Source organism: Podarcis cretensis (assembly GCF_951804945.1).
Source record: "Podarcis cretensis genome assembly, chromosome: 6".
Lineage (NCBI taxonomy): Eukaryota > Metazoa > Chordata > Lepidosauria > Squamata > Lacertidae > Podarcis > Podarcis cretensis.
In genome coordinates, this window is record NC_137175.1 from 83138189 (window position 1) to 83358524 (window position 220336).

General features: G+C 43.6%; 3 protein-coding genes and 2 long non-coding RNA genes across 5 annotated transcripts; 2 read left to right on the plus strand and 3 right to left on the minus strand.

Moving 5' to 3' along the window:
* The first annotated feature begins 29121 nt into the window (after positions 1 to 29121).
* Positions 29122 to 32792, plus strand: LOC307218925. The gene is made up of 2 exons (XR_013840145.1): positions 29122 to 29742; positions 30456 to 32792. It is a non-coding gene; the product is annotated as an uncharacterized lncRNA (long non-coding RNA).
* Positions 32753 to 124116, minus strand: PTPRC (protein tyrosine phosphatase receptor type C). Its single transcript, XM_079981874.1, is given in 31 exon segments — positions 32753 to 33693; positions 34448 to 34583; positions 35899 to 36080; positions 39104 to 39226; positions 42603 to 42737; positions 43693 to 43829; positions 43957 to 44047; positions 44236 to 44385; positions 46562 to 46697; positions 47747 to 47904; positions 48966 to 49091; positions 50850 to 50947; positions 52015 to 52051; positions 52173 to 52249; positions 52362 to 52452; positions 52838 to 52948; positions 54129 to 54165; positions 55162 to 55270; positions 55446 to 55509; positions 55856 to 56055; positions 58981 to 59127; positions 60313 to 60450; positions 61227 to 61373; positions 62040 to 62165; positions 63040 to 63270; positions 66280 to 66297; positions 70220 to 70321; positions 72525 to 72653; positions 77562 to 77594; positions 123773 to 123891; positions 123978 to 124116. Coding segments are annotated over 30 exon segments (3606 nt in total). The 5' UTR covers positions 123837 to 123891; positions 123978 to 124116; the 3' UTR covers positions 32753 to 33420.
* A 9581-nt stretch (positions 124117 to 133697) lies between these two features.
* On the minus strand, positions 133698 to 147187 carry LOC307218818 (receptor-type tyrosine-protein phosphatase C-like). The gene is made up of 8 exons (XM_079981709.1): positions 146935 to 147187; positions 144654 to 145625; positions 139956 to 140164; positions 137961 to 138024; positions 137660 to 137777; positions 135397 to 135431; positions 134329 to 134467; positions 133698 to 134224 (listed from the first exon to the last, which is right to left on the minus strand). The coding sequence occupies exons 2-8, from the start codon at positions 144931 to 144933 to the stop codon at positions 134212 to 134214; spliced, it is 858 nt and encodes a 285-aa protein (XP_079837835.1). The 5' UTR covers positions 144934 to 145625; positions 146935 to 147187; the 3' UTR covers positions 133698 to 134211.
* A 36393-nt stretch (positions 147188 to 183580) lies between these two features.
* Positions 183581 to 204675, plus strand: ATP6V1G3 (ATPase H+ transporting V1 subunit G3). The gene is made up of 3 exons (XM_079981823.1): positions 183581 to 183961; positions 202728 to 202828; positions 204034 to 204675. The coding sequence occupies exons 1-3, from the start codon at positions 183880 to 183882 to the stop codon at positions 204205 to 204207; spliced, it is 357 nt and encodes a 118-aa protein (XP_079837949.1). The 5' UTR covers positions 183581 to 183879; the 3' UTR covers positions 204208 to 204675.
* Positions 204676 to 216679: 12004 nt separating this feature from the next.
* Positions 216680 to 220015, minus strand: LOC307218454. Its single transcript, XR_013839982.1, has 2 exons — positions 219848 to 220015; positions 216680 to 216866 (listed from the first exon to the last, which is right to left on the minus strand). It is a non-coding gene; the product is annotated as an uncharacterized lncRNA (long non-coding RNA).
* Positions 220016 to 220336: the final 321 nt, after the last annotated feature.

The following is a 220336-nucleotide window of genomic DNA, read 5'->3' on the forward strand; positions in this document are numbered from 1 at the left end:
GTTGTCTAAGTATTTAAAATTATCGCTATTTCAAGTAATTCATTTTGGAGTTGTGCTGCTTTTCTCACAGTGTTGGAAAAGTTTTAATGAATATGCATTATTAAAGAAGCAAGAGAAAAGGCAAGCTGGCCACAGGCACACTGGCCAGAAGACCAATGTCTGTTGAGAAGTTGTACATGCGTACATGCAAACTCTTCCCAACGAAAGGAAGATCTGGTTGCTGGCAGCTTGCTCCCTCCTTCCCTCCCAAACCGAAGTCTGCCGCAACTACCAGTTGCCCTGTGGCCTACGTAAGCAAAAAAGGAACAGTCTGCTGTCATACACAATAACTACAAATCCCCAAACTTCTGGGGGTTATACCTCCTCCTTCAATCAATATCATGCATATATGAAAACAATTCTCAGAATCACTTCCATAAGACAATGCTTCTGAATATGCAGGTGGCATTTAGCTATAATGAGTTAACCATTGATAAACAAATCTTCCACTGTGGATTTGCACAATCCTTTTTTTAAAGTCAGCTCAGATATCACCACAACTTTGGATTCCATAATTTACTAAGCTAAGAAGCAATAATAATAATAATAATAATAATAATAATAATAATAATAATAATAATAATTTATTATTTATACCCTGCCAATCTGGCTGGGTTTCCCCAGCCACTCTGGGCGGCTTCCAAAAGAATATTAAGATACAACAGTCTATTAAACATTAAAAGCTTCCCTAAACAGGGCTGCCTTCAGATGTCTTCTAAAAGTCTGGTAGTTGTTTTTCTCTTTGACATCTGGTGGGAGGATGTTCCACAGGGCGGGTGCCACTACCGAGAAGGCCCTCTGCCTGGTTCCCTGTAACTTGGCTTCTCGCAGCGAGGGAACTGCCAGAAGGCCCTCGGCACTGGACCTCAGTGTCTGGGCAGAACGATGGGGGTGGAGACGCTCCTTCAGGTATACTGGGCTGAGGCCGTTTAGGGCTTTAAAGGTCAGCACCAACACTTTGAATTGTGCCCGGAAACGTACTGGGAGTCAGTGTAGGTCTTTAGTTCACACTCAATCCTGAACCTGTTGCCAATCAACTTCATTGGCTGCTCCCATATTCTAGTAATATTTGAGGATGGAGAGTGTGGGTTGTGTGTGTGTGTGTGTGTGTGTGTGTGTTCTTTCATATATAAATTGCAACTATTCTAGCATCAAATCTCCAGCTTGTATCACTGTTTCATCCTTGTTATTTGCCACTTACAGCCACTGTTAATAAATTACACTGAACCTGAAGAAACCAAAATTATCAGTGAAAATAATATACAAGAGTGTTTTTAATTAGGGGAATTTGCTTTGCAAAAAATGTATATGATGGAAATGTAGAAAACTGTTAAAAATGGAAATTGACAAATTCACCCATCCTTAGTGCATCATACACGAAGAGTCGGACACGACTAAACGACTAAACAAACATAGTGCATCATATGTTACCAAGGGTCTACCTTCTCCTTGCCTTAGGATTCCACCCCTGCCTTTATTTTATAGACCATTTTTAGTGAGGTACAGGAATTTATAATGAGAAATATCATGCCACATAGATACGTCACAGATATTTCAACATTGAGGTCACACTTTCTAGACAAAGTACAGCAAAGTATTCTTGATGTATTCTTTTTAAAATTGATCTCATTAACTGTAAGCTTTGTGCACATAATTCTGGATAAAGGATTAATGGTTTGGGAGTGTGTGTGTGTGTGTGTGTGTGTGTGTGTGTGTTTAAATAAATAAGGATAATTGATGATAAACGTTTTTCAATCACGAAGCTATTTCAAAAATAAGTCGTACCAGATTTTGGTGCAATATGGTAAATGAATTTGCATCTCTTTTCAAAGTACAGCATGTTCAAAGAAAAGAGAGGGGGGGGGACCCAAACCAAAACTATTGTTATAGGATTTGGAAAAATGTAGAGACAGAATATGTCTCAAGACACAGAAACAAGATAGCACCTCTTGCAGTATTAGTAAATACAGAACCAAAGTCTTTAATCGTACACTTACTGTGGTTCAGTTTACAATTGTTACACATTGTACAAGTATTTCTGAACACACACCCCTTTACTAGTGGCATAATAGAGGCAAAAAGTTCAAGGAATTAGGTCACTTCCCGATGACCTGTTTACTGAGCATTTATCCGGCATCTGTCTGTATTAGAAAGTGCATTCCTAGAGACATATTGTGGAGTCCCATATATTTGAAATATGGTGCAGGGTTTTGTGCAATCAACCTCAATCTGCAAGGTTTGTGAGGAGGTTGTACAACAACTACTGCTTACTGAGCGCTCATTTCAATTTGTTTGTGCAGAGGTTATATAAAGTCACATCTTGCAATTGTTAACCTATACATTCCATAATTTTCCTTACCACAAAAATCCAGTTGGAGTTTGAGAAGAGGAGCTTTGTTGTACAGGAGAACCAAACCCACTTTAATGCACCACCTGAATTTTCCCGGAGGCAGTTGAATCCCACTTTCAAAATGACAACAGTCCGGAAATGGCCTTCAAAAAAATCGGGTCCACTTCCTGGTGGGGCCGGGTTGTGGCCCAGCTGCCTAGCCACTCCCCTCAGCATCGGGGCAGGATGGCGTCCCACATCCCACTGGGGAAGACCCCGGCCACGTCAGTTTGCCAGGCGAAATTCTGTGTTCTTGTGTTTTTATTCTCCCGCAGGTGGCTTGGGGGCCTTGACACACAATTCACTCATTTCACATGGTGTGTAAAAGATTCACAATTCACTCATTTCACATGGTGTGTAAAAGATTTCTCAGAATAAAAAATTGTCACATTTAACACCCCCACTGAGGTGAATAGCCTCTGGTGTTCTTCAGCCAGGTGCAGAAGTATTCCCACAGAACTGGCAAAAAGTAAGTAAAAATAGGAAGCTTTCTACATATTCCCCTTTGCTGTATTCCAGCAAGTCCAAACCATTCTTAAACATTTACATCTGATAAATTATACTGAAATCCTTCCAGCACTGAAGTTTGTAACAGCTGGTGGGCACATTTTCCTACTGGGGATGGACTGGAAATAACTCAATATATGCACATTCTCAGGTGGATGAGGGCTCAAAAAGGTATCAGGGTAGCAATACTCTCTGGAGGTTGTGGTGGATTGTGGAGTGAGGAAGTTCTATCACAGGTTAGGTACAAACTAGCTTCAGTAGCTTTGAACAAAGATTCTTCTTGTTGTCTAGAAGTGAATCTACAATGCTAATATTCTACTTACCAGACCTAGCTCATCAGCAGTCGCTTCTATATATCTTCTTGTCACAAAGCAAATTAGAATAAGGTAAGGGTGTAGAGATGAATCTGTCCCCAACCAGAATTTGGACTGGAAGGTCACTTAACAGCTGCAGCAAAATAAAATACCATAGTTAGCCTAGCCCTGCCGCCACCACCATACCTGCTACTGCCATTTTCATTTCTTTGCCCACCCTGCCACGCTCGTGGAAAAGCACTACTGGTATCGGTGCCAATTTCAGGTGAGATCTTGCCCAAATCAAATCTCGTATGATTTTAGATGCAATTCTGGCCAAAATAGGCACTGATAGTGGTGCCACTTTGGGCCAGCAGTAGAAGCGGCAGGGCAGGTGAGCTGCTCACAGGGCTGTCATCTTGGGGGCTTCTGCCTGCTGAGGCAACTGCCTCAGCCTGCCTAATGGCAGAACCGGCTCTGTAGCACTGTGTAAATTACCCCCTTTATAAACTTCATTCAGGAGTGTGGGTACTGCTAGCTGAACTGGCCCAAGCATGGCAGAAGGAAAACATCGAGTTTGACTTACACCATCCTTTGGGTCAATGTAAGTTCTGCTAGCTCATATGACTGAAAGGGATTTGAAATAGGGGTCTATCCCTCCTGAGATCCAGCACTGAGGGCCTTCTGGCGGTTCCCTCCTTGCGAGAAGTGAGGTTACAGGGAACCAGACAGAGGGTCTTCTCGGTAGTGGCACCTGCCCTGTGGAACACCGTTCCATCAGATGTCAAGGAAATAAGATGGAGCCAGTCGTCTTCTCCTCAGATGCCAGCATTCAGAATTGTTGTTGTTGTTGTTTTACAGGCTGATAAAGCCGAGAAAGAAATATTCATATCAGTATTACCTTTTCCCTTTCAAAATGGAAACACTCCAGGAACGAAATGCCTAAACTGACAGATAGCTTTGTCAATTGGGGGGAGGGGGGGAGGGGAAATGACCTTGAAGTAATATGCCACTCCAAATAGGAAAAAGTCTGAAACCTCAAGATCTAAGAAAATGTGTTTGAATCATGAATCTCCATCTTGTGATATTAAAGGGGGGTGGGAAGAAGCCACCACTGGTATTAATTTCTGACTACAATGAGATGGCACAGGTGGTTGCCCCAAATGTCAGTAACACCATCTGACGTGTAAATCATTTTAATTATCAAGTACAATCGGTGCTAATTGATGCGTTTGTGGTGAAATAAGGAACCGTAGCAAGATCCTTGCTCCTGTGGAATTTGCTTTTAAAAATAATCTCGAATGCCTCAAACTACACAGTGAGCAGGGTCACATGACACATGCTGGACTTGGCAATGGCTCCTGTGGAGGTGGAGGTGAGTCCAGCATAGAGCATCCAGAGCAAAATCCCTTTGTTGCTCAGGCTGACGAGCAAACCTTACCTGAAAGCCCTTACAGAAGTCAGGGAGCATCACCTTCTCTCTTTGGCCCATTGGTGCAAAGAGGCCCCCTAGTTTGATGGAACTGCTTTCTTTGCATTTTCTGTTTTGGTAAGAACTGGTTGGATTGGATACCCAGGCTAGATCCCAGGCAGCTCTCACATTGTCATAAGAGCTAGTTACCCTTCACCACATGAGGAAGCATTTATTGGTGTCTTCTGAAGATCAGGAGTAATGCCTTATACAGTAGCCATAACCTGGTTTAAGGACTGGCATGTCCCTGGGGATTTGAGTTAGGGATTCCACAGCTTGAATCAGAAACTTGGTAGCCTGAGATGAGGCCTTAGCAGAGGGAGCTGTTGTGAACTGTACAGGCCCAGTGCTCAGAGCTGCCTTCGGACATAAAAATAATAATAGGAGCAGTACTTCTTATGTGTGGTGGTACTCAATGGTACAAGGCTTGGGTAGATAGCCGTGTTGGTCTGATGCAGTCGAAATAAGTGTGCACGCACATGAAAGCATATACAGTGGTAGCTCTGGTTACAAACTTTATTCGTTCTGGATGTCCGTTCTTAGCCTGAAACCGTTCTTAACCTGAGGTACCACTTTAGCTAATGGGGCCTCCTGCTGCCGCTGCGCCGCTGGCACACGATTTCTGTTCTCATCCTGAAGCAAAGTTCTTAACCCAAGGTACTATTTCTGGGTTAGCCGAGTCTGTAACCTGAAGCATCTGTAACCTGAAGCGTCTGTAACCAAAGGTACCACTGTACCCAGAACAAACTTAGTTGGTCTCTAAGGTGCTACTGGACAATTTTTTATTTATTTCAATGGTACAAGATACTGTCACCTCTCCCCCCCCCCCCATCCAAGGTAATCATTCTGCTCTGGCACTCGCAGCACTTTTATCAAGTACTAGCACCTCAAGCAGGTGGCGCTGTGGGTTAAAGCCTCAGCGCCTAGGACTTGCCGATCGAAAGGTCGACGGTTCGAATCCCTGCGGCGGGGTGCGCTCCTGCTGCTCGGTCCCAGCGCCTGCCAACCTAGCAGTTCGAAAGCACCTCCGGGTGCAAGTAGATAAATAGGGACCGCTTACCAGCGGGAAGGTAAACGGCGTTTCCGTGTGCGGCTCTGGCTCTGGCCAGAGCAGCGATGTCACGCTGGCCACGTGACCCGGAAGTGTCTCCGGACAGCGCTGGCCCCTGGCCTCTTAAGTGAGATGGGCGCACAACCCCAGAGTCTGTCAAGACTGGCCCGTACGGGCAGGGGTACCTTTACCTTTTAGCACCTCATTATTCACACAAAAAGTGGAGGGGAGAGAGAACTGAATGGAGTGTATAATGTTGATTCTTGTGACCAGCCGCCTGAGTGTATGAAGACTCAGATTGGCCAGACTGGTCAACAGAGGACTACTTTCTAGCTCAGGGACCCTGAGCTTTAAAAAAAAAACCACAGCCTTTTTTCTAGATTTGGGCTGGCCCTGAGAATTAGTTGCGATAAAAGGATGGTCTGTACACAACTCCTTTTCTCTTCCTGTCTTGCAACTCAGTGTTTTTCTGGATTTGCACGAGCAATATTAAAACAAATCTCCAGATCCGTGAATCGTGAATCCTGCTTAAATTATGAGATTAATTACACCACCGTATTCTTAATGTCCTCCACTGCTTTACACAATTTGGCAGGGATATAGGATGCAACCATGCAGCATCAAGATTCCAGGCGTATCAGCAAAGAGTGTACAAAAACTTGGAACATGACATTTAGAAAATAGGCAACTTCTCACTTACGCTTTTGGCTTCCATAATTGTGCTATAGGTCTCTGTCAGGGGAGATAAGTCAAGATAGCTTGCACAGGCAATAAATATTTGTGCACAAAGGCACAGTGTGCAATTCCCCCCGAGGAAATCTAACTATCCTCAAACTATATTAGGCCTATCTATCTATCATCTATCTATCTATCTATCTATCTATCTATCTATCTAGTTTCACAGAGCTTCTTTGAACATCTTGACTTCTGTTGAGAGAGTTGCTGTTTTGCAATGCCGAAAGTGGCACTTTTAAACAGGTGGTTTTCAGGATCACTGATGATCAACCAGAAAGTAGCAAAGGCTTAACTTGTGCTCCTTTTACTGGGTGAGAAATTCTGTTTCCTCCCGTCTTAACAAAAAGCAGAGCCTTGCCTTCTGCTGCAACAGAACGATTGCCGACACGATGAAGCTGTTTGGCAGGCAAAGGTGTGTGTCAGGGGAATTCAGAGCCTAGTCAAACTCAGATTCTTAACTAGCTGGCAGAACGTTTTGGCTTTGCGAATGCACATACACACACACTGAGTAATAGGAAGGCAAGGCATTTGGACAAATATTGAGCACTGAATCTCACTGGCTTAGAGCTTATTCCTATGAATGCAAACATCAATTTATGGGGTTCAGTGCCAAAAGATGTGATGATGGCCACTAGCTTATACAGGATCAGTCAAATTCATGGAGGAAAGATCTATCAGTGGCTGTTAAGACAAGAAAAACAGAGCGTCCATGTACAGAAGTAGTAAACTAGAATAACAGATGCTGAGAGTAGACAACAGAAGCACAACTTCACCTTTCTTACCTGTTTGTGGTTGCCTGGAGGCATCTTGCTGGGGAAGCATTTATCTGCTACTTTTGAATACAAAGTTGAACCCACCATTTCTGCTCCGAACAGCTGCCTAAAATAACAAATCTAGTGAAGGAATGAGCTGATAACACTGGACTCATCCACAAGGCCAGAAGCTACTAGCAACTTCTTTACCATGCAATGGCATGTTTCATGTGGCAAGCTCTGAAATGGCTTCTTTATGCCTTTATGTCAACGTGAGCTCATTTTCTTGATCCCAGAAGTAGAGGTATGAGCAGTGCCTTTTTAATACACTCTTTTAAAAGTATGAACAGCAAGACGTCCAACTGTCCATTCAGACTTTGTAAGACGTGTTACTTGTCTCCCTTGAAACAAGATAAGATGGGCAGCTTCAGAGGCAGAGCTAGCTGCTCTGGGTGCCTGTGCAGATCTTGTTTTTGCTAATGAAGAGTTGACTCCAACATGCTTGGTGTGATTTCTTCTGCCTTGTCCCTGTCAGTCTATCAGAAATTGTCCAGTAGTCCAGTAGAGCAGTATTCTTCAAACTTGGGCCACAGACTACAACTTCCATCATACCCAGCCATTGGACAAGCTGGCTGTGGATTGGACCTGCACTCCAACAGCATATATTGATTCCAAGTTGAGGAATATTGCAGGAGGGTACCATGGTGGTTTAACACACGCATGTTGTACTTGATACAAATTTACATGCAAAGTGTTGTTTTAAGTACTCAAGATAAACACTGGACAATGCACAAAATACCAGGATTTTTTGCCTCTTTCTGGTATATCTGCCCTAAAGATGGTAGGCTACAATCCTGCAGCAGAACAGGCCCACTCCATAGATTTATCAGAGGTATTTGCATGGTCAGTTGCTTAATTGTAATCCTCTGTTGCGCTCAACTCTGTGCCTCATAGCGCCCATGCAGATGCGTGGACGAGGAACAGAAACACCAAAGGCAAGGCCACGTGAAAAGAGGCCAGGGACAACATCCTGTCAAACTGCAGCTGGCAGCACTTGCAGCTGAGATTAGCAGCTGCTCCCCTAAAGAGCTGGATCAGCCGAGAATGTCAGCTGTGGTAGTCGGACCACGCCTGGCCTTGCCCAAAGGGCTTCTCCTTCTCCCATACTGGTGGAAGCCTATACACAAATCTTTGCAAACCAGCTGTTTCCAAACTTTAAAAAAGGATTTTTCTCCACTCTTTGCTAAGTAGAAAGAAGATGAGAAGATTGCCTTCAAAACAACCAGTGTTTGGAAGCTACAGCTTTGTTTTCCTGAAAGCAATATATGGTGGCATTTGGGGGTTGGCTGTTGCTGTGGTTTTAAATATAAATTAACAATTAAAACTCTACCAGTAGGTAAATTTATTTAGCCTAGTACGCCTACAGCTTTTGCCTTTAGCTTAGGCTAACTGGGCTAACATAAACTCTCTTTCTGTCTGGCTAATTGGCTTCCCCACTTACAGAACATTTTACAGAATGGGCTAACTTTCTGAAAGCTCTGAATTAGCTCTCAGGCAGAAGTCATTTTTACATTTTGTTCTACAAGGACATTTAAAAAATCCCTAGGAATTTAATTGAAATTTACTTCCACAAATGTGAGGTCGGGGGGGGGGGGGTTTAGACTGTGTGAGATTTTTTCCTTTTTCTTTCTTTCTTTGGCTAAAGGGAAACGATGCCAAAAATAAACAACTATCTTTTTCACCTTTTAGAGTTAACATGAGAGAGAAAAACAAGAGATCCACAATGAGCAATTATGTCTTTGGCTTTCATGTCATTTTTACATCATTCCGTGATCAGCCAAGCTCAGAAGCTGGAAGGCAACATTCTAGGTCAGTAGCTTTTGCCTCTCGTGTATTTTGATAATTAAACTAGAAGCATTTAAATAACATTCTGAAGCAGAGGCAAAATAGCCAAAGATGTGTGGCGCACTGAAAAAAATCGGCCGTAATATATTTTATCCAAGCATCACAGTTATTCCTGCAGGAGAATTAGCCTACATGTCAGAACCAGTGCTTCCGGGGTCAGTTCCAAGACTCAAATTTAGGTCCATTCCAGCTTAAAGTCACTATATCACAATTTACATAATTTTGGGCGGACTGATTCATGCAGTATGCAATTTGCTTACCGTCTTAAGCATATCCAGTGCCACGGTGCAAAGATCCCTCCGGCGCCCCACCCCCTGTTTCCCAGAGAAGTCAACCTTTTCCCAAGCCTCTGCAGGGATCTCTCTCCTCCCGTGGAGACTTGGGAGCCAAGCTGCATGCCCGCCAGCCATATGGTTGACGGGACGCAGCTGGCGGCCGTGCAGGAGGGAAAGGGGAGGCCGCCGGCAAAACCGTGCAGCTCCACCACTCGCTGGGGCGTCTCTGAGAGGCCGGCGCCCTGGCGCAACTCACCAGTAAACCCAATGGGAAAGACGGCTCTGTTGCTTACTAACTATGCAAATCAAGCACCATAAATTTTACATCTCTAGCAAGGACCACAGCTGGTCCTGCCAATAGGAAGAACAGGGTGGTCACTTCACAATATACGAGACGATATATACGATATACAATATCTTTATTGTCATTGTCCCATACAGAACAATGAAATTGAAAAACTACATAAAACATTCAAAAACCCCTAAAAACTCTGAAACCCCATTTTAAAATACAATATACTATAGAGACTCCTTATGCTGTGTTTAGAACCAGAATTGCATTTGCGTAGAAACTGTTTCTCAGGTGGCTAGTCCTGGCCTTTATAACCCTATACCTTCTTCCAGAAGGCAGAAGCTGAAAGAGATCATTTCTTGAGGTGCGTACTATCCTGTGCTATCTATGCAGCTTTCTTATGGCATCTGACAGCATAGATTTGATCTAAGGTGAGAAGAGTGCACCCAATTATTCTCTCTGCAGTCTTTACAACCCTGAACAGCATTGTTTTTTCCCTGGCCGTGCAGCTCCCGAACCACACACAGAGACCATAAGTTAATACACTCTCCATAGTGCAATGGTAAAATGCCATCAGCAGGTCCTTTGAGAGATTGTTTTTCTGGAGGATTCTCAGAATGAACTGGATCTTGCAGGGCAGGGACTGGCAAGGAAATGTTGGAGGGCACCGCTGTGTCTTCCACACAGCCCGTCCTGCATCATATAAGCTAGTCTGTTGACTTTTGTGCAATGCGTTGCTCTCCTTGCTTCCACTGCTCCAGCATTATATGGCTCTGCAGCTACACTTATTTCAGATACGAGAGGGAAGCTTTTTTGTTGTGGGCCTTAAAAGTCTGGGCATGCTAGTGTGAAAAAAGGAGGGGGGGTGAAAGCTGATCACCACTGTGCAGAGGGCTCTCAATTGCTGCACCAGTGGCATGTCCACATCGCTTTAAAAAACAGCATTATAAAAGAGAGCCAAAGGGAGAAAACAACACAGAGACAGAACAGTAGAGTTGCAAATAAGGGGGAAATTTGGGAGATGCATATTTGTTAAGTTGCGGGGAACATATCAGACGACACAGCGATTCTTCAAACAGCTCTTGTTTATTCACAGGCCAGGACAGAACTGAACTGAAGGGCTCAGTCAGCCTGCTTATATAGAGCTCAAGTACCACGTTACTGTAACAACTTTCTAAAACTATCCAATCACTGAACATCACTTTTGATCCTTCATTTGCATAACTATCTACAGTATCCCCCTGCTGGCTCAGGGTGAGAACTTCAGTACATAACAATATTCTCATTTATTATTCTTATCTGACAAGCTGTGCCTCGCAAAAATCCTCTTAAAAATATACTGTTATTAAGGGGCACTGATCCTGCTCTCTCAGTTGTTAAAAACAAGGGCAAGGACAGACAAACACAGTGGGTCTGATGTTGGAGGGCTAGGGTTAAATGTGAGTCCTGGCAATATTACCATTTTGCAAGTGAACTGACTTGGCATCCTGGGATATTTCCCAGAATCCTCTGCAACATACCAGGGTTCCATGCCGGTAACACATGGGTCTCTTCCACAGAGAAATCAATGTGGAAAGGGGCAAAGTTTGCAAAGCACTAATGTGGGATAGCCGGAAAGTATTCTGCACCATGAAGAATATGCCCTGAAGAAATCAGTGGGTAATATATAACAAGGCCATTTGTTGCCCTAATAAAAGCTATGCAGAACAAAGATATATATTGTGTCTGTTTCTGCACCACAGGAAGGGAAGGCTTTCTGCACTGACATTCCCAGCTTCCAACAGGTGCTGTTGCGGCTATCAGTGCAAAGGTCCCATTCAGTACAGTTTCCCGCTCCCATTACGTACCCTTATGAGAAGGAAAACAGGAGAAAACAGAGAGGTCGTTATACTAACCTTAAAAGCCCTCACACCCTGACCTCAGCTATGTGTTTCAAGCTGTGCAGATCACAGAAAAGAGGAAAAAGTTGTCCACAGAAGGATATTTTCTGCTCCAATAACCTTGCCTTTGTTAATACGCTGCTTGGAGAGAGAGAGAGAGAGAGAGAGAGAGAGAGAGAGAGAGGGAGAGATGTCAAGCCGTTTTTAAAAGCAGCACACAGGTGCAGCCCCCAGCTATCAAAAAAATAAAAAATAAAAAGATTGTTGTTGTTGTTATCTTGTCCACCATTGAGATCACTGAGAGAGAGAGAGACAAAGAAAAAATGAAAGTAAACATCCATAGGAAGGCAAAGATTATCTTATTATTATGGACCTTTGAGATGTGACTCCCGCCTCCGGCCCTACAATTGTTTGGTTTTATCTCAGGCATAGGCAAACTCGGCCCTCCAGATGTTTTGGGACTACAACTCCCATCATCCCTAGCTAACAGGACCAGTGGTCAGGGATGATGGGAATTGTAGTCCCAAAACATCTGGAGGGCCGAGTTTGCCTATGCCTGTTTTATCTGCTCTGTGGGTTTTTTTCGCTCTTGGGGTGTTTTATTTTTACCTTGTAAAATGCTTTATTCTGCTTTTATCTATATCAAGAGGTTGCAGGCTAAAAGGTGGGAATTGTTTTTTCAGAAGAAATATTTATATAAATATGAGATATTCAGCACATCAGAGTATTTTTTAAAAAATACTCTGCTCCCTTAAGTGGTTATCACTCTCTGTAGGGAAGTAGTTTACTTTTCTGAAGAAGAAAAAGCTTTTTGAGATCCCAAATGTTCATGCAGAATGTTTATTCTGTTAGCCTAATTAATGCCAATTTTGCATATGTGTGATTAATGGTCCCTACTGGCATCAGTAGGGGCTGCAAAGTATAACCCTACTGGGACAAATATTGGTGCTGATACCTATACATTAGCACTTCAAGCACTGATGCACAATAAATCAATTTTGTAGTCCTTTCCGAATCATAGATCAGCAAAAGCAGCTGTGTTTTGTTTTTTATTGCTTTTTTTTATTGGGGGCACACACAAGGGGAAGGAGAAAAAAACTTAACTCTCCAGTTCTACTTAGGTATGTGCTCACATATGTGAAGAAGAGGCTACTGCAATCATTTGGCAACTGTGCTTTGCAGAGCTTCATATTGCGAACCTGTTTGCAACACTAGGATGTACCTCCCTTCTAGCTTGGTCCAGTCCTGGCTTTCTATGCAAACCTTAGAATGAGATGATGAAACTCACTAGGTGGAATATACCACTTCAGACTATGGTGGGTGCTACGGGTACGAATATAACAAGCAGTTCAGTTCAGTGGGAACTCCTCATGTAGGAACTTCACTGAAGTGGACACTACACAAGAGAATAACCATTCATTTCACAAATGTTCGTGCAGGGAAACTTCCTGTGTATATCAGGGAGAGCTGTGATCCAATGTTAGTGCTTTTTGGAGCTTTGCATGGTGTTGTGTTATTTCTGTTGCAGATAGGATGCTTGGCCCTTGCCTGTTTTGATGCTACCTGAACACAGGGCTTTTTTTCACCCAGAATTCACTGGAACTCAGTTCCGGCACCTCTCAGGTGGGCACCATTGCCATTATAAGAGAATAAAGGAGGTGTTCATGGTGAGTTCCAGCACCTCTTTTTCTAGAAAAAATAGCACTGCCCAAACACAATACTTTTCTGGCAGTGAGGATCCTGCTGAGAGCTGAGTAACCAACAGGCAGTGTGAATCTGTGGAAAGCAGTCTTGCTGAACTGGAAGGGACCTCAACTTTAGTCCAAATAAGGCCTCCATTTTGGAATCTGAGCAGACCCCTCCACTTCGATTTTTTGCTAATCCTTGCCCGTTTTCCTCGTAATGCAACAAAACACAAAACAAAAGTTTTCAGGCAGTCTTGCTACCTGAAGTACTTTGAAAGGGAATTCTTGGGACTAAATCTGGAACCATACACATAAACAATGTACCTGGGCACATCCCATGCTGTGAAAAAATGGCGGTAGTGGGATTTAACCATTTATTTACCTCAGATTACCCCCAAAAGATGGAACATTGTAAATAAATGAGGGGGAAACTTTTCTTTGAGATACTTTGGGCCCCCAAGCTGTTATTATTTTAATGAGTTGCAGTACCCACATTTCCAAGCCTTTTGCCTCTTCAGAATTTGTTGTCAACGAGAGAGCTAAACCCGTAAGGCCAGCCATGATTATTCAAGGGGGATTGCAGCACTAGAGAGGTGAGCAGGAGAGAGGGAAATGGTGAGAGGAATAAGAAACAGAAGAAGTAGTTTCTTGAATTTCTAGAAATAGAAAAGGAGAATCATGGGACTCTCCTGTGTGAGTGTCTGAGGGCCCTGCTCTTGTCGCTTACTACCTGGCCCAGGGTGGGGCCTGAAGCCTCACAAGGACTGCTTGCTGCTTGCTGCCTGCTGCCCAGGAGGACTCCCCTGTGTGAGTGTCTGACGGCCCTGCTCTGTCCTGCCACTCACCACCTGGCCCAGGGCGGGGCGTGACAGGCCTCACAGGGACGGTTGCTGTCACTGCTGCTGCAGCCCAGGGGGATCCGGAGGGGCGCAGAGTTCTTTTTAAAATGTTTTAAAATTTTCCTTTTCCTTTTCATTTCTTTATTATTATTATTGTATATGCAGGGATGGGGATGGGGGTGGGATGGATGTTTAGTTGGGAATTTGTTTGATTTTGATGGATTTGTAATTTTTACAGTTTTTTATTTGTATTGTTTTTTGTTTTCTGGGGTTTCTTTTGTTTTGTTTTGTTTTTATTGTTTTAAGGTCTTATTTTGTTCTTAAGGGGAGGGGTCAGGGCTGCCGGGGAGTGGGTCCCAGCCAACAAAATGGCTGGGGCATGTTCCACAGAGGGGGATGCGCTGGGACAACCGATCTCAGTGATCACGGGTAGGAGGAGGAGTTACCCTAAGACCAGACCATGTCATTACAGAGGAGGCAGGTTTAGTCGTTGTCTGAGGACTATCCCTGCTTCCAGGTCTGGTCCTGACCGGATGGATACTAGAATCAGCAAGGGATACCCACATGACCTGAAGGTGCTGCTGTGCAATGCCAGGTCAATGATTCATAAGACCACTGCCATCCATGACTTGATCATGGATGGAGGATTTGACCTGGCATGTGTAACAGAGACTTGGTTGGATGAAGCAGATGGGCCTGTCCTTGCCGCTGCTTGTCCACCAGGTTTCACTTACGCACAGCAACCCAGGCCTTGTGGGCAGGGAGGGGGGGTTGCAGTGATTTTTAGGAAGTCATTAGTTTGCACCAGGCGTCCTATTGGGAAGACCCAGTTCTCTGAGTGCATGTTCTGGAAGTTGGGCAATAGGGGCAGTACAGGATTCCTTTTGGTGTACCGACCTCCCCGCTGCACCAAGGATTCCCTGCCCGAGCTGCTTCAGGTCGTGGCGGATGTTCTCCTGGAGACACCTAGTTTGGTTGTCCTAGGGGATTTTAATATCCATGCCGACACAACCTTACAAGGGGCCACTCGGGACATCGTGGAAAGCATGGCCTCCATGGGGCTGTCCCTGAATAAGTTTGGCCCAACCCATAGCCGCGGACATGCCTTGCACCAGGTGTTTACCTCTACGGATGTTGGTGATCTGACACTAACTAAAAGCGAAACAAAGGAAGTGCCATGGTCAGATCACTTCCTGGTGCAACTGGACTTCTCCGCGACCCTTCCCCCTTTCCAGGGAGGTGGGACCGATTCGGATGGTCCGCCCCCACCACTTAATGGATCCAAATGGTTTCCAGAGAGTGGTAGGGGATGCTTTATCCCATGTTGATGGCCTTTCAGCTGATTCCCTGGTGGCCCACTGGAATGTGGAGTTAACCAGGGCTATTGACTGTTTGGCTCCAAAGCGCCCTCTCCGGTTGCATGGAGCCCGGACAGCCCCGTGGTTTTCCACGGATCTGAGGGCAATGAAACAATCGTTGAGACGGCTAGAGCGCCGGTGGCGGATGACCCATTCTGAAGCTGACCGGACACAGGTTAGAGCTCAATGTCGAGCCTACCAAGTGGCGGTAGCGACGGCGAAGAAGACTTTCTTCACCGCCTGTATTGCATCTGCAGAAAGCAGCAGCAGGAGACTTTTTCAGGTGGTCCGCAATTTAGCGGAACCACCTGCTACATTGGGGCCCAGTACGGGCCACATGATCTCCTGCAATGATTTTGCAAAGTTTTTTGCAGATAAAGTCACTCAGATTCGGGAAGAGGTAGACGCCACCGTGGGAGCAGGGCCAGGGCAGGAGAGTGCTAGAGTCCTGTCTAGTCAAATTGCGTGGCATCAATTCCAATCTGTTACCTCCGAGGATGTGGACAGGCTGCTTGGACGAGTGAAACCAACCACCTGTCTCCTTGATCCTTGCCCATCCTGGCTTATAAAAGCTAGCCGGGAAGGGCTGGGCGATGGGCTTCGTGGGGTGGTGAATGCTTCCCTCCGTGAGGGAGCCTTCCCAAACCCGCTGAAAGAGGCGGTTATTAAACCGCTTCTTAAAAAACCATCTTTAGATGCGGCCACGATGGCCAACTATCGCCCAGTCTCAAATCTTCCATTCTTGGGCAAGGTGATTGAGCGAGTGGTTGCTGAACAACTCCAGGCACTGGTTGATGATCTCCGGCGGGCTAGGGACAAAGGTGAGAGCTGTTTCCTAGTTCTGCTGGATCTCTCAGCAGCGTTTGATACCATCGACCATAACATCCTTCTGGACCGTCTTGAGGGGCTGGGAGCTGGGGGCAATGTCATACAGTGGTTCCGCTCCTTCCTCCTGGGCCATGTTCAGAAAGTGGTGGTGGGGGTGACCGTTCAGAACCCTGGGCTCTTGCTTGTGGGGTGCCTCAGGGTTCTGTCCTCTCCCCCATGCTTTTCAACATTTACATGCAGCCGCTGGGAGAGATAATCAGGGGGTTTGGGCTGGGTGTTCATCAGTATGCGGATGATACCCAGCTCTGCCTCTTTTTCAAATCAGAACCAGTGAAGGTGGTGACAGTCCTGTGTGAGTGTCTGGAGGCGGTTGGAGGATGGATGGCGGCTAACAGATTGAGATTGAATCCTGACAAGACAGAAGTACTGTTTCTGGGGGACAGGAGGCAGGCAGGTGTGGAAGATTCCCTGGTCCTGAATGGGGTAATAGTGCCCCTGAAGTACCAGGTGCGCAGCCTGGGATTCATTTTGGACTCACAGCTGTCCATGGAGGCACAGGTTAAATCAGTGTCCAGGGCAGCTGTCCAGGGCAGGAGCTCCATCTGGTACACAGGCTGAGACCCTATCTGCCTGTGGACTGCCTCGCCAGAGTGGTGCATGCTCTGGTTATCTCCCGCTTGGACTACTGCAATGCGCTCTACGTGGGGCTACCTTTGAAGGTGACCCGGAAACTACATCTAATCCAGAACGCAGCAGCCAGACTGGTGACTGGGAGCGGCCGCCGAGACCATATCACACCAGTCTTGAAAGACCTACATTGGCTCCCAGTATGTTTCCGAGCACAGTTTAAAGTGTTGGTGCTGACCTTTAAAGCCCTAAACGGCCTCGGTCCAGTATACCTGAAGGAGCGTCTCCACCCCCATCGTTCTACCCGGACACTGAGGTCCAGCACCGAGGGCCTTCTGGCAGTTCCCTCACTGCGAGATGCCAAGTTACAGGGAACCAGGCAGAGGGCCTTCTCGGTAGTTGCGCCCTCCCTGTGGAACGCCCTCCCACCAGATGTCAAAGAGAACAACAACTACCAGACTTTTAGAAGACATCTGAAGGCAGCCCTGTTTAGGGATGCTTTTAATGTTTGATGTATCACAGTATTTTAATATTCTTTTGGAAGCCGCCCAGAGTGGCTGGGGAGGCCCAGCCAGATGGGCGGGGTATAAATAATAAATTATTATTATTATTATTATTATTAGACATTCTCAAGTGACTTCTCATTTCACTTTTGTCCTACAATGTCCTACAATGCTTAGGCAGAACGCCTGAGGAACTCAAGAAAAGCTAAAAGTATAATTAATGAGGATATTTCCCCCCACATTTATATGATGGCTCACTCACATATTTATTTATTCATTTGGAACATCTGTTGACCACCCAATCAACAAGGTCTGAGTCGCTCACCCAGAGTTTAAACAGCATTTAAACAGAGTATAACAGCATTGGAACCTGGTTATGTTGAAAAGATGTACTAAAGTTCCTGGATCTCTTTCTTCTGCCGCTTCACCAAATGGGCAAAAACTCCCACATAGTGGTTGCAGCACTGCACTGAAACTGTGGCTACCATGTCCGGATCAGCTCTCCCGATAATGCAATCTGGCACTGATGTTGTTGCATTTCAAATCGCGAAACCAGAGACCTCAGCCCTTGAAGCAATCTTTCACACATTTCCACTAGACTTACCCTCCCTCACTGCCTGTTCCAAAAAATAGCAAGCAGTCAAGCTTCCACGAATGGTGCCTGGGTGTCTCAAAAACTGCTTATACACTGCACATTTGTAGACAGTATGACTGCTAAAAAACAAAGCGGGGCTGGGGGCTTGCTTTATTTCAACACTTTCATCTCTAAATATCTAAGTTAACACACCAACCCGGGTATCTTTATAAATTACTTGAACACAGCATGAAATACTATTAAAGGCATAGATTCCAGGCCATAAATCAGAAATTGCCTGCTTGTTAGTAATAACTGTACAAAGTATATATTTTATAAGGAATGCAATTAAAGACAGAAACATATGTCTAAAATTACCAGAGATTTAACTATGAAGCCTATCAACAGTCTTGTGTCTCCATCGGGATATGTTTACTTAAGAAGAAGTCAGCAAGTTTTGTTTTGGTCTGTTCCCCCCCCCCCCCAAAAAAAAAAAGTCCCCTATTGTAAGAATTACACACACAAGCTTGGAATAATTTTTGTGTTTTTTAAAAAGCCAGGTTGTTATTGCTGATACCTGGGAAAAGAATATGCAAAGCATATATGTACCCCTTGGTTTACAGTGTGTCTTTTCCGTGTTGTAAATTTCAAATTAATCAGATATGTGACTTGAGCAGTTTGGATGAGGATATGGCTATGACTACATAGCAGTCCTTATGCAATGGAAACAAACAATGGATGCGGGTAGTGATGAAATTTGTGGCGGTGAACAATGCGCCAGGGCTACAATCTTACTGAGATTATAATCCTATAATTTTCATCGACTAACGGCTCTGTCAGAAATAATCAGAATGCACACACATACAAACACACTAGATGTGGTGAGTGAGGGAAAACTGAAAGGCTTATTTCTTTTAATCTTCACCATCGCCATAATCAAAAACTCATTTCAATAAACAATGTCACGTAACAAACCTATTCCAACAAGTCTCTTCTGCTGTGAATGAACCATTTCCTAGTTATAACCAGCGATCATCACCATGTATTATGTGTATGGGATTCAAAATACTGAACCAGCCCTTTTGACCATCACTACTGATATCATTGTTCCCCCAGAAAGGGATCTTTTTTTTCCTGTATTTCTTACAGCTGTCTGTATTTTGCTTCCCTCCTTTTGCAGGTTTTTTTTTTGGGGGGCGGGTGTGTGTGAAAGAGGGGCGGTTGGCTTTATCTGCCCTTCAGTTCCTACCTTCCTGCTTGTGAAGTCTATGCTTCCTTAAAGGAAGCATGAAATTATGCAAAGCTTTCCCCCTCAGGTCCTCCCCCATTTCCCTCCTGCAGACAATCCCTCTCACACGCCTAATGAGGGTAGCCAGTGAAACTCAGCAGCTGCCTTCACTCACCCCAGATAAGCTCATAATGAGAGGCGCTGACTTCTTGGAACATCGGTCTTCCATTGTGTGGGGAGAGCCCTGCTGCAGGCGAATTCCCTCATGACGCAAGTGCCAGAGACTGCTGGCAAACATCGCCCGAGTAATATTTCACATGAGGAAATTTGTGAGAGGGAAAGAGAAAGTGGACGCTTGTGGAAGCCCACAAACACTGCCAAGCTGGGGGGGGAAATATTAGTGGAAATAATTGGAATTGTAGTCCTATTCCTCTGCTCCAAGGAACTTCAAACATGGCAAGTGTCATAACGACCCACATAATGACCCACATAATTCAAAACAGAGCTGACACATTCAAAAAGTTATGCATATAGGCTCTCCACAGACATGTTTGTGAGATTGGCGGGAGAAATTTGCTCCCTAGTTCCTTACATTGACTGTCAACTAAGATGATGTAAAATGAAATTATAATCTTAATTATATGTCTTTTATTCTTTCTGTGGACATTGTATTAAATGTTTTAATTAAAAAAGAATTATGGATATACAGTAGTACCTCGGCTTAAGTACTTAATTCATTCCAGAGGTCCGTTCTTAACCTGAAACTGTACTTAACCTGAAGCACCACTTTAGCTAATGGGGCCTCCTGCTGCCGCTGCGCCGCTGGAGCACGATTTCTGTTCTCATCCTGAAGCAAAGTTCTTAACCTGAGGTAATATTTCTGGGTTAGCGGAGTCTATAACCTGAAGCGTATGTAACCTGAGGTACCGCTGTAGTAAAATATTTTAGTCCACCATGTTAGAGATAGTGAGTTAAGTAAAAAAATCTTACGACCATTGAAGCCAAGACCACAGGAAGCAACCTCATAGCAGGTGAGGTTACATGTCCATCTTAACCCACTATTACCTACACTTGGTTTCCCCTACCTCTTGCTTAATCTCCATATATTTTGAACTACAACTCCCATCGGCTCCACCAGCATAGCTAAAGAGCTGGTGGGAGTTGAAGTCTAAAACATCTGGAAAGAAGCTGGTAGGGAAAATCTACTCTAATGGCCCAGGGGTTAGGGTATAAGAACAAGACGCTGGATTGCAGAGAGCTAAAGACTGTAGTGTTCTAGCAAATGGTTGCTTTCATAGCCTAGTCACCTGGACCCTACCTGGCTGGACCTGCCTGCAACTTCTTGGCCCAGCCTTCTTCGGGGCCTTAAGGTGCACATTCTGTTGTTTCTTTATTGATTTTCCACAGAATTTTTTTCCAAAACAAACAAATAAACAAACAAACATAAAATTCCACCATAGTTGAATCAAACTTCATAACATTGTTAAGTGACTTCCTCGTATCCCCCTGGTTGGATTTCAGTGTGTATCATTTTAACGGTTTTCCAACACCTAAATTCTAAAAAGGTTAACTTAATCACATCATCTTTTTTTCTAAACAATTCAACTTTAAACATGTTAATTCATCACATCAAATATTTAAATCCTAGGCCTATCTGGTAATTGCAAGCTGTCCGATTAAGTTAATTTAACATATTTAACTAAATAGTCTTTAAATTTCCTCCATTCTTCCTGGTAATCCTCCTTCTTCTTATCGCACACTCTTCCAGTCAGGTCGGCTAGCTCCGAAAAGTCCATCATCTTCATCTGCCAGTCTTCCACTGTTGGTACTTCTTGTGTTTTCCAATTCTTGGCTAATAAAATTCTAGCAGCAGTTGTGGCATACAAAAATAATTTAACATTTTTTGGGGGCAATTCCAATCCTGTTATTCCAAGAAGAAAGGCCTCTGGTTTCTTAATACAGTGGTACCTCGGGTTACATACGCCTCAGGTTACAGACTCCGCTAACCCAGAAGTAGTACCTCAGGTTAAGAACTTTGCTTCAGGATGAGAACAGAAATCGTGCTCCGGTGGTGCGGTGGCAGCAGGAGGCCCCATTAGCTAAAGTGGTGCTTCAGGTTAAGAACAGTTTCAGGTTAAGAACGGACCTCTGGAACGAATTAAGTACTTAACCTGAGGTACCACTGTAAATGTATATTTCAACATTTTTTTCCCCAGCTCATTATAAATCTTCTCCCAGAAGTCTTTCACCTTGGGGCAGGTCCACCACATATGAAAAAAGGTACCTTCTTTTTCTTTACATTTCCAACAAAGATTATCACTATTATGATACATCTTTGCTAATTTTACAGGAGTTAAGTACCATTTATACATCTGTCAGGGGCTCAGGAGCAGAGGCGCAGGGAAGAGAGGAGATGGAGAGCGAAGGGGAAGAATCCGAGGGGAGCGTAGGAGAAGAGGACAGTGGACCGATGGATTCCATGAGCCTCTCCAGCGAATCGGAAGATTCACAGAAGGGGGCGCCAGTGGCCAGGGGTAGGGGGTTCCCAAGGGGAACGCCCCAGGAGCAAGGGGGCACCAGGGACTCCCAGAGCAGTAGCTGGAAATCAGGACCAGCTTCCCCACCAGAGCAGAGTGGGGGGGAAGAGTCCCAAGGATCGGGGCCAGTGCATTCCCCACCAGGGAGAGAAGATAAGGCAGGGCTGACCACGCCTCCATCAGAAAGTCGGACAACGGAGGAGAGGTCAGATCCGGCCAGTGTCCCGGAAGAGGGAAGCAGTGACCAAAGTAGTGTAACGGTTAGGAGAAAGGTCACTGGGCTGGCGCGAGAGGCAAGTTCAAATGTACAGGAGCGCGGGACAGCAGAGAATGAGGATTGGGAACCGGGTCCTAAAGCCCGCCGGAGGGAGGGGGAGGAGCTAAGCGACTCAGCGTTGGAAGAGTCCAGAAAGGGCAATGCCCCAGCGGGCAGGAGGACCCAGAGGAGGAGAGAGCAGCGTAAAAGGTGGAGCAGGGCTAGGATCTTAAACTGGTGTCATAGGGGAGGAGACTCAGACGGGACTTCGTCGATCTAGGGTTTAAGATGTAGGGCTGCACGCTGTGGCTTTGAAATGGAAACTGAACTTCAATAAAGACTTTTGTACATTACTACAGCCTAGCGTTGGTCCTCTGTGAGCTGGGACCTAGAGGCAGCTCTGACAACATCATTTTCATAATATTTTCCTTTAATATCGTACATGCAGTGAACTTAACCCCTTTCTTCCACACTCTTTCCCAATCTTGAAACATTATATTATGTCCTACATCTGTTGCCCAGTCTATCACTCCTGATTTAACTTAAGGTGCACGTTCTGGGTGCACACATAGAGTGGCATAGGGTGGGTTGCTGGTGTCCAGGGTGGGGCAAGTATTGTGCTCCCTGCTGGACTGGGCAGCTGGAGTGGAGGTGTGGGGAAGTTTGAAGCCCTCACGGAGGGAAGGGCGAGCCAGCCCAACTTCATCGGCCAGACCAGGGGCAGGAATCCCTTTGCTGGCCACATGGCTACAGTGAAGGCAGATCAACCTGCTTTCCCTGTGTATTCATAGCTAATATACCTGATGATTCAGAAATGTCTAGCCTTATCCACCTCTGCGTCCATAATTCTGCCCTTAGGCAGTGCCACATTTTCCTAGCCTATAGGAGCAGCCTGGCTACTTCCCATTTGGCAAGTTAGTGTTCAGCTGGAAGGTAAGTCCTTTGGTTTCTAAAGAACCCTGAGGAGCCATTGGGGAGAGAGAGGGTGAGGGTGAAGAGCTGGGCAGGTCAGCAGATATTCTCATAGATGGGTTATCATTTGTACATCTGTTGGAAAACCATCTCAGTCACATGGTCACTAACAGCTGTTTCATCAGACTTATAATGAAGCACTATATAGAAAGTGGTTGGGAGGACATTGGAACAGATGATGGAAAGTGATTGTGCAGGATTCTTTGATAGACAACAGCAAACAGATCCCACTTTACTAAGCCTTTGGGGGGGGATGGCTCAAGTGTAAAGGGCTTTGTTATGAACTTCAGAAGCCACACAAAATGGAACAGTGGTCTGAACACAAATAAGCCTGCGCATAAGAAAAGTATCTTATGCTGTGCTGATGCATAGTGCTGAGTCTAAATAGACGAGATGGTATAATGTGCAGTACAGGATTGTCTGATGAAACTACCCCTTGGAGCAGTGGTGTAGCGTGGGTTGTCAGCACCCGGGGCAAGGCAAGTAATTTGCACCCCCTAACCCGTGGATTTGCGCCCCCTAACCCTAACCCCCAGATGTTGCACCCGGTGCGGCTGGCCCCCCCTGCACCCCCCACGCTACGCCACTGCCTTGGAGGTAGCGATACAGAATGTAACCAGTAAAATAACAGACGTCGCACTCCAGTGTTCAAAGTGTTTGTGTGAAGGGGGCACAGTGTGCAAGACCCAATCCCAAACCACGGGGCTTCTTGCACTGAGGAGGTAGGGAACTTCTAACCATGTTCTAACCCCCACAGGAATGTGCAGAGAATTTAGCGTGCCCATCCCCACACACTTAAAAGCTTCCTTTCAGAGCTTGATGCCCATCACAGAATGGCTTGGAAGAGACATGTGGGCTGGAGCTGCTGGGGGGGAGGGCTGGCACACACACACACACACACACACACACTTCTCTCCTTACACTCTTGCCCCCCAGCTGCTGCTTGAACACCCAAACAGGGCTTCTGCCAGGTCTTAAGAGGGAATGTTACATTAAACTGACACCATAGCTAGTTATTATTAAAGCAATCACATATAAAATGAAAGCAGCACCCAAAATATTAGTCTGACTTGCTTTTCCTTTGCCCTTAAGCACACACATGCAAAAGCAAGGTCATTTTGATTTAGTAATAGAATTCTGTAATTTTGGGCAGTGGAAAAGGAGGACTAAATGCAAGTGCACCTCATCACTCATATAATTGAGAAATTAATCTTGGGTACAGAAGGTAAATGGCCTATGTAAACCCCCCTCCCCACCTTTGTCAATGCTACTCTATGTCAAGAGCACTGGCAACTTATGGCTGGCTTCCCAAGACTGGTCCTGTGTCAAGCAAAGAGTGCCAAGACTGCTTGCAATGTGCCTGCCTCTCTCTCTCTCTCTCTCTCTCTCTCTCTCTCTGTGTGTGTGTGTGTGTGTGTGTGTGTGTGTGTGTGGGAGGGCGAGTGAACAACTAGATTTCAGCAAGGCTTTTGACAATGTATTCTTTTGACATGGTATTCTTTATTTATTTATTTTGAGTGCAGGATATTTATTTATTTAAATTTTATTTAACACAATTGTTACAAATTAAAAGCAAAACACTGCAAATACATACACGCATATACACTTCAAATAAGCACATATACATAAAAAAGGAATAAAAGAGGAAAAAAGAAGAAGAAAAAATAAAGAGAGAAGAAGAAGAAGAAGAAGAAGAAGAAGAAGAAGAAGAAGAAGAAGAAGAGTTGGAAGAATTTCTTCCAAATTTCTTCTACAAATATCTCAAACTGAAAATAATAATAAAATTTCATTGATTGACTTCCATCGCTTACACTGCACTTCCTATATACATTTCAAGCATGGTATTCTTGTGGAGAAGCTGGTAACACGTTAGGTGGATTTGGAGCTGGTTGCCTGACCAAACCCAGAGTGCTCACAAATGGCTGGATGCTCATCCAATTTGAAAGATGACACCAAACTGGGAGGGGTAGCCAGTGCTGGCAAAGACAGAATCAGGGTTCAGAATGACCTTAACAGATTGGAGAACTGGGCCAAAACTAATAGCGCTTTATGGGAAGGAATTGGTTAGTTTAGATAGATAAATGTTGGAGAAGTTGTGCTGAAATGCCCTGTAGTGTTTTCTCTCTGGTCAGAGATTACTGCAGATGCTAACTTTGATTGAAATCCTTTGCATTTGTGGCTGTTTGCACACAAATTATATTTCTGTGGTGTGAAGACTAACAGAGGGACAACAAAAATGGATTCTGGAAACCCTGATGGTAGCTCACGCTGTAAGTGTTATGTACTGAAGTTCTCACCCTGGGCCAGCAGAGGGATACTGTAGATAGTTATGCAAATAAGGATCGAAAATGATGTTCAGTGATTGGATAGTTTTAGAAAATTGTTACAGTTACGTTGTACTGGAGCTCTATATAAGCAGGCTGACTGAACCCTTCAGTTCAGTTCAGTTCTGTTCTGGCCTGTGAATAAACAAGAGCTGTTTGAAGAATCGCTGTGTTGTCTGATATGTCTACCCGCTACTTAACAGTAAGGTTGGAAGGGCAAACATTCATTCACTCTCTCTCACTTAGGGGTTTCAAGATCTCACTACCCTTTCTATGAATGCATGACTTATCATTGCTCAGTTTTGTTGAGACACCTATTTGGACACTGCCTGAATTAATTTTATATGTTTAAAACAAGACTGGTGGGATATTGTTACTGTTCAAGTCAACTGGCAGCGGTTTGTTGTGGTGGTTAAAATTATTATTCTTATTTATTAATTAAAATAAAGTCATGCCAATGGAGAGAGTGGAATTACTCTATGTGAACTGGTCCAAGCAAGCTTTTGTGCACAAATCCATGACTTAAAACTATCAGCTTTGCACTTGTGATGGCAAAACCTTATATAAGTTTCTGCTGAAATGAGGCTGTACAAACATACAGCTGGCAGCAGCGTCTGTTGTTTAATCTGGCATGCCCACTTCCCCCCAAAGACGTCCAGCAGCCTAACAGATGAACACCTGCAAAGACAGAGTTTCTTTTTCCTTTTTCTTTTTTTGGCCCAGCTCGAACTATATCCTGTTCTTACGTTTCTGTTTTTATTTAGCCCAGGTTCCTTTTTTAAAAAAAGCATTTCCTGCCTGTGTGGTCTTTATCCTGAAACCGCTTGCAACAGACCTTAATTTGCCCTGGATTATTTCAAAGCCTGAGATCATTGCATTTCTCTTTGTTGCATTCTTCTTTCTGGGTGGAAAAGTATTGCGTTGCAGAAAAGTATTGCATTGCAGTATCACTGTAGTTTATGGTTCAGTTTCAGAATGTTGCCAATAGGGGTGAATAAACATTTCATATATATATATATATATATATATATATATATATATATATATATATATAAAATATCCACCTTCCTGTTTGCTTTACTTTTTGGAGTACAGTTTTAATTTCAGTTTTGGTTCATTACAACTGTTTACCTTGGATTTGTTGGCATTAGATTTTCTATTTGAGCACAGAAGTGCCTGTTTTGACAGAACGAATCCCATCCCATGATTCACACATCGCACAGTGGCAAATCTAGGTTTTCCATGGAAAATACGCTGATCGCAGCTCCCTGAAGGGTGTACTTGCGATGTACATTTGCAAATCTATTTTGTTGCATTTGTGCTTAACATTTTAAGGTGTGGGCTGTACAGCACAATCCTGTGCATGTTTATTCAGACGGAAATAGGCCCCACTATTCCACATCCATGGAAGTGAGAGCTGGACCATAAAGAAGGCTGATCGCCGAAGAATTGATGCTTTTGAATTATGGTGCTGGAGGAGACTCTTGAGAGTCCCATGGACGGCAAGAAGATCAAACCTATCCATTCTTAAGGAAATCAGCCCTGAGTGCTCACTGGAAGGACAGATCGTGAAGCTGAGGCTCCAATACTTTGGCCACCTCATGAGAAGAGAAGACTCCCTGGAAAAGACCCTGATGTTGAGAAAGATGGAGGGCACAAGGAGAAGGGGACGACAGAGGATGAGATGGTTGGACAGTGTTCTCGAAGCTACCAGCATGAGTTTGATCAAACAGCTGGAGGCAGTGGAAGACAGGAGTGCCTGACATGCTCTGGTCCATGGGGTCACGAAGAGTTGGACACGACTAAACGACTAAACAACAACAACAACATTCCACATCCCCCCCCCCCATTCCATTTACAGAAGCCAACTGGACTGGCAATTGAATCTGGGAATTGGCACTGACCACCATCCTCCACCACGCCAGACACCTGATGGCTAGTTTAGAGGGCACAAGTAATGCCACACGCACACACAGTTCCATCTTCCAACACCTCACCACTGCTCTCTGTCCCTTAGAATCTGATCACCAAGGCAGACACTCCACCCTGCCTAAAGTTAGAGCCAGCCCTGTGTGCATTCAAAGAATTCCAGAGGCTGAAATTGCCTTACTGTGCAGTTCAATAGAAGATTAAAGGACTGAAGGATCACCACTTTCTGTCCTGCTGCCTAAAGTCACCCTTTGCAGGAGTGATGGACTGCTCACGAATGATCTCCAAACTCATTTAAATACTATGTGATTAACTTGTAGGGTGGGACAGTCTACTGCCCGTCATTCTCCTGGAGGTGACCTGCTGCAGCCCCGAATGTGTCCATCTGCACTATGTTAAGAAGCATTCAATGGGGTCCTAGAAGACGTTGTGGGAAAGAGGTGTTGGGGGCAACAACGATGGAATGGCTAGGGATTAAGTCAGGAGCTGAGGGGCTCTATAAATTAAGACCCAAAGGAGCAATGCAGGGGTGAGGAACCTGTGGCCCTCCAGATCTTGCAAACCTTAATGGCTGGGGCTACCAGGAGTTGGGGGACGCGGGTGGCGCTGTGAGTTAAACCACAGAGCCTAGGACTTGCTGATTAGAAGGTCGGCGGTTCAAATCCCCGCGACAGGGTGAGCTCCCGTTGCTCGGTCCCTGCTCCTGCCAACCTAGCAGTTCGAAAGCACGTCAAAGTGCAAGTAGATAAATAGGTACCGCTCTGACGGGAAGGTAAACGGCTTTTCTGTGCGCTGCTCTGGTTCGCCAGAAGCAGCTTAGTCATGCTGGCCACATGACCTGGAAGCTGTACGCCGGCTCCCTCGGCCAATAAAGCGAGATGAGCACCTCAACCCCAGAGTCAGTCACGACTGGACCTAATGGTCAGGGGTCCCTTTACCTTTACCAGGAGTTGGAGTCCAGAAGCATCTCAAGGGTCACAGGTTCCCCATTCCTGTTATTATCAGGACTTCAAAGCACACCACAGGGCAGCAGCATTGTGTCATTTGCTGGAGCCCTGGGCACAGAGGGTAAACAAAACCCACTGCATCGGCCAAGCCTTATTGCTGCTGCTGCCAGATGAGCGCAGGGCACAGAGGATTCACGGGGCTGTGCTGCACTGCCAGCCCATGCAGTGGGGAGCCCGACTGGCCGATGTATCACTTGGCAGGTGCACCCCCCCCCCATTCTGGCTGGGTGGACATTCAGCGAGGAGGCTGGGGGAGCGGCAGCAAGGCCAGGGCAGGCTTGGCACAGGGCTCTTTCTAAGGGGCTTTCTCACCCGTTTTAGAGCCTCATACTGGAGCTCAGTTGGTTAGAGAATGGTGCTGGTAATGCCAAGGTTGCAGGGGGTTGGACTAGATGATCCTTAGGGTCCCTTCCAACTTTATGATTCTAGGTATAGATGTTCTGCACATTCCCTTACAAAGGCAAGCATTGTGCAAGTCTCTGCAAAGATCTGAACGGGGAGTGAGTTAGCTTCCTCGTCTCCTCTCGTGGCCACCAGAATGGTGCCATCCTCAGCAGAGATGCAGCTAAAAGCTTTCCTCGTCTTATCCTCCATCTTACATTTATGAAGTCAGAGGAAGCAGTGACCACAAACTGAAATTCAAGGCCCTGGCAGCACACTCCATTTAATGTACATAGAGATGCACCTGTATTGTTTTGTCATGAAGGAAGTATGATACATATTGAGGAGGCACTGGACATGATGGAAATACTTTGATTTTTGGGAAATTGGTCTTAGGGAGTTCTTCTGGACTAGGCCTGACAGGAGTCAAGATGGGTCTTGATCAGACAGTAGCAGAAGCACACACAACAGCCATGATCCTGCACAGTTGGCTAGCAGGTTGAAGTTAGGTGTGAGTCAGCCAGATAGTACCCACCATGCTTGAAAACAGGGTGAAACTATTCTTGTCCTTTAAGCCAAGGATGGAGAAGCTGAGGCCATTCACCTGTTGTTCGACTAAAAACCCCATCATCTCTGACTTTTGGCCATGCCGGCTAATGGGAGCTGAAGAAGACCTCAGTTTCTCCACCCCCATGTGAAGCAAAGATCCTGCAAATGTATAGTGGCACCATAAAAGTCTTCCCTGGCTTACAATGCAGTCTTACCATGTCTACTCAGAAATATGTCTTATTGAATTCAATGGGATTTACTCCCAGGTAAGTGGGGCTAGGGTGCAACTTCAATCTCATTGTCATTTGCACCAATGGCCGTGAATTAAGAACCACAGGTTTCATCCTTCTTTCTGTATTATTTTACTTACTTAGAAAAAAAGTTATACAGACTGTTTAATCTCTAAGTAGCATGCACAATAAAATTTTCTATAAAGCACAGCTGAAATCTACAGCACTGTTAAGACATGAGAATAATAGAAACAGATAAAATCAATAAAACTTTTAAGACAAACATAGGCTAAATTCTATGCTAGGGTAGGTTTGCAGAGATAAAAGTTTTCAGCGGACAAAAGATGCTGGAAATGTGGGGAAGCAGAAGGCGATTTCTACCACATGTGGTGGCTATGTAATAAAGTGAAAAAAATTTGGGAACTAATATATAATGAACTTAAAAAAATTCTCAAATATACTTTTCCCAAAAATCCTGAAGCCTTTCTGCTAGGAATGTTGGGTAAAGAGATTAAAAAAGAAGGCAAGAATATATTCCTTTATGCCACCACAGCCGCAAGAATTATGCTGGCACAAAACTGGAAAACGGAAACCATACCTAGTATAAGTGACTGGCAGGTTAAAATGGTGGAATACGCTGAACTTGCTAGACTAACGGCTAGAATACGAGACCAAGATGAGCAAATATTTCATAAAAATTGGAGTAAATATTGGAAATATATTGAAAATAAATTGTAGAAGACACTGGTGGGCCTGGATTACTCTAACAGAGAATAACTAATATTTAAAACTAACAGAGAATAACTAATATTTAAAACTAAGAGAAAATACGTGAATGTAGGATTATTTGATACTTACCAATAGGGTGGAGGGAAGTCCAGGACTAAACAAAGTCCAAAGGTGTTTTTTTTTTTTTTCCTTTGTATATCTATATGTATGCCTATAAGTTTGGTGATATGATGATCTGTATAGTGTATATCTATATAGACATGTGTATTTCTAAAATTTGAATAAAAAGTATTTTTTTTATAAAAAAAAGTTTTCAGCGGACATTTACTGCCGCTGCCTAAGTATTTGTCTCAAAGCACTTTTTGTTTGAAAGATGAACTTCTATTTGAAATGTTTTAGCACAGCCTAGTGGACAAACAATGTAGTTGTATGGAAACCTAGTAAGACACCTTTGGGCACCTGAAACAGACGGACAGCTGTCCCTCTTAGTACAGTATATTTTTTTATTATCTCCCCACCTGCTGTGAAACAATTCCCCACCTTTCCTTCATCTACTGCTTGACCCTAATTCTGCTCCTGCCAAGTTACCATTAAAATATTTGATACCTTGCTATTCTCACAGGTTTTAGACTATCTACATACTCAGGGACAATTCTCTGTCACATATACCTACCTGAGATGGACCCAGAGAAAATTACCATAAAGTAATTATTAGACAAGCTGTGATGTTTGGTGTCCTACCTCTTCTTAGCACTGGATGGAGGTCAGGGGAACCCGAGTTGACACGAATTTCCCCCTAAGCTTTATTTTATTTATTCTTTATTTATTCAACTTATACACCACCCTATACCTGGAGGCCTACATTCATGAGCTCCCGTTGCTCGGTCCCTGCTCCTGCCAACCTAGCAGTTCGAAAGCACGCTAAAAAGTGCAAGTAGATTCATAGGTACCACTCCGGCGGGAAGGTAAACAATGTTTCCATGTGCTGCTCTGGTGTTGGTGTTACGTTGTGCCAGAAGCGGCTTAGTCATGCTGGCCACATGTTCCAGAAAAACTGTCTGCGGAGTGGACAAACGCTGGCTCCCTCAGCCTGTAAAGTGAGATGAGCGCCGCAACCCCAGATTCGTTCGTGACTGGACTTAACTGTCAGGGGTCCCTTTACCTTTACCTTTATACCTGGAGGCCTACATTCATATTTTACTTTCTGCTCATGGCAAATATCAAGAATGTTAAGGGAAGCATAATAATCATAATCATAATCATAATCATAATCATAATCATAATCATAATCATAATCATATAATCATATAATCATAATAGCAACCTGACTTGCAAAAGTGTGCTGGAGTAATGCACACCATCTGTAGAAGGAAAAATGTAGCCTTGTGTCTGCAGTGATTTAGGTTTAGATACAAGGGATGCAGGTGGCGCTTTGGTCTAAACCACTGAGCCTCTTGGGCTTGCTGATCAGTGGTTCGAATCCCTGCAACCAAGTGAGCTCCCGTTGCTCTGTCCCAGATCCTGCCAACCAAGAAGTTTGAAAGCATGCAAGTGCGAGTAGACAAATAGGTACCACTGTGGCAGGAAGGTAAACGGCATTTCCATGAGTTCTGGCTTTCGTCACGGTGTTCTGTTGCACCAGAAGCAGTTTAGTCATGCTGGCCACATGACCCGGAAAGCTGTCCATGGACAATTACCAGCTCCCTTGGCCTGAAAGCGAGATGAGCGCCGCTCATACTATTCGCTTTCCTCAGTGCCACAGCACCAATACGAATTGTACAGCCCAAACTACAACTTTTTGTAAGTTGCTTTAAGTGACTAATAAATGCTAATAACCTTGTAACACCTATGTAGTTTGGCCCTGAAAACCATATATTTTGTGTTGCAGAAGACAGCAATTTAGGATGACCTGTAATGTGTGCGTGTGTGTGTGTGTGTGCGTGCGCGTGTGTATTTTTCAACCCACCTTGTTTATTAAAATGATGCCAAACCTTTTCTATGCCTCAGAATAATTTCTGAGGGGTTATTTTTATCTGATATATTATTTTTATTTCAAAGTAGAAATAGAAATAAAACATATAAAACTTATTTTCATATAAAATTTGCATAATTTCAGGAAGAGTAGCATATACAAGAATAAAAAGAAAACCTATTTTAAGAAAAGCTTCATTCAAGCCAAAGAAAACTCTGTGTGTGTGTTTGTGTGTGTGTTTGTAATATTTCAGGTGTGGTAACATGTGGAAACCAAGTAAACTGACCGATGTCCGTCTAGCAAATTGCAAAACATTCAGTGTTCATAACTTACGAGCAACCTTTTTGCACATCCTAAGGGGAACACTCAGTTGGATATCTATGAACACAGTGACATCTTGAGGCAGGTTGGAGAAATGCAAGTCTTGTAAAAATAGGAACTTGCAGCAGTACGGTTACTTCAGTATTAGAAAATGCTCAATGTCTACAATGGGCATTGTGCTGTGTATGCACCAATGCTACCATCTGCTCACTGGATGGCTTATTCCCCAAACAGCATATAATTTACGTCTTCATCTGCCCCAGCTGTTACATGTCTCTCCCTTCCAATAGTTTAACTTCACCCCCAAAGGTGAATTCATCTCCATTGTCTCCCAAGACAGACAGACACCAACAAGAACAAGTACCTAGGGGTGCCCAATGTAATTTTCTAAACCTAACCCCCCCACCCCCACACTTTGATCTTCATTTTCTTCTGCCATATCCCAACCTTGTCTTAAGAGTCTCTTTAATCTAGAAGTGTTGCACTTTGCTTTGGCTATCTGCCTGTACATTTAAATCTGTAGTTGCATATGATTGGTGATACGTATCTAAACTGTGCTAGTGATTTTTCTCTTTTGTCAAAACAAACACAAACAAGTTAAGATTTCCTTTCCTCTTTCAGTGCTATGTAAAATACCAACTTGTAAAAAAAGAATATAAAGAGCTTGATACTATACAATTAAAAAACAACAACAACCACACAGCCCGAAGAGTTCAAATATCATCAAACGATTAAAGATGGCGACTCTACACACAAACACACATGCACAATTCACAGTATGCTGAAGCTATCTACAAGTTTCAAGTGACCTATTGCGTACCTTTGCAGGGAAACAATCTTTTCAGGAGTTCATTAAAAAAACCTTTCTCTAAAGAAAACAAGAGTTTGGGATTGTGTGGTGAGAGAGAACATTCCCCCAACATTTGCTGCTGAATGAGCCATCTGTAGGATGTACAGAAGCCTTGAAGGGAAGAATAAGCTTTTAGGCTATTTCAGTTAAAATTGGGTTTGTGGGTCCATTGAAAGAACTTTCTGCTTCTCTTGATCCATCCTTTGCTTTAGATTCTTCGTGCTTTTCCACATTATTCCCACTTGTCTGGACTGGAAGGCAGAGATCAACAGTAACAGAGTTAGCCCCTTCGTCTTCCTTTACATCATTTGGAATATTCACTTTGTGTTCTTGGTTTTTTGGCAGTTGTCCATTCTGGGCGGGATACACGCTGGCAATAGCATCGTACAAAAACTGATAATCCTCCTAAAAAGGAAGGGATTCAAAGAAGGGAAAGAGAAAGCAGAATGACTATCGGCACAATGGTGTCCTATACTGTTCTTCCTATCTCAAGTGGTTTCCCTGAGCAGGGGCACGGAGGCTGGGAGACAGGCAAAGTGTGGTTGCTGGGCTTCTTAGCATCAAATTCTGCCGGTGTAAAACAGTGGGTTTTATCAAATGAAACTACAGGGTGCCCAAGTTCCTAGGAAGCTTATCATGGGTTCCTTAAACAATGGCAGATACGCCTCTTTGAAAGACAGCTAGGCTTTCACTACCAACCTTCCCTGCATTAATCTAGCATTGTTTGATCTATAGCAGGCAAGCTCAAAAAGCTCAACAACTTTGGTCAATCTAATAAGGAGATCACTGCCAGTTTTTTTATAGTGGCAGTAGATCGCAGTCTCTTAGGAGTTGGACATGACTGATCTATAGCATTTAAAAATATGGGGTTTCAACATTAAAACACAGTACTTAATTACTTAAACAGACAGAGCTAGTCTGCATTTTCACTGCACTCGCATTTAATTATTCTATTTTTATTATTTTAAGCCAAGTTTTGCTAGCCGCCTTAAATCTTTTACTTTAAAAAGTAGGATATGAATATTTTAATTAAGTGATGAAAGAACGAAAGAAAGAAAGAAAGAAAGAAAGAAAGAAAAGCTCGATCCACCTGCTGAACTGCAGTGATATCTGTAGTATTATTCCCAAATAACAACTCAACTTAGTTTGATCCACTTACAAAGGAGGAAATCATTGCTGGCCGGGCTCGACGGAGAGATTTTACGGTTTGGAAAACATCTATTACGCCTTCAGTCTCTGCACTTTCCAAGAGATTCAGCAAAGCACAGAATACTCCTGTTTGCTGGGCACCATCACTACAAAATGATGTTCCAGGAAATCAACAGTGTTAGTCTACAGAAGCAATATGACAGAAAGTTCAGCAATGATCTGAAATAGTACGATACAAGTTCAGCCAAATATTGCGGACACCATGACCGCCACAACCACCAATTTTCCATCTCAACAATCAGCATTTAGTGGCCACAAAGCTTGCTCAGGCGTCATTAGGTTGTTTTGGGGTATCTCCCCCAAAAATAGTTATATTTCTGCAAACATTGATCTTCTTGTACTTAGGCCATGCTCTTTGGCTACATATGCAATGGTACTTAATGGCAGAATATTGGAAATACAAGGAATGGTGATATTTCATACAGAGCAGGAATAGACTATGCACAATCTCAAGGCTTGCTCTAGCATCTTGCTACGTGTAGTCATTACAAGCCAAAGTACAATGTCAGTAATGTAACTCGGTTCAGTTAGGAAGGACTGTTACCTGGATGAGATCACATTTTATTTTATTAATTCTTTTCAGGCCAAAGCCTGAAATATGAACATCAAAGGATATAGCCAGTTATTGAAAGAATGTTAAATTATATATTTTATTTTGCAGCATGGAATACCTAAACACATTTTCAAGATGAGAAATGAAAACCAATTGTCTAGTATGGCCAACACAGAGTGTTACTGTCGCATCTTCTTACTGGCTGCACCTGTAGCCTAACACAGCACAGCAGGTTCTGGCATTTTCCAGTGACATTTGGGATGTCAAAAAGCCCCTCACTGAGGTTTCTGTGTAAGCTAAGCTAAAAGTGGCCTTCTTTTTCTAGTAAGGAGGGTGAGGTGTGAAAGAAAAATCTCGGGAATTTTCTCAGCAAAATACATTCTGAGAAATTTCTGCTTATCTTAGCTTATGTAACCAGTGAGATCAACCTTAAAAGATCTGAACTCAGTCCTTTTAAAGAAAAAAAAATGAGGTTCTGGTACTCATATCATGATAACAGTGCCGTGGGCACCAGTACAAAATGGCTGCCTTAAGAAAAAACAAAAAGAGGCGATGGTACTCCATGCCAGTGAATACCATCACAATAAACCCACTGCCCATGCTTATTCTTACCTTGCGAGGGATGCAGGGGGCAGGGCACATAGAATTATAATCTTCCAGGTGTGACCACAAGGTATGAAAATGTACAGTGTGACCCAGGCCAAACCAAAGAGACGACAGTTCTGGACTTATTGCAGACAAATCAAACCGAATTCCATACCATATATAGAATGTTGAGCGAAATTGAGAGGAAAAAGTGGAAATCAAGCCTCAGAGCATGTTGCGATATCTCCAAAGTTTACACCTACCAGCAGTGAACAACAAGGGGGACATTGCTGCTCCGCATATTTGCTTCAGCTATTACATCTGGTGGTGGGAGCTTCTGTTTAAGGTCCTGGATCATGGTGACTAGGCTTTTGGGGTTCTCTGGTAGAACAAAGGTTTTCCATTTATGGTACTGGTACTGAAACACTTTTCGGGTTTCTTTCCTCTGCAAGAAACAGATAAAAGGGGAGGTTTTTCAAAAGATGACAAAACAAACCCGGAGGGAATAGAAGTTATTTGGCTGAGAACCATTTAGAGAATGAAATTAATTGCACTCCTGTGCAGAAAGATACCTGGGGATTTGTTCCAGAGATATTGAGCTAATCCACCATTGCGTGGCAAGTTCCTGCCTCCCCCCAGTGGAAATAAAGATACATGACACAGATATTTAAGGTTAATGGGCTAAATATGGCCACGACTTTATTGGTTACAGGTGATGAGCGGTATTGGCTTAGGCATTGGTCCTAACCGACTATCCGGCTTCAGCCTGTTCGCTTCAAGTCCGGGAAGGGTTAACCACCAGTAGGGGGAGTCCTGCTGATGCACATCAACTAGGAACTCCCCTCCATAGGCTTCGGACAGGGCCACGCCCCCCGGGATCCTTTATCGGACTACCCTTCAGTATGCGGGGGAGGTGATGGCGCTTCCTCCCCTCTTCCATCTACATAACAAAAACAATACCAATGCCTAACTGCCAATACCAAGGAAGTTGTGACGATTTGCTACAAGGTAGGTGAAAAAACCAAGTGGCTGGTGCCAATTTGCCAAGTGGAAAAATTCCTACCAGGCTCCTTAACGGCGACCAACCGAGGTCCATAGCAAGGTCAAAGATGAAAAAACCTTAAATGGCGGGAGGGTGGGAAACTGGAGTAGCTGGGAGCAGCAAAGAGAGAGATCCCAGGCCGCCCCTGCATTTAATGGAGCAGGCCACGCCCCCCAGGCCAGCCGATTGGCTGGCCAGGGGATGACGCAATCTGGGATTCCCTCAATCGCATGGAGGCTGAGAGCCAGTCCCCGCACGCATGGTGGGAGGCTGAAGCCCGCAACCCCACCTCCTTTCTACGTCGGAAGTGGCTTTCTCTCCCTAAGAAGACAGATAAGCAAGAGGCCTCAAAAGATTTCACAGATCACCCGAAACCTATGGTTATAGTTAGATTCTGGGGAACTGCCATCTAAAGGGGTGATTTTTAATTTCATAGTTGCATGGCCAGGTTTATTACATTTTTAAAAATTGCCCTGCTGTTCCTTATCTTAAGGTAGAGCTATGCACAGATGGCATGGCTCCGAATCCTATTTGTGGCCAGAGAAAATGTTGGGAACATTTCAAAGAATTTCTCTATAGAGAGGAGACATTCTCCAAGCACTTGTTGGGTATGGGGTTCACCATTAGCAGTGGTCCTTGCAAAGCTTATTTCTCACACATTCCCTTTTTTTCTTATTTTTTGCTGCTAATGCCAGCAGCAGCAGCAGAAAGTCTAATTCCCATTTTGCTTCCTACACAATGTCCCAGACAATGTCATTTTGGGACATAAAGAAAAATGGTGGGAAATATCTGAAGAAAGCTCTACCAAATGTCTCTCTTTTCTAAAAGAAGAAAGAAAACCTCTTTGGGAATTCTACCTGGGGGGCAAATGGCTTCTGAAAAGTAATCAGCTATGCTTTAAAGTTGTTATTGCTGTCTGTATATGGGTAACATGGAAGTAGAGAGACTCTTTCTCCAGAAATCTAAAGTCAGTGAGAAGGCGGGTTCACTTCTGATAGTCTAGAGTACTGTCATTCTGTTTCTTCTATTGCTTTATACTGTTTCACATAATTAAGTTGAAGAATAGGTCCCACGTTGTAGACAGCTGTTAAAAGAATGTCTGAAAATGTTGACTACCACTTTCAAAACTCTCTTTCTAACTTTATCTGCCTCCATTCCTTGTGGAACCAATGGAGCATCAGGACATAAAATAATCCCAGCTGAATGGGATCAGGCCAAGGACCATCAAGTCCAGCTTCCTGTTTTCACAGTGGCCAACCAGATACCTAGAGGAAGCTGCACAGACAGGACCTCAACAGCCACATACTTAGCATGTTGAGGTCCCCAAGCCACCCACCAAATAACTCACAACTCACACAGAATTTTGTTTAAGGTTTTTGGCATAATTTTGGCCACAACTTTATTCAAATACATAAATGTGAGTGGTTGCTTAGGCATTGGTTAAGAATATCTGTCCCCCCCCCCCACCTGGGGACAGAACTGACTTCTGGATTCCAGAGAAAGCCAGTAAGGGAAAACAATGTTGGGGAGAAATGGAGGTGAGCCACAGGCCCTCACCTCTCTCCGTATGCTCCCCGGGGCTTGCTGGCCCTAGCCCCATTCCAGGGATTCGGACGAAAGCACGGCAAGCCCCTGGATTCCTTTAATGGAATTCCCTTTCCGCAGCAGCATTGGAGGGGCAGGCCCAGCCAATCCTAACCCCTCCTCCAACCAATTGATAACCAATGCCGCAACCTTACAAGTTGTGACGATTTGCTACGCAGTAGGCAAAAACCAAATGGCCCAGCCAATCAGCCAGATGGACAAAATTCCTACCAGGCCCCTGCCCCAAAAGCAGACGACCCCATGACAGGCATAGCAAGGTCAGCGCAAAACTCCTGAAATTAGGGCGGGTGATCCGGTGCACACAGCAAAAGAGAAAGCTCAAAGCCGCGTGCACAGAACTTAAAAGCTTTGATCCCTCCGACCAAATTGGCAACATAGAAATTACCCCTGCAACCCAACCATCCAATCATTGCCCCAAGCCATCTTTATAACCCTGCCTAGCAACAGAGGGGTGGCCTGGCAGACCCCACCGCAACACGTGCTCTCCATGAGGGAGAACACGCTTTGTGTGTCCCAGATGGCTTTTGCATTTAGGCATTGCCAATGTGGTGTGGCATCTCACCATAGAGAGCAGCGTCCACGTCACAAGACAAATGCCTGGAAGGTGTAAGGAATGAGACTATGGCTCAGGTATGCCCCTATTTTGTTATTGCAAAGTCAGAAATATGGTTCAGAATGGCATAATTATATTACAAATGCAACAACCAAGCACACAGGAAAAAGTGGAGGTGAATTGCAGCCCTTTTCATTTTCTCTCTTCATTTTTTGAAAGTGAAACAAAAAGGGGGAATTGGAAAGAAATCTAGTCCTTGTGAATTTACCTTCACGTGTGTTACATCAAAGGTACGGACAGTATAACTGGAACAATGGTTGACATCCTTCAGTTCAACCGCAATACCATCGTAGGTCCTCTTTTCATCTCCCCAGTACTGTGCAGAGAATTCCTAGAAAACGAAGAAAAGCAAAAAAAAAATCACTGGTTCCCAGCACTGTAGCGTTGAGCTGGAAGATGTAGGGATGCACTTGGAAAGAAGAGAAGAGAGTGTCAAATCAGTATTCCATTGCTGTTGGTCCCAAAAAGGCAAGCAAAAGCCTTTGGTGAGAGTAGTAGAAAAAAATGAGTTTTGGTATTTCTTAGGAGGAGACCCCCTTCATGGATCACTGCCTTGCCATGGCGAAGGGGCTTGAATAACTCAGAGAAGCTATGAGCTATGCCATGCAGGGCCACCCAAGATGGACAGGTCATAGTGGAAAGTTTTGACCAAATGTGATCCACCTGGAGCAGGAACCGGCAAGCCACTCCAGTATCCCTGCCAAGAAAACTCCATGGACAAAGACAACAGGCATATAAAAGTTATGACGCTGGAATATGAGCCCCTCAGGTCAGAAGGCGTCCAACATGCTACTGAGGAAGAGTGGAGGACAAGTACAAGTAGATTCAGAGCTGATGAAGCGGCTGTGCCAAAGCCGAAAGGACGCTCAGTTGCGGATATGCCTGGAAGCGAAAGGAAAGTCCAATGCTGTAAAGAAAAATATTGCATAGGAACCTGGAACGTAAGAACCATGAACCTTGGTAAGTTGGATGTGGTCAAAAATGAGATGGCAAGAATAAATATTGACATCCTGGGCATCAGTGAACTAAAATGGATGGGAATGGGCGAATTCAGTTCGGACGACCATCGTATCTACTACTGTGGGCAAGAATCCCGTAAAAGAAATGGAGTGGCCCTCATAGTCAACAAAAGAGTGGCAAAAGCTGTACTAGGATGCAATCTCAAAAATGATAGAATGATCTCGATACGAATCCAAGGCAGACCTCTTAACATCACAGTAATCCAAGTTTATGCACCAACCACTGGTGCTGAAGAAACTGAAATTGACCAATTCTATGAAGACTTACAAGACCTTATAGAAATGACACCAAAGAAGGATGTTCTTCTCATTATAGGGGATTGGAATGCTAAAGTAGGGAGTCAAGAGATAAAAGGAACAACTGGCAAGTTTGGCCTTGGAGTTCAAAACGAAGCAGGGCAAAGGCTAATAGAGTTCTGCCAAGAGAACAAGCTGGTCATCACAAACACTCTTTCCCAACAACACAAGAGACGACTCTACACATGGACATCACCAGATGGACAGCATCGAAATCAGATTGATTATATTCTCTGCAGCCAAAGATGGAGAAGCTCTATACAGTCAGCAAAAACAAGACCTGGAGCTGACTGTGGCTCAGATCATCAGTTTCTTATAGCAAAATTCAAGCTTAAACTGAAGAAAGTAGGAAAAACCACTGGGCCGGTAGGATACAATCTAATTCAAATCCCTTATGAATACACAGTGGAAGTGAGGAACAGGTGTAAGGATTTAGATTTGCTGGACAGAGTGCCTGAAGAACTATGGATGGAGGCTCGTAACATTATACAAGAGGCAGCAACGAAAACCATCCCAATGAAAAGGAAATGCAAGAAAGCAAAGTGGCTGTCCAACGAGGCCTTACAAATAGCGGGGGAGAGAAGGCAAGCAAAATGCGAGGGAGATCGTGAAACATACAGGAAATTGAATGCAGATTTCCAAAAAATAGCAAGGAGAGACAAGAAGGCAATGCAAAGAAATAGAGGAAAACAATAGAATGGGAAAAACCAGAGACCTGTTCAAGAAAATTGGAGATATGAAAGGAACATTTCGTACAAAGATTTCCATAATAAAAGACAAAAGTGAAAAGGACCTAACAGAAGCAGAAGGCATCAAGAAGAGGTGGCAAGAATACATAGAGGAACTATACCAGGAAGAAATGGATGTCTCGTATACCCCAGGTAGTGTGGTTGCTGACCCTGAGCCAGACATCCTGGAGAGTGAAGTCAAATGGGCCTTAGAAAGTACTGCTAATAACAAGGCCAGTGGAAGTTATGATATTCCAGCTGAACTATTTAAAATTTTAAAAGATGATGCTGTTAAGGTGCTACACTCAATATGCCAGCAAATTTGGAAAACTCAGCAGTGGCCAGAGGATTGGAGAAGATCAGTCTACATCCCAATCCCAAAGAAGGGAAGTGCCAAAGAATGCTCCAACTACCGCACAATTGCACTCATTTCACACGCTAGCAAGGTTATGCTTAAAATTCGACAAGGCAGGCTTAAGCAGTATGTGGACCGAGAACTCCCAGAAGTGCAAGCTGGATTTAGAAGAGGCAGAGGAACCAGAGACCAAATTGCAAACATGCGCTGGATTATGGAGAAAGCTAGAGAGTCCCAGAAAGACATCTACTTCTGCTTCATTGACTACGCAAAAGCCTTTGACTGTGTCTACCACAGCAAACTATGGCAAGTTCTTAAAAAATTGGGAGTGCCTGATCACCTCATCTGTCTCCTGAGAAATCTCTATGTGGGACAAGAAGCTACAGTCAGAACTGGATATGTAACAACTGATTGGTTCAAAATTGGGAAATGAGTACGGCAAGGCTGTATATTGTCTCCCTGCTTATTTAACTTATATGCAGAATTCATCATGCGAAAGGCTGGGCTGGATGAATCCCAAGCCGGAATATCAACAACCTCAGATATGCAGATGACACAACCTTGATGGTAGAAAGTGAGGAGGAATTAAAGAACCTTTTAATGAGGGTGAAAGAGGAGAGCGCAAAATATGGTCTGAAGCTCAACATCAAAAAAACGAAGATCATGGCCACTGGTCCCATCACCTCCTGGCAAATAGAAGGGGAAGAAATGGAGGCAGTGAGAGATTTTACTTTCTTGGGCTCCATGATCACTGCAGATGGTGACAGCAGTCACGAAATTAAAAGACGCCTGCTCCTTGGGAGAAAGGCGATGGCAAACCTAGACAGCATCTCAAAAAGCAGAGATATCACCTTACCAACAAAGGTCCGTATAGTTAAAGCCATGGTTTTCCCAGGAAGTGAGAGCTGGAACATAAAGAAGGCTGATCGCCGAAGAATTGATGCTTTTGAATTATGGTCCTTAAGAATGTATCCATTCTGAAGGAAATCAGCCCTGAGTGCTCACTGGAAGGACAGATCGTGAAGCTGAGGCTCCAGTACTTTGGCTACCTCATGAGAAGAGAAGACTCCCTGGAAAAGACCCTGATGTTGGGAAAGATGGAGGGCACAAGGAGAAGGGGACGACAGAGGACGAGATGGTTGGACAGTGTTCTCGAAGCCACAAACATCAGTCTGACCAAACTGCGGGAGGCAGTGGAAGACAGGAGTGCCTGGCGTGCTCTGGTCTATGGGGTCACGAAGAGTCGGACATGACTAAACGACTAAACAACAGGAGGAGACACCATATTGCAGACTCACAAAGACTAACCTGTGTGTCATCTTTCAGCTCCGTCAGCATAGCGATAACTTTCACTTTTCTTTGATACACCATGTTCCAGAAGTCACCAATGGTTTCTGGGAGAGGCCCTTGGGTTGCTATCATTGCATTTTGAAGCCAGTAGCCCTTTAAAAAAGGAGAGAGAAAGAGAGAGAGAGAGAGAGAGAGAGAGAGAGAGAGAGAGAGAGAGAGAGACCTGAATTTGTTGCAGATAAATTGGTGGTGGGATGCATGACGCCACATAGAGATTGATTTCATACCAAGTTAAGGGGGAAACCCAATCTTTTAATTGTGTGATATAAGCCAAATTCAGGGCAACAGCTGAATAGTCATCTGTAGTTCACTTGGGAGAGATCAGTAGAAAACATTTAAAAACTTACATATTGTTCTGCACCTTCATTTGCATGTCAGGCATTTAGTCGCCATTAGTTTTGTTTATTTTTTAATGGCACGTTGTGGTTTAGTTTTGAAAAAGTAAGTGAGAATAACTTATCATTTTGTGCAGCTGAAATGGAACCTTGGCTATAAAGCTGGCATTTAAAATGCAAACCAAATCCCAGACCTCATCTCTTGGCTGCTACTTAAAAACTAGTTCTGTGTTTAAAATGGCTTTAAAAGGTAAAGGTAAAGGGACCCCTGAGCATTAGGTCCAGTTGTGGCCGACTCTGGCGTTGCGGCGCTCATCTCGCTTTATTGGCCGAGGGAGCCGGCGTGCAGCTTCCGGGTCATGTGGCCAGCATGACTAAGCAGCTTCTGGCGAAACCAGAGCAGTGCACGGAAATGCCGTTTACCTTCCCGCCGGAGCGGTACCTATTTATCTACTTGCACTTTGATGTGCTTTCGAACTGCTAGGTTGGCAGGAGCAGGGACCGAGCAACGGGAACTCACCCTGTCACGGGGTTTCGAACCGCCGACCTTCTGATCGGCAAGTCCTAGGCTCTGTGGTTTAACCCACAGCGCCACCCACGTCCCTAAAATGACTTTACTTATGGCCAAAACACAACGCTAGTCCAATGGACAATAGTTACATCAATGTGACTTAAAATCTATGAGACGGATTATGTTATCCAAACACACATACAGTTATGTAGGAAGCATTGATATATTTGTTGGGCTCCTCGCATTCACTCTCCTCATCTGTATCCTCATCGTTGGAATCGTGCTCACTCTCTCGGCTGCCCTCCTCTTCACACTTGAACAGAACTCTGTTATAGTCATCTGCATGGCAAGAAAGCCAGAACAAAGGCTGCCATTTAGATAGTTTCCAAGGAGTGAATGTCAACCCCCTGTCACAGAAACCAAGTGTGTGAAATCTACAGTTATTTCTGCCTCCTCAAATACTCACATGGAAGCACTGTGGAACTCCGATTTTTACTTTTATTTTCATCTCTGTTAGCTGCTCTCTGTGTCTGCCAATTCCTGTATGAAGGCAGTCGCTAAAGAAATTAAACATGGAAGAGATTATTAAGTAGAAATGCTAAATAATCACTCAGCATTCTTCTCTCTTTACGCTACATAGTTTTGCTCCGCAATCATCTTCCCAACTTCAGTCTAGGAGGAACAAAATGAAATGGGCCCACAATAAGCTGTTGAGAGGCAGAGGGTTGTATTCAGAGCAATTTACCTGGAATTCAGCTTCCAGTGGAGATGGGTCACTGGCAGGATCTCGCTTCTTCAGGTAATTGAGGCACTTGTGTAGTTCTGGGATATTGACCTCTGTTTCGCCAAACTGGATGTATTCAACCAAAGCTTGATGGATCAAGATGTACTGTGACTAATGTGCCCCAGGATTCCAGATGCAGGATGGAAAAATTGCAGTTAAAAGAAATGTAGGTATAATTCCATGACTACAACATTATACAGGGCAAATAGAGACTGAATCCTGGCAAGACAGACGCTCTTTGAGTTGATGCCTCTGTTGGCTAGGATGACTTGCTCTAGATAAGGTTGCACTTTCCGTAAGGGCCAAGTGTGTACTTTGGGATAGTCTTGCTCATTTCTCTATTCTTAAATTCATCTTAAATTCAGTTTACATTTCCGCACCAGCTTACTGTGAATTTCTCCTAATTATTATTATTGTTATTATTATTATTTAGATTTCTATACCACCCTTCATCCAAAGATCACAGGGTGGTTTACAATTTAAACAACACACAAAAATACATACCAAAATGACAAACAAAAACAACATGCACGCACCCCTTTAATCTAGGAAAGGGCAGGGCTGTAGGTGACATTTGTATGCTATTTTCCCTGCTGTTATCCTTACTAATATAGGCACACTATATACATAATTTGGTGCTGGGGGAATTGGGAGAAGTGCAAATTTCAAAGAAGACCCTATTGTCTCAGGAAGAGAAAATCTCCTCCCCATCCCTACTTTGAAGACATGCTTCCACATTTGTTTCTGTAGCACTTGGGGAATTGCCATCTTGTGTGGTCATGCCATACAGATGAATGGACCACTCAAGTGAGCTCTTTAAAGTACCTACCAGTGAGCAAATATATTGCTTGAGTTGTCCACCAACCAATGGAAAGCAGGGTGCTGCTTACTAGACTCTAATCACATGAAATCCAGAAAGCAGAGAGACGCACTACTGCTGTAATAACGCAGAAGGGGTGGGACTGCAATGGACCACTTGCTCCAATCAAGAGGCAAGATTGTCATATGCACAAATATGAAAGGATTTATTATTACCTCCTATGGAAGAATGGTTATTGAAATTAATGGATTTGGCTGAGATGGCAAAGTTGCCACGCTTAATTATATAAAAAAATCATAGTTGACATTTATTAATGATTGAAACCCCTTATGGATTTTTTTGCACCAAAAGGACAATGAGCTTGTGATATCTAGGTTTGAAGACTGAAAAGAGGTTGGCTTATGGAAAATAGAAGATTGATGTTATTCTGGAGCAAGAGTTTTGCATACATTTTTCAGGCTGATAGAAGGAGAAACGGAAGTCTTTTTCTTTTCTTTATTTACTTTCTTTTAGTTTTTATGTTAAAAATGCTTGACATTTGATGTTCATTTCTGTATATTGCTTTTCCTTTGTTTTTCAAGCTTTAAGAAAATAACTTTTTTAAAAAGAGGCCCACAATATATGGGGAAGGAGATGCCAGCACCTGTCCCAGTGTGAATCCATACCCCCCCTTTTTTAAATGATATTTATTCAAAATTTCAAAAATACATAGGTATATAAAAAAGGATGGGGAAAAAAAACAGGCAAATACAACAACAAAAGAGAAAAAAGAATAAAAAACATAAATACAAAAGAAAAATACAAATCCAAATTACATCCTTTCGTTTGCTTGTTTCTTGGACCTCCTCACACCTCCCTTTTTGTATTCTAACTTAATTCATTTTTTCAGCAAATTCTTCCCATGTTTCTCAATTTTTATTTAAATAGTTTATCTTAACAATCTGTCTTTTTTTTTTGTTAACTCAGCATATCCTTTCCAGCTTTTACTATATTCTGTTATTCAATTTACCGTTAATTTCTTTAACCTTATCTTACCTTAAAAACCATAAAATTTCAAATTTTAAGCCATATTTATACATAACTCCTTCAAACCTTTCTACTAAAGCCAATTAGTTCCTTTCCAGCATATTCCCTGATATTTCATTAGTATTACACTAATTCCAAAAATAGGAAGAAATTCTCCTTTTTATAAACTTTTTCCCTCTAATTTTATCCAACGTCCCTTCTTCCTGGTCTCGGGTTATGTCAGTCCTTTCTCATACCCCCCCCCCCCTTTTTTCCCCTACCAAAATATTTTCTGAGTGAATCAATCTTCCTACCGGATGGATCATCAACAGGCTCCAGTAATCACATACAAGAAACAGTGGATCCTTTGTTTTGGTATCACCTGTAGGCTATTCCAAGGTTACCATAATGAGTCATATATATATGTATATTTGGTCAACAAACAAAGCTCTGACAGCATACCTCCACCTGCACCATAAGACACCTCTGCCGCCGCAACTTGACGATGTAGCCATAGACATCCATTCTTCCTTCAGCCTCTAGCCCCTCCAGCATCGCATCAATTGCAATATAGGTTCCAGTGCGCCCAACACCAGCACTGACAAGGAGGAGAGAAAACAATCCATTGCGAATAACTGTGGCTGCAATCCTGTACACACTTACGTGGGAGTTAGGGCCACTGAACATAAATGGGGCTTTCTTCCCAGCATACTTGTGTTGGATTTTGCTGTAAGATATGCGACGTAAGGAAAATACGTTCGCTTTTTAAAGCTATTTGAGGAAAATAAGCAAACACTGACCAAGATCAGATGTGCATTCCTATAGGTACGGTTAACAGCAGTAAGAATTGTGAGGGGCAGGGCAAAATCTGTGTCTCTGTGTATATGCGTTTCTTTAGATAGCAGTACTCGCAGAAGTGTACACACGTGATAATGTTCTCTGATTCAGTTTTCTTTGTAACTTCAGATAGTGAAGAGAACTACATGGAAATGAGGCTGTAAAATTCCAGAAGTGACTTGCATCGTTTCAGAGTAAGAACCACATTTTTGAATACTCTCCTATGTATATGAAAAAAGTTCCCTGCATACAGTTAACTAGCATACCAGGGAGAATGTGTTAAAGCATCCTTCTCTCTGATGTGTATGTTTCTGCTTTATTTACAGGGAGTTTGAGGAGCATTCAGAAATATTATCCCAAAGTGTCCCAGGCCAGACACTGAGGTCCAGCTCTGAGGGCCTTCTGGTGGTTCCCTCACTGCGAGAAGTGAGGTGACAGGGAACCAGGCAGAGGGCCTTCTCAGTAGTGGCGGCTGCCCTGTGGAACGCCCTCCCATCAGATGTCAAGGAAATAAACAACTATCTGACTTTTAGAAGACATCTGAAGGCAGCCCTGTTTAGGGAAGTTTTTAATGTTTGATGTTTTATCGTGTTTTTAATATTCTGTTGGGAGCCGCCCAGAGTGGCTGGGGAAACCCAGCCAGATGGGTGGGGTATAAATAAGGTTGTTGTTGTTGTTGTTGTTGTTGTTGTTGTTGTTGTTGTTGTCATCATCTGAATACAGGTAGCACAGTCTAGAATTCTACCACTTCATTCTACTGCACCTATAGACCCAGCCTCAGTTAACCAGAGAGGATGAGCTAATTCTTACCTGCAATGGACCACAACTGGGCCACTAAAAAAGTTGCTGAAAGCATTAACTCTGCGTCGGAGCTTGAGAAGGAGATGGGGATTATCAGGGACTCCATGGTCTGGCCAGCTGGTGAACTGGATGTGGGTCACATCTCTTCCTGTGGTTTTTTCCCTTCTCTGGATGAAAAGGAGAGCATGTAAACATTCACCACTGTCGTTTCAATTGCAAATATAAAGAGCAAAGAAAGACTGGGACTGCCCACCTTCCAAGTGGTGAACAAAGCTCTCCGGCTTCCTTGGTCTTAGCCAGAAAAGGAGGGAGAACATGGATGGCCTTCTACACTGGTCTGTCTGAACAACGCATGTTATGATTAAGCCTCACGAGAGGATTCCTCCAGGGCATATTTAAACAGCACCACGAGCCATGCTCCTCCAAACCAAATATCTGCTTAGTAGAAGAGCAGGCGAAGTGCAGTGCTTAAGAGAGCGGGAAGTGAGGCACATTCCACCCGTCATGGTTTGCTGTACTTGCCTTACCTCTTGTCAACGGCATCACTGTGGGTTATCGGAATAATAATAATAATAATAATAATAATAATAATAATATTTTTTTATTTATACCCCGCCCTCCCCAGCCAAGGCCGTGCTCAGGTCGGCTAATAAGCAATAATAAAAACAAGTTGAATGAATACAACTTAAAAACAAGATTAAAATACAACATTAAAATATCGAAACATGAAAATGCAGCCTCATCACAGGAGGAGAAAGGAAAAAGAAAGAGGGGGAGGGAATTAAATTGGCTCCAAGCCAAAGACTAAGCGCTGTCTTACAGGCCCTGCAGAAAGAAATCAGATCCTGCAGGGCCCTGGTCTCATGAGGAAGAGCGTTCCACCAGGCCGGAGCCAGAGTTGAAAAGGCCCTGGCTCTGGTTGAAGCTAATCTAACTTCCTTAGGGCTGGGACCACTAGGGTCCCACTAGGAAGGGGAGGGCAAGGTGTTGGTGAGGTTGGCATGGTACAAATGCACCAGCAGAGCCAGTCCTCCAGGTGGCATGTTCACACCATGCCAACCTCCCTGCTGCCTCACCGCTTCCCTTCTCCTGTTGCTGTGCGCTACGTGCTTGGTGGTCCTTGGAAAACCACTATTTGCTTTACTTATTTACCTCTTTTACACAGCTTTTGCAAGTATGATTGCAAAGGCAAGATTATGCAAAGCTCTGCAAGTGTTGCTGTCCTTACGTTTGTGATGTGCAGCTTCTGAATGTTGTAGTCGGGGCACACTTTACATTCATTTATCTTCACAACGATGTCTCCGTAAGATGCGGTCTCCTCTTCTATGGATGGCCAGTATTTGGCACATTTGACCTGTAGAAACGCAAGGACCATCAACTGTAACCAGCTCTAACATAGGTTTGCATTTATTCGTTTACTTTAAAAAATTGTATACACTGATTTTCTCCTCCACATTGGAGTTGCTCGAAATGGCTTACAAATAAAAAAGCAGACATAAAAGTAACTGAGATCCAGCTGTTAAAACTCAAATTATCAAACTAAAAATGGCATAAAATAAACCAGCTGGTACTGCAATTCAACCCTTTCTTCTGTAAGACTGAGTAGGAATGGCTCCAATGAGAGGTATAGTAGTTAAGAGTGCCAAATTAGGGCCTGGGAGACCTGGGTTACTTCAGGAATCAACTCTTGGCCCAGGCCAACCTCACAGGGTTGTTAGGAGAAAAAAATGAGGAAGGGGAGAACCATGAATGTTACTGAGCTCCTTGGATATAAGGTGAGATACAAATGTAAACAATTTTACAGGCAGATGTAATCTTGGCTGCGAGTCCTGGAAGACCTGCTCCCTGCCCTGAAGGAATTTTTCCCCCTCACCTTGGAGGGCAGGGACCTGACTGACTCCAGCTACAAAAGCTGAAGTTTGCTGGGCAGACTTTTGGGCTGGGGTATTGTTGCTGTTGGTTTTTTGTATTTTTATTTTAGATCTTTTAGAAATTGTTCAGTTTGGTTTTATTTTATTTTTTTTTAATGGTTTTATTTATTGTTTACGACAACTTTTGGTACGCCGTAGTTAGGTATGGCTTTCATGTTATAGGCCACCTTGAGCATCATTTGAAAAGACAGCATACAAACAAAATTACGTAGAAGAGTAGAAGACTTTGGATTTCATATCCTGCTTTATCACTACCCGAAGGAGTCTCAAAGTGGCTAACATTCTCCTTTCCCTTCCTCCTCCACAACAAACACTCTGTGAGGTGAGTGGGGCTGAGAGACTTCAGAGAAGTGTGACTGGCCCAAGGTCACCCAGCAGCTGCATGTGGAGGTGCGGGGAATCGAACCCGGTTCACCAGATTACGAGTCTACCGCTCTTATCCACTACACCACACTACACCACACGTACAGGCGGTGTCCATTCTAGGCATTTCCAGTTGAAGCCATGGGTCATTTTTGACCCAGAAGAGGAAGGGATGGAGTGGAACAGGGGTGCTGTCGAGGTATAATGGGGTGGGGTGGACTTATGCATGCTCTGTCAACATGAGCCTTGGCCTGGAATGCAACCCCCGCAGAAACAGTTTTGTTTTTTGTTTTGTTTTGTTTTAAAAGAGAGAGACAGAGGAGAGCTCTGTTGGGTCAGCCCAAATGTTTTTCTGCTCCATCTTCTCATTTCCCACAATGGCCTGCCTGATGCTTCTCAGGAGTCCCTGTGCACAGTATGAGGAGAAACAGTTCCCCCCCACCCACCCCCATTCCAGCAAATGGTAAGCACGCGCTTCTTGGGAAAACTTGGCCAAGACAAACCGTAAGAAATGGAAGTAGCCATACACTGGCAGCAGAGCCTGGACAAGTCAATGCATGCTGCTGATCAAGTCAGTAGCCATTTCCTGCATCCAGATTACCAGTGTCTCCCCAGAAGAATTTGGGTTGGCTCATAAATTCATTAGCAGAAGTTATGACCCACCACAGAGCCACAACAGAGCCTTTGTACATCCTCTTGGGTATTTTGTGGCCAAAGAGGTTTCCCATAATTAACCGGATTGGTGTAAGAATAAAGTAAGCAGAGTCCTGCATATTTTTACAGTAGCCACAACAGGAGAGTGCGCTTCTTTCCCTCACCCTGTTTCCCTCCTCGCAGCGAGTCACCATGACGACGATGGTTGCCTTCTGCTCCCAGATCATTCTCCAGAAATCATCCGTTGTCTCCTCCTTGGGACCTGGGCAGAAATATTTAAGCAGTTGGCGTGATTGCCATGGGCATGACCCAGCCAAAGACAGAAGCACTTTTAAAGAGAGTTAAATGCACGCCCCACAGAAATCAAGGAAACTTAAAAGCAATTAACTTTGGCCAGGTCAGGCCAAATCCATGCACAATAGGGTGAAGGAAGTGAGCGGCCCAGCTGATCAGGTGAATGAATGGGTGGGTAGTCTGGGAGAAAGGGGAGGAGACAGCTGGGGACACAGGCCTTCAAGTACTCTCCACTGTCGCTACCACCATGGAGGGGAAAGTCTTTCGCTGCTATCGGCAGAAGGAAGTGTGCATTTCACAATCCACAGGACAGGGCAGGACAGAGAAGAGACTGTCTCCTCTTCATTCCTCCTTCCTCTGTGACTGGCAGTAGCTGCGTCCTCTTGGGATTGGGGTGAGCTGTGAGGAGATGGGGAAGCACTGGGCAAGCTGTGAGGTGATGGAGATTTGCAGGGGGTGGCAGGTAGGTGAGGTTGAGGTGGCAGACAGATGAGACTGGAGCTTAAAGGAGCTGTGAAAATATAGGGGATTGAAGGGGCTGTGTGGATATGGGAGGAATAAAGGAGATGTTAGAATATAGGGAGGTTGTTGGAGTTACGAGGCTATGGGAAGCATGGGTAAAGGGAGGGGATAGGGTTGGAAAGGGTGGAAGGTGGGGCTGGTTAGCAACGCAAGCTGGGGCAGCAGCCCCTCATATGTATGAGCATGGAGAAAGAGAGAGAGACTACTTTCCTGCATGATTTAAGGTGAGAAGGGAAGGAAAAAGAAAATGTGTGTTTTGGGGGGAGGTTATTGGGTTGTTGTTCTTATTTTGAATATGTATTTTGTGGTATTTTGATTTTATTCTGTGAACTGCCCTGGGACCTCCGGGTATAGGGCGGTAAAGGTAAAAGGTAAAGGGACCCCTGATCATTAGGTCCAGTGGTGGCCGACTCTGGGGTTGCGGCGCTCATCTCGCTTTATTGGCCGAGGGAGCCGGTGTACAGCTTCCAGGTCATGTAGCCAGCATAACTAAGAAGAAGAAGTAATACCAACCTTGGGCAGCAATGTATTTTCTTGGTTCTGTGAAGCCCTACAAGATAAAGTAATTTGTTATTATGCCCAGGCAAACTAATATCTGCACATTCTTAGGAATAATTACAAATAACGTTTTCAATCTGACATTAGGAATTTTGCTAACGGTGGTCACTCACGTCAATATGGCTTGCATTTATGTAGTCAGATCCAGGGTCCCCGAGTACTGAAGAAAGCTCCACACGGTTGTAGTCATCTTTTCATACAAACAGTCATAAACAAAGGTTAAGACGTTATCAAAGGTTATCTTCAGTTTGATATAAATTGGGGCAGGGAGGATAAGAGCCCAATTTGCAATATGTACTTACAAGGGAGAATGTCAATGTAACGGTTTTTGTTCTGGTTGTAAGATTTGCGTGCATCTTTTATCGTGAATTTACTGAAAACTCTGGGAATGCTCTGCAAAAGGACAACAGCATAAAGAATTATGTGAAACAATTGCCACCACAGTTAGGCATATTTAGCTCTTTAAAACTATTCACATCATAATTCATTTCAACTGCACTCCTTAATCCAGTTGATCCACATTCAGGGCTGCAAGCCAACTCCCACTTACTGAGGACTAACTGCCAAAGGATTCAGTACGACTCATCTCTTATAACGCAATTCTAGCCTTCTGGGCTACGCAGCTGTGCTCTGCACCTCTCTCTCTGTCTCCCCCACCCGCAACCTTCCCTTCAGGGAACTTGGGAACTTCTTACCCCATAACAAAAGCAAGCCAGCCACCAGCATTACTCATATTTCTGATTTACACTTGGCTAATGTCTTTTAATGGGGCACCAACCTGAAATTCATCCAGGAAAAGTCTTCCTTCATCTGCTATCTTCCTCTTATATGTTTCCCACAACAACTCTGCAGGAATTGGGTCAATGTTCAGCAGATGTCTCTCATCTTCTTGAAAACACGTAGAAAAACATATATGTCATGGCATTTGTTTCTTTTAATACATATCACACAAAGGCAATCCATATTTAAAAACATGCTTAGGTTCCTATAGTTTTGTTATAGGTTTGTAATCAAGTTATACAGCCTGAGTGCAATGAAATGACATTCGGCAAAGCACTACCAAATAATTCACATTATTTAAGAGTATTACATTCTCTTAAAGCAGGCATAGAAATATGTTGGATTACAACTCCCATAATTCCTGACTATTGGCCATGCTGGCTGAGGCAGATGGGGACTGGAATCAAACATCTGGAGACCATGGGTTCCCCATCCTTAAAGTATATACAGTGGTGCTCCGCAAGACGAACGCCTCGCAAGACGGAAAACCCGCTAGACGAAAGGGTTTTCCGTTTTGGAGGTGCTTCGCAAAACGAATTTCCCTATGGGCTTGCTTCGCAAGACGAAAATGTCTTGCGAGTTCCTGCGGGGTTTTTTTTCCTCCCCCCCCCCCTTTTTCTAAGCTGCTAAGCCGCTTATCAGCTGATCCGCTAAGCCGCTAAAAGCCGCTAAAAGCAGCTAAGCCGCTAATAGCGCTAAGCCGCTAAGCCGTCAATGGGCTTGCTTCGCAAGACGAAAAAACCGCTAGAAGAAGAGACTCGCGGAACGGATTAATTTCATCTTGCGAGGCACCACTGTACATTTAACAGCATTACAGAGTTAGGTCTGGAAGATTTGTCAGGTCACAAGAATTCCCTGATGTTACTGTTGGAAGTTTGGATGCAACTCAGTTTAGAGAACAGGGTTTTGCATTTTCACATATTAAACTTCTCAGGTGAACAATAGGCTTGTTTGCCTTCCTCCCAAGGTGAAGGGAAGTGACATAGGCTAAGCCAGGCAAGACAGCTTACTCTATGGCATTAACCCCTTCATCCATTAAGTAGACTGAATCATGTTGGTTATATGAGGCTCGTTATCCCACATACTCTGTGTACTGAAGGGTTAACCGAAAGGTAATAAATCCTGTTACCTCAATAGTTATAATGCCTAAAAAGGTCCATGAGGAAAGTTTCTACATTACGACTCCAAAAAGCCTGCTTTGGGGTTCAGTACTGCTACAAAGGCTTTATGGTGAGCTAGACAAAAATATCAATTAAATGCTTGCACTTGCCCAAAGCAGGAGAATACCAACCTATGATAAGAGGCAGTATAGGTGTATCTGGAACCCTGTAACAAACATAAACAGTTATGAAGCTTAAGAGCAATGCTCCATGTTAACACAGCATTCTGCAACCAAATTCTAAGGTACATCCAGCAAAGTTTACGAGTGAGATCCGCAGGCTCGTGTCTGGTTTGGTCCTATGTCACTCCAGTATTAGTAAAAGTCATAAAAGCGGTGCTGGTCAAGGAATAACAATATAACTCTTTCCTATGTGACATGTGTGTCTTTTTAAACATACATTTATTTATCTGGTTTTTCAGATTAAAGTTTTACAATCCCATATCCAACATACAACATAAAGACAAGGTTCCAAAGAATCTCCTGGGCTCCCTCCCCTCCCCTTCGTGAGTCCTACTGTTAGTCATTTCCTCCTGCATCTTTTATAATAATCCAAAACTTTTACATCTCCATTATGCCCCAAAGTCACCATTAAACTACAAGTGTTATTCCAATCCTACTAATGATTTTAGCTGTTTAGAGTGGTTTTTAAGATAAATTATAAATTTTCCCCATTCCTTATTAAAATGTTGGTCTTCCTGATTTCTGATTCTTCCGGTCATTTTTGCCATTTTGGCATAATCCATCAATTTAATCTGCCATTCTTCTCTGGTAGGGGCTTTATTTTCTTTCCATGGGAGGCCCTGTGTGGCTTGATGTTGCTTCCTGTCCAACCACCCCGTGAGAAATCTTCACTTTTCTCTACCTTACTTTACACTTCCTGACATGTGATTCCTTATAGATATCACCAGAGAAATATGCAACCAACAGACCATGGCCAAAGGAAGCCACTGCGAGGCAGGCGTTAGGTGGTTGGAGTAGGATTCTCGTAGGGTTGTTGCAAGATGGGAAAGAGCTAAACCACGTACACTTCCTTGAACTCCTTGGAACAATGCAGTAGGTAAATAAAGGAGAAAGAAATCTCACGCCATCCTACATTATATCAATAAGTCTTCTCATTTTATTTCATATACTTAAGAGAAGAAAGGAAGAGGGTTACTTACGATGATCGTTTTTTGTTAAGAGTGTAGATTTTATACAAAACAAGGAGCAAAGCCACAGAGGTCACAATAATGAGGAATGCCAAAAATATAATCAGGGCTTGAGAATTATCTGCAAAATTCGAAAGAACAAAGGGAAAGAGAAGCTATGTTGAAAAGGTTTAAGAAATGCTAGCAAAAGTTTGTTTCATTACTCACTTTCTAAACCTTATGTCAAGTCCTGCTCTTGTGTTTTAACATGTAAATTAATCAGTAAATTGATAGGAGTGGTTGAAACTTTAGCTTACATCTGGTTGTTACTGGATTAGAGGCCAAGGCTTCCGAGGTATAATTCCCGTTGCTAAAACCAACCTAATAAACAGAAAGAACAGCGGATACTATTTTGATTTGTCAAAAATGTATCACCAAAGACTAACAATATCCCAAATGGTTTCCCATCTAAAGTGAAGATGCAATAATCAAAAGAGCTACTTTTACACAAATGGCTATTGCCCATTGGGACTGGTAGGGCAGAAGACAGGGAGCCCAGCACTAGGTGGCGCCAAAGCCAGTGGCAGGAAGAGCCGACTAATTCTAGTTTTGTCTGCAGCTTCCACCCTGCTGTGTTCCACAAGGGAAAACACCATTACCCAGGGAGGTAATGAATTAAATGCATCTACCTATATCTCAATGTAAACATCAGAATTAAGCAGTTTACCTTAAACGTGTATGTTGTCAGATAAGCCAGGTCTTTAACTTCAAAATAACAATCTTTCTTCGTTTTATTCTCATCCTCCAGGTACAAGATATATTCTTCTTTGGGGCCGTTTATTTGTTCTGGCTTTGAGCATTTGATCTTAACAGCATTGTTTGCTTCGTTTGATAAGTCCGCTTTGAGATTTCTCACACCTGTTGGTTCTGTTTGAAAGACAAATAGTTAAGGCATAATAATAATAATAATGCCATTCATTTACCTTGGTACCTCGGGTTAAGTACTTAATTCATTCTGGAGGTCCGTTCTTAACCTGAAACTGTTCTTAACCTGAAGCACCACTTTAGCTAATGGGGCCTCCTGCTGCGCCACCGGAGCACAATTTCTGTTCTCATCCTGAAGCAAAGCTCTTAACCTGAAGCACTATTTCTGGGTTAGCGGAGTCTGTAACCTGAAGCGTATGTAACCTGAAGCGTATGTAACCCAAGGTACCACTGTATATACTGCTTTTGATGTCCAAAGCAATGAACAATACACTAAAAGAACAAATTATACAGTGGGATTCAGCAAAATGCCATCAGCAGGCAAAGCACCAAAGGCCTTATTGGTGGCTGCTCCCAGAACTCTTTCCCTGGAGAAGCCAGACTGGCTCCCTCCTTGTCCTTCCACTGGCAGGTGAACTATTTATTGGTCCAATAGGCTTTTGGAGACAAACTGCTTTTAATGAATCAAAGATTTCGAGGATTGTCACCATAACAAAAGATCTTCTCCTTCACTCCCCTAGAGATGTTGTAAGCTTTGAATCGCTAGCCAAGAAGTCATTGCACTCAGAGTTTTCCTGCCACAAGTGGCAGCCAGTGAAGTAGCGAGAGGGCAGAAAAGCTCACCTCTTGCCACAGATATGACGTATCCATTTGTTTCAAAGATCTACACGCTGCCCTTCAATACACTGTGCTTCTAGAGTGGCTGGCATAAGTTCAGTAAAACAGCAGACAAAGCACAATGTAAAACAGTAGAAAACCCAGAAGTGTAACACACTAAAAACAACAGTCAACATAACACTCTTCCTGTATCTGTAGTTGATCAATCTTTTCGTGTGGCTGCACCGACATTTTGGAGCACCCTGCCTAGTGACAGGCCTACTTTTCTCAATGCTTGATAAAAACATTTTTGTTCGGACAAGCCTACCCAGATATGTAGAATGCTTACATGTGTTTCGATCTGTTTTTCACTTATTCCTGATTTTAATTATTATTTGAATGTTTGAAACAGCAGTTTCTAACTGTTTCTGTTGTTTAGTTTTTGTATAAACTGCTTTTTTAAAAAATAAAATTTATTATTTTCAGTAGATAAGCATAGTAAAGAAAGAAAAGATTAACAATAATAAAGACAAACAAAAAATAAAAGAAAAAGAGAAAAAAGAAAAAAGATACATATAACATATTACCACTTAATTAATTAAAATTAAGTACCATCCATCTTCATAAACATAGTATTTGACTTCCTCGAATCTCTTCCATCCGAATTTCTTAGTAATTATATATAGCAGTTTCCAATACCAGTGTTTCAAAAGACCATATCACAGTCCTAATCATATTACATAACTTTCCTTATCGTACATTTTCTTATTTATAAATTTAATTTCATTTTAATCCTAGGCCTAATTGTTTCTTTCAAGTGGTTACATATCTTTAATACAGTGGTGCCCCGCAAGACGAACGCCTCGCAAGACGGAAAACCCGCTAGACGAAAGGGTTTTCCGTTTTGGAGGCGCTTCCCAAAACGAATTTCCCTATGGGCTTGCTTCGCAAGACGAAAGCCCATAGGGAAATCTCCGGGACAGCAGGGAAGCGCAGCGCGTCTTCCCCACTGTCCTCGGACCTCCTCCGAAGGCTGGCGGTGGGGCGGAGAGACCTCCTCCCGCCGCCAGCCTTCGGATGGCTGTCCTGAAGACTTGCGGTGGGAGGAGGGTTTTCCTTCCCACCGCCAACTTTCAGAATGCTGTTCTGAATGTTGGCGTGGGGAGGAAAAACCCTCCTCCCACCGCAAGCCCCGGGAACAGAGGAGAAGCGCTGCGCGCCTTCCCCTCTGTTCCTGTACCTGTCCTGAAGGCTTGTGGTGGGGAGAAAAGCCCTTCTCTGCACCGCCAGCCTGGCAAGCGGTCTCCATAGGAACGCATTAATTGATTTTCAATGCATTCCTATGGGAAACCGTGCTTCGCAAGACGAAAAACTCGCAAGAAGAAAAAACTTGCGGAACGAATTAATTTCGTCTTGCGAGGCACCACTGTATTACAATATTTATTCAAATAGTCTTTAAATTTTTTCCAGTCTTTTGTATAAACTGCTTTTGAGGGTTTTCTTCTTCTTTCAGTCAAGCAGTATATAAATTGTATGCAATAAATGTCTTAGAGTTAGAGGAAGCTTTCATTAGTAAGCAAAGGACTAGCCTAGCCATTTTTACAACCAGAATATCTGCACTCTTAGAGGCATTTCATTATCGCCTCATGACAACAAACTGCTCTAGTCCACCCAGGAAAAAATTTTTAAAAAGTCTTTTTCCTGTTAAGTCATACAGGCCTTTTTGTTTTTGCTTGCTCCTTTGTTTTTAATGAACATATTTTCAACATTCCTCCAAAAGTCACCCCAAACACCCCTCTTTACATGGCACAAGTATTCCTTCCAACATAGCTGATGACAGAACATTTAGACAAATTAGTATAAATGCTTTCCTATAGTCTGGGACAAAATATGACCTCAAGTACTTAGCGCAACCTCCTTTGGTTCCATCACAACCACCAAACGTAATGGAGAACAAACGTGTAGGTAGATGTTATAGACCTCTGGTCATCAATAACTTTGAGCCATTCTGATAAGTCAGATGATGCTTGGTTATAACCAAGGGGGTGGGGAAATAACAATTTATTTCACAGGAAATTATTCCAATCATTCCTATAAATTTCATGCATTAAATGTTGAAAATGCATGATTTCCACATAGATAAATTTAGATGCAGCTGCCCATATGTAGTCTGCAATGCATACAGTAGCAGATTGTATGTAGCAAGTTTTTAAATAGGGGGGGCGGACTTTTAGTCATAGCGTTAGCACAATATTTGAGAACACAACTTACTTGCTGCTTTAGTGGGAATTGTCGTGCTACTTCGTTGCCCTTTCAGTATTGCATTATTCTGTGTTTTGGTGTATGCCCAGACATAGACACTATAATTTTTGTAGGGCTTTAAGTCATTCCATATATAACTTGTATTCTTTGAAACATCTGTATTTTTTAATTAAAAAAAACATTTTTAAAAGATTAGAAATTACATGGAATGGAACAAGATAAAACCATCAATAGCCAGCTTTCAACAATACATAACATTACAGTTCAGGCATTTGCTTGAACACGTGGAAAGTTAAACTGGAAATGGGGTGGGGAGTGTGCACAAAAGTCCACCCCAACATTCCCAGACTGCTTTTCTTTGCACAAATAAAAAGAATATTGAATAGGCCTTCTTTGGAATAGACCTCAAGGCACATGGAGGAACATATGAGAAGAGACACTGCTTCAGAGCCAAGAAGGCAGAGATGGGCACAAGCACTCCTTGATTTCCATTTCTCTCAAGAATGAGCTGATCTACTGTATTTTTTGCTCTATAAGATGCACCAGACCACAAGATGCACCTAGTTTTTGGAAGAGGAAAACAAGAAAAAAAAAATCTGAATCTCAGAAGCCAGAACAGCAAGAGGGATCGCTGCGCAGTGAAAGCAGCAATTCCTGGGATAGCTGCACAGCATGCATTCGCTCCATAAGACGCACACACATTTTCCCTTTTTAGAAGGGAAAAAGTGAGTCTTATAGAGCAAAAAATACGGTATTTACCCCCCAATCAGAAAATGGCTCTAATCACTGGTGAACCCCTATAAATCAATGGAGAAATTTTCCCGCAGCCTGTGTGTTAGGGGAATACTTAGAAAAAAGAGGGTCAGGGCTGTTGGCTTGTAATCAACTCTTCAAAGCACTCCCCCAGCAAAGTCATAATTTAAAAAATGATCTAAAAATACTCACCTCAAAATAAATGTCATCATCAGAACATTAAAAATGATTCCCAGGGTGCTGCTATCTTCGCTAAGGGCTTCAAAGCAGGGAAGGAACTCACAAGCAAGCAGCACCCTGCGAGATCTAACCCCACTGCTCTCCCCTCCATCCCATCTGTTTAATTAGTATTTAAGATTAACCCCCTACCTCCTTGATACAGGACTGGATGTGGGACAGAGTGGTGGGGGTCACCCCCCAGAGAATCACAGAATGGGTCTGCCTGATCCAGGGGCCACAAAGCAGATCAGAAGATCTCTGCGCGCGCACACACACACACACACACACACACACACAAACACACACACACCTAATATCTGCAAATGGACTTAATATGCTTTCTGGCAAAATGATGCAAAATGTACATACCTTTTTCACTGCGGTGGTCCCCGAGGCAGACCATGTACCCATCAATAGGGCCGTTTTCTTCAGATTGTGGCTTCTTCCATGTGATTTCTATTGTAGAATTACTTGAATTCCATGAAATATCTTCAGGCTTCCCAGGCGCTGATGTAGGAATTCAGCGGGGGGGGGGGGGGAATTCTTTTAAAAATTATTCAGGAACCCAGTGATAGTTCATAGAATCACAGAATCATAGAGCTGGAAGGACCCTGGGTGTCATCTAGTCCAACCCCCTGCAATGCAAGATTCTCAACCAAAGCATCTATGACCCATGGCCATCCAACCTGTGCTTAAAAACCTCCAGTGAAGGGTTGTCCACTACCTTCCGAGAAAGTCAAAGTTTTACTGTTGAACAGTTCTTAATGGTGGATGGTTTTCAACAGTTCAACAGTTCAAAAACTACTAAGCAATTAAAGATATAAAAATCTTTAAAAAGCAGTAGGCAGGGCTAGGGATGGATGGATGGATGAAACAGGATGGACTTATGATTGATCTGTCCATCCCTACTATCAGTTCACCTGTCCTCTGAGTAAATGTGTAGTGACAGGAGTAAGGAGAAAGAGCAGGAAACTCTGCTTGTGGCTCCCTTTCAATTACCATACAGTTTTGTCTCAGATCAGAAAGGCCAGAAAATAAACAGTGGGGAGGAAAAAGGTGGACCCAGCTGGAGAAGGGGCCCACAATGGACATCTTACCCAAGGGCCTCCAAACTTGGATCAGGCACTCCTGCCCAGATTATAATCTGTCATGGTAATACATTAAATCCTATTTGTATGCTTTTATTTATATGTGCACAAAGATACCCTTCATCGTTGTAAAAGTTTAGTTTCTGGGATGAAGGCATGTTCCTAAGTGACTAAGTATCATGTTGTCATACTCACTTCCATAATATGTTGTTAGCTGTTTGTTGCCAATTTTCGCAATTTTGCTATTAATCGATATTACTGAAGAACAATTGTAGTTCTTGTTGGGTGATAAACCTGTCACTGTACAACCATTCTGCTCTTCAGTGGTCCGAAAATTCTCACCTATAAGAAATTGCAAAATATCATTGCTCCGTACTTCAGGCATCCAGAAGCATCTATGCCATGGATGGGGAATCTGTGGCCCTCAAGACTCCCAACATCCCTTACCATTGGCTGCGCTGCTTGGGGCTGTTGGGAAGATGAGTCCAAGAAGATATGGAGGGTCGTGTAGGTTAGCTCTGATTGACAAAAAATCAAGAACATGCTACCCACTTTCTTGCTTCTTTCCCCCAACCTCACCTCCACGTGAGCTGCTATTTGACTGTAGCTATGTGTTTTAGGTCCACCCTAGCAAGCAGTTCTTTGGCACCATCCATATCTAATGTTTCACACAAAATATTGCACCCTTGTTATCTACAGTAATCAAACCTGGAGAAATTATCAACAACTTGTGATTTTTTAGGGACTTGAAACCACTCATGTAGAGTAAGATCCTTCTGGACAGCAGGAGGTATTTCTTCTTACTATTTCATTAAGGTGAGAGAGAGAGAGAGAGAGAGAGAGAGAGAGAGAGACTCATACCTTTACCAGACTTGTTTGCCTTTCCACCTCTCTACACTTATTTCTAAATACGTCCATACATGGACACAAAAGTAAAGGTCCCCAATAAAGTGCATTTAATTCTCCAGCCAATAAAGACAGAAATTCAAAACTTCCAAAATCTCCTACCATGAGGATGACAGTGACAGTCGTATCTTAAATGGCAACGATGCTTATCATATCCTCGATTGTTCCAAGATAAAGTCACACTGGTGTTACTTTTTTGGGGTTCTTCTAGTTTCCACTTATCGGTTTCTTCCAAATAAAGAAAAAGGAGAAAAATATCACAATGACATTCTGTTTAGTATTTCTTTTTCAGTTTCAAAAGGATGCTGGATAATATATTGCTTAATGGGTTGCATCATTTTACCCCAAATGAGTATCCAACACAGTTTTCAGTGTTCATCTATTCATTTTGAATTAGCGTACTTTTATGTGTTACATGACTATGAGATACGACGGAAGGAGAAATAAAAACATTGCTTAGCTTTAAAAGCCTGTTGTTGTGAGAAATCTAGTGAATTATCAGTCATCTAGACTTGAACCAAGAGCACTGGGCACAATTCAGCCACAGTTGAGCATTTTAAAATCCCAATAGATTTCAAAGGTTTAAAATTTCCCTCTTTGATATATGGGATTTAGTGGTGCTTATGAATTATGTCCAGCACTTAATTCTAATCATTACAGCATCATTCTAGAATCACCACAGTCCTCCACCTCTCACTTCGTTGCCATTGCTCATGACTCAAGGGGCACAACTGCTTGCTGTTTTCAATATAAAACCAATACAAATCTGAACACAGTAATTTGAAAGAAAATCTCTTCGATTTTGGTGGAGCATGACAACAGCATTTCCGATTATTAGTTGCACATTCTTTTATTCTAAATAACATAGAGAAGCCATCAGAGTTACTATGCAATTAACAGTGGTTGGAAACCATCAAAAACAGAAAACCAGTATATTAGTTGGCACCAAAAAAATTAAAACTGACTTCCCGCACCCTCTCTAGCCCTCTGACATACCCCCAGGTTACGTTCTCCCAATAGCTTAGCACTGGGGGGAGGACAGAGTGGCTGAAAAACAATAAGGCAGATTTTGCTTAAATAAATGAGAAGTATCTGCTCTTACCAGGGGGCACATGAACTGATAATGTTAAATCATCACATCCATTAAAAGATGCTACTATCTCGTATTCGTCACATTCTTGTAGTCCAGCAAGTGTGTTTCGGTCCTTGTCCCAAGTACAGTGGGCATTTTCACAGCTAACATTTTGCAGCTCTGGCTTCTTCGTAGCTTTAAGTTCTGCAGTGGCACCCTGTGAATTGTACTCATAACGAGCCACTGAAATGGTTCTACGACCTAAGAGATGAGAGATATGTTTAAATGCTTGTTGCACTGAAACATGTTAAAAACAATCAAACCACAAATACTGTTTCATGTGCATTAACAGTTTAAAGAGAGGCACAGTATGTGCACTACAGGTGAGACAAACTGTTCTTCTGCTGATTACTTAGATTTGCAGCTGCGTGTTTTCCTTCAGTTCATACTGGAAATATTTCAGTTCATTAACCAGATCTGCCCAGCCTGTGTGACTCACCAAGCCAAGCGCAGCTCATCAGCAATATATATAATGGCCCATCAGAACACCTTGGCATCAGGCTGGGGTGGTGGTGGAATGTGATTGGGCAGAGCTGTCCCCCTGCACAGCCTAGGTGGCCTCCTGCCAGCCATGCCAGCATGGCATGGTTTGGCACTTCTCCACACACACATCTACAGACAGGCAAAAGTGCCCCTTGGCAGGATCCCCAACAACAGCAGCCAGCAGCAGAAGGCTCTGGAATCCATTGACCCAATTGGTGCAGCAGCTCCAGGCTGGCACAGTGATCCTGTCCCCTTCCAAGGCATGAAAGGACTTGTCAATATTGGTTGTTTCCATTTCTAGTTTTTGTAATCTTAAGTTCAATTCTCTGCATTTCTTCAGCAGTTTGTGGTTTTAAAAGAAAAACCCTTGATCAATTTAGTGCAATTTTACACATATTTTTTATGCTGCTTTGACTAATCTACACATATTACACCCACACCCACACCCAGTATCTGTGTTGTTGTAAGCAGCAGTTAGTTGGAGTGCTATACTGCAAAATTCGGATAGGTATGTAGCTATGTTTCAGTTCTCACGTTGCTTTGGAAAGAGTGGATGTGAGCGATTCAGCCTTAAATGCAAACTCAATTGGCAATATGTAATGAGTATAACAATCATATTCATTAGAAATTTATGGTATTAATGAAGGAATGAGTGTAGGCCTGTTTTCAGGCTGAAGAACACCACTCTAAAATGGAGTCTTGCTAAGACTTGTGGAGCTGATAAGGTTGGCAAGCGAAGTGAGGAAGAGGTGCTGAGCTCATGAGACCTGACGTACAAACAGGTTGATAATGAAGGACGGGTGTTGAGCAAGATTGACTAACAAGGGTGTGATGAACTCTGGAATGTGATGAACAACTTTGATGAACAGATGGCAGTGAATCACCAGAGCTGTAATGTCTGATATCTTCTCCTTTGGCAATCACTCGTAGCCGAGTAAGATTGTCTTCCATAAACAAGGTTTTAACAATGAGTCCGTAAGTAACTATGGAGGCCAATTCTGGACCCACATGTCCTTTCACAATGGGGACATTGGTTCCCAGGCAGGAGTTGATCACGGTGTGGATTTGCCAAGCGTGCCTTCCTTTTAGCACGTTTCTCCCTTGCGTTCTGAGTTTGAGTGTCTTCAAAGTCCATGACACCTTTGGTAAAGGCTGTTCTCCAACTGGAGCGCTCGCAGGCCAGTGTTTCCCAGTTGTTGATGTTTATACTACATTTTTTAAAGATTTGCCTTGAGACAGTCTTTAAACCTCTTTTGTTGACCACCAGCATTACGCTTTCCATTTTTAAGTTAGGATTAGAGTAGTTGCTTTGGAAGACGATAATCAGGCATCTGCACAACATAAACAGTCCAATGAAGTTGATGTTGAAGAATCATTGCTTCAACACTGGTGATCTTTGCTTCATCCAGTACACTGATATTAGTTCACCTGTCTTCCCAAGTGATGTGTAAGATTTTTCAGAGACACCGCTGATGGAATCTTTCAAGAAGTTGGAGATGGCGTTTGTAAGTGGTCCATGTTTATAAGTGGTCCATGTAATGTCTGATATAAAGAAGGGATTTTACAGGTTCCCAGCGCTACAATGCCTGCCACCCGTCCTCTTGCCAATAGCCTGTTTAGCTACTGCTGTAAAGTTGGTGAGTATGATTGAGAATGTGTGTGTGTGTGACTTATAACTGAAATGTAACTGATATGAAGATTATGGAACACAGTGATATAAGATCGGAAATGAACTCAATCCACCATGCGGGGAGCCACTTTAACTAAAATGTATAATTGGAAGTTGATTGGCATTTTGATAATTGTATAATTTGGTAATTAATTGTTATTATTATAATTTGGCTACTATTGGGGATATATTGGAATACCAATAAAAACTTTACAAGAGATTGTGTGTGTGTGTGTGTGTGTGTGTGTGTGTGTGTGTGTGTGTGTATTAGGGACTGCAGTTTTAATGTATACAATAAATATGTTTTGTTGAGCTTCAACTCTCTGGGTCTACTTGTGTTCCTTTCTCCTAAAGAACCAGCTAAAAACGAACCTCTGATTTGTAAAATTTCTCCCCCAGTCTCTGCCCTTTCCTGTCCTGCCATCCCAGCCACTGTTGATTCAGCAGCTACCTGTATGGTGGGGAATGTTCTACAGCTCTGCCAAGTTTGGCTTGCGCCAGGGAAAGATTTAGGAGAGCCTGACTGATTCAGTCGCAGAGCTGGGTGCAGAGCCTCAGGGGCACCGTCCGTAACTATGCTGCAGAATGGAAGGTGAGAGGCGGGGGGGGGGGACCAAATTTTGGCACTGCACAGGGCGTTGTTAAAATTTGAAGCCCTCAGATCTGCCACTGCTTGTGCTTCATAGCCCTTTGATCTTTTGACTGCTGTTTGTGTAAGAGGGGCTGCAAAATACAGGAGAACCTCGAGTTCCTGGGAGGCCACAGTTGTTGATCTTCATGGAGTTCAGGGAATTAAAAGGAATGGTCGATTTTTAGCTACATATTTAGCTTACATATTATATGGATATTCAAAGATATTTCTTTTATGCATGAGTCATATATGTGAATGGTCCCATTATTTGCTAGTGACTCCCAAATCTTGTAATTTACAGGCACATTTTTAATGCCTGGTTTTCTGTATTTCATTATTGTTCTTGAGAATTATCTGTGTCCTTGAGAATAACAAAAGGGACGTCTAACAAGTTGGGTTCCATCTTCAAGAAAACATTAAAACTTACTGCAGTCCACGGGAGTAGCTGTAAGAAAGAAGATAAAATCTTAGAAGGCTCTTCATTATAAATGTATCAAAGAGAAAATAATTATTCACATACAGTGTGTGTATATGTGTGTGTGTTTATATACTGCTTAGTGCCAATATAAGCTTCCAAGTGTCTTACCAAACATAAAAACCAATTACGTTAAGACATTAAAATATAAGCTTCCATCATTAAAATATCTATATAACATCGTACCTTTTATACTATGGTTTTGATCTTTTTCATGGTATTTAAGCATAAACACAGTTAACTATACTTTGCATTGAGTAATTGAAATACTGCATAATTACTGGGGACCAATGAAATAGCATTCAAATGGAGGTAAATGCGGTATACAGTACTTGAGGTGTAGCCTACAGACCTTGCTGCTCTGATATGATATGCACCCCAGGCCCAGTGAATACATGCAAGCACCAGCAAAACTCAACCACAGCTAATACAGCATCCAGAAGACAGTATTCCTCCACTTGTGGCTCTGCTGCAATTGGTCTCTTGGCAGCTGAACGGCCTCCAAGGCCTTGTTACACTGGGCTGCTACTGGTTGCAGCGGTCCTAGTCAGTTGCAGGATTCTCAGTAAAGGTGGCCCCACAACTGAGCCATGGTAACTTGAGCCTTACAAATGCTTAGTGTTTGCTGGGAGTTTCTGCCGCCTGTCTGTTCTTATACTGGGGTAGACATCATGTCAGGGCAGTAGCATCTTCAGAGCAAACTCTTACAGCCACAAAACTACAACTTTTTTTTATTGGTTTCCCCCAAAAAACATTTCCTGTGCAAACATTATTGAAATGAAATTAGACCATATGCAAGAGCACCTGAATTGTGTTGCCGATGCTTAAGTCTCAAAATGTGGTTATTTGGACTTTATATTGCACCTGCACCTTACAGAGATTCTGTTTGGCTAAGTCCCATCTCTGAGTTCCCCTACCATCTGAGCCTTTTTGGGGGTGGTACCCTCTCCAGAAGAACTAATCTTGGGACCACACTGTTGACTTCTTTGTGCTACATTAAAGTCTAGTAAATTAAAACATCATTGGGCAAATAGTTTACATTACTAATGCTGAAATCTAATGCAAGCTTTCCCTAGTGGGACCTCTCAGCAAACATGTCTGCATCCTTGCTGTATATTGTCATACTAGTTCAAAACGACGTGACAAACTGGGTCCTCCCTTAAAGAGGGCACGTGTTGCGGCGAGACCAGGCAACCAAACCCTGTGTTGTGGGTGGGTATGATTGGATAGCCACAACACCCAATTGGTAGGTCCCTTGATGCAGGGTTTAATCAGGCCAATGGGATGCAGCCTAAACGTATCAAGGGACCTATATATACCTATGCACGTGACCCAGAGCTTCCTCTTTCGGTGTGTGCATTGGAACACCCACCCACCTCTCCCTAATTTTTTAGAGCTGTGCGCTTGACCTTGCTATGCTGTCGTGTGTCGTCTGTCATTGGGACAGGGGCACGGCAGGAATTTTCCCACTTGGCTGATTGGCTGGTGCCATTTGGGTTTCGCCTGCCAAGTAGCAAATCGTCACAACTTGTAAGGTTGCGGATAGGCTCTGGTTCATGTGAGAGGGATGGGAGAACGCTCTCGCCATCCCTATGTGAAGGGTATTCTGTTAAAGGAATCCAGGGACTCAATGGTTTGGTTAACCCTGTGAGGGGGTTGTGCCCGTGCCAGAGTCCAGGGGGACATAGCCTGGGTGGTGGACATAGCCTGTCCCTGGCCTATCCAGGTGTTCACCCTAGGCTGACCTATGCTGGTGCCCTGGGTCAGGGCTACCTGCAAGGGTGCAGGGAACTAGTCGAACCAGAGCCTATGCAACCACTCACTTGCTGTAATCAATAAAGTTGTGGCCTAAATTCTGCCAAAAACCAAACGAAAATTTGAGTCTTGTCTGAATTTATTTAAGGGGGAGGTTTAAAGGTCTCAACACGCAACTTAGGTCACTGCAAAATGGCTAAAAATGTTTTTGCAAAACTAGCAATTTCCCAATGAAACCGCCTACTTATAATCTTAGCCTTAAAAGTTGATTTTATTTCCGAGTTATTTCCTATTTCCTACTAAACTGTCTTCAGATGACAAGTTCTGACATAGTGTAAATTATTTTCCCTAATAAGCTATTTAAATGCTTGCAACCATTGATACAGTCTGAGGTTAATTCAACGGCTTGTCAGATAGCCAAAGATTTATTTGATTGCCTCACTATTCTCTGATCTTGGGGCAGGCCTGCTGCATGTGGGGTTTGTCTACATTTCTTGTTGGTTGAAAACAGTAATTCCATTTTTGGTATATGATGTTCGTTTGACTTATCACTTGAACTTTCTTGAGAAATTATGAGGTTCGTTGCTTTCATTCCATTGGCAGTTATCCTTCTTTACATTTTCCTACATTTTCTTTGACTTGGTGATGGATGAATCGGTCTATTTGCCACTTTCAAAAGTTCTGTCCTGCTTGCATAAGAAAATGTGCCTTTAAATACCAATAGCAGATGTGAGGAACCCTTTGTCCCTGCATATTCTGGTGACCTACAATTCTTATCATCCCAGGGCATTTGGCATGCTTGCCGGGGTGAACTGGGAGCTGTAGTTCAGCAGTGTAGCCCAGTATCACTTTCTAGTGGATCCAACACTTAAAAACATTTAATGATAGTCCTACTCCACCTTTCTTTCATGATAGAATTCAAGGTGGGAAATCTAGGAGTCTTAAAAGGTCTTCCATCAGAGCAGTGACCAAATCCAGGGTTTTGTGAGAGGAGTTCTGTTCATGCAATGGAACCTCTGCTTCCTTTTCTCTCCCCCAACCTCCAAAATCTGCTCCAGAGTTGTTTGAGGGTGTGTGTGGGGGGGACTGCAGGGAAGAGGAAAGGAAGAGGACGTTCCATTGTTCTCACAGAAGTCTGTTCTGTGAGTGGAGCTGCTGCATTGGGTAAGGCCCCAGGGCTACAATTTAGTTCTATTTTAGCAGCACCGCACACGTGCTGTACATAGCGGTTTGCCATTGGAGCCTCTTAAGCACTGTATGGACAGTGGTGGGATCCCTCTGTCGCTGCTACAGCCGAATGTGGAGGATCCACCGTTCGTGGCTGCAGCCGTGAGCAGAGGATCCCAGCACCGTCTGTATGACACTGGAGTGCCGCCACCGGCAAACCGCTGTGTACAGCGCACATGCGGTGGTGCTACGTACGGCACATGCGTTGTACGTAGCGATGCCACACATGTGCCCTACATAGCAATGCCCCACCCTGGGTGTCACAACACCTTCGTTCGCCCCTGGCTCCTGGTTTGCTTTCATTTATTTTCTGTTCAGTCACCTTCCTGTATGCTTTTTATGATTACCAAAACATTCCTTAATAAGTAACAGGAGCCTTTTAGATCAATTCCTTTTTAAATTATAATTTATTATAATTTAAATAAATTTATAATTTTGATGTTATTGTGAAATCTTGAGTATTCATATTATCCTCAATGCCAATCACTGTTACAATACATTTCAGTATGACTGGTGACCAAGTGCTATGGTCTTCTGCTGTTAATGAAATTTTATGACAAATACACAGTAACAGAGATTGAAAAGTGCTGCCTATTGAGAAAGCCACCTAACTTAATGGATAATTTGCTTCAAGTAGCAAGTTCTTATGTTTGTTGCAGTGCATTCCAGAATTGGGGTAAGATATGCCAATTTAGATAAAGCAGTACTCCACTTCTCATATGCCAGATGTCAGTCTTGGCTCTTAAACCAGATTCTTGGATTGGAATTCATAAATAATTTCTGCACGAATCCAATTCATTTCAATTGTGTTTGCACAGGAAAAATTTCATTCTCAAAGGAATGTGATGCCATTCAAAGCCATGCATGCATGTGGTGTAGCAATGCTCTTAAATGTGTGCAGGTTTGTCACCTATTGGACCAGGGGTGGTCTCTGAGATTGCTGAAGGGATGTTTGCTGGAGTGCCAGAGGATGCTGAAATGTTGGTATGCGTGGTGGAATTATCCCCATCATCTGCCAGGAAATAAACAGAAGGTTAGCAGCATTACATTCAGCAATTATTGATGGCATATCCCCATGAATGGGAACAACCTTGAAGCAGAACTGCAAGCTGAGAAAATGTGTTCCTTCTCCTGTAAAAAGGAAAACTAGCCTTCTTAATGGGAATATAAAGTACAGTCCTACACACAGAGACCTGCAGATAAGCACCATTGAAGGGAGTGGGTCTTACTTCTGAGGGCGTTTACATAAAATGCTGCTGCAACAGTTCTTCCCTATTCATACCAACTCAGAAGTAAGATCCATTTAGTTCAGTAGGACTTAATCCCAGATAAGTATCTACAAGACTGCAGTCTTAATTTCTTACTTGAAATGAAGAACAGAAGTGATAATTCAGATGTCTACAAAACATTTCACTTTGATATATGAATAAAGGTTCCTTCCTTCCTTCCTTCCTTCCTTCCTTCCTTCCTTCCTTCCTTCCTCATTTTTACAAGTCTACCACAGTGGGTGGCCATGTATTTGGATTAAGGCTCCTTTTTGTGGAGAGATCTTTGGTTAGTTTAAAAACTATAGGTATTCTTTTGGGTGCGGATTGTGTCTGGATAAATATAACAATACACGGAATCCATTTATCAAAAGTAATTTACATTTATTGGAAGAATTGCATTACTTATATACTCAATTGTATCACGATTTCAATTTTTCTTTTGTTTGTTTTCTTCTTCTTTATTTTCTTTCACATTATTCCCTCACTATACATATAAAAATAAAACTATATGTGTTCTTATCAACTCAATTAAAATCAATGATGAAAAATGTTTTCTATTCTAAATGATTGAAAAATACTGGAAGACAAATTAACTCTGCCCCGGTTATATATAAATTTGTAACATCAGTGCAAATGTGGTATTAATTAGAAATGGCTGAAATGGCCAGCATCTCTTGGGTTACCGTGTGTGTGTGTGTGTGTGTGTGTGTGGGCAATGTGACTCTTACATTTTGGCCTCAGGACAGCAAATATTTATTACCCAACTACACAGTATTAAATGCTGACTTAAACAACACTGGGCCTTAAAAACAACAGCTACTTCATAATATATTTGTTCACAGCTGTGAAACCTTTCTTTGGTTCAAAGCAGCCTAGACTCTCGAGTCATAATGCTCCAGGGAAATTCAACATAATTCTACATAAGCACCACTGGCATTTATTTAGTTAACTATTTCATTTAAAGGAGTCCGTACCATTATAGACATATAAAACAGGATGTGTAAAACAGGTTTGCAAAGGAGATGCTCCCTGTTTGTTATGTCCTTGCTTACTAAAAACTGGAATTAAGGTTAACCTTTCAAAAGTTTAATATTTAAAATGCACTATCTGCACATGGAATCACTTCCAGGAAGAATTTTACACTGGCAAAAGTAATTCCTGAATTTGCTATTCATGTAGGGTTCCCAATGTTCTTTCTGATCCTGCTTCTGAGCCTTTGAAACCACCGTAATATGGTAAAATAGGTGGGGCTTTTCCATAGATGTGGAAGCCCTCCGCTGCCACCAGAAAAACATACATACAAGTAACTTGTCCCCCAATGATCCTTTTCACTGGATCCTAGCTTTTAGTACATTGATTTGTTTGGTAAGTACATGCCTGGTTTAATGTATCAAAGGGCAGGAATAACTGGTGTTCACGTGTCACAGCAAGCCATAAACCATGTGAAGAAACATAGCTGTCATTTCACTCTTTTCTTCAAGCTCAGATCACTCTAACCAACTGAGCTAAGCGTTGACTTAGCATGATGTGTGAACCAGCACTTATAGCGTGTTTCCAAGCAAATCATGACACTGTTTAGGAGATCATGTGGAGTCAATGTTCATGGTTAGATGTCCAAAATGCACTAAGTTGACCATTGACTTGATGTTTTTAAACTAGACACACAGGAATGATCCTCCAATGACTACCCAGCTTTATAATGCAATTAAAAGCTTAAAGATATCCGGATTTCAAAAGAACCTCAACAATCAGCTCATTTACATCCCTGCCAATACAGGGAATTCAATGTTAAAGCATCCCTCAGAGGTGGTCGTCCAGCCTCAGCTTAGAAACCTCAAGCAAAACATATATGCATTCTGATAATGCTTAACCATCTCACAAATTGAATATTCATGCCCAGTACTTAAGACATTGCTCTAGAGCACTGCAAAGAACAACACGGCAAACCTGGTGGTGCGTGCGTGACGGTGGAGGGAGAGAGTGGAGGAGGGGCAGCAGTGCTGCTGAGTGCCTGAGTGCTGGAAGAGTTTGCGTCCATGCGAGGGAGGAAGGATGAGCTGCTTGTTGGAACAATCTCTGTAGTAACAAAAGTGCAATAATTTTTATTACCATTGTTATGATGCAACAGCAAAACATTAACTGGTTAATGGGTACCCTTCAGAGAAGGAAGCAGTATTCCCGATCTCTTGCAAAGCTAATTCAGCAGCAGTACTGTGAAACATGCTGTGGTTGCTACCTGGAGCATCAACTGTGTGGGCTGACCAGGTGGTTCTATGGGACGCGGGTGGCGCTGTGGTCTAAACCACTGAGCCTCTTGGGCTTGCCGATCAGAAGGTCAGTGGTTCGAATCCCTGTGACGGGGTGAGCTCCCATTGCTCTGCCCCAGCTGCTGCCAACCTAGCAGTTCGAAAGCATACCAGTGCAAGTAGATAAATAGGTACCGCTGCAGCGGGAAGGTAAATGGTTTTTTCGTGCGCTCTAGCTTCCGTCACAGTGTCCCATTGCACCAGAAGTGGTTTAGTCATACTGGCCACATGGCCCAGAAAGCTGTCTGTGGATAAACACCGGCTCCCTTGGCCTGAAAGCAAGATGAGCGCTGCAACCCCATAGTTTCCTTTAATGGGACTTAACTGTGCAGGGGTCCTTTACTTTCCCTTTCTCTTTAAGCCTGATTCTAACCACGCTTTGAAGGGGGACAGCCTATCATTAGTACAATTGGCCCAGTTCACATGCATGCCCCTTCATTCATGTAGCTAGCCAAGCAGAAAAGGGTCATAACGGGATCAGCTCCCCAGTGTGAGCAACTCTGCAAAGATGAGTGAAGTGAGCCACAAAGCCAGCTTCAGTCTTGCTAACACAGAGATGCTTCCTGTCCTCAGCAGCTATCCATGCGTACCTCTCAGCCCCCTGCCCCAATGGCTGTTCTCCTAATTTCTGCTCTAATTTTATGGTTGTAGAGTCGGCCATTCATCATCCATTGCATTGCAACTTCACATACTTATTCAAGTTTCCAGCCACGTAGCAGTCATGTGATGAGGTTCACCCCCCCCCACCACCACCACTCTCCCGAGAGAGGACAGTATTCCTGGGGCAGTGCAATCTCTTATCAGAAAACTCCCAAGCAAACCTGTGACATTGGCAGAGACAGCAGTCGCAGGGGTAGCAGTTGCTTTGTTAACAGGTATTCCGGAAGCATTGGCGGCCTGGTAAGTGGGGGTGACTGCCTCCTTGGTCGCAGAGCCAGGCTTTGCTTCAGAGGTGCTTGCAGGTGAGGGTGGAGTGGTGCGTGGAAGTGTGGGAGAAGAGCCAAGAAGAGTTCCTATGGTGAGCACGTGAGGGGGGAGGGCAATAAACAAATCAGCTATGTTACACAGCAAAGTCTTAAACAGAGTGGCATTGCAGCATAGCAAGACACCAGCAGCCTGTTCAACCAGGATGAATTACAAGGACCATTATGCTTCCAGGGGTCTGTCATTCCATCCTTACAAATACGGATTAGGCTATGGTGTTGGAAGTGCCATAACTGAAACAGCCATGATGTCGCAAGAGGGCGGTGCCTAATCCTGTGCCCTTGTGCAACAACCCAAATCCAGATCACTTTCCAAAGTCGCTATTAGCCCCAGGGAGAAAATCTCACAGACATTTCACTTTCCATGGATAACAACAGCTTGGGGTGTGGGGGAAAGGGTAGACTCCAACCCCCCCCCCAAATCTGGGCCTTTGTCTTCCAAGCAAGGAACTCCCATGTCACGTGTAGTTCAACTCCAAGTTTACAAAATCCCTCGCTTCAGATATCATGGGACACGGACGAGGTACGCCATGTTGGAGGCTGGAGAATACCCACCCTTGCAAGCCCTCAGTAGGGATGTGTAACTGCGACTGGCACTCAGTACGGGGACCTGTTTTAGGGATGGGGAAGCTGTGGCCCTCCAGATGTTATTGGACTACAACTCCCATCTTCCCGGAGCCCTGGCCATGCTGGCTGTGGCTGATGGGAGCTGCGGTCCAGCAACATCTGGAGAGCCACGGGTTCCGCATCCCTGCTCTATTCAGATACTCAGTGATGAATGAAGGAGGGGGAGAGAAGGGCCACACCCTCTGGCCACTCCTCCTCTGACATGTCCCCATCACCTGGTCTTCTTCCCTCAAGGTATTGTGACGGTGGAGATCTGCAACTGGACGCCTAAAGAAGTACAACAGGCTCCTCCCTGCAGACCTTTTTTCTAAGTGGAGGCAGCCCATGGCAAGAGGTATATGGCAGAGGGGGCGGTTAGCTAGTGCATCCCAGCAAAACTCCTTGTGATGGCCTGGGATTTGGACTCGGATGCTGAACCTGAGGGATCCCAGCCTGCACAGGAGTCCCCGCCTCCAGAACCAGCTGAGCCGGGGCTGGGGCATGAGCCTGAAGGGTCCTCACCTGTGCTGGGTCCTCAGGTGCAGGAATCAGCGGAGTCTGCTCTGGCTCCTGAGGTGATGGAGGACCCATTGCCTGCAGGTGCTCCACTCTCAGCCCCGTCAGAGGAAGCTGAGGTTGCCTCTGGGTCCCGTAACCCTCCAGCCTCTCCTAAGCTACAGAGGTTCAGGGCAGAGAGGCGGAGGGAACTAAGTTCCCGCAGGAGGAGTGTTCACCTCCAGGCCAGGAGAGGCGAGTCACCAGAGGATTGGGGCTGCCCTATGCCTCAGGGCAGATAAAAGCCGGACAGCCCCAGTCCCAGGTTGCAGGAGCAACATTGTGGGTTGTTAGTTCCTGTCTGAACCCTGTCCTGCTTTTCTGCCAGAGCTCCTGACCCACCCTGGCTCCCTGCTTGCTTGCATGCCTGTTCCTGACTTCACCCAACCCCTTGCCCTGCACCCAGCTTCAGCTACTATGGACTGCCTCCACGTTGCACCTTTGACCATGGACCGGACTTGGACCTCGCCTCTCGGGTAACCCACGGACCAGCACACCCCTCATGGAAGGCCAGAGCTTGTTTTTCAGCCAGAACTCAGTGGCCGCCATTGCCATTCTAAGCGAACAAGGGAGACATTTATGGTGAGTTCCAGCACCTCTTTTTTCTAGAAAAAATAGCACTGAGCATGGCCTTTTACCTTTGCCAGGTGCAGCTCACAATTTCAAGGATATTTCAAGGGTGCTGAACACACCCTTTGGATAAAAATCGAACATGCCCATGATGGCAATAGCCTTCGAAAAATGTCACTAGCCTTCTTGATCATATGTACATACCTATTGTGATGTGTGGCGTATGGGTGGTCCAAAAGAAACCAAAAAAGACCCACACCTCCCATTTTACCAAACTTAAGCTGAGTTGCCGTCTGCTGACAACTCCGATTTGCCAAAGGCTGTCAGGTAAGTAAGTGGCAGTTTAAAAGCCTGACAAATACCTTGCAGCTGAAAATATGCTAGACACTGTATGGAAGATGGAAGAAGTGGCAGAACCCCACACAAAAGTCCTCATGTTCTTTGCTAATTAATCCAGAACCATTTCCACTGCTAGGTTCTAGATTTGCTACTAAAATTAACCCAGATTAAGAACACTTCCCTGAAAAAATGCATTGTAGAGCAACCTGTGTATTTGCGCAATTAATCCCATTAGTGCAGCTTTCTTTCAAAAACTTTTCTGGAAGTTGAACTAGATGTTTGAACTGAAGTATGTCTGAAACATGGATAAGGGAAAATCTGTTCTTTAATTACTATGGGTTACATCCAGATCATGCTTAGAACAGAACAGAAATCTATGGGACCTAGGTTAGAGATCAATGTAAATCTCATTAATTTCTACAGGTCTACTCTAACCATGACTATGCCTACAGCCAACTCTATATTCACGACAACTAAAAAGTGATAAAAAGCAATTAAGTCACAATTAATCCAAGTAAAGTCTTAAATATAGTTCCCAGGACTGAGGAGCAGGTCAGGTAAAATGGGAGAGAGAATACCCAACAAAATTTTCATTCTCTGTAAGATGTAACTGAACCCAGTCCGCCTGTGATGTACCGTATTTTTTGCCCTATAGGGCGCACTGGCCCATAGGGTGCACCTAGTTTTCAGGGGGGGAAATCAAGGGGGAAAATATGACACACACACACACACACCCCCGCAGCCTGTGCGCTACTCCAAGACCTTCTCCCTGCTTTTGCGGGAGGTGGCGGAATTCCCCCACATGCCGCAAAAGCCCACAGGAGCTGCGCACGACTCCTGCGGGCTTTTCGACCAGGAGGGAGAAGGGACTGAAACGGCCAGTCAGTCCCTTGTCCCTCCTTGGGGAAAAGCCCCCAAGAGCTGCGCGCTCTTTAAAGGGTGTGCGGCTTCTGCGTGCTTTTGCGGGAGGTGGGGGAATTCCCCCATCTCCTGAAAAAGCCCACAGGAGGGAAAAGGGATGGACTCGGCCAGTCAGTCCCTTCTCCCTCCTTGGGGAAAAGCCCCCAAGAGCAGCGCACTCTTTAAAGGCTGCACGGCTCCTGCAGGCTTTTCTACCCAGCCTGTGGAGCTGGCGGTGGGGGGAAGCACTGTTTTCCCCCACCGCCAGCCTCCCAATGATGTCCGGGAGCAGCCCGAAGGCGTCGCACGCCTTCCCGCTGCCCCCCCCCGAGCCTGTGGGGCTGGCAGTGGGTGGAAGCGTTGCTTTTCCCCACCGCCAGCCTCAAAGAGCAGACTCTCCTGGCTTTAGCGAAAGCAACGCGAAGCCTCCGGAGCGCAGGCTTCAGAGGCTTCGCATTGCTATCGCTGAAGCCAAGGAGCCTGCATTCGCCCCATAGGACGCACACACGTTTCCCCTTCATTTTTGGAGGGGGAAAAGTGTTTCCTATAGGGCGAAAAATACGGTATATTCTGGGTGTTTGTCTTGCAAATGAGGAAGCTGACCCAATCCTCATGGCTTACTTATTGCCCTCCCCACTGCCCACCCCACTCATAGAACTGGATCATGACCCATCTATAGCAAATATTTAACATAAATGTGATTAAATAATTTTAAAAAATCTTACCTTGGGGAGTAGGAGCAGTAGGTTTCTTTGCCACTGTTTCTAGAAAGAAAGGAAGAAAAAAAGAAAAGAGTTTGAGATGCAATTTCTTGATTTTTCTCCCACAAGGGGCTTTTGTATCCTTTGGTGTATTTAAATTTTACGGATATAGATGAAATAAGAGATAGATAGATGATAGATAGATAGATAGATTAGATAGATAGATAGATAGATAGATAGATAGATAGATGATAGATAGATGACATATGAATTATCAGCAAAAGTAAATCATAATGTAATGGCTGTGATTATATATTTATTATAGATAATAAAATTGGACAGAATAAGCATGGGAAACAGTTTTTTTTAACCAGCCAGGAGCTTTTAATGCTGAAAACTCAAGAGTTACAAAAGACAGGGCATTTATTTTGAGCTGCCTTTTCTTGGATTTGTAAGTCTTCAAGGCAGTGTCTGTGATCCTTTTATGACCTCTTCCCTTATGCTGTACAGTATAATAGGTTTTTTTTTAAATAATAATAATAATAATAATAATAATAATAAATGATTAGATTCTTGCAACATAATACCACATCCTATGCACATAAAGCAAATAATAATAAAAATTAATGATTAGATTCTTGCAACATAATACCACATCCTATGCACATAAAGCAAAATATCCCACTCTTGTCCAAAAGAGGAAGTTTAGGCAATACATCGGGGGGGGGGGAGGGAACCATCCAAATAACATGATTTCCTGTCCCAGACAAACATTTGTACGGAAGGCAACATACTGGTTAAGCTAACCAAAGAGTTTCATGATAGGAAGGCGGTACCAAGAAGTAGCAATTATACTCTGTATAGCAGTACTGTAATGCACAGAAAGATTAGAAAAAAAATCTGTAGATGGCGCCATAACACTACCAAAAAGTATGCAGTAAATATCCGTTCCATAGTAACCTGGTAATGGTGGGGCACCAAGTCAAATGAAGAGAAGTCCTTTTTCGAACAGAGGATGTTAAAAACCACAGGGCACCTGATTGTATATCTATGATCTATTCCTTTCTATTCATATTATTATTAATTCAGCTTGGGAGTCACTTTTTTATTTAGTTATTTTACAAAAAGTAAGAGCAACTTACAAAAAGCAGCATGTAAATTAAAAGCAACATAAAACTAAGAGAGTAAAAGCTAAAACTCATCCATATTTATATGGAAGGATTAACCCACTCTACCAACCAAGGAAGCCACAGATAATTGAAGGCCGAAGCCTAGCAGAAAAGGAACTTTTTTGCCTGGCACCTGGAGACAGGTAATGATGGAGTCAGGGATGTCTTCCTCGGAAGAGCGTTCTACAAGCAGGGAGCCACCACTAAGAAGGCCTGTTCTCTGAGAACATGGAGAAGGGCCTCGGGTGATGAGTGCAGGGTTGGGGTTGGTTCATGTGGGGAGAGGTAGTCCTTGAGGTCTTGAGTCACAGAAGCCTTTATAGGTGAAAACCAGCACCTTGAACTGGGCCAGGAAACCATTTAGAAGCCACTGCAGCTTTGACAGAATTGGTGATGTACGTTCAGATCCTTTTGCATTGGTCAACAATCTGGTTGTGGACTTGGGCACCTGCTACCATTTCTGAAACACCTTCAGAAACAGCATTGCAGTAACCTAGCCTAGAGGGTACCAGAGCATAGGCAACAAAACCTAGGCTGTTCCTGTCCACAGAAGGTTACATTATAGTACTTCAAAAGTACTAATGGTAAAGGAATGGCAGCACTTCCACAATCCAGAGTCACCAATGTTATATTATCATCATGCAATTTTTTTACCTGCATTCATCAGTGGTGCTCATCTGGATTTTTAAAGCCACATTCCTAGTCTTACTTGGTTTCTCCCATGCAGGGCAACGCGGACTGTCGTGACTCGAAAAACAAGGAGGATGAGTGAAGATGATATGTACACTAATCAAATGTCATAGGAACCTAGGTTCCCCCCAGCTCAGTATTGTCAGAGAGGCGCAATGAAGCATATACTCAGGAAAGTATAAAACCTTCTAAAAAACCTTCTAAAACCTTCTAGTAAATGTTGCATTTTTTTTTAAAAAAGAGAATATTCTTGCTTTCTGTTATGTGTTCAAACACTTTGAGGTCAGTTTGCTGGTTGCTGCTTCAGCACAGATTAAATTATTGCAGCAGAAACACCACCAGCAATGTGCTATTGGGGAGAGGCTGAGAAATTAACTCCTCATATGGCAAGCAGACAAGTGTGTCTCGTCTGCAGGAGGAAAACTGGACTGATTCATTGAATCTTCAGGCAGCTTGTTGTAGGGGCAACAGTTGCGGAGAACTTTGTTGATCATCTTGGTGCGGGGCACCTTCTTTGCAGCAGCTCACATCTTGGCTACCTTCTTAAATCAGCACCAGTTCTTCATGATCACTAGGAGTGATTAGTGCCCGTCGGGTATATGCCTGGGAGATGGGAAGATGGTTCAGGCAAAGCCAGTGACAAACAGAGCCACCCTCTGACTAGTTGTAAGTAAGATGGCAAGGGGTTGGCTGTGGCCATCCTGAAGTTGGTGGGGTATTGTCCCCCTTTGGCCCCCTTTGGTGGAGGACCTTAAGGTCCACAAATGACAACATTTTGGAGGTCCCAGGTCACAAAGTGGTTAGATTTGTCTCAACTAGGGCCAGGGCCTTTTCAGTACTGGCCCCGACTTGGTGGAACGCTCTGCCACAAGTGACTAGGGCCCTGTAGGACTTGACATCTTTCCACAGGGCCTGCAAGACAGAGCTGTTCCGCCTGGCCTTTGGTTTGGACTCAGTCTAACCCTTATGTTTCCCTCCCCTTATGGTCTTGATTTATCGGCTACTTTTAAAATGAGGCTGCATTTTAAATTGCATTTTAACCTGTATTTAATCTTTTTTCTTTTCCCCTATTATGCTTTTTACTGTGATTTTATTGGTTTTAGCTGCTCTGAGCCCTGCTCTGGCCAGGGAGGGAGGGGTATAAATAAAATTTATTATTATTATTATTATTATTATTATTATTATTATTATTATAAGTCAGCTTCCACACACAACTGCATCTGGCATTTTAAAAAGAAAAGGCGGAGGGAGATGGTGCTGTATTGATTGGACTAGGGTTGGGGAGATCCGGGTTCAAATATTCAGTCATCCTTCTGAAGCTCACTGGGTTACCCTGGACCCTATCTCTCAGCCTAACCTATCTCACAGAGTCATGGAGTGGGGGGGGGATCAAACAGAGAGGGGCGCATGCTAGTGTCAAGGACTGGACAGAGGAGGAATGGTGGAGACCATCTCCCCACCCTGAACCTTCCAGGGAGGAGGAAGAGGAAGAGGAAGACAATATAGACTTACAACAGGGGTTTGAGGGAGGTCACAGCTCAGAGGCAGAGGAGGGGAAAAGTTGGGAAATAATAGGAGAGGAGGGGGAGGGAGGAGGAAGCAGGGTGACAGCTGATGGACACAGTGTCATTGGAAAGCCTTCCAGACCCCCAAATGTAAGGAGAAGGAGGGGAATTTCTTCCATATGTGGTGGACGTGTATTAAGGTTAAAGCCTATTGGGACATGATATATAATGAATTGAAAAAGGTTTTTTAAATACACCTTTAATAAAAAAAACAGAGGCGTTTTTTGTTAGGCATAACTGGAGATGAAATTCCTAAAAATGATATAAATCTGTTCATGTATGCTACAACGGCAGCAAGGACACTCTTGGCCCAGAAATGGAAGCAGCAGGAACTTCCAACATTGGAAGAAGGGCAGATCAAACTGATGGAATATGCAGAATTGGCAAAGCTGACGGGGAAGATCCGAAATCAGCGTGGCGAACTGTTTGAAAAGGACTGGAGTAAATCTATACAATATATGAAAGAACACTGTAAACATTTGAAAACGTTTGTGGGTTTGAGTTAAAATATTTTGTAATGTTAATATTGGGAACTGGTTTACAATTACAGTAACAAGGTAAATTTTATTAAGATAGAAAGAAGGCAAATAGGTGGTTATAGAAATGCTAAGATGTAAGTGAATATTTATGAAAGCCAGAGAGTGGGATGGGGGGAAGTGGAAGCTCAGTTTGAGCAATGTTTTTGGTGATGAGGTTATCCAAAGGATTGTGATTATGGTAAAATGTAAATTTAATAAAAATTATTATTAAAAAAAAGGAAAGCCTTGCAGACCACCATCCTTCCCAGAACCCGGCGAGCCTTGAAAGTAGGAGAGCAAAGAGCTCAAAGACAAAGGGCACGTAGCAGCACCCATAGAAGTGACGGCTGAGGAAGTGGGAGAGACAGGGATGGAGATTCACTTGGGACAACGCCATTATCCAAGAGGCTGGGTTCTATAGCCTCTCTCTGTAAATACTGAATAAAAAAGGATGCTAAGAAACCTTCCCTTGTTTTATACTTTCCTGGGCAACCAGCCGGGAGCCGCTGTCAACATCCTGACAGCAAGCTTGTGCTCTTTGGAGGAAAAGCAGGATATAAGTAATAAATAATATAAAATAATGAATAATGGGATCCTTCTTATATATATAAACCCTTGTTTTAAATCTCAGTCTGCAGAAGTTGTAAGGAAACAGAACCAGCTATAGTGATTTGGATATGTTTGTGGAGTGGGAAGAAACCCAACGAAAGACACCACAAGGTGTTTCAATGCTAAATGTCCAGGATGTGAGCAGGGAATGCTGAGAAGAAGCCAAGCCAAACCAGAGCACTGAATGGAGCTCAACACCTGGCAACTATGGACAGAGGAGGAATCCTTTCATAAACATGTTTATACTCAGAATTTGGCTGCTGGATATGTGCTAGGCATTGCATGGCGTTCCAACCCAATCAAGCTTTGCTTACATCAGACCTTCTCCTACATCAAGAGCACACTTGCCTCTGAGATGCATGATCTTTAAAACAACAGCCTGTTTGATTACATGCAAAACTGTATACAAAAAGGTTTATCATATGCAAGATGCATATAAAAGAGTCAAACCCGGTGCAGTATGTTTCCTCAGCAAAAATGCCTTACATGCATACTTTTTGAAAACCTGGACGTATATCCCATAATATATGTATTATAATGTGTATAATAATGCATGCAATATATAAAAGAATGTTTGTGCTTTTAGCAGAACTGGGGGAGAGGGAAGGAAGCTCACCTCACTGAGATTAAGGAAAGAGATGGAAATCAGGAATATTGATCAACACCAATATTTTCAGACTAGAATAAGAAAATGACCACATTAAATTCTTTTGATGAATAAGCAGTGATTTGGCACAAAGCATTGTACGTTTGTCAATCATGAGATTTTTTTATGCTTGGCTCTCATTCATGCGCAAAAGATTATTGCTAGGGTAGATAACATTCAATATACCTACTGTAGCTGCTGCCCAGTGCTCATTCACAAGACATTCATGCTTCAAACACACATCCCCACTCCTGAAATCTGGAAGTGCAGCACCTCCACAACCATGGCCACAACCCCCTCAGTCAGATCACCCCTTTATTTTATTAGAACATTCTCAAGCCCTCCACTCTGAAGTTCAAAAGGGGCTTTGGACAGAAAAGCAACATTTTTTTAAAAAAAAACAACACAACCCAATAAAAGCAAATAATTGTTTTAAGAAACAAAGCTAACAAGATACACTGCAATCAACAGCAGTGTCTGCTCAGCAGTTGTGGGCCTTCTTTTGATAGACTGCAAGTCAAGAGCAGTTGTAAACCTCATCGGGAAAGTCGTTCCACGCTGAGGAATCCACAGCCTTGGAGCAATTGCAGTGAAGGTCTTAATCCTTGCTGCACACAGATGTCCTTATGGAGGAGGGACTATCGGGCAGAACATAAACAGAGACAGGACTTTATGGAGTGTCCACCCCAGAAAAACTCTCCTGGCGCTGGGGATGGGCAGTGTCCATTTTAGTTTCTCTCAGCTTCTCACTTTTTCAACCTTAGTTTCAAGTCTCCATGTTTCCCCATCAGATTTTGATTTTTAAAAAAGAGAGAAGGCCTCATGACAATTCATCGGCATTTCAGAGTTAAATTATCCCAGTATAACTTATTTTTGCATGCAATTTTGCCTAATGCACACATTTTCGCAAAGCAGTTTTCTCTAATGTAACACAGGCAACAACCATAGCACAGGTACATCACTATGGAAGTGGCAGGAAAAGGAGGTGGAACAAGGTGGAACAGGGGCGGGGCGAAATGGGGGCGCGGCCGCCTTCTGTACATGAGTGACAGCCCGTATTTGGCTTTGAGGTTCACAAGTTGCTCCGATCTTCCTTAAGCATTTAAACTTCCACATTAGGACATTCGGCTGTCATCCCTTTTCTTAGGAACTGAAATTATATGTCCACTCTGTTGCAACCCCGTGTCCATTGTGAGAGTTTCCCATTATCTGACCCCCATTATATCAGGCAATTAGCAGAGCATTGCTGCAAAGGCCTCCTTCATTTGTGGTTTCGCTTTGCCGACTTCTGTTTTTCTTCTTCGGGAGGCTGCATAAAAAAAGGAAGAGGGTGTGCAGCGCTCTGTGGTTTAGTATGTGAGTTCTTCTCTGTGGCGAAACTTGGTTTCCATAGCACCAGCATGCTAAAGGCATCGACCCACTCTGTGCTAAAACCACAACTTCTCCAGGGTAGTTGCGAGCTTCCTGATTCAAACCCTGTGCTACAAACTCAGAGCATTTATGTTACCTACATTTGCTTGTACCTCAGATGACAGTAAGTTGCCCTGTCAGGCCCAGATGAATAAGAGTGGATCCATATACTGGTTTTTATTTAAACCAGGCCGTTGTTGTTGTTGTTGTTGTTGTTGTTGTTGTTGTTGGTGTGTGTGTGAGTGTGTGTTGTGTCATGCCTAGCCTGTAAAAGAAACTTCTCTTCCCCTCTCTGGTTGTTTCCTCCAGAGCTCAATGGGAACTGGCCTTTAGTCTTGCCTGGGGTAGGAAGCCATAGCTGCTGTTTTGTTCTTCATAAACACAGTGGTACCTCAGGTTACATACGCTTCAGGTTACATACGGTTACAGACTCCACTAACCCAGAAATTGTAGCTCGGGTTAAGAACTTTGCTTCAGGATGAGAAGAGAAATCGTGGCGCAGCAGCAGCAGGAGGCCCCATTAGCTAAAGTGGTGCTTCAGGTTAAGAACAGTTTCAGGTTAAGAACAGACCTCCAGAATAAATTAAGTTCCTAACCCGAGGTACCACTGTACATACAATTATTGTCGTTTTTCTGACTCCTGATGCTTCCTGTCTCACCAGAGTGGTGCATGCTCTAGTTATCTCCCGCTTGGACTACTGCAATGCGCTCTACGTGGGGCTACCTTTGAAGGTGATCCAGAAACTACAACCAATCCAGAATGCAGCAGCTAGACTGGTCACTGGGAGTGGCCGCCGAGACCATATAAACACCGGTCCTGAAAGACCTGCATTGGCCCCCAGTACATTTCTGAGCACAATTCAAAGTGTTGGTGCTGACCTTTAAAGCCCTAAATGGCCTTGGCCCAGTATACCTGAAGGAGCATCTCCAGCCCCATCATCCAGCCCAGACACTGAGGTCCAGCTCCGAGAGCCTTCTGGTGGTTCTCTCACTGCAGGCAGTGAGGTTACAGGGAACCAGGCAGAGGGCCTTCTCGGTAGTGGCACCCACCCTGTGGAATGCCTTTCCATCAAATGTCAAGGAAATAAGCAACTATCTGACTTTTAGAATACATCTGAAGGCAGCCTTGTTTAGGGATGTTTTTAATGTGTGATGTTTCATCCTGTTTTAATATTCTGTTGGAATATAACTTCAGAAGATGGAATTTGTTGAACTAACATTCTATTTAGCAATATTCAACTATAGTTGAAATTCTAACAATATTAGCTGTAGCTTAGTGGGAGAGCATCTCCTTGCATGCAGATGGTCCCAGAGCTAATCCCCAGTATCTTCAGGTAGGGCTGGGAATGAAACCTTGGTAATCCCTGTCATCCTAGGCAGAAAAGTTTCCCCAACCCCTGGGCTAGATTGTTGGCCTAGGACTGGGAGGAACAGCATTTAAATCCCCTATCAGCCACACTGGGTGCTCTAAGGCCAGTCACCAATCTTCACTTGACATGGGCTGCACACACACCCCATTCATTTAAGGCACATGGCTTCCCCCAAAGACTTTTCGACACTGTGGTTTGTTAAGGTGCTGAGAATCACAGTTCTGTGAGGGTTAAATTACTGTTCCCGGGGTTCTTTAAATTATGTCTTTGAATGTATGTTGCATATTCAGCTAGTGTGAGGTTAAAATTGAAGGGTGTGAGAGAATTATGTACATTGCCTCCAAACCAGTGGCGTAGCGTGGGAGGGTGCAGGGGGGCCAGCCGCACCGGGCGCAACATCTGGGGATTAGAGTTAGGGGGCGCAAATCCACGGGTTAGGGGGCGCAAATTATTTGCCTTGCCCCGGGTGCTGACAACCCATGCTACGCCACTGCTCCAAATGCTTTGAAGGAAGAATGTAATTAAGCGCTGTTGGTTAAACCACAGAGCCTAGGACTTGCCGATCAGAAGGTCAGCGGTTCGAATCCCCGTGACAGGGTGAGCTCCCATTGCTCGGTCCCTGCTCCTGCCAACCTAGCAGTTTGAAAGCCAGTCCAAGTGCAAGTAGATAAATAGGTACTGCTCTGGTGGGAAGGTAAACGGCGTTTCCGTGCGCTGCTCTGGCTCGCCAGAAGCGACTTAGTCATGCTGGCCACATGACCCGGAAGCTGTATGCCGGCTCCCTCGGCCAATAAAGCAAGATGAGCACTGCAACCCCAGAGTCGGCCACGACTGGACCTAATGGTCAGGGGTCCCTTTACCTTTTTATATTTTAGTACTTAAAAGAAGGGTGGTAATATTACAGGATGGTATCTCTCTCTCCCCCCCCCTCTCACATACACATTATAAAACATTTTCTTTGCTGTGTGAGTGAACTTTAACCACACCTTAATTAAATTTTGGTAGAGCCACTTGGAATGAGATAAAATGCTTTGTGGGCCAGAACTGGTCTCTGTGTTGCTAATGCACTGCCCCTGATTCAACAGGCAGTACAGCTTCTTTAATTTATCATTGTCTGTGCAGTAAAAAAGCAAAACGAGTGGAGAGGAGGAGTCAGATGGGGGACACATGGCAGTCTTCATTCTGAACAGACAATTCAGACTTATCATTGCTGTTCTGCAACAGCAACGCCGTTACAATGCAAATCCTTTCCCTGTTGTAATCCTTTGAAGGCTCTGAAATGTCCAAAGCAGCCAAGGAATGATCTCAATCGCAATAAAGATACAATTACAGCAAGGCTCATACAAGAACTTTGTTTTCCAACAAACTGTCACTCGGGATCCCACCATTTCTTGTTCCGAGCTTAATGGAACCTTCAGCAGCCCTTGCCGTCTCTGCATCTGATTCCCAGCCATCGTGTCACCAGGAAACCGGGCTCTCTAAACCACATTGCCAGTCTTATCTGTTTATCATGACCCAGATTTCTGAAGAAAGTACCTAACCTTTGCTGGCTGATAGATATCTAGCACCTGCTCATTCATACAAAGGCACAGTGATGGGGTTGGAGGAAAGATATCATTTTACCCTCTTGCAAACATCCTAGGTTTCTCAGCCACAGCAAAGCAAGTGCAGCAAATTTCTGGGTTTTGCCTTAAAATACATAAATGGCAGACCCTCCAAGTGCCCCTATTTTGCAGGGACATCCTTGATTTAGAGAAGCCGTCCCAGTTTCTGATTTCATCCTGGAATGTCCTGCTTTTCCTTAGGATGTCCCTATTTTCATCAGAGAAATGTTGGAAGGTATGGAATTATCCCACCCCCGAGCTATCTGAAGGCAATCCTATATCGGGAAGGTTTTTTAAATGTTTAATCTTTTATTATGTTTTTATATATGTTTGGAAGCTGCCCAGAGTGGCTGGGGCAACCCCGTGAGATGTGTGGGGAATAAATAGTAAAATTATCATTATGGAATGGGATGTCCCTATATTTCACTGGAGAATTGTTGGAGGGTATGAAATGGGCATGAACCAGTCAAAGCAAATCATTTCTACTTCTCATGGATTTCAGTGAGACAAGTAATCATGTGTATAATAGCATACCTTCCAATATTTCTCCGATGAAAATAGGGACATCCTATTCAACAACAACAACAACTTTATTTTTTATACCCTGCCCATGTGGCTGGGTTGCCCTGGCCACTCTGGGCAGCTTCCAACATATAGAAAAACATAATAAAACAGAAGTCTTCTAACAGTTGTATAAAGCGTGTTCTCCCTCATAGAGAGCACGTGTCACGGTGGGGGCTGACAAGACACCTCACTGTTGCTGGGCAAAAGAGTTTGGCCATCTTTAAGCAGGGGCAGGCTGTTACTGGGGAGATTTATATGTTGCCATTTATTGATTGACAGCCCTGTTTGTTAAATACACTGCACGCAATGATGAGCTTCCTCTTTCACTGCGTGCTTAGGATCACCCGCCCTCCCTCCCTAATGTTAGGCTGTTTGCTTGACCTTACTATGCCTGTCATGGGGTCGTCTGCTTTGGAGTGGGGGCCTGGCAGGAATTTTGTCCATTTGGCTGATTGGCTGGTGCCATTTGGTTTTTGCCTACTGCGTAGCAAATCGTCACAACTTGTAAGGTTGCAGTTAGGCATTGGTTTGGGAATTGGTTGGTGGAGGGGTATGGATTTGGCTGTGCCTGCCCCTCTAATGGTGTTGCTGCAGCAAGGGATTCCGTTAAAGGAACCCAGGGGCTCGCCATGCTTTTGTCCGAACCCCCTGGCAAGGGGCTAGGGTCACGCAAGAGCCCCTGGGAGCATTTTGGGGAGAGGTGAGGCATGGTTCCCAGTCCCGTCTCTCTCCCCAGGTGACTTACCCTTGCTGACTTTGCGGGGGGTGCGAATGTCTGAGCTGTCCCCATGTGGGGTCAGTTAGTCGCTACCAATGCCTAAGCAATCACTCACATTGCTGTATTTTTAATAAAGTTGTGCCCAAAATTATGCCAAAAACCTTAAACAAAAATCAAGTGTCATTGTGTTCTTATTTGTGGTGTCTTGGGGACCTTGACACGCAATTACTTATCTTCTTGGCTCAGGAGTCGCATTAACACCATACCCTCTAACATTTCCTACCCACCAATACTTTTCCTAAGGAAAAGTCAGATACTCCGGGATCAAATCAGAAACCAGGACAGCTTCCAGGGACTGTCCCTGGAAAATAGGGATTCTTGGAGGGTCCGTAATAATGTGTGTAAATATTTCTCATTGCAATTAATGGGACATTGTTCCATAAAGAGATATAGATATCTACAGTCACAAAAATTATTTTGAAAAAAAACCTTTTTCTAAAACTCACTGTAGCTACTAGTTCAATCATATATATATAAGCTCAACTAATAAAAAGCAATTAACAAGAAGAAAAAGCACACTTGGGCTGCACTCCCTTAAGAATCTTAGCCAATGAGTTGCCTTTTATTTATTTCCAGTGCTTTTTTTCTGGGGGGATAAAGGGGTACGCATACCCCTAAACATTTTGCGAATCTAAGTTTGGCCTCATTGAAGAGCAGTATTGCAATATGAGTAGGAAAATTAGAGTACCCCTAAACATTTTTTTAGGAAATGTTTATTTCCATACTTTGGCCTGAAAGACTGCAGCAGGCGAGGGAAAATAAAAGGTTGATTTTTTAAAAGCCCACTTAGGTACAGAATCTGTAAGAGTGGCCGAGTCTTTGAAAGTCAGCTGTGGACTTTAAAAAGCCTATACTTTAGGCCCCAGATAAAGCCTTCGGGCAATAGCTGGAAGAACATGTGATTACATGCTCCAGTTACCCTCCTGTCTCAGAGACAGCATTGAGGTTCATGAGCTAGGGAATTTAACAGACCTGTAAACATCTTTCCTGACCTTGACAACAAGCTATTTCAGAGGTGTACAGTGGCATTTCAGTTATTACCGGTGAGACAGGGAGAGAGAGAGAAAGAGAGCAAACTATTACAAGGGAGAGGACATCAGTGCTATTTGTTTTATCAACAAAACAAACCTCGGTTTGTAGCTACAAAGCTAAATGTTTGGCAGTAGCGCTACCGGTAAGGCTGCCAAGAAAATAAACCCTGATAAAATGCTGCCATAAAACAGCTGTGGAGGACTAAAGTTCTTTCCTGACTATCCTAAGCAGGTAAATCTATCTATATATATATGTGTGTGTGTGTGTGTGTGTGTGTATATATATATATATATATATATATATATATATATATAAAATGCTATTCACTTCTTTACAAATTCTCGTCTTAATGGACTTGTGATGCTTATCTTCATTAAAGCTGAGGAGGTTTGACTGCAGGCAACTCTGATTCAAGGGAACAGCTTCAAGCAAATCTTTCTCGTGTTAGTTCCCAGTAAGAATGTGTGGGAACATTCGGTGAAGAAGCGAGTGTTTTGCTCTTAAAGGGCAGGCCTGCAGAACTGGTGAGCTGCTATATGCAAGGCCTCCTCCAGGAAATGATAAAACTCTTGCTTTTCCTGTTTGCTCAGCACTGGAAAAAACCAGGGGGCGGGGAGGATGTTAAACACCCGGCAGGCCATACAGGTGCACTGTGGCTGCATTCTGAGGTGGAGGTTATTGGGTTACTTTTGCTGATGGTAATGCTAGCACTTCTGTCCTGATTCCTAATGTCCCTTCTACAGTGGTACCTCGGGTTAAGTACAGTGGTACCTCAGGTTACATACGCTTCAGGTTACATACGCTTCAGGTTACAGACTCCGCTAACCCAGAAATAGTGCTTCAGTTTAAGAACTTTGCTTCAGAATGAGAACAAAAATCGTGCTCCGGCGGCACAGCAGCAGCAGGAGGCCCCATTAGCTAAAGTGGTGCTTCAGGTTAAGAACTGTTTCAGGTTAAGTACGGACCTCCGGAACGAATTAAGTACTTAACCCGAGGTACCACTGTACTTAATTCGTTCTGGAGGTCCGTTCTTAACCTGAAACTGTTCTTAACCTGAAGCACCACTTTAGCTAATGGGGCCTCCTGCTGCCGCTGCGCCACGATTTCTGTTCTCATCCTGAAGCAAAGTTCTTAACCCGAGCTACTATTTCTGGGTTAGTGGAGTCTCTAACCTGAAGCATATGTAACCCGAGGTACCACTGTACACAGCAGCATCCAGCTGTGTGCAGTGAAATTTCCCGTAGGGGAATGCTTAGGGCCAGAGGTCCCAGTTTGCGAGGGCAATTGGGGGAGGGGGACGTTGCGTGCGTGACACCCTGATGTCGCACACCTGAGCATGTCAGAGCATTGCACCTCCCTCCCTAAGCTGGGCAGAAGCTTCCAGAGCTTTGGGAAGGAGGCACCAAGGGAATATTATGGGGACTATCCTAATTCCCATAGTTCACTGATTGCACACAACTGCCAGTAATCTGTTGTGTTATGGAACAATGGCTTTATGATCAATAAAGAAACGTGTGCCAGTATATCACCCCAAATTTGATCACATGAAAACGCTTTAATTTTCTGAGTTAATGGGGTTGCAAACACGTTCCTCTCCCCACCCTCCCCAGGAAACAACCATAAATGAGTGCTAAACTTTCACTAAATTTTCAGAAGCGGCTGTCATGTTGCGTGAAAGATTGCACAAAATGCAGAAATTATCACGTAAGGAAATGTAAAGGATAAGGTATTTTCCAAATGCAGCCTACCTTTGCCTTTGTTGACTTTATGTATTTATTTAGTTCATTTACATATTTGAAATCTAAATAAAAAATATATAGCCTCGTGGTCTGTAACATAGAAGGATGAAATCGGCAAAAAAGTATCCAGAAAACCTTACTTTAAGAAATCAATAAAACGTCAATAAATACAGATTCATTAAAAAGAGAAAAGTTATGTTGCAAGGCCTTTTCTGAATGATATGGTTTTCCAAAAAGTTGTATGGAGAAAGGGACAATAGAGGTTCCTGCTGAACCTCTATTGGTAGGGAGTTCCACAGGCCTTCTCGCCTATGTAGAACACTCCACTCCCTCGTCTGTCTATTTTGGTCCTGGTATTCGGCTGGGTGTTCTGGGTGCTGATGGGGAATGCTATCGAAAGTCTGTGCAAAACAATTAAAAAGCAGACAAGCAAATGGCTTCAAATTAAATAACTGTAATCAAACAAATATTTCAATTCAGGCACAGAGCAATTTGAAGTATCTTTCCCGAAGGATACTTGCCTATATATTTCCTTTTCCAACTCCGCAAGTAAGAGGGTTAGCAGTATAGACTACAATGTAGCCAATGTTCTTGTCTAAATCCCATTCATTTCAATGGGTTGGCTATGCCTTCTTTCTTTGAAATCAGTGGAACTTACAAGTGCTTAACTACTTCTTCTTCTTCTTCTTCTTCTTCTTCTTCTTCTTCTTCTTCTTCTTCTCTCAAAATTGAGAGAAGGAACAACCGAAAAATTGCCAAAGGGGCCCAGTCCCTGCTCCTACTGAGATGAGTAACCTTGAGAGTTAGCCTCTTCCTCTGCCGATTAAGCTTACTAAAGAGGACAATCGAGCATTACTCAAACTTTTTAAGTTTTCAGGAAGATATTTTAAATTTTCACTTGTCTGCTCTGCAAAGCTCTGGCCTTGCTTTGCAGGAGGAGGAGGAGAAGGAGAAGAAAGAATTCCATTGGCATGTCACCAGTTCACAAACCCCTTTGCACCTTTTGCAAATAGTTCCCACCTGAGCACAGCATAAGGAAGGCCTGCACCACTGACCAGATGTAAATAAACAGGGGAAGGGTTATGCATTTCGGTAAAAAGCAATGGGGGGGGGGGATATATCACCTGCAGGTGGGTTCTATAATCATTTAGACAACAGAAGATACACACACATTCTTACAGCTTACTTAGATTACTGTAGATATGAAATGAAAAAATATTTGGGTGAAAATATAAAGTGGGACTCTTTTAAAAAAATAATGAAATGAGGAGCTCAAATGGAGGAATATTAAATTTTCACTGAACACCGCACCGAAGGAACAAATGTAGCTTCATATGTGAGTATGTGGTTCTTCGCATGTGAACTGGTTTTGTTTCCTGACACATGACTTCTAGCTCAAACGGCGAAGGGCTGCCGGATGTGGCTATGTTAATTTTATCTGCCGCTTGCAGACCCTACGCAATTGTAAAGAGCATGTGTCAGCTTGCAGTCCTTAGCAAGCCGTCGTCTCATTCCCACGTTGTACTGCTTGTAAGCTCACAAACGAATAAATATCTTTGACACTGAGGCGGGTGAATTGTTGCAGTGTGCCAGCACTTTAAGGTTTCATGAGAAGGGTGTCCAGGAATGAAACAGCACGAAGCTTACTTGCCATTCATGCCATGTGATGGTTGGTATAAACACAGTGGAAGTCCTGATCAACTGCACCTTCTCAACCCCTGTCCATGCAATGAAATACATAGTTCTTGTTAGAAGTGCAACACCAGAGATATGTAACTTAACAGTTAATTTTGAATGTGTTAAAGTCAACTAGCTAAGAGCAGAATGGCTGCTGCTTAGCAACCACGCTGAGTGGCGTGATGCTTACTGAAGTGGCACATGCCCTGATTGGCTGTGTAGTTCTGTATGTTCCCCTCTGTATGTTCGGCTGAATGACTTCCTGCTACGTACAAGGCCTGAAGTAAGAAAGACAAAACCTCTGTGTTCCTTTCACCTCAAATGATATAACGTTTTTGTTCAATTTACCCAATAATGTATAATCAGGTTCTTTTCTCTCTGGACTCCACCAAGTGACCATGCTAACAATTCTGACTATGTATAGTTCCTCCCTAACACGATTACCATTTTTATGGCAACCTGATACAGAGAGTAAAAAAAGCAAAGAGGAGGAGGGGGGAGGAAGCAAAAGAAAATGTGGAAATAATGGGTTATTTTATGGGTTCCTGGGGACTCTAGGGATGATAAAGCAACAACTCAGGCATGCCATCAAGCTGCAAGAAAGCCCAGTACAGAGGTACCTCTGGTTATGAACGCTTCTGGTTACGAACGCTTTGGGTTATGAGCTCCGCTAACCCGGAAGTAGCTGCTCCTGGTTGTAAACTTTGCCCCAGGATGCGAATGGAAATCATGCGCTGGAGGCACATGCGCAGTGGGAGGCCCCATTAGTGAAAGTGTGCCTCAGGATAAGAATGGTTTCAGCTGAAGAACGGACCTCTGGAACGAATTAAGTTCACAACCAGAGCTACCACTGTATTAAAATCTAAAAGGTAAGCTTTTGAAAATAGGGGGAAAGAAGACAGTTTAGTTAAAGCTAAATGTTACAATTTAGAAGGGTTTATACTATGGTTGGGACGCGGGTGGTGTTGTGGGTTGAACCACAGAACCTAGGACTTGCTGATCAGAAGGTTGGCGGTTCGAATCCCCGCGATGGGGCGAGCTCCCGTTGCTCGGTCCCTGTTCCTGCCAACCTAGCAGTTCGAAACCATGTCAAAGTGCAAGTAGATAAATAGGTACCGCTCCGGCAGGAAGGTAAATGGCGTTTCCGTGTGCTGCTCTGGTTCGCCAGAAGCGGCTTAGTCATGCTGGCCACAGGACCTGGAAGCTGTACACCGGCTACCTTGGCCAATAAAGCGAGATGAGCACCGCAACCCCAGAGTCGGTCACGACTGGACCTAATGGTCAGGGGTCCCTTTACCTTTACCTATACTATGGTTTACACTGCATTTCAAGCAGAATGTGAGGGGCATTTTATAATAATATCATGAACAACTTCAGGATGTGGCATAGGCCCATTTACACTAATGAGAGCTGAGATGGAAAACCTGTGTCTTTGTGGTACCACTTCAATTTCTAAGTGGGAGCTCACATGATTGAATCTTCCAGCATTTCAAAACAAACAAACCATTCCCTGTACACAGAAAGCTTTGTCACAGGTTTCATAAATTGTATGAAATAAATAAAATAAATTCAACTAGGTGGTCTTAGGCAGACAGCTTTCTCTCAGCCTGAGCCTAGATCGTCAATATGACCCCCTTAGAGGGGTTGACGTGGCATTACAAATAAAATACTTCATGTTGTGAAGCCATTATATTAAATACTGTATTCATTTAAGTTCTCACTTGGCTTAGTTAACAAACAAATTGCCTCCCGAATGCCAAAAACCTGGAAGTAAATGTTCTGGTTTTTGAACGTTTTTCAGAAGCCAAACATCCAACACAAGAATCCGCCACAAGAATCTTTCTCAATTGAACAAATTGAAGAACCAGAGAAGGAGAAAGTTGTTGTTAAAGTGATGCAAGGGGGAGCTTTAACCCTACAGAGACAATTGGAGGATTACAAGTTGAGGCCTTATATGACTGTAATTAGGAGAAGCCAGTTTTTGGAGATGGGAGCCTGGCTTGATTTGGAAAATGAAAAGTGGAGAGATCACCCTATGTGGGGATCAAATGACTTTTGGGATATGAATTTGAGCCAGGAGGGGACCGAAGTTTCTGGGGCCTTTGGACTCGGAAGAAGTGTGAAACAAGATCGGGAATACTTTATGGGCCCTATCTTTAATTGTGGAATTCTGGCAGACTTGATAAGAAGGAATATGACCATCGTTGGGTTGGAGCTCCCCCGAGAACTGTTTCTTAATATTAAAGATTATCAAGAAGATCGGCAGATGGGACATGAAAAAGACTTAAGAGCCTCGGATTTGAGATCTCCAGGTTGATGGACTGTTGTAAGCCGATGGAACTGTTGGCAGGGGCCGAGACCGGGAAGGGGAGACGGTGAAAGAAAATTGGGAATTTAAAGTGTATATATTGAGAATTTTTTAAAAAAATGCTTTTAATGAGAGATGGAGAAATCATGGAATGGAATTTTTATGACCCTAGGGGAAATGTCTTATGAGAATACGTTTAAATATATCAGTTTTAACGAGAAATAAGATTACATAAAGTAAAAGTGGATGGCTAATTGGTGAAAGAGAGAATGGAAAATTACAGTATATTAAGATAAATTATTAGGATAAAAATAAAGATGAAGGATTTGCTGAAATATCTATTTGAACTAGAAAACAAAGAGGGGAGGTGTGAGGAGGTCAACGAAATAAGTCATAGAAAGAAAATTATGTAAAGCTTTAACTTGTTTTTTTTTCTGTTTTGATTGTATGTATTTTCTAATTTTTTCCCCTTTTTATCTGTTTTTTGTTTTTGTTTTTTTTGCATTTTTTCTTGGAAATGTCTTTTTTTTTGTATTGTGTTTTCTGTTTGTTTGTTTTTTGTAATGTTTTAAAACCTGAATAAATATTATTCAAAAAAACAACAACAAAACATCCAACACAGCTTCCCCTAGAGTGCAGGAAGATCCTGCAGCCAATCAGAAGTTGCGCCTTGGTTTTTGAACGTTTCGGAAGTTAGACCAACTTCTGGAACGGAACAGATTACGTTCAAGAACCAAGGTACCAAGGTATTTTATCATTATCATGGGATGATCACAGAGTTCTGACCCTTGACAGTTCTCTAATGTGTCGCAGGAAGGATGTAATAAGAAAGGAGGAACTTCCAGGTCAGAGGTCATTCTATAGTCTTAATGAACAAAGTCTTAATATCATGGTGGGTGGGTTTGGGTGGGTGTCCCTCTTTCTAAACATTGCAGTTACTGCTTATTTGCTGAAATATTCCATCTGTGGAGACTTGCATTACAACATTATTTCAAATGTGCCTTTTCACCAAAATAGCTATTGTTGGACAAAGGTTGAAACTTCCAAATGTTTGCTGCATTAAAGTACATTATTGATGATTTGGACATTGTATGGCATGTAGAAGCAGCAGCACTATGGCACATTTTGCTGAAAAGTTAAGCACAGTTGCCAACCAGAGGTCTCAGAAGGTTTCTAGATGTGCCACCTACATCTTTCCTGTATGAAAATCATAGATGCAGGATTGTTCTACCCACACTTTCTTGAAAGCAATCATAGCTTTATTTGTCTGACATTATCACAGTATCTATCAGGCGACAAAAACAACAGCCCATTATCATTCAGGTACAAAAAAATGCCTGACTTGATAAAGCAGAGGAGGACTTTCTGATCGCAAAGTACTCAAATAGTCATGCGAGCAAACTTTTGTTATGTTTGTTGTTTTGTTAGTTTGTTGTTATTATTATTCACACTTCTATACTACCTAAATTGTTCTGGAATTGAGAACGGGCTCCCTCTTGTCTTTTGCTTCAGGAAGCAAAATGCCATGGACCAGTTCTGAGTAAAAGATCAAATTGGTAATGATACAAAAGGAAAGAGGAATGGGGAGGGGAAAGGAGTGCAAGCCCTGTAGCAACAGCTCCTTCACTTCTCCCACTTACATCACAATATTTGAATTTTAAAACAAGTAAATGTGTTGTTGAAACAAGCTGAGAGTTGTTGTTGTTGTTGGTTTAGACACACATTCAAGGCAAATCTAGGAAAATGTGGCTTTAAGGAAGTATCTACATGAAGATGCAGCTGTCACTGCTATTTGGCAGTCCTGAGGCCATTTCAGACTCAAACACCAGGTCTGAGAAGTATTGGAGGGAGAAAAAAACACAAGGCCCTTCACAGAAGTGAATCATGGGACCCATTCACACATCTGCCGCCTGATTTTTATATGTATTTATTTCCTTCTTTTATGCACTGTCATTGTCTTCTCTTGGATCCTGTGCATGTTTCCATTTCTGCCTTTCCAATATTCAGTTCCAGATTCCCTTCCCAGAATTCATATGATATGACTTCTTGGGTTTAAACTACTTAAACCAGATAATTTTGGTTGATGTATGGTCTAGAAATAGAATGTATGAATGAATGGTCCCCATACAATAAACTAGCATGTAGTGGAAACGAACTTTCCAGCCTTCATACTAGGTTTTGTTTTGTGAGGAATAATGGCTACATGGAAGAGCAATTCCCTTTTCCTACCCACTCATTGTCATCTGAAAAGATTACATCCAGGAAAAACTGTAGATCAAGATTCTGCACTGTGTGTAGTTCAGCTCTGAATCACCAGAGCTAAAAGTTTTTCTAGGCCTAAATCTGAATTTTTCACCAAATAATTTATTTTTAGTTTTGCTATTTCATATTTAATACGAAACAGCCTGATTTTGAATCACTTGACAATGGTTCAGTCTTAGATATATGCTAACAAACCATACAGATTCTTTAAGGTTTTTCCCCTCACCTGATCTGTGTGACAGAAATACATCCCAATACAGTGGAACCTCAGGTTAAGTACTTAATTCTTTCCGGAGGTCCGTACTTAACCTGAAACTGTTCTTAACCTGAAGCACCACTTTAGCTAATGGGGCCTCCTGCTGCCGCCACGCCGCTGGAGCACGATTTCTGTTCTCATCCTGAGGCAAAGTTCTTAACCTGAAGCACTATTTCTGGGTTAGCGGAGTCTGTAACCTGAAGCATATGTAACCTGAAGCGTATGTAACCTGAAGCGTATGTAACCTGAGGTACCACTGTAAATCACAGTTGCTTGCTGCTTGTTTTTATGGTTACCTATGATTATCTTGTTTTTCTTAACAGATAAAGCTATGAGGAACCACACAGAAAACATTTTAAAGCCGTTTTTAGAGTTACAGCACATTCCTAGGCATGTCTACTTGTAAGTAATTCCCACTGTGTTAAATGGGGGGTTCTTTCCAGGCAAGTCTGTCTAGGACAGAGCCCATTTAAAGCATCTCTAATGCACATTTAAGGCACACAACTTCCCCAAAGAATCATGGGGATTGTAGTTTCCCCCTCACACATAATTCCTAGCACCTTTCAGAAACTACAGTTCCCATGATTCTTTGGGGGAAGCAACATGTTTTAAAAGCAAGGTGCAATACTTTTCTCCTTTCTAAGAAAGCCAATTACATTGTATAGCTGTTGTCATATGCCGAAGACGGTGGATGGGGCAGAAATTTGATTTCACTTCAAACGTAAAGGCAAATCTACTTAATTCATACTTTCTGAAACACTCTGTGAACCAGCCTTAGAAATTTGCAATTTTATAAATTTCGCAGTGCAGATCTCCAGTCAAGTAATGTGCACACGGAAGCACATGCTAAGTTGAACTGTGCATTAAAAATCATTTATTAGTGAAAGTTAATATACACAATTGCATTATATTAGGGAAAATAGAAATATTCGGGGAAATATGCAATGTTGCGTACAAAATGTGTATATTCAGAAATTTCAGTGGATGAATTTTCATGAGGATTTATTTTTTAAAAAATCACAAAGGGATGTGGAAATGTGATCTGAACTAAAGATGGGGGGGACCTCAGAAACTTAAAAGACGCAAAAATCGACAGATTTGCCCTTCCTTGCTTTTACACCTGAGGGAGAAAGAGAGATTTTAGGACCAACCCTATTCTTCTGGTTGCAAATTGTTTTCACTGTTTTAAATAATGTGTTTTTATGTACTGTTGTACTGGGATCCTATACTTAAGGGTGGGTAAGAAATCTAAACAACAACATTTTTTGTGAGTAAAAAAAATAAATTAAATTTGGTGCAAGTACTTGATCAAAGCTTCATGGGCAGCAGCAGAAAATGGCTGCCACAGACAACAAAAATAGAGCTGGCAGTACTCTGTACTGTCACAAAAAGCACTAACATCACAGAGGCTGAGGCACTGCAGTTAAAGCAAGTGGGCCAAAGTTGTCAGTGCCCTCAAAATCAGGAACCTGAGGTGGAGCCATGTTGCAAAAAGCTGAGAAGGAAGTAGGGCCCAAACGAAACTGAGCATAGGACTCAGAGACTGCAGAAGTTGGGTGCTATTTTCAGAAAGGGAAGTTTACAAAACTGAAGACTGGAGCCCAGGTAGGGAACAGGGCATAGGTATGTTATATATACATTCTATACAGAACTATTTTGCCGGTTGTTGCTTCTACTGTCAATACAACGCTACTCACAATACCGTGAGCCTATTCTAAGGGGTTGGTGAGGGGAAAAACAATATGAGTTGGCCCACTGCTTCCAGAAGCTTCTTTAGTGCCATGATTCTCAAACTCTTTTGGTATGGACCCACAAGCCCAAATTTACTTCATGCGATGACCCATCGGATTTTAGTCACATGAATTTTGGGCCTTAGGTCTTCCCTCCCGCCAACCACTGGAGAACGTTCTCTGGTTTTTAAAAGCTAAGGCTCGAGCCTCTCTGAGATTCGGTTACAAGTGGCAACAGAGCTTTATAATATACCAACAAAACAAATAGTTGTAAGAGGCATTCATCCTAACGGTTTAAGATTATAGGAAATAACTATTTGGGGTTTAGAGAGCCAGTGTGGTGTAGTGGATAAGAGCGGTAGACTCGTAATCTGGTGAACCGGGTTCGATTCCCCGCACCTCCACATGCAGCTGCTGGGTGACCTTGGGCCAGTCACACTTCTCTGAAGTCTCTCAGCCCCACTCACCTCACAGAGTGTTTGTTGTGGGGGAGGAAGGGAAAGGAGAATGTTAGCCACTTTGAGACTTCTGAAGGGGAGTGAAAGGTGGGATATCAAATCCAAACTCTTCTTCTTCTTCTTCTTCTTCTTACTTGTGACCTACAGGTTGGGAAACACTTTTTTTTTGGGGGGGGAGGGAATGGTTTTTTGCTAGTAGCTGTGGTGGGGATTGGGTATGACTGGTTACCTGGAATATTGTTCCACTTACTCCAGGTGACCAGGCAAGTGTCTAATTGCATACCTGACATGTAGTTAACCCATTGAAATATGAAAAATGGGCTTTTTTCATTGGGTTGTTATTAGTGCAGTATTATGTACCCTGTATCCCTGAGGTTATCATTGGTAGGATGGGGGCAGGAGATCCATTTGGGCGTGGTATGTCGTGGTCTCCTTGCATAGATGAATAGTGCAGGGCAGAGACTTTGGAGTACAATGTGATGATAGTGGCTACTTTCCGGGGCTGCAAAAATTTCCAAAGCCTAGATTTAGTACAGAAATGTCATGCTCTTAGTACTGGATAAATATATGTCTATAAGGGAAGTGTGATATTCATAGGGCTGTCACCATGTTATATTAAAATAAGGGACATTGTTGAGCTGTGACAGTTCATCATTTTCTATGGAATAGTGGGTTCTTTTAAATTATGGACATCTCTTAAATCAGGGGGTCAGGCTGACAAAAAGGGAGACATTAGCACATGAAGCAGAAATGTGAGCGCTAAAATGGTTTCATAATACCCAGTGCAATTCATTTCTTCTTTAAAAATTCAAAGTAGCAACCTCAGCCACGAATGAGTCATTCTTTTGCATTTTAAAAATTTTAAAATGACACTAGTCAGAGTACCCTAATATGGGGGCCACTCTACTGTCAAATTAGTTACTAGGCAAACATATCTATGGAAGGTCTGCCATTGTTTGACTCTTGGCGATATCGTTCTAGTGCAGACTTTGGCAAAGTGGCAGTAGTTTTATTTCAGGACAGGAGAAGATGGGAGAGACTGGGCTTTCCCCATCTTCTCTTTGGAACGTTCGGAAACAGGAAGGAACGGAAAAGAACAGGAAGTAGCATGACGTTAAAGCAGGAACAGGAAGCTCACTAGTTTGTAAGTGGGACTCATTCTGGTTGCGTTCAGTCAGACTCACCTCATTCAGTGCTCTTAAAGGTAAAGGTAAAGGTCCCCCTGACCATTAGGTGCAGTTGTGACCCACTCTGGGGTTGTGGCACTCATCTCGCTCTATGGGCCAAGGGAGCCAGCGTTTGTCCACAGACAGATTCCGGGTCATGTGGCCAGGATGACTAAGCCGTTTCTGGCGAACCAGAGCAGCGCACAGAAACGCCGTTTACCTTCCCACCGGAGTGGTACCTATTTATTTACTTGCACTGGCATGCTTTCGAACTGCTAGGTTGGCAGGAGCAGGGACCAAGCAACAGGAGGTCCAAACCAAAGTCTCATGAGATTCTGAGAGAAATAAAGTTTTATCAGATGCAGTACATGGAGCTCATGAACCAACAAATAGAATGGAAGATAAAGCAAATGAGACAAAGAACCTTCGAATCAGCGGACAAATGCGGGAAACTTCTGTCATGGCAATTGAAGAAAAGGCAGAAAATGAACACGGTAACCAGTTTAGAAATGGATGGAAAAATTATCCACAAACCTAATGAGATAAACAATTGTTTTCAAAGCTTTTTTAAGAAATTGTATGCACAAGGGCCAATTAATGAACAAGAAATAGAAGAATTCATCAGAAAATACGGCCTACCAAAAATTCCAGAACAAAGTAAAAGGACTTTAAATGAGGAAATAACAGAACAAGAAATAGAGGGTGCCATTCAAAATATGAAATTGGGAAAATCACCAGGACCAGATGGCCTGACGGCTAAATACTACAAGATGCTGAAAGAATGCTTAATACAACCATTGAAGGAAGTTTGCAATGAAATCATGAAGGGGAAAAAGGCACCTGAATCGTGGAAAGAGGCTTTTATCTCACTTATACCGAAGACAGAAGCTGAGAAGAACCAGGTTAGAAACTACCGCCCTATATCTTTGCTTAATGTGGATTACAAAATTTTTGCAGACATTTTGGCAAAAAGATTGAAAAGAGTGTTGATAGAGGAGATTCATAAGGACCAAACAGGCTTTCTCCCAGGGAGATATATGTCAGACAATGTGAGGAACATTATAGACATTTTAGAGTTGCTAGATGTTGACATTAACAGGAAAGCAGTCCTGATTTTTGTGGACGCGGAGAAAGCCTTTGACAATATCTGCTGGACTTTTATGAAAAAAAATCTCCAAGGGATGGGGGTAGGCCAAGGTTTTGAAAACGGTATAGGGGCAATATATTCTCAACAAAAGGCCAAGCTAATTGTAAACAATGTGGTTACAGAAGAAATACCCATAGAAAAAGGTACACGGCAGGGATGCCCAATATCCCCTTTGCTTTTTATATCAGTCCTGGAGGTTTTGTTAAACATGATTAGAAAGGACCAGTTGGTTAAAGGAGTTCAGGTCGGAGTTAGACATTACAAGTTAAGAGCATTTGCAGACGATCTAGTATTGACTTTGCAACAGCCAGATACTAGTACTAAAAGAGTATTAGAACTAATTGAAATATTTGGTCGAGTAGCAGGTTTTAAATTGAACAAACAAAAAACGAAAGTGTTGGAAAAAAACTTAACGATGGAAGAAAGAGAGAGTTTTCAGAACGAAACAGGCCTGGAAATAACAAAAAGGGTAAAATACCTGGGGTTAAACTTAACATCCAAGAATGTGAATTTATTTAAGGATAATTATGAAAAAACTTGGGCAGAGGTAAAGAAAGATCTGGAAATATGGTCAAGGTTGAAACTTTCCTTGTTAGGCCGAATTGCTACTATTAAGATGAACGTATTGCCTAGAATGCTATTTTTATTTCAGACGTTGCAGATTTTGGACAGGATGGATTGTTTCAAGAAGTGGCAGAAAGACATATCAAAATTTGTCTGGCAGGGCAAAAAGCCCAGAATTAAATTTAAGATTTTAACTGATGCAAAGGATAGAGGGGGGTTTGCCCTGCCGGACTTAAGACTTTACTATGAATCGGCAGCTTTCTGCTGGTTGAAACACTGGCTACTTCTTGAGAACACTGACATTTTGGACCTGGAAGGGTACGACAATAGCTTTGGTTGGCATGCATATTTATGGTATGACAAGGTAAAGGTGTATAAAAGTTTTAAAAACCATATTGTGAGGAAAGCATTGTATAATGTTTGGATTAGATATAAAGATCTGCTGGAAAGTAAAACCCCTAGGTGGGTGTCACCAATGGAAGCTAGGGAAGTAAAAAAGCTTAATATGGACTCTAAATGGCCAAAATATCATGAAATTTTAGAATATGATGGTGAAAGGGTGAAGCTTCAGAGTTATGAGAAACTAAAGCCTAAGGTTCGAGATTGGTTGCATTATCATCAGATTAATGAGACATTTAAACAGGACAGAAAAATAGGATTTCAGAAAGAGAAGTCAAAACTAGAAACAGAACTGTTGGAACCCAATACTAAGAACTTATCAAAAATGTATAACTTGCTGTTGAAATGGAATACACAGGATGAAATGGTGAAATCAGCTATGATTAAATGGGCACAAGATATCGGTCATGATATTATGTTTGCTGACTGGGAACAGTTATGGACCACCGGTGTCAAATTTACTGCATGTAATGCTTTAAAAGAAAATATTATGAAAATGATCTATCGGTGGTACATGACCCCAGTCAAGCTTGCAAAAATTTACCATTTGCCTAATAATAAATGTTGGAAATGTAATGAGACTGAAGGCACCTTCTACCATCTTTGGTGGACCTGCCCAAGGGTTAAAGCTTTCTGGGAAATGATCTATAATGAAATTAAGAAGGTCCTTAAGTGGACTTTTCCTAAGAAACCAGAGGCTTTCCTTTTGGGCATGGTTGGCCAAGTGGTGTTAAAGAAGGATAGGATTTTTTTTATGTACGCCACTACAGCAGCAAGAATTCTACTGGCAAAGTATTGGAAGACGCAAGAACTACCCACTCTGGAAGAATGGCAAACAAAGGTGATTGACTTTATGGGACTGGCCGAGATGACGGGCAGAATCCGTGACCAGGGGAAAGAGACAGTGGAAGAGGACTGGAAGAAATTTAAAATATATCTTAAGAACAATTGTAAAATTGATGAATGTTAAGATGTCAGGGGGTAAGAGGTAAAGAAATTGCAGCAGTAATCAAAAAAAAACTAAATGAACTTTTATGAAAGGGAATTAAGATAATGGACCTAAGGGTTGCTAAAGAATCAATAAACAAGGATGCAGGGATGGGGAGGTATGGGGAAGTCAAAAGAAAGAAGGGTATGAAACGATCAGTTGGAAATTCTGTTGATTTGTGTTGCTTTTGTTATCTGCTTGAAAAAAGAATAAAAATTATCATTAGAAAGAAAGAAAAAAAAAAAGGGACCAAGCAACAGGAGCTCACCCCGTCGTGGGGATTCGAACCGCCGACCTTCTGATCAGCAAGTCCTAGGCTCTGTGGTTTAATCCACAGCACCACCCGCGTCCCTGTTTCAATGTTCTTATCCCATGTGAAAACCAAAAGAAACCCCTGCTTTACTATGTGCCAACTGATTTATGCAAGTCATAACTCTGTGAGGGAATTCCACAACTTAGGGGCTGCCACAGAGGATGCCATTTCCTGGGCCACCACCACCCCAAACTCCTGAGGAAGGTGGAACTACCAAGAGGGTCCCCTCTACCATTCATAAAACCTAGGGAAGAAGGTGGTCTTTCCGATATTTTGGGCTTAATTGATTTAGGCTTTAAACCCTAGTGTGAACTAGATGTTGGGGAGAAGGATTCTAGGAAGATATTGGGGGGGACTATGCTAATTAGGGTCAGGGAAACAAAGCGAGGGGTTGTGGGCAACGGAGCATTGTCACATAGGCCAGATAACAGAAATACAGTTGTTCTTTTCCTGACAAACGTATGGAAAGTTGTAAAGCTAAAACCGATAGTGATGATAAGAAAGATGGAGTCAATCCAAGCCATTCAGCTAAGTAGTGTAGATACAGTAGTTTTCTAAGGTCAGCACTGCTTTGGGCTGTTATGTAAAGCCCTACACACCCTTGCACATTGCACATTCTCGATGTGGCTGAGGTGAAGGGTCTGGGAAGATCAGTCAGGCATGGGATGCAAAATGTTAAGCATGCCTCCTGTAAAAATAGATAGATAACACCCTGGTACCCCATCAATGACTAGACACAACTGATGGAGGCAGGCTGCTGCATGCATACTGTGTCATTGAAAGCACATTTCCCCTCAAGGAATCCTGGGAACTCCAGGCTATTCTTCTCTGGGAAGCTAAAATCCTCAGCACCATTACCAAATGAGTGGGTGGGGATGTGCTTTGAAAGCATGGGGTGAATATAGCCAATATTACAATTGTCAAAGAAACATATGTTATCTTGAAGAATCATTTCTGAAAGTGCTCTGCTCATGGAAACAGAAGTGAGAGTACATCTGTGGGAGTTCTAGGCAGCATACACGCCATCCATTTAAATCACATTCTCCCCTCCAAAACAAGAATAATGGGAGCGGTAGTTTGTTACGGGTGCTGGGAATTGTAGTACTGTGAGGGGCAAACTACTTGAACCAGGATTTTGTGATTTAAATGTGCTTTGAATGTATGGTGAATGTATTGTTCACATAAGTCACTTCTCCATCTGATCCTTGTACATGGTAGTGATCAGGCAGGATCAAATATTATAACATTGATTTTTAAAAAAATATTTGCTTATAAAAAGCATTACTGCAATATCTTATTATACAATTATAAAGCTTTATTTTCTGTATTGTTTAATTTTTGCTGGCACTATATAGATAAATTTATTGACTTATCTATTTATTTTTGGATTGATTAAATCTATACCTGGGCAGATAATGAAGATTCTCCCTTGCATGGACTAGATGACCCCGGGGTCCCTTCTAACTGTACAATTCTGTGTTTCTATTATATACTGTACAATAGAGCATAAACTGAATCACTACCAGAGCAATCTTGAAGTCAACAATTAATCATGAAAAGAAGACAAATGGAGCTTCAGCATTTTTATTCCTTTTCTTTATTGTTTAAGAATAAAGACCTCCTGACTCTTGTAGCATTGTCTGTATTGATGTAAATGAATTTCCTGATTCTAATGCAAAGTTCCAGTGGATTTGATATGTCCTCTGCTGCACTCAAAAGAGATGTCTGGGCCATTTTTCATTACTCAGTAAAAATGCCAACTTCCGTACCTTGAAAACAACACAATGTACATACCTCGTATAAATTCACAAAACAAGAACCATTCCTCATTAGACTGTGTGACTGGTTGACCTGAATGTCCAAAACATTCCTTTTTCCTACAAAGCCATTTCGTCTTTCCTGTTGTCCATTTCAATATAGAATCATTAGATCTGTTTAACACGGAGTACACACTGCCTTGCACATATGTGCTAAATCCCATTTCCTAAATTTAAATGTTGACACATTGTGGAGTCTATTGTGCCATGACTCTCCTTCTGCGGTGCTCATCTCAAATAGCCTGAGAAGTTTACAGGAAGTGCATTAAAGGACTCTGAAGCTGGGAAGCCCACAAAGAATGACCTCATCTGAGCTCAGCAGACACTCAGCAAGTCTGAAACCACAAAGGCCTAACCTTATGGAGGCTGAGCTGGACTCAAAAATGTCTTGGTGCACAGTCAGTTAAGACTTAACCAGCTTGAAACAACCAAGTGCGATCTATGCAATCAGTAGGCAGAGAAAAGCAAAGGAAGAAACTAAAAGACCTAAAGCTCAGAGGAAGCTATGAAGCTGTGAGTCTCCTGTGATACTATAATTAACTGCCTGGTAGCAACTTGCCCTTGGAGGAACTGAGATTACCAAACCAATCATGTGATAAGTATAGAGGGAATGCAGTTTCTCAGCAGTTGCAGTAATGGGTGGCTCCACCACACTTGTTGACTTGATGGCTGTACAAAATTGCCTCCAATGATCACACAAAGTGCAGGGTTTTCTGGCTATGAGACATTATTTGATTATGCCCTCCTTGAGTCCGGGCATGCAAGTTGTTAGAGACGCAGCAACCACACACCGTAACACCAGGTGTATTCAGGCCCTGCTGAACTAGCGAAGGAGGAGAAATTTCATTCAGGTGAATCTGCTATATCCACACTTTTTGAAACAGTTTGTGAACCAAAGCACAGCCATGCCTTGAAATTTGTACTTCTCCGAATTTGGCAGTGTGTTTCTCCAGCCAAGCGGTTGTGCATAAAAATGAATATATTTGTGAAAATAGCTGCATGCAAAAGTGTTTTTATGAGGAGAAATTAGCTGATGAATTTTCACGGGGATTTTTTTTTTTAAACCCACTAATTGTTACAGAATGTGAGGAACTGAAATTATGACTGGGAAAATGTGAAATTTGGGGGACCAAAATTGACGGATTAGTACACCCCATGGGAACATCAGGGACTGAGCATCCTGGACAAAACACATGAGGATTGTTGGGGAAGGTTTGCAGGCATATCCCTAGCTTCCATCCACTAGATGCAGGTACCTAAAGACAGCTTTACACACAGTTTGGCCTAGTTCTCCATATCCCCACATATGGCTGGGCGGAAAGGAAAATCTAAAGAGACAGTCACTGGTCTCTTCTGTCATACTCCATCCAAAATGACTGTCTATTCCTTGCTTTCTATGGCCCCTTTGGACATTATCCATGCCATGCTAATCCTATGTTGGAACCAAAGGGAACAATTTTCAAATTTTGGTTTTGCGAGTGGGCTCTTGCTTCTTACAAAAGATCAGACCAAACTTGGAAGAGCCCTGAACAGAGAGCATGACATTCTGCACTTCAATTTATTGACGACCCAACCAATCGTCTTCCCGCTAATTACTTCAAAACACACTTCCCTACTGATGTCCATCAAAATACAACCACCCAGAAACAGCATAATTAATATCTGTGTTCTTCTTCCAAACCCATCTTGGTAGGAGCAAATTGTGTTCCCAGCATAAATTTCCCTAATAACATTTTGCTTTGTGATCCATCTAGTTCATTTAATGAACTTTAGTTGCTATAGGTAATACAGAACGTGGCTTTGATCTGCTGGCCTTCTCTCCTCACCTACCAGTTCTTCGGATGTTAGTCTGGTTTTTTTCCCCTTTCCCCTCCACCATTTGTCAAATAAAGCATATTTCAAAGGCGATTTTAAAAATTGCTCTGCAGAATCTATCTTTTTGTGAGAGGGTTTTTTTTTTTTTAAAAGAGAAGAATTCATGCCCCCTACATACAATAAAAGATACGGCTGACGCTAATAACTTTCTCTGTAGAGTTGTGAATGAGGAGCAAAAGGATTATAAGTCTTTGAATCTACAAAATAGAAGCCAAGCAAGCATTCCAACCGAGGACATGTTGACACAGAGGGAATAATGGCAACCACAGAACACTGAAAGAGGGAATTATCAAAAGGAAAGCTAGAAAATAGCTCCTTTTTCAGTATAACATTATGTACATTGTGGACTGGTCTGAAACACTCACAGCTAGTTTTTTTTATTAAAAAAAATCCTGATACCCGGGGCCGCAATTGGCTTTTATTTCAAAGACTGGAGAAAATGTCTGAAAATAGATAAATGGTTTAGCAGTTCTTGAAAGACCAGCAAGCATGACCTGTTTGCAAGGGTTCTGTTTTATTGATATATGCAGTTGGAACTCAGCAGACGGCACCTCTCGCTAGAAATTTATTATCCAGCTGTGCTTTCCCATTTGTATCTTATGACAGCCTTTTCTCTTGGACTCAGAAAACCCCTTTAAAGTTAATAAACAGGATGATTTTTTAAAATGATATGGAAATCTGCGAGAGACACAGGAAATCTGTCTGCATCTCCCCAACACCACCTGCCCTCCTCCACATTTGCAAACAGTGGGGTTTTTCTGGGGGGATGCAGGGGTACGCATACCCCTAAACATTTTGTTAATCTTTGTACTTTTGTTCATTTACTGTATTTATTTTTCCCAATTTGAGCTATAAAATGGTGATTTTTCTTGAGTCAAAATTAAAGGTAAAGGTAAAGGTACCCCTGCCTGTACGGGCCAGTCTTGACAGACTCTGGGGTTGTGCGCCCATCTCACTTAAGAGGCCAGGGGCCAGCGCTGTCCGGAGACACTTCCGGGTCACGTGGCCAGCGTGACATCGCTGCTCTGGCCAGAGCCAGAGCCAGAGCCAGAGCCGCACACGGAAACGCCGTTTACCTTCCCGCTGGTAAGCGGTCCCTATTTATCTACTTGCACCCGGAGGTGCTTTCGAACTGCTAGGTTGGCAGGCGCTGGGACCGAGCAGCGGGAGCGCACCCCGCCACAGGGATTCGAACCACCGACCTTTCGATCGGCAAGCCCTAGGCGCTGAGGCTTTAACCCACAGCGCCACCTGCGTCCCGCTTGAGTCAAAATTAGAGTACCCCTAAACATTTTTGTTTTTTACGAAAAAAAGCACTAATTGCAAATATAAAATTCCTAAAGCCAGAAAGGGCGGCTTTCCCATCATTTAATATCTGTATCTATATAGATATATACACATATACACACACCTTCTAGCAATTCCATATTTTGCTATTCCTGAGTTTCGCACCACTGCACAAAGGCGTGTGACTTTGGCACTGAAATTTGTATATTAAAAAAGAAGAAAAAGTTCCAGCTCTAGGCTATTCCCCTTATTTAAGAGAAGCAAAATGGCTGAAAGTCAAATAATTCTGCTGCACATCAGAGGCAAATGCAGTAATGCAGCTCTTACCATCATAAACCCTGACAATGGTGGAGATTAGAAGGGCATTTGGTTTACTCCTTGTGATGTCATCGGGTGGTTAATTCTGTAATCCTGTGCCCATGTACATGGGAGTAAACCCCATTGAACTGAACAGGACTCACTGGTTGAGTAGGCATGTGGAGGATTCTGCTGTAATAAAAAATGGGTGTTGGAAGTGCAAAACTTAAGCAGTGTTTGCTATTTGTATATATTCTGTTCAAATGTGTGTGTATGCGCGCGCATGTTAACCATAAGATGGGAGGGTATTGGTTCAAATTTCAGCTCAGCCATTGGGTTCAAAGCAAGCCGTTAGGTTTCCAAGTCCTATGTTACATCCTCAGCCCCTGCTATACAATGTAGGACTAGAGAATAGTGGTATAAGGGTTGGTGTTATCATCGCCAAAAGATAATAATTTGAGACAAATTGTATTTGGTGTCCAGCAGGACTCACTAAGTCTCCACTCCAGGACCTGTCTTCAATGCCAGGGAACTAGAATAATACAGCAAATCTCATAGGGAAGAGCTTTTTGACCATAAATCACTGTTTCCAGAAGGATTTGACCTTCTGACCCAACACTTATTTTTCTAAACGTGGATTTTGGGACTTAAACTCACAGCATAGCAACAGACATTTCAGCCTGTGCACCACAACCAAGTTAAAGGAGGGGGCCACCAAGGAAGGAGCCGGACCACCAAGGAGACCTTTTAACATCCCTAGATCAGAGCAGGTATCATGCAGGGCCCCACAAATTCTAGAGGAATTGAAAGCCAGCCATTGACTCTAGGGGTTAGTCAGGCTCGGCCAACAGCAGCCAAGAAGTAGCATGGATGCAGCCCAATTGCTTTCCAAACACTGGGTTGCTTGAGCTTACCAAGAGGGCTAGGGGAAGGGCAAGGAAGGTGATGGACTCTCCTTCAGTGGAAGTTTTTAGGCAGAGGCGGGATGGCCACCTGTCATGAATGCTTTTGTTGAGATTCCTGCATTGGACTAGATGAACCTCAGGGTTCCTTCCAGCTCTACAATTCTGTTATTCTATGAGGAGCTTTGCCCAGTGCAGTGCATGTCAGCTGAGCCAATCCAATGCTCCCACTTTCAGCTTTCTCTCTTCATGCTCCACAGAGGCAAAGTGTTGGGTATCTCAGTGATGCACCTAAGGATCAGGAGGTGAGATACCAAGAGCAGAGGTGGCAGTGGTGTGTTTAGTTACAACTACTCCCCTCTAGTGCCTGATGCTGAATTGCATTACAATACACATCCTGACAGGGACGCAAGTGGCTCTGTGGGTTAAACCACTGAGCCTAGGACTTACCGATCAGAAGGTCAGTGGTTTGAATCCCCGCGGCGGGGTGAGCTCCCATTGCTCAGTCCCTGCTCCTGCCAACCTAGCAGTTCGGAAGCATGTCAAAGTGCAAGTAGATAAATAGGTACCGCTCCAGTGGGAAGGTAAACGGCATTTCCGTGCGCTGCTCTGGTTCGCCAGAAGCGGCTTAGTCATGCTGGCCACATGACCCGGAAGCTGTGCGCCAGCTCCCTCAGCCAATAAAGCGAGATGAGCGCCGCAACCCCAGAGTCGGCCACGACTGGACCTAATGGTCAGGGGTCCCTTTACCTTTACCTTTACTCCCCTCTAGTGCCCGATGCTGAATTGCATTACAATACACACCCCGACACCATTTTGAAAGATCACTTTCTTCCTTCTGCTTTTGAAAAATACATTCTTTTGATGGAATCTGCTAGAAATATTTGTCAGAACTACATTCCCGGTCACTATTAGTGGCTATATTTGTGGCCCTCTGATTATGAGGTACTGTTTTGCTGTATTTGTGGCCCTCAGATTATGCCTGGTGTCTGTTTTACTCAGAATCCAGAACAATGAAGTTTCTCTCCCACTATTTCCTGTGGGACAAATGGCCTCGGCTTCTCCCTGACATAGCTCTTGTTCTCTGGTTCTCTTTTCCCCTTATTCTCTCTTGTTCTCTCTCTCTCACACACACACACTTTACAGAAACTAGGTATGATATATAAATATTATTGCACCAGGCTCTATAGCTGCTTCAATAGTTCTCAAGTATGCAAGCCATGAAACACAGCAAAGGGGAAGGAAATTATGCTCGGCTTCCGTTTCTTCACACCCACTGCTCTTGCATCCCCCTTACCAAGGTAATCACCAATGTGGCTCAAAGGACTCTTCATTCTTTTACTGTAAACGTTCAAAAGTTCAGAGCCTGCTTTTTGGCTTTCCATTGGCATCTGAGTGGCTATTGTGAGAACTGGCTCTCAGACTAGATGGGTTCTTGGACCGACCCAGCAGGCTCATACCATATTCTTATTTGAGGCCATGCCCTACTCACCCCCATTGCCAGCCCCCTCCAACTTCCCCCTATCAACCCTCAAGTGTTTCCCCTTCCCACCCTGTGTGACAGCTAAGCTCGCTTTTCACCTACCCAACCCCATTTCCGAAGCCTCTTCTCTCGTCTATTCTACAGCCATGTTTTTTCTTTTTTTTCTTTTTTTAATAATAATTTTTATTAAGTTTTCCATTTTAACAATCCAATCAAATCACATTAAATATTCCAAATTATACAAATATATATCATAAAGTCCAAATATTTTGCCAAATTATAATTTTTTTGTTGGGGGTTCCCATGCTTCAAGTTCAGTGGGGTCCAATCATCTCATATTTCTACTGCTTTGAGTGTCCACTAGTCCCTTCTTTAAATCTTCTTTGTTATTATCCTGCCATGTTTTCGTTTTCAAGCCCGCGCCCATGCCTCTGACTCACCTTCCACACAAACCACCCTCATGGAAACCTACATGTTCCTCCTCTCACAGATTGCAACTGCTAAGCAACCTTTTCACCTTCTGTCCAGTTGTCAAGCCACCATCTCCTCCTGTTCTTCAGAACCTTTTGTGCCCCTGGTTTCCCTCTTCAACCCCCATCCCAGTGCCTCCTGCTTCCTCCTTTTCCACAACCCCCTTTGCACTCACATTTTCACCTTCGCTCCTTCCCTTGTGCACAGACCACCCGGTTTCCATGCCTTTTCAGCTCTCCTATTCTTCAGCCCCCTTTGCACACACACACACACACACACACACACACACCACACACACACAACCCATGCTGATGTATGCAACATCATTTAAGATGAATAGACTCTTGAGAGAAAGCATGGCAGTTGGCTTGTTCAGTTAGAGAAGGTGGAGTTCAATTAATGGACAATGTGCACGTATGCATGCTTGGTTGTTAACAAAACATCTCTTCTAAATTACTACACTGAATCTAGAACTTCAGGTTGAATACAAAACATGGTAACAGGAATTAAATACATTCTGAGAAGGCACTATGGACTATTGGGGGGCTCTTATCTCTCACACATGTGGCAGCTGAAGAATGAAAGGGAAAAGTTTAAAACAGTCATTTCAGTGTGCCCCCTTTCTTGCTGTACTCAAACAAGAACAGAAGTGTGAATGAAGTGAGAAGAGAGCAATACTGATACAAAAATTGTGGCTTTAAACACCTTAAAGGTTTGAGATAAGCAGGGGTGGAAAGACACTGAGGAATTGTTTTTAAAAAAACAAAAACACAAACCAGTTTTAACAAGGAGAAAAGCAGATATGGGTACAATGGTACTGGCAAACGATCAGTGTGTATCTGGTGTATGTGTGTGAGTGCAAGTGTGTGTACGTGAGGTATACAGAGGTATCTCACCTCCTCAATTAACTCCCTTTCCTCCATCTACACAGTGCACAGAGCTCTATGGCTGCTTCAATAGTTCTCAAGTATTTAGGCTTTTCCCAGTTCCCCTCTCACTGTATTTGGCAATTGTCACTTCTTCCTATGTCAGCCCCTGCTCATTCTCTGCTCCAGCCTCTGACATTGTTTCAAATCACCACTTTTAAAATGGTAATTCATTTATAGTAGTCATTATTATAAATGTTTTCACGTGCTCTGTTGAACCCGCCCAAGAAAGCAAAATAGAAGGAAAGAACACAGGGCAGAATAAGTTCAGAGAGTGAGCAACTAATCTTGATTACATTTGATTCACTTTAATTTCCAAAAAGAATTGCGGATTGACAATAAATCTCTGGCACAACCTGAAATATCTTTGATCAGGCCCAGGGAGATGTAGAATTTGTTTTACTTTCATTCAAGGATTCTGGAGATATTATCCACATTTATGCATGGATTTGGGGTGTTCTGGTACCCTGAAGTCCAGCCCAGAATGACCTCCACCAGCTTATACTGTGTTGCTGTTGTTTAGTCATTTAGTCCTGTCCGACTCTTCGTGACCCCATGGACCAGAGCACGCCAGGCACTCCTGTCTTCCACTGCCTCCTGCAGTTTGGTCAAACTCATGCTGGTAGCTTCGAGAACACTGTCCAACCATCTCGTCCTCTGTCGTCCCCTTCTCCTTGTGCCCTCCATCTTTCCCAGCATCAGGGTCTTTTCCAGGGAGTCTTCTCTTCTCATGAGGTGGCCAAAGTATTGGAGCCTCAGCTTCACGATCTGTCCTTCCAGTGAGCACTCAGGGCTGATTTCCTTCAGAATGGAGAGGTTTGATCTTCTTGCAGTCCATGGGACTCTTAAGAGTCTCCTCCAGCACCATAATTCAAAAGCATCAATTCTTCGGCGAACAGCCTTCTTTATGGTCCAGCTCTCACTTCCATACATCACTACTGGGAAAACCATAGCTTTTACTATACGGACCTTTGTTGGCAAGGTGATGTCTCTGCTTTTTAAGATGCTTATACTGTACTCTTCTTCAATCTTCTTGGTGAATTAGTGAGTGGAGTTTGGCTCCACGAAAAAAGGAAACTTTTTTCTCCTCACATAAGGGAATGTGGCACATTATTTACATAACGAAAGAAACTGGTCTGATCATGGATGGTGTAAGTTCCTCCCCTTCTGGGGACTTTAATCTTAACAGCTATAAATTCGCAGAGGTGGATGGGATTGGTTGGTGCATTAAAAAAGAAAGAGAGAGGGGTTCACGAGTCTTAGCAGAACATACAAAAAGCCCTCCTGGATCAAGCCACGAACACATCTGGTCTAGCATCCTGTTCCCACAATGCCAAGAAGACGCTTCTGAGGAGCCAGCAAGCTGGACCTCAGTGCAGAACCTCTTTCCCTACTTCTCATTCTTGGCAGCAGATTCTTAGACAGAGGCCTGCTGCTTTGGACAGTGGAAGAAGAATGTGGTTATCATGACCAGTAGCCATTGAAAGCCTTATCATCTATGGATTTGTCCAATCCTTGTTTAAAGCTACAGTTGGTGGTCAGTGCTACATCTTGGACTCCACAGTGTGAAGAGCAGGCACAGCCTCACTGGTGCACCTCAACCATAACAACACTCTATCTGTGCAGCACCCACAAGATTCTGCAACTGTGTAGCATTTTCTTTCTTTTTTTAAGGGGTTAACGGGTCTCAGCAAATAAGCCTCTTTGTGTCATATGCTGACAATACTGCTTTCAAATGACGTTATCTCTGAACATTATGTCTGCGAATCACTTGTACAAAATCACTTGTGCAAAAGCCACATTCCCGCAACCAAAGGCAATGCGACAAGACATCTACTGAACAAAACAAATTGGTGATCCACTCAACAAAAGGTTATCTACTTAAGGTTATCTAAATAAACAGGATGCGGAACATCCTTCTTTATATAATGAATGTGTCTAAATGTTAAAGAAATGAACAGCGCTGAAACAATGTATAATTTCTGGGGGCAGGGTGGGGCAGGGAAGGGACATGAATAATTTTACTTTCATCTATGGGACTAGACAAATTGGGAGGTTCAGGAACGAATCCAGACTACTCACAAGTGATGAATTACGGAATTCCTTATCACTAATTGTGCATAGTTAAGCAGCTACTAAAACTGGTGGGTGGGCATGGGGGATGGTGAATGATCTAGCATTGTAGCTTGATGCCTGCCTCTCTTCCCTAAATTTTCTGTTCATTTCCCCCTCACAGCTCTTCCCGCCACACACACACACACACACACACACACACACACACCTCCATAGTCCTAACTCTTTCATCTATTCAAGCCACATCTTCTCAAATCTCACCTTCTGGATGCAGCTTCTAGAGCTGGGGACATGCTGGGTCCACTGTGCCACTTTTGGGAGAGGGTTACAAAGCTAGACCACACAGTGGCCAGGAAGCCTTCATTTTCCCCGAGAGAGAGAGAGAGAGAGAGAGCACAAAGGAAGAAGGAGAGTACAGAAACAAGAGAATGCCACAAATTCACACTTAGGTTCCTACTTAGGATTGCAGCCTACATCAGGGAGATTCCTTAAGGGATCACTAAAGTGTTTGCGAAGGAAGGCATGCTTTTGGTGTTACTTTCCATCTCTGGAAACAGTTGTGTCAGGCCCTTTTCTAAAAATAAAACCAATTTTCCACAGCACCTTTGTATATTTTCCTTGTGGTTTTGTCAGGAAGAGAAAGTGAGGTAGCTGTGTTTGCCTTCTCCACTTCCGCCATATTTGTTGGGTTTGGAACACAGCGTGGAGAGAGAGAAATGCAATTGGACAAGGTGAAATGACTCAGTGAAGGGCACAATACTTCTTTATCTCCCGTCCCCTCCCCTGCATCACCTCTGCCACCCTAAGCACACAGAGCTTTGTGTGCTGTGTAGATGGAGGAAAGGAGTTAATTGAGGAAGTGAGATACCTCTGTAGGCCTCACTTGCACACATACACAGATACACACTGATCATTTGCCAGTCCCATTGTGCTAAACCTGAAGCATATCAAAGTGTTTGAAGTGAGGTGCTGGCTGATATATCTATACGTATACCAGCTCCTCCACGTGTCCCTATTTTCCAGTAGCAGTCCCAGATTTACAGAAGCCATCTCATTTTCTGATTTGATCCCAGAATGTCCTTTGATCCCTTAGGGTGTCCATATTTTCATCGGAGAAATGTTAGAGGGGATGGAGTGACGCGACCCCCCGAGTCAAGGAGATAAGTAACTATACAACCTTTAGAAGACATCTGAAGGCAGCCCTGTATCTGGCCTTTTTTTAAGGTTTAATGTTTTATAATGTTTTTATATATGTTGGAAGCTGCCCACAGTGCCTGGGGCGACCCAGTCAGATGGGTGAGGTATAAGCAACAAAACTTTTATTATTATGGAATAGGAGGTCCCTGTGTTCATCGGCAAAATGCTGGAGAGTATGATATACATGGTGAGGTGTGTGCAAATGTCCTCTTGATATAAAGGTAAAGGTATATGGACCCCTGACCATGAGGTCCAGTCGTGACTGACTCTGGGGTTGCGGCGCTCATCTCGCTTTATTGGCCGAGGGAGCCGGAGTACAGTTTCCAGGTCATGTGGCCAGCATGACTAAGCCGCTTCTGGCAAACCAGAGGAGCGCATGGAAACGCTGTTTACCTTCCCGCCAGAGTGGTACCTATTTATCTACTTGCACTTTGATGTGCTTTCAAACTGCTAGATTGGCAGGAGCAGGGACCGAGCAATGGGAGCTCACCCCATTGCGGGGATTCGAACCGCCAACCTTCTGATCAGCAAGTCCTAGGCTCTGTGGTTTAACCCACAGCGCCACCCGCGTCCCTCCCTCTTGATATATTCCACCCTAATTTGTTGGTGGAGTTCTTGGCAGGACCATTTCACCAAAGCTCTCCAAGGAGAGGAGGAATTCTCCAACAGCTTATTCCCCCCACACACCTTTCTTCTTCCTTTGCTGCTGCTTCAATTGGCAACAGCAGCGACATTTTGGGCGGCCTAGTCTACCATTGTGCATTTTTCCCAAGGCCCCTGATCTCACGTCGCTCTGAGGCTTGGTGAGGGGTGGTGAGCTGGGAAATGGCAGCTGCCACAAAACAAATGGTGGAGAATACCTAGAGAAAACTGGCAGATAGAAGAGTATCTCTCTCCCCCCCCCCCCATTTCTTCTTTTCTGCTTTTTCTTCTTAGTTTTTGATATTTTAAAATTAATGTTAAATAATATTACTTGTAAGTAGGATACGAATGACATGATATGAAGATACATATAGAGAGAGAAGACTGATAGAAGAGATCTGTGTGAGAGACAAAATAGAGTGGTATTTCTCAGGGTATGAGGCTGAGAAAGATGGAAGCTGTCCCAGGTGGGAGCTGGGAGATGGGGATCTCTGTTTGTGAATTGAAGATTAAGATAGGAGCTTGATAGAATATAAAATTGTGTGCTTGTGTAGGTGTTTTTCTTTTTTCCTTTCCCTGCCCCACTCTCTCTTCGTTTTATTATTTTCCTCTCTTTAGATATTAGCTTTGTTTGGGGTTTTATTGTGTTGCATGTTGGAAACCTTTAATAAAATTGAGTTTAAAAAGAGAATACCTAAAGCAAATACTGCAAAACGGACTTCTTTTTTCTAGTTGGGGAAGTGGGGGGAGGGAGAAAAATCTCAGAATTTTTCTCAGGGCAGAGTGGGGGGGGATTGAGCTCAGCTCTAACATATGATTTAGCTGAGTAATTTAGCCTGCAGTCCTAACCCCACTTCTCTAGATGAGTTTCAACAAAATTCAGTAGGGCAATCCTCTGAGTAGACCTGGTTAGGATTGAACTGTGCATCTGCAATCCTATGCAGACTGGGCTGGGAATAAGCCCTTGTGAGCGCTGTGGTGTTTACTTCTGAGTAAACACGCATAGGGTTCTGCTGTTCCTATAATTTCACACACAAGCCTCTTTTGCATGAAGCTGTCTGACTGCCTGGGAAGAGGTACGAAGGGCATTATTTTTAGAGAATAAAACACACACACAGTCCCTGAAAAAAAGGCAGGTTGACCTGCTTAAGAACAAGCACACTAGGTAAAAATATCCCCTTCAAAAAAGGACTGGTAACAAAGGGGGAAAGTTACCTTCTTATCTGCTTGACAGTTGTGAAATAATGTAATGCTCTTTCAGCGCCGCAACATTTCCTAAATCTTGGTAACTCTTAGGATTTCTATAGCAACAATTAGTTAGGATAGCACATGCCCCAGGCATCTACCTCATGCAGGCAAAGGAGATGAAAATCTGTCTTTTGAAGAAAACTATTGTCGCACACTCTCCCTTCCAGCCCCCTTCTATGCCTTCTCTGTTAGACATTGCATAAAGTAACAAAAGAGGTGAGTTGCCGAGACAGAACCTAGCCTACTCTTTCTAAAGAAAGGAGAACAGCAGTCAACTGTAGGAAGTCAGTTATAAAAATGAAGAACAGCCACAAAAAAATTCACAAGAAAAGAATCCTGTTCTTTAGCAGCTTCGTTGTTTTTTTTATCATATGCCGTTATCTACCATTTGCCTCTATTTATTGCTCTTCTAATTTTTAAAAAAGGGAGGAAATGTATGCGCATAAATCGAAGTGAGCACCCTAACTGAGAATGGGCATCCTAAGTCTGAACTTCCACTTTGCATAAATGCTCAAAAGAATAAATCCCGAGTATGAAAACGGTGACAAACCATTTCCCCCCGCTCACATTTGGTCTCTACGCTATTGGGGATTTCAAAATAAATAAATAAATGAGAACCTTTGTTTTAAATGGATGCTGGTTCAGAGACCGCTGTAAGATTTGACGGAGACGCAACATTTTAAAATCCGGAAAATCTAAAATATACTGCGAGTGACAGCTTCGGAAAGATAAAGCATTCTTTCTTTGTTGATAAAGGGAAAGCTGTTGCTCTGTATAGTCATGAGCACGAATGGCAGAACCTCTTTAGTGTCTGTATGTTTTTAATATGCATATGAAACACTAAATTCTACTGCGTTTGGCAGTAGCTGCTGGACAGAACTGGGCAAAGCCTCCAGGCCAGTGTTTTCTCCATAATGTTAACTTTGGGGGCAGAGGGTAGACACAGACTTACCGGGGAGAATCAATAAGCAGAAATGCCGTGCTTAACTCTTCCTCTGCCTTGCAAACTGCCTTTCTCCCCACAGCTAAGCTTCAAAACTGGAAGTGAACCACACTGGGGTGGGTGGGGAAAACCAGATTCAGGAAAACTAGCAGATTGTTTGCATTCTGTGCCCACACACTGTCACTTCCCTACAAGTTGCCATTAATTTGATTTTAATTAATTTTTATAATGAAATATTTTTTAATGTGTGATTATTTGATTGTTTGATTATTTGATTATTGTTAGCTGCCCTGAGCCCGGCTTCGGCTGGGGAGGGCGGGATATAAATAAAATTTATTATTATTGTTATTATTATTATTATTATTGAGTTTCATCATATTATCAAAATGCAGAATCAGGCCCATGTGTACAGTACTAATTTCCACCAGTGTTCATTGTAATCTCAGACTTAGAATTAGTTTCTGGACCCAATTCAAACTGCTGGTTTTGACCTATAAAGCCTTAGGTGCCTCAGGACCACGACACCTCAAGGATTGCCTCTTCCCATATGTAGCAAACCAGACCCTGTGATCATCATCTGAGGCTTCATGTGCCTCCTCAGAGACAGGTCCAGAGGGTAGCAACATGAGAACGGGCCTTTTCTGCACTGGCTCCGCATTTGCAGAATGCTCTCCCCCAGGGAAGTTCAGCTGGCACTTTCATTATAAAACTTTAGGCACCAGGCAAAAATGCTCCTCTTCAACCAGGCCTTGGGCTGATTAATATTCTATATCTTTTTAATTGTTTTTTTTTGGGGGGGGGGTTGCTATTGGTTTGCTTTGTTTTTGTTCGTTTGTATTATGTAGTTCGTTTTGTATTTTTATGCTGCAAACCGTCCTGAGGTCTTCAGATGAAGGGCAGTATACAAATTTAATTAATAATAATAATAATAATAATAATAATAATAATAATAATAATACATCTCTACTACTTCCCTGCCATATATTTTGTGGTAAGCTGTGAAGGTATTTCCTAAATATCGATATCTTTTGCTCCAGCAGAAATATCACAATCCCTTCAGGTTGGGGGGGGGGGCAGGTGGCCTATTAGATGTTGAGATACTCTGAGGTCCAGTGCCAAGGGCCTTCTGGTGGTTCCCTCACTGAGAGAAGTGAGATTACAGGGAACCAAGCAGAGGGCCTTCTCGGTGGTGGCGCTTGCCCTGTGGAATGCCCTCCCAGCAGATGTCAAGGAAATAAGCAACTATCTGACTTTTAGAAGGCATCTGAAGGCAGCCCTGTTTAGGGAAATTTTAATGTTTTATTCTGTTTTTAATCTGTTGTGAGCTGCCCAGAGTGGCTGGGGAAACCCAGCCGGATGGGTGGGGTATAAATAACAAATGATGATGATGTCCCAGCCAACATGGTCAGTGATACAGGGATGATGGAAATTGTAGTCCAGCAACATCTGGACAACCCTGAGTGGAAGAGAAAGCAATTTTGTCTCCCTTACTGGCCATTGGCTCACCAACTATGGAGGCTGAAGTATCCCCAAAGAATCACAACTCCATTGGCATTTCTGAAAGCGAAGAATAGTTTTGACATCCCGAAATATTGCAAGGCCTCTGTTGCCAACACTAAACTATGCACTCAGCAACAACCCAGGTCTAGAAACCTGGGCTAGCATTTTTCTGCTGCAGAGCAGAGCACCGTTTCCAGGGGAGACACTTAATACAAACTCCCCCCCCCCATTGCTTTCCTCTTGCAAGCCCATCCATCAGGTAGGCATCTCCTCAGCGAAGGTTCCCCAGTGCATGTTTATTTACTTCTTCTGAATCACCCTGGGGTATTTTTTCATGGAAGCCCTTAAACATCCATTAATAAATTGAGGGAAAGAGACTGTTACTTGAAACTTGCAAATCATACCCCTCCAACAGCTTTGCAGCAAAGAAGCAGTGCCCTGGGTTCCAGATCTGCGTTTACAAATACTTTGGTGCAGTGCAAAGGGAATAGGTAGCAGGTACAGTGGTACCTCGGGTTACATACGCTTCAGGTTACAGACACTTCAGGTTACAGACTCCGCTAATCCAGAAATAGTACCTTGGGTTAAGAACTTTGCTTCAGGATGAGAACAGAAATTGCACAGCGGCTGCACAGCGGCAGCAGGAGGCCCCATTAGCTAAAGTGGTTCTTCAGGTTAAGAACAGTTTCAGGTTAAGAACGGACCTCCAGAACAAATTAAGTACTTAACTCGAGGTACCACTGTAATGTCGAAAGAGGTAGGGTGCATGGAAGACCCCGAAAGGGGGGAAATAAGCAGCACGGGGAATATAAAGGGAGTGGGGGTTCTGTTTTGGAAAGGCACAAGGCGAAAGGTCATAAATGGTGAAAGAGGGTGCAAGACATGTCAATGACTACAAAGCTGATGATTGAATGAAGTTCCTTGAGCTCTGGGCAGCAGTACTGTTAGGACCCGACTTCAGGACAGAGGTAGTCATAGCTTAGTGGAAAAAGCACATTGTTCGATCCACAGCATCTCTAGGTAGGGCTGTGGAAGATGCTTTTCTGGAACACTGGGGAGCTGCTGTCAGTGTTCACCGTACAGTGGTACCTCGGGTTAAGAACTTAATTCGCTCTGGAGGTCCGTTCTTAACCTGAAACTGTTCTTAACCTGAGGTACCACTTTAGCTAATGGGGCCTCCCGCTGCCATGGCCGCTCGATTTCTGTTCTCATCCTGAAGCAAAGTTCTTAACCCGAGGTACTATTTCTGGGTTAGCGGAGTCTGTAACCTGAAGCGTCTGTAACCTGAAGCGTCTGTAACCCAAGGTACCACTGTACTGAGCTAGTTGGATGAGTGGTTTGGCTTGGGATAAGGCAGCTTCCTATGGTCCTAAGTCCAGGGCCCCACTCAACATAATAAGCAGGAGTCATACTCCCGCCCCAACCAGCACACACACAAATGCAGCGTGATTGCATTGCCACCATTTGAAGCACACTGTCATCTAAAAAGGGGGGACATTAAAACAATTAAATCCAGGGACTGAAATTACCTAACTGGACCACTGGCTCTGGGAATCTGTAATTATATCCAATATCGCACACCTACAATCTGATAGTATCAGTTGAAGACATTAAAAAAGAAACTTCGATGCAGTAGAGCTTGAAATTTGAGGAACTGAATACAGGATCTGAGATCAGGGAGTGGCTCAGAAGTTAATGGAGAAGTCCATTTTAAAGGGGAGGAGAGATAAACCCAGCTGTAATATCACTGTTTTAGAAAGCCTGAGAAAATGAAAAGAAGGTGTTTCCTTATGTAACGTTAAAACGCAATCCTGTTGAGCGGTATGTATTATTTGAAAGAAGTGACTTAGTGCTGCAATCCTTTATAAAGTTGTCCCAGTTCTAAATGCATCTATTTATTTTTTTAGATAAAAAACTATATATTGAGGCTGCACCTGGGTGCAAATCTCATTGAACTCAGTGGGACTTCTGAAGTGTGGAGCATTTCAGAATTTGTATCATGGGGAATCCTTGCTCGCCACGTTCAAAAGGAGTGTTGCCTTGATTCATTGCGAATATTTTCACAACGCAGACAACCCAAACTCCAAATGAAGAGGGACACTTGATATTCCTACTTGGTTGACAACCCAAGATTCAGGATGGAGGGGAATCTGGCAATGAAAAACCAAACAGTTTGAGATTACCACTGCGCAGGTTATCTTAAAGCAGCCATTTTCAAATAGCTAACTCCTAACAAACTATTTCTGTGTTGAATTGTTACCCCAAGTAACTACAGAGGATTCTGTGGCCTTACTACACGAGCTGTCAATAAGTGCTGGACAGACCTGAAGGTCTTGTCTCAATTACTCCATCTCAACTGAGTGTGGGCCAGAAACTTCTTCCTACCCAGTGGTAATGATGACTACGTCACCATTCAGATAAATTAGTTTGCTGTAACTGATATTCTTAAGATTCTGACACACCTCAATCATCGTAGGCACTCAGGCATATGAGATACACAGACCTAAGACGTTAGAGCCAACCCTTAGATCTTGTCAAGATGGGTTTAGGATAGTTCTTTTAAATAAGTTTCCATGATAAGCAAAGTGAACAGACAAGTAGCGGCCACCTACCTGAATCCTGTCCATCCACAACGAGGGCCAAGCCAAACACCAAGAGTTTAAGCCACAAAAACATGGTTACATCCAGGGGTCATGTGTATCCTCACAAAACAGCATGTGTGTGTCAGTCTCTGGAAAGCAAAATAATGGTTATCGCCCTGTGCAAAATGACTTGCCAAGGTCCAAATCAAATGTAGAATAGGCTATGCGCACGTACATTGCAATGCGTCCTTATCATTCAGGGAGCAGCTTCCTCTGACACTCAGAGACTAAGCACACACACACACTTCACAGCAAAGTGATGTCACAGACAATTTTTACTGACTTCTCTAAAACCACTCTTCTCTCTCTTTCTCTCTTGACTTCAGTTTCCAGGAAGTCAGAGGTTTTTCTGAAGCTGTTGCACTTGTTGCGACTTCCTGGTCGAAAAGCAGATGCCGCCAGAATTTCTGAGGAACTGAGATGGGTTTCTCTGTCAAATGCTGAAAGAGGTAAAATGCTCGGGGCTGTGGAGAAAGTCCCACCCCTACAACGATGCCGGATAATGTTAAGAAAATTGCATGCCAGCATGCTTAACTGACGAGGCCACCGTTGATCACAGCTAATATCTCAAGTGTTCGCTGGAGAAGTCGCAGATGATTCAAAATGTTCTCCTTCTCCAAAAATGGCTTCACTTAAGGTTTGATCCATTGAAGTGTGAGAGCAACACCAGCACACAGAGGGATTGCCATCACAGGGTACTTCCTCCACCATGCGGCTCATGCACACACCCATGCAAAGTACTGGCCACTATGGGGATAGGAAGGTCCATGTGTATCTGCCATATCATGATACAACCATCCCTCTGCCTACATACAAGTGTCTTATAGTGCAATCTTATATATGCATTTTGGCTGGTAGGCATGGAACTGTAGCCTTAAGCTTGGAACATGTGTACCCAGCCTGAATGGGGAAGGCTGAATAGGGGCACTGAGAAGGCAAATATAGACCTCTCATCACCATAATGACCCATTGACCCAGCCTGCATGTAACACTAAGCCAAACTATGGCTAAAGATAAAAAGGTAAAGGAGCCCTGGATGGTTAAGTCCAGTCAAAGGTGACTATGGGGTTACGGCGCTCACCTCACTTTCAGGATGAGGGAGCTGGTGTTTGTCCACAACTTTCCGGGTTATCTGGCCAGCATGACTAAACCACTTCTGGCACAACGGGACACCGTGACAGAAATCAGAGCACATGGAAACACCGTTTACCTTCCCGCCACAGTGGTACCTATTTATCTACTTGCACTGGTGTGCTTTTGAACTGCTAGGTTGGCAGGAGCTGGGACACAGCAACGGGAGCTCACGCTGTCACAGGGATTCAAACAGCCGACTTTCTGATTGGCAAGCCCAAGACACTCAGTGGTTTAGACCACAGAGCCACCCGTGTCTAAACATGAATGAGCAAGTGTAACCAGAGCTACCTAGAGCGAAGCCAGCCCTAACCCTAAGAAAAAAATATTGACTAGTTTCTGGTTTGTTTGGAGTGAGACAAACAGTGAGTATGGGTGCATGTATGTAATGCTGATCCAAAACGTGGCTGAGCTCTGAGAAGTTTGGCAGCAACAGACTGGTGAGGAATGAAGCAACTGATTTTCACACCTGCTTGCCCAAACCCTTGCTCATCCATGCTTAGCCACAGTTTGGTTTAGTGCTGTGAGCAAACCTAGCCACTAGGCCATCGAAATGTGGTGAAGGAATTTGAGGTTTAGTGCTTGGACAGCAAGTGCTAACTGTAGTTTGCAGGTTCAGAAGCAATTGCAAACTGTGGTCTGTGGATGGGATCCAACTAAGCTGTTGTTTGCATGACACAAGGTTCACTTCCACCATGGGACTGCCCTCTCTCCTTCCCCTGTGCCCCACCCCCTAAACCTCATTCCCAGTGCACATAGCCCACTTGGAGCTACACTGAATTCCACCCCATAGTTTGGACTTTGAAGCAATCCTTAACACCCACTTGGGGGTTGTGGGACCTGTAGAGGGAGCGGAACATCTCCCTGCTGACTTGAAATGGTGGCGCTTAGCTAGGGAAGAGCTACAGTGGTACCTCAGGTTACAGATGCTTCAGGTTACAGACTCCACTAACCCAGAAATAGTGCTTCAGGTTAAGAACTTTGCTTCAGGATGAGAACAGAAATCGTGCTCCGGCGGTGCGGCAGCAGCAGGAGGCCCCATTAGCTAAAGTGGTGCTTCAGGTTAAGAACAGTTTCAGGTTAAGTCCGGACCTCTGGAACGAATTAAATACTTAACCCAAGGTACCACTGTATATGAAAAGTTATCCCTCACACTTGACAGAGTTGGCTCACCCACTGTTAGTTATGCATCCCTCACAGACACTTCCAGACTCCGCTTTTTGTTTGCTTTTCAACAATTCCTATGAATTTTTACGAGTTTATTCAGCCAACAAATTGTCCACATTGGCATGTTTGGTGGCAGTTATTGTATACGCATAGCAGCTTTATGAGTTTAGAGCATGTTTTTGATTTTCTAATCTGGAATTTTCCTTTTTTTTTTTTTTTGCACTCAAAGCATCTTCTTGTAAAAGTCACAGAAAGTAACTCATGGAAATGAAACTTCAAACTCTCTGGAGTTCATCCTAAACCCACCACATTCTCCTGAACAAACTCTAAGGTTCTGTAAACCAAATTTATGGAAGTACCTTCCAAGCATCATTCGAGAGGGCAAGGCTGCATTTCTATCCACACTTACTGGGCAGTAAATCCCAATGAACTGTATTCGTCAGTAGACATGTATAGGATCACACAGTTAAATGATGGAATGGTGGAAAACTTCCCCAGTCTCCCTCCCTCCCTCACTCCTTCCTTCCTCGCCTCCAGTTGTCAGGTGCATCAGGAAAAAGTAGGTTGCTCCTTGATGCTGTCAACTATTCTGTAATTGACACATCTCCTGCATTTCTTCAGTGGATGTGTGTGAACAAGCTCACTACAAAAGATTACAAGCTTCCACATGTACACATTTCTTCAGCCAGCAAGTGAAACTTGAAGAACAGTATATGTCCATGCTGATTTGTTCCACCCAGAATGCCCTTTGTGGTTGCCTGGAAAGAAACCATACATTTTATATATTTATATTTATATTATTTTTTATTTTTTATGTTTTATTTTTTATTTTAAATTTATTTATTTGGTTTTTCAGATTAAAAATGTACAGTCACATATCCAACATACAACATAAAAAGGAATCTCTTGGACTTCCCTCCTCCCCTTTGTGGGTCCTATTGTTAATCATTTCCTCCTGCATCTTTTATGATCATCCAAATCTTTTACCTCTCCATTGTGTCCAAAATTCACCCTTAAACTACAAGTGATATTCCAATCCCACTAACGATTTTAACTGTTTACAATGGTCTGTAAGATAAGTTATCAATTTTCTCCATTCCTTGTTAAAATTTTGGTCTTCCTGATTTCTGATTCTTCCAGTCATTTTAGCCATTTTGGCATAATCCAGGCATAGGCAAACTCGGCCCTCCAGATGTTTGGGGACTACAACTCCCATCATCCCTAGCTAACAGGACCAGTGGTCAGGGATGATGGGAGTTGTAGTCCCAAAACATTTGGAGGGCTGAGTTAGTCTATGCTTGGCATAATCCATCAACTTGATCTGCCATTCTTCTCTGGTAGGGACTTTTCCTTCTTTCCATCTCTGGGCCAATAACATCCACGCAGCCGTGGTCGCATACATAAATAGTCTTTTCTGTTCCCTTGGGATTTCAACACCTGGAATTCCTTAAAGGAAGGCTTCGGGTTTTTAAAGAAAGGCTAGTTTAAACTTTTTTTTTTTAAACTCATTACATATCATTTCCCAAAATTCTTTTACTACCTTACATTTCCAACACATATGATAAAAGGTGTCTTCTTTTTCCTTACATTTCCAGCACATGTATTTATATTTAGCTCTGAGCAATGATTCATCCCAAACCCAGTGATCCTTGGCTCCTACCAGATCAGTTTAAAAGCTGTTCCACTGCCACCTTTCAACCACCAGTTTGCTTCCATGTTGGCTCAAGTAATCCATCAGATGCAAGGCAGGTTCCTATCATTCCAAAGGGGGAAGGGGCATAGCTCAGCAGTAACGCACCAGCATTGGGTTCAGTCCCATGTGTCTCCAGCTAGTCAGTGTGGAAAATACTGAACTAGGTGTACCAATGGTCTGACCTGGGGCTAATCTACACTGGTTAGTTACTGTATTTTCCCATGTATAAGACGAGCTTTTTTGACCCAAAAATGAGGTTCAAAATTTAGGCTCATCTTATACACGGGTAGTGCTGAGAGGGGACATACGAATGGTTTTTTGGCACGAGCCTGAGACTGTAAGCGGCGATTGGCTACTTGATTGGGGGGGGGGGGCGATGCTGAAAATTGCTCATCCGCTGGAACGCAGCACACAACCGCTCGTGTCGCAGCTGCCTGGTCGTCGCCATTAGCCCTCCTCCTTGCCGCTGTGGCAGCCAATAGACAGCTGCCCTTGTTGCACCAAGTGGGAGTGTGATTGGTGGCCGCTAGTGGCGACTGGGGAGCTGGTAGGTACTTTCCGCTAGCCATCGCAGGCAGCTGCAATGTGAGCAGTTGTGTGCTGCGTTCTGGCGGATGAGCAATTTTCGGCATTCCCCCCAAATAATCCTCCCCAAAAGCTCAATCCCCCCCTATTTTCTAAATTTTGAGGCCCCCAAAATAGGGGACATCTTATAGATGGGGGCGTCTTATAGATGGAAAAATACGGTATAAAATCAAAAATGTATTATGAAAATGTGACACCAGAGGCCTCTGTAGAGCAGTGATCCACCACCAATGGGGAATGACATTGAGAGCTATATTATGTTTGGGGTTTTCTTAAAGCATTTTTTTTTCCAGTTCAGTGTAGATCCAGCCTTCGTGTGATGCAGATTTCTATGCTCCACCCTGAATCCTCTTTCTAAGACACACTGAGAGAAGAGAGCTGCAGATTTTATGGAAGATGGGGAGATATCTTAGAAGAGAAGGCAAGGAGAGGAGATGGGCAGGCCAATAAGGGTCTGGAAACCAAGCCTTGTGAGGAATGGTTGAAGGAGCTGGGTATGTTGAGCATGGGAAAGAGGAGACTGAGAAGAGGTATGATAGCCATCTTCAAACATCTCGAGGGCTGTCACATGGAAGATGGAGCAAGCTTGTTTTCTCCTGCTCCAGAGGCTAGGATCCAACAATGGTTTCAATTTCCAAGAAAGGAGATTCCGACTAAACATCAGGGGAAAGCTTTCTGGCAGTAAGAGCTGTTTGACAGTGGAGTGGACTCCCTCAGGGGGTTGTAGACTCTCCTTCCTTAGAGGTTTTAAGTAGAGGTTAGATGGCCATGGGACTCTTGAGAGTCCCATGGACTGCAAGAAGATCAAACCTATCCGTTCTGAAGGAAATCAGCCCTGAGTGCTCACTGGAAGGACAGATCCTGAAGCTGAGGCTCCAATACTTTGGCCACCTCATGAGAAGAGAAGACTCTCTGGAAAAGACCCTGATGTTGGGAACGATGGAGGGCACAAGGAGAAGGGGACAACAGAGGATGAGATGGTTGGACAGTGTTCTCGAAGCTACCAGCATGCGTTTGACCAAACTGCGGGAGGCAGTGGAAGACAGGAGGGCCTGGCGTGCTCTGGTCATGGGGTCACGAAGAGTCGGACATGACTAAACGACTAAACAACAACAACAAACAGATGGTCTTCTGTCAGGGATGCTTTAGCTGAGATTCCTGCATTGCAGGGGACTAGATGGCCATTTTGGTCCCTTCCAACGATTCTGTAAGGAACTCTTGCCTGGAAAGATATTCTTTGACATGCAGTGCTCATGCCTCCTTGTCAACAACCCTCAAAGATTCTTTCTTTCCTCACTGCCTACACTTGTTCAAGGGCATAGCTGACAAGCAAGGGTAGGAAGGATATGCTGTGCCCCAGATGCCATTTCCTTTCTGCAGAAATCCTTCCCGTAATAAAATTACAGCCACCGAGGTTGCATTTCCCTTTGAATTTCACTTGGGGGAAAGGAACAGATCTCTGATGCGTTCGGCAAAAGGAACGGCTGCCTTGAACAGTGAGGAAGCAGAAGATGCCAAGTTCGTGCACTCTTTGCTGTCAAGTTAGATAGATTTTGGCTCTTAATCGTTGCCAAGGGAACCCTTTTATACATATGAAAATGCACTGGAAATTTGTGTGTCGCCTCGCTAATAATGCCTCCCACACAAAACTTAAGAGGGCTAAGACAACAGAGGTCATCGCAGGTGAGATTTTAAGAGACAAAGAAATTCGATGCCACGAAGGAGTGGGGGAGATAAGGCTTTCGACTGACTAAATTCATCCTAAAGAAAGAGGCATGAGTGCAATGGAAAGTAAACATCAAAAACAGAGACACGCAGAAATGAGAAACAATTCAAGGAACTAATGAGAGGGGAGCTGAAAAGAAGTGGTATCGCACACCAGTTCCAGATTTTGGGGGGCTCCTAGCAAGATACCCTTAGCGAGCTTCCCTGCACTGCTGTCTACTTCCCTGTCCTCCCACTCTGCGCAAGGGATGGCAGCGAAATTCAGTTCAGTTTGCACTTAAAGGCAAACTTGCCTTCTATGCGCTTTTCAAAACAGTACACAAATTTGCAACCAAGTATGTCTACCAAAAAAATGCATGTATTAGGGAAAGGTGTACACAAAAGCATCCATTAGTGAAAACAATATTTAAAAATGCATGATATTAGAGAAAGCTGCTTTGGAAAAAACATATATATAAGGCATAAGTGCGCACAAACAACGTGTGTATTGGAATAAATAAAGAGTGTGGCGGTGGGCCCTCTGTAGGAGTGTGGGGCTCAGCAGATGCCTTAAAGTGCTTACAGTGGTATCTTGGGTTACTAAATTCATTCTGGAGGTCCGTTCTTAACCTGAAACTGTTCTTAACCTGAGGTACCACTTTAGCTAATGGGGCCTCCCGCTGCTGCCGCGCCGCCGCCACGCGATTTCTGTTCTCATCCTGGAGCAAAGTTCTTAACCCGAGGTACTACTTCCAGGTTAGTGGAGTCTGTAACCTGAAGTGTCTATAATCCAAGGTACCACTGTACTTCTTTCTTTTTTCTGTTTTATATGCTTTATTGAAATTAAAGAGAAGTATGGTGCGGGTGGCGCTGTGGTCTAAACCACAGAGCCTAGGGCTTGTTGATCAGAAGGTTGGCAGTTTGAATCCCCGCAACAGGGTGAGCTCCCGTTGCTCAGTCCCAGCTCTTGCCCACCTAGCAGTTCGAAAGCACATCAAAGTGCAAGTAGATAAATAGGTACCGCTCCAGCGGAAAGGTAAACAGTGTTTCTGTGTGCTGCTCTGGTTCGCCAGAAGAGGCTTAGTCATGCTGGCCACATGACCCGGAAGCTGTACGCCAGCTCCCTCAGCCAGTAAAGCGAGATGAGCACCGTAACCCCAGAGTCATCCATGACTGGACCTAACAGTCAGGGGTCCCTTTACATTTTTATAACAAACAATTGTATGAAAAATCCAAGTGAAAATACATAAGAATATCAATATTTGCTCATTCATATCACCATACATTCTTGTTAAAATTCCTATGACTTCCCGCCACTCCACCATTTACTTATCTGATACACTATTAATCTCTATCTCTTTTTATTAATATTTGTCACTGTTATATTCTCTTATTTCTGTTCATTCTAACACAGAAGTCATTCGAATGCTGCTACTGACGTTACATTACTGCAATAATCCTTTAGATATTTTCTGAAAATGTCCCATTTTCGAATAAAGGTCTGCTGAGTATTACCTCTCAGCTTTTTTGTCATTTTTGCCATTTCAGCATACTCTAATAACTTACTTTGCCACTCCAGCTTTGTTGGGACTTTCTCTCCCTTCCAATTCATTGCAATCAATATTCTTGCTGCTACTGTCACATACAAGAATTTTATTTTATTTTTTTGCATTTTTTTGGTATGTCTGGGCCCAGAATCCCAAGGAGGAAAGCCTCCGTGTGTGTTTTTTAGAAATGATACTTTGGTCATTTTTTAAAGTTCATCATGAATAACATTCCAGAATTCCTTGATTTTCTTGCAGTTCCACCACATGTGTAGCATGAAACCTTCCACTTCCCCACACCTCCAACATTTACTTGAGACATTTTTGTACATTTTAGATAATTTTAGTGGTGTCAGGTACCATTGAAATTGCATCTTCATAAAGTTTTCTTTTAGGGTGTAACGTGATAAATTTCATATGAAATGAAATGAAAAATACAGCGCTTACTTCTGACACTTGCTCTGTTTGTATCCTTGGACAAAGATTGGAACGGATGCTGTAAAGGGTTGTGATAGGAATTTTTAGGTCTTAGATATATGGAAATGTTCATAAATGTACTAACCAAGCACGTACATAGATCAGCACAGGAAGACCGACCCGGAACCATTTTGATTCCTAAACTGAGCAAATGTTTTCTCTGCAAGGTCAAAGTGGGAAACCTCCCCATTGTCTCTTTCCTCACAAATCCTGTCTTAAGGGCACATTTAAGATATGAATAGGGTGTGAGCCTGTGACCTGGCCCAGGAACTAAGTATTTATCATTACAAAAGACTGGCCAGGCTTCCCAGGCAATCCAATCAAGTAGCCTACCAGACAGGAGATAAACAATGACAGGAGAAAAACAACATTCAAATTTCTGTTGTAGACCACCTTTTCTGTGATGTAGGTGTGATGTAGGGGTGGTGGTCTTGGGTTACACCCCTTCTGTGATGCATGTATGATGTATGGAGGGGTGGTCTTGAGCTCCAGGGCAGGGAATTTAAAATGTCTATATAGGGGCAGGGACACTTTGGTTCTGGGTTCCTCCTCCTTTCCTGCGGGTAAGGGGAGCACCCTGTTGCAACAGATCAATAAAGATCAAGTATTTATCACTACAAAAGACTGGCCAGGCTACCCAGGAAATCCAATCAAGTAACCTGCCAGACAGGAGATAAAAAACGATGGAGAAAAACAGCATTCAAATTTCCGTTTTAAGACCGCCTTTTCTGTGATGTACGTATGATGTATCTGAGGGGTGGTCTTAGGTTACACCCCTTCTGTGATGTATGTATGATGTTTCTGGGGGTGGTCTTGATCTACAGTGTGGCAATTTCAAAAGTCTTTATAAGGCCTTGCACAGCATTTTTTCTGGGTCCTCCTCCTTTCCTGCGAGTGAGGGGAGCACCCTGTTGTAACAGATCAATAAAGATCAAGCTTACTAGCTGCTTTGCTTCTCAATATTCTCTGGTTGGCCTCTGTTATTCTCTCCTACAAATATGTACAGGACTCTATATGGGCTCTTGGATACCCCATAAGGGAAAAGGGCAATTTTTGTTTACAAAAGGGTACAGACAGAAAACAGAATACCTACAAAGAAAAATAACCCCCAACCTGGAAAGAATTCTCATTCAGAACAAAGCTTCTGTACATGGACCTGGTGCATATCCTCAAGCTAAATGTCATAATCATCAATATATTTTGTTATAAAAGTGTTTATAGCACTTTGGCAAGGTCTTAGACAGACAGACAGATCTCCCTGCCCACCAAGGGGATAACAATTTGAACATCAGGGATAACAAGAGACGTTGGAAATGAAAGGAAGAGGGAAGAGTAACAAATGGAGAGGTGAAGGGGGCAAAGGAGCCCAGGGGATAGAATAACAGAAGCATAGAAGGGATCACAGTGGTCTTCTTATCCGACCTTCTGCAATGTAGGAATTTTTTTGGGCTCAGACGCCTGACTCTCAAATTAAGTCTCACACAGAGTTACAGAAGCAGGGTTTGTTAGAGGTGGGAACGTGCAGGGGGACAGTATTTCCTGTGATAGCAACGTTTACAAGGTGCTGTAACAGGAATCTAAGGCGTGAAGCCAATGAACTTTACACATCTCTTTGCTACTGTTTCTACAACTGATCTCAAAACGGTTTGCAACCAACATTAAAGCATCCAATAAAACAATCCAGAATAAAACATTATTCAAAAGTAAAGCAAGCGTTCAAAGCAACATAATCAAAATTAAGCATTGCAAAATTGGTCAACAACGGAATGCACATTTACAAACCCTCCAACGTTCCACAGATGAAAAATGAGAATAATAATGGCTAACATGCAGTTCCAAACAACATTTACCATTTTTTTTAAAAAAAATGTTGCACACATATGAAAGAGGTGATGAAAAGTATTAACGATTTGTATAATATTAAAGCTGTGCTGTAGTACATCATATGGCGGGGGGTTAACATAAAAATGGCAACCGATTTTGAAACCGACTATTGTTCTTCAACTCCAGCTTGCATCCTCAAGTGGTTTATCTCTTTGTGCAGCTCCAAAATGTCCTCATGCAAAGAATGATAGACTTGTAGAGTTGTAAGGGACCCCGAGGGTCATCTAGTCCAACCCCCTGCAACACATGAAAAAACTCGGTGACACTGGTAACTGCTGTACAATTAAAGATGGTTATTTTTTTTTATGGTAAGGGTACATCTGTGGTCATTTCTCACTTACATGTTTAATTCATTTTCCTCTCTATGCTCAATACTCATGCCTGGACTTCTTACTGATGTGCACATCTGGCTTCCTGTTAGAGGTTCTGTCTGCTCAGCCACATCCATTGTCATGTTCTGTGGCCCATAGTTTTCATAATCTAGAAATAAGTCAAAATACTTAGTATGGAGCAGTCTTATTTATTTATTTATTTTTATTTCATAAAATTTATATGCCGCTTGGTTGTAAAAATAAAAAAAATAAAATCTCAAAGCAGCTTCCAAAAAGAATAAAAGCAATTAAACACAACTACTTAAAACATTCAAAAGATAATTAAAATCAATGATAAACTAAAGACAGATTAAAGCACTCTGCAAATGTGGGTGGGCTTATCTAAAGAAAAATGTTTTCAGCAGCCTCTAAAGAGTCCAGGGAAGGTGCCTGCTAATGTCAATAGGCAGGGTTTGAAAAATCAATTTCATACAAATACAAAACGAGTATTAAATGGCATCTGTAACAATGGGGTGGACCTACACTCGTTGTTTATAACGTTAAAGAGGCGTTATTAAAACGTGACACAAGGGGGTGCTGCAGAGCAGTGAGCCATCGGCAGTGGAAAACAGCAGTGAGGTCTATATAACATTATATTTAAATAACGTTTTACAGGTCAATGTGAAACGCTGACAAAGAGCATACCGCCCAATCAAAATCTTTCAAATTACATTCAAACAATTCAAATTACTAAAATCAATACCACAATAAAAGTGATCAAACATAAAATCAGGAAGACAGAACCTTAAGTTGCACTAAAAGCTTAGTGAAGAGGGGGGAGTCTGAGCAGCTCTTCTTGAAGCTTAAGAGTGAAGTCAGTGGCACATTAGCCACTTGGCAGCACAGAAGTAGCTATGGGAGTTCATCAGGCCAATTCCTTGATTCTGCAATGCCTGCATGGGTCTATGAGGAACGTTTCTACCTTACAACTCCAAGAAGCATGCTTCAGGGTTCGGTACTGCTACCAAGGCATTGTCATGAGCTAGGCAGAAACATCAATTAAATACTTGCCCTTGCCAGAAGTAGGAGAATACCAACCTCTGTTAAGAGGCTGCATAGGTACATCTTGATCCCTGTAAGAAACATAAACAGTTATGAAGGATGAGAGCAATGCTTCACATTACTGAAGCTTCCTGCAACCAGATTCTAGGTATCTCGAGCCAGGTTGACGAGTGAGATCGACAGGCTCATCTCTGGTTTGGTCCTTTGTCGGAAACAGTGTCCTTAAATATCCTTAAATCGCTTAAATGTCCAGGGAAAGCCAGACACATTGGCTAATTTTTCTTTTAAATATGGCAACCCTCCTATCAGCCAACTTTAGCTTGAGAAGGAATCAGGAAGGGGCAAAGGGTTCACCTGGCCTCTGAGCAGCAGTGCCACTGCAGTTTACAGAGAGCGAGAGGAGTGAGGTGGCAGAGAGGAGCTTCCGTACGACCGAGCTGTAATGGCTCTCCTCCTCATCGTATCTTCGGAATCCATCAACCTCTGCTCCTATGGTGATTAACAACCTAAGCCTTTAATGAGACTTCAGGCATGCTCCCATTACACAGAGTACCCGGACAGCAGCAGAAGAGCCAGAAATATGTGCTACATTGCTACGTTTATTTCTAACTACGCAGGACAGAAAAGAATATGCATCTGCTCTCTGTGAGAGACAGAGAACAACAAGAACAAAGAAACAGGAAAACAGTAACTTCAACATCCGTCTCCCGTGAGACTTCCAACAGTCTGGAATGTAAACAGAGTCTTGTGACTCCAAAAACTGCACAGTGGCATAACAGAAATCTAACAGTTGCCACCGTGCAGATGCACTGGTGGTGCCCAGCTGGTTTCACCGGTGCATTTGCACAGCCTTGACCTCCCAACCCCTCTCCTTTTTGGTAAGCTGCAGTGATGGTGCTGATGGGAGGCCATGAATGTCTTGACGTCCTTCCTCTCCAGGCACTCCCGGGAGGAATTTTCACTTCTCTCTACCTTACTTTACACTTCCTGACAGGTGGTTCCCTATAAGATATCACTGAAGAAGTATGCAACCAACAGACCATGGCCAAAGGAAGCCAATGTGGAGCAGGGGTTAGATGGCTGGATTGGGACCCTCAGAGAACAGCGTTCAAATTCCTACTCAGTCATGAAACTCTCGGGGTGACAGTAGCGCTCTCTCTCAGTCTAAGTCACCTCATAGGGCTGTTGCAAGATTTTAGAAGGGTGATGTCAGGCTTCAGGGAATTGGCTCCCCTCCGCCCAGCAGTAGATAAGCAGAACAAAGGAAAAGGAGTCTTCTTACCAGTTAGAAACTTTAATAATCACAGTGAGAGAACAAAGAACATCTCCTAGAAATGGCAGAGCTCCCAATTAAGTTATCCACCTCCTGCCGTCTATTAATCTACATCACTTCTACATCTTGTAATCTGAGCTTGTACCCTCTGTGCTTTCTGTTCTGCCACTTTCTGAGCTCTCCATGACTTTGGAGAAGGGGTGTGTGAATGCTTTCCAGAAACTGTGAGTCTGTTAACAGTGTTTCTTCTCCTAGCTGTTCCCCATCCAGTATTTCCCAGCTTCTGCCTTCTGAACTATGTCCCTCTACAAACCACTGCTCCAAATCTATACTGTCCTCCTGCTCCTGGGAAGATTCAGGATCTGGAGCAGGATCAGGGGGAGGGGGAGGGGAGGGGAGGGGGAGGCTTTGGCTTCCACCATGCCTCCTCAGTGCAGCCCTCCTCAGCATGCTCCCTGACAGGTGAGAGGAAAACTGCCGAGAACTCATTGGAGCAAAGTTGGGATATAAATGTAACAGGGAAAGAAAGAAAGAAATCCCACACCATCACACATGATAGCAAATGAATTGTATCTTAGCCTACGCCTAATAAAAATTAGGAACGCAGGTGGTGCTGTGGGTTAAACCACAGAGCCTAGGTCTTGCTGATCAGAAGGTCGGCGGTTCGAATCCCCGCTACAGGGTGAGCTCCCGTTGCTCGGTCCCTGCTCCTGCCAACCTAGCAGTTCGAAAGCACGTCAAAGTGCAAGTAGATAAATAGGTACCATTCTGGCAGGAAGGTAAATGGCATTTCCGTGCACTGCTCTGGTTCGCCAGAAGCGGCTTAGTCATGCTGGCCACATGACCCAGAAGCTGTATGCTAGCTCCCTCAGCCAGTAAAGTGAGATGAGTGCCACAACCCCAGAGTCGGCCACGACTGGACCTAATGGTCAGGGGTCCCTTTACCTTTTAAGGAAAAAAAAATGTTGCAGGCTTCTCATCTAATTGCATATACTTAAGAGACGAAAGGAAGGGAAATAACCTAACCTTGATTTTTTTATGATAAGGATGTGGATTTTATGCAGAAGAAAGAGCAAAGCCAAGGACTTTCCAGTAATGAGGAATGCCAAACACGTCGCTAGGTTTCCATAATAATTTACAACATCTAAAAAGAAGAGAGGGAGAGACAAGCTATGTTGAAAAGATTTTAGAAAATGTTAGCAGAAGTTAGTTCTGGCACATCTCTTCACTTTGCTTTCTACATGTCATGTCATTTCTTACTCTCTGTTTTAACATGTAAATTAGGTTAATCAGCAAATTAAAAGAAGCAGTTGAAACTTTAGCTTACGTCTTCTTCTTACTGGGTCAGAGATCACAGGGTCTGAGAGATATTTCCCATTGTAGAAAATAACCTGATAAACAGAAGGAACAGGGAATGCTGTTTTTTTATTAGTCCAAAATGTATCACCACAAACAATGTTGCAGACCTTCCAAACAGTTTCCCACCTAAACCAAAGAAGTGATATCATAAAGTGAGCTACAGTGGTACCTTGGGTTATGAACTTCGTTCCGGAGGTCCGTTCTTAACCCAAAACTGTTCTTAACCTAAGACGCGCTTTCGCTAATGGGGCCTCCCCACTGCCACCAGCGCACGATTTCCATTCTCATCCTGGGGCAAAGTTCTCAACTCAAGGTACTACTTCCGGGTTAGTGGAGTTTGTAACCTGATGTGTTTGTAAGCTGAAGTGTTTGTAACCTGAGGTACCACTGTAAGGTAAAGGTAAACGGACCCCTGACCATTAGGTCCTGTAGTGACCGACTCTGGGGTTGCGGTGCTCATCTCGCTTTATTGGCCGAGGGAGCCCGGCGTACAGCTTCTGGGTCATGTAGCCAGCATGACTAAGCCGCTTCTGGCGAACCAGAGCAGCGCACGGAAACGCCGTTTACCTTCCTACTGGAGTGGTACCTATTTATCTACTTGCACTATGACGTGCTTTCGAACTGCTAGGTTGGCAGGAGCTGGGACCGAGCAACGGGAGCTCACCCCATTGCGGGGATTCAAACTGCCAACCTTCTGATCGGCAAGTCCTAGGCTCTGTGGTTTAACCCACAGTGCCACCCGCATCCCTGAGGTACCACTGTACTTTTACACAAATGTAGGACGGTAAGGAGGTCCAACAGTAGGTGGAGCCACTTTGAATGGCAGGCAGAGCAAACTAATTCTCATTTTGTCTCCGTGTCCCTTCTTGCTGAGTTCTACAAGAGACAAAACTGAGACTCAAGAGCTGACTGGGGGCAAACTGAGGTTGATGGGGCAGCGCTCCACTTGTGCTAATAGACCGGCTTCTAATGCTTCTACTTGTGGGTTGGGTAATAATGCAAAATGTTGAAGGGGAAATAAAGTCATTTTGTTTAGTTGTTTATTTCTTACAACAGGATGTGTAGTTGGAGAAGGCTATGGGATCTAAGAAAACAGGCATTCAGGTGTGTGAGTTTGGTGAAACTAGGGCCATCCTAAAGGGTTCTACTGAAGTACCATGTCTTTTTGTAAGGCCAGGAAGAATATGGCAGCTCCAGAACAACTGGTACACATTGTGCATCAATTTTTTGCCCTACTGACTTTAGAGGCAAAGGAGGTAATCTCCAAAGATGCAATTGGCCATTCAGTAAATCCCTAGGTCAATCTTATTCCCCTCAATTCATCCTGCAGGGGAGATCAGTAAGAAGATGGAAATCTGTGTGCATTCAGCCAATCTCTTTATGAGAGAGGCTGCTCTAGAGAAAAGTTGCCCGAAAAATCTGCCTGGAAAGAAAAAAGAAGAGCACATCATTCTGTTTAAGAAATACTCATTCAGATACAGCTAATGGTCCAGGGATGGACCAGAACAAAGCCTAATCCACTCCAGTCCACTCTCTGACTTTTTCCAGGTCCAAAAGGACCTGCATATCAGCTATCACACGTCACTTGGACACACCTAAAATGGTCATTGCCTGTAAGGTAAAGGTAAAGGGACCCCTGACCATTAGGTCCAGTTGTGACTGACTCTGGGGTTGCGGCGCTCATCTCGCTTTATTGGCCGAGGGAGCCGGCTTACAGCTTCCAGGTCATGTGGCCAGCATGACTAAGCCTCTTCTGGTGAACCAGAGCAGCTTTGACATGCTTTCGAACTGCTAGGTTGGCAGAAGCAGGGACCGAGCAACAGGAGCTCACCCCATCGTGGGGATTCAAACCGCTGACCTTCCGATCAGCAAGTCCTAGGCTCTGTGGTTTAATCCACAGTGCCACCCACGTCCCAGGTCATTGCCTGTAGCTGACCGTAAAAGTTAGAATTAAGCAATTTACCTTAAACTGGTATGTTGTCGAAAGACAGAGGTTTATAACTTCAAAGTAACAGCTTTCGTTATCTTTAATCATGGTCTCCTCGTATAAGAAGTACAAATAATATTTTTTTTCAGGACCATTTATTTGTTCTGGCTCCCTGCACGCGATCTTAACAGCACTGATTTCTTGGTTTAATGGGTCGACTTGCAGTTCTCTCACTGGTGTTGGCTCTGTTTAAAAGAGAAACGGTTGATATCCATAGTCTGTACGCTAAAGCTTTTAGATCTCATAAACAGATTAAAAAAAAAATCAGTGTGGGCTCTGAAACACTGTAGGTTTTAAGTTTTATTTTCTTCTGAAAAAGATTGCTTTGCGCAATCTTTCATCCCTGTTTGCTGTGTTATAGGTTTGAGAGGGTGGGTAACCCTCCTTTGAAATCTCAGGACCCAGACCTCTTAGACTTGGAGGGATATGATAATCGACAGGGATAGCACACGTACTTAGCCTATGGGAAAGCAAAAGTTCACAGGAACTTTTCAAACCATATTATTATGAAATCCCTAATGATGTTTTGGGAGAAGTATAAAAACCTGCTCAAACCCAAGGTTCCCTGGTGGATCTCACCAATAGAGGTGAAGGCAGTTAAGAGAAAAAATACCCAGGGACTGTGGCCAACGTATAAAGTACTTCTAAAGGAGGAGAATAACCAACTGAAATTAAAAAGCTTTGGGGAAATAAGAGAGTGCATTGGTGATTGGTTTCAATATCACCAATTATTTGAGACATTCAAAATTGATAGACAAAAGGGTTTCTCCACTGAGACTTCCAGATTTGAATCGGATTTGGTGAACTCCAGAATTAAAACACTTTCTAAAGTATACCAACTCCTCCTTGACTGGGAAGTCAAGGAGGAGGAGGTGACAGCAGCTATGATTAAATGGTCACAAGATTTTGGGTACTCAATAACAATGGAGCAGTGGGAAAACCTGTGGAAAATAAATTGGAATTTTACAGCCTGTTACTCTCTGAGAGAGAATTTTCTTAAAATGCAGCATCAGTGGTATTTAACCCCCTGGAAATTGTCCAAGATGTTCAAAAATGTCCCCAATAATTGCTGGAGGTGTAAAGAAAAGCCAGGTACTTTATTCCATATGTGGTGGCAGTGTATAGAAATCAAGGTGTTTTGGGAGGATATCCACATAGAATTGGAAAAAAATGTTTAAACTATCTTTTAATAGGAAACCAGAAGCTTTCCTTTTGGGAATCACAGACTCGGATATTCCTAAAAAGGCTAAAGAGATCTTCTTATATGCTATGGCCGCAGCAAGAGTTCTCACTGTGGCAAACTGGAAAAGTGATAAAGTCCCGTCAAGATTAGAATGGATTCAAAAAATGGCTGTGTGTGTCCTGTAGGGCGGCAAAGGGGTTTGTAGGGTGGCACGATCACTGCTAGGCATCGGGGGTGGGTTTCTGAGTGGCAGAGGAGCTGGAGGGAATTAGATAGCATGTCAAAAAAGATAAAAAATAAACCAAAATAGGTCTTTCTCTCAAAATGGGAAGTTTTAAAAATATACTTGAAAAATAATAGTAGTAGTTTAAGGTCATATGCAGCATTCAAATAATTTCAGTAGCAGTGTTAAAAATGTGGTAAAACCAATGAATGGATTAAGGGATATTGAAATGGCACAAAACTCTTTATGCAATGGCAGCAAACAATTAATACAGAATCTGTAATAAGGAATAGACAGGAAGTCTGGTGCATAGAAAAAGACCACTTTTATTTTATTTATTTAATGTTTTGAAGGTTATTAGTTGATGTATTAATTCTCTTTTTTTCTTTGGTGGTGATGGAATTTATTTTCTTTTTCTGTATGGTGTGTTAAGGTGAACAGTAACAATAATAATAAAAAAAGAAATCTCTGGCATCAGTAAAGGATTAGGGTTTGACAGTGGCGGACCAAAGCTGTTGAGCTTTTCTTAGGGGAGCCCGCAGTGCCTAAGATACCCAGCAACCGGCATGCCACCCTCCAGCTCCTCTGCCACTCAGAATCCCACCCCCAATGTGTAGCAGTGATCGTGCCACCCTACAGGTCACCCCCGCCCATGCCTAGCTACGCTACTGGGATTTAAGAAAACCCCTCTTTTTCCCAGGTGCAGCAAGGGTTGAAAATAACACAGCCCAGCTTCCTCAAGAGATCACTCAAAATATAAGCCATCCAGGGAACAGAAGAGCAGGGAGATAAGTGATTAATGAAACAAAAGACTATGCCAAGCAGCAGAGGGGCAAGGCCTCTCCCCGGGCCCTGGTCTTTGTTAGTAACAGGCCTACAGTTTACTTGAAGAGGGTGAGAGAAAGCAAGATGGAGGAAGCAGAGTCAGAGACTATCTGAGTTTGACTCCAACATGGCAGCTGTGGAAGAGACAGGACCCTCTTGGGAGCTGCATGCTCTGAACTCCACTCCATCTAGGTTCTATTTCTAGAACAATATCAGCTTCATATGTTTTGATTCATGAGCCTGTTACATCCTGTATTCACATCAAGCCACAATTCTTTTTTAAAGCACAATAATTTTCTTAGGAATAAAAATGCAATAAGGAGTCATTCTGCTTGCTTCCCAAAATAATATCCAGTGCCATCAGGGTCAGCTTCAAGGATCACTATCATTGGGTACCTACAGAGGCCCATGCTTCAGCAGGGCAACAACTACCAGATTCCAGAAACCTGGGATTTGCTACTCCTCTTTCTTGCGTGTCGAGGTCCCCAGGGCCACCCCAATAACTCACAGATGACACAGAATTTTTGTTTAAGGTTTTTGGCATAATTTTGGCCACAACTTTATTAAAATACAAACACGTGAGTGGTTGCTTAGGCATTGGTTGCGACTATCTGCCCCCCATGGGGGACAGACTGTCATTCCGCACGCCTGCGAAAGTCAGAAAAGGGGAATACACTTGGGGGTAGCGACGGAGCAGGGAACCTGCCCTCAGCCCTCCCCAAATGCAGCCAGGAGCTCTTTGCTATGGCCCGAGCCCCCTTGACAGGGTGGACAAGCAATAGTTAGCCCCTGATTCCTTTAACAGTATCCCTTGCAGCAGCAGCAGCAGCAGCATTAGAGGGGCAGGCACAGCCAATCCATGCCCCTCAACCAACCAAACCATAAACCAATGCCTAACCACAACCTTACAAGTTGTGACGATTTGCTACGCAGTAGGCAAAAACCAAATGGCCCCAGCCAATCAGCCAGATGGACAAAATTCCTACTGGGCCCCTGCCCCAAAGCAAACGACCCCATGACAGGCATAGCAAGGTCAAAGCGAACAACCCTATTCTAGGGAGGGAGGGACGGGCAATCCGATGCACGGGCGAAAAGAGGAAGCCCTAGCCTTGTTCAAGGAGTTTTAGCATTTCTGGCTGTCAATCAACAAATGGCAACATTAACTTCTTCCCAACAACAAGGGAAGCCCCAATCGCATCAGTGGCCGATGATCAATTAGCCCACCCCCAACTTTGGAGTGTCCTGGCGGCCCCCACCACAACACGAAGGAGTCTCCATGAAGGAGAACACGCTTAGTTGTATCTGCCTGCTAGGGATAGAGGGGAAATTGGTTCAGCCTGCTCTTTGCTGCTGTGTGACCCAATTCAATGGTCCCAAACTTGCTTTCGGATCAGAATGCAACTTCCAATCTGACAGTGCGCATCACCCGATTTTGCAATGCACTCCCAGAGTGCAAGAAGAGAAAATGAAATGAAGTATTGTTGTGGTTATGTATAAAAGGCATGCTTCATGGGAAACCATGTTGTAAAGCCTTGAAAAAATATGCACTCTGGGGAAATATGTGCCATAATGTAGATTATTTAAATGGTAACCTGTCAGGGAACTGACATCAGAACGAGAGGTGGAGGCAAGGCTCCACAGCGATGCAGGGGAGGGGACCAGCAGGGGGGAAGGAATTCAGCGTAACACCGGTAGAGAAGGGAGGGAAATGGAGGATTCGGAGGGAGGTCTCCAAGACCCTTCACCCGAGACTAGTGGGGAGAATGCGGACACGCCTCTGCCTTCCCCTTACTTGCGCAGACGAGTTCCGCGCAGGGAAATTTGGAGTAGACTTGGCGTCAAACAGCTCTTATGCTGGAAGAGGTTCAAGGAACGCCCATTGACGGATTCTGCAAGTGACTGACCGGCCACGGAGTGTGAGCTGTCAGCCAAAGCATGGTTGGCCAGGCAATCTAACCAAAACTAAAGGCAACTTACGCACAAGTAACCCCTTACAACGATTACATAACCCTTTAGGCATTCTTTCAAAAAAAAATCCACGCAAAATGGTGGGATGGACTTATGATCGAGTGCCAGTGAAAATGTCCTCTGAGTGAAAGTGTAGTGACAGGAGTAAGGAGAAAGAGCAGGAGACTCTGCTTGTGGCTCCCTTTCGTTTACCATGCAGTTTTGTCTCAGATCAGAAAGGCCAGAAAATAAACAGTGGAGGGAAGAAGGTAGACCCAGCTGGAGAAGGGGCCCACAATGGACATCTTACCCAAGGGCCTCCAAACGTGGATCAGGCACTCCTGCCCAGATTATAATCTGTCACGCTAATACATTAAATCCTATTTGTATGCTTTTATTTATATGTGCACAAAGTTACCCTTCATCGTTGTAAAAGTTTAGTTTCTGGGATGAAGGCAAGTTCATAAGTGGCTAAGCATCATGTTGTCATACTCACTTCCATAATCTGTTGTTAGCTGTTTGTTGTCAGTTTTCACATTTTCGCCATTAAACCGTATTTCTGATGAACAACTGTAGTTCTTGTTAGGTGATAAACCTGTCACTATACAACCATTCTGCTCTTCAGTGGTCCAAAAATTCTTACCTATAAGAAATTGCAAAACATCATTGCTCCGTACGTCAGGCATCCAGAAGCATCTATGCCATGGATGGGGAATTTCCTTACCATTGGCCATGCTGCTTGAGGGAGCTGAGTCCAAGAAGATATGGAGGCTCATGTAGGTTAGTTTGATTGACAAAGAATCAAGAACATGCTACCCCACTGTATTGCTGATAAGAACTGGAGCTATGGTGAGCCACTTTGACAAGATCCCTCTTCCTTCCCCTGACCTCACCTCCAAGTGAGCTGCTATTTGACTGTAGCTATATGTTTTAGGTCTCCCCTAGCCAGCACTTCTTTAGCACCATCCATATCTAATGCTTCACACAAAATATTGCACCCTTGTTATCTACAGTAATTAATTCTGGAGTAACTATCAACAACTTGTGGGTTTTTTTCAGGGACTTGCAACCACTCGTGCAGAGTAAGATCCTTCTGGATTTCATATTACCTATTGCAGGAGGTATTTCTTCTTGCTATTTCATTAAGGAGAGAGAGAGAGAGAGAGAGAGAGAGAGAGAGAGAGACTCTCATAGCTTTACCAGACTTGCTTGCCTTTCCACCTCTCTACACTTATTTCTAAATACGTCCATACACAGGACACAAAAGGAAAGGTCCCCAATAAAGTGCATTTAATTATCCAGCCAATAAAGACAGAAATTCAAAACTTCCAAAATCTCCTACCATGAGGACGACAGTGACAGTAGTAACTTAAATGGCAACGATGCTCATCATAGCCACGATTGTTCCAAGATAAAGTCACACTGGTGTTACTTTTTTTGGGTTCTTCTAGTTTCCACTTATCGGTTTCTTCCAAATAAAGAAAAAGGAGAAAAATATCACAATGACATTCTGTTTAGTATTTCTTTTTCAGTTTCAAAAGGATGCTGGATAATATATTGCTTAATGGGTTGCATCATTTTACCCCAAATGAGTATCCAACACAGTTTTCAGTGTTCATCTATTCATTTTGAATTAGTGTACTTTTATGTGTTAGGGACGCAGGTGGCGCTGTGGGTTAAAGCCTCAGCGCCTAGGGCTTGCCGATCGAAAGGTCGGCGGTTCGAATCCCTGCGGCGGGGTGCGCTCCCGCTGCTCGGTCCCAGCGCCTGCCAACCTAGCAGTTCGAAAGCACCTTCGGGTGCAAGTAGATAAATAGGGACCGCTTACCAGCGGGAAGGTAAACGGCGTTTCCGTGTGCGGCTCTGGCTCTGGCTCTGGCTCTGGCTCTGGCTCTGGCTCTGGCTCTGGCTCTGGCTCTGGCTCTGGCTCTGGCCAGAGCAGCGATCTCACGCTGGCCACGTGACCCGGAAGTGTCTCCGGACAGCGCTGGCCCCTGGCCTCTTAAGTGAGATGGGCACACAACCCCAGAGTCTGTCAAGACTGGCCCGTACGGGCAGGGGTACCTTTACCTTTACCTTTATGTGTTACATGACTATGAGATACGATGGAAGGAGAAATAAAAACATTGCTTAGCTTTAAAAGCCTGTTGTTGTGAGAAATCTAGTGAATTATCAATCATCTAGACTTGAACCAAGAGCACTGGGCACAATTCAGCCACAGCTGAGCATTTTAAAATCCCAATAGATTTCAAAGGTTTAAAATTTCCCTCTTTGATATATGGGATTTAGTGGTGCTTATGGATTATGTCCAGCAGTTAATTCTAATCATTACAGCATCATTCTAGAATCACCACAGTCCTCCACCTCTCACTTTGTTGCCATTGCTCATGACTCAAGGGGCACAACTGCTTGCTGTTTTCAATATAAAACCATTACAAATCTGAACACAGTAATTTGAAAGAAAATCTCTTCGATTTTGGTGGAACATGACAACAGCATTTCCGATTATTAGTTGCATATTCTTTTATTCTAAATAACACAGAGAAGCCATCAGAGTTACTATGTGATTAACAGTGGTTGGAAACCATAAAAAAACAGAAAACCAGTATATTAGTTGACACCAAACAAATTAAAACTGACTTCCCACACCCTCTCTAGCCCTCTGACATACCCCCAGGTTACATTCTCCTAATAGCTTAGCACTGGGGGGAGGACAGAGTGGCTGAAAAACAATAAGGCAGATTTTGCTTAAATAAATGAGAAGTATCTGATCTTACCAGGGGGGACATGAACTGATAATGTTAAATCATCACATCCATTAAAAGATGCTACTATCTTGTATTCGTCACATTCTTGAAGTCCAGCAAGTGTGTTTCGGTCCTTGTCCCAAGTACAGTGGGCATTTTCACAGCTAACATTTTGCAGCTCTGGCTTCTTTGTAACTTTAAGTTCTGCAGTGGCACCCTGTGAATTGTACTCATAACGAGCCACTGAAATGGTTCTACGACCTAGGAGAACAAATCAATGTTAAAACGCTTGTTGCACTGGAACATTTTAAAAACAAGCAAACCGCAAACAATGTTTAATGTGCATTAACAGTTTAAAGAGAGGCACAGTATGTGCACTATAGGTGATACAAATTGTCCTTCTGCTGATCACTTAGATCTGCAGCTGCCTGTTTTCCTTCAGTTCATACTGGTAATATTTCAGTTCATCAACCAGATCTGTCCAACCTGTGTGACTCACCAAGCCAGGCGCAGCTCATCAGCAATATATATAGTGGCCCATCAGAACACCTTGGCATCAGGCTGGGGTGGTGGTGGGATGTGATTGGGCGGAGCTTACAGTGGAGGCTCAGGTTGCGAACGTGATCCATGTGGGAAGCACGTTTGCAACCCGCAGCGTTCACAACCCACAGCGCTACGTCTGTGCACACGCGGGTTGCAATTCGGCACTTCTGCACGTGATTTAGCGCTTCTGCTGTTGTTTATTGCCTTGACATCTGCTGGAAGGGCATTCCACAGGGCAGGCGCCACTACCGAGAAGGCCCTCTCAGCAAGGGAACCGGCAGAAGGCCCTCGGTGCTGGACCTCAGTGTCCGGGCTGGATGATGGGCGTGGAGACGCTCCTTCAGGTATACAGGCCTGAGGCCGTTTAGGGCTTTAAAGGCCAGCACCAACACTTTGAATTGTGCTCGGAAATGTACTGGGAGCCAATGTAGGTCTTTCAAGACCAGTGTTATATGGTCTCGGCGGCCGCCCCCAGTCACCAGTCTAGCTGCCGCATTCTGGATTAGTTGCAGTTTCCGAGTCACCTTCAAAGGTAGCCCCACGTAGAGCACATTGCAGTAGTCCAAGCAGGACAAGGTTGGTTTGCATTTCTAATCAGAAGCCAAAAGCTGCATTTCAGCTAGATGAAGATCTTGTTAAAGTTCATTGTATTTCACAAGTTGTATGTATTCTATTAATAGCAGATCCATTGAAATGAATAGATATGAGTAACAGTGCAATCCTAACATAGCTGTCAACTTTTCCATTTTCTTGCGAGGAATCCTATTCAGAATAAGGGAATTTCCCTTAAAAAAAGGAAAATGTTGACAGCTATGAGTCCTAACTGTGTCTATTGAGACAAAAGTCCTACTGAATTCAATGGCACATACTCCCAGGTAAGTGAGGTGAGAATTGCAGCTCGCTATTGCTTTTGTTTGTTACTATGGAATGTCTTTTTGTGTTTATATATTGTAAGCTGCCCTGTAATTAAGGGCAGTACGAACTTTAATAACAAATAAAAGCAAATAATGCTAGGTTTGTTAATTTCTGTGGGTATACTTCTGAGTATGACTTCATTGAATACAACTCCTATGCTATTGCTGTCAGCTCTCCTAAAATAATAGTAATAATAATTTATTATTTATACCCCGCCTATCTGGCTGGGTTTCCCCAGCCGCTCTGAGCAGCTTCCAGCAGAATATTAAAATACAATGATTCTTCAAATAGTAAAAGCTTCGCTAAACAGGGCTGCCTTCAGATGTCTTCTAAAAGTCTGATAGTTGTTTATGTCCTTGACATCTGATGGGAGGGTGTTCCACAGGGCGGGTGCTACTACTGAGAAGGCCCTCTGCCTGGTTCCCTGTAACTTTGCTTCTCGCAATGAGGGAACCACCAGAAGGCCCTCGGCATATTGATTGTGTCATGTTCCACTGCTTTTTTGGTGATATATGTGGATATGTGGATCAACACAGCTCCTGAGTAACCAGGGGAGAAACTTAATAAAATTAGAGTCACATTCCATCTTCAAGGAAACAATAAACTTACTGCAGTCCATGGGAGGATTGTGCCCACCTTTACTCCCAAAACCCTCAGTCATCAGAGGCAAAGATGGCCCTGAAATTACATCCACAACATCCTTTAGTGCCCTTGAATACAGCCATGAAGATTTGAATTCATTTAAAGTAGCTAGCAGCTGAGGGGTCCCGAGGAGCTGGTGTACCTTGCCTGACCACCAGAAGAATGGTCTATGGAACTCACACAATTTTTGCCCCCCCCCCCCCGCCCGGGCCAACCTGACCAACTGCCCAGTAAACCCCTGGTTATCAACATCATGCCCTAACCAATGGAGCTATACAGAGGTTTTCAAACATCCAATTCCCAATAAACTCTTTCCACATGTAACTATTTGTTCGGGAAGGCAGAGAATTCTGTGGTCCCATCTATTGGTGCTCTCAATTTAAAAGAGTGCTGGCCAGACCTGAAGGCCTTATCTCAATTATTCCACCCCAGCTGAATATGTTCCAGAAATTGTTTCCCACCCACTGGTAACGATGAATATTTTACCCTTAGAAGAATTACTGGTGCTCTTCTTTTCAGAAAAACCCTCACTAAGATTTTGACACACCTCAGACCTAAGATTTCAGACCCAACCCTGAGATCTTTTTTAAGTGATTTGGGCCCTGCAAGAAAAAGAACACCGATTTATAATCTGATTTGTTATAAAAAGTATTGAAGAGAAAATCATCATTAAATGTCACACACACACAATTTATATACTGCTTAATGCCAATATAGGCTGCAAAGTGTTTTACAAAATATAAAAACCAATCAGAAACTCATAAAGATATAAATATCCATAATTAAATACACAATACAGCAATCTCATTAATGTATTAAAACCTAGTTAAAATTCCCTATGGTCCCTATAGAAATTCATTTTGTTAGCTTGTGCCCAATTCCCAATTTTGAATTCTGATTCTGCCTTATGTTGTATTAGTTACCCCTCCTAGTTTTGTTTCAACTACAAATTTCATGACCATTCCCTCAATTCCTTCAACCAAGTCATTTATAAAGACGTTGAACAACAACGAGCCCGAGTCAGAACCCTGTGGCACCGCACATCACTTTTTTCCAGGATGAAAAAGGAACCATTAATGAGTACTCTTTGGGTTCAGTCAGTCAACCAGCTACAAATCCATCTAACCATTACCTCGTTCAACCCACACTTTACCAGCTTCCTTGAGAGAATATCATGGGGGACTTTGTCAAAAGCCTTACTGAAATCAGCATTTCTCTGATCCACCAAGTTTGTAATTCCATCAAAAAAAGAAATCAGATTGGTCTGGCAGGACTTATTTTTGAGAAACCCATGCTGGGTCTTAGTAATCACAGCATCCTTTTCTAAATGCTCACAGACTGACTGCTGAATTATTTGTTCTAGGACCTCCCCTAGTACTGATGTCAAGGTCACTGGCTGGTACTTACCTGGGTATTCGAAGTCGGTGTCAACATTTGTCTGGACCCAGTCTGTAGTACAGCAATACAACAATCTCATTAAAATATAACCATCCATAATTAAATTACATATGTAACATCAGACCTTTTATTCTATGGTTGATTGATTATTTTTCATGGTATTTGAACATAAACACAGCTTACTATACACTGCATTGAATACTGTTGACTCAGAACTTGTTGTGTATGGGGGGGGGTCAGGTTCAGAGATTGTGCATAAAGCTGAAATCGTGTATATCTGGAAGAATTCTGGAAACACTCGTGCCTGGCGCAACCATCCGTATCCTTCTGGAGACGGCATGTTGAGTGGTGCCCTACCCTCACCAAGCATGGCAGAAAGCCTTAAAGCTGGTGACATTTTTCAAAGGCTACTACCATCATGGGCAAGCCTGTTTGGATTTTTCCAGAGCGTGTGTTCACCAGATAAAAATCCCTGAAATCAGTGTTCCAAGCTTCACCTGGCAGAGGTAAAAGTCCACACCATAGTTAACTCATGGCAGCATTGGGTCTCCAAAGGATCCCAACTCCTGTTTGATTGGTGGAAGTGAAGGATGGTTTGGGTGTTCCTGGACTTATTTTTGAGAGACCCATGCTGGGTCTTAGTAATCACAGCATCCTTTTCTAAATGCTCATGACTGATTGTCGAATTATCTGTTCTAGGACCTTCCCTGGTATTGATGTCAAGGTCACTGGCTGGTACTTACCTGGGTCTTCGATGTCGGGATCAAGATTTGTCTGGACCCAGTCTGTAGGGAATTGCAGTACAGCAATACAACAATCTCATTAAAATATAACCATCCATAATTAAAATACATATATAACATCAGACCTTTTGTTCTATGGTTGGTTGATTCTTTTTCATGGTATTTGAACATTAACACAGCTTACTATACATTGCATTGAATACTGTTGACTCATAACTTGGGGGGGGGGTCAGGTTCAGAGATTGTGTATGAAGCTAAAATTGTGTATAGCCGGAAACCCACCCCCCACCTGGCACAACCATCCGTCTCCTTCTGGAGATGGCACATTGAATGGTGCCCTACCTTCACCAAGCATGACAGAAAGCCTTAAAGGTCACTGGCTGGTACTTACCTGGGTCTTCAAAGTTGGAGTCAACATTCCAGTCCATGGGACCCCCACCTTCTCTTGAAGAATTCCCAAAAATAATTAAAAAAGGATCTGAAATTACATCAACAAGATCCTTTAGTACCCTTTGATGCAGCTTATCATGCCATGAAGATTTGATTTGATTTAAAGTAATGTAGGTAGCAGCTGCAGTCCTCTGCTGAGAAGTCCAAAGAAGAAGAAGAAGAAGAGTTTGGATTTGATATCCCGCCTTTCACTCCCTTTAAGGAGTCTCAGAGTGGCTAACATTCTCCTTTCCCTTCCTCCCCCACAACAAACACTCTGTGAGGTGAGTGGGGCTGAGAGACTTCAGAGAAGTGTGACTAGCCTAAGGTCACCCAGCAGCTGCATGTGGAGGAGCGGGGAAGCGAACCCGGCTCCCCAGATTTCGAGACTACCGCTCTTAACCACTACACCACACTGGCTAGCGTGCCTTGCCTGACCACCGAGAACAGTCTAGGGAACTCACACAATTTTTGCACCCCCCTGGGCCAACCTGACCAATTGCTAAGTCAACCCCTGGTTATCAGCATCATGCCCTAACCAACTGAGCTATACAGAGGTTTTCAAACATCCAATTCCCAACAAACTCTTTCCACATGTATTTGTTCGGGAAGGTGGAGGACTCTGTGGTCCCATCTATTGGTGCTCTCAATTTAAAAGAGTGCTGGCCAGACCTGAAGGCCTTATCTCAATTATTCCACCCCAACTGAATATGGCCCAGGAATTGTTTCCGAGCCGCTGGTAACGATGAATATGTCATCCTTTAAAGAATTACTGGTGCTCTTCTTTTCGTGAAACCTAAGATTTTGACACACTTCAGACCTAAGATTTCAGACCCAACCCTTGGATCTTTTCAAAATGAGTTTGGATAGTTCTTTTAAAGAAGATTCCAAGATATGCAAATTCAACAAATAATTAGCTGCCACCCACCTGTGTCCTGTGCATCCACAATCAGGGCAAAGCCAAACACCAAGAGTTCCATCCACAAAAACATGGTTACATCTAGGGGTGTGTGTCCCTCAAAACAGCATGTGTGTGTCAGTCTCTGGAAAGCAAAATAATGGTTATTGCCCTGTGCAAATGCCTCACCAAGGTCCAAATCAAATGTAGAATAGGCTGTGCACATATATAATGCAATGTGTCCTTATCATTCAAGAATCAGCTTCCTCTGATACCCAGAAACTAACCACACAGATACACTGCACAGCTAAGGGCTGTCACGTATAATTTTTACCAACTTCTCTAAAGGCACTCTTTCTCTCTCTCTTCTATCTTTAGTTTCCATAAATCCACAAAAAGTTGTTTTGTTTTGTGCAATTCTTGTGACTTTCTAGTTGAAAAGTCTGGGAACTAGGAACTGTGAAGGGTTTCTCTTTCCATAGCTGAAATAGTTGAAGCGCTCATGGCTGTGAAGGAAACCACACTTCAACAATAAAGCAGGATAATGTTCAGAAAATGTTATAGGATGCACGTACAAACAGCTTTTCATGGGCTCTCCCTCCGAATGGCTCTAGGATGTGTGTTTTGCCCTGGGGCATCCTGGGTTCTCTACCATCTGGATAATCATTAATATGTTCATCCTCATCCCTGAGTGATGATTTATCCCAAACCTGACTTTCCTCAACAACTGTTGAATTTCCCCCCTTGATCAGTTTTTCAGCTGCTCTGCTATCACCTTGCAGCCACCAGTCTGGTTCCATTTTGGTTCAAGCGATCCATCAGTTCTTAGATGTAAAGCAGCTTTCTGTCCTTCCAGTGGAGGAAGATCATAGCTAAGGGGTAGAACACTTGCATCTTCTAGTAGGGCTAGGAATATCCTTTCTTCAAAAACTTGGAAATCCACTGCCAGGCAGTGTAAAGAAAACTGACCTGGATGGACCAATGTTCTGACTTAATATAAGACAGGTTCCTATGTTCCATCATGAATCCTCTATCTAAGACAGAGCGAAAAGGCACCTGTTGAAGATTTTATGGAAGATGGGGAAATATGTTGAAAAAGAAGAGAACACAAGGAGAGGAGATGGATGGGTGAAGAAAGAAACATCATCTGCAGAAACATTCCTTGACATACAGTGCTCACACACTGTAATAGTCTTTTTTTCTTTACCTCCGCTAGTTGTCCCAACACTTGTTCAAGTGCATAATTAGGCAGTATTCAAACAGTGCTACACGTGCCATATCCTTTCTGCAGAAATCTTTTCTGTAATAAAATTTCAGCCATTTCCCTTTGGATTTCAATTGGGGGAAGGAATATATCTCTGGTGCATTTTGCAAAAGGAGTTGAACAGTGCCTTGAACAGTGGGGAAATAGAAGATGCCAAGTTCATGCACTCTTTGCTGTCACATTAGACAGATTTTGGCTCCCAGTTGTTGCCAAAGGAACACTTTATACAAATGAAAATGCATTACAACTTGTATAATGCCTCCCTAATAATGCCCCCCATAAAACTTAAGAGGACTAAGAGAACAAAGATCATTGCAGGTGATATTTTGAAGGACAAAGAAACTCTGTGTCCTGAAAGAGTGGGGAAAGAAAGATTTCACTTGACAAAATCTGTCTTTATGAAATAGGCAGGAATACAACAGAAGCTGAAGATCAAAAACAGAGGGAAAAGGAGGCACAGAGAGATGAGAAACCTGCAACTTACCTACTATGCACTTCCCAAAACCTAAAGACAATACGCAAACCAGAACACAAAGTTGCACTTCTCTGAATTTTGCAACCAAGAAATGTTTACAAAAAAATCATCTTTACTAGGGTAAAGTGTGCTTGAAAATGCATATATAACTGCAAATAATATACAAAAATGCATTGTGATAGAGTAAATTGCTTTGGAAAATGTGCATATTAGGCAAAAATCGCATACAAAAATGTGTATATTGGGAGAAATTTGCATTGGCTGGAGAGCTGCATTGCAAAAATCAGAGAAGTGCAAATTTCAAAAGATGTCTGTTTCAGTTCGCTTATTGTTGTGCAGCATGAACTGAATCAAACTTCCGCTCCCTCTCTCTGCCGAAATTTGCAATGTTCCCAATGCTGGATTTACTGTCAGATAGCATTTATTTTCGCCCTAGTTTTCCAGGTACTTTCCAATCTGCCATACGACTGATCTCACTATATCTGAAAACTACACACACCCACACACCCGCAGCATGATTTCATTTGGGTTTATGGAAACTCCTTATTTATGTGGACTGTAACCTGTGGATAGGAATGTGTTCCCCATGGCAGTTTCCAGGCATTACAGAATGGAGGCAGAAAATGCCTTTTAGCAACTGTACTCGTAAGCATAAATCCCAGCATTTACATGGACGATCAGCTTGCAGTGATACTTCCTGGCTGGCATGTGAGATCCCTTCTTCTGTTGACATGATCATTCTCTCTGGGGATATCCATTTGAGTTAGACAGATGTCAGTGAAGATGGGCATGTGGGAGGCATTACTTCTTGCTCAGTGCTTTGTCAAAGATGTATCATTAGTTAAGGGATGACAACGCAGAGGTTGCCCAGGAGCTTGTCCGGATCTGAATCCAGGAAAACTGAAATTATAAGGCTGTAGTGCTTTCGTAAGAAAAGCATTCTAATGGCTAGTTCAGAAACTCATATTTGTTACTAAAAACACACTGTATCAAGTGAAAACCTACACATGTGAACACCACACATTCAATGCCATATAACTGCAAATATGTTGTTTTTAAATGGATTCAGCTGCCAGTTATGAAGTGTAGAACAAGCAACTAAGAAACAGCATTGTTTCTTTCACTGGGGTCATCCCATCATTTAATTCAAGGCTCCTGGAGGTTATATTCCTTGGCTGAAAGGACTCCTAAATGCATAAGTTATTTAACCTTATGTGCTGAAACCGGCCAACAGCTGATAGAAACCAAAGCATGGCTCTCTACAATCAAGGCCTGGCTGAAAGTCCACTTTAGAACAACTCCTTCTTAACCTCTATGCTTGAAGACCACATCTCATCCAAATGGTATAGAGCAATTCAAGACAAAATCCGTAGTTTGGGCATTTCTCTTGAGAGCCTTGAAGCATGTGATGAAAACCACATATTCCTATTAATCAAGCAGTGGCTCTACGACCACAAAAGACAGCACTTGTTACCTCACACTCCGAGATCTTGTTCTCCAGAGGCCTTAGGTATTACAACACCCTACGGAACTTGTGCCAAATTCCTAAAGGATATGCTCACGAGATTAAATGCTTTCCCTTCTGCAGTGACTAAAGGCAGATTCTCACACACTCCATGTCAAGTCCGTTTGTGTGCCTGCAGCCAAGAAGTACCAGATTCAATGGACCACATTCTCCTAGACTGCCTTTTGCATAGCAGACCTCGGCAACTAATGCTGAGCAAAATGTTGGATCTCTGGCCCACAACTCTGAGAAGAAATCAAATGAGGTTTCTCCTGGCAGATTGGGACAAAGATACCACTGCTCTAGTAGTTCCCTTTTTAGCCAAAATTTTACCCGAAAGGGCTCCCAACGAACCATCCCTTCGGGAAATAGATTGGGCATTGCAGAACATCTAAGTGCACATGACCACAGTGTGACCCTATAGCCCTTGGCAGCTTCACCCTTGTCCTTTTAATTATCCCAGTGATTTGAAACGTATTATCTTGTGATGCCAATAAAACTATTTAATTTGACTTGACTCTTAAATAATTTGATAGAACACTAATCATCTTGGATGCCTTCCTGCAGACAAGATCAGGCTCCATCCAGATTTCTGTCTGGTTTGCAATGCATCATGGTTTCACAGTCATGCTCTTGGGCAATAGCTGATACCAACAACCTACTGAAACTAGGATGTCTTTGTCTTTGTGCCTTAGGATCTCCATCTGACAATACTGACAAGCGGTCTGAGGTTTAATCAGGATTGGGGAACCTTTTGTCTTCCCTACCATGGTCAGTCTTCCGAGAACCACATGCCAGTGGAGGGTGGGCCAGGGGCCAAAATTGTTTGAGAACAGTGGCAAAAGTGGGTGGAGCAACTGATGTGGTCTTTTCTTTGGACAGTAGGGTGTGTTCCAGCCATACACAAAAGCCAGGAGCATTATTCAAGATGCAGGCCAGCTGGGCAGAAGCACCCAAGGGGGCAATAAATCAGGGTGGATAAGTGTGGTGGTCTGGGGAGAGAGGTTGTGGCCTAGAGACAGTCCTCAGGGTCGGAGAGGTCCAGAAAACCACATTTAGGCCTGAGGATCCCTCCCTTCAGTTAATGTTTCCGCTGTATGTTGCCATCCTTTCATGGCAGGCCATGCCTTTTCTAAATCCCTGCTCTTCCTTAAGGCATTCTGCTGGTGAGGTGTCTATATCTTGACTTATTTTCAGATCAAATAAGTGAAGATTACTGCCATTACTGATACCTAGTAAGCAGCAAGCACTCCTCACCGTTTGAACCACCTCACTCTTGCCTTGAGTTCTACCATCTGTTAAAGGTACGTGGAAAAATAATCATCTGCAGTTGGCTTAGGCCAGGCATAGGCAAACTAGGCCCTCCTGATGTTTTGGGACTACAATTCCCATTATCCCTAACCACTGGTCCTGTTAGCTAGGGATCATGGGAGTTGTAGTCCCAAAACATCTGGAGGGCCGAGTTTGCCTATGCCTGGCTTAGGCATTGAACCTTAGGGGAACATGCCGTTGTCTGGAGGGCAAATATTGTAATAAAGAGTTAACCCTTAACGCAAGGTTACAAAATGAGGACATTTCATTTCGCAGAAAAGCAGGGGATGAAAAGGTACAATCTAAGAATAAAGCCACAACATAGAAAAGTGAAAAATCCTCTTTAAAATCTGCCTTGAGAATCTGGTAGACAGGTCTTACTAGCCAAGATTTCTGAGTATAACATCATATTGTATAAAGCTCCACTTAAGCAATAAGGCTTTAACTCCGAACATGTAAACCGTATATTGTGCAATCGTGACTTCATTATTTAGCTGTTGGTGGTTTCTGATCATCTGCTGATTGCCTAAACACTGGAAAAAAAACAATCTTTTTGAAAAAGATAATAGAATGGATAAGAAAGCTCTTGCATACGACAAGCTTTCAAAACAAGGAAGAGTCAAATTAGCAAGTGGAGGAAAATATCTAATATTAGAGGCCCACTAATAGGAAACTTGTATAGGATGTACACTTGCTATTCAACCAGATGTTTACAACTATATTTATTATGCTGATAGATAACTTGTCATTTGTTTATTTATTTGTTAGCTGCATTTTCTAGCTGTCCCATAATAGGACGGCAGCCTACAAAGCAAAAACACTCCAAACAACATAGAAGAATAAAAATTATACAGCATAGAAGAATAGAAATTATAACAAATGATTTTTCCCTTTTGGGTGTGAAACTGTTGTGGTTTCTTTTTTTCTTTTGCATGATGAGATGAGCTCCCATTGCTCAGTCCCAGCTTCTGCCAACCTAGCAGTTCAAAAGCACGCCAGTGCAAGAAGATACATAGGTATCGCTGCGACAGGAAGGTAAACGGTGTTTCCGTGCGCTCTGACTTCTGTCACAGTGTTCAGTTGTGCCAGAAGCGGTTTAGTCATGCTGGCCACATGACCTGGAAAGCTGTCTGTGGACATATGCCGATTCCCTCAGCCTGGAGTGAGATGAGCGCCGCGACCCCATGATTGCCTTTGACTGGACTTAACCATCCAGGGGACCTTTACCTTTTACCTTTTTTTATTTTGACTGTGCTAGAAAGGTATTTACCTGGAACCAGAAGGTCACGAAAACAGCACCAGGTGAATCTCTCTGAGAAGCCTATTCCATAAAGCGCCCCCTCCCTGGTGATCACTGCCATGCATCATTTGCCAAAGGAATCATGAAAAGGAGATGTAAATCTGGGTGTCTTATGCATTTTGATAGCACCTGTGACCAAATCTCTGGATAACCTTTTACCACTGATATATGTGAAAAAGTATGAGGAAAAGAATGGAACACCACAGAACTCCAAAGCATGACTGCCAAGGGGTCAAACAATATCTCACCCCAGTGCTATGTGGTGGAATTGGCCATTCAAGCAAGAGGGGAACCATGACCAGATTGTGCCTCCCACATCCAGCCCGATAAGCCTATCTGGAAGGATACAATAGTTGATGATATTGAAAGCTGCCAAGAGAATCAACAACTCAAACTGCCCCTGTCTTTCTCCCAGCAAAGGTCATCCCACAGGACAACCAAGGCAGTTTCTGTTCCAAACTAGGTCTGCAAACCAACTGAAATGGATCTAGATTATCTGTTTCATCCGAGAGTGACAGGAAATGGCTAATCACCACTTTCTCGATCGCTTTGGCCAGGAAGGGAATGTGAGCCACTGAAGTCTGCTTGTTGACATCTTCTGGGTCCAGGCTACTTACAGTAAGTTTCTGCAGAAGTGGTTGAATTCACAACCCTCAACCTAGTGCCACCGCTATATCTTTTGGGGCTCCATCTCCCATCAGTCCCAGCTATCCTGGCCAATAGTCAGGGGTGATGGGAGTTGTAGTTCTTCTTCTGGATGGCAAGAAGTTGGCGAAGGCCGGTCAGGTTTTGACTTAGTTCCACCTTTCTCAACAAAGCATTTACAACGTCCTGATCGATATGTGCTGAAGTGGGAAGGGATGATATTCTTGTTTTGCCATTTGAAATTTGCACACAAAAATGACAAAACTGTTCTTTTTTTCAAAAGTGCGCTTAGAAGTATAAGAAAAATGTCTATTTAAAAGCTTCCTCAAGTGGCAGAACCCTCACAGCATTGCTCTGGAGTATCAAAGTCTGATTTATCTAGTGTTCCACATGCAGGCTGATATGTGTGTTGTGCCCCCATTTCCTTCCTCTCTTTCAGCAATCAGAGCTTTGCACGAAGTGCCCCTGCCTTGTGGTGCAGCCCACTCAAATAAGCTCGGTTTGATTGCATGAGTTTCAGAACACAGAGCAGAAATGGGAGGAAAAATACCCACTTGATGACGTACAAGGCCCCAGTACATCAGCAGCTTATTTCCTCTTCACTTAAGATGTGGCTCTTCAGTCAAACTCTTTGCTGAAGCTAAGAGTCATTATAGCCAACCAGCTGTAAACTTGTGAAATGAAAGCCGCAGGGTTTCGGTTTAGCCTCAGTTGGGACTTCTGTGGGCCAATTCAGAAGGGCACGGGGGCAGCCGACTCAACATGCTTCTGCCTTTGCATCAATCCCCTTATAGCTGGGATGGAGAATCTGTGGCCCTCCAGAAGGTGGTGGACTGCAGCTTCCATCTTCCCTGACCATTGATTGGCCACACATAAATACAACCTGAGCCTGCTTATGAATTGGATCACAGCACCAGAACCCCAGAACGCACCAGCTTATTCCACAGTGGTAGCATCAGCATCCTTTCTCTGCAACCTTTCCTGCTCTGCAGGGCAAATCCTAGCTTAACTGTTCCCAGATTCATAGTGTGGGGAGTGCTGGGGGTGCCATAGCCCTGGGTATAGTTTTTTTTTTGGGGGGGTGTAGGGCATCTTGGGTCACTGCATCCTTCTCGGCTGAGAGGGACTCAGCAGGCCAGGCACCCTGTGAGCCCTGCACCACTCGCAGTGTGGGGCTGGACTCGCAGCGTACCTGAGCCGTGTCCCTCCAGGGGGCCAGGGAGGGAAGCGGTGGCTTGGGCACTGCCCCTGTGCTTCTTTTGCATAAAATGCAAAATTAATGCAAAATTAATTAAATGCAAAATTCAGTGTAGGGTTCCACAAATATTAACAGATATTGAATTAAAGGTAGGGTTTCACAAATGTTAACAGATATTGAATTAAATGCAGGGTTTCACAAATGTTAACAGATATTGAATTAAATGCAGGGTTTCACAAATATTACTCTAAACCGTAGAGAAAGAGTAGTACCCTATGGGCTGTGATTCTGAATTCTTTACCGCTGGTGGAATGAGTGTTGAGAAACGCTCTACCTGCTGAAATACAAGTCAACGCATCAACACTGTAATTCTTCCAGCTCCTGAAAATACACCTGTTTGAGGAAGTATTTCCCTGAACTGAACTTGTGATTCCATTGTGTAATGGTTCTAGGGGTTGCTCGTGCGTAAGCCGGTGCAAACACCTGGCTGGGTTGCCTGAGTGAACCTTTTCTGTCTCAATCGCTGGCAGAATCCATCAGTGGGTGTTTCTTAAACTTCTTCCAGCAAAGCAGCTCTTTGACGCCTAGTCTCCTCCTACTCTCTCTGCGCGAAAGCCTTCTGCGCAAGGAGGGCGTAGGCAGCGGAAGACCCCTACTCTCCCCGCTGGTCCCCAGCAAGGAATCATGGGACCGCCTCGCCGCTTCCCCCATCTGCCCCCCTTCTCCACTGGTGCTATGCCGATTCTCTTCCCCAGAAGATGGGCTGCCTCTCCCAATACCGGGACGCTCTCTGGAATCCCTCTGGATTTTGCTCTCTCCCTCCGGCACTGATGGCAGTTCCCTGACACATTGTTATGACCGTTTTAAGCTTTTAAAAAATTGCTATGGTTTTCAATTGATTCTTTTATTGTGCATTTTAATTAAGGATGTTTTAAAGTCCCAGTGGATCTGTTATTGTGTATTGATTTGATAGTTGTTGTGCATGTATTGATTTTGCAGTTGTAAACCACTTGGAGGCCATTTCTGCATATACAGTTGTACCTCGGTTTCCGAACTGCTTAGTTCTCAAATGTTTTGGCTCCTGGACACTGCAGACCTGGAAGTGACTGTTCCAGTTTGCAAACTATTTTTGGAAGCTGAATGTCCGACGGGGCTTCTGCAGCTTTCTGCAACCAATCAGAAGCCGCACTTTGGTTTCCTAATGTTTTGGAAGTCGAACGGACTTCTGGAATGGATTCCGTTTGACTTCCAAAGTACGACTGTAAGTAGTATATTAATTAATTAATATCAGCGGTTATTAATCTGTCACGGCTCAAGCACACATACAAGGCAACAGCTGATGCCATCGATGAGAAATAATGAAGGCACACATAAACACATCTTTCTTTTTTGTTTGTTGGACTGAATGTAGATTGACTATGATAGGAAGGAACATAGCTACTAATGTGTAGGTTGTTTTTGCTTTTTTACAAAGTGGTGGCAGAGAGCCAGGATAGTAAAAGGCTATTTAAAATGATGTGTAGTGGGGGAAGGCAAACCAGAAACTGGGAAATGAAACACTTGGAAACTGCAGGCTGTGCTTCTTGAATGCTGTGATTTTATGCTCTCCTATCATTTCATTTCATTTTATTTTTTGCAATAAATTCTCAAAGAGCTCTGGCACAAAGTTTCTTTGCAACTGAGAGATGCATTTAGAGATCCGTAACAGTGGAATCCTGTATAATTGTAAGAGAGAGTTTGGGTGAAAAGGAACACAATTAAGCATGTTTTTTAAAAAGGGTTGGGGTTTCTTAAAAAAAAAATGCTATAAGCAAAGTTATAAAGATGGTCAGAATATTATTGTGATTTGCATGCAGATTAAATCATCAGTTTCTTCAGGTAGGGTTAGGAAAGACTTTCATCTGAAATACTGGTCAGTCTGATTAGACATCGCTTAGCTAAGAACATAAGAACTGTTTCCATCCCAGGTGGTTGTTTTAAGAACTGCAACTAATGCTTGAGCTGTTTTTCCCCAACCACCTCCTCCTCCTCCTCTTCCTTCACCATACCTTTTTCCTTGTGTGTCATGACATTCAGATTGATCACCTGAAGAACAGGGGCTGTCATATTACTGAACCTAGTAAGCCCCTGGGAGCTCTTTTCGGTTAGAGCAAGGTAAAAAGACTGATGCAAATGTAGGAACTGGGGGCTATGTGTGGTATAGAAACCATGTTCGAGAGAGGTTGCTTAAACAGTTTCCCCCTGAAAATGTTCCCAGGGTCAATTGAAAGCAGGTGTGGGGGAACTTTTGCCCTCCAAATGTTACTGAACATCCATCATCCCTAGTCAGTGGCCATACTTGTGGGGCTGCTGGGGGGGGGGATAGCTTTGTGGGGCAATACGTTTTCAGGGAGGGTTGTTTGACACAAAGAATCATAGAACTGTGGAGTTGGAGGGGACCCTGAGGGCCATTTAGTTCAAACTCCTGCAATAAGGAGTTAATCATCCCAGCCACCAACCAACACACACATCCCCTGTTAGTTTTGTTGATGTGGACTGGAACTGAACAATGCTTATTTTGGAGTTGGCTGCACTGGGAGCATTTAGTTTACACTTAGACACTTAGAGCAGTGCTTTTTTCTTTTCTTTTCTTGTTAAAAAAATGAGGTGCCAGCACTTGTATATCGGTAAGAGTGCCAGCACAAAATGGCTGCCATGGGCAGCAAAAGATAAATAAATAAGTGCCAGTACTTTATACTGATGAGCAGGGCTGGCCCACCCATGAGGAAATTGAGGCTACTGCGTCGGGCAGCAAGATCCGTAGGGGCAACAGATTCTGATGTAGATCTTTTCCTTCCCTTGTTCCTGATGTAGATCTTCACTCACCCTTCTTCGCTGGTGGGGAGTGGGGCGCAATTCTGTGGTTTGCCTCAAGTGTCAAATTATCCTGGGCTGACCCTGCTGGTGAGTATTATTACAAAAAAAAACCCCCTCACAAAACCCATTTCTGCTTATGAGTAAGCTAAGAGATGACTGCTTAAGTCTGAGATGCATCATCATTCCCATTGGTTCCCACCCACAAGCATCAGGAAGCACTATTTGCATATCTCACTATGTTTCCTGTTTCTACTAGTCTAGCGGTGCTATACTTCAAAAGATGTACAGCATTAATTTTCTGTCTCTGTTACTTGGGGTACGAATACTGGTTCTTCAGCTGGGAGAAAATATTTACTGGCAGTGGCAAACACTTGTAAGAGGGTGAGAAAAGCAGGGTGAGGCGAACATCCCCTTAACCTTTGCAGCAGCAAAATTGTTATCAAAGTCACTTAAATCACACAAATGGAGTCCACAGAAAAAAGAAACTTAGAATGCTTCACTGGGTAAACTGAACAAAAGCAGTACACAATATAATACGCAGGGAGGTGTTGTCTTAGTAGTTCAGGCCTTGTTCATAACAGAAAGATATTCGGCATCACGTACAGAGGGGAAATTCCCTCAGAACTAGCAACCAATCAGAACTCGAGTCAAGGATTATACAATTCTGGCTGGTTGCTTGGCAACAAGTACACCTACCTACCTACGTATCTACCCACACCTCTCTCTTGTTGGTTGACCAACTATAAACAGAATTAGCCCTTGGGTTACTATAGGAAAGATCCCTGCTGTTGTACTTCCAACAAAAATGGCATTACTTTGATATTGATATTCATAGGATATTGCTTTTTGAAAAACAGTTTGCTTAAGAAACTTGTCAGTGCAAAACCTCAAGCAGCTTAGACCAGGGGTGGGGAAACCGTTTCAGCTCAAGCACTGCATTTCCTTCAAGGAACCTTTTGGAGTTGATGGTGTACGGAGTCACAATGCAAGAAGCATGGTTAGAGTTCACATTCCAGCCAGGCAAGGACAGGGCAAAGCTGGGTTGGTGATGGGTTTGACGGGGAGGGATGTGTGTCCTGCAGACAGTTCCAAGGGCCATATAGACAGCTCTGGGGGCAGTGGCAGACATTGAGCTCTCAAATTTCAGCAGCACCTTGTGAGACATTAAAATATGGTGCCCACACCTCTCACAGCATTGTTCTATAGCGTTGTTATGGTGCCCCCTGCAGCGCGGCCAAACCAATTGTGCTACCGTAAAACCGCCTCTGCTGTAGGGTTTCCTCTCCCTGTTTTAGACCAATGAACCGTCCAACAACAAAATAATTGCAAGTTTGCTTGTTACCGAGACAATGGGAAAACACCTTTTCCAGTCCATCACCATCTCTAATGCTAATACTGATCTTACAAGCATCCCCCTTCATGTCGACCCAAACCCTATGGCCCTGTCCACAGTTAATCCTTCCAAACTGGAGCATAATTCCGTTTGTGGCATTAGAAATAAAGTCATCCCAGAAGGCAACATACAATTTTGCTTATCCTTTGACCACATGGATCTCATAGGTAAGCTTCTATAGCTACTGCTGCCTTCCAAACCTTTTTGGACCAACAGCCTATGGGCAGCTCAACAGAACTTTCCCAGTGCCTAGCAGCATTCAAGGGAAATCATACAAACAGAATTACCAAACTTGTCTTTTGTTTACAATTGTCTTTCTTGCTCCTGGGGCCAAGGCATGAGAAGAGGGCCTGCATCTCTTGCCGGTGTGTTTTCTGGTTTTCTTTAAAGAGCCACAAGGTACTGATATTGATACTTCCGTTACAGCTTTTGGCTGAGGCAAATGAAACCTGACTTGTGTGGTAGTAGCTCAGACAAGGAAAGTCAGTGCCTCTTTGATAACTGGAGGTTCAGCATTATTATAGTCTGTGGAAACTGGGTTCAATCACAAACAAGCCGTTAAACAGTGGCTTGAACAAATATATGAATAAACAACTGTTGGCAGAGCCTTACCAGTGCCTGGGACCAGAGCTGCATCTTAACTGATTTACGATAAAATCAGGTCTGTGAATTACCCATTCTTAAATTGTTTCTCTCCCGCTCTGTTGGGAAAACAAAAGATACATTGAAGGGCTCCTTGCTACCAACACCTTCGTTTAAGATTGTCAGACATCATGGAGCCAAATTTGCACTTTTGTTAAAGAAACACCCTTCCTGTCAGAGCAACTGCCCTGTGGCTCCTCAAGGTGTGACAAGGAGAATTGTCCTCCTGTATATTGTTTTAAAGAAGAATAACTTATTGATGGTGCTGTATGTAAGTCTGGCTCCAAAACTCATAAACACCTCATGAGAATCTTGAGAATCCTGCCAGGTGCTGAAACAGTTCCTTATTTATTATTATATTTGTTAACCACCCTATAACATGGTTTTGGGGGCACTGTTCAATAAAATTTTAAAACGAATTTTAAAAAGGCAAGAATACAACTAAACACCACAATAAACAGCACAGTGTGGCAGTGTTGTTGTTGTTGTTGTTTTAAAAAAATCCTAATAACAATGGCTCTCAGATTCACTTAGTTGTAGGGAAAGCTGAAATAAACTCGTAAGAACTAAAACTCTAAGAGCAGCACAGCCATGAAAAAAGCCAAGTCAAAATATCAATATCAGTCTTACACAGTGCTAATTAAGAGTGAGAGGATGTTAAAAGAAGCCAAATATGCCCAGAGGAGCAGGAAACTATTTGCCTGTTAATAAGCATGGGTTCTATCCAACACAATTCTACTCAGAGTTTCATGGGTTTCCCCTGAGCATGACTAATGCTGGATGCAACCCCAAGATCACAGTCCAAACTAACCGTATCCACTCAGAAGTAAGTCCCACTGAATTCACGAGAGCATATTCCCAGGTAAGTAGGGTTAGGATTACACCCTAAGAGACATCACCAAGTGAGTTCTAGTCAGAGTAGGCCCACTGAAATGAATGGACCTAAGATAGTTATGTCCATTAATATCAACAGGTCTACTATGACCGACTGGATACAATTTAACTTAGAAGCAGCCATTATATAGCATATGTCAGACTTTCAAAGTGCGTCACATATGAAGTATTACAGCTGCGTGTCCTCTCCATCCTGAAGTCCCCTCACTCTGTATCCATGGATGACATCCCCCAACACTTCAAATCCATCAGGGATGGGGTACTTCAGGTCCAGGGGCCAAGTAAGAATCTCCAGGCCTCTCTTGGAACTTCTCTGGGCCACACAACCTCACCAGCCCTGCTTTGCTCCCTCCTTGAGCATTGTGATAGGAATTTTGAGGTCTTAGATATATGCAAATGTTCATAAGTGTACCAGCCAAGCATGTACATAGATCAGCACAGGAAGACCGACCTGGAACCATTTTGATTCCTAAACTGAGCAAATGTTTTCTCTGCAAGGTCAAAGTGGGAAACCTCCCCATTGTCTCTTTCCTCACAAATCCTGTCTTAAGGGCACATTTAAGATATGAATAGGGTGTGAGCCTGTGACCTGGCCCAGGAACTAAGTATTTATCATTACAAAAGACTGGCCAGGCTTCCCAGGCAATCCAATCAAGTAACCTACCAGACAGGAGATAAACAATGACAGGAGAAAAACAACATTCAATTTTTTGTTGTAGACCACCTTTTCTGTGATGTAGGTGTGATGTAGGGGTGGTGGTCTTGGGTTACACCCCTTCTGTGATGCATGTATGATGTATGGAGGAGTGGCCTTGAGCTCCAGGGTAGGGAATTTAAAATGTCTATATAGGGGCAGGGACACTTTGGTTCTGCTTTCCTCCTCCTTTCCTGTGGGTAAGGGGAGCACCCTGTTGCAACAGATCAATAAAGATCAAGCTTACTAGCTGCTTTGCTTCTCAATATTCTCTGGTTGGCCACTGTTATTTTCTCCTACCAATAGGGAACCTACGTAAAGACTCTATATGGGCTCTTGATACCCCATAAGGGAAACAGGCAATTTTTGTTTACAACAGTGTTTTTGCTTCGACTGGCTGGATGAAGAAGAGTGGTGGGAACTTGCCTCCCAAGGAGGGCTCAGAAGATGACGTCTGGAGCCTGGTGGTGGAACACTGAAGAGCAGTCAGCAGAAAGGATGAGATGGGAGTTGATAGAAGCAGGAGACTTCAGCAATGAAGGAGGGCCTTCTGGGACTGGATTAGAAGCTGAGAGTTGCAGTGTGTGTGCAAACAAGCCAAAGAATGGCCTACAGGTCCATGATGCAGTTCCACTGCTGAAACTAAGCAGGTTGGGTCCTGTAATTTCTCTGAAAGGGATTGAACCTGAGATACATATATAAGGCACCCAGAACTCTGACTTTTCCCAACCTGTTGCCTTCCAGGTGTTGTTGAACTATGACTCCCATCATGTCTTGCACTGGCTGGCTGGAACTGATGATAGTTGAAATCCAAAACATCTAGAGGACACCAGGTTGAAGAAGCCTGGTGGAATCGAATCAGTGACAGACCAGCCACTCTCATATTTGCGTCAGAGACAAAGGAGCATGAATGATGTGCACCTCTGCTGATTCAAGCGGCCATGAGTAGCCATAAATTTCTTTTTCCCCGATTATAAAAGAAAGGAGAGGAAAGAGAAAGGGGACATTTCAAGCATGCTGATTCAAACAAATAACAAAGATTAGCTCTTTTGATTTCAATCATAGTAGTGACACTCTATCTTTTGGCACAATCACGAGGCGTTAGCTCTTTGTGGCTTCTGCCCATGGTGTGTTTTGTTATCTGCTTTTTGAGCACATTTAAAATAGTAACTCCAGGAGGAGTGGGGTGGTGGTGGGGAAGAGATAAAAGAAGCGGATGAACAGGTAGCTCCGTTTAAGCAGTTCACAAAGATGATCGCTGCACAGACAAAATTCTGTTCCTGTTGAAATCAATGGGAGCTTGGCTCCCGACTTCAAAAGATGCACAATTTTGCTCGGATTCTTTTTGTGTTTGTGCTTTTTTTTGTTTTGTTTTAAAGCAACCAAAACTTTATTTATCCCACAATACGTGTGAACGACGGCGCTGTTCGCTATTTTTATGTTTCTCATTTTATGCGGGAACGGCCTGAGGATGTTTCAGAAAGAGAACAGGGGAGAGGTGGAAGAGAGGCTTTGAAGTCATTGTTCCAGGACTCAGCAGGGAGCTCAGAATACTATCAGCAACCCCAACCGCCAGCAACATGCACTCACAAACTGACTATAACGGACAAATCTGGGGTCTCTTCCCTGATGTGAAACTGCCTCTAAGGAGTGAATAAAGAACATTTCACTGGGGCGGGGAGGGGGGGGACAAGTCAGAACAAATGCATCCAAAGTTTTATATTAAAGCCACATCTTTAAATTTTGTTGGGTGGTGATGAGGGATGTCTTCAAGTGAACGGTTTGCAGTGTCATGCATACAATCAAGTCTATACTCAACTTGAAATAATTTAACAAGAATTTTAGACGGGGGGGGGCAAAATGCCATGTCTATTGAATTCAGCTCTGAGGGCAGGGCCGCCCTGGATGGAAAGAAAGGGGGAGCAGAACACAGCACAAGGAGTCTTGATTAAAAATAAAAATGCTTTGTGCATCCATGTCTAATCTTGCCCCTTCCTAAAATTTATTTATTAGGGTGTTTTTATTTTTGTAAATCTACCAATGATTAAAATAAAATCAGGATTAAGGGGTTTTCTGAAGAGGAGGAGGAGGAGGAGGAGGAGGAGGAGGAGGAGGAGGAGGAGTTTGGATTTGATATAATGCTTTATCACTACCCGAAGGAGTCTCAAAGTGGCTAACATTCTCCTTTCCTTTCCTCCCCCACAACAAACACTATGTGAGGTGAGTGGGGCTGAGAGACTTCAAAGAAGTGTGACTGGCCCAAGGTCACCCAGCAGCTGCATGTGGAGGAGCGGAGACGCGAACCCGGTTCACCAGATGACAAGTCTACCGCTCTTAACCACCACACCACACGGTGGAGGGCATGTGTGCTGTGTTCCATTGGTTGTGGCGCCACTCACCTCTCTTCTGCTCTATGGTGGGAATGACAAAAAATGGAAAGGTCAAGGAGGGTGAGTTGGGGGGGGAGTGAGAAATGTCCCTGTTTTCATTTGAAGAATGTTGGAGGGCATGATGGCTCCATGGCACATTCTCTTTTTTTTTTTTTAATATAAATTTTTTTATTAATTTCCAATTTTTTAACATAAACAAAAAACAACATAAAAATAAACACAAAAACTCATATTTTCTTAACCTTATTTCCATAACCCTCTTTTCCCGGACTTCCCCATACCTTTCCCTTTTTGCATCCTTAATTTAGTACCATTATTCAGCAACCCTTCTTAACCAATTAAATATAAATTCATTCTCTTTTTCTATTCCACCCTAAGATTAAACACAATTTTCCGCTGCAATTCTACGTCTTCTTTTCCCTCAGCATTTTAACACTCCTCAATTTTATAATAATTCTTAAGATACATCTTAAATTTCTTCCAATCTTCTTCCACAGTCTCTTTCTCTTGGTCGCGGATTCTGCCGGTCATTTCTGCCAGTCCCATAAAGTCAATCACTTTCGCCTGCCATTCCTCCAGCGTGGGTAGCTCTTGTGTCTTCCAATACTTTGCTAGAAGAATCCTTGCTGCTGTAGTAGCGTACAAAAAGAAATTCTTATCCTTCTTCGGCACCAGCTGGCCGACCATACCCAAGAGAAATGCCTCTGGTTTCTTGTTAAAGGTGCACTTAAGCACTTTCTTAATTTCATTATAAATCATTTCCCAGAAGGCCTTAATCTTTGGGCAGGTCCACCAAAGGTGGAAAAAGGTACCTTCAGTCTCTTTACATTTCCAACATTTGTTATTGGGCAAATGATAAATCTTCGCAAGCTTGACTGGGGTCATGTACCACCTGTAAATCATTTTCATAATGTTTTCTCGTAAGGCATTACATGCCGTAAATTTAATACCTGTGGTCCATAACTGCTCCCAGTCAGCAAACATAATGTCATGACCTATGTCCTGTGCCCATTTAACCATAGCAGATTTCACTGTCTCATCTAATGTATTCCACTTCAACAGCAAGTTGTACATTCTTGATAAATTCTTAGTATTGGGTTCTAACAATTCTGTTTCTAATTTCGATTTCTCCCCCTGGAAACCAATTTTCCTGTCTTGTTTGAAAGCCTCCATTATTTGAAAATAATGGAGCCAATCTCGTACCTTGGACTTTATTTTCTCATAACTTTGTAGTTTAAATTCACCACCTTCTTGTTCTAAAATCTCAGAATACTTCGGCCAATTGGTTCTCATATTAAGTTTCTTTACCTCCTTGGCCTCCATAGGTGAAAGCCACCTGGGAGTTCTATTTTCCAACAAATCTTTGTACCGTATCCAAACATTATATAGTGCTTTCCTGACAATGTGATTTTTAAAACCCTTATACACTTTAACCTTGTCGTACCAGATATATGCATGCCAACCAAAATTATTATCAAATCCTTCCAAATCTAGAATGTCTGCATTTTCAAGAAGTAGCCAATCTTTTAACCAGCAGAAAGCTGCCGATTCATAGTAGAGTCTTAAGTCCGGCAGGGCAAACCCCCCTCTTTCTTTAGAATCGGTGAGTATCTTGAACTTAATTCTGGGCTTTTTGCCCTGCCAGACAAATTTAGATATATCTTTCTGCCACTTCTTGAAACAGTCCAGTTTATCAACAATTTGTAATGTCTGAAACAAAAATAACATTCTAGGCAATACATTCATTTTAATTACTGCAATTCGACCTAACAAGGAAAGCTTCAGGTTTGACCATGTTTCTAAATCTTTCTTTATCTCAGTCCAGCACTTCTCATAATTGTCCTTAAATAAGTTTACATTCTTAGATGTCATGTTAATCCCCAGGTATTTTACACTCTTTGCCACCACTAACCCAGTTTCCTCTTGGAATCTATCCCTTTCAACGTTTGTTAATTTTTTTTCCAATACCTTAGTTTTTTGTTTATTCAACTTAAATCCTGCGACCTGGCCGAATACTTGAATTAGTTCTAAAGCTCTTTTGGTACTAGTGTCTGGCTCTTGCAAGGTCAATACTAAGTCATCTGCAAAGGCCTTTAATTTGTAATGTCTGGCTCCGACCTGAATCCCTTTTACCAGCTGGTCCCCCCTAATCATATTTAACAGGACCTCCAGGACCGATATAAAAAGTAGTGGGGATATTGGGCACCCCTGACGTGTCCCTTTTTCTATAGGTAATTCATCCATAACCACATTATTTACAGTTACAGATAGGTAGCCGTGTTGGTCTGCCATAGTCAAAACAAAAAAAATTCCTTCCAGTAGCACCTTAAAGACCAACTAAGTTAGTTCTTGGTATGAGCTTTCGTGTGCATGCACACTTCTTCAGATACCTGAAGAAGTGTGCATGCACACGAAAGCTCATACCAAGAACTAACTTAGTTGGTCTTTAAGGTGCTACTGGAAGGAATTTTTTTTGTTTTCACATTATTTACAATTAGCTTTGCCTTTTGCTCAGAATAAATTGCACTTATACCATTTTCAAACCTTTGGCCTACCCCCATCCCGTGGAGATTCTTTTTCATAAATTTCCAAGATATATTGTCAAAGGCTTTCTCCGCGTCCACAAAAATTAAAACTGCCTTCGTATTAATGTTCACTGTCAACATTTCTATAATGTCAATTATATTCCTTACATTGGTAGATATATGCCTACCCGGGAGATTCCATGGCACATTCTCACACTTTTGCCCAAAAAGTTTGGCCAGCTCTGCCATACAGCAATTCTATAATGCAGTCAATTTTATCCCTCAAATTACAGCTGAGTGTCAAGGACTGAGACTGAAAGTTGTTTGTCTAAGGCCCTCTTGTGTGTCCACAACGGAGGTAAAATCTGAACCTGTGTCTTTCCAATTCATTATTCAGCGGACCGCACTATACCATTTCCCATTAATGCACAATGAAGGTCACATCTGGACCCCGGTTTGTTTAGAAGTGGCATTTACAAATTGATTCACAGATGCTTTTAACTTCACTTGGTTACCACATTGCTTGAGTGCCTAACAGCACTTGACTGCTCACGGTTGAATGTGTGGGATTACTCCATTGAAAAGCATTGTGACAGGGAGGATGTGAAGCGTCAGACCCTTCTCATGGTGCTTGACCTGCAACAGCTTGTTTACATGTGCAAAGTTGCCATTGGAACCTGCAGTCAAGTGGTGAACCAGTCCTCAGGCATGGTAGCTGCATTTAGACATATGTAGTTACATTGTGGTTACATTGAGGATCCAAAATGGCTGCCGAATGCTTGAAGCAGGGTTTTGAGCTCTAAGGCCAACTCTAAGGCAAGTTTCTGCTCTATAACCAACCCTTAGCATTTGTTTTTATCCTCTCTCCCAATTTATTTCTTAACTCCTTTTAGTGCTTCACTTTGTTGTTTTAATTTATTGTTTTATCTCATTGTTTTCTGAGGCTGCATGAAGCTGGGCTGGGCTGGGCTGAGCACTTTGCTAGGCAGTGCCAAATGCAAGGTCGAGCCAAAGTTTACAAGATACTATTTATAAATTTCAAGGGACGTGGGTGGCGCTGTGGGTTAAACCACAGAGCCTAGGACTTGCCAATCAGAAGGTTGGCGGTTCGAGTCCCCACAACGGGGTGAGCTCCCATTGTTCAGTCCCTGCTCCTGCCAACCTAGCAGTTCGAAAGCACGTCAAAGTGCAAGTAAATAGGTACAGCTCCGGTGGGAAGGTAAACGGCGTTTCCGTGCGCTGCTCTGGTTCGCCAGAAGCGGCTTAGTCATGCTGGCCACATGGCCCGGAAGCTGTACGCCGGCTCCCTCAGCCAATAAAGCAAGATGAGCGCCGCAACCCCAGAGTCGGTCACGACTGGACCTAATGGTCAGGGGTCCCTTCACCTTTAGTTATAAATTTAGACAGAATTAGGCAGAATTGGGCACCCATTTCAAGCAGCAGATGTTGGGGAATATTGGGAAGCAATCATAGACATTCCTCTTCAAGTCCAGAGGCATTTCCCAAGTTGGAGAACAGCTGTATATGCCACATGGCAGGCCCTACTCTCACTAAGGTAGTCTTCGCTATCACATATGGTGGAGGATGCTGTCCCGTCGGCAGTGCTGAAGTCAGATTCAATAGCTGCTCCAGTTGACAGCTATTGCAGCTATCCGTACCAGGGTTGGCTCAAGACATTTTGCTGCCTGAGGCAAAGGATGAGATGGTACCCTCCCCCAAGGCACACACAGAAGCCAAGTGGATTGCCAGTTGAATCTTACTCTGATAACGGTGAAAGGAAAATCTCTTCCACTGCACCTGAGGGCAGCCAACTAGCATAGGGGGTACAAGGCAGGCCATGTGGCACTCACAGCTCTGTCCTCTCTCTGTCCCTCAGCACCTGCCACCTGAGGCAGCTGCCTTACTCTGCCTCATTGTAGGGCCAGCCCTGTTCTGTACATTGAATCCTGTCGTTTACCTCGGAAACAAAATGTCTTGGGCTGGTCCTGAAAGAAAATGATTCTAGGCTGCAGGATTCTCCAGGTTAATTCCAAGAGCTGGAGTCCGTAGCTTCAAGCAATTGTTAAACGGAGTTTAGCATTACATTTGTAAAAGAGAGTCTTTCTTGAATAGGAAAAACATAGGGAACACAAGCAAAAATTACACTTCTGAAAATCGGGACTGTTTGGCAGATGCATCGCTTCTTGGGATATAATAGGGCACCATTTTCCTCCACACCCTGTGATAATCCCAATCAGCGTTGTTTCCGTTCTGCTGCAGTTTGTCTTCTACCAAACACTATGCTATTCGTCTTGCTGTTGACTGCGGCAGCACTACAGAGTTTACATACTTACATTGTCACTGTGTTATTCCACACCATTTATTTCAATGCAAGGGAGATGCAGTGCAAACAGGGGGAGAATTTAATCAAGGAAGGGTCATTTGCAGACTGAAAGTAACAACAACAGTGAATACCACTTATATTTGCTGGACTGACTTCTCTTCTGGACGTGGGATGAATAGGCTAACATCGGCAGTTTCTGCTTCCATTTCTGTTTTTATTGGAATTCTCCAACAGCCCTAATTACTTCAGAAAACCTGAGATTGGCGAGTTATCCTGTTAGCTCATTCTAAAATATTATTTAAGGCAGGTTTACAACCACCTGCATTAGGAGCCGAGACTTGGAAGAGGGAAGAATATCATCATCAAAGTTAAAGAGTAAGGTTCCCTTCAGGGCAAATGCATGTAATTGAAAAATCTTCCATTTGAAGACTTACCATGGAGAAGAGTCAATGGGGTTTCGTTTAATTTTGCAGAAATTTCAAGTGCTACCATTGTGCAGCCTTTTTTTATGAGGAATTACTTTGTCATAAGCACAAAGCTTCCTTTAAATATAGATGTAATCTTTTGAGCTTTTCAAAGCAACCCATTTCCCTTTGTGAGACTTCCATTATCACCTGTCATGCCCTGTATGAGAAAAGATTTAATATCCATGATTGCTGCTACCTTTGACTGCTAAGACAGAGCAATGCAAATACTAATGATGTTCCAAAATGGTTATGCAGCACAGACAAAAGATTCATGGGTGACACATAGGTGGACAGTGTCATTAAGCCAGTTAGTCACTAGGTGGCACTGGACTCAGAGGAGTGGGTGGACTCTGGGTAGAATCAGGATGTTCCTGCTACAGTTCTCTTCTTGTCAGTTTTTCCTAACAGATTGCATTATTATTATTATTATTAAAGGATGTACAAAGGGTCATATACACATTTATCCTAAGATATGAGTACCAACTGCAGTTTCTGAACCATCTTCAAAGGCAGTCCCATATATGATGCATTGCAGTAATTACTGAGCACCATGAAACGGACCCCCCCCCCCATTTCACCACCTGTGAATTTTGGGTGCAACTGCAGATCCAGTTTTAATATTCCTTAAAATTATTTTAATAAGAAAGCAATGCAATTGATCGTTACGCCATCCAGTTCTCCTTTCCTTAGCCCAATGTTTCCTTCATCCGCTAATAAGAACTAAAAAAAAATAGTTTCATCCACTACGACAGCAAGCAAAAATCGTTTCCTAAACAATGTTCAAAAATTCTCTTTTCCGAGCTCCTCCCAAACTGTTAGAAAATGTCAATCCTCTCCCTGGAGAATATTTGGCAAATTTCATCACCCACAAACGATGCATTCTGAGAAACAATTTTAATTAGCCCTACATTTTAGTGGGGCTAAAGTGGAGGCCGAGCAATCCAAACTCCCTTTGTGCCAGGCTGGGTGGGTGTCTGCCTGCCCAGCCCTGCCAACCTCCCACTGGCTTCTGCCCACAGAGTGATGCCAGCGTTACTCTGCTGGTGAGGAGGTTCCCCTTCTGCCCACTGAACATACAGGTAAGCAGAAGTGTTGCCCAAATGATTCTCCAGAGTGAGCCTCCACCTACTCATCACTTTAGCACTGTGGGTTAAACCACAGAGCCTCTTGGGCTTGCCAATCAGAAGGTTGGCAGTTCAAATCCCCGCGATGGGGTGAGCTCCTGTTGCTCTGTCCCAGCTCCTGCCAACCTAGCAGTTCAAAAGCATACCAGTGCAATAGATGAATAGGTACCGCACCTGAGGCATTTTTGTTGGGGATTGTAGGGAAAGACCTGCCAAAAAAGTTGAAAAACATCTTCATGTATGCCACAACAGCTGCGAGAGTTCTGGTAGCACAAGGATGGAAGACTGAAGAAACCCCAGCTAAAGAATGATGGCAAGAAAAATTGATGGACTATGCAGAACTGGCAAAATTGACATATAAGCTACAGGACAAGGATAACTGTGACTTTAAGGATGAATGGGAACCCTTTACAAAGTATCTGAAGATGCAACAAAGCGAACTGGACTCCTTGGCAGGTTTTGAATAAAGATTCACAAACTTTTTATTGATAATAATCAGCTAAATAGTTTGAGGATCTATACAACTTTGTAACATGCAGAAAACAGCATTCTAAGAGAAACCAAAGACTGGAACTGAGGAAAGTCGGGGTGGGGTGGGGGTGGGTGGTTTTTGTGTGGGAGGGGGGAGGGAGGGAAAATGGAGGGGGGAAACAAGGATGATATGTTTTTGGATAATATGTCTTGTTATAATTTTTAATTAAAAAAAATTAAAAAGAAAAAAAACGGCGTTTCCGTGTGCTGCTCTGGTTCGCCAGAAGCGGCTTAGTCATGCTGGCCACATGACCCGGAAGCTGTACACCGGCTCCCTCGGCCAGTAAAGTGAGATGAGCATCGCAACCCCAGAGTCATCTACGACTGGACCTAAAGGTCAGGGGTCCCTTTACCTTTACCCCTGCCCACAGGGAAATGATATTTATTTCCCTTTCCTCCTCCTGTGCTGTTTTCCCCCCTTTGAGCTATCCTTCCTCACCACTTCAGTAGCTTCAACCTCCCATCCCCACTCCCCAAGCTTCTGATGTTCTGGAGTCGGCCCTCAATGTTCAGCTGTTTGTTTGGTTTCTCTTTTTGCAATACTTATTACAGGTCATTTTGCAATAACATCTACACACAGAGAGACAAACAAACACACACACACTTTCTTGGAAACTCTGCAGTTTTTGCCAAGCACAGCCTTTCTGTCTATTGAAACTTTTTTTATTATTATACTGTAACTATCAACTTTTATATTAAATGGCAGTAAGGTCCCACAAGGCCAATGATATGCTGGTTGTTTGTTAAAGTCACCATCTGGTGGGCGAACCCTGCTGCAAGTGAATTTCATTTAGTAAGAATAAAAAGGCAGCGCTGAAATTTCAATTTTGTTGCACAAACTGCTGTTCTTCCTATGCTGGGAGCTGCAAAATCAGATCCAGCCTTATTGTGCCTTTCACATTTGAGATACAACTGTTGTATGCCCCTCACAGATCTAGAGTCTACCCAAAAGAGCAGAGCAATTTTAACCCCTGATTTCAGCATATCAAGCTATGGAAGTACCTTAACTAGGCTGATCACACTGTGACGCAGAAACAGAGAGAGAGAGAGATGTATTTATATCTGCTTTGTGTTTACATAAAGCACTGTAAGGCAGAGACACAAACGCCAAGGTCAGCCAATCCAGTGCCCTTCAGCTATTGTTAGACTCCACTTCCCATCAGCTTGCATGGCCTACGACCAAGGACGAGGGGCGCTGTAGTCCCACAAAATCTGGAGGGCATCATGTCTCTTAGCTCTGCACTGAACTGTTATTGTGCTTGTGTGGAAGAAGAAGAGGAGGATTTGGATTTGATATTCCGCTTTATCACTAACCGAAGGAGTCTCAAAGTGGCTAACATTCTCCTTTCCCTTCCTTCCCCACAACAAACACTCTGTGAGGTGAGTGGGGCTGAGAGACTTCAGAGAAGTGTGACTAGCCCAGGGTCACCCAGCAGCTGCATGTGGAGGAGTGGGGAATCGAACCCGGTTCACCAGATTACGACTGGACCCTCCTGAGAGTTTCAGCTTTCCTTATACTGGTTTTGTCTAGGAAAGCACGACAATGTAAAATATACCCGTATCTCTGCTACCAGCTAGGGAGAACTGTCCGTGCTTGTAGATTTAGGATGGTAATGGGGGAAGCACTTGCGGTCTAATTAGGTTAGAAATGGCCCTTCTGCAAATGCCCCCAGAAATCCTCAATGGAAATTCAAAATGAAAGCAATCAGCAAAGTCTGTTTCTGGCAATATTTGGAATTTACAGGTCCCTCGTAAGGCAGAAGCATCTATTCCCCCCTTTCAATGCCCACACACCCTGCCCACACACCTGAGGAAGAGATTATTGTAGCTTGAAAGATACTGACCATGTTGTGAACAGTTTAGGGTCTTCTTATTTTGGGGCGCGGGCAGGGGGGATTTTGTTCTCTAAAGCTGTCTGGGTCTGCACTTCTCCTTTCAGCACCAGATATACGTTAATCCTGGTATCAGTCTCACCAGCAAACTCTCCTCAGGGCCATGCCATATCTTTTTATGGTGCTGGTCAGTGTTGGTGATGACCTTTAAAGCCCTCAGCCCAGTATACCTGAAGGAATGTCTCCACCCCCATTGCTTAGCCTAGACACTGAGGTCCAGCTCTGAGGGCCTTCTGGTGGCTCCCTCGCTACGAGAAGTGAGGTTACAGGGAACCAGGCAGTGGGCCTTCTTGGTAGTGGCACCCGCCCTGCGGAATGCCCTCCCATCAGATGTCAAGGAAATAAACAACTATCTGACTTTTAGAAGACATCTGAAGGCAGTCCTTTTTAGGGAAGTTTTTAATGTTTGATGTTTTATCGTGTTTTTAATATTCTGTTGGCAGCTGCCCAGAGTGGTTGGGGAAACCCAGCCAGATGGGCAGGTATAAATATTATATTATCATTACTATTATTATTATTACTACTACTACTACTACTACTACTACTACTACTACAGTGGTACCTCGGGTTAAGTACTTAATTCGTTCCGGAGGTCCGTTCTTAACCTGAAACTGTTCTTAACCTGAAGCACCACTTTAGCTAATGGGGCCTCCCGCTGCCGCTGCCCCGCCGGAGCAGAATTTCTGTTCTCATCCTGAAGCAAAGTTCTTAACCCAAAGTACTATTTCTGGGTTAGCAGAGTCTGTAACCTGAAGCATATGTAACCCGAGGTACCACTGTACTACTATTATGGGTACTGATGCTGGACCTGCTAAGCATACAGTATAATCCATGCCCATTACCATCCTTGTTTCTATATTTTGAACCAATTAAAGCTTTCAGATGATCTTCAGATGAAGCTTCACATACAGCACCTTGCAATAATCGACTTTGGAAATCACCTTTACATGAATAATTCCATGGAGCTCAGGGTGGCGTAGAGTCACAACAACCCTGTATAGCTCATGTAAAAGAGGGAAATAGGGAGACTTCCTACAGTGACAAAGCTAACACTTCATCTCCAGCTCTGGTCGAATCCAGAGCTAGAGGCAAATGCAAGGCTTTCTAAGGGTCCCGTTTCCTAGGAGGTGGGCTTTCATCCACTGACATTCTTTGCCAAGCATCCAAGAAAGTGATCTCATCGCACCACTGTAAGGGTAAGGATGATAAGGAAATGTCTTGCACATTCTAGAGAAGGAAGTCTGGAAACCTGAAACCCTGTTTTGCAACAACAAACAAACAAACTGTTCAGATCTGCAAGTGCATTCATATTTGAAACACACAGGGACTGGGGCATTTTTCAAGGCATGCTATCAAATCCCAAGCCTTGCACCTCCTGGCAACGTCCTTATGATAGCCTATCCTGCTCTTCAGTTTATTGCCGTAAATCTTCCTGGCCTCTTGCCATGGTGGTGGCATTCACAGCTCACAAGGACTCCAAGGTCAAGTTCCTATCAACAGTGATGTTCCCACTTTGTGGGAATGGCAAGGAATGCAGGCCTCCCCTCTGCAACCTTCCTGCGACTGTGGCGGCATTGTAGGACACTGTTGTACTGCCAGGCTTCCTTAGGACTGATCTGAAGGGGAGAGGGTGGAGTAGCGTGTTGCTCCCTTGTGGTCGCCGCAATCTACAGTCTCTATGTTTCCCTTCCACCACCCAGACGCTGTGAGAGAACAGACTATAAAGGCCTCAGTGGCGCTCGGCCCCATGCTAAGAAACACAAAAGAATTTTTGTTCCAAGAATCATACAGGATGTGGTTAGAAGTTAAAGTGAGAAAAAGCCTCTGCGAATAGGAGGAGAAACAGGACGCAGTAGGAGTCCAGTGTTGCAGAAAAGCAGCCTTAGTCGATGTGAAACTTCGAGACTTTTGCATTTCTGAGGTTCATACCTTTATCTGTTTGAAGAAGTTCTCTTGGTTAAAACAATAGCGATGGCTGGCCTCGTTTTGATAGCATTAAACACACACAAACACACACATGCAGGTGTTTGCACAACCTTTTTCTTTTGGCTTTGATAACTTGCACTCAAAACAAAAAGAAAGCACATACAAACGCCCCCCCCCCCAGCTAGGCTCTTTGGCATCCTGCTGTTTTGACCCTTTCATCCTTGTATGAAGTCTGAAGCATTGCATCTGTATTTGGAACAAAGGCTGCCTCTACTAACAACTGCCAATTTATGAACTTGCTAATGCAGCACACCTGCAAATTACTTAAGACCTGATAAGGCTGTGGTGGTTTCAGAATGAAAGGCTCACTTCCATTTAGCCTGCCTGTCCCTAGACTTGACATCTGAGGTGCATAAGTCCTGGTAAAGTATCTGCCACTTTTCAGACATGCCGGATGGGAATTAGTTAAAGAGCTCTTGGTGCTTCACTTGTGTGTGGTCAGGAAATGGCTGTGGTGCATAATAAGAGGAACCTGCCCTTGTGATCTGGAGTTTTGGTTACATGGGAATTCCTTGAGGGGGTCAGGCTGAACCCCTGGGCGGTACTGGTCAGCAATTGACTGGGAAAATATGCAAAGTGGTTGTTCTCCCGTTTTAGGCTTTCATTTTCTCTTTTACATTTTTATCCCCAAGGGAGGTAACTGGGAGGGCCGCATTCTGCTGTATAAACCATTTTCTCCAGCTGGCCTGCACTTCCCCTTTTTCTATCATAAAATGCAGTCATTTTTTTTTAAAATTTCTTAAAAAAGAAATGTGACAGTAACTTCCTCCAAAAATAGAGGCTGCTGTGGGCTCTCTCACGTCTGTGAGAGTCGCAGGATCCAGACCACGGAGGCCCCGGCCTTGCTTGACAGCTTTGCAGTGGTGTTCTTGGTCTCTTGGCAAAAGGTCTCGCTGCTGAGGTGCATGTGTCATAGCTGTCAACCGTCCCTTATTTGGTAGGAAACTCCCTTATCCCAGCGCCATGTCCCGCTGCTGTCCCTTATTGATGATGTCCCTTAAATTTCCAGGGTTTCATGCTCGCCCGGCTCGGGAGGGAAGCAGTGGCTCGGGGTCCTCCACCAGGAGAGAGAGTGCGCGCATGAGCTGCCGCGTCTCCATCTCTCCCTTTTCCCCCTCAGGGGCGCGTCGTGAGGAGACGGGCGGCAGCGGGTGGGCAGGCAGCCCCTCTCTTGCGAGACTTCTGCCGCGCTGCCAGGGGAAGCCGGAGGCAGCAGCAGTGGCGGCAGTGGCTGAGGAGGCGGCCTGAGGGAGGAGGAAGAGGAGGGGATGGGGAGGGATGCAGAAGGGCGGCGCTTCAGCAGCCGCCGCCGCGGCGCCGCAACCGCCTCATGCCAGGCGTGCGGGCTGCGTGGGTGAGAGTCTCTCTCCCTCCCTCCCTCTCTCTTGGGCGGGGAAGGGCCAATGGAGCTCCTCATGCCAGGACAACGGCAGCCCCAACATGCTGCTTTGCATACCCTCCAACCAGTCTTAATGTAGTGATTTCCCCCTCTGCATCCCTTTAATAACTCTATTTTTATAAATCATTTGTTCATCCATAGTTCAAATTTTTAATATAAATTTTCTGTCAATCCTACCAATGTATGTAACTCTTTACAATAGCTTTTCAACTAAATTATAAACTTTCCCCATTCTTTATTAAAGAGGTCCTCTTCCTGGTTTCTAATTCTGCCTGTAAGTTTTGCCATCTCGACGTTGTTCATCAGTTTTGTCTGCCACTCTTCTTTGGTGGGAGTTGTAGACCCTTAGGATCATCTAGTCCAACCCCCTGCAAAACACAGTCAGTGGCAGCGAAAGCAGCATGGCTCCATCAGTGCCATATTTCTGTATAGGCTAAGCCAATATCCCTTATTTTGGCTGCTGATCCCTTATTTTCGAGGCTGCTGGTCCCTTACTTTCAAATCTGTATGTTGACAGCTATGGCATGTGTTCTCACCTAGCATGGAAGAACAAAGGCCTCTAAGAAGAGGCACCACATGCATGGCTCACCCATGAGGGTGAGTTGTCTGACTTGTCCTTCTTCTTTTACAGTGTTTTATAATGATGTGATTCATGCATTGCACGCATTGAAGAACCTCAGGCATTGAGTCCAGGCCTTGCCCTCTGGTCGTCCCCCCCCCCCCCGCCCCCCGCTCCCCAAGCCATGCTCCCGCCTAAGCCACAATGCTCTTTCACAGACCATGTTTCACACCCTCTTCCTGTGGTTTGGCCTGGCAGGAGAGGGTCAATTCACACACCCCTTGATCTGAGTATATATATTTTTATTTATTTGTTTTCTCTGAACCTCAGGGGAAAAAATGTGACTGTGGGGATAGCCTGAAATATGTGACAGGCAATTATGCCACCACAGGGCACATTTTGTAACCCCCACATCCCAGGAATCACTTTGTAAGTGATGGGATTTCACATCTTTCACATAAATTCTACTTTAGGCAGGGTTTTGATCAGCCTTCCTCAGTGCGGTGCTCTTCAGATGTTTTGCGCTATAAGTCCCATCATCTGCCCCTGCCAGCACAACATCTGGATGGCACGAAGTCTAGATAGTAGCAGTGCTTGGCATGTTGCCACTGGTTCTGGCACAGAACGGTAGATTTGACACATGCGGCAAATACAGGATAACGCTGATGGGGGTTGAATTTGTTTAAAATCTAAAGGTGCTTCTAGACAATCATTGTTTCCTGAGCATTCATCCTGATAAGTTTGTGCAGAGCTTATGTGATATACTGTCATGTTAATGTCATCCTGTGCTTTCCAGTGGTTTCACCTTATTGCAAAAAAAAAAAAAAAAGTCTGATCTCTTGGGGAAGCGGGTTCATTGCACAATCAAGAAACCAGCTGTAATTGTATTGCGTGTGGAGGTCCCCAAGCCACCCCTCAAAATAATTCACACGTAATTTTAGTTTTAGGTTTTTAGCACTATTTTGGCCACAACTTTGTTAAAATACAAAATCTGTGAGTGGTTGCTTAAACATTGGTTATGACTATCTGTCCCCCCGCCTGAGACAAAAGTGACATTCCAAACTCCATCAGAAGCCAGTGAAGGGAAAGACAATGTTGGGGATCAGTTGAGCTGAGTGTCATTCCCTCACCGCTCACCCAACCAGCTCCCCAAGGCTTGCCGGCCCTGGTCCCATTTCAGGGATTGGACGAAATCGTGGCAAGCCCCAGGATTCCTCTAACGGAATTCCCTTCCAGCACCATTGGAGGGGCAGGCCCAGCCTATCCTGACCCCTCCACCACCAATTTTTATAACCAATGCCTAACCGCAACCTTACAAGTTGTGACGAATTGCTAAGTAGTAGGCAAGAACCAGATGGCACCAGCCAATCAGCCAAATGGACAAAATTCCTACTAGGCCCCTGCCCCAACGGCAGATGATCCCATGACAGGCATAGCAAGGTCAACCAGAAATCAGGGCGGGCGGGTGATCCGATGCACTCTGCGAAAGAGAAAGCAGAAGAAGTGAGCCCCAATATTTAAAACCTTTGGTCTCACCCACCCAGTTTGCTACATGCAATTTGCCCCAGCAACCCGGTCAGCCAATCATTGCACCAGGCACTAACCATTAACCTGCCTGGCAACAGAGGGCTGGCCTGGCGGCCCCCACCGCAACCCGTGCTCTCATTTTAGGGAGAACACGCTTTACCAGAATTTGCTGGTATGTTAATTTCCCACTCAAAAATAGCAACGGTCTGGAAGTGTCCTGAAATCTGCTGGTACTCTAATTACTTTTGCTCTTAAAAAAAAAAAAAGGGTCCACAAATATTATGGACAAACACAGGCATCAGATTTTCAAAACATTTCAGTGATCCTGTATAAAGAGAACTGGTCTGTGCGGCTCCCTTACAGCCACCTCCCAGAGCATGAATCTCGCTTCAGCAGGCTTGGGCAGGGCAAAGTGAATCCTCTTAATGTTGACACAACAAGACACAGCATAAAGTCCCCTTCCTCTTTCCCAGTCACCGCACAGCATCTCTGAAATCAAGGAGTCAGAATGACGAGCCAGTCTCAGGGAATCCAACAGCTTTTGCAGGCTGAAAAACGTGCCAAAGACAAGCTTGAGGAAGCCAAAAAAAGTAAGTTGTGCAGCCCCTGGGCTGACTGCATTTCTTTGATGAATGTCAATGGAAAAAGCACAGGGGTTTTTATTTAATGTATTATTATTATTTTTTTAGCTTTAAATAAGTCATTTACACACAAAGAGGCATAGACAGAAAGGCATAACAAATCTATCTGTTTAACATAAATTATACCAAGTGAGTAACTAAATTTGTAGTATTGTTATAAGTGAAGGTTATCTCCTCATCATATTATTCCTGCAGATTACTTCCAACATGTATTTTATATCATTCTGGTCATTTGTTTTCTCATTCCAGTAGCAAATAAGCTCATACCAACAATCCACATATTTTTATTTTTTCTCACATACTCTTCCGGTCATTTCTTATAATAGTTTGTCATATGTATATTAGTCCATTATACACACACACACGCACACATATATATATACATATACATTATATATATATATATATATATATATATATATATATATATATATTTTCTAGTCCTCAAATGATTTATTTTTGTTCCAACTAATGGCCACTAATATTTGCACTGTAACTAACATATTTCCCATGTTTATTTTTATATTGGATCAATATTAACCCAAAATTAACCTGTGTTTTAATTTGTTGGAAGCCGCCCAGAGTGACTGGGTAATCTCAGTCAGATGGGTGGCATATAAATGTTGTTGTTGTTGTTCCAATCCACCCAAGAACCGAACTTGGGCTTTTCCAATTGCCCTCAGTTGCATTGATCACATTAACCCAGAATTGCTTTGCTACTTTACATTCCCAACCAAATGTGGCTAAAATCTCAACATCTTGCTTCTTTCTCCAGACTAGCTATTACAGTAGCTAGTACATTTTCCTTCACTTATGAGGAGTATGAAGTCATAAATATAAAATCATATGCCTTTTTTGTTTTGCAGCAACATTTATAGAATAAGCATAGGAATTCGGGCGCTAATTCATCTTTACTCAACATTTTAACTTCTTCTTCCATTTCGCTCTTAAACTCTTTCTCCTTACTATCTTGGGACATATCTGAGGCTGGGCCTTCAACCAATGAAACTGGCTTCAATTCCATGAAATGAGAGTTTTGCTCGCAGTGTTTTTTGTGTGTGGTGTGGCTTTTTTAACCCATTCAGAGCTATGCTCCTGCTCCCTTCATTCACTTCCATTAAGTACTACTATAGTTGACTGTAACCCACTTGTGGCCTTGGTTGGACTCCCAAGTCCCATCTTCCTCAACCAGCATGGTCAGCGATGATGGGAGCTGTAGTCCAACAACACAGGGCTGGGTGTCTGCATTGATCCAAAGGCAAACTCTTCTGGAAGCACTGAGGACGCCATCTTGGTAGTCAAGAAAACCCCACAATTTATTGGTAGAAGAAGAAGAAGAAGAAGAGTTTGGATTTGATATCCCGCCTTTCACTCCCCTTCAGGAGTCTCAAAGCGGCTAACATTCTCCTTTCCCTTCTTCCCCCACAACAAACACTCTGTGAGGTGAGTGGGGCCGAGAGACTTCAAAGAAGTGTGACTGGCCCAAGGTCACCCAGCAGCTGCATGTGGAGGAGCGGAGACACGAACCCAGTTCCCCAGATTATGAGACTACCGCTCTTAACCACTACACCACACTGGCTCACACTGGTAGCTGTTATAGCAACGAGCTCATGTATATTTATATTCACTTGCTTTGATAATTGGCTTGCTTTGATACTATCCTTGGGGTGCTGAGCTCTGAGTCGAGAAAGGGGAACTATCTGTAAGATCTGGGTATTTGCCACCTATGCTCTCACCTGATCAGGTGGAGAGATGGGAAATCCAGGCCAAAGTGGCGTATGCTGCTTTGTGTATAAAGAATGCATGAATGTTTGTTTGGGTGCAGATAAGCCATCTTCTTGCTGCTGCATCCATCCTACGTCAGTAAATCCTGATAGACCTGGCAGGCTGATTTGCTGTAAGTCTACACCTTTCCTTCATAAGGCACTAGAACTGATCACTCTGATGTTTTTGACCCCCTTCTTTGGTATCCCTGCATTCAACCACTCTCACAACTCCTTTGGACCCGCAGTTCAGAACAGTGTCGCACGGGTTGGCCATCTCCACTGAAGTTGGTACGGTTGACTCAGTTGGATTAACTAGATTAGCTGCAGACCAGTCACCCAAACGGGCGAGATGGTTTGCGAACTGCTTATACAGCCCCAGAGGTTTTATGTTGCATTGTGGCCTGCGGAGTGTGTACAATCCAGAATTGCTTCCTCTTTGTGTGCTGGGCTTTTAATTAGTAACCTGCAGACCGGTGGCACCCACCTCCACAAGCCCTTCCTTCAGAAAGCACCAGTTGCGAGGTAATCTGTTCCAGCCAGTTGCAGTCCGCCCTTGTCGGTGCTGGATTCAGTTGTCAAGCAAAACATTGAGCTTGCCCTTTCTGAACAGAGAAGGGCCTGCCATGTTAAACTGGAAAACATGACCTTCGTTTTCTTGCAAAGAGATTGTTGTGTGTTGAGTTTTTACATGCTTCACCGATTGCTGCCTTTCTGTTCTGGGGAAGGAGGCAAGAAAAGGTATTTCTGAAGTTTCTTTTAAAGGCTTATGATCTTGCTGTTCAGCTAAGCGCTAGTAGATTGGAGGAAAGTTGGGATATGAACACCATGCTAAGCATGTAATACTAACAGGCCAGGGTGGCCAAGTCATAGTAATAATAGCAACTTACTATTTGTACCCTGTCCATCTGACTGGGTTGCCCCAGCCACTCTGTGCAGCTTCCAAGATAGCATAATAAAGCATAATAAAATATTAAACCTTAGAAAGCTCCCCCATACAGGGCTGCCGTCAGATGCCCTCTCAAGGTTATGTAGTTACTCATCTCCTTGACATCCTTCCCTTATCTAATTTGGGTAGCACTGTGAGTAAGCCATGAAACCTTGTGCACAGGCCAGTGGGACATCCCTGCTGGCCTGTCATTGTGTAGTCAACTCCCAGATGGCTCATACCTTCCATCAAACCAAAGCACTAGGATATTCCAGCAAACTGAACAGGCTGAACCTTTCTCCACTGGTTCTCTTGTTCACTAGCACCACCTCCTCCCTACCCACTAGTGCTGTTATCTTCTCTAACCGGGTCAATCCTCAGGAACCTAGTGGTGTGTGCTTCTGCCAACATGGAGGATGAAAAGGAGGAGGCAATAGCGATCAGCGTGTGGAAGCAGAGGTACTTGGTGATCATTGGGGCCAGCAGGAAGGAAAAAAGGCTTAGAGGCTTCAGCCAGCATAGATGTTAATGGCATAGCTATCAATGCAAGCTTGAAGGTCAGTTTAGATCACATCTGGAGAACACACCTGGAGATACCTTTTGGTTTTATGTCCACAGACCCGACGAGGGGGTTTGTTGAGCCAAACGCAGCTTTTCCTCAAATTTTATGCACAAACTGACAACACTGCAGGCCCCAGAGTGCATCCACATTAGATATATGTAAAGAAACCCTCTTCTGCTTGTGGGTCTTCCTTGCTAGACTGAGCATTCAGAGATCCTGCTGTTACATTTCTTCTCCACCTTTCCCAGAGCTTTCTCCTAGTAATGCGGTAAAGCAATACATTGTGATCCGCGCTCCCAGAGAATGTGTGCAAACCCAGTGTACACATGAAGCTTCCATGCTTCCGCATAGCTTTGTCCCACACTTTTGCAGTAATATTCAAAAACCTCCATGATAGCCACAGGACTGGTCATATAGGCCCTTCCCAGCCAATCAATGCTTAGCAGGAAGAGAGGACAACAATCAGCCCAAAGGAAGCCACCCTGTTGCCAGCAGCGTAGGATTAAGTGAGGCAACTCCTGTGCAACATTGTTAAGGGATTTTTCTCACCCATTCAACACATTAGCAGAAACTATGATTGGGTGGGAAAGGCAAGCTTGAATTGTCCCACATACATGGGTGCTTAATTGACACACACGCTCCCAACTAATGGGGTAGCAGTCCCTTCCCATAATGTGGATTTATGTGATGGGGGACTGCTATACCTCATTATTAGGTTTCTACCCTGACACTAGGGGACGCGGGTGGCGCTGTGGGTTAAACCACAGAGCCTAGAAGGTCAGCAGTTTGAATCCCCGCAACAGAGTGAGCTCTCATTGCTTGGTCCCTGCTCCTGCCAGCCTAGCAGTTCAAAAGCACGAAGTGCAAGTAGATAAATAGGTACTGCTCCGGCGGGAAGGTAAACGGTGTTTCTGTGTGCTGCTCTGGTTTGCCAGAAGTGGCTTAGTCATGCTGGCCACATGACCCGGAAGCTCCCTCGGCCAGTAAAGCGAGATGAGTGCCGCAACCCTAGAGTCGTTGGTCAGGGGTCCCTTTACCTTTACCTTTTACCCTGACACTAGTGATGGGAGTACGTGTGTGAACTTATTCCTGTGGGGCAAAATATTCTACCCTCTGTGTGCACCTAGATAAGGAAAGGGGGGGAGGAACCCTGGAAGAAAACTATTCTGTTGTTAGAAATGTATTGATTACATGATTATTATTTTTTGCATGATTGTAATATATAGAGCAATCATCATCCGGCATTCAGCCTACTCACTTTCACCTATTGCCATATTAAAGCTCAGAAGGCGCTGAACCTAAATTCATATCTCTGCCACCACCTCTTGTGTGATGAGATCTACACATCTGGTATGAATCAAACGTCTGCTGTATCCCGACCCTTGATGTCAGCTGTGTCCTTGAGTGACCAAACAACAGGCCCTTGTTTGTGCCGCTTAGTGTGTAAAAGAAAAGGTTAATGTGATCCAAACCTTTCATTAATTTTCGCTTTGCCTTGTGTAAAACAGCAGGTTTAGATCTAGGTCCTGTCATGAGATGCAATCAGGTGTAACACAGCCCAAACCAGAGAGAGACAGTGGTTGAATCCATCCACAACGCTGCAGTGCCGCTGCCAATTTACTCACAGTGTCCAAATTCAGTGAAATAAGAAACAGCAGGTCGCTGGTGTGACTGGACCAATGGCCGTGTGGGAAACCTTAGAGGCTGCCATGCTTGCATGACATCCAGAACTTCGTAATATACACACCGTGCATCAAGCAGACCTTTTTTGATTTTGCAGGGTTAAAAACGGAAGCAATGTCATGAGACTACAGCTGAGAGTGCCCAGCTCTGCTTCAGTAGTTTATTAGACAATGTCAAAATGACTTATTTCTCTTAATATTTTTGAGGTGTTTTACGAGGTCACATTTCGAGGCCCCATCGAAATGGTCAAAGACTTAAGGCCTAGATTAGATGTGATGTTATAGCACATAAAGCACTTGTCTCTTTCGGCAAACCATGAATCTTTGCATTTCCCATAATCAGTGGTGTAGCGTGGGGGAAGGGGTGCCGTGGCCCCGGGGCAGAATGCTGAGGGGGCGCAACCCAGTGCCCCCATGATGGATTCCCTCACCGAGGCCACGTGACGGTCACCTTCCAAAGATGTGAGTTGGTCCTGGGCCAGGCCTTTGGGGCTGTGGCAGCGCCGCCTTCTCCTCACAGAGAAAGGATGCCCAACAGGCAGAGCCAGGACTCATCCTAGGCCTGCTGTGGCTCCAGCACTGCTGGGATGCCACCAGGCCAGCTAAGGAGTGCCAGCTGCTGCTCTCACTGGGAGCTCACCAAGCTGAGTGGGCAAATGCAGCGACCAGCAGGTGACCTCCATGAGGAGCAACCACCACAGGGGCACAGCGAATGACCACAAGGAGGTTAGGGGATGCAATCCTTGCCTTGCCCCGGGCGCTCCCAATGCATGCTATGCCATTGCCCATAATAGTGTCTCTTCTAGGCCCATGAAATGCACTCTGAAAATTTGTCTCCTATATTAAGTCTGAGGCGTGTTTCCACTGATTGTATGAATGATGAATAGCTTTATGTCGTGATAATGTTCACATCCACCACCTTCTGTTCCCATTCCTTGGTGTGACTCTGGTTATCTTACTTCCTTCTCTGAAACCATAAGCTTTTACATCTCAAGGGAAAGGAGAGCATAATCTCTCCGATTCTACAGCTTGCCATGGCCCCACAGCAGCCAGCTTGTGTTATGCCGCATTACCACGTAGCAAAACGTCTATGTCCAATAGGAACACACCGCCCTCATATGGATAGCATGAGCCTGAATCGAAATATTTGATTTCAGGCATCATGAAGCATTTGCAGTGAGTCAGCCCAACTTCCAGGCCAGTGGCTGCTGGAGGCTTCGGCACAGTTGCTGAGCACATAGAAGCTCAGTCATATTCAATGAATGTTAACCCTGGGAAAACATGCACTTCGGGCTCTTTGCGGGGGGGGGGAGCGGAATAACTCTTTAAAATAGTTTGTGCCCATCTGTACATAATCCGAGAGATCACCCTAACATATAGAGTCTGGCAACTGCAATTAAATAACATGGGGTAGGCAGAAGTATGCGCATCCCAGAAGTTGAAACGATATTCAATAAATCCATGTGGTTCCTCGCCAGATTGTTTCTGCACCGGCGAGGCTGTGTATAATCACACTTGATCTCTCTTTGAATCCTGCAATAAGCAGAGTCAGCAAGACAAATGCCCGTAAATCGACTCAAGGCCTCCAAAGGTTTTCCTTTTGTTTGGTGTTCCCCGCAGCTTAAATCTACTCACGGAGAGGCAGGTACTGATATGGGACTGCGCTGCCCACCGAGCGGATAATTTACCGCTGGATCAGTCAGTTCCATCCAGAGTTGTCTCAAGTCACAGAACCATGGACAAGACTAGTTTTTCCAAGCATCATCCTCATTGCTGTGCCATGCCCAGAGGAGTTACATTGCTACGTGTCACTTCCGATACAGCTTCACATGTGCGCTGCAACCTCATGCGATCCAATGTGGCATGGCAAGCCAGAGAAAAACAGGGTGGAGGGGTGAGCAATTGCCTCAAGTCTAAAAGTTAAGCATTCATCAAATGTGGCTTTGTTAGGGTCTGAGTCTGATCCTTCTTACAGTGCTTCCAACCTCCTGATATTCGCCCAGAAACCCTCAGAGTTACACCAGTGGAACAGATACAGAAATGAAAGGCCGCCATTTCTCGTAAGATGCTTGTAGACAAGAAACAGCATTGTGTGTGTGAGGTGATTTCAGTGAGCTGGGCTCAGTTAACAGGGATGGCTTTCCTCTGGATACAGGGGAGAATTCCAATATCAGAGGCAGGATGATTGAGTGTGGATGGAAGGAGGAGAAGCTGTACTCCAGCTCTTACATACTTCAGACCCTCCAAGTGTCCCTGTTTTCCAGGGACAGTCCCAGATTTACAGAAGCCATCTCGGTTTCTGGTTTGATCCCGGAATGTCCCACTTTTCCTTAGGATGTCCCTGTTTTCATTGGAGTAATGTTGGAGGGTATGGAGATATGCGACCCCTTAGCCAAGGAGGTAAGTAACTAACTATACAACCTTTAGAAGACATCTGAAAGCAACCCTGTATAGGGAAGTTTTATAGTGTTTAATGTTTGATGATTATTTTTATTTTGGAAGCTGCCCAGAGTGGCTGGGGCAACCCAGTCAGATGGATGGGGTATAAATAGTATCACAAGTATAGTATAGTATAGTATAGTATAGTATAGTATAGTATAGTATAGTATAGTAATAATAATTAATTAAGAATAGGATGTCACTATTTTCATCGGCTAAATGTTAAAGGCTATGCATATTTCCATCATTAGACGGCTAAGAGCATGGGTAGGCAAACTAAGGCCTGGGGGCCGGATCCGGCCCACGGTTAGTCCAGGAATCAGTGTGTTTTTACATGAGTAGAATGTGTCCTTTTATTTAAAATGCATCTCTGGGTTACAGTGGTGCCCCGCAAGACGAACGCCTTGCAAGACGGAAAACCCGCTAGACGAAAGGGTTTTCCGTTTTGGAGGCGCTTCGCAAAACGAATTTCCCTATGGGCTTGCTTCGCAAGACGAAAATGTCTTGCGAGTTCCTGCGGGGTTTTTTCCCTTTCCCCCCCCTTTTCCTAAGCCGCTAAGCCGCTAAACCGCTAAGAGCCCTAATCCGCTAAGCTGTCAATGGGCTTGCTTCGCAAGACGAAAAAACCGCTATACGAAGAGCCTCACAGAACGGATTAATTTCGTCTTGCGAGGCACCACTGTATTTGTGAGGCATAGGAATTCATTATTATTATTTTTTCAAAATATAGTCTGGCCCCCCACAAGGTCTGAGGGACAGTGGACCAGCCTCCTGCTGAAAAAGTTTGCTGACCCCTGGCTAAGAGGATGAAGTCTTTAAAATAGATAAAAAGTGGGCTTTGGGAGTCAAACCTCCCAATTAGAAAGAAACCTGCTAGAAGACAATGTGAATGTGTTGTCAAAAATGTATAAGATGCTAGTAGAATGGGAAACAAAAAATGAACAAGTGAAATCTTCAATGATACATTGGGCAATAGGGATTAGTAATAATATTGAGATAGGTGCATATGAGCAATTGTGGAATAATGATACAAAATAACTTTTTAATGCACATATATCCATATGCATACATGTACACATAAAAAGGAAGGTGATCCGTTTTGGCAGATGAGACAGTATCCTGCTAACTTCAGTCTCAACTCAGCCAGCACCACCTGCCTCTCTTTTTATTTACATCCGGTCTAGAGATATGGCCCTGGCTGTCAGCTCCCTCGTCCTTAGTGTCTGTTTTGCCTTTGCAGAACTCAACCGAAAGTACCATATTTTTTGCTCTATAAGACTCACTTTTTCCCTCCTAAAAAGTAAGGGGAAATGTGTGTGCGTCATATGGAGCAAATGCAGGCTGCACAGGTATCCCAGAAGCCAGAACAGCAAGAGGGATTGTTGCTTTCACTGCGCAGCGATCCCTCTTGCTGTTCTGGATTCTGAGATTCAGAATATTTTTTTTCTTGTTTTCCTCCTCCAAAAACTAAGTGCGTCTTGTGGTCTGGTGCATCTTATAGAGCGAAAAATACGGTAATATGGGGACAAAACCAGAATTAGCTGGCTCTGCCTACTGCTGGGCTGCAAACACATTTACAGTGGTACCTCGGGTTAAGTACTTAATTCGTTCTGGAGATCTGTTCTTAACCTGAAACTGTTCTTAATCTGAAGCACCACTTTAGCTAGTGGGGCCTCCTGCTGCTGCCGCGCTGCCAAAACACGATTTATGTTCTCATCCTGAAGCAAAGTTCTTAACCTGAAGCACTATTTCTGGGTTAGCGGAGTGTGTAACCTGAAGCGTATGTAACCTGAGGTACCACTGTACAGCATATTCAAAGCACATTCCTTCCTTCCAAAAATTCTGGGCACCGTGAAGATTCCTTTGTCAAGCCCCAGACTCTGGTCACGTATTACCTTGAAACTGCAGCGGCAACAGTTTCACCCCCAGTAATCTGGTAGCAATCCTGTGGCAATATTTATGTTCTGTTTCATCAACTGCAGGACTATTCTACTAGTAGGATTCACTTTGTACCCTCTAAGTATTTGAAGCAGCCAAGAAGGCTGCGGAGAATCAAAGGCTGTCTTGTAATCGATATATGCTGCCAAGAGATTGTGCTTTCCCATTTACGAGTTCACCAAGATCACAGCATCCACAGCGAGCTGATCGGCGAACCAAAATGCATAAGAGTGTGCTCTCATTAGGGGATTTGGGTCTGTGCTGCTCTTCTTGCACCTCCTTTGTGTTCCCATGTCATATTACATGGTTTTTAAACATCAGTTGTACGTAGAGTTGACATGGGCAGGAGGCAATTGTGCCAGCCTCCAAGCACTGATCCTAAATCTGCTGTTTATATAAACCGTATGCACGTATACTTTCTCCATTTGATCAGGAACTGATCTCTGCTAAAACAGCTTGGGAACGGGATATCTTAAGGAGCACCTGAGCCAAATCCAGATTATCAATGGTGCACCTGGAGTAGTTACACCAGGGCCCTGCCTCCAAAGGGGGCAAGACTCTGAGCTTTCCTTTTAAAAAAAGCAGCCCTAAGATAAGGAGCCTCCTATTAAGAAAGTTAGGGACCTGGATGGTGCTGTGGGTTAAACCACAGAGCCTAGGACTTGCCGATCAGAAGGTCGGCGGTTCGAATCCCTGCAACGGGGTGAGCTCCCGTTGCTCGGTCCCTGCTCCTGCCAACCTAGCAGTTCGAAAGCACGTCAAAGTGCAAGTAGATAAATAGGTACCACTCCGGCGGGAAGGTAAACAGCGTTTCTGTGCGCTGCTCTGGTTTGCCAGAAGCGGCTTAGTCATGTTGGCCACATGACCCAGAAGCTGTACGTTGGCTCCCTCGGCCAATAAAGCGAGATGAGCACTGCAACCCCAGAGTTGGTCACAACTGGACCTAATGGTCAGGGGTCCCTTTACCTTTACTATCATAGAATTGTAGAGTTGGAAGGGTCCCTGAGGGTCATGTAATCCCGCCCACAACTGTCTCTGGGTGGGTTCGAATAATAATTTAATAATAACAATTTATTATTTATACCCCACCCATCTGGCTGGGCTTCCCCAGCCACTCTGGGTGGCTTCCAACAAAATATTAAAATACAGTACAGTCATACCTCGGGTTGAATGTGCCTCAGGTTGAGTGCTTTCGGGTTGCGCTCCGCTGTAATCCAGAAGTAACGGAGCACGTTACTTCCGGGTTTCGCTGCTCCCACATGCACAGACTCTCAAAATGACGTCATGCGCATGCACAGAAGCGGCAAAATGCAACCCGCGCATGCACAGATGCGCTGCCGCATCTTACATTCCATTCAGGATGCAAACGGGGCTCCAGAATGGATCCCATTTGCATCCCAAGGTACCACTGTAATGCATCAAACATTAAAAGCTTCCCTAAACAGGGCTGCCTTCAGATGTCTTCTAAAAGTCTGGTAGTTGTTCTCTTTGACATCTGGTGGGAGGGCATTCCACAGGGTGGGTGCCACCACCGAGAAGACCCTCTGCCTGGTTCCCTGTAACTTGGCTTCTCGCAGCGAGGGAACCGCCAGAAGGCCCTCGGTGCTGGACCTCAGTGTCCGGGGGTGGAGATGTTCCTTCAGATATACTGGACCGAGGCTGTTTAGGGCTTTAAAGTTCAGCACCAACACTTTGAATTGTGCTCGAAAACATACTCGAACTACCAACCTTCTGGTTAACAAAGTCAGAGCTATGCTTGACGAGTGAATTGTTTCAGCACATGGAGATAGGAATCCCTTCATCCTAACGAGCTGTTCTTTTCTCCCTTCCCTTTAATGCAATTTCTTATTTCCTAGTCCATGGAATCTCTGCAGTTTGCCCAGGTAAAGTAATTAATACATGGGAAGAAAGTTTGGAGGTTTGGGAGCAGGAAGTGATTTGTAGGGTTCTGTGTGAACGAAGTAGAGTCTTAGATGAAGTATAATGTGAACAGGCGTTGCATGTTAAGGTTTGTGCTGGACTTCTGTGCAAAGCAACGATGGTGACATGGATGAGGAAAATAGATGGGTGATTTTAAAACTCTGAGGTTTTATTATTGGTTACTAATCTTTGTAAACCACTTGTGTTTTGCTGGAATCTCTGAAACACCAGAGGCCCATGGTATTCCTTGTAGTCTGCAAAAATTATACCATTGTTATTATTTAGATTTTTAGGTAACCACAAGACTTAATCTGACCTTGCCCAAGCAAGCCTTTATATCCAAGCCTGATCACTGATATTGTCCGGAGCAGTGCAGACAGTTGTCCCCTGTATTAAAAGCCTCAATCACTTTCAGGCATTTCTTGATGACATTTTTATGCCCACAGGTCTATGTCGCTGTTTAAAATCTTCATGAGTAGCCAGTCATTTTGATGGTTATTTTGTTCTATTTTTTAATGGTTTACTTTTCATGTTTTATTGTATGCTGCCCTGGTATTTTATGAGACGGTGGAATAGGAATTCTTTTATAATTAGCTGTTTGCAGTGTTCCCAATAGCATATATAGAGCTTATGTGCACCACAAGGGGAGACAGGAAGCAAGGTCCACATGGCTGCCTCCGCTGTGAGAGACCAGCTCCATTGGTCTTTCCATCCAAGCTTGTACTTAAAGGAGCTTTGTGATTTTAAGAATAGGTGTATTGAGTTTGATTCTTTTCCTCATGCTCTTCTCTCCTTGTCCTCCTTTTGTGTAAGAGAGACTTTTTGATAGCTATACCAACTTCTGTTATCTCTTCGGTTTCCATAACATGGAAAATTTTACTTCTAGTGGGATGATAAAAAGTCACATAGCACTTTCAGAATGAGTCACTACTGTAGACCCGATCTCCCTCCCCCCACTAAGTTTTGCTTTCTATTTCTTCTTTTTGCTCTTTCTGTGGTGCTATTTTTGTTTCTTCCTTTGCATTTGACGGGCAACTGCAACAAAAACAAAATGCCCGTCAAATGCAAAGGAAGAAACAAAAATAGCACCAAGAAAATGAAGGCCCTCCTTCCCCCTGACAGGATGGCCATGTCTCCTACTTTCCAGAGGAATGAAATGCAATGTGTAACTCCTAGGAGCCAAGGTCCTTTTGCCCACCCACCCCCTAAAATATTTGAGGGGACCATCCCTTCTAAGTTGATGGGCATTGCCATTCAAATGATGTTTGTGCATCTCGTCATGTGATCATTAGGGATGGGGCTTATCTGCCCCCCCCCCCCATATTTTATTCAAGTTGGCATCCCTGTTGCAAGTGATATGCAACTGGCCACCCTAAACCCTAAGGAGCTTACAGCCTAAATTCCGACAGCAGAAGGCAAATAAAAGTTGCAGGAAACAAGGGATGAATGTGAGTGGGTGCACATGGGCCTCATTTTAATTATACACTATTTAATTCATGTCATCAGTTTGCATTTCTTAGTGCAGAAAGTATTGATCTGATGTGTAGAGATCTTTCCTGTTCTAATTGATTCAAGAGAGTTCTGGAAGCTTCTAGAAGCTTCTCTGTGTGAAGGAAACAAGCAGAAGGTTCGTGATGTTTGGGTTATTCCTTCAGAGAAGCTGAGTACAGCTGGTTTAAACTGGTTCTGTTATCTCTTTCCGTCAAGATCATGCTTACTATAAAAATAAGGCCAGAAGGAGCCTGGGTTTCATTATATCTTCCTATCTCTTTTCCTTCTGGTGTGGTGTTCTGTATATAGTGTTAAGTTTCATTTCATTTCATTTCATTTCATTTTTTATTTGTATGCCGCCTTTCCACAGTTAAAAACAATGCTTAAGGCGGCTTACAGCATGACAAGTTTTACAAGTTGCAAGTCTAAAATAAGTTTTAGACTTATTATAAGTTATTGTAAGTTTAAGTTAAGTCAGCTTGAAACTGGATTTCTTGTGGACAGTGCCAATCCTGAATGTATTGGATTTGTGACCATTATGCTCATTTGCCTTCAGCAGCAGTAAAGCTCTGCTGGAAGAAATATTAATTGCCTCTGGTCTATTTTGGGGGGAATCCTGCAACATGTTTAAGTTTTCATTCTGCTAACGTTTGAGTTCTACTCTAGATCAGTATTGAGTAGACTTTCAATGACACATGTCACATTTTCAAAGAAAATATACACTATCTGAGCAATCCTTAGAGTAGCCCTGTGAGCTGTGACTGAGAAAATAGTGGCTTTCTTTACATCCTTTGGGCTGAGGTGAGATTCAAACTGGTGACTTCATAGCTCACAGTCTTCAGCCACAACAACAGCTCTCAACATCCACCTGCGACTTGCTCCTCTAAGCTGATACATTACAAGGACATGTGTGCAGCACTGCATCTTAACATCACATCCTGTGTGAAGCGAGCTGTGCGGTTTGAACTTGCTTGCCTGCCTCTCCACGCAAGTGGGAACCACCTTGCTACAGCTCTTAGCTGCTGTCGTGTTGACCCCTTTTATGAACTGCAGGACTGTGCCATGAGTGGACTGACTTATGGGATCAACTTTATGTTTTAGCTTAAACTTCAAGATCCACCAACCAGGTACAAAATGGTGGCTGTGGGGGGTGGAACCAATCATCTACTGCATCCTATAAGCCAGGAATAGCCAATGTGGTGCCTTCTAGTTGTTGTTGGACTACAGTTATCATCACTGACTATTGGCTGTGTTGGCTACACCTGATGGGAGTTGGAGTCCAACAACCCTGGAAGATCTGCCCATTGGCTATTTGTGTCATAAGCCATACACTGGAATAGCCTGCATGCATGTGTACAATTTTGCAAGGGTTTTGAACACAGAATTCTAAAAACTGAAGGAAAAAAAACAGTCCACAAAAACCAAACAATTTTACTTCATATTACTAAATTATTGGGAGTCATAAACTCAGCAAGTCACCGAGAGGCTGATTTGTAGAACATGTTCTGTCTTTTGCCAACCCCAATTTGTGCTACTCTTAATGTTAAGAGCAATGCAAGAGGCTGCCATGAATTGTCAGTCACTTTTAGCCCACAGAAGCAAACTTCATATTAATAAACAATCCAGTTTCCCCTCCTGGCTATTCTGTCCTGTCCTGGGCATGTCTCTGCCTTTCGCAAATGGATGGGTTCTCCCCTCCCTCCTTTCAGTATAGCTTTTATTAAAGGGATCTTACCCAGTGAGATGGAGCACCCAACTCTCCACTAGGGATGGGGGAAGAAATTCGATTCAGTCCTCATTCAAAGGTGAACTTACCAGATTTGCAGTATCAGAAATAATATGCAAACCGAAACACAGCTATCCTTTGAAATTCACACTTCTCTGAAGTTTGTCGTGCAGGTCTCCAGTCAAGTAATGTGTACAAAATTGCATATACTGGGATAAAGTGTGCATATAATTGTGTATATTAGCAAAGAGTAGCATATATCAGCACATTATACTAGTGAAAATTGCTTTACACAAAAATAAATAAATCATGGAGACTTTTTTAAATAAATAAAAAATCACAACTGATATAGAAATGTGAACTGAATTTCAGATTGAAAAAAATGAGAAACTGAAATGGACATATTTTTCCATAACACAGACTTCCCTCCTTTGCTGAAGAGGCCATGGGAATGGTTAAATCTCAGCAGGGAGCCAGAGGTCCATTTACTAGATAGATAGATAGATAGATAGATAGATAGATAGATAGATAGATAGATAGATAGATATAGATAGCCACGCATCTGACTGGGTTGGCCCAGCTATTCTGGGTGGCTTCCAACAAATTATAAAACCCCAGTAAAATATGAAAGGAATCCCTCAGCGCTATGCTTTCAGGTTCCAAAAAAGTAATAGGATTTATTTTTAAGATTTCAACCTACAGATCCAAGTAAACAAATAAATGCAATTCACTCAGGAATGTGGGCACTTACCGGAGGCTGACCCATTATAGTTTGCTGCCTCAGTTGAAGCACACAATAGTCTCCCCCACCCCAATTCGGCACACAGAAGCAGTTGAACCTTACATCGACACCAGTGGAGGAGTAGCATCTTCCACTACACCTGAGGCATCAAACCAGATTAGGGGGCTCAGGACAGGCCACATGACAGCAGAGTGAAATGTCTGGAGAGGCCAGGAGGAATGGCCTGGGAATGCTGCTACTGTCTAAGAGTAGAGCCGGTCCGGTAGTAACCTGGGTCTTCGCTAAATTTACAGTGAAATCCTTTTAAGAAGTAAGTCCTACTGAGTTCAATGGAATTTGTTCCCGGGTAAGTGGGCATGGGATTGTGGCCTTGTTTTTAGTGTTCCCTGAGGAATTAAAGAACCTTTTAATGAGGGTGAAAGAGGAGAGCACAAAATATGGTCTGAAGCTCAACATCAAAAAAACGAAGATCATGGCCACTTGGCCCATCACCTCCTGGCAAAGGAAAAGAAATGGAGGCATTGAGAGATTTTACTTTTTTGGGCTCCATGATCACTGCAGATGGTGACAGCAGTCACGAAATTAAAAGACTCCTTCTCCTTGGGAGAAAGGCGATGGCAAACCTAGACAGCATCTTAAAAAGCAGAGACATCACCTTGCCAACAAAGGTCCGTATAGTTAAAGCCATGGTTTTCCCAGTAGTGATGTATGGAAGTGAGAGCTGGACCATAAAGAAGGCTGATCGCCAAAGAATTGATGCTTTTGAATTATGGAGCTGGAGGAGACTCTAGAGAGTCCCATGGACTGAAAGAAGATCAAATGTATCCATTCTTAAGGAAATCAGCCCCGAGTGCTCACTGGAAGGACAGATCGTGAAGCTGAGGCTCCAATACTTTGGCCACCTCATGAGTAGAGAAGACTCCCTGAAAAAGACCCTGATGTTGGGAAAGATGGAGGGCACAAGGAGAAGGGGACGACGGAGGACGAGATGGTTGGACTGTGTTCTCGAAGCTACAAACATGAGTTTGACCAAACTGCGGGAGGCAGTGGAAGACAGGAGTGCCTGGCGTGCTCTGGTCCATGGGGTCACGAAGAGTCGGACACGACTAAACGACTAAACAACAACAAGGATTACCTTTAAGATCATCACTTTCCCATCCTTCATTTCGTGATTTGTTCCGCCCATTCTCAACTTTACCTTCGCTTTCATGTCAGCGGCATATTTGTGCTAGAAACCTCCTTTGATGTTCCCACCCACCTTTGCATTTAGCAAGTGTTGAGAAAAGGGAGGGGGGAACCCCATAAAATGTAAATGTTGCGGCTCAGCGAGTGGCTGAACTGTATCTTTGTAGTGCCTTGGAAATCTGCCAGCATTAAATAGAATCCAGTTGGTGTTGACTGAAAGGCTCCTGGCTGCAAATCAATATGGCAAATCTTGCAGAATAATGTCTTTTCTCATCAGCGACAACTAAAATCTGTTCTCTGGCTGTGGCTGTTGGAGATTGGGGGTGGGGGAGAGAGAGAGAGAAGAAATGTTTGATTTGAAGCTGAAAGCATGATAGGGAGTCATCAACGGTTGCACCAAGGAACGCATTGTGACAGTGCCCAGTGCCTTTTTGGTTAGGGAGCCTGGGAACATTTGAGTTGCTGATGAGAGATTGTAAATCTAATGGTCCTGATCATGGAATCAGCACATAATCAAAATGCTCAGTAAACTCCATACGAGATTCCTTCCTGTAGGCAGCAGGTGGGGAACAGAGGAAGAAGACAGGCTCAGTGACAATGGAGGCAATTGTGCTTCCTCTCAGAAGTTTATGTACATTGTTAAAAAGGCAGACTCAATAATAATAATAATAATAATAATAATAATAATAATAATATCCTTCCTTTAAATAAATAAAAGTTATAAGATACTATGCGCTGCCTCAGTAGCTGGTCTCAAGATGAAAGATTCACACAGTTCAACAAATTTAAACAGGGCTGAGAACCTGTGTTCCTCCAGACATTATTGGACTACAAATCCCATCATCCCTGGAGTCACAGGATCAGGAGTAATACAATCTGAAGACACGTTAAGTTAATTGATGAGAAGTCATTTTGGACTTTTTGAGTGACAAAAAAGGAAGGTTGGGCCTGGAAGGGAAACATTAAAAAAAAACACCACTTAGCAGAATAGCACGGAAACTGTAATTTTTATCACAGCCAGAAATTTTCTCGGAGTGTTCATATGAAATCATATAAACAATGGTAGTACAGAAGGTGTTGTAGAAGTACCATTCTTTTATCACTATTTCACCTAGCCTTATTGGAACTCTTATTATTTACATAAACTAGAGATTATATCCACAGACAAATGCCAATTGAGGGATTGGTACCATTGGATAGAATCACTATGTGATCTGTAAGCGATCAAATTCTCTAAATGCTCTCCTTAGTTCTCCCCTCTATAAACGGTCCATTTTAGAGCCAGTTACCTGACAAATCTCCAGCCAGCTTCACTTAAGATTCGCTTTTACTGTGCTGTGTTTTCAAGCTTTTACTGAGCTGTGTGCAGCCTGTTTTTGTGCCTCCTGTTTCATGCTTTGCCTGGTTTTGGGAGTCGGGGAGAGGGGAGCCTGCCATAGCAGGAGGGGAGACATACCCGTGACTGCTCACCAGCCTAACTCATCTCTACCTCTTGGCCTCCTTCCTCTCACTCACCAGCTTCTGCCTCCGATTCTTGACTTCTCTCTGCCACAGACTCTCCCTGCTCACTAAGCCAAGTTACCCCGTCAGCATCCACCACCTCTCTTCCCAGTCTTCTCCCTGCAACCGCTCGTCATTGCCCTACCACTGCTCCCTGGGTTCTGAGCCTTCTTCCCTTCGTGGTTCCCCGGCTGGTTCCTCCCATCACTCCTCTGTTGTCCAACCACCCCATGACACCTTGCCTAATCTGCCAGAGATTCTACTGTGGCTCAGACTCATCTCCTGTCCTATATCCATCCCAGTTTCACCAAGAGGAACAGTGTTTTTGAAATCAACCATGGGTCGTCAGCATGTGCACACCAATCAGAGGAACAGGAGAGCTCAAGACTTGCTCCCGTGTCATGGAGATACGAAATACCAGGAATCTCTGTGAAACAGCCCTCATAAACTATCGCGGGTGGGGAATCTCATTCCTTATCTCTACACTGGGAGCAAAAATAACTTGTAGGAGAAATGTTGTGTTGCCCGTTGAACTCCAGCCATTGAATCTATTCTTCACAGGGTGGTTGGTAACCTAACAGGTTTATTTGCAGGGTTGTAAACACTGAATGCAAGCCCGTAGCAGTTTCGTCTAGTCCAAGGGGAGGCTAATACTCAGCTTAAGGGGGTGGCGGGCAGCAAGTTCGCTGTGTTTGAATACAAGGATGGTGCTCTCTGTGCCCTTTTTTAAGCCGCAGGCTTGAGATTTCCAGGCATGAAAGAAAGGCCATGTAGAAATAATATTAACTTGTACTGTACTGTAATGCCAGCTGAATCACCTTTCCTTTTTGTTTTCCCAGGAAAGGGAAAGAGACTGAAGCAAGCCAAAGAAGAAGCTACTGCAGAGATTGACCATTACAGGCTACAAAGGGAAAAGGATTTCAGACATAAGCAGTCCAATGTGAGTAAGAGTACCAAGGGAAGATTGGATAAATTAAGGGTTGCTTCTCACACTTACTTGGCTGAGGATAGTCTCTCTGTGGAATGTCAATGAGCATGTGGATTTCACCTCTGTGCGGGAATGGTTACATGCATCCCAGATGCTTAGATGCATAGGTCCAGTTCCTACAGTACTTCCTGTTCAAAGGCCCAACTCACATGCTTGCAGCTAAAGATACTTTCCATTTGTTTCCAGACACACTACATAAGCTAGAGCATGGGTAGGCAAACTAAGGCCCAAGGGGCGGATCCGGCCCAATCGCCTTCTAAATCCGGCCCACAGATGGTCTGGGATTCAGCATGTTTTTACATGAGTAGAATGTGTCCTTTCATTTAAAATGCGTCTCTGGGTTATTTGTGTGGCATAGGAATTCGTTCATTATTATTTTTCCAAAATATAGTCCGGCCCCCCACAAGGTCTGAGGGACAGTGGACCGGTCCCCTGCTGAAAAAGTTTGCTGACCCCTGAACTAGAGTAATAACTCTAAATACATCTTCCATGCACATCAAACCATTGTGGGTGTTTCAATTCAGGGGTGCCTGATGTCTGACATTCCTTCTGCATGAAAGTGAGAGACCATGGATGGAATTCCAGTCATTATTTGTAGTCTACCAGCAATTCCTCCCCTCCTCCAATTCTTTTCATGTGTGAAACCTTGGTAGGCTGAGATAAGGGACCGAACTCAACTAACACAGTGCGCTAGTAATCCCACTAGAGCAGCAGGGCTTCCCCCTCTCCTCCCTCTGCACCTACCTCAAATCTTCTCTGGTTGGAAGAAGCCCCAGAACAGCCAGAACGGATGCGAAAGGGGAGATAATTTCTTCTGGCAAGCAGAAATGCTTTTACTGGTGGAATGACCAACTAACACAACCTTGAATTCCACCCATGGTCTCTCACTTTCATGCTGGGCTTTGCAGAAGCAACGTCATACATCACTGTGCAACACGTGTTATGAAAAGGGGAAGCACTGGGGGAGATTTGTTATGCTTCTTTCCATAGCTTGGTTTGTAAGGAGAGAAGATATCCGCACCTCGATGTTGACTGTATGTGCAGAAGACTAAGGGAGAGGTTTCTCTTGTTTCGGGCCTGGCTTTGGAGAAAGTGGCACAAGCTTGTTCATTTCTTTCTCTTTTGTTCATGGGATATGTCTTGTTTTGCCTTTGTAGATCATGGGCTCTCAAGGGAACCTATCGACAAAAATAGATGAAGAAACCACAGCAAAGATCCGGGACCTCACTAGTAACTATCATAAGAACATGGAGAGCGTGATTGGACGCCTCTTAAACGAGGTGTATCACATCGATCCTGAACTCCACGCAAATTATGCATACACCATTTAAATCCTTCCATGGAAAAGTTTCCAAAGGAGCAATGCCAGCCCTACTATTTGGCAGAGTGAATATTTCCAATTCAGGTGGCAGATTTGCGGGTACCGTTACAGGGCAGTGTGCTGTCAATCATTACATTTTAAGCACTGGTGAGAATTGGGCAGGAGCCATTTGGATTTTCTGCCTCTGACACCACAGCTGTCTTGAGCTGCCTTTGATCAGAAAGCATAATTTCCCTGCCTTTATTGTTTTCTGTTTTCCATTGTGCATGCGATATACACAAAAGCCCAAAGCATGTAGATGTTTCTAAGACATGTGATGTGACCAGTTCCTGCAAGGTTTCACGCAAACATTTGGTCGGATGGATTCTCCCCCACATTCTCCTCCACCACCCGTCCACACATACCCTTTTTTTGGTAGCAAAGAATGTGTCACTTAAATATGGGCAATGGCAGAATAAAGAATTGTTTGACACCAGCAGCTTTTCAGTGGGTGTATTTTACTTCTGTACTTATGTTCCCCACTACTTAAAACGTGTTTGCTTTGCATGACTTGGCCTGTTGCAGGAAATCTGTTTGTCACAATATGTGGAGGGTTTAAAATAACCGAGTGTGCCATCAATATTATAGATATATAATTAGTTTTAAAATTAAAACATTTGTTTCAAGTGTGGCTGTGGTGCATATGGAGAGGCAACAATCATCTACACTAGGTAGCCTTACAGACCAGACAAAATTGTGTAGAAATGATGTAGGACAAGGAAGTCGTGTTTGTGGATTTATTGGTAGTTAGAGTAATTGCCCCTTCCCCTTTTATTGTTCTAAGACAGGAATCTCATAAGACCTAACATTGGTAGGCTTCATATTAGGGATAGATGGATCATCCAAGATGGGTGACACCTGGCTTGAGAGCAGTACATGTGAAAAGGATCTAGGAGTCTTGGTTGACCACAAACTTGACATGAGCCAACAGGGTGACGCGGCAGCTAAAAAAGCCAATGCAATTCTGGGCTGCATCAATAGGAGTATAGCATCTAGATCAAGGGAAGTAATAGTGCCACTGTATTCTGCTCTGGTCAGACCTCACCTGGAGTACTGTGTCCAGTTCTGGGCACTACAGTTCAAGAAGGACACTGACAAACTGGAACGTGTCCAGAGGAGGGCAACCAAAATGGTCAAAGCCCTGGAAACGATGCCTTATGAGGAACGGCTAAGAGAGCTGGCCATGTTTAGCCTGGAGAAGAGGAGGTTAAGGGGTGATATGATAGCCATGTTCAAATATATAAAAGGATGTCACATAGAAGAGGGAGAAAGGTTGTTTTCTGCTGCTCCAGAGAAGCGGACACGGAGCAATGGTTCCAAACTACAAGAAAAAAGATTCCACCTAAACATTAGGAAGAACTTCCTGACAGTAAGAGCTGTTCGACCGTGGAATTTGCTGCCAAGGAGTGTGGTGGAGTCTCCTTCTTTGGAGGTCTTTAAGCAGAGGCTTGACAACCATATGTCAGGAGTGCTCTGATGGTGTTTCCTGCTTGGCAGGGGGTTGGACTCGATGGCCCTTGTGGTCTCTTCCAACTCTATGATTCTATGATTCTATCCCGCTCCAATTTGGTTCCCAGCTGAATGTGAGAATTGGCCAGGCTGGTCAGCAAGCTAGTTTAGGCCCTTCCAGGTGCAGCTTTAAAACTTTGTCCTGAAACAGGAAGCATTCCAGCAATGCCAGTGAGCCATCCAGTTTTATGTTCTGATAGAAATATAATGTTGAATATCTGGGTATAAGTTTTCTGATTTTGCACCCCCATTGCTCCTTTAAAGGGAGTCTTCTGCAGCAGTTATGGATTATCCATGTTCTTGATCAAAGCAGGCTTTGTTCTCCTGCACTACAATGCGTAACAGCTGGTCTTTCCATATTTAGTCATTATTTTGTGCTTTTCATAAGCTGCCTAAAACAGTGTCTATGCATGAGTAGCCAACGTGGTGCCCACCAGATGTTGGACTACAGCTCCCATCATCCCTTGCTTTTGGCTATGCTAGTTGGGCTGATGGGATTTGTAGTCCCAGATTTATATTACGTCGGCTACTCCTGCTGCTAAAAGTAAGATTTTTACATTGGCAAGACAAGGAAGAAGGAAAAGAGGTCAGTTGGGAAAGGTTTTGAGGGAGGGCAAGATTGGTGCTGCCAAAAGAGCAGAGATTATGGTGTTGATGCTGATAATCTCTTGCAGACTACATAATCTAATATGTCACTTGCTATTCTAAAAAGGAGCAGCCATCTCTCAGACCCACTCATGCAACACAAAGTTAATAGTAGTGGATTACATTCGTCTAAGAAGCACCAACAAAGAGATCATTATTATTTTCATAATGTTATGCTTTGCTAATATCAGAAGGAGAACAGGTTAGTCCCAAGCCCCAAGGCATGATGATGAAAGTCACCTTTGATAAAAGATCCCAGTAAAAAGGGGGAGGAATGGACATGCATGTGTGAAGCTACTGGGTGATGCAGCAGCCAAAAAAAGCTCAAAAGAAGTCAAGTGCCCCACTCAAGGGAAGTCAAAATCCCACTCTGTTCTATTTTAGTCAGACCACATCTGGATTACTGTGTCCAGTTCTGGGCGCCACAATTTTAAAAGGGTTTTGAGATGCTAGATGATGTGGAGGAGAGGGCAACCAATATGATCAAGGGTCTGGGAACCAAACCTTATGAGGAAGTTGGGTATGTTTAGCCTGGAAAAGGAAAGACTCAGAGGAGATATGATAGCCCTCTTCAAACAGATAAAGGACTTGCACATGGAGCACGTTTTCTCCTGCTCCAGATGGTAGGATCCGTACCAATGAATTCAAGTTACAAGAAATGAGATTCTGACTAAACACCAGGAAGAGCTTTTTGACAGTAAGAGCTGTTCTACCGTGGAACAGACTCACACAAGAAGTGGTGGCCTCTCCTTCTTTGGGTGTTTTTAAGCAGAGGTTGGATGGTCATCTGTCATGGAAGGCTTCATTGAGATTCCTGCGTTGCAAGGGATTGGACTAGACCTCTTCCAACTCTGCAGCTCCATGTTTCTATGAAAGGAATTTGCACTGGCTGTGCCTTATGGATCCATCTCCTCACGATGTGGAGAATCTGTGTGGCTCTCCGAGAAGAGCTGGAGGGAAGAGATTGGGAGCTAATGTCAAACGAAGTGGGTTGGTGTGGTCACCTGCTAGGCAGAATGGCAAATCAGATGACTTGGGGTGAGCTTGCCCACCTGGATTTGGGGTCCCTATCGCTCATTCTTCCCCCAAACCCTACCGTGACAAGACAAAGAAAAAGAAGTCCTGTATGAGGGTGATCATGAGGTTTGCACTGGGAGTGGCTTAGGTTAGAAAAGGGCAGGGGAAATTGCCAGAAGGAAGGAGAGTTCAAGAGACTTCTTCCCGAGGAAGAAGAGAAGAGAAGAGGTGCTCAAATGGATCACACCAAAAGTCCATGTTGCCCAGTACTCTCTTTTCAACAGCCAGCAAGATGCTTCTGGGAAGCCCATAAACAAGGCACAAAGACAACAACAGCCTTCCTCTCCAGTGGGAACTGATGTTCCGGTTCCATCACGGCTAATTCCCACCAACAGATTTACCTTCTGTGAATGCACCTTTTTCATTCATTCATTCATTCATTCATTCATTTAGACTTTATTGGCATAATGTAGATGTCAGGGAACTGCCATCAGAGCCAGAGGCGGAGGGAAGGCTCTAGAGCGATGCCGGAGAGGGTCCCAGCAGGGAGAGAGGCAGCCCATCTGCTGGGGAAGGAAATCAACGTAACACCAGGAGAGAAGGGGGGCAGATGGGGGAATCGGAGAAAAGGCTCCAGGACTCTTCACCGGAGACTAGTGGGGAGAGCACAGGTACTCTGCTGCCCACACCCTCCCTGCGCAGAAGACTTCCGCGCAGGGAGAGTAGGAGGAGACTTGGCGTCAAAGAACTTTTTTGCTGGAAGAAGTTTAAAAAACGCCCACTGACGGATTCTGCCAGCGACTGAGACAGCCATGAAATGAAGGGCTGTCCAGACAGAAAGGGTTCAACCAGGCAACCAAGCCAAGAGTGGCGGCAACTTACGCATGAGCAACCCCCCTAGAACCATTACAGTAGACAATAAAAAACCCCGTCCACAAAACATTAATAGTCCAGACATATTAAACACATAAAACATCTAAAAGACTCAGTAGCCATCATTAGGTAAGATTAATAAGTTTTAAATTTGACTTTAAAAGATCTCAACTAAGTATCCTGAAACAGTATCATCCCTCAGCAGATACTGGATTACGGATTCTTTGCAAGTTTTATACATATATATATTATAGTAGGTACCAAATCCCCTCAAAATCACTCTAAACTCAGAGACCCTTAATCACCTTCTAGCAGAAAGTTCTGGAAATCATACTAGGGAAATAATTATTACAAATTCAGCCACTGAGGAACACCCTAATGGGATCAGGGCAAGAGAAAGAGATTGTCTTTTACCAGCGTGTCCCATTCTTGTATTAGCCCCCATTTGACCTCCAAATAATTGAGATATGTTGCCACCACAAACTAAGCATACCTGGAAAACCTACCCTCATCTTGCTAGTTGAAGAACTAGAGGGCACTGCCACCAATGGCTCCTCGCTTGAGCCCAAGCTCTATGAAAAAATAGAGACATTGTGGAATTGTTTCCCCAAAGCCCAGTGGATGCAAAACTAATGGAACCTTGAGAAACATTTGCCGCTTAATTGTGCAGCCTTTGCACGCGGGGAAGATTTTAGTAAGAAAGTCTTCTCCAATGAAGCCAAATATCCAAGAGAGGTTTATTTATTAGGGAAAGGGGACAGTGAAGGGGAAAAGGGGAAGGGTGCAACTGTGCACAAGAGGTTTCAAAACATGTGCAGAGTTCCATGCAGGTACACCAAGAGATTCTGAGAGAGAGCATCTTTGGAATCCTGATCTCAGTGTTTCCAAGGAGACAAAGGACTGGTGTTAGTGCTGCTGGTAAATGAAAGCTGTAACACACACAGGCCATAAATAAGGGAAAGCAGGAAGATCTCCCTTGCAAATAAAATAAACCCTACTATCAATTCAGGTGCATAGTATGCCTAGCTTTGCAACCTTACAGCAATCAGTGTGGGGAAAACATGAACTGCTCAAACCTGTTTAAACACAGTGAAAGAATCTGGAAGATCAAGAGAAATATAAACATGCTGAGGTTCTACAAATCACTGCGTGTGGCGTTTGCTTCCTCTCATTAAGCAGCAAAGAGGCAGGCATGCTCTGTTTTGTATATACACGGCAAAACAAATCTATATAGGTTTATAGGACATCGCAAACAGATCTGCACCTAACCATGGTTTCAAGATCACTTCAGTTCTGTGCTATCTATATTTATAGCTACCAGTGGCCTCTGATGCAATGTTGTTTTCTGGTTCGCCCTTGTTTACAGTGCAGTGTCCCTTATTTTGAGACAGCAAATGCTTCAAACCACTGCGCTGTGAGGCACATAATCATTTGTTGTGAATACACGACTCTTGCAAAATGCTTTGAATACCAGGACTGGGAGTATCATTCAAAAACAAATTGTGGGCATGCATACAGAGTTTTGTCCTGTCTTGCTATTATCATTTCTTAGGTGCACCATTCACTTGTACAGTGGTACCTCGGGTTAAGTACTTAATTCGTTCTAGAGGTCTGTACTTAACCTGAAGCTGTTCTTAACCTGAAGTACCACTTTAGCTAATGGGGCCTCCTGCTGCCGCCGCGCCGCCGGAGCCCGATTTCTGTTCTCATCCTGAAGCAAAGTTCTTAACCTGAAGCACTATTTCTGGGTTAGCAGAGTCTGTAACCTGAAGCGTATGTAACCTGAAGCGTATGTAACCCGAGGTACCACTGTACTGACAACAGTGCATAAAGACTGAATGGGATTGCCCCATGGCAGGTTTCTGCAAGGCTCCCTTCCAAACCTCTGCAGTGCAGGAATATGCAGTTGTCCCATACGGGGATCAAACCTGCGACCTTGGTGTTATCAGCACCACACTCTAACCAACTGAGCTATGCCTTTATGGCTTTTGGAAGTTGGGAGATGGGCTACTTCAGTGTTAACTACTGCTGGATTCCACCCTTTCCCTGCCAGCCAGAAAATATTTTATAGTTTGTGCATACAGGGGGAGATGGGACCTTTTCCCTTTTTGAGGGGAATAGAGAATAAAATCTTGAAGTGGCAGGTTGGCATAAATGAGCCTTTGCATCGCAGCATCTTCCACTGCTCCTGAAGGGAATTTTAGGGTCCCGGGACAAGCTATGTAGCATATGCAGATTTGTCCTCCAACTGCCAATGTGGTGGTGGCAGAGACAATGCCTAAGGAGCAACAGCTATTGCTGCCGCCTTACTCCCAACATCTGCCACCAAAAGCAGTTGCCCATTTTGCCTAATGGTAGGGCTGTTCCTCAAGCTTCTATAACATTCTAACTTGGCAGAAGATGGCCTTTCCCACTGCGGAGCTCAATGGGAAGGAACATTCTCGGTTAATGCGATTAATGCTGTGTGAATAACTTTGCAAAAGACATCTTCTGTTTCTAGCATCGTGTTCCATTTTCAGTCACTGGGAGGCTGGTGAAGCAGAAACCGATAACCCAGAGTCTAAAGCAAACTCGCTTACAGAAGAGGATATTTAGAGAGGAGGGGGGACAGGGCAAACTCTTTCTCTCCACTCACTTTATCGGCATTCCAAATGGCCCCTCGCTATCTTTTCCTCCCATGGAAAAAGGTAGCAGGGGCCTGTTCAAATGGCTACTCTGTTCTGCCATGCTATTCTTATGCGCCAAATTTTGAGTAGCCGTTTCTTCAGAGGGCAAACTTTCCCAGGGACTTTTAGGGCTTTAACCAAACTGAGGAAAGAAGCCTTTTATTTCTTTTAAACATAATTTTGCTTTTCCAGAACAAAAAAAAATATCACTGAGAATTTCCCCTCCCCCAAAAGAAAACTGGTCAGTGGGTTTCAGCTTATCTATCTATCTATCTATCTATCTATCTATCTATCTATCTATCTATCTCACACTGATATAGAAGTATTTATTAATAAATTATTTCTTCAAGACCATTAAAGTGGGATAGGAACATAGGAAGCAACCTTATACTTAGTCCATTGGTCTATTTATCTCATCGCTCTCGACATGGACTGGCATCAGCTTTTTAGGTTTTCAGACCTGGGTCACTTCCCCAGATCTGCTGGAGATGGCGATCTTCTGCACGAGGCTTCCAAAGTGGGAGAAAAGGAAAGAGGGGTGCTTGGGCCAGACTCCATCATTTCTGCCTGAGGCGTGTGATGGCATCCCACCTTGTGTGGAGCACTGAAGGCAGCGCCGAAGAACATGTCAAGGCAAGGCCCAGGGTGAGTGAGAATTAAAGAAAAAAAGATAAAATCCAGCAAAAAAATAAGACGCCAGACCCTCCAAGTGTACCTATTTTCCAAGGAGAGTCACAGATTTACAGAAACCATCCCAGTTTCTGATTTGATCCCAGAATGTCCTGCTTTTCCTCAGGGTGTCCCTATTTTCATCGGTGAAAATAGAAGACATCTGAAGGCAGCCATGCATAGGGAATTTTTTTAAAAAAATGTTTAATGTTTATATTATGTTTTTATATCTGTTGGAAGCTGCCCAGAGTGGCTGGAGCAACCCAGTCAGATGGGCATGGTATAAATAATAAAATTATTATCATTATGAAATAGGACATCTCTGTTTTCATCGGAGGGTATGAGACGCTGAGTCACTGTGAAGAGGAGCTGTATTCAAGATTGAAATATACTCTGAGTCGAGAGTGGATTTCATGCTCTTTATTTAGCTCACAGTGGTGAGGAGGAATGGATGTCCCCTCAAAGTATCTGCTTTATATATATTATTTACACAATGGGCTGCACGTGATTGGCTAATTCAGGAATTCTCCTGTAGGCCAATCAGGTTGGGGATTCACTTGAATCTGGAGCCGGATTGGGTGGCTCCTGCAGACCAATCATACTGCTGCATTGTTCTAGGACCAATCAGACTGCGGCATTCTGAATCCTATTGTTCTAGGACCAATCAGACTGCTGCATTTTGGATCCTATTGTTCTAGGACCAATCAGACTGCTGCATTTTGGATCCTATTCAACTCAGTACATAACAAAGATGGTGGCCAATGCCTTCTGTTTTTGATGCTCACTTTGAAATGAGCATATTCCATGAAGCAGAACTATTTTTTTTTCCTGGAAAATATTATTCTCCTTCTCTTCCTCCTCATTCATGGTTCAGTTTCCTGTCTCTGCTGCCTTCCTGGGGGTACCTTCCAACTGTGGTTGCCTTGCTTTTACTGTATGTATTTAAAGCTCTTGTTCAGGCATCAGTTGCCAGAAATACAGAGAAACTAAAATATCTACTCTGTTCATCTCTTTGTTCCTCTGCCCTTAATTCTCCCGTAATATATGTACAAACCATTACCTGTAGATGAACTGCTTTTCTGGGTTGTTGTTTTTTATTCCACAGATAGAGGAAACAGAAGTAAATATTGCAGTTTACCATTAGATGGCGCTGCGGATTTAGCAAAGTCCTAATCTCCTCACTTGTGTCCATTTCACCCAAAGAAACAAGAGGATATTTTAGAAATTATACACTGATTTGACATATTTTGACATGTATAAATTATGAAATGAATCTCTGTGGTGCCAGCTTTCTTCTGCCTCCCTCCCTCTCCCTCTTTCTCTTATAAAATAGCCAGTGTGTGGTGGATCTTTAGCAGTGAGGTTCACCACAACTGCTATACCAAAAAGGCCACTGACCACATTCTTGGGGACCTATTTCGTTTTCTCACCTTTAGTTTCTTGGTCTTTCCCATTCCTCTTGGTTAGATGTGTCTCAGAAGAGCTCCCATGCCTTGAAATGGAATAGCAAAGGAATTAAGATACGATAAGTAAGCCTGTAAACCACAGAAAAGTGGAAGCCATTCGGCATTTGCTTCCTCATTCTCGGAGTCTCTTGATTTGGGATCAGCAATTGCCATTTCTCTCAATTCCCCTCTACTCCAATCTTAAATTCAATTAATTCTATTTCCACAGCAGTTTGTGATTTTTCTAAAGCATGCACAAAAACCACCCAGCATTTTATTGATTCTTTTGTGCGTGTTTTTCCCCAATTCATATCTCACCCATCCTCGCAAAGGAGCCCAGAGTGGTAATTTTTAGACACATTTCCCCTCATATACACATTTTGTATGCAGTTTTGCATGTTTCTGCAACACATTTCACAAATACATGCATTTGCATGCGTGCATCCGGCTAACGTGCACATGTTTTCTTGCAGAATGTGGAGACATGCTTACTAGCCCCAGAGGAGGCGTCCTTTAGGGAAACGGGTGGCATGACTGAACTGCTTCTGGCGCAATGGAACACCGTGACGGAAACCAGAGTGCACGGAAATGCCGTTTACCTTCCTGACACTGGCGTGCTTTCAAGTTGCTAGGTTGGCAGGAGCTGGGACAGAGCAACGGGAGCTCACCCCGCAGAAGGATGGCGGTTCAAATCCCCACAGCAGAGTGAGCTCCCGTTGCTCTGTCCCAGCTCCTGCCAACCTAGCAATTCGAAAGCACCCCAGTGCAAGTAGATAAATAGATACCGCTGTGGCAGGAAGATAAACAGCGTTTCCGTGTGCTCAGGTTTCCGTCACAGTGTTCCGTTGTGCCAGAAGCGATTTAGTCATACTGGCCACATGACCCAGAAAGCTGTCTGTGGACAAACGCCAACTCCCTCAGCCTGAAAAGCGAGATGAGTGCCGCAACCCCATAGTCGCCTTTGACAGGACTTAACTATTCAGGGGTCCTTTACCATTTACCATTCCCTAGGTTCCACTGCAGTGATAAACTTGTGTGAAAGCTGTTCTAACTCCCCTCACATGGAAAATTAACAGTATGGGCTATGGCTAGGCTAAAAACCTGATATCTAACTTTCCAGGTGCAGGGTTTTTCCCTCTTGTATTTAAGTATTCAGGCATATGAACCTCTACCTGTGAGCAGATATAGAATAGCCAGGATACAGATTTAGCCCCTTTGTGACAGCTAGGCCATTTTGCCCAATGCTTCTCAGCCCAACGATGCCAGGAAACAACCCTGTGGTTGCTGTAGTAATCTGGCAATTGAATCCTGGAAATAATTGTGGGGCTCCTGAGGTAACCTTAAGGATGTGGAGAATTAAAGCAGATGTTTCGAGACTCGTTTGGACCCCCGGTTGTAATTAGAATTGCGCTGCTATAGCATAATTATTAACAACGCAATCCTATCTATATCTCCTCAGGAGTAAGTCCCAATGAGTTTAGGGAGGCATAGGGAAGTGTGTATAGGACTGCAGCCTACAAGAATAAGCAATCAAAACAATTATTCGACATGGCATTTTACCCCCACCAACTTCTTCTAAAATGCTCCACACAAGCGTACATGTGAACAAAAACATTAAAAAACGACATGTGGCCATAGCTCAAAAACTTGACCTGATTGAGCAAAACCAATGTGATTTTTGGATTCAGCGCATCAGATTCGTCCTAAATCATCTGAAAAAACGCAGACAACAAATTTGTTGTTGACCAGTGTAATAAATCATGAAAGTTCATCAGCGTTTTAACACAAATCTCTCCCAATATTTGTGTTCATATGGAATATAAACATTTCTGGGGAGCAATTTCCTCTAACATAATGCATTTTTTAATGTGATTGTCACTCAAATATGCATTTTTATGCCACATTTACCTCAGTATATGCATTGTTATGCCCAAGAACATGGCTGGAGAACTGCTTTACAGAACCTGGAGAATTTTGAAGGATGGCCATGTTTCAGTTCTTGTTCTGGACAGTGTGAACTGGGTAGAGTCACATTTAAATGTGAACTGAATTCAGGGCCGGCCCACGCATGAGGCATGGTGAAGCAACCACCTCAGGCGGCAGGATCTGCAGAGGCAGCAGATCCCAGTGTTGATTTTTATTTCCTCCACCACCACCCTTGTTCCTGATGAACACCCTCACTTACCCCGTCTGGCCCAAAATGTCCTGGGCCAGCCCTGACTGAATTGAATCTCTCCCCCATCTGTAGTCAGAATGTCCCTTCTTCAAATCCCAGCCTTGCCTTTAGGCCATTGCACCCATGTTTCAGCTGCCTGGCCTACCACCACCTGGTTTGTGGAATGAGGTTGGAGGTAGCAGCCAAAGGATTACTGACATAGTGTATATGAAATGCTTGGAGCACTAAGGAGAATTGAAGGACCAGTGTAAACAGTGATGTCTGCACTGGTTGTTGGGGGTTAGGATTTCCTTATTGATTTCCTTATTGAAGATTCATTTCCAGGGTTTTTTAGACTCGTCTACCCATGTACTGGGACGCGGGTGGCGCTGCGGGTTAAACCACAGAGCCTAGGACTTGCCGATCAGAAGGTCGGCGGTTCGAATCCCCGGGACGGGGTGAGCTCTCGTTGCTCGGTCCCTGCTCCTGCCAACCTAGCAGTTCGAAAGCACGTCAAAGTGCAAGTAGATAAATAGGTACTGCTCCGGCGGGAAGGTAAACGGCGTTTCTGTGCACTGCTCTGGTTCGCCAGATGCGGCTTAGTCATGCTGGCCACATGACCCAGAAGCTGTACGCCGGCTCCCTCGGCCAATAAAGTGAGATGAGCACCGCAACCCCAGAGTCGGCCACGACTGGACCTAATGGTCAGGGGTCCCTTTACCTTTTTAAAAGAGTTACTGAACTACTGGCCAAATAAACTACCTAATGGCCTGAATGCTCACCTTACATTTAAAGCACTTTAAAGAATTTTGGGAACTGCCGTTTGCAAAGGGTGCTGGGAATTGTAGTTTGGGGGCAAGCTACAGCTCCCAGGGCTCTTTGGGGGGAGTCATGTGCTGTAAATCCGTGGTGTGTGTATGCAGCCATGGTTTTATGTTCCTTTGGTCTTCTTGGGGACCTCATTCAATTCAATTACTCTGAGCTTGGGTACCCAAGGGGCAGGCTGAATGATGCTGGCAAAATGACTCCCGTCTCTCTGCCTACCTAGTTGCCCTCAGCCTCCCTTCCTCCAGAAAAACACACACACACACACACACACACACACACACACACCACCCACTGATGCTGAGTGTAAGAGGAGATGCATATCTTCCATGGGTGCCAAACTATACACAAGATGAGCTCGCCCACCATCAGACTGTGCTGTCTTCAAAGATATAAGCTTTGCACTTTTCCCATACATCATGTAGGTGTGTGACTCTCTTCTCCCCATCTGTTACTTTGAGGCTTCCTGCCCTCCTCTCCGCCTCTAGAAATTTTCCTTAAGCCTTCACCAGAGTCTCGTATCCCAACACTGACATTTATAGGTTAACTGGATCCCTTTGCATCCCAGGATTTTTGTGACATCACATAATTGTAATAACTAGCTGCGTTGTGTTGCATCATTATAGCCTTAACTCTATAGACATCTACACGAGGCATTTAATTTCCCCACGCAAGGCTTGAAGAGGGAGATATAGTTGAAAGCCGTACAATATGCAAAGTGTTAACCTCTTCCGATTGTATCAGGATCTTCTTTGAATTTTCGTTCATTACCTCCAGGAAACGAAGTGATGATAAGCCTGACGTCTGAGATTGCCAAAGACGGAATCTGTAATGAAAGCGGGGAATGCAGTAAACAAATTCTCTTTACAAATTGTCTCATGAGGGACTGTCTGTGCCCTAATGAGGCCATGCATACTATTGAATATTTTCCCGGGCAACCCTTTCCACCTGAAAAAATAAAATAAAATAAAATAAAGGTCAGCCCATGGTCTCAGAGGAGCAGGAGTCCATCCAACCACAAGGCATCAACTCAAAATTGGTTGGCCAGATCTCATCAGCCAAGGTGAAATCATGCTTTGTTTTGTTTTAATTGTAGCAACCCCTGCCACCCCCCACCAAAGCCTCGCTTACTTGGGTTATGCAGCGGCTTCTGGCGAAATCTCACGAGACTTCCATAAGATCTCACGAGATCTCATCAGAACCTGCCGCAGCGACACAACCCCAGCAGTGGACAGGGTGCCTGAGGGAGCATTGCATAAGGAGCTGACAGATGAGCTGAGATTTAAGAAGAGAATGTATAAGAAATGGAAGGAAGGGGAAATTGCAAACGAAGAGTAAGCTGAGTAGCCAGCAATTGGCTTATACGAACTGGAACAAGGAAGGAAAGAAACATCAGCCACAGCATCCTATATCATCTCTACACAAATCTGGCCCCGTTGAACTCCGCTGCTGCGTAATCATGTGATGGGGCTGCCGTTTGGCACCAGGAAAGAAAGGAAGGGGAAAAAACTCACTGGGGTTTCACCAGGTGTGTTAAAAGAAGATGGCGTGTGTAACACATCACCAGATGCTTACGGCGAAATGATGTTCAACAAGAGTAGGGTGCCTTCGTTGTTCCGTTCTGAAAGAAGTCACAGGCCAGCCATCCTTATTAGAACTCCATTTTCACTTTCGACGGAGTTCATGTAACAAGCCGGACTTTCTCTCTCTTCATTCCAACAAAGGAAAGCTTTCCAGGGAAACTGCCCCTGCTCCGCTTCACCTAGCAGCTTGGGGGTTTGTGGCGAAAGAAGCAATTCTCACAAAGAATAAGCTGTGAAGTGCATTCCTTAAAAAGTGTTTTATTGCTGTTCCTTTTGGGGAGCCCCAGGTTGGGGGTGGTCATCTTTCCGCGACACGCCGTCCCATGTGCCACCGAGCAGGGTGACAGCTCGAGGGGGGTGGGGAGGCTGCAAATTGGTTTTTGAGATTTGAGAGAGAAAGGGAGAGAGAGATGCCATCAAAGAAAGCATCTATATATTTTGAACGCAATGGTTCAACAAGAGAGTATCAAGAACTCCGTCTGTTGATTTCGAGAGTAAGTGCGTCGTTTTTAATAATAGCAAAGTTGCAAGGTAAGGGGCAATCTGTTTTGCAGTGTGAGATGTGGCTGCAGAAGCCTGTGAAATTTATCTTCACAGTGGTGACTCATTCCGTTAATGTTTCCCCAAGCACTCTGAGATTTAATTTTGCTGTATGTCTTTGGTCACCCAAAACTAGTTTGCATTGCCAGGGTTTATGCCCTAGGTCAGGGATAGGGGCCAAATATCCTCTCTGTCTGGCCCTTGGGTCTCTTCCCCAGGTCATACTAGTTAGAAGGACCACTAGTCAGAGATGGTGGGAGTTGTAATCCAAAACAGCTGGAGACCCAAGTTTGAGAAAAACTGTTTTAGACCTTCCCCTTTCCACCTAAGGCCACTGCCACTACAACCAAGCAGGATGAAGAACCAGCCAATGAGAACAGGTGTCACTGGACACCTGACCTCCCATTAGCCACATTGTTGTACTGACACGGTGCCACACTCCTCACATACACCAGTGTATGTGAGAGAGTTAGTTACCCCTCTGGGGCTAGTAAATTCTTCCTCTTAGACACTCAAGAAGTCAGCTTTTGGGGGGTAAAGGAATGAAGCCTGTTCACTTGGCTACATCAGTCCCACAAAAACCTATGGTGCCGGGGTGCCAACATGAATAAAATATTGGAGGGGCCCAAGTAAGCCCCACGCCACATAATCGATCACATGACACAGTACACGCACACCATTTGAATGGCAATGCCCATCATCTTTGGGGGGGGGCAGCCCCCTCAAATATTTTATTGGCGGGTGCCAAAAGACCTCAGCCTCTATGGTTCCTATGCTATGTTGAGAGCCAGGCCTGTTCTCCACACTGTATGGAGCAAGGAACTGGTTAGGTGGGCCATCCGTTAATTTCAGTTTCTCATTTTCCATTCTTCAGCTTTTGTTGTTGTTGTTGTTTAGTCGTTTAGTCGTGTCCAACTCTTCGTGACCCCATGGACCAGAGCACTCCAGGCACTCTTGTCTTCCACTGCCTCCTGCAGTTTGGTCAAACTCATGCTGGTAGCTTCAAGAACACTGTCCAACCATCTCGTCCTCTGTCGTCCCCTTCTCCTTGTGCCCTCCATCTTTCCCAACATCAGGGTCTTTTCCAGGGAGACTTCTCTTCTCATGAGGTGGCCAAAGTATTAGAGTCTCGATTTCAGGATCTGTCCTTCCAGTGAGCACTCAGGGCTGATTTCCTTAAGAACGGATAGGTTTGATCTTCTTGCAGTCCATGGGACTCTCAAGAGTCTTCAGCTCTACACATTTCCAAATCAGTTCACACGTTCCATTAAAAAAAAAAAAGTCACAAAAATTCATCGGCATTTTACTGAAAAATTCTCCATAGATACACACTTCTGTATCCAATCTACCTAATGTACAGATTTCCTCAGAGCAATTTCCCATAATGCAACACATTATTGTATGTTACGGGCATTTCTGTGCACACTTTGTATGCATTTCTGCCCACATTACTTGGCCAGAGAACTGCCTTGAAAAATTCAGAGAAGCACCAATCCCAGACGATCGCCGTGTTTTAGTTTGCGTGTCCACCTCCTAAAGTGTAAATTAGTTAAACGTGCCTGTTCTGAATTTCTCTCTCTCTCCCTCCCCCCTCCAGATCCCATTCGGAATCTGATCTCTGAATCTGTGATCTCCTAGCATTCCATAGACACGGCCGCACATTTCCCAAATTGGACCAACTTACTTGCTGCAAGACATCTCAAGCCTGATCGAGCCACCCGTACTGCACAACACGGACTTGGCTCCATAGATGGATGAGCTGGCAGGTTGGAACTGCTTGCAAGTTTCTGTCACTACTATTATTTCCCGGTGCCCGCAGCCATCTACTGTCGCCACACACAGACGCTCAAGACACCAGAAGGTGCTCTACCATTGAAAGGAGGGGCGAAAGGAAGCCAACCGTCACCATAGTAACGGAAGCACATGCCAGGGGGAAGGTCCATGCGCAAGAAAGAAGTGCATTATACCAGAAATACGTCGCCATAACAACAATGTAACACTGATGGGGGGTATTTATTTATTTATTTATTTATTTATTTATTTATACAAATAATAAATCGGTCCAGGAGCGCAATGGCCCACTGAGGGAAGCTGGCTGGGACGCCAGTTGCCAGCTTTAGTTTTTATAAACTAAAGATGACCCATTATAGGTCACACGTCGCAGACTGTTACA

Bases quoted from the DNA above. Each gene is read 5' to 3' on its own strand.
- ATP6V1G3 (XM_079981823.1), top strand. From the start codon at position 183,880: ATGACGAGCCAGTCTCAGGGAATCCAACAGCTTTTGCAGGCTGAAAAA. The intron at 183,962-202,727 runs GTAAGTTGTGCA...TTGTTTTCCCAG, and splicing joins GCTTGAGGAAGCCAAAAAAA to GAAAGGGAAAGAGACTGAAG. The intron at 202,829-204,033 runs GTGAGTAAGAGT...TTGCCTTTGTAG, and splicing joins TCAGACATAAGCAGTCCAAT to ATCATGGGCTCTCAAGGGAA.
- LOC307218818 (XM_079981709.1), bottom strand. From the start codon at position 144,933: ATGAGCCTCCATATCTTCTTGGACTCAGCTCCCTCAAGCAGCATGGCC. The intron at 135,432-137,659 runs GTTAGGTTATTT...TGTTTCTTACAG, and splicing joins CTTATCATAAAAAAATCAAG to GGATCAAGATGTACCTATGC. The intron at 134,468-135,396 runs GTTGGTATTCTC...ACTTATTTCTAG, and splicing joins TATGCAGCCTCTTAACAGAG to ATTATGAAAACTATGGGCCA.